This window comes from Amblyomma americanum, chromosome 2, assembly GCF_052857255.1.
Source record: "Amblyomma americanum isolate KBUSLIRL-KWMA chromosome 2, ASM5285725v1, whole genome shotgun sequence".
Taxonomy (NCBI): domain Eukaryota; kingdom Metazoa; phylum Arthropoda; class Arachnida; order Ixodida; family Ixodidae; genus Amblyomma; species Amblyomma americanum.
In genome coordinates, this window is record NC_135498.1 from 214594120 (window position 1) to 214875695 (window position 281576).

A 281576-nucleotide genomic window follows, 5' to 3' on the forward strand; every position below is an offset into this window, starting at 1 on the left:
CCTTCTTCTCTGCCCTTTCCCACTCTCCTTGCTCAAGTGAAGCTATTGCTGTAACCGGTCTATCCTCCTTTGATAAATTATGTACCACGTGCTTTGCTGAAAATTTTTCCGTCATCCTTGTTCCTATGTGTTTTATTGCTTCATCCCCTTCTAGTCGAATACCCTCATCTGTAACAATAAACCTTTGTTCTAGCCTAGTCTTATTACTCATTGCATTTAGATGTTTCCAGAATTTTTGGGCTGCTTTTCTATCCTTTTATTTACTTTTGACATCCATTGGGCGCCCTTTCTTCTAATTTTCTTATTAATCAAATATGATGCGTCCTTTCTACACTTTATAAAGGTATCCCATTTCCTGTCTACTTCGGGTTTTGGTTCCCCCCTCTTCTTGGAATATCTGTGTTCCCTGGATGCTTCCTTGCGCTTTTCTATTGCCCTCCTCATCCCACCAACTCTTGGGTTTGCATCTTTTCCCTTTTAGCTTTACTCGCACCTTAGCTAGCTCTAACTCCAGTAATCGAGTTAATTTGGTATAAGTCCATTCTGTTTCACTATCCTCAAAAATTACTTTCTCGATTTGTTTGGCTGCTGCTTCCAATTGCTTTTCTGAGTAAAAATTCCCCCCTGATTGTTCATCTCGCTTCAGTCCTACATTGCTTTTTCTTCTGAAGCTCAACTTGATACGCTTGTGGTCACTACCTAGACTTATGGAACCATCTTCATCTATGTTCATTACCCCTAATCTATTATACATCCTCTGTGACATTAGTGCATAATCTATCGTCGAGTGCAGACTCCCCGCCTCCCATGTTATGAGCCCTTCACACTTCTCGGTGCTGTTGCATACAACTAAATCATGCCTGTCACACATGTCCTGCAGCATGCTTCCTGTCGAATCCGTGTACCCATCCAGGTCTTCTATGTGTGCATTCATGTCGCCTAATATAATTATCTCACCCGGTCCTCCTAGCTCATCAATGTCGCTTGCAATACATTCTAACATTTTCCTGTTTTCCTCTTTGGCATTAGTCCCTGTCCACAGGTATACAAAGCCAAGGAGTGTTTGTTTGCCTGCCACTTTTCCTTTTAGCCATAAATGTTTCTTGCATCCCAGTTTAACCCTTTGGAAATTCTTACTTTTATGAATGAATGCCCCAATTCCGCCTCCTTTTCTGCTGCCCTCTGTTTTATTGCAATATTCCCATGCGTAGTCTGGGTTACAGGGTGGTTTCTCCATGTCTCTAAGATGCGTTTCCACTAAACCATATACCATTAATTCCTCCTGCCTTAACTGTTCTTCTATTTCCTCCCATTGCAGTCTATTCCTGCCACCTTGCATGTTAATGAAACATATATCTGAATTAACTTGGCCCTGGCATTTTTGTCTATTTCTTCTTCTATGGTTCCATCGTCCCTTTGATCTTGCTTCTTTCTTCTCTACACTGGTTCCCTCAGAGCTCTGGGTCCCCCCAAAAAAGCAGTTGCCTGGCGACCTATCCTACTACCCACCCTCTTGCCAGTGGCACCACCGTAGTGAATGCCATCCTGAGCAAAAGGGTGGGGCCTAACCCCGTACACTTCCCTGTTGACTTCCATCACCCCGTATCTTAGTCGTCGACTCAATAGCCTAATTACACGGTTAGCCTCAATAACCCTCCTTTCCGTTTCGCGAGCCTGCCTCTGGACCTCTGGGATTGCGCATATGGTCACATGCACACTCTCAGAGGCCTCTCTAAGCCTACGCATCCCCACCTCCAACTGCGTCTCAAGATTCTGGCTCCTCCCCTGCAGTACATCATTGAGACCAGCATGGATGACCACAAGGTGTTCGCCATCCATGCTGCCCACCACCACCTCCCGGGCTCTGGCCATTGCATCCACCATGCACTTTCCCGACTGAGCCTCCACCTGCACCCGCCTGTCTGCCTTCACTGCCGTCAGAACGCCTCCCTCAACCCTCGCTACATTCGAGTCCCCGACCACCAGAACTCTCCTGCGCCCCAAACGTTCGCTTCCTAATTCCATCTGTTGGCCTCCGGATCGCTCTAGCTGACTCTCCTGCCGCTGTACGCTATTGTCGCGAGTTTCCATGCCGGCTTTAACCTTTTTCATTTCGTTCTCATTTTTCTCACTCAATGCTCGCTGCACTACAGCACTGTACGATCGACGAGCCTCGTCCCCCACCTGACCCTTCTCCGAACTGGGGTGCCCAGCCGGCCGCGACCTGAGCGCTTCAACCTGTTTTTCTAGCTGGGTCCGCTTTTCCCGCTCTTCTTTAATCTCGCCCACCATTCGCTTCAACAGGGCGGCATTATTCTCCTCCTTTTTAATCAAATCGGCGACCTGAGCTTCCAGCTTAATCCGTGCCTCTCGTTCGACCTGCCGGCCCGCATTAAGTGCATTAAGCCCAGCTTCCCATTCCCCTTTTAACGCATGAACGGCGTCCCCAAACCGCTTGCACATCTTACACACGAAGCTAGCCTCATCCGCCTCGGCTAAGCTCCCGAACCCTGTCTCATCTAAGTAACACCAACGGTCGCACTCCTGGCACTGTACTAACTCCCCGTCCTTGTCCTCCTTAACTTTCCTAGCTTGCCGACCCATCGTCCGGCCGACTACGCCTTGTGAAAGCCCGCCAAAATTCCTATGCGTAAAAACCCGCCAAGAATATTACACAAAACTTCGGCACTACGCAACGTAAAAGCCCGCCAAAATTCCTAGAGAAGAAACCTTCGGCACTAGTCAACGTAAGAGCCCGCTAAAACTCCTGCACAAAAACCTTCGGCACTGCGCAACGTAAAAGCCCGCCAAAATTACGACACAAAAAACCTTCGGCACTACACAACGTAAAAGCCCACCAAAATTCCTACACAAAAACCTTCGGCACTACGCAACGTAAACGCCCGCCAAAAATCCTACACCAAAAACTTTCAGCAATACGCAAGGTAAAAGCCTTCCAAAATTTCTACGCAAAAACCTTCGGTACACACACTTCCGCTAGCCTTTCTAACCTTAACTCGGTTTAAAACTACTGCCCGAAGGCATGTACAAGCGCAAATAGCTTCAGACGTAGTCGCCGCCTAGCGGCCAGTATGCGCAATGTCGAGGCGATCTCAGGGCCCATTGAAATCGAGGAGACGCTTCAGGCATGTTCTTCAGGAGGCATTGCCTGGAGTCGTGGCACATACAACAGACACGAAGGAATGGTAATCGCTCCCTGGGGACACTTCCTTCGTCTTACATCCATGGTTTGCGGCCATTGACCCGGAGGTATTCAACACGAGGGCTTAAAAAGCCAAGCTGCGCCTCGCCCGTAGACCGTGAAGAAGGGACCGAGCCGGTCCCGAAACGTCGTGTTTTTCAAAAAATTAACCTGGTTGGCGTCAGTCATCTTTCTACTAAACTGTTCATAAGCGTTAGTTACATTATTATGCCGCGAGGCTTCCGCGAGGAAGCCGCAAGGGCTTCACCCTACAGCGGAAAGCAGCTGGGCTGATTTACCCAAGGCATTGGGGTTTAAGGATAGTGAAGGGAAAGTAGATTTTAAGTGGGTAGAAGTAACCAAGCGCAGGTTTGGTGGCTAAAAGCAAGACAGGAGTAAAATTTCACAAGACATGGCTAGGTGGCTTGAGCCACCGTCCGATATAAAGGGTTCAGCCGTATTCATCCATCCATTCAATATATGGGCATGTAGACTAGACGTCTAGAGTATTGGAACGCAGCCTATGGAGGCGGGGGAGTGTTTTGCCAACACCCTCTCAATACTTTCTTCAGGCCTCTCCAGGCCCTCCTTTCCACACGCGCTACGTCACGCCAAGTGTCCGGTCAGGCTGCTCACCAAGCGCGGCTCCGCTCCGCTCGGTTGTCTCCCTCGATGTGCTCGCGCTTGCCCGGGCAAGCACAGACAGGAACGCAGTCTTGCAGTGAGCGTCTAGCTGCTGCTTGAGTCTTTCAGCCTGGCGTTGGGTGCATTTCCGTTCGCTCCTCGCACGGCTGTGTCTGTTTCGTGTGGCCGTTTCTTGTGTGGCGTGCGTACCTGTGCTAGCGCACGAATGGGAAACTGATTGCCTGCCGTGTAGCGAGTGCAACTTCGTGAAACATGGGCCGGTGCTGTGTTCCCGGGTGCCGCGGGAACTACCAGAATGGTCCCAAAGTACGTGTTTATTGCTTCCCAAGAGACGAAGTACGAAGAAAAGCCTGGTTGCGAGCCATTCCACGGAAGGATTTCACACCTACAGAGCATTCGAGGGTAAGACTCTGAAATATTGCTTAATAGGCGCTGGTAATTATCTTAGTTGTGAGCTGTCGCTCCCGGAAAGGCATGCTGTCTTTGTAGGCAATGATATCACTTCTTACACTTATGTATGAATTGTCCAGGAAGCATTTAGTTCTGTGGATGTGCATAAGGCTTGTGTAAAAGCTGTGTAAATATGTAAAAGCTGTTCACTATTCAGACTCTTTTTACTTAGTGTTTTAGGCAATGGAGAGTCATGGCGAATGGCCTTGCTTCATTTTCTCGTGCAGGTGTGTGAACTGCACTTCCACGCAGGCGACTTCATTACGACGTTGTCACACCAAGATGAACTGACAGGGAAAATAATAGAGGTGAAGCGTGACAGGCTACAGTTGAAGATTGATGCTGCGCCTTCTGTTTTTCCAAACTGCCCAAAATACTTGTCCTCAACGCCTGGACGGAGTGAATCGCCAGAGACGAAAAAAGCAAGAAGGGAAAACGCTGCTTTGCAGGAGGCTATGAGGAAGTCACTTCAGTCTAATGAGCTTGAACAGAAAAGAAACAAAGTTTCATCTTACGAGGAGTTCAAATCTAAGTTGCCTGGAATCTGCAACACGAAATTCTGGACCGTTTCTGTCGATGAGCAGTGCGTTAGGTTCCTTCTCATCGAGAATGATCCTTCACCTAATGTGAAATGCGCCTTGGTAGTTCTCCCTGATCTGTCACTTTCTGTTTTCTTGAATGGAGTGAAGCTTCTGTCGCTTCCTTCAGGCAAGATTCTGCCAGCTCAAGTATGCGACACCTCCAGCCTGTCCTTGCTGCTAGAAGAACTCGAGATAGGCTTGCATAATATACCTGAGGTGACGAAAGAGTCGAAACATACTAAAGTATTGCAGTTTGTCGGTTCACTGCTTGCAGACCTCATTGAGGACAGTGATACGACGAAAGAACAGTCTTCTTTGCTGAAATTTCTGGTTGAGCAGATAGAGCTTCTCCTCGCGAAACAGCATGTGTATAGCGCAGAGCTGCTGGTATTCGCCAGTATTTTGAATTCAATTTCTCCTCACGCATATCACTTCACAAGAGCTGCATCAAGAATCATTCTGCCCCATCCTTCCACACTGCGCCGTGTTTGCTCAAATTACAAAGCTGACCCTCTTGTGGAGCAAAATCAACCGCACTGTCTCTCCTACATCCGAGAACGAGTCAAATCAATGAAAGACCACGAGAAGACAGTGACCCTGATGATCGATGAGATCCACATAAAACCATACTTCGACTACAAAGGGGGCACAATAGTAGGATCGTCGGTTCATTCAACGGAACCAGCAACAACAGCCCATGTGTTCATGGTACAATCACTCCTTTCTGCAAACAAGGACGTCATTCACATATTACCTGTGAGCAAACTGAGCGCAGAAATTTTGCACGAGCATGCTAAGAACATAATCATTAATGTTGAGAAAATGGGGCTCAAAATTATCGCTGTGATAACGGACAACAATGCTCTGAACCGCAAGATGATGTCGTTATTTGCTACAAGTCCTCAGGTGAGCATTGTCTATCCCCATCCAGCCGATAACGCTCGCCCTCTTTTCTACGTGGTCGATCCTGTACATCTCTTGAAGTGCATTAGGAACAATTGGATTAACCAGAAAAACCCTGGAACATGCCTCTATTTCCCTGAAATGGACTTGAGTGGAGCAATGCCCGAAGGGCCTCCTCGTATGAAAGCTGCTTCTTTCGCAGCTGTGCGGCAGCTTTATTCTTCAGAGAAGACGTCGCTTGTGAAGGCTGCTTACAGACTGAACGCAAAAGCCGTGAATCCAACCTCAATGGAGCGGCAAAATGTAAAGCTCGCTCTCGACGTCATTAATCAGTTTGTTTCAAATGCCCTCAGGACACATGGTTCCGCGTTCAAGATTCCTCAAGCTGAGTCGACTGCTCTTTTCATTGACGTTATCCTCACATGGTGGCAAATAGTCAATGTTAAGACCCCTTGCAAAGGCCAGAGGCTAAGGGACAGCATGCAAGACCCTGTAAGGTCTGTTGATGACACACAGTTAGCTTTCCTGAGCGGCGTTGTGGACTGGTTGGACGCTTGGGCAAGAATAAACATCACCAGTGGCTCGCTGACGAAAGAGACTCACAGTGCTTTGCGACTGACATGCTATTCTCTGGTAGAACTCTCGCGCTACTGCTTAGAAGAACTTCACTTCAAGTACGTACTGCTGGGCAAATTTCAGACGGATGCGCTAGAAGACCGGTTCGGCCGTTACCGCCAGCTGGCAGGATCACAGTACCACATTTCCGTGCGTCAGCTCTACGAATGTGAGAAGAAGCTTCGTCTTCAAAAACTTTTGACATTTCCACGCGAGGAAACAGAGTTTGAAGACGTAAGTGAGGATCTTGTCCCATGCAACTTTTCTGTGGCTGTCAGCGACGACGATATTACACACGCCCACTCTGACATGGATGCTATTGTCTACATTGCAGGATACGCTGCTCATGCTGCTTTAAAGAAGCTTTCATGTTCTGCTTGCTTCAGCACATTGGTGATTGAAAATCGAGAGATCGAAGCGGAAAATACTGCCATGATAGCTAACCTGTCGAGAGGAGGGCTGAAGTTTCCCCAGCCATGCACAGTTCACATGGTACTGATGACTAAACTAGTTGCAGAGAAGTTGTCTTTTGGAGCAACCGCGGAAGATTTTCTCTCCTGTAGAAATCAACGTGGTGTCGTGATTTCACAGACGATTTCCCTCGTGGACGAACACGACATTGAGACATGTGAAAATGGCCACACTGCACAAACTCTCCTGCGCTTGGTAGTACGCGTTGCAACCAACGTTGTTCTAAACAACTTTTGCAAACTAAGAAATGATGCCATACAAGACAATGCGCAGCAGAAGGCCGCAGCCCGGAAAGCAGCAACGCTTAAGAAGAAGTAAGTTTTATTCCCAAGCAATAAAAATGCTTTGCGCACACTTCATTGCTGGTGTCTCGTCGTTTTTTATTGTAAGGGTCAGATTAGCTGTACAAATACTCAACAGCGCAACATTATTGTGAGTGTCATTATTGCTGTGTGTGAAAGCTTTAAGCAAAACACAATACAGAATAAAACTAACACAATGCGCAGTAGACGGTGTTTTTTTTTTCAATGTTCACGAACTTCTACTTTAACAACTAGATATACGCATGTGCGGTCTGTGCGGATGGATTTTACCGCACGGCAGACATCATGTACGTGATAGAACCTAATAATTAGATGATTAATTGAAATTAACTAATCAATTTTTATTATAATGACCAATAATGCGAAATTGGCGGCCGTATGCTAAATTGTTTATTATAAAAAACTGTATTAGCAGCTCGAACTTTCTTGACAATAAGGTGTTCTGCAATAAAAAAAATATATAAAGCAGATAAAATGATAGCCTAAGGCGCGCACAAACTAGCGAATTTCTTTTCTGCAGCAACGACAAAAATGAAAATGAAGGAATCACTTATAAGGCAGCTACGTACGGCAGTACCCGAATAGTGCAGACGGGCGCGGCGCGCTGAAATCGCGGAGCGCGGGGCCTGCACGGTCCCTTGGCGTGACGTCACGCGGCCGGTGGAGAGGCCTTAGCATTGAGAGGGTGTTGGTTTTGCGGTAGGTTTGAAGATTTTCGTGGTACATCTTCAAACCTCCCGCAAAACACCCCTCCGCCTCCTTTTGCCGAATCTCCACGGCCGAGAAACGAGATAGCGCCAGCGGTGCAATCGCTGAGAAAGGGGCCTTTTCGTTTCGTCGTGGCCGCAGATCCGGCTTTTTCTTATTGATTCAGGCAAGTACAAGCAAACTGGGGTATAAAACTATTCTGCCAACGAAATGCCATTTCTGTGCGAAATTTGAGCTCGAACAATTCGCCGGTTTAACTGTGAGGCACATTCTTCGGCGCGCGTTTAATTCAGTTATCCCCTAGCAAAGAGAAGTCCGCAGTTTATTAAGCCATCATACAGTAAACAGGCGCCTTCGTTTCCAAACAGTTTGTTCGTGTTTATTTTTTTATAGTGACGATTCTGCCACTTCTAGGCATCGGAGGAGCGTCGATTCATCCTCTTGGCATATCTGTGTACGCTGCTAGCAGACGACACACTGCTAGGCGACGATCAAGGCGCGAAGTAGACTCCGCGGTCGAAGCGGTGACGTGGCGGCCGGAAAGGTTGCAGTATTTCTGCGGCAGCGGTTTTCGCTCGCTCTCGCCTCTGAATGTCGAAATGTAAGCGAGCCATAACGATGTTGCGTTAAAATTCTTCGCGCGGTTCAGGATGTTGGCGGTCATTGTGGTGGGCGGCACAATTGGCGGCTGTAATTAGCTAGCGACGCCAAGGCTTGCTGACGAACCAGGCCTGCACTCGAAGCACAGCCAATGCCAAGCTGCACTTGAACTGCCGGGACTAGCGCTGCACGCGCTGCACGCTCGCAGAACCTGCGGCACCGGCGCATAATTTTACACTGAACTGGTGGGGCGAGTGCGGTGTCTAGCATGGATGGATGGATGGAAGGTAGGAGCGTCCCCTTTGAAACGGGGCATAGGTAGTTGCCACCATGCTCAGTTTTTTCCCCTTTATTTTTGTTTAACTCTGCTGTAAGTTGTTAATAAAATTCGCCATTCCTGTTGCACGTCACGCCCTCTCTCGGGAGCTCGTGGCGGCCATCGCGAAAGCAGCCCGTCCTCTGCCTCCGGTCGTCACACTGAGTGTTTGAGGTGCAGCGGTGGTGGCTGAGGTTCCAAAAATTTGCAAGAAATCGCCCGATCAGCTGGCTCACAGTCGCTTCGAGGAGCATCGTATGTGAGCGTCCAGCAGCGTGGTTTCTGTGGCTGTGCGTGGCGCTCCCAGTGAGTGGTGAGTGGCCCCCCACTTCCCATGCGGCGTCGAGCACCTCGCCACAGCAGTCGACTCTCGCCGCCGATGCTGGCAGGCCTCCTCCGTGCGAGCTCCTCCGCGGCGCACCAGCAGCGGCAGCATGGCAACAGCAGGGGCCAGCGGCGGCCTGCGGCGGTCCTGCGTGCGCTCCATCGCGTACGCCAGCAAGGGCGCCACCGCCGAGCTGAACCCCAAGGATAAGTCGCGCACCGTGCAGTCCTTCTACAACCAGTCGGCCATCGACGTCGCCGCTGCAAAGGTGCGACCCCTTTGCATTGCATCGCTGCCCACATCCGCGTTTGCTTGTCTCGCCGTACGTACACGTGCTTGCTCCGAGGAGGACCTGCAACCTGTTTGCTCGCGATCTGTTGGGGCCGTTGAGGCAGACGTAGTGCGTGCTAGGTTCGCCGCAAGAGGCCGGCTGTAGTCGGTGCCTTCGGGATGAAAAAATAGCGCGCAAGGAACGCGAAGGATGGGAACAACGTCGTTCTTCCGTCCTTCGTGTTTCTTTTGCGCTATTCTTTTATGATGAACGTACTCCAACTCTCTCAACTTTCGGCACTGCGGTCGGTGCCTCGAAGGCGCGTGTCGAAGCCATGCAGTCGCTCTCACGGAAACAAGGGCGGACAAGCACGCGTTCCAGATTTGCTCTGCCAAATGTTGTGGCCAAGTTTTCTAGGTAGCAGTTAATGCTTTTTCAAAGACCTAGAAAGGCAGTACGAAAATGTCATTCGTAAAGCGCGACATGATTCAATGAGGCAGACTTGTGCCAGTTGGGCAGCTTTCCCAAATGCAGATGTCGGCGATCTGCACTGTTGTGTCAAACAGCTTGCATGGCATGGAAAAGAAAACATTCGCAGCAAATTTTCCTCCCACCTTCTCCAGGCCACGCGTGACCTTGTGCACATACCGAATAACTTCGAACTTCCGCCGCTCACTTTCCACAAGCTACCATAAGGCCTTCAACAGCGATTCCACAACAGGAGAGCAGGAGGAAACCAAGCAGAGGAAAGCCGATCTACTTGACTGGTATGGAACTGATCTGCACAAAGCTCGGACAAGACTTAACAAGGGAGGATCAGAGACAGGAAGGTGCAGTTCCCCGCTTGACGAGCTTGGAGCGACAAGAATCGCATTGTAAAGAATTCTTCTTTGATCTTGGGATGTACACCCAACACAAGTGGCCCCCTTCGTTAAAAACAATTTCAAGTCCAAAAACTGTCAAGTGTAGTTTTCAGGGAGTTCAAAGCTAAAATTCAAATTAGTGAAAGTATATTTAAAAGACGCGAACACGTACTTCATTAGCAACCACTTCTAGCCTATCATCAGGATTAATATTTAAAAGGATTAAGAAGTCGTCAACCTATTTAAACACCCGCATGATCCGGTCGTCAGTAAGCACGCGCGAGAGCAAGCCGTCATCTTCAGCTAAAAAGATCTCATTGAGAACTGGAGCCACACTCAAGCCTATACAAATACCTCTTTGCTGAACATAGAAATTATTCTGAAAGCATACAATGGTAGAAGAAAGGTAGAATTTCAGCAGTTCTAGAGAACCCCCTACTGAGATGCCGCACGCATTCTGGAAGGCCACCCCCCCCCACACGTTCAATGCAGTTGTGGACTGCTAAGAACAGCTCCTCAACGTCTATTGAGAAGCTGGAGTTCACCCCTACAGGCTCTTTCTGAAAAGTTCCTCCAAGCTGCCCAAGCTGCTGATCTTGTAAGTATCCTCACGTGCCAGGCTTTTGGGACCGAGTTCTTTTGGAAGAAAAGTCGACTGGTCCTGCCTATAGCATTTAAAAAGCAGGTTGGTGTGGTTCCTATTGTTTTCCTTAGAGCAGCGGTGGTCCCTCCTGACATCAAAAAGGTTCTCAACAAGGGTCCCAAGTTCAACCTTGAAGTACCACTTCGGAAACTTGACCATCTGGCTTCGGTACACAGGATCGCTGACAAGGTGCAGGGAGAAGAGAGAGAGAGAGCGCTGTCTGTTGGAAGGCATTGGTCGTGTGCGGAACGGCTGCAAAGAAAAGGACGGCACTTCCCTGTTGAAAACAGTCGCAGGCTGCCTTTATGATTCTGGGCTCGCCCTAATGTTGGCCGATAAGGTTTATGGTCTTATCTCAGAAGCTATTTGGTGAGAAGGCCTTATTAGCTATAAACAAGAACTTTCGGCCTATGGATTTAAAAGCTAAGGCGAAGGCGATAGCGCCTGGCACGTGAGGATCCTTACAAGATCAGCAGCTTGGGCAGCTTGGAGGAAATTTTCAGAAAAAACCTCTTCAATAGACATTGAGGAGCTGTTTTACTTTGTTCACCATAAGTTGTTCTTGGCAGTCCACAACTGCATCGAACGTTTGGGGGTGGTGGCCTTCCAGAATGCTTGCGGCATCTCAGTAGAGGGTTCTCTGGAACTTCTGAAACTGTACCTTTCTTCTACGATTGTATGCTTTCAGAATAACGACTTCTATGTTCAGCAAAGAGGTATTTGTGTAGGCTTGAATGTGGCTCCAGTTCTCACTGAGATCTTTTTAGCTGAAGATGAAACGATCGGGCACCTACTGTGTGACTGCCCTAGTTTTGAGTGAGCGTGCTTTCCTGGCTGCTACACTGCGCCGCTTGGACTCTTGTCCTTTTACAGATACCAAGATTCTGGGGCCTTGGACAAAATCTTCATCACAAAGGAATGCGGTGAAGGTGCTCCTGAACTTCTTAAGGGATTCGGGGTTGAGTTCCCGACTATAAACTTTAAGCCTTAAGTGTGCGCCCTCGGTCCCCTTGTCATAGTGGTCGATAGAGACATGAAAAACTCGCTTCGTTGTTGCTCTTTCTTTCCTTTTTTTCTCTTTGTTCCCCTCCCCTCATGTAGAGTAGCCTACAGGGCATCGCCTAGTTAACCTTCCTGCCTTTCCGTCCTGTTTCTCTCTCTCTCTTTAGCTGAAGTTGACGGCTTGCTCTCTCGCGTGCTTACTTATGATCGGATCACACGAGTGTTTAGATATGTTGATGACTTCTTAATTTTCTTAATATTACTCCTGATGATATTTTAGAAGTGGTTGCTAATGAACTCTTAGCGTCTTTTAAATCTACTGCCATTAATTTGAATTTTACCATTGAACTTCCTAAAAACTGCACTTTACAGTTTTTAGACTTCAAATTGTTTTTTAACAAAGGGGGCCACATACGTGTTGGGCGTACATCCCAACATCAAAGAAGGCTCTTTTACTGTACGATTCTTGACACTCCAAGCTCATCAAGCAGGGAACTGCATCTTACAGTCTCAGATGCTCCCTTGTTAGGTCTTGTCCGCGCTTGGTATGGATCAGTTTTACCGGTCAAGCAGATCGGCTTCGCTCTGCTTGGTTTCTTCCCGCTCTTGCGGAATCATTGTTCAATACCTTATGGCCCAATCCAAAGAAACAAGAGTTGATGGAATGCGAGCGGTGAAAGTTTGAAGTTATTTTGTATGTGCACAAGATCTTGCATGGCCTGAAGAAGGTAGGGGAAAAATTTGATGTGAATGTTATGTTTTCCACGCCATGCAAGCTGTCTCATCTCTACCTACTAACGAACAAAAACGAAAGTAGCCGGAAGAAAGCAGGCTGTGGAATCAACTACAGAACGAAGTACATGCCCTGCAGAACAGAAGTTGTGCACGAGATACCACTCAACTGCGGTTCCATATATACAGGGCAGATGGGACGTTGCATTAATAAGTGTCTTCAAGAGCATAGCAACTCTTTTAGTTTGCATTGTGGGCAGCACTTGCCTAGACACTGCCAGTCTTGTGAAAAGAAGAAAAGGGAAAAATTTATGCCACTTTTCAAGCAAATATTATAGGCCGTGCAAGGGATGAAAAGGCATGCGAAATCATTGAAGCCTTTCACATCGTGAGCTATGGGCCTGAAAATTGCGTTAGTGAGGCATTGATATGCCTGTACAAGAAAGAGCTCACTTTCTTGGCTTTATAAGATGACTTCGTTGGGTGTAGTGCTTGAGTTTTTGTTGTATGTATGCATATTTTGCTGTTGAAGGAAAGGGGCATTGCTCCAATAAATGTGTTGCTAGCTATGTGTTCGTCTTGTCCACTTCTCTTCTGTGTCCTGTCCCCTGCATAGGTGTACGTTTTTATAATCATGTCTTACCAACTAGCCCCTCATCGCTGACTCCTGGAATTGATGGTCACAAAGAGGTGGGTGCGTACACATGTTTATTTGTGCGCTGCTGTTCTTTAGAACCACCTCGTGTCTAGGAGATAGGGTGGATTTCGGGTGCAAGGATGGATGATGGGGGGGGCAGGATATGCAGGTTTATTATTTATTTATTACAGATGCCTGCAGCGCCCGGAAGCATTATTGCAGGGGGGGAAACACAATGACTTCTGCTCGTTTGTCCGAAAGTACAGAGGATAACAAAAATACAATACAAATACAACTACAAAAATACCAATATAAAAAAATACAAAATACAAGTAATAATAGATGAGGAAAAGCATGCACTGAAGGAGACCAACCGTGCAAAAAAAAAAAAAAACGCTAATGAAATGAAAAGACATGCGCAAAAGAACTGCGCGCCACGTCACACATCAGATAAGAATGCACCTTCCGTGCTGCACTCAGTGACGCCAGCCGGCAGCCTGTTCCACTCATTGATCATCCGTGGAAAGTGCGAGGCTTTGTAAATCTCTGTCTTACATTTAATCTCTCGGATCTTCCACTGATGATCAAGTCGTCTAGAAAAAATGTGAGGTTGAAGCAGGTACCAGTCTCTGTCAATGCTCAACCTTCCAAAATAGATGCGATGCATGATTTGCAACCTCAGATGTTTCCTACGGTTAGCTAAAGATCCCCAACCAAGGTGGTTTTTAAGAGACGTGACACTAGTTGCAAAGCTGTAATTATTGGACACAAATCGCGCAGCATTATTCTGGATGTGCTCGAGCATGTCACATAAGTAAGCAAACTGGGGGTCCCATACAGGGCAGGCATATTCAAGAATTGGTCGTGTGTACATGAAATACAGGAGTTGTTTCACATTAGACGGCGTTTTATTGAAATTTCGTTTTAAGAAATTAGGCATTCTGCAGGCCTTTGATGTGATATACTCAACTTGCTTCGTCCACGTTACAAACAATCTGAGTGCGAACCATTAATCAAAACACGCTGCATGTGGCCCTGAAGATCGAATGAAGGCAATCGATGACAGTGGTGTGGAGACGAAGACAACTTAACTAATGCAATAATACTAAATGAGGTACAGAGTCAAAGGCTTTCTTAAAATCTGGAAATACGCAATCTATTTGATAGCCACGGTCATAGGAAGAAAACAGATCATTACTAAACTCAAGCAACTGAGTAGTACAGGAAAAACATGACCTAAAGCCATGCTGAACTTCTGTAAAATACTCATGAGAGTCGAGGTGTTTTATGACTTCACTATATATTATGTGCTTCAACGTTTTACAGCACACACTGGTTAAAGAAATCGGTCAATAATTAACAACAGAGCTTTTTGATCCACTTTTATGCACTGGTACCACATTAGCATTTTTTCAGTCATTTGGCAGAGACGCCGAATAAAGAGATGCTCAGAACAAGATCACTAAGTAATGAGAGATTTCATTCGCGCATGACATTAAACAAAGTTAGGAACACCATCAGGACCACCGGCAGAAGATGAATTGATATCACTAGGCAATTTTAACACGCCTTGGTGAGTAGAAACCAATTCAGACATGGTTTCAATGACAGATTAATGAATTAACGGAAGTTCTCCAATGTACTTTGGCGCAAAAGCAGATTGAAAAAAGCATTAAAGCAACATGCCTTGTCACCATCATTAGTAATAACTTCATCATCGAGGTCTAAATTCAGGATTCCAACTGGTTCACGTCCGTTGTGCTTCAAAAACGTCCACATTCCTTGGGATTATTATGCAGTTTTGATCCCAAGTCATTTAAAAAGCTATCCTTAAGAGCTTTAATTTCAGATTTTAGTGTACTGCCAAGAGCACGAATCGACCGCAATACTGCAGGGCACCGATTTTTTTTGTGATTCTAGAAGGCGATGTTTCTTCTTGATAAGCCGTCTGGTCTGCCGCGTGATCCACGGTTTGTCACGGTGGCGCTTTCCAGAAAGACTTTTGGATGGGATATACTGATCAATTAGGCATTCCAGCTTATTCTTGAAAACTTCCCAAAGGGAACTACAATCTAAATTCTGACTAAGATTAATAAATTCAGGAAGGAAAGAGGCAAGTTCGTTCACCATTGATGTATAGTCACCCTTGTTAAAAAAGAAAACCTTTCGAGGTTGACCTCTTGGAATTAAATATAGAAAATGTCAAACATTAGCGACACCACAACTGTGGACGCTTATTACTGGTATGATCACAGTGTCATGCACTACGGAAGGGCGGTTGCAGAACAGTAAATCTAATACTGAAGACGAGCGCTCAGTTTCCCATGTAGGCTCAGTGACATACTCATATAGGTCATTAGTAGTAATTAATTCATAAAAGGATGAAGACAATGAAGAATGGTTGTACGAAGAGGTTTGTAGTCTACCCATTTGAAATCAGGCATGTTGAAGTCCCCACCAAAATGAGTAATTTTTTAAGCTGAGTAGAAATTCTGACAGCGATCTGAGAGCGTCAGGATTGCTAGCGGAAGGAGGACAGTAGACCGAGCCAATAGCCAAATTTTTTTCATTGTTTAGGCGAAGGTTGCACCATACTGACTCACAACCAATGATCTCATCCGCCCACCTAACCTTCTGCCGCCCCCTGCTACGCTTGCCTTCTCTTGGAATCCACTGTTACCCTTAAGGACCAGCGGTTATCTTGCCTTCGCAATACATGCCCTGCCCAAGCCCATATCTTATTCTTGATTTTGACTAGGATGTCATTAACACGCGTTTGTTCCCTCACCCACTCTGCTTGCTTCCGGTCTGTTAACGTTACACCTATTCTTTTTTCTTTCCATAGCTCGCTGTGTTGTCCTTAACTTAAGCTGAACCCTTTTCGTTAGCTTCTACCTATCTGCCCCGTAGGTGAGTACCGGTAAGGTACAGCTGTTGTACACTTTTCTCTTGAGGGATATTGGTAACGTGCTATTCATGATCTGAGAGAACCTGCCATATGTGCTCCACCTCATTCTTGTGCTTCTAGGTATTTCTCTCTCATGATCCGGATCAGCTGTCACTACCTGCTCTAAGTAGACATATTCCTTTACCACTTCCAGCACCTCGCTGCCAATTGTGAACTGCTCTTCCCTTGCTAGACTGTTAAACATTACTTTGGCTTTCTGCATTTTAATTTTTAGACCTACCGTTTTGCTCTGCCTGTCTAAATCATTGATCATGCTGAGTGACTCAGCAAGGCAATGTCATCAGCAAATCGCAGATTATTTAGGTCTTCTCCGTTAACTGTTATCCCCAACTGTTCCCAATTCAGGCCTCAGAATACCGCCTGTAAACAGGCGGTGAATAGCATTGGCGAGATCGTGTTTCCTTGCCTGACGCCCTTCCTTGTTGGGCACCTAATAGTTAAACGAAAATAGTCACCGCGGTGGCTCAGCGGTTATGGTGCTCTGCTGCTGACTGAAAGACGAGGGTTCGATTCCGGCCGCAATGGTTGAATTTCGATGGAGTCGAAATTCTAGAGGCCTGTGTATTGTGCGTTGTCAGTGCATGTTAAAGAACCCCAGGTTGTTGAAATTTCCGGAGCCCTTCACTACGGGGTCCCTCATAGTGTGAGTCGCTTTGGGACATTAAAGGGGCTGTGAAAGGGGGTCTCAACAAAGATACAATGTGTGTAGGATGCTAAAGAACGCTGCTTCACAAATATCCTTCAGCATGAATTTTTTAGATGCATTTTGCGGAAGCTGAGTTATGTGTAGCCAAGATGTGAATTTCTGCGTGGTCACGCCTTTCCGTCTCCTCTCGTCGCTTTTTGCATGCTGAAATGTTGCTCCTCCGCCGGCCCCTCGCACTCGCCCCCTCCGCCGGCTGCCAATGCGTGCAGACCAATGCCAGCAGTCCACTGCTGACGTAATGAGCGCTACATGACGTAATGCGCACAAATGCTGACATGACGAGCGCGGATTCGGGCGAAAGCCCAGAACCACAGGTCGCCGCTAGGCGTGCAAGCGCGAGTTTTAAAAATTGTATTGTAAATTATCGGCTTAATTTTGAGGTCTTGTATGGGGCATGATTGCTCGTTGGCCTGTACTCTACATAATGCGAGCATTTTATAGCCAACCTCAGGCACCCTTTTCAGGGACCTTCTAAACCTCTATGAACCATTAAACAAATAAGCAAGAAAAATTTGCAGTGGCTTAGCTCAGCTAGGCCAGGATTTAAATTTCGATATATTTTGTAATAACACTGACAGTGTTCACAAACTTTGGGAAAGGTTTAAAGGTATGGTACATGAATGTATTGAATGCCAAGTGCGGGTTATTGTTAAAAAGATGAAAAACCCATGGATTTCTAGGGTGACACTGCAGTTAAAAAGAAAACTGAAACGGATGAAAAAGAAAAAGCAAATAGTCATTCTCCAGATCTAGAACAAAAATCATTTTGCTTAGTTCTCAACTAAAACAGAACACTGTCACTGACAAACAGCGTTACTTTGATGAATCTTTGCCCAACTTTATATCAGAGTATCCCGAGAAATTTAGCGATTGGTCTCCCCAACCTCAAAAACCAATAATGAGTTTGAAATCAAAGGTGTTCTGGTCAGTGATGCACAAACAGTATCTAATGTATTCAATGAACATTTGAAGTCCATGTTTACTGATGACAGTAATATCTTTCCAAAATTTGAAGCTTCACTGCTGACTCTGGATGACCTTGTAATTAGTGAGCATGGCATTTTAAACATGTTGCTTAACATTGATATAAAGAAATCACCTGGACCAGACAACATACCTAATGCCTTTTTGAAAAGATATGCATAATGGACATCTAAATATTTGTTTGCTTTATTTACAAGGTCCTTAAATGAAGGTCGTATTCCGAGAGACTGGGGGACTGCTAGAGTGAAACCGCTTCATAAAAGTGGAGGCAAGTGATTGATCAAGAACTACCACCCTATTTCACTCACATCGACTGCTTGTAAACTACTTGAACACATAATTCCAATCACATATCAAACTTTCTCGAAGCTAATAATTTTTTTACTAAGTATCAGCATGGATTCAGGAGGGGTTACTCAACTTGTACACATCTAGTTGAAACTATACATGATTTTGCCTCGTCAATTAACAATAGAACGCAGATTGATATCGTATTAATGGACTTCTAGAAAGCCTTTGATAAGGTTACTCACGAAAAGGTAATTTTTAAATTGGACACAGCACTTCATAACGAACAATTGGTAAAATGGATTTCAGCCTATCTTTCAAACAGAGAGCAATTCGTTGTTTTTAATGATCATTGTTCTGCCAGGCTTACAGTTCACTCTGGCGTCCTGGCGTCCCTCAGGGCTCTGTTCTTGGGCCTCTGTTTTTTTTAATATATATTAATTTATTGTCGCTAACATTCCTGTGAAAAATAGACTTTATGCTGATGATTGTGTTATTTATACAGAAGTAAGAAATGTCTCCGATCAACTATTACTTAACAGTGCGTTGCGAACGGTTTTTGCATGCTGTGAAGCATTGCAAATGTCCATTAACTTTGAAAAAACTGTACTAATGAGAATCGCTCACAAAAAGAAATTCTTACCTTTCGATTATTGTTAACGGCATGACACTGAAAGAAGTAACAGAATATAAATATCTAGGGCTCTGGGTCACTGACACTCTTAGTTGGAATAAACATATTGACTTCATAACGTGTAACGCTTTTCGTAAACTGTTTTTCTTGAGACGGGCATTGCGGTTGTCTACCCCATCTGTACGCCTACTTGCTTACAAATGTATTGTTCTGCCTACCTTAGATTCTGCTGCTATCATTTGGGACCCATTCACGCAAACAAACAAATAAATTAGAGAAGGTTCAAAAGAGGGCGGCACGATACATATGTAACAATTACCGACGTACATCAGTAACACATCTTTTAAACCAAGCTGGCCTTCCGACAATAACTGAGCGAAATCGTTGCGCACGTCTTAAACTTAGGTATCAATTGATCAAAAGACACTACAGAACGGAGCTTACCGATTTGCTTGTTTTTTCGTCCGGATATGCAACGCGACGACACCAGCTCACTTTAACTCCTTTTCGCGTTCGAAATAACTGCTTTAAATGCTCATTCCTTCCATGAACTATTTCCGACTGGAATAACCTCACTAACAATGAAGTGCTGCAGCCGTCGCGGATGTTGTTCTCGCAACATATCACCTAGTTTTTATTTGCATTTGCTATTTCACTGTTCTGTTGTATATGTTTAATTGGTGTATTCCCAGTGGTGCAGAGCTTCGACTTGCACTGTTATTTTTGTTTACTTTTGCCTGTTTTGTTAAACTGCTTAGTTTGTATCCCCACCCTGCTAAAATTCCCACTCCGTGATTGCAGTATCAATAAATAAATAAATAATACAACCTTTGTCCGTAAAGTTTCGAGACTGAGTCCATTAAAAAAAATTCGTTTAACATTGAAGTTATTTGTGCAGCACTTCTTCAAAATAGTCTCCCTTGCAGTCTATACACAGCTTCCAACGCTTCTTGAGGTTTTGGAAACAGTTGGAAAACGCTTCTTTTGGCAGGGCTGTCAGCTCCTTTGTCGTGGCGTCTTGAATGGCCTCCACACTCCCCATCCAGCAACCTTTTAGGAAGGCTCTCTTCACACGAGGAAACGAAAAAATTGCATGGGGAGAGGTCAGGCAAGTATGGTGGATGGGGAAGTACAGTAATTCTGTGCTTGGCGAGAAATTTTGTTGCACTGAGAGCAGTGTGCATCCTTGCGTTATTGTGGAGAAGGCTCCATTGTCAAAATGCCCATAAGTCAGGATGACGGCATCGCAGTGCATCATGCATGTGTTGGAGCACACGGATATAAAACTCCTGATTCACCATCTGCCCTTGTGGGACGAACTCGTGGTGTATGACACCTCTGGCATCGAAAAAAGTATCAGCAGCATAGTCTTTGTTTTGGTCTTCTGTCACCGCACCGCTCTCGACGCCGGAGAGCTTGTGGACTGCCATACGGCGCTCTGCCTCTTTGTTTGAGGATCGTATTGAAAACACTATGTTTCGTCTTCAGCAATGACGCTGTTGATGAATGCCGCATCCTTCTCTGCCTCGGAGAGCAAATCAGCGCTCACTGATGCCCGAGTGTCGTTCGGTCCTGTGCGGCACAAGTCTGGCATTCAGCTTCCGTTTCCCCAAGTTCTCATGCAAAATTTGGTGCCATGTTGTCTACTAATGTCCAGAGCATCTGGTAGCATGCGGACTGTAATGGTGTGGTCGTGCTGTACGATTTCGCTGATCCGAGCCACGTTGTTTTCATTCCGTGAGGTTGAAGGGCGCCCCTGCCTTGTGTCGCTTGCCACCGACATTCTCCCCGGAATGAACCTCTTGTGCCTCTCAAAAGCTCGCACCCGCAATAATGTCTCATTGCCGTAAGCGTCACGAAGGAGCTCATACACCTGTATGGCTGTCTTGCCAAGCTTCACACAGAATTTTATTTTTATACGCTGTTCGAGGTGCGTCCATCTCTCCACATTCACTCACAGCAGAATGCACAGACGACTAGTGACAATGTATTTTTTTACATGTATCCAGCAGCTGCCACAGCAATTAACATAAATAGCTCAGGTCAGCCCGTAAAGATGGCGCTACACATACGCACCAACATTTGACATAACTTCACCAGCGAAAGAACGGGACACCAGGAGAAGAAGCACACAGGACAACGCTGGACTGACAACTGAAGTTTAATCGAGAAACGGCCTGGGTCACCAAACGACGCATGCGTATCAGGCTCACAAAAACCCCTGAAAGACAAAAAACCTAAGTGGCGAATCACCTAGGAGAGGATGCACGCACCATAATTGGCAAACAAAAAACAAACAAAAAGCACAAAAGCACAAAAAACACATAATTTGCCTGTCAACCTTGCACTCGTACACTTTTGCTCAGGAATCTAAATTCCTTGTCAGTGAGAAATAAAGACGGTGCACTGACGCATGTGTCACTGCCTTGCAACCTAATATGGTAGGCCTCCAGGATTTCCCTCTCCTCCCTGTTTTTTCCTTTTCCGATGACTGACATGTTGTTAAAAGCTGGAACGCAGTCTTTGCAACTCCTGCAGTGACGTGGGAGATTATTCTGATCAGATAAATTTCTCAGGGAATTGTTATGTTCTCGTGCCCGGTCATTAACGCATCTGCCAGTTTGGCCCGTGTACACTCTACCACATGATAGGGGTAACTTGTAAACGACACGAGTCGAACAGGCAACGAACTTGTTGGCATGCTTCACAGTGCAGCTCTTGGGCTTCCTCCCCTCACTGGCCATCGCGATACGTGCACATAAACCAGACAGATTACAGGGTGCAGAGAAAACTGCCGTCACGCCGTGCCGTTGTGCCACTTTCTTCAGGTTATGCGAAACACCATGAAGATAGGGCACCACTTCAACTTTCTTCCCCTCCATTCTTTCATTTCCGGAATCACGTTTGTTCTGGTTTTTTATCTTCTGCAGCATCGACTCACCAACTGCAGTCAGCACGTCAGCAGGATAACCCGCGTCACCAAGGTGGCGGATTTGCTGGTAGCAGCTGTCAGTCACAGCATGTGTGCAGCTCTTCTGCAAGGCATGCCTTAGGCAAAGGCTAGCTATGGCTCTTTTAATCAGTTTAGAGTGCATGAACCATATGGCAATAGCGCTTTCTTAGTTCTAGGTGAGTAGCTCCAGCAGATATGGCCTTCGTTATTTGTTTTGGGGAATCATTTCTAGAGAAGAAACTAAGTCGGTCTCGAAACTTTACAGACAAAGGTTGTACATAGCGAAAGTTAGAGTTTGGCTTGGTTGAGCTTGGTTATATGCTGCACCAGTTAAGCAATTGAGACAGTGCCGCGGCTTTCGATTTGTGTAGAGTACATGTTTATTCAGTATTAGGCTTTACAGACACGAAGACCGATCGGTGGTCTGTAAAGAAGTTGGCCACTGTATCCAAACCGATTGTTTACAAAGTCAGCCTCGAAGGTCCTACTTGCTATAACACTGGCTGTGAGCCGAATGGAATAGTCAGTCGTCCGAAGCGACTTTGTCACTTCGACTTCTTCTTGCTGTACCATTGGATGCTCTTCTTCTTGTAGTTCGGCACCGACTCTGTGCCTTTGCCGATCCGAGACATCGCGCCACCGCTTAGCAAGACGTTCTTCCCGCTCTTCAGGCGTTTCTATGCTCGCCTAGCCTTCCTTGCTTCATTCACACGTGAGGTATGAATATGGGCTAGTTGGTTCCTTCAATCAGTCATATTAAAACTGCGCAAAGAAGACAGGACAAGAAGAGGCACGAACAGGAACACACGAAGCTTTGTGTGTTCCTGTTCGTGCCTCTTCTTGTTGTCCTGTCTTCTTTGCGCAGTTTTAATAGAACTTCATTCGCACGTTGTCGGGCAGCCTCGCGCCATGCGATGACTTCTGGGTTCGTCGATGCTTCTTCGCATAGCCTCCGCTGATGGCATTCACAGTACGTGCGCTCACATCTGCCTCTTCATCCCTTATGCATCGATCTCGTGAGCGCACGCGCCACGGCTTATATTCTAATTTGCGCGGTAGGCAGATGATCATGCAGAGCGGCGGCGGAACGGAGAGAGCGCAGCGCATGTCCAGTGAGGCTGCATAACAGAGCATGACGTCACGCATGGGCGCCGCGAGGTGACCGGCGCGGCGGCGGCGGCAGCGGAACACCTGCGGCTCGGCGCAACCGGTTGTCATGGTAATGGCGCATGCGCAGTTGTGGCTCTGGCTGGGCACCGTGAAATGCGCTTCTGCTAGCCTAGTGTAGCTTTCGCTACGAAAAGGGGTGGGCTACAGGCTAGTTCTTTTTGCAAAAACTTGACTGAAAGCAACAATGTGGACACGGGACGATGAAGGCACCACATGACATCCTCTCATGACACACAACCGAGTACATGTGTAAAACTCATTGGGAGAGTGCAGATTCACATTCGATGCCTTGTAAGGGTAGCTCCTGCACAACAAAGCCATTCTCCTTGTTAGCAACACCAGATGCGGTCTCCATCACTGTTAAATTTGATTGACTTAAGTAGATGACACAGGCTTTCCTGCAAGGACTGTCCTCCAGCCTGTCCCGTCAGAAATGTGCTGCTGTGCCTTTCCTCGGATATCATGCACAAAAAACAAATGGTCAATCGGAAGGCAGCATGTCATTGCATCGTGTGGTTTTTTGGTAGACAAATTTGGCCCTTAGAGCACTCTCCCTTGCCGTATAGTTTCATGATTATGTTCACTGCGGTCATGCTTCAGTAGAAACAATGAAATCATTTAAGAAAGCAAACTGAAGCTCTCTGACACTTGAGATATGGCTACCACTGTTGCCAAGCGTAAACTGATGGTAAAGCTCAAATCAAACAAGCTGTGTTGTGGGCTGTGAAGGAAATATCCACTTCGCTGATTATCACTCAGATGTGCATGGCTGAGTGTGGCAGAACCGATCGTCAAGATAAGGTGGAATTCCTTGGCCAACGCTGTTCTCTTTCAGCAAGGCGGGAATTTGGGCGAGTTGGTAAGTGTTCATTTTTGCTCTCAGCGCAACACGAACGGGACACAAGACGAAGGACTAGCACAAACAAGCGCTTGTTTGTGCTAGTCCTTCGTCTTGTGTCCCGTTCGTGTTGCGCTGAGAGCAAAATTGAGCTGTTCTCTTTCATTTCTTGAGCTGTGCTTGCACCAGCAGCAATGCACCACTTCGTGCTCTTCGGCCGTGCTTTTTGGAATAAGGCTTGTGTCAATTTTTTTTCATGTCATTACTTCGAATAAAAATTACTCTTTTATGCCTCCTCATTTCAGGGCTTTGTGTAACAAAAGATAAAAAACAGTGCTAATTTTGACACAAACCACACAGAAAGACCGGACAGGATGGGCACTGACTCCAACTATGTTTATTGAAAGCCACATGTTGCATATATATACCCCGAAGAAGGTGAACGCATGTGCATTTCTTACATGGTAATAATAATAAAAAAAGGAGAAAAAACAACACCAAAAACACACTCTAACCAATCCTACTGATTATCACGTATTCTTTAGCAATTTATACTTGCTTTCTCGTAGGGAGATAGAAGTGGTGCTGACGAACATGCCACCTCTCTCTTTGATAAAAAAGGCTTCTACCAGTTCCCGAGCTAATCTATCCCTGCTTCTGCTAGAATTTTAATCTCCCCAAGTCGTGGTTTACAGTTTTTTTCGTTTTTATCAATGCAGGAGCCGCAATGGGCGGGTAGGTTTTCGGACGTATTTGATGCGCTCCCTAACGAACTTTTATGTTCCCATGCGCGCTCGTTTACGCAGCGTCCAGTCTGCCCGACGTACACCTTGCCACATGCAAGGGGGATCTCGTAGACCACTCCCGTGGCACACCTTATGTAGGGCTTCGAGTGCTTTTTTCCACACCCAGGTTTAGCCTTGGCACTGCTGCTAACCTTGGTGCACATCTTGGCCAATTTGCAGGGGGCGGAGAAGACCATGGGGACTCCGTACTTGTTGCCAACTCGTTTTAAATTGTGGGACACCTTGTGTATGTACGGTATCACCACTGGTTTGGCTTCGCCGAAGTCTTTCCGGCGTTGCCCTTTTCGCTTACCCTTAAGTTTTTGCAGCAGTGCCTCGGTCACGGCAGTCAAGACGCGGTTCGGGAACCCTGCTTTACGCAGTCTATTCACCTCACCCTGGAAACTCGCCTGCATCATGTGAGGGCACGACTTGAGGAGTGCAGATTCCATTGAAAGGGTGGCAATAGCCCTTTTAACAGTTTTTGATTGAGCCCAATTGAACGGTAATAAATCTTTCTTGGCCCTAGGAAGGTAGTGCCAGCAAACACTTTTGTCCCCCAGCTTAATGTTAAGGTCCAAAGACTGGAGGCAGTCCTGTTCAGGAAGCTCAAATGTGAAAGAGAGCCCCTTCCCTTGTTGGTTGAACATTTCTAAAATATTCATGGCAGTCTCCTCATAGCGGCCTGTGTCATGTCTCTTTAAAATCACTAAAAAATCGTCAACATATCTAAAAATCTTTAGGACTGTTCCATCATCAGTTAGTGATGCCAAAATGTTGTTAATGGATGCAAGAAAAGTGTTACATAACACTGGTGCGACACATGAACCGATGCAAATGCCCTGGCGTTGTAGGAACCGCCGGTTGTCAAACTGGATGAAGGTGGACCTAATATAAAACTCTAAAAGAGACATAAAATTGTCGACGCTTACGCCTGCCTTGTTTTGAAACGCAATAGTGCCGCTTGCTTCGATACACTGTCAAGCAGCAATGTACAGGTCGCTATGAGGCACAGAGTAAAACAGATCTACAACATCTATAGAGAAAGCGTAACCAATCTCTTCTTCCCTCTCCAATGCGCCGGCTACACCGAAGTAATTTTTCGCGTGAAAAGGGTCCGTAACATGCAAATCCTTTAGGTGCTCAAGCAAAAAGCGGCTGATGTGCTGCTGCCATGTACCTTTCTCACTAACTATGGCCCTAAACAGTGCCTCTGGTTTATGGGTCTTAACCGCAAAGAAGATTGACAGGTTACACTCGGAAGAGTTCATAACAGCTCTTGCCAGGCTCTGTAGCTCCAGGAATTTGCACAGGGCAACAGCCTTGCCTTTTATCCTGGTGGCGGATGGTTTGATTTGCACAATGTTCTTCAAAATTGCTTGCAAAGCTTTCTCGTGGTAAAGGCCTGAAGGCATGAGAACAATGTTCCCTTCTTTGTCCATTTGCAGCAGGGATAGGCTGTTATCCTTGCTGTCGGTCAAGGCTTTCCCTCTCAGAGCGGGTTTCTTCTGGAGTGTGGTCCTCGTCAAACTGTCTATGCCGTCTAGAACGCACCTTTCTTGATTTTCTTTTTCTGCTTTTCTTGCTATGCGCCGACTAAAAGCCAGCAGCTCGTGTGCCGGTACAGAAGGCTCAAAGCTGTATTTTTGTCCTTTTGCCAGGATGTCCGTGATGTCTTTTGGCACATTTACGTCGCCTAGAACCACAGGTCCGCTCTTGTTTTCTTCCTTCCTAGGAAGCTTTGCACCGGTGTGTAGGGTCTTATTCAGTACGCACCTCCATAATGCCTCCGTAGTCTGGGCTGCTTGGTTTCTTAGGGATTGCAGCTTCTTCTTGACTATCCATTCCACATCTTCACTTGAGCACACCAAGTTTAACCAATCATGCAACAATCGCACTTGCCTCCAGATTTCCGCCCTTAAAACTTTGCTAACTCGCCTTGCATGTCCTAAAGAAGGTTAAACACATCCAAAAAGAGCAATCACTTCCGCTGGTACAAGTCCTTTCTCGAGACTAAACGTAATAAATCTTGCTCTGCAGGTGCAAAAGGCGATGGCGCTCATGATCTTCAAAGGGTCGGGCTTAACCTGTGGTACACAAAAGAAAGGGTCCACTGTAGAGGAAAGTTCGTTTGACAGTACCTCTTGCTGGGCTAGTTGGTGTAACATTGTGTAACAAAAGATAAAAAACAGCGCTAATTTTGACAGAAACCACACAGAAAGACCAGACAGGACGGGCGCTGACTTCAACTATGTTTATTGAAAGCCACATGTTGCATATATATACCCTGAAGAAGGTGGACGCATGTGCATTTCTTACATGGAAATAATAATAAAAAAACAAAAAAGGTGAAAAAAACACACCAAAAATGCACTCATACCAAACCTACTGATTATCGCGTATTCTTTAGCAATTTATACTCGCTTTCTCGTAGGGAGATGGAAGTGGTGCTGACGCACATACCACCTCTCTCTGATAAAAAAGGCTTCTACCAGTTCCCGAGCTAATCTATCCCTGCTTCTAGCTAGAATTTTAATCTCCCCAAGTCGTGGTTCACAGTTTTTTTTGTTTTTATCAATGCAGGAGCGGCAATGGGCGGGTAGGTTTTTGGACGTATTTGGTGCGTTCCCTGACGAACTTTTATGTTCCCCTGCGCGCTCGTTTACGTAGCGTCCAGTCTGCCCGACGTACACCTTGCCACATGCAAGGGGGATCTCGTAGACTACTCCCGTGGCACACCTTACGTAGGGCTTCGAGTGCTTTTTTCCACACCCAGGTTTAGCCTTGGCACTGCCGTTAACCTTGGGGCACATCTTGGCCAATTTGCAGGGGGCGGAGAAGACCATGGGGACTCCGCACTTGTTGCCAACTCGTTTTAAATTGTGGGACACCTTGTGAATGTACGGTATCACCACTGGCTTGGCTTCGCCGAAGTCTTGTTTTCGGCGTTGCCCCTTTCGCTTACCCTTAAGTTTTTGCAGCAGTGCCTCGGTCACGGCAGTCAAGACGTGGTTAGGGAACCCTGCTGTATGCAGTCTATTCACCTCACCCTGGAAGCTCGCCTGCATCATGTGAGGGCACGACTTGAGGAGTGCAGATTCCATAGAATCTGCATTATGGAGGTGCGTACTGAATAAGACCCTACACACCGGTGCAAAGCTTCCTAGGAAGGAACAAAACGAGCGGACCTGTGGTTCTAGGCGACGTGAATGTGCCAAAAGACATCTCGGACATCACCAAAATACAGCTTTGAGCCTTCCGTACCGGCACACGAGTTACTGGCTTTTAATCGGCGCATAGCAAGGAAAGCAGAAAAAGAAAATCAAGAAAGGTGCATTCTAGACGGCATAGGCAGTTTGACGAGGACCACACTCCAGAAGAAACCCGCTCTGAGAGGGAAAGCCTTGACCGACAAGGTGATCGCATATTGCAAGGATAACAGCCTGTCCCTGCTGCAGTCGGACAAAGAAGGGAACTTTGTTCTCATGCCTTCAGGCCTTTACCACGAGAAAGCTTTGCAAGCAATTTCGAAGAACATTGTGCAAGTCAAACCATCCACCACCAGGATAAAAGGCAAGGCTGTTGCCCTGTGCAAATTCCTGGAGCTGCAGAGCTTGGCAAGAGCTGTTATGAACTCTTCAGAGTGTAACCTGTCAATCTTCTTTGCGGTTAAGACACATAAACCAGAGGCACCGTTTAGGGCCATAGTTAGTGAGAAAGGTACATGGCAGCAATACAAGTGAGCAGGACTGACACAAGAATACTACAGCACAACTTACAATTTTAAGCTTTAATGCCAGAAGCATTGTCAATAAAACTGACAAATTAGAAGAACTTTTGCTGTTGTATTCCCCCGATGTGGTCATAATCACAGAAACATGGTTGCATTCCAGTATAGACGATCATGAAATAATCCCTCCCTCCTACTCGCTACTTCGTTCAGATCGTGATGGCCGGGGAGGCGGGGTGGCGATTGCCATTAAACAAAGTCTGACATTCCACCAAGACCCCGGAATAGCTAATCATGAAAGTACTTGGTGCAATTTAAGATTTAACGAATCTTCGATATTAATAGGTGCCATATACAGACGTCCTGGGGAGACTGAAGATTATCTTACGAAAATGCATGACTTCTTACATAGCAAAGTCAACGACCGGACTAAACTGTTGATAAGCGGGGATTTCAACCTCTCGGGAATTGAAGTGCATAGCTGTGAGCGGCTCCTAGATATAATGTTCAGTCTCTCATTGACACAAATTGTTAAAGAACCTACTCGAGTGCAAGGAAACTCCCACGCAATTCTTGATCTTGCCTTCCTGTCAGAATCATTAAATCCAGTAATAACAATAGAAGAAGGTATCTCTGATCACAAGATGCTTGTATTAACATGCTGTAACTTCAGCACGGATAATAAACGCCGTAAATGTTCTTCGATGAAAGCAGTGAAAGACTACAGCATTGCTGAAGATGAGAGTGTAATAGACTTCCTTGACAGAGCACTAGATGATTTTTCAACCGGAGAATCCCGAGGACCAGTGTCGGTAAACAGCCTGTGGGTAAAACTAAAGAATGCGATTGCGCACTGCGAATCCAACTTCATTCTGACAAGACATAAAAGAATTAAACGCAAAGCTCCGTGGTTAACACGTTCAATAATTCACCTGAAAAGAAAATTGCGTAGAAAGAGAAAGAGAAAAGGCAATAGATTACAGGTGGTTGCGCTGTCAAGTCAACTGAGGTTGGAGATCAGGGCAGCAAGGAGGTTATTTTTTACCGATACATTAGCAAATTTCTTGAAAACACAACCGCAGAAATTCTGGCGATATTTGGCGGAACCAAGAGACCACACCAGAAAATTAGAAATTGCTGGCATAGTCGTCGAGGACAAACACGAAATAGCCAATTCCTTCAACACGTACTTCCAATCAGTTTTCACGCGAACAAATGCGGTAAGCAGACAACTTTTGATTCTTTGATGCCCGAGATAATAATAACTGAGGAAGGCGTGCTAAACCTACTTCTGCAGGTTGACACGAAAAAATCATCCGGCCCAGATAGTATCCCAAATCTGTTTTTGAACCGATATGCGCAGCAGATATCCCCTTTCCTGCATACTATATTCATCGAGTCACTGAAAACTGCCACGCTCCCTGCTGACTGGCTTCGCGCGAAAGTAATACCCATTCATAAACACGGAAACAAATTAGTAGTTGACAACTACAGACCAATATCGCTTACAAGCGGTTGTTGCAAGCTTATGGAGCACATTATTAACAAAGCAATTATGAGTTACTTGGAAGAAAACAACTTATTGAATCCGACCCAACACGGTTTCCGAAAAGGGCTGTCCACAGTCACGCAATTATTAGAAATAACGCATGACTTCATGAGAGCAATCAATTCCCGAGAACAAGTTGACAGAATTTTTATTGATTTTTCTAAGGCTTATGACCGTGTTGTGCACTGTAAATTAATTCACAAACTAAAGCTCATTGGCATTAATTCGGAAGTAATAGCATGGATAGAAGCTTATCTGTCAAATCGCACCCAATATGTAGTTATAAATAATAATGAATCGGAGAACCTCGAAGTAATTTCAGGTGTACCGCAGGGATCCGTCCTGGGACCTTTATTATTCCTTATATATATTAATGATGTTAGCTCTTGTATTGTCAATGGAGTGAAAATCAGACTTTTTGCTGACGACTGTGTGATTTACACAGTCGTGCGGGGAGTCGAGGATCAATGGAAACTCTATCTGTCATTAAATAACATTGCTCTCTGGTGCGAAACGTGGGGCATGAAAATAAACGCAGAAAAAACTAAGTATTTAAGTGTAAGTCATAAAAAATCGTTAAGGTTTAGCTACACATTAGGGGGGTCCGTTCTCAGCCAAACAGACACTGTTAAGTATTTAGGGGTAACACTTACACGCACAATGAAATGGGATGTACACATTAACAACACCTGTGCAAAAGCGTTTAAAACACTAGGATTTTTATGAAGAAAATTAGGCAAGGCTCCTCCTCAAGTAAAACTTAAAGCCAACAAAACTCTAGTCCGACCAATTCTGGAGTATGGTAGCATAGTCTGGAACCTGCATCAACAGTACCTGATAGATTGCTTGGAAAGGGTGCAAAATAAAGCACTACGATTTATCTACACGAAATACTCCCGGTTTGAAAGTGTCAGTGCTCTTAGAACACAAGCAGGCATTCCCACACTTGCGAGCAGGCGTCGCGTTGCCGCCATGAAGTTTCTTTTCATGCTTTACCATGGGTCGCTCCGTATCAATAAAGATCAGTATCTGCAGCCACCACACCGTCACACTAAACAAAAAGATCATGATAAGCACATCCGGCCATACGTCACACGGTGCAATACATTAAAGTTTTCTTTTTTTCCGTCGTCCGTAGAGATTTGGAATTCTTTGCCGGGGGATGTTGTTGACGACGATTCTGTGTCTAGCTTTGTCAATAAGGTAGAATCTTTGTTTCACTCAGTGCCATAACGCGGAAGCTTTTTTTTTTTTGCTCTTTTCTACCGTTTGATTTTGGTTGGAATGATGTTCTGTTTCAGATAACAAGTTCTAGTGTTAATATATTTTACAAAGTGTTGTACATTGTGAATACCTTTGTAACCCACTGCCTGTATAGGCCTGTCAAAGGCTTACAGTATTGCTAAATAAATAAATAAATAATAAATAAATAAATAAATAAACATCAGCCGCTTTTTGCTTAAGCACCTAAAGGATTTGCACGTTACGGACCCTTTTCACGCGAAAAATTCCTTCGGTGTAGCCGGCGCGTTGGAGAGGGAAGAAGAGATTGGTTACGCGTTCTCTATAGATGTTGTAGATCTCTTTTACTCTGTGCCTCATAGCGACCTGTTTATTTATTTATTTATTTATTTCAGTACCCTCAGGGCCCGAGGGCATTACAGAGGGGAGTGGGGTACAATAGACAAAATAACAAAGGAACAGCAGCAACAAGTAACACAAAAATGTGAACAAGAATATGGCTCGCGCAAATCAGTAGGTTACAGCAAATACAATCAAACAAATTAACAGTCATTTAACACGAAATTATGAGCAAAGAATAAAAGTAAGCATAAAAGTAAGCATACCACGCAAACAAGCATACCACGCAGACCAGGTCTGTTTTAACTACCACATAAGCTGAAAAGAATAAACGGAAGGGCGCAAGAATTACATGTACTTTGTTACCATCAAGTTAGTTAAAGCCAATTTAAACACAGAATGGTCACTTATTTCGACGACCGATCGGGGAAGGTGATTCCATTGTGCCGATGTGCTGGGAATGAATGAGTTGTAAAAGTGGTTTGTTTGGCATGAAAGAATACCAACTTTATGACGATGATCGATCCGAGCTGAAACGTAGCAAGGTGGCGTTATAAATTTTCTCTTAAGGATGGGGTTATCGTAGTAAATTTTATGGAATAGACAAAGGCGGGATATATTTCTACGTTGCGACAGTAGTGGGAGTGATAAGCTTGATTTCATGGCACTGACACTAGAGTTACGGTGATAATTCGAGAGAATGAAACGGGCCGCACGGTTCTGTATAGATTCGAGTTGGTATATTAGTGTCTCTTGATAGGGGTCCCAGATAGATGCAGCATATTCTAGTTTACTACGAACCAACGACTTGTAGAGAAGCAGTTTTACGGAGCTTGAAGAAAGATTAAAGTTACGGCGTATGTAGCCCAGCATGCGGTTAGCGTTATTGCTTACATAGTCTATGTGTACTTTCCAAGAAAGATTATGGGAAATGAAGACACCTAAATATTTGTAAAAAGGCACAGACTCAAGGCTGCAATTATTAAGACGATATGAAGGCAATGTGGTGTTACGACGAGAAACCCGCATGTACTTGCACTTTTTTATGTTTAGTTCCATGTTCCATTTGTTAGTCCATTCAAGAGCATGATCAATATCCGATTGAAGAAGAGCTATATCAGAGTCACTGTTAATTTCGCGGTATATGACGCAGTCATCAGCAAAAAGATTTATTGTTGAACATAGATTGTCAGGTAAGTCATTGATATATATAAGAAAAAGCAGAGGCCCTAGAACAGAGCCTTGTGGTACTCCAGATCCAACTGGAGAAGTGAAGGAAGAAACATTATTACCGGTGACAAATTGTGAACGATTAGTGAGAAACGAATGCAGCCACCTAAGAACGTTAGGGGCGAGGTTAAGTTTACTAAGTTTAAAAAAAAGCAGTTGATGAGAGACCTTGTCAAACGCCTTTGAGAAATCGAGGAAAATGCAGTCGACAACGGAACTCCTGTCGAGGAATGAGTTTAGATCATGTGTGAAGGTTAAAAGGCTGATGATAATTTTATTTATTTATTTATTTATTTATTTATTTATCGAAGCAAGCGGCACTATTGCGTTTCAAAACAAGGCAGGCGTAAGCGTCGACAATTTTTTGTCTCTTTTAGAGTTTTATATTAAGTCCACCTTCATCCAGTTTGACAACCAGCGGTTCCTACAATGCCAGGGCATTTGCATCGGTTCATGTGTCGCGCCAGTGTTATGTAACATTTTTCTTGCATCCATTGACAACATTTTGGCATCACTAACTGACGATGGAACTGTCCTAAAGATTTTTAGATATGTTGACGATTTTTTAGTGATTTTAAAGAGACATGACACAGGCCGCTATGAGGAGACTGCCATGAAGATTTTAGAAATGTTCGACCAACAAGGGAAGGGGCTCTCTGTCACATTTGAGCTTCCTGAACAGGACTGCCTCCAGTCTTTGGACCTTAACATTAAGCTGGGGGACGGAAGTGTTTGCTGGCGCTACCTTCCTACGGCCAAGAAAGATTTTTTACCGTTCGATTCGGCTCAATCAGAAACTGTTAAAAAGGCTATTGCCACCCTTTCAATGGAATCTGCACACCTCAAGTCGTGCCCTCACATGATGCAGGCGAGTTTCCAGGGTGAGGTGAATAGACTGCGTAAAGCAGGGTTCCCGAACCACGTCTTGACTGCCGTGACCGAGGCACTGCTGCAAAAACTTAAGAGTAAGCGAAAGGGGCAACACCGGAAAGAAGACTTCGGCGAAGCCAAACCAGTGGTGATACCGTACATTCACAAGGTGTCCCACAATTTAAAACGAGTTGGCAACAAGTACGGAGTCCCCATGGTCTTCTCCGCCCCCTGCAAATCGGCCAAGATGTGCCCCAAGGTTAGCAGCAGTGCCAAGGCTAAACCTGGGTGTGGAAAAAAGCACTCGGAGCCCTACGTAAGGTGTGCCACGGGAGTGGTCTACGAGATCCCCCTTGCATGTGGCAAGGTGTACGTTGGGCAGACTGGACGCTGCGTAAACGAGCGCGCAGGGGAACATAAAAGTTCGTTAGGAAACGCATCAAATATGTCCGATTATCTACCAGCTCATTGCCGCTCCTGCATTGATAAAAACGAAAAAAACTGTGAACCACGATTTGGGGAGATTAAAATTCTAGCTAGAAGCAGGGATAGATTAGCTCGGGAACTGGTAGAAGCCTTTTTTATCAAAGAGAGAGGTGGTATGTGCGTCAGCACCACTTCTATCTCCCTACGAGAAAGTGAGTATAAATTGCTAAAGAATACGTGATAATCAGTAGGTTTGGTTCGAGTGTGTTTTTGGTGTTGTTTTTTTCTCCTTTTTTTATTATTATTACCATGTAAGAAATGCACATGCGTTCACCTTCTTCGGGGTATATATATGCAACATGTGGCTTTCAATAAACATAGTTGGAGTTAGCGCCCATCCTGTCTGGTCTTTCTGTGTGGTTTGTGTCAAAATTAGCGCTGTTTTTTATCTTTTGTTACACAATGTTACACCAACTAGCCCAGCAAGAGATACTGTTAAACGTCATTTCAGGGCGTTTTCTGTCTTTCAAATAGCGCTCTAAGGACGGGGTTTCTATGTTGCTCTGCTGTGGTTCCTGTGAACTAAAGCCGCAGTTCTTTCTGCGAAGTGAAATTCTGCTGCCACCAGTGCGGCCTTTCACTCGTGCAGGAGGAGAGTCCCAACGGAAGGGCATCTCTCCTTGGAGCACAGTAATTAACATTAGTTCATAAGGGCAGGACTTTTAGCCGATATAGAAAATGAAATGTTTCAGCAGTAATATAACATGTTTAAAATGTTTATGTGCATTTTTTGAAAGTGCAATGCAGACAATAAAACATATCAAGAATTTTATAAATTGTCATTCATAGTTATTATTTGTTTTATTTGTTGTGCAGCATTATTTCTTCATGCGTAAAAAATGCCTGTGGATGTTATATTGATAATACATAAGTTTGCCTATAATATAGAGTAAAATATTTGCACTATAGCTAATTTTCTTAGGTAAACACCTCCAATATTAAAAATGCTTGATGTGTGAAGTTTGATAAATTTTAGAAATCAATAAAAACTGGGCACACTGTGTGGCATCCATAAACTTGGTCTCAGTATGTTTAGGTACCTGTTCATAATATATTTCACAAAATTTGCAGAAAGAGCGTGGTTAAGTGTGAAATATCATCTCTTCGTGATAAAAAAGTTTTTGTACTATAGGAGACTTTTTTTTTTCCTGGGCAAAGCTAGTTGGAAATCCACTACTCCAAATCATCAAGCAACGATGATGTGAACATTTTTGGTAGATTGAAGGTATCGACTAGCCACTTTTAGCTCGATCTGCCTGAAATCACCCATTTGCAATACCGTATAATTATCTAATATAAGGCCCGCACTCGTGCATGGGCCACACCCCCCGGTTTGGACTGGGTAGTTTAGAAAAAGATGCGGTTATACATTTTTTTTTAGTTCTTGCATGGGCCGTACCTTCAAAATCACACCCAAATTAAAAAAAAAAAAGCGCAGCCCTTACATATGTTTATATGGTGCTGTTAAGGTCATTCATTAATTTTGCAAATGAGTAGGCGAGTGCTCTTAAGGCCTCGAGATGTAGCCAACCCAAAATGCAGAAGAAATCAAGTAACTCTCAGATTCCAGAAATAGGAGGGTTACTAAAAAAGCCGTAGCCCTTTAATGAGCGTGGTCTTAGAAATTTGAAGTTTACAGTATTTGCTTTTGTCAAAACCTTGGTACGTGATCACGAGCCAGTATCATAGATAGGGTGTTAAAATCATTTGGCTCATTCTTTTGAGAAAGACGAGCTGGAATAAAATTGCAGAACAGAAGACAGAGGAGCTTTTTTTTTGCAAAATTCCATGTCGAGCCACAGTTTGGGAGCTCATTAATTTTACTGGAATGTATCCCACCTTCAAGAAGGGCTTTTCTTTCTCTTCCATCAATTTGTGATAGTGCACAGCTTCAGTGAACAGTTTGTGAAGAGCAAAGTTAACTGCTACTGCGTGCAACACTGCTACACTAACCAGATTCAGATAACTCACCAGTCATGCAGGTATCATGGAATAAGGGTGCAGAAGAGCCTTGTATAAAAATACTGGAGCCACCGTAGTCCTCCATAAAGGCAGCAATAAAATTCCAGTAAGAAAGGGCAGGGAGACATGATCTCGCCAGTGCTGTTCACCACCTGTTTACAGGAGGCATTCCGATGGCTGGATTAGGAACAGTTATGGATTAGAGTTAATGGAGAATACCTTATTAATCTCTGGTTTGCTGATGACATTGCCTTGCTGCTGAGTCACTCAGGAGATAAAGTGCAAAGCATGACCAATGAGTTAGACACACAGAGGAGCACGGTGGGTCTAAAAATGAATATGCAGAAACCTTAACGTTGAATACTCTTGGAAGGGAGCAACAATTTATGATTGGTGGCAGGGCGTTTAAAGTGGTAATGGGGACCGCAGATCCAGATCACGAAAGTGAATAAGAATGGGGTGGAGCGCATTTGGCAGGATCTCTGAGATTGTGACTGGTAGTTTACCAATATCTCTCTAGAGAAAAGTATATAACAGCTGCATATTACTGATACCTATCGGGCAGAAACGCGGAGGCTAACAAAAAGGGTTCAGCTTAAGTTAAGGACTATGCAGTGAGCTATGGAAAGAAGTATGATAGGCTTAACGTTAAGAGGCAGGAAGAGGGCAGAGTGGGTTGGATTCCAAGAGAAGGCAAGCGTAGCAGGGGCCGGCAAAAGGTTAGGTGGGCGGATGAGATTAGGAAGTTTGCAGGCATAGGGTGGGCGCAGCTGGCAAAGGACAGGGTTAATTGGAGATGCATGGGAGAGGCCTTTGCCCTGCAGTGGGCGCAGTCAGGCTGATGATGATCATGAATTCCGAAACAGTGCACGAACCTCTTAACCAATGTAATGCTGCTTTAACTTTTACTGATCATGAAGGACAAGCTCATCAAGTGACATGAAACTATGATAAAAAACGGCCGTGGCTTAGCTTGGTTAAGCCTGGTGATTGCGAAGCAATAGTGTGTGTAGGCACCATCGTAACATCTGTATGACTGCCTTGGCGAGAGGAGCGGAGCTGTTTTATACAGCTGGTGTGATGTCACTCTGACCGTAGCGCCCCTGGTGAGAGGAGCGGGAGTTAGGCCGCCATTGGTGGCTACCGCCTCGCCTCGCGACGGCGTGAGATGGGGCCCCGTTTTTACACAGCTGGTGTGACGTCACACCGACTGTAGCGCCCCTGGTGAGAGGAGCGGGAGTTAGGCCGCCGTTGGTGGCTACCGCCTCGCCTCGCGACGGCGTGAGATGGGGTCCCGTTTTTACACAGCTGGTGTGACGTCACTCTAGGTCACGTGGTGTGACGTCACGCAGCGAGGTCACGCTAAAGGTCAATGGTGCCTACCATCGCCTTGCCACGGAACGGGCTGAAGTGCGACCTAAAGTAGTATTGCTTCGCAATAAAAGCCCTCTGCTACAATTTGCGGCAAGACTGACTTAGCTTTGCATAGGTCCACTGCACCCCTAGTTGTGTCTGTGCATACACACCACTGTATTCGCCACTTTGTGCTTTTGGCCAAGGGCAATAGCTGCTGTGTAGGCAGAACTGACTAAGATTGGCCGAGTCCCAACTTTGCACGGCTCTCTCCAGAAACAGATGTCGTGAGAATGCTCCTTGTTCTTTGATTTCCCCGTTGGTTTTTCGTTGCACTGCTGTGTGGGATTCTGATGGCTTCTAGGTGGGAGAGGAAGCATCTGTATTTTGTCACACACATGCGGCAGATGCACGCTAAATGAGTGCACCTCTCTGTTTGCAGCCCTCGGTGCGGCTGACGCCAACAACCATCCTGTACTCGGGCAAGTCCCCCGACGGCAGCCACCTGCTGGTGAGTTTGGCTGCTGATGGAGCGTGGCATAGTGTGATGAGGGCGTGATGCACTAGAAAAAATAACTTCTCGGGTCAGTGGTCACTCCGTAATGTGAATTGCAGGGCAAATTCAGGGCTGGAAGGCAACCAGACCATGTGGTGTATCCAGGAACTGCCTTTGACAGTGCGGGATATGTAGTTAGGGTCACAAGCGTGCGCCATTCACTGCGACCACGTCATCCAGTTGGCTTCCGATATTGAGCTGTCGTATAGAGTCATATATTAGAGTCATATTAGTGTCATATTAGAGCTATCATATCAGGAGATGAAAGATCTGATTAAGAAACGTCAAAGCATGAGGGTCTCTAACCCTACAGACAGAATAGAACTAGCAGAGCTATCGAAGTTAATAAATAAGCGCAAGGTAGGCGACATAAGGAAGTTTAATATGGAGAGAATCGAGCATGCTCTAAAGAACGGAGGTAGCCTAAACGCGGTGAACAGGAAACTAGGCATAGGTAAAAACCAGGTGTGTGTGTTAAGAGACAAGGAGGGCAATGTCATTAGCAATATGGATAAGATAGTTAAAGTAGCCGAAGGGTTCTCCATAAATATGTACAGTAGCAAATGCAATCAGAACGTTGATAAAGACAGCAGCGCACAGCAATGCATCATCCCACCAGTAACGAAAGAGGAAATAAAGAAAGTCTTAGGGGCAATGCAAAGGGGAAAAGCAGCTGGCGAGGATCAGGTAACAGCAGATCGGTTGAAAGACGGAGTGGAGATTCTGCTAGAAAAACTAGCCACTCTCTATATGCAATGCCTTATGACCTCCACCGTACCAGAAGCTTGGAAGAACGCAAACATTATCTCAATTCATAAGAAAGGAGATGCCAAGGACTTGAAAAATTATAGACCGATGAGCTTGCTGTCCGTTGCCTACAAGTTATTTACTAAGGTAATCGCTAATAGAGTCAGGGCAACCTTAGACTTTAATCATCTGAATGATCCGGTGGGCTTTTGGAAAGGATGTTGTACAATAGATCATATTCACACTATCAATCAGATGACAGAGAAATGCGCAGAATATAACCAACCCCTATATATAGCCTTATGAGAAAGCATTCGACTCATTGGAAACCTCAGCAGTCATACAGGCATTGCGGAATCAGGGTGTAGATGAGCCTTATGTCAAAATACTGGAAGATATATATAGGAACTGTACAGCTATCATAGTCATCCATAAAGTCAGCAATAAAATTCCAATAGGGAAGGGTGTCAGGCAAGGAGACACAATCTCGCCAATACTGTTCACCGCATGTCTACAGGAGGTATTCCGAGGCCTGAATTGGGAACAGTTGGGGATAAGAGTTAACGGAGAATACCTAAATAATCTGCGATTCGCTGATGACATTGCCTTGCTGAGTCACTCAGGAGATGAACTGCTAATCATGATCATTGAGTTAGACAGACAGAGCAGTACGGTGGGTCTAAAAATTAACATGCAGAAAACCAAAGTAATGTCCAACAGTCTAGCAAGGGAACAGCAGTTCACAGTTGGCAACGATGTGCTAGAAGTGGAATACGTCTACTTAGGGCAGGTAGTGACAGCTGATCCGGATCATGAGAGGGAAATAACTAGAAGGATAAGGATCAGGTGGAGTGTATATGGCAGGTTCTCTCAGATCATGAATAGCAGGTTACCAATATCCCTCTAGAGAACAGTGTACAACAGCTGTATCTTACCGGTACTCACCTACGGGGCAGAAACATGGAGGCTAACGAAAAGGGTTGAGCTTAAGTTAAGGATAGCACAGCGAGCCATGGAAAGGAAGATGATAGGTGTAACATTAAGAGACCGGAAACAGGCAGAGTGGGTGAGGGAACAAATGCGTTTTAATGACATCCTAGTCGAAATCAAGAGGAAGAAATGGGCTTGGGCAGGGCATGTACTGCGAAGGCAAGATAACCGCTGGTCCTTAAGGGTAACGGAGTGGATTCCAAGAGAAGGCAAGCATAGCAGGGGGTGGCAGAAGGTTAGGTGGGCGGATGAGATTAGGAAGTTTGCAGGCATAGGGTGGGCGCAGCTGGCAAAGATCAGGGTTAATTGGAGAGACATGGGAGAGGCCTTTGCCCTGGAGTGGGTGTAGTCAGGCTGATGATGACGATGAGTGGTAATTAGCTGTCCTGTGAAGATTTTCAGATAACATTTTCAGTATTGCACTGCGCCATGTACCATGTGCCATGGTTGGCCACATTCTCAAAGTAGGCATTTGTGGCAAGTTCGAATACCTGCCCAGGGAAGGTCGAATCTTTCTACGTGGGGGGCAGGCAGCCCCCACGCCTGTGCGTCTCATGCACCGCGACACTGCAGCGCAGCGCCCAGTACCTGCACAAAGAGCTGCCAGTGCGGATTGCGCACCGCATTGCTGGCTTCCGGAACCTGCCTTTCATCGTCGGCTGCAACCCCACCATCCTGGCAGTGGTCAGTATGCGCACTGTTCCTCCCGTTTGCCCTGCACTGCACTTGGCTTTTCTCTTTCCAGCACGAGCTCTACACCCAGACATTCTACCTGCTCACTGAGATCCCGCCGGTAAGCACCACATGCCGTGTTTGCCCCCGAGGCATATTTTATAGGGTGGCGTGCAGGTGACTGACTTCGAGTCCGAGAGCCGCTACTCGGAGACGGTGCAGCAGGTGCTGGATGACCACAAGGACGTGGTGACGCAGCTGGCCGCCGGCTTCAAGGAGTGTCGCAAGCACATCAAGGTCTGTGTTGGGTTTGCTGCTGGCTGGCATGTGGGCTCATTTATTTGTTAATCTCTTATGTGGAGGAGACAGTATTGCAAAGTGTTGCATACGCTTTTCACTGCAGTCATGGAAAAACACTTTGAGAATGCATGTTCGATCAGAACGACAAATATGGCAATGTTTCAAGGGCATCAACAAAAGGACGACCTCTCTGCTTTTCCAGTCTGAAAGGAGGGCTTGAAAGGGTGATGCAAACATGATCCAAATATGATGACACTTTCTAGCTGAAGTCGAGGAGGACAGCTGTGCCATGCAATGCAAAGGGGAGACTCCTTTTAGGGCAGAGAGTCAGGTAGACGTGTGAGGAAGTTTGTAGGCCTTTGACCTGGAGTTGACCTAGTGTTGATGATGAGTGCAGTTTTACCAGCCTGCATCTTTTCATGGTCTAACTATAACTGTGCAGTCCTCTGCCAGCACCTTCAAAGCAGCGGGAATGCATGGTTGGCAGAACAAAGTGAAATATGTAAACTGCGCAGCACTCCTTTGCTGCTGGGGCCACTGTATTGGTCCCTGTGCTACTCGTAACAGGTGGAAACCACTTTGTTTATATGCTTGTTTATATCGCGGTGTGTTTGCAGTGGCAGTGGTACAAAATACTTTCTTCCTGGCAAGCTGTGTTGGTGTTGTGGTCATGCTGTCAGCTGCTTTATCAAATAATTAGTAGCGCTTTGTTGACCAGGGATGTCATCAGGACATGCGTGATGGGGTGGCACGTAAAGGCAGGAAAGGAATGATGTCTCTGTGGCATTGGTTTTTGATTAGGGGTATGCAAGTGTTCGAAATTTCAAATACGAATGGAATATGTTTGATATTCGGTTTCTATTCGTTTTCAAGAAATAAATATTAGAGAATTCCCTAATACTCACCAGCAATCGTATACCGCGCCGATTTTCATAAGTTCGATCGTGGTAAAACCACAGTATCCGGGCAAATTGCCTGATGATAGAGTTCAAAGTTCCAGGAAAACAGTACAAATGTCCTGTTCACTTTCTTCTCCGTTCATTGCGTGGGCTGACCGCATTCCGCCGCCACTAGGCTTGACCTCGTGTGAAATTCCGCAAGTGGGTTTGCCCACACGCCACACATGCTCCGAACAAGATGGCCGACTGCCCACTTTATCCTTCCATAGTATGTTATACACTTAATGCTCACACCCATAGCTTTCATCCTGTTGCGTTCATAACTCTCCTAGCGTAAGGCCCGCCATCTCATTTTGGTCAACTATGATCATACCTCGACAAAATCACGAGTGCTCACTCAGGCTCATTCACAATAGTTTGGCCATCCTGTGGGCTCACACAAACTCACAGTCACAGAGGCCCCAACTCACCCAAACTCACGAATTCAAACTCATTTAGGCTCACAACTCACTTGGGCTCACCAAGACTTACCAGTCATCCGGGGTCAGCCACTTATAGTAACTCATGACTCGCTCTTATTTATGACTCATCTGGATGCACTCACTCATTTCGACTCAAGGCTCATCTGGCCTGAATAATTTCGACTCCGGCAGGCAGGCTTTCATAAAGGATACTCGACAATAGACCATATTCACAGTATCTATAGTGTAATGCGCAGAATATAACCAACCCCTATATATAGCCTTAATTGATTACGAGAAAGCATTTGACTCAGTGGAAACCTCAGCAGTCATGCAGGCACTGTGGGATCAGTGTGTAGAAGATTTACGTGAAAATACTGGCGGATATCTATAACGACTTCACAGCTACCATAGTCCTCCATAACGTCAGCAATAAAATTCCAATAGGGAAGGGTGTCAGGCAGGGCGACACAATCTCGCCAATGCTATTCACCGCCTGTTGACAGGACGTATTCCGAGGCTTGAATTGGGAATGGCTGGGGATAAGAGTTAATGGATAACACCTGAATAATCTGCGATTCGCTGATGACATTGCCTTGCGAAGTCACTCAGGAGGTGAACTGCAACGCATGATCAATGAGTTAGACAGGCAGAGCAGAACGGTTGGTCTTAAAATTAACATGCAGGAAACCAGAGTAATATTCAACAGTCTCGCAAGGGAGCAGCAGTTCACAATTGGTAGCGAGGTGCTGGAAGTGGTAAGGGAATACGTCTACTTAGGGCAGGTAGGAACCGCTGATCCAGATCATGAGAGGGAAATAACTAGAAGGATAAGAATGGGGTGGAGTGCATATGGCAGGTTCTCAGATCATGAATGGCAGTTTACCATTGTCCCTCAAGAGAAAAGTGTACAACAGCTGTATCTTACCGGTACTCACCTACGGGGCAGAAACGTGGAGACTAACGAAGAGAGTTCAGCTTAAGTTAAGGACAATGCAGCGAGCCATGGAAAGAAAAATGATAGATGTAACGTTAAGAGACCGGAAGCGGGCAGAGTAGGCGAGGGAACAAACTTGTGTTAATGACATCCTAGCTGAAATCAAGAGGAAGTAATGGGCTTGGGCAGGGCATGTACTGCGAAGGCAAGGTAATCATTGGTCCTTAAGGGTAGCAGACTGGATTCCAAGGGAAGGCAAGCGTAGCAGGGGGCGGCAAAGAGTTAGGTGGGCGGACGAGATTAAGTTTGCCGGGATACGGTTTCCGCAGATGGTAAAGGACGGGGTTAATTATAGAGAGGTGGGAGAGGCTTTTGCCCTGTAGTGGACGTAGTCAGGCTGATGATGATGATTTTGACTCTGTACTCACCCGGAACTCTGTACTCACCCGGACTCAGTTATTTTGACTTACGACTCATGTGGACTCATTCATTTCAACTCATCTGGACTGATTCATTTTGACGCACATGCGCTCTCTCATTCGGGCTCACTCGCACATTTCAGTTTGTGACTCACCGAGGCTCACCTTGACTCAAGGCTCCTATAAGCTCGCACATCAGTCAGCTGAATTGCTTTTATGCCCGATGGCCGAAGTGACGTGCCTAAAATGCCAAGAAAAAGTTAAAAACACGGTGATGTGATGAGCTCTTCACTGCAGCTGGCCTTTAGGTAGGCCTGGCAGAGAGGCCTAGCTACATGGCTTCTGCTCACAGGACGTAAAGATCTGAGGCCGTGCATGTGTTCTGCAAGCAATTAAAAAATTGCAAAGGAGGAAGTAGACCATCAGGGAGCAAGCCACAGGTACTGTCCAATGAAAGCAATCGTGGCAACTGTACAACTTTTCAGACGTTTTAGTAATCTTGTAGATTGCAACAGAAACAAAAATAACATGTACCGTGCAACAATGAAATTGCTCTACATCGTCTTGTAGACCAAAAGCGGTATTACGAGCGTACAAGAGACTCGCGTTCGTGAGCGTCATAGACTCGTGCCCAATCGGCATTACGGACGCACTTGGGGTCATGGGATAGTACAACCTCATATCATGGACTTACTTGATATGATGGGCACACACTCTATCGGACTGACCATTACTCGGATTATGATCTGAATGTGATATTCGCGCATCCCTAGTTTTGATAAATACCAGATAAATGCAGTGGAGAGCTTCACATATACGAGCTAAGGGGCCCAGTGCGGGCTGCACTACAATAAAACATCGCTAATTCAGAAATAAGGGTAATCCCGCCTCACTGCTCCCTCACGTCAATAGTGCACATAAGTCGGTGGAACCACACACTTGTTAATTTGGAGTGAAATTGTGTGCATGCCGGTTAATTCAGACTGAAGACGTGCAAGGAACAGAGCCGAAATCAGCTTTCGAGACACACATCACTAATGTCATCATCCGGAAACCAGTGCCGGGTCAGAAACCACGAAACCACCCTCCATTTCGAAACCGAATACGTACGAGGGTCAAAGCTGCTGCAATCAAACCTTGTTTATTCGGTCCCCGTTAATTCAGAAATTAGGACTGCCGCCAGAAACTCGCCAAACGTTCATACTCACGGGACCTAAAGATCGGAAGCTATGGCGTCGGAAGCTCGTTTATTGGGACATCGTGAGGCTCACATGGTCAATTCGGATGGGCTGCCGAAGGGGTGCCGTGTTGAGATATGTTGTGCTCGACAGGTGATTCTCCATATATTTGTCCACAGGGCTGAATTGCATATTACATTTTTTCCCTCGCCCCTCTGATCTGCACGCAAAGGCAGGCGTGTTGACAGTCGGCAAGTTCTTGCCGAGAGAGAGTCCGGCCGCATAGCTTTGCTTTCAGAGCCTCGTCGCCAGTTGTTACAAGCCTGCGGCGACGGCGGCTGTTGGTTGCACATACATATCACCAAGCCAGCCAAGCCGTACACCGTTTGGTATGACGATTGCCTTGTAGCCGATCTTTTTCAGTTTGTTTTCGAAGGCCTCTTGCCGCTCCGGCGCCAGTGCACGCTTCCCTCGCTTCCATTCGCGTGGTATTTCCGTTCTTCGAGCGTGCCGAAACTGCACGTGTCACGTGCTGTTTGCCGTTTGTGTTGTGCGGTGAAGCCTCCTCACATGCAACACCGCATGCGAAGAAGCTCCGGCGCCACCATTAAGGACACTGAAAGAAGCCGCGGAGAACCTCACCATTGTGGAGCAGTTCTGCTTTCACCACTCCCGATAGCATGCACGAATTAAAACATTTGATGAAACTGCAAGAAATCGCTCTTGTTGCGCAGTTTTCATCTTAAAAGGAGGCAGCAATTGCCCAGGTTCCCACAAAATAAATTTCGGTTTCATGGGGACAGTGTTTGGCAGCTTTGGGGTCGATAATTCGACATTCGGATAATTCGGACTTGTTTTTTCCACTCCCTTGGAGACCGAATTAACGAGATTTTACTGCATTGTGAAACGTCCTCCTCAGTGTTTCAATGAAGCACTTGGCAGAGTTTTCTGCGGCCCGGCAGATTTTTGGGCTGGCAACCACCTCCCCTTGTTATTTACTCCTTGTACCATGTGGTCCCTTTGCAGTCTTAAAGTATTTTCATCACATGTGGTAACCATTGTATTGAGGCAGGTCATGGCTTCTGTGCAGCAAGACGAAATGGTGAAGACCTTTCTAGATCGTACGCTGACCTCGCGGCTGGGAATGCGGATGCTGGCTGAGCACCACATAGCGCTACGCAAGGACAGGGTGAGTTATGTCACACTGTGCTGCAACCAGCACATTTAGTTCTGTGTCCAGATTAGGGTCCAATTAAGCGAGAAATTTCATACAGGGAAAGAGTGCTTCAAATGGGACTGCCTCCTCCAAGAAAGATTCATAAATCCGCCCTTGGTCCAGATGCTCATATTTTATATTTGCCTGTTCACAAGCTACATGTCATAGTTTATAAATACATACTAGACATTAAAAGCATCAAGTAACCATAGGTTTTTGGATTCATTTTTTTACCAACACAAAAAAAATGCCTAGCAACCCTTTTAAGGATAGGTAAGGCTGGACATTGCAGAACAACAACAGTTCACTCTTCTAGGTGCACAGTTCATTCAACTCACTTTCAATTCTGGACGAGATTCAGAGGTATTACATGCTTTCTTGAGGTTTTGGGGGAATTCACAGTCTGTATAACAGACACCATTTTTTCTCTTTGTTTATGCTCGGCGTAAGTGGATTGTGTGATGGTGTGTTTCTCTTACATGTGTGCGCGAGTTGCCGCAGGTGTATTTTTGCACTGCTACGGCCACTCGCACTTGCAACCACTCACTTCACACTCATGTCCACTTGCACTCACAACCACTCACAGTTGCACCCACTTGCATTCAGGACCATTCACACTGATGTCCACTTGCACTCACAACCCCTTACTCACAATCACTCATGTCCACTAGCACTTTCAACCGCTCACTTACACATGTCCACTCACAATCACAGCCTGTTACTCACAGTCATGCTCATGCTTAGTCGCACTTACATCCACTCACTCGCAATCATAATTCCTTACTCACAGTCACACTCATGTCCACTTGCACTCACAACCACTCACTCACTCACTCTCACATCCACTTATCAGTCAGCTTATCAACTACCCAAAATCGCCGACATGTTTCGTCACCATTGGCACGAAATTTGCATTGCTGAAGCATACTAAATGTTACCGTTTTTGTCTAACAACTTGGGCATCAAGTCCCATGCTATGTATATAAAAATAAAAACCACATGCCTGATTTTGCATTGCACGGCTCCTTCGAATACAAATACATCATAGAAACAAGAATCTCTAGCATTACGAAAAAGTGCATGAGTCGAGCCTGTGTAGTTTCCTTGGGCACGCAATGGAAGGTCCAGTGAAATAATTACGGCCACTGAGAAGTTTTACTATGCACACACCCAGTTAGTGAAAAACCTTGTGCGGATAAACGGACAGTGGTTGTTTCAGCAGCAATCTTGCAGCTCTGCGTATATCAGCTCGAGCTGTGTAGGAGGCATGGCAGGATACATTTGTCCTCCTAGCTGTAGTGGCTTGTTGCACCCGTTAAGGGCCTGCGCCCATGCTAACTCTGAGGCAAACACACCCAAAGGCTGCGCCAGCAGAATCTGCTTCCAAAGACTGCCTTGCCATGAATATTTGCTTCTCAGCTGTCAAAAACCTAAGCAGATACCCACCATTCACAACTACTCACCACTCATTGCTGCTCACACTCACTCTGAGAGAGGCGATATGAGTGCACTCATGCGTGCACCTAGAGACCGGTTGGCTGATGGGCATCTGCAAGTATCCACCATTAGGAAGCACATTTTTGCCAAAGCGTTTGTGTGCCAGGTGGTGAGAGAATGGAATAGAATAGGGTAATTTTTTTTTGAAGGAGTTTGGAGTCTTAAATGTGTAGAGGAGTTCATTTGAGTGAGGTTTTAAACGAGTATAGACGCCTAATTTTGGTGGCATGTTTTCTTCTCTACAATGATGCGGAGGACACTGCAGTGTAATCCACTTATAATGACATAACGATATATCGCTTGTAACGATCAAATTCTTTAGTTTTAGCAATTGTCCCATTGCCCATATGTAAAAATAAACTGTATATAACGATAAAATTATCGACAAATTAACGGATACAACTGTAGTGGTCGCCGCCTTGTGCTTGTTTGAGTTGTCACACGATGGCGCTACGAGCAAGGGGGCGGTGCCCCTCACTATGTATATATTCTGCCTGCAGGCATGAATAAAGGCTTCTTGTTTGGGCTTCTCATGTTGGGGGCACGGTAATCACTCGTCTCTTCACTCAGTAGAGCAGAACATGGTGTCAGAAGTGGGATCTGGCTAACGTGGCGGTTTTGGACGTGGCAGTCGGTACGGACGCCGAGCACTCCAAGGTCAACGTCGTGCATGTCGGTTTGCCCGGACTTCAACCCCCTCCACCGTTCACCTTCACAAGCCCAGGAGAGTGGCCAACATGGGTAGCGACGTACGAAGAGTATGCCTTCGCCGCCGGCCTGAATACAGCCACCGACGAGGTGCAGGTGCGCACGCTTATGTACAGTATGGGGCCTCAAGCACGCAGCGTCTTGTCGCCTTTGGGAGCTTCAACTCCGGAAACCCTCTCGTTTTCAGTTGTCAAGGGTAAGCTGTTAAGCTGTAGTATCAGCTGATGCAGGCTCTCACGGTCTGGGGGCCGTCTTGTTCCAAGATCAGCCTTCGGGACTTCGACGTGCTGTGGCCTACGCTTCTAGATCCCTCACTCCTATAGAGGGACGCTACAGTCAGATGGAAAAGGAGTCTCTGGCAGTCACGTGGGCCGTGGCTAGGTTTGACCAGTATCTTCGCGGTCTAAGCTTTGATGTCGAGACGGATCATCTTTCTCGTATCCCTCCTTACGAGCAAGGATCTTGAAATCTTGCCACCTCGAGTACAGCGAATGCGGATCAAGCTTATGCGCTATCAGTACACTGTCAAATATGTACCGGGGAAACTCATAGCTACGGCCGACACTCTATCACGAGCACCTTGTGACTCGCCAGCCTCGAAAGCTGTTAACAGCCTGGAAATCTTCATCGGTGACGTCCTGAAGGATCTACCTCCTCGGGTGGCATATCGGCTAGATGATGTTCGCCGACAGCAAGCTCAAGATGGGGAGTGTTCCTCAGTCATGACTTACTGCGAGAGAGGCTGGCCTTCCAAGAACAGAGTAGCAACCCACATAGCATCGTACTCGAAGGAGAGAGACAGACTGAGTGTGTACGAGGGTCTGCTTCTGTTGGATCGCCGTATCGTCATTCCGTCTGCTCAACGCCAGGACAACCTCGCACTGCTTCACGAAAGGCATCAAGGGGTACGCCGCTGTCAAGAAAGCTCCCGAGAGTGCGTTTGGTGGCCAAATTGCAACCTGCATATTGAACATCTTGTGGCCCAGTGTCCCAAGTGTGCCGAGACTAGAGTCATACGTTCAGAGCCACTGATGCCAACTCGTACACCGGAGAGGCGATGGCAACACCTCGGTATTGACCTGCTCCAGTTTAAAGGACGTGACTATGTTCTGATTGTCGATTACTACTCTAGATTCCCTGCAGTGGTCACACTGGGGATTGCAACTGCTACGGCAGTTATTGCTGCTGTGAAGAGTTGCTTTGCTCGCTTCAGGATTCCCGACGTCGTGCGGACAGACAACGGACCTCAGTTCGTATACAATGATTTCGCCGAGTTCGCCCGGTCTTGCGGATTCCGTCATAAGACAAGCAGCCCTCGATCTCTCCAGAGTAACGGAGAGGCTGAGCGTGTGGTGCGGACAGTGAAAGACCTGCTTGAGAAAAGCTCTGATTCGTACCTGGCCCTTCTCACTTACCGAGACACACCTGGTGTTTCGGGCGTATCTCCAGCACAATTACTGATGGGACGAAAACTGCAAACACGCCTTCCGGGACTGCCAGAATGACTTCTGCCAGCATTGTCAAGTCACTAGACGTTCAGGGAGCAGGATTCTGCAACCAAGGTGCAACAGGGAAAGAACTACAATCGCAGGCGCTGCGCAAGCCCTCTGAGTCCTCTGAAACTAGGGGACGACGTATGGGTCAAGGACATTGGTTGCAGCGGTTGGGTCCTCAGCCCTGCTCAGTGACCTCGGTCGTACATGGTTGAGACTCCTGGCAGCATTCTGCAGAGAAATCGTCGCCATCTGGTGCGTTTGTCAACTGGCCAAAACATCCCAGAACAGGCAGCAGCCTCACCATCAAAACCTGAAAGGCCGCAAAAAAGTTCTTGCTGCTCATTGCCGGTGGGACTTTTGCGTGTACCTTCTTCGCCTGAGAATCCAGGGGTCGCCTGGTAGAAGAGAATTCGCCTCAACCTCAAGAACAAGTTCGAACGCTATACGGTCATGCAGTGATGCAGTGAGACCACAGTGCAGGTTGAACTTGGTAACAATCTCAGGAGGGAAGATGTAGTGGTCGGCGCCTTGTGCTTGTTTGAGTTGTCACGCGATGGCGCTAGGAGCGAGGGGGGCAGTGCCCATCAGTGTGTATATATTCTGCCTGTGGGCATGAATAAAGGCTTCTTGTTTGGGCTTCCCATGTTGGGGGCATGGTAATCACTCGTCTCTTCACTCGGTAGAGCAGAACAACGATAAGATTCTGGCCGCCCCGATGGTGTTTACCACCAAAATTTGTCTGAAAGTTTGATAGAAAATAAAATACTTTTAAGTGGATGGCATAAAAACTCTATGAACAAACCGCAATGGTGAAATCCATCAGAGAATGTTCCCTATAGCCTTGGGAACCAAGCGTTATTGTCGTCACAATTGCTGGAGGGGGAGCTCTCACACAAATGCAGTTACCACCTTACATGGTTGAGAATTTACTTTTTTTAAGCGTTCGCTTTTCCTGTGCAGCGCAGTTCTTGGCAACATGCCAAGATGCTGTGTGGTGTTTATCTTTTGACCAGAGCTCCAGAGGGGGTGGCTCTCTGGGTGAACTTGGCAGAGTGCCAAGACACTGTGCACCCTTGACAGGAGCACTGGTGGCGGTGGCTACATGCATGGGGGAATACGCGGGTGTGTTCTTTTTGCTTTTTTTTGCCGGTTCAGATATGATAATCAGCTATAGCGATCGGATTTTCCAGTTTTCTCAGTATCCTTATAAGTGGATTGCACTGTATTGTATGTGAATCACCATTTGGTATTCACCTGTGATCACTAAATAATTTATAATCAAATATTTCTGCCATGCTGTTTCTGTTTCAGTTTCAACAGCCGAACGATGACTGGGACATCAAAGTTTGAAGTTTGAAGTTTATTCATTCATTGGTAACAGATTACAAACGCGCAATAGAGCAGGAGCTAAATGCGTAGCCTGACAGGGGCTCCTGCCCTATCGATCAGTAACGGCTGACAAGGTGCAATTTAAAACAGAACTTGAAAGCATATACCATCCATCTTGTACAGACAGCAAACGTGAACAGAAAATAATACTAAAAAACACTAGCAAGCATATAAAATACATCAAATATACGTAGCACACATTTAAACAGAAAGTTCAATTATTGTATTTTAACAAAACAGCATAAGGAGAAATATAAAGCTAATCATGTATTATTTCACTCTCCAGCAGGAATCTTCTGAGTAACTTCTTTGAAATACGTGCCCTGAAATCAATCCTGTTTTCTAGGTTATTTAAAAATAGGGGGACTTGGTGGTTTAAGTGTTGTGTGTCATAGTTTGTATGTGTGCGTGGTGTTCTAAGTGTTTCTTTTCGTAAGCAATATCGACTTGGTGTCTTAGGCCCAGCGTTATCATATAGCTTATTTTTTTTTATGTATTGTGCAAGCTTGTAATAGTATATCTGTCTAGGTTTAAGGATTTCATGTTTTAAGAAGAGGGGTTTAGTTGGTAAATCCTGATGTCTACCCCTGTAGCTTTCAAACATTCTTAAATTCTTGTTCTGTAATATGGTTAACGGAGTATAATTTTTTTACTCGTAGTACCCCATACTAGGCTGCAATATGATAGTCAGGAATAAAATAAAGTGTAGTACAATGTTTTCTTCAACCAGAGAGGTATCAAGTTAGTTAACCTACAAATGCATCCAACAACCTTACTTAATTCTGCACTTAGCTTGTCTGTATGTGTGTTTCAATATAGATCGGTATCAAACCACACGCCCAAAAATTTCTGCGTTGCTATTTCTTCTATTTTAATATTATTAAATAATATAGTAGTGGTTGTTTCAACAGGTTTATTAACTGGAGCAAAAATTATATATTTTGTTTTATTTATATTTAGTTGTAGCCTATTTGCATGCAACCATGCTAAAAGTTTCCTCAAATATTCATTAACTGTACATTCTAGATTTGTAAGTGAAGTAGACAAAAAAACGCATTAGCGTCATCTGCATACATAATCAGACGAGGGGAATCAGGTATATCAGACAAGTCATTTATATAAAGATTAAATAAAATTGGGCCTTGTGTAGACCCTTGCGGGACACCACTGATTACTTTTAGTTTGCGCAATACATCATTGTTGAATTTTACATACTGGTACCTATCAGTGCGATAATTCCGCATCAAATCTAATGCACCACCACGTATTCCGTAGTTAATAAGTTTGGTTAATAATATTTCATGGTTAACGGAATCAAAAGCTTTACGTAGGTCAAATAGTTCAGGTGTGAACAACTTATTTTCAATATTGTGGAGTATTTCATGTTTGGTATTTAGTAAAGCTTCCTCGGTACATTTGTTTTTGCGGAAACCATATTGATTAGCAGATATATACTTCTCAATGAAACTTGTTAGACACTTGCTTATAACAATCTCAAACACTTTGGACAAAACTGGAAGAACAGACATTGGCCTGTAGTTATTTATAGCAGCCTCACCGCATCCTTTGCTAACAGGGCACACACGGCCAATCTTAAGCTCATCTGGGAATATACTAGTTTCCAATATGCGGTTAATAATGTAGGTTAAAGGTCGGCTCAAAATGTCAGCTACATGCTTCAAGGGATGTACCTTAATATCATCAAAGCCAGCCACAGTTTCGTTCTTCAGATTTTTAATTATGGTCTCTATTTCTGTTTCTGTCATTAGAGCCATGACTATAGATAATAAAACTTAAAAGGAGGACGCCGACCAAAAGTAAAAAACAAAAACAACAACAAAATGACGTTTCGGCTCCCGTACGGGAGCCTTGTTCACAATGAGAAGGATTAGAAAGTGCATCAGGATTAAATACGTTTGAAAAGAGGGCGCAGGGAGCGTGCGTATACAGGAGTTAGATTTCCAGTGTTGCGATTGAGGGTGCGATTAGTCGTTTGAATGAATAATGATTCGAGGTGAAGGCGACGGTACAGATTCTTTTCAGTTGCCAGCACGTGTGCCCTACCCCAGTCAATATCGTGGCCAGTTGATACGGAGTGTTCGGCGATAGCATTAGAGTTCACTTTTTTGTTTTTAACGTCATTGCAATGTTCTTTTAGGCGTCTATTAAAATCACCAGTCTCGCCGATGTAGACGCTGTCCTCCTTTTAAGTTTTATTATGATCGTCCCCGACCAGACGAGTTTTCGTCCAACTCTCGACTTCACCATGACTATAGAGTTTGAAATGCTAGGTTTTTCCAGTCGCAGCGCACTGTCTGGCACATGATATTGTGATGGGGTATATGTTCCGGAACTTTTGAAATTCATATTTAGTTCAGCTGCTGTAAGACTGTGGCATACTTGTATTAGCTGTGGGAATAGTGGCATTAGTATTGCGAGTAGGTTTATGTATAAGAATGTTAACTTCTTGCCAAATTTTTCTAGGGTCATTGCGTATACGGGCAAACAATGTTTTATAGTATTCTGCCTTTGCTTTCTTCAGTTCACCATTAAGTTGATTTCAAAATTTCTTGAATTCAAGAAGCTTTTCATGGTCACGGCCGCACAGAAATGTGTGAAACATTTTGTTCTTCTTCTCGATTTTTTTGTATAGGGCTTTCGTAACCCAAGGTTTCCTTATCTTGCTGTGTTTCTTCCGAACTCTGAGCTTAAAGGATCTATCATAGCAGTTTTTTAATTTGTTTGCAAATAAGGTATAAGCGCTGTTGGCGTCTGCTTCATTAATAACAAATTCCCAATTTATTCCCAAAGTGTGTTTATAGGTCACGTGAGGCATGAGAAAAGGCCAATATAGTTGTTGCTTCCACGTTTGTTGTCATTTCTACTCTTGAGGAAGGTCAGCTTTAGCATTGTAGTGGATTAAAACAATGAAGCAGTGATTATATTGCAGTTTTTTCATGCCTCACGTGACCTGTAACCACACTTTGGAGTCACAGTCATCGTTCGGCTGTTGAAACCGAAACAGCGCAATAAAAAATTTCATTATAGATCATTTAGCGGTCGCAGGAGAATATTACATGGCAGTTTGTGTGCCTTATGCGCCATTACAAAAAAGAAAACGTGCGTCCAGTGTCTACACTCCTTCAAGATCTCTGCGTACCCATACGTGGCTGACATCACCTGGATGTCATCAGGCTTTGTGGTGACATGATGCCACTGGCTACCATGTTGGCAGAGCACATTGCGAACGAAGTCCACAAGCCGGTATTCTTGCACATATTTCCAAGTTGTAAATGCAAAATTCTGATCCCATGTATCTTTGTAATAAGCTTGGAACTTGCGGACGTTTTCATTGTACTTGCTAGTTTATTTGAAAGGGCTGTTTCCAAAATTAAGTAGTTTTAGCATGGTCGAGGTCAGTTCAGACCAGTGTGAGGCTGTTCTTGTGAGGTATGAAATTTTAGGAGTGGGAACTTGGCTGTTTTGCGCCGCAGCTCCTTGTGGACATTGCTTCTCTCACACAGCCACATCACGTGGGCATCATCAACACAGCCATGAGGCCCAAGGACGTCATTGAGAAGTGGGCCGACTTTGTCCGGTATGCCACCTCTCTATCTCTCTCCTCCCATCTCTGCGCACTCTGAGGACTGCAGCTTACACGTAAATAGATGTATCTCAGTAATCAGTGCTGCGTCTTTTCGCTGCCAAACAAATGTCCTGCAGAGAGTCTCGCAAGCTATTTTCACTAGGGACAAAAATTGGATGCTGCTGTGCTCGGCTTTCCTTTGCGTGTTGTCTCTCAAAAAGAGAGCATACTGCGGCCAGGATTTCTGAGTACTTTGCAAGCACTTGAGGTATTTTTCAGTTGTAGCTTTCGTGCCTTCATTTCACCACTCTTTGTAGAAATATGGTTTCATCTGTTGCGATCACTTGTTTAAAGAAGTATAGACACCTAATTTTGGTGGCATGTTTTCTTATTTGCAATGACGGTGATGGATCACCGCTTAGTGTTTGCTTAAGAGTGCTAAATAATTTAGAATTGAATTTTTTTCTTGTGCTGTTTCGGTTTCAACAGCTCTTTGACGTCAAAGTTCTGTATATGTCACGTCAGGCATAGAAAAACTGCAATATAATCGCTGTTTCTCCCTCCATTGTCTCTTGAGGCAGGCTAGCTTTACCGTTCCAGTGAGCTGAAATGGCATACCAGTGTTTTTTTATGCCTCACGTGATCTATGGGCAACTTTGATATCACAGCCATTCTTCGGCTGTTGAAATCAAAACCGAAACAGCATGAGAGAGAAATACTTACTTAAAATTGATACTCCTATAACCACTTGACAAATATGTACAAGTTTTCTCAATACAATCTGTAACCATCAAGCCTATTCTTGATCGCAGTTTGTCAAATGTTTGGTCCAACTCTTATTGAATGCAAGCCACCGCAGAGTGCATATTACTGGTTACGTTGCCTATTTTGGCTCTATGCTTGGGCACAATGCAGCAAAGGCCTTTGTCCCCTTCTCTCTAACTTCCCCCTTTTCACCCCCTGCTCGTACAAGGAAAAACCCCAGGGCACGACCAAGGCCTGTCCCTCTCCCTTTTCTGCCTAGACTCTGGTGCATTGGAAAAAAAAGTTGCCCCCGATGATTGTTGCTAGGCCTAATGATGAAGGCCAGTGCCATTTGTCGGTTCTTGTCATTTTGCCATCTTTGCCATCTCATCCAGGGCTCTTCGCACTGTGGGCGCAGCACAGTCCCCCTTCGCTTTCGCATCTTGACCTTATCCCAACTATCGGCGACATGCGCAGGCATCATAGGTCGAGCTCGTGAAAGCAATCACCGCTGGCCATCTGTGTACACATCGTGTGGCGAGATTTAGCCATGAGGTGCTTCGGAATGTGCACAAAACTATTGACCTCTTCCTGCGGCATATTGGAGATAAGTTAATGTGATTTTATCAGTGAAATTTGATTTTTCGGACTACCTGATTTTTCAGACGCTTTCGTGGTCTCTAGAGAGTCCAAAAAATTGGTTGGCAGCTTTAGTTGCTACAGCTGCACACAGAGGATGCCATAAATTCCTGGTGCATGTTGCACAGAGAGGTTGTCACAAGTTCTTGCACCTACGAAATGGGAGCAGACTTGTTGGTGCATTATCCTCTGCATTAGTTGCGTTGGTGGCCCGTGAATTGCCTCTATGTCCCAAGGGTGAGGGAAAGGGAGAGAAAGTCGCCAGTTGTGCTGACTTCATGAACCACAACAGAAGATAAGGCGTATTCGCCACTGACGTAAAAAGCCCTGGAGTTTTGAATGAAATGAGGTGCGTACATGCGCTAGGTAATTTTTACAGCCCGCGTTGTCAAAGAAGCTATAGCGATGGCATTTTGATGCCAAAGCGTTGCTAGTTCCATTTCGAGAAAAGCCGGTGGCATGTGTTAGTGTGTGTACTTGTAGGTGGTGCTGAAAATCCCAGTAATGGCAAGAAAAACAGGGTGACATCATAAAGTGGCCGTAGGATGCACACAGCAAGCCGTGCACCGCCACTTCAGACAATCATATTCATGTCGTTCGTCTATATATGTGCCCCACGGCCAACCTCCATGTGAGGCCAGTTTTCCCGACAACATTCGTACCAAACTTGTGAGCAACCGTTTGTAATACAGCATTCCGGGTGGTGTCATACAATTTCTTGTTAGCGTACATGTGCTAGTCGAGTTGGAGGCTAGCTTGTGACAGGGATTCGAACCAAAACGATATATGCACCTTCAGTTGTATGCCTTCCCAGACTCTTTACCTCATCCCTTACAGTGCCGTTGAGTTGTGCACCAAGATGTGAGAGAGTTACTGTGCCAGTACATTTCCTCAAAAACCAGTTTTCATATTTTCTTGTGCAGCCATTTGTTTCGGGTGTCATACACACGTGGATGTGTGTGCAGGTGTCAGTGCACCCAGAGACAGTTATGCTTTCGCATTCCCACATGTCATCATCATCATCATCAGCCTGACTACACCCACTGCAAGGCAAAGGCCTCTCCCATGTCTCTCTAATTAACCTGGTCATTTGCCATCTGCCTTTTGCCACCTTATTCCACCCTTTGCCTGCAAACTTATTAATCTCATCCGCCCACTTAACCTTCTGCCGCCCCCTGCTACGCTTACTTTCTCTTGGAATCCACTCTGTTACCCTTAGGGACTAGCGGTTGTCTTGCCTTCGTATCACATGCCCTGCCCAAGCCCATTTCCTCCTCTTGATTTTGACTAGGATGTCATTAACCCACATTTGTTCCCTCACCCACTCTGCCTGCTTCCGGTCTCTTAACGTTACACCTATCATTTTTATTTCCATGGCTCGCTGCGTTGCCCTTAACTTAAGCTGAACCCTTTTCGTTAGCCTCCACGTTTCTGCCCCGTAGGTGAGTACCGGCAAGATACAGGTGTTGTACACTTTTCTCTTGAGGGATGCGGGTAAACTGCTATTCATGATCTGAGAGAACCTGCCATATGTGCGCCACCCCATTCTTATCCTTCTAGTTATTTCCCTCTCATGATCCGGATCAGCGGCAACTACCTGTCCTAAGTAGACGTTTTCCTTTACCACTTCCAGCACCTCGCCTCCAATTGTGAACTGCTATTCTCTTGCTAGGCTGTTGAACATTACTTTGGCTTTCTGCATTTTAATTTTTAGACCTACCGTTTTGCTCTGCCTGTCTAAATCATTGATCATGCTGAGTGACTCAGCAAGGCAATGTCATCAGCGAATCGCAGATTATTTAGGTATTCTCCGTTAACTCTTATAAGACCCAACTGTTCCCAATTCAGGCCTCGGAATACCTCCTGTAGACATGCGGTGAACAGTATTGGCGAGAATGTGTCTCCTTGCCTGACACCCTTCCCTATTGGAATTTTATTGCTGACTTTATGGAGGGCTATGGTAGCTGTGCAGTTGCTATAGATATCTTCCTGTATTTTCACATAAAGTTCTTCTACACCCTGACTCCGCAATGCCTGTATGACAGCTGAGGTTTCTACTGAGTCGAATGCTTTCTCGTAATCAATGAAGGCTATATATAGCGGTTAGTTATATTTTGCGCATTTCTCTATCATCTGCTTGATAGTGTGAATATGATCTATTGTTGAATATCCTTTGCGAAAGCCTGCCTGATCATTTGGTTGATTAAAGTCTAAGGTTGCCCTGACTCTATTATCGATTACCTTAGTAAATACCTTGTAGGCAACGGACAGCAAGCTCATCGGTCTATAATTTTTCAAGTCCTTGGCGTCTCCTTTCTTATGAATTGAGATAATGTTTGCGTTCTTCAAAGCTTCTGGTACGGTGGAGGTCATAAGGCATTGCGTATAGAGGGTGGCTAGTTTTTCTAGCAGAATCTCTACTCCGTCTTTCAACAGATCTGCTGTTACCAGATCTTCACACGTAAGCAGTCTTAATTGTCTCTACTGAATTTTTTGTTTTGTTTTTGTTTAGCATGATTTCGTGGATCGAATCCACGGCTGCTTTGGCCACGCTTCTATGGATATGAAAGGCCAAAGTGTTTGAAGGCCCGAAGTGTCCTAAACCAGTGCGCTCTCCTCCAGTGATGCTTCTCGCAACTTAGAGATGTGTCCTGGGAGGTGAAGGCAAACAGTGCAAGCAATGAGATCAAGGTCCTTCTCCAGCAGTTCTTATGAGACTTGTGGTCTCAGTGCCAGGCTGAAACTGAGCAGATGTGGAGTGCCTTCCTTCTAATAGAGCTGACAGCGTGTGCTCGCTGGAACAGCCCAATCCTTGCCCGTGCCACCCTGGCTCTCTTCTTTCTTCCTGGGCAGGCAGGTGTCTGTGCACAAGTATGGCAAGGCGCCTCCATTCAAGTACAACGGACACCTCAACTGCACCTTCCCGTACATCCAGATGCCCCTGGACTACATCATCCCTGAGCTGCTCAAGAACGCTGTGCGGTGAGTTGCTTTGTCTGGTGTATCCTGTTAGGTAGAACACATCCTGAAAGACGAAATGGTGCCGCATGAGTGAAGGCTTAACATATCCTTCTGTTAGGCTCATCACTTTACATATTTTGCCGCACACGTTGCAAAATTGCAGTGTGCAGGTATTTCTCATTCAAAGGTCTGGTAAAGTGTCAATCAGTTCAGCCGCTTATCTTTTTTTCATGCGCTCTACCACAGCAGTACACATACTCTCCTGTCACTACAGACATCGGCTTGTGCAAATAATATTAAGAAGATTAAGCCCATTTTTGCTCGAACAGAACTCACCTTTGGTCCCGGCTATTGAACAGTGGAATTCACTTCCTTCTAGTATTACAGTTTTTGCTGAAACATCATCATTTCAAACATCTCTTTTGTTATAGTATGTAGAATCGTTCAACCTAGAGTGATGTGCATTTTTATCTCTTCTTGGTTCACATTTTTTTTTTTTGCTTGGGTTTGTGTGCTGGTGTTTATGTTCTGAGAAGTGTTAGATGCCATGTTTCGTAATTTCCAAAGGTGGAATTTTTGTAATCTTTTCTTGAACTACCGAAAAACCCGCGTATAATACAAGGTTTTTTCCCATAATTAGCGTCCTAAATTTCCGCCTCGTACTATTTGCGGATTCCAACAAAACTTTCATGATTAATGCGGCAAGTTGGGCGTGTTGGTACATATTGTTATGTGGTGGCAAGCCGAGGAAAGCACGACATGATGACAGAATGAAGATATGATTTTAATGGCTCCGTCTCGCACCACTGCACACTTCTTCGTCTTCATAACATGACCCCGGTCCTCAGAGCGATCATCCCGATCGATTGCTTGAATTACGAATGGTGAGGTGACGATGAGGATGATCAGGAAGGATAGAAGAAGATGAAAGGCTTGCCACAAATATGAAGGAGATGATCTGGTGGACGGTTGCCCCCGGAGCTTCAGGTCCAGCGGTCGGTCACCCACTGCCGAAGGTCAAGGGTTGAGGGATCGCCGCACGGCCTGGGCGGGGGTGCCGTCTTGGTTCGGGTCGTAGTCGGGTCATCGTACGTCAGGTCCTGGTCGTCGTGTCTTGTGTTCGGGGCTGGGGACGGGGCGGGGGAAAGCGGCTGGTCGGTTCTGGTCAGTTCGAGCTGGGGTTGAGCCGGGCGGCAGAGCCCAGGTCCCCTCGGCCGACGACGAAGGCGAGCAGAAGGCGGCGATGCTCCGGGGACTAGGATGACGATGAGAACCCAGCACCTCACACCAAATGTTACGTGGCGGCAAGCCGAGGAAAGCACGACATGATGACAGAATGAAGATATGATTTTAATGGCTCTAGGGCCTAGCGCGAGCACTCCGTCCCGCGCCACTGCACTCTTCTTCGTCTTCATAACAATATTTTTCAGAAAAAGCAGCGCAAAAAAGACATGGACAAAAATTAGACGACAAAGACGTCTCGTCTTTGCCCACGTCTTTTTGAACTGCTTTTTCTGAAAAATTTTCGAAGTTCCTCGAAGTTTTGGTTTCGTTATTGCGGCATGGCTACGGCTTGGCTTTGCTACTCTCAACAGACAACGCTACGATGTCGTTTTCTTTGTTGTTGATCTGTTGGGTGTGCCGTGTGCCTGTTGACAATGCACGTGCTCGTATGTAAGCCACCCTTCTTGAAGTGAATGTTTTTTTAGGAGCAAGATGTCAGGGTTTCGAATCTAGTCTTGGACTGGGTAAAGTCCGTGTTGTGTAGGTGACATGGTGCACTGTTGTCTTTGCCGTCCATCGTTGTGCTGGATGCGTTTCGTTGCCATTTGGCCGACTCGGTGAAGAGGATGCTACACGACTGCGGCACTGAACTTGTTGTGATTCCGAGTGGGATGACGTCACAACTACAGCCCCTTGATGTTTGTGTAAACAAACCCTTCAAGGACGCAGTCAAGCAGTGCTACACAGAGTGGATGCGCTCAGGTGAGCCTGCAGTGACGCCAACCGGGCGGCTGAAGCGGGCTTCGCCAGCCACGCTGTGCAAATCGATCATGGACGCGTGGGCGGCCATCCCAGAATATCTTGTGCGTTGTTCTTTTAAGAAGTGCGGCATCTCGAACGCTCTCGATGGCACGAAAGATAAGTACATTTGGGATGATTTGTGGGACAAAGAAATGTCCGAAGAAAGCGCTGCTGAAGATGAAAGTAATTGAATTGAAGTGCGGGATGCGATTTGAGTAACTGTCTTCTCTGAGCTTTCGTCACTCATATTATATGCGGGTAATACTTTTTTTTTCCATTTCGCGTCTAAAACTTCACCTCGTATTTTATTCGGGTTCGTGTTATATGTGGGTTTTTATGGTACTTCATTTGACTATCTTGCTAATGTGTAATTTTTGGCATTCTTCAAGTACCCGTTCCTAGCTATTCCTTTTCTATTTTTCTTGTTGATCTGTACCAGGCTTCTTAGCTTGCTTATTCCTGTTTTCAGCCCTTTGCATTTCGTGTTATATACTTAAGTTTTCTTTGATGAATCCCCCCCCTATGTAATGCCTGCAAGGACCCTTTGGGTATTGAAATAAATAAATAAATAAAATAATTTGGTTGTTTTTGATATCTAGTATTTTCTGGAATATGTAGAATTTTGAGTACCTAGTAGTATTGTCAAGCGTGGGCTGATTTGGCGCTGTCATCCTTGTTTACTTATGTCTTGCACATCATTCCATATGAAGAACACTCAACAAAGAAATTGGTGGCTTCACCATGGGATCACATTGGGCTGAAATTTTGAAGAAAAGTTTTTTTTTTGTTGTTCATTATTTGAAATTTCCACGTTGTTTTTTGCCCAGTAATTCATAAACACAGAGTGGAGTCTACTGTACCTAAATTTACTGAGAAAGGTTTGTTCGACAGGATGCTTATTGCCCATCTGAGCCTAAACGTTTGGTAGTTGCAGTAACTTGAAAGAAAGTAAAAAGGGCTGGTTATGGTGATAACCATTCTAATGCCAGTAAATCTTGAGAAAAAAGGTTGCAGACATGGGAGCCTGCCCTGTCCCCCTTTTTTTCTCCAGACTCATTCAGTTTTCATTGACTACAAATTGTGTCTCTTTCCACGCTTTCCACGAATTTGTTTTTGCGAGCTAATTAAAATATTAAAAACTGCAGTATACGCGGAACGATTGATGCTAACAGCATTACTATAACTCATTCTATGCAACCAAGAGGCAAAACAATGCACTGAAAATGTGTTTCGGGGCCCCTTTACCCGTTCACTGCATCGTGGATCACCGGCACATCACGTCATTTATTCCTGCTGTGTGGCCTGGTTCAGATAATGAAGCCATCGGTCAGATTTTATTGTGAGCTCTGATGAGGACCTCACTATAAAATCTGTTCCACGGCTTCATCGTGGGATCCAGTGTTTGTGACCGCACAGTATAAAAAATTGAAGTGACCCACTGGTGATTCACGATGCAGCGGATGTGTTGAATGAGGCTATTTAAGCAGTAAAGTCAGTGGGCAGAATAAACACTTGGAACAACTTTACCAGTGAGATGAAAACTGCAGCTTTACTAATCTCGAGTGCACTCCTGTGTATATTGCAGGCTACTTGTATGGGGCACAGCAACACTTACTAATATCGCAAAATTATTTTTGCAACAAAAACAGCTAACCGTGCGCTATTCAACCTTTCACTCAGCCAAGACACAGGAGAAGCTCTTCTAATCCACAAATTACTTAATAGGTGGTATGCACTGGCGCACAGCCGCGGCGCTGCGGTACGCCGCCGCCGGCCGCCTTGATTGAGGTGCTCATTGTCGTGTACTACGGGCCCTGTGCATGACCCGCAGCAGTGTTGATGCAGCCGAGCACACACAGAGCGTACGAAATCAAACTGTGTGATTTATTGCCGCACTTTCAGCCATATATATATAAAGCAGCTCCCAGCACAGGGTTGCTAGATGCCTTTTCTAGTTGAGGTGCAGCACCCTCTACATCTCCCCTTTTAAGAACCAATTCCACCCCAACGCAACGTTTTTAAAGTCCAGCCTAACTGGTGGCATGACTTGCCTGCCGTACCTATTCGCTTGCACTGGGCCTGTGTGGTGGTTGGACGGTCCAAGTGGAGGTGACCTTGTTTTCGTGGGCATAGTCACTTTTTGGGGTGTAGTCACACTCTTTTGCTGCGGACTTGCCAGTGGTTGCTATCCATGATGTGGCGCCTCAGTGTCATCCCCACGAACTGCATCTTGGAGGCATTGTGGTTCTGATTGGAACAGGACCAAGTTGCGCCGGTTGCACTATAGGATTGCTCCCTCCCCTGCCTCAACTGTGAAACATCTTGGACGCTGTGAAGGGCTGAGAACGGTTGCCTTGGCCCTTTCTGGTTTTATCCACACCCGTGCACCATCTTGAAGTGTTGGGAGGTCTCTGGTGCGATGTCGCAGATTGAAATTGGCTGCCTCTTTTTTTCTTGTAGCGTATGTCTTTGTCACTTACATCTTGTTGCGCTTCTTTTGCTGGCAGTATTTGTTCTTCCTCCTTGGGCGGCCTTGTTCGGAGTCTTCTGCCCATCAGAAGCTGTGCAGGGCTAAACCCTGCGACGCCCACTGTATCTCTGTAGTTCCAAAGAGCCAGGTAAGGGTCTGCTGCCTTTCGGAACAAGCTCTTCACAGGGCGCACCATGCGCTCAGCCTCGCTGTTAGACTGAGGATACTTTGGGCTGCTTGTTACATGTTCAATGCCGTATGAAGCCATGAAGTGCATGAATTTCTTGGACTGGAATGGAGGCCCATTGCTGGATCGCAGCACTTTCGGGATGCCATGCCGTGAGAAAATGCTTTTTGTGATTTCGATGACTCGGCAGGCTGTTGTTGTGTTCAGGCTGGCCACCATGGTGTAGCGGGAGTAGTAGTCAGCTACAAGAAGGGAAGTCTGTCCACTTGGATGAAACAAGACTGTGCCAGGCACTTCCCACAGATGATGTGGAAGCACAGCGCTGCAGATTGGCGCTGCTGGAATCACTCGATATGAAGCACACTGCTCGCACTTAGGGACGAGTACCTTGATGTCTGAACGAATGCCAGGCCACCACACTGACTCACGGAGCTCGAGACCTGCATTTGTTGATGCCTTGATGACCTTCATGAATCAGCGCCAACACACTTGACCGTAAGGCAGCTGGCACAGCCATGCACACACCTTTCAGATGAAGGCTATTGCAAACCGAGAGCTCGTCAATGATAGCTGCATACTTTACAAGATGCAACGGAAGCTTGTCTTTCTTTGGGAAGCCACTCTGGCAGAGAGAAATCAATGTGCTGCTCTCACCATCCTGTGCTTGCACCCTCTTAGCATCTTCTGTCTGTAGTGCTGCTACTGCTGCGCCTCCTGCGATGCCTCCATGGCAAACACTTCGATTGTTTCCACAGGATGAGGAGTATCGGCTAGCTCTGTAGAGACATGTTACAATGTGTCGGCTGTGGCAAGCAGCTTTCCCAGGACGTAGTGCATGTTAAACTGGTATGCCATCACTTCATATGCGCCATCACTTCGCATCAGTCGCATACGCTGGATGCGAGGTGGCAAGGTGTCCAGGTCTAGTTTTCCAAATAGTAAGACTAGTTTCAACTGTTTCAACTTCAAAAAACAGGCCTCGTACAAACTCGTGAAACCTCTGAATGGTCCACACAACAGCTAAGGCCTCCATTTTGGTTTGGCTGTACGTTTGCTCTTTTGTTGTCAAGGGCTGTGAGGCGGATAAAATAGAACGCCTGTCTCCTGAAGGTTGCATTTGTAGAAGGACAGCACCAAAGCTGAAGGAGCTTGCATTGGCAGAGATGATTGTTGGGTAAGCAGCATGGTACTTTGCCATGCTACGGTCAAAGGTCAGCATGTCTTTCACTGGAGCAAATGCAGACTCTTGTTCGTGAGACCATGTCCATGCCGCGTTCTTCCCCAGAAAAGCCCTGATAGGGGCTTCTGAGGCATGTGGGAGAAAACGGCCCAGGTGATTGAGCATGCCGAAGAGTCGCCGCACACCAGCTACGTCTGTGGGCGGACTCATGTCCTTCACTGCCTTTAACTTGTTGAGGTCTGTGTGGGTGCCTCGTGCCGACACATTAACCCCAACGAAGGGAACTCCTGTCTGGCAAAAGCAGCATTTATCCTCATTCAAGGTGATTACAGCTTGAGAAATGAAGTTCGACAAGGTAAGTTGTTGGGCGAGTTGGTTTCTATATTCCATAACTACAGCGCAACGAACGGGACGTAGAAGGACACACGCAGGGACACAACACAGCGCTGACTCACAACTGAAATCTTTATTAGCTGCCAGCTGGAATAAGTACCCGACTGGCGGCCAGAAATGGAAGGCAATGCACACAAGTCACAAATATATATAAAAAAAACTGGAACTAAAGCATATGACGAAGTAATACCGTTCAGATGAAGTAATAGCATTTCTAAAATGCAATTACAATAGGAAACTTTGGGGATTTCCTATTGATCTGAAAGACCTTTACTACACTATTCCTCAGGCTGAAATTGTCTTCTGTTATTCACTTCATTGACCAGTATGGCGCCATTGCATTCCAGAATGAGTGCGGGATTTGCACAGGCAGCTTTCTCGAACTGCTATCTTGTCATCGAGAGTCCACTTTTGCCCAGTGGAATGGTGATGTTTACATTCAAAAAGATGGTATCTGTATTGGTTCATGCCTTGCACCCATCCTTAGTGACATGTTCCTGGCTTTGCGCGACCAAATATTAAATGAGCGGTTCGAAGGGTCCCATGTTTGTGGCATTTTTAGGTTTGTAGACGACTTCTTCGTGTTTTTAAAATGTTACAAGCTCGAATTCGAGCAGCAGTTCCTTCATGTTTTTTCAGTGTTCTCTGAGTGCCTGAAGCCGATGATTTTTAACACACGAAGTACCACTTAATGATTTTATCAGGCTTTTAGATGTCTCACTTCAATTCACTTCATCCCATGTATGTTGGGCTTTTGAGCCCCGTGGTCAAAAACCCATCCTGCCATATTCATCAGCCCATTCGAAGCTCGTGAAAAGAGCAATCGTGCATTCAGTTTTTGACAATGTTTTAAAGAAATCATGTGAGCACAGGTTGGAGCAAAGTTTCCACAACCAAGTAGACCGTTTGACGCAGGCTGGTTACCCTTCAGAAGTTCTGGTTTCAGTCGCAGAAAAATTGCAGAAAAAGTTGAGGCCTGATGGCAATAGCAAAATTAACAAGGAGAAAAAGAGGAAAGTTGCCGTTGTGCCATATCTGCATCAGGTCTCACACAACCTGAAGAGAATTGGAAAGCATGTGGAGGTTGATGTTGTGTTTTCGGCACCTATTTGATTGTCCAGCCTGGTGAAGAAAGTTAATTCGGCCAACAGTGAACCACGCGGCTGCTTGAAAAGGCATGCAAAACAATTTCTCCCCTGCCGGGAGGGAGTCATCTACTCTTTGCCGCTATCATGTGGGAAGCAATACATCGGCCAAACCGGCCGATGTATCAACGAAAGATTAGAGCATGACTATAAAGTCACATGTTGCCTCATAGTAGGGCACGTAGCCAAACACTGCAGAAGCTGCAAAAGTGATGATGATGATGATGACGAAGATGACATCGATGCCTGCAAGCCACTGTACAACGAGTGCGTTGTGATAGGTAGGAACCGCGACTCGCTGACAAGAGAAATTTTAGAAGCACACATGATAGCAAGGCTCCCAAAAGATTGTATAAGCGCACCCTCCGAATCGCTATCAGAAAAAGAAAAACGATGCCTCGACTGCGAATGCTGACACGCATGTGCTTTTACTTCGAGTTTTTTTTTATATATTTGTGACTTGTGTGCATTGCCTTCCATTTCTGGCCGCCAGTCGGGTACTTATTCCGGCTGGCAGCTAATAAATATTTCAGTCGTGAGTCAGCGCTGTGTTGTGTCCCTGCCTGTGTCCTTCTTCAACGCCCCGTTCGTTGCACTGTAGTTAAGAATACAGCATGAGAAAGCCTTGCGAGGACTTCTTGGTGGCGAGCGTCTTGTTCCTCAAAAGAACGGCCGAAAATTATGACATTGTCAGTCATGCAGATCGTGCCTTCAAGACCTTCCAGAATTGTAGACATTTGCTTTGGAAAAATTCTGGTGCTGATGTGATGCCAAAGGGCATCTGACAAAAGCAGTTACGCACGAAAGGCTTGACGAAGGTTGTAAGCGCCTGCAATTCTTCCGCAAGCTTGACATGATAAAAACCAGATGTCGCATCCAGTTTTGTGAATATCTTCACATCTCCCAGAAGGCCAAGGACTTGGTGTACAGTTGGCAGATCGTAGCATTCCCGCAAGATGACTTTGTTCAATTTTGTGAGGTCGACACACAGCCTGTGGCCCCCAAAAGATTTAGGGACGACCACAAGATCTGCTCACCATTGTGTTGGCCTATCTACCTTACGTATCATTCCCTTTTGTTCCAACTTCTGAAGCTCTGCCTTAACAACTTATCGAAGTGGGATAGGAATGCGTCCTGGCACACTGAGGGAATAGGGCACCGCATCCGGCTGGAGACTTACCAAGCTGGTACTCTTGGGAAAGAGTGCTGAGTCCTTTGAACAGATTATCAGATGGCTTGACAGAGACCGTGTTGACAAACTTGTTGACAAGCCCAATAGCGGTACTGATAGGGCCTTGACAGCATACAAGCGTTCAACGATGGACTTACCTTTCCATAGCAAAGACTCTGTGAAAGATCCCAGGACATTGAGAGGCTGCTCTCCCGGACACGAGGGGATGCTGTCGACTCTGTCTACGGCTTGTGGAAGGTTCAGGAACGTATCTGAAACGGCAGAAACTTCTGCACCCGAGTCGACTTTGAAGACTTCAGTGTAGTCGTCAACTGTGATTTCGACGTACTTGGCTTTGCCCGAGCGGTGAACTGTATCCAGCTGGATTGCTTACATCCTGGCCTGTCTTGTCGTCCGAACGCAACAAATGTCCACAAAATGGCCTTTTTTTTTTTTGCAGTAGTTGCACTGCAAGTTGTGCGCTTGGCACTCAGAGTGGGTATGTGGAACGCGACCACAGAAATCATACGAATTATGGCTGGCGGCTTTCTGCCTTTCTGCTATCGCCTCGGTACATTTGTCCCATCTCTGCTGGAACTGACAGTACTTGGCTGCGGCCGCAGCTGCCGTGGTGGCTCAGTGCCTATGGTGCTTGGCTACTGACCCAAAAGACGTGGGTTCTATCTTGGCCGCGGCGGTAAAATTTCGATGGAGGCGAAATTCTAGAGGCCCGTGTACTGTGTGATTTCAGTGCATGTTAAAGAACCACAGGTGGTTGAAATTTCCGGAGCCCTTCACTACGGAGTCCCTCATAGCCTGAGCCGCTTTGGGACGTTGAACCCCCATAAACCAGTGCTTGGCCGCGTAGATGTTTAGTGCCCCTGGCGCTGTAGCCTGTGCCCCTCGCTTACTGTTCTGTTTTTAGGCGTCTTCCGCTTGCCTTGCTTGAATCCACGCCTTCTTGAGGCTCAGCTGAGGGTTCCTGCAAACCTTGTTGGCGAGCAAGGAATCCCGCAGTCCCTCTATGAAATGGTCACAGACAAGGCGTTCTTCGACTTCAGCAGTAGGGTATTTGCACCTTTTATGCAGTTTGCAGAGTTCCACATAGTAGCTGTCCACAGTTTTACCCGGTCGCTATACTTGATAATGAAACTGCGCTGACTTGTAAACTTCATTTACAGGGCGAACGAAATGCGCCTTGAACTTATTGACTGTACTAAGGGAGTAATTACTCATTGGCATCCACCCAAGGATGCCAAGGAGTAATTACTCATTAGCATCCACCCAACGATGTAGCCTTACAAAGAAAAGCCATACAACTTTCTCAGAAACCTCGTAGTTAAAGAAAAATGATTGAATATTTATTGACTATGGCCGTGTAGTCGCAAAAAGTGGACGAGCGTCCGGGCCCATACAATACAGCAGAGTCCGAAATTGAACATCTCTCGGCGCTTAAAGCATCTCCCTTGAAGCACATGTGGCGATGCTACATTGAGAATTAAGTTCATCACTGTCACTTTTATAACAAACAGCTGGACATTTGTAGCGAGCAGTTCAAATGACATTAATGCACACTCAGCACTCTAAAAGCTATAGCAAGTTCGCGACAAAAGATGCCTTGAAAAGAAAGTGAACTGTGAATACGTTTCCTCGTTCAGGGGGCCAACAGACCAGAATTTTTCACGAAACCTTTCCTCATTCATTCGTAAGCGAATCATGAGTGCCTGTTGCAGCTATCGTAGTGCAAGCCATCAGACGCATACATGCGACTAAATACACTGAACGCCTCACCGCTTAAACAAAGACTATGGGTAAGCTTCAAGGTTGTCCCTGCCACTATAATGAAGTTGCGCAGACACACTGCAGGAAGAAAAACTTGTTTCAAAAAGAAACAAGAAACCTGCTTTTGCAAGCACCTAAGGTTATTGGCAGTAACCATGTTATGATTGTGCACGTGTTCCTTTCACATCAGAACACCTTAGCCTTCTCGTGGTGCTTGGTGGCATCAAACCTGGGCCTGGTCCAGCATTTAGGGGAATCCCCCAAGGGGGAGTAGGTTTGTAATTACTCAGTAGCTTCCACCCAAGGAAGTTTTTCAATAATATCCGGGGAGTGCCGGCTGCTTGGTGATCGTGAAGGCAATCCTGCTGTGGAAGGCAGCGGCGTCTGTTCTTCTTGTGCACACCAACTGACGGCAGTGTCCTTACGAGTAGCCTGTTTGAATGTTTCCATCACATATTTCTGGCTGTGGGTGCGCATATGTTCCAGATCTGGAGCTCCATCCACCTCGGGTGCATTTGCAGCCACTGTCCTGAGAGCATTTGTCTTTACGCTGTTGAAGGAATGCATTCTAAAGTAAGGACGCTCATGAGACATAGCCACCAATTACTTTCCGCAACCACAGGGAGCTCTGTACCACGACCACCCCATGCGCACAACTTGATTGCCATCAAGTGGGATGGTGCTAAATGAAACGCCATGCAGGCACTCTGTGAGCTTCTGTATAAGGGCTGTAGGAAAGGCACAGAAACAGTCCTACAGTTTTTCATTTTAAGCCAGCCAGAAGACGCGACACAAAGGAAGAAGCAAACAAGACGAGGCTGGACTAACAACTGAAGTTTTATTGAAAGGAAGAAAACAACGAAGACTCGCACTGAGATGCGCGCGCACATAAGCCGTATCAGTGAAAGGGCACACAAAAAATTTTTTCAATGTCAGGGTCTTACTAACAAGTTATCTAAAAAGGCAAATTCCTTAGCGTGAAGGTTTACCGACGGCTTAGCCACACACGTGTCCTTAGCCTTAGCAATGTAGAAGGCTTCAACTATCTCGCGACAGATTTGTTTTTCATTTCTATAAACTACAGTAGTGTCGCTGAAGTCAGGCGTGCAAAGAGACAGATCATCGTCCGATTTGCATTCTCGAGATTGCACGTGCAACGCCAGATTAGAGTTCACCTTCCCACCCAGAGAGTTAGAATGCTCCGTCAGGCGCACATTTAGACATCTGCCCGTCTGCCCGTAGTAGCATCGACCACAAGGCAGCGGAACGCGATACACCACATTCTTTCTGCAAGGGGTGAGCCGTGTCTTATGTGACACTGTGCATCGGGAACGATCACTTGATGTTTTATCAAGCCTCCTTTTTACGCTGGCGCACAAGCCTCCTATCTTGTTTTTAGCTGTGAAGACAACGCCAACGTCATACTTCGCCGCAAGTTTCTTGAGTCGGTGTGAAACACCATGAAGGTAGGGAATGGCGGCCACCTTTTTTCGCCGCACCTCCACGTCAGCATCTTCCGGCCCCGTGTTGCTCTTTCTCAAGCGAGTCAAAACACGTTCAGACAAGCGGGCAAGGTGGGCAGTTGGAAACCCAGCTGCCATTAACTTTGAAACCTGCTGCGAGAATGAGTCCTCAACGCGGTGATGGCAAGACTTACGTAAAGCGGACTTGATGCATGCGACTGCCAGGCCATCCTTTACCAACCTCGAGTGGTCAGACTGATAGCTAAGCAGAGGCTTCCCTGACCTGGGGCTGTAGCCCCAACATACGTGATCGTCCCCAAAGCACAGGTCTAAATCAAGAAACTGCAAATGGTTATCTTTAGGAAATTCAGACGTAAAAGACAGGCCCTGACCGCCCTCCTTGAACAATCCTAGAACATCTTGTGCCAACCTATCAGAGTCATCCTTGCCTAAGAAAATCAAGTAGTCATCAACGTAGCGAAACGCTACTACGCCGATGGCTTCCAAACCAGGTTGTAAAGCAGTGTCAACTTTGGAAAGAAAAATGTCGCTGAGCAAAGGTGCGACCTGTGACCCTATGCAAACGCCTGACCTCTGGACGTACATGCTGTCTTGCCAACAGACAAACGTGGAGTTGAGGTAAAAAGACAACAGCTCCATGAAGCTAGCCACCGATACACCGCACGCATCAATGAAATCCTGTTCATCATTATCCACCGTGATGCAATCTTGCACACACCTTAGAAGTCTGTCCTGTGGCAATGAATAGTAAAGGTCCTCCACATCGATGCTCATTGCTGAGCACGTGCCCGGGTTCTTGTCCATAAGAAACTGGATCACAGTAGAAGAACTTTTGATTCCAAGTTCTTCTACTGTGATCCAGTTTCTTATGGACAAGAACCCGGGCACGTGCTCAGCAATGAGCATCGATGTGGAGGACCTTTACTATTCATTGCCACAGGACAGACTTCTAAGGTGTGTGCAAGATTGCATCACGGTGGATAATGATGAACAGGATTTCATTGATGCGTGCGGTGTATCGGTGGCTAGCTTCATGGAGCTGTTGTCTTTTTACCTCAACTCCACGTTTGTCTGTTGGCAAGACAGCATGTACGTCCAGAGGTCAGGCGTTTGCATAGGGTCACAGGTCGCACCTTTGCTCAGCGACATTTTTCTTTCCAAAGTTGACACTGCTTTACAACCTGGTTTGGAAGCCATCGGCGTAGTAGCGTTTCGCTACGTTGATGACTACTTGATTTTCTTAGGCAAGGATGACTCTGATAGGTTGGCACAAGATGTTCTAGGATTGTTCAAGGAGGGCGGTCAGGGCCTGTCTTTTACGTCTGAATTTCCTAAAGATAACCATTTGCAGTTTCTTGATTTAGACCTGTGCTTTGGGGACGATCACGTATGTTGGGGCTACAGCCCCAGGTCAGGGAAGCCTCTGCTTAGCTATCAGTCTGACCACTCGAGGTTGGTAAAGGATGGCCTGGCAGTCGCATGCATCAAGTCCGCTTTACGTAAGTCTTGCCATCACCGCGTTGAGGACTCATTCTCGCAGCAGGTTTCAAAGTTAATGGCAGCTGGGTTTCCAACTGCCCACCTTGCCCGCTTGTCTGAACGTGTTTTGACTCGCTTGAGAAAGAGCAACACGGGGCCGGAAGATGCTGACGTGGAGGTGCGGCGAAAAAAGGTGGCCGCCATTCCCTACCTTCATGGTGTTTCACACCGACTCAAGAAACTTGCGGCGAAGTATGACGTTGGCGTTGTCTTCACAGCTAAAAACAAGATAGGAGGCTTGTGCGCCAGCGTAAAAAGGAGGCTTGATAAAACATCAAGTGATCGTTCCCGATGCACAGTGTCACATAAGACACGGCTCACCCCTTGCAGAAAGAATGTGGTGTATCGCGTTCCGCTGCCTTGTGGTCGATGCTACTACGGGCAGACGGGCAGATGTCTAAATGTGCGCCTGACGGAGCATTCTAACTCTCTGGGTGGGAAGGCGAACTCTAATCTGGCGTTGCACGTGCAATCTCGAGAATGCAAATCGGACGATGATCTGTCTCTTTGCACGCCTGACTTCAGCGACACTACTGTAGTTTATAGAAATGAAAAACAAATCTGTCGCGAGATAGTTGAAGCCTTCTACATTGCTAAGGCTAAGGACACGTGTGTGGCTAAGCCGTCGGTAAACCTTCACGCTAAGGAATTTGCCTTTTTAGATAACTTGTTAGTAAGACCCTGACATTGAAAAAATTTTTTGTGTGCCCTTTCACTGATACGGCTTATGTGCGCGCGCATCTCAGTGCGAGTCTTCGTTGTTTTCTTCCTTTCAATAAAACTTCAGTTGTTAGTCCAGCCTCGTCTTGTTTGCTTCTTCCTTTGTGTCGCGTCTTCTGGCTGGTTTAAAATGTATATTTACCAACTCGCCCAGTCCTCAACCTTGTTGAGTCCTACAGTGAGTGATTACCTGGATGGTATATAGTAAATGAAGGCTCAAAGAATGGGCAAAAACAGGCAGTTTTAGAAATAAAGAGTGCGCTCGCTGGTTTTTGTGAGTTATGCATAGTAAACTGTAAGTAAACTGTAAATGTGTAGTAAACTGTAAATTGTACCAGCCCATAGCAACTAATGGCCAAAAGGCATCCATAGTGCAGGATTACGGATGAATTTAGACCACCTGGGGGTCTTAGCACGGAGTGACATCGCACAGAACACGAGCGCTTATTCATAACAACTGCACCTGGGATTTTATCACAGCTGCGCGCTTGTTTCAAGGTATGGGGTGGGCAGAGCAGCTTGTTCTGTAATGTGGGTGGTGGGGGTTGCTCACACCAAGCTTAGGACTATGCAATAAATTAATTGAGATTACGTAAAGGAGACGAGAGATAGGCATTTCATCACTCGTCACCCCAATGCAAGAATTTTTAAGCTAGCATCAATAACAACGTAGATATAGACAATTAAAAATTACGCTCCTCCTCTCCCCTCTCAACTCGTACACGCGGGGCACCAGGCAAAAATAAAGAAAACAGGTCTGGGACTGGGCCCTGCCTTTGAGTACGTCATCAGATGACGTTCGCTTTGCAACTTCCGGTTGTCGCTCCTAGCCCCCCAGCAGCAGCGTCGGCAGCGTGGCGGCATATCTCCGGTCTCTCTTCGCCTTCCTGGATTGCGGCGCGCATCGGGTTTATTGCTTGTCGTCTGTTGTAGTTAGCAGTAATAAACCCGGACCTCGAGGCGCGACTGCTCGCTTTTACAGCCGCGATGGGCATCGAGCCCTATGCGTGCCCATGAAGAGCCGTGCGAGTGGCTCTGGAACTCCCGACAGAAGGAGGCGGCAGAGGAAAATTGAAACCATATGCGCGAAGGCAATGCCCTGGCCCGCGCTTGCCTGAGAGGGTCGTGCGGCGGCACGAGCAGACGATTTTCACGGCTACCGGAAGTGTGCCCGTGACGTCGTGGCTGCCGCGGCTCCAACGAATGACAGCGTGTGGTGACCTGGCGACGTCTTTGGTATTGTAACGTCTTTCTTCCACGATTTTAGTTCCAAAATCGGTCACTACGAGCACACCAATCGGCTCGCGAATTTTAAAAAACACGTTTTTTTAATTTATAATAAATTGCCGGCTCCGTTCTGAAGACTTATACTCAGTGTGAATGCTCATTAGCATCATTTCTAAACATAGAAAACATTTACAAGCGACTTTGAATTCTTTGCATAGTCCCTTTAAAGGCCTAGCAGATAACACCCCTGCAGCAGGCACCACTGCTCTGAGCAGTCTGTTATTAAAAAATTGGAGGGCTGTAGAGCTTTGGCAGTAGCTTGTAACCAGGACGCATGCTTTTCTTTGTGGATGCGTATCCTTAGGCACATTGTGTGGAAGCATCACTGTGATGTCATCTTCTCCTCTGGCAGGGCGACAGTTGAAAACCACATGGACAGCCCGGAGTCCAGTCTTCCCCCAGTAACTGTCACCATTGCAAACAACGATATTGACTTCATCATCAGGTATGTCCTGGCCCCTGGCATGAAGTGGGCCCTCCAAGCATGATTTACGGTAGCCCTCAGGCGGGACACGAAGCTCTTGCAGTGCAAGTGTAGCCTGACCTTCAGTGTAGCGGACCAATCGAGCACCATTTTCGATGTGTGGGGGATTTGGTTATTTGATTCCTCTGTTGCGGCATTACAGGGCAAACAAATATAATAAAAATCACGCTGAAGTATTTTCGATGAGCCACTGGAATGCTAGTGGGCTGATGGTGGTAACAACCTCGGTGGGCAGTCCATTACAGACCTCTGCTATGTGCAGGAAAAATGACTGCTGGCTCATATCAGTTATCAGGTATTTTCCAGTATCGGCTCATTTTTAATTGACCTCGCATTATCCTACAGATACCTTGCTTGAAACCAGTTGCTGGGCAAGTTGGTGTTTCATGCCTTCATCCACACTGCATGAAGACGAACACGGACAAGAGGGGAGACACCACAGATACCTTGGCCTCCATCCCACGTTCAAAACTTCTGCACTAAAGCCTCGTGCCCACCCGGATACCTGTGCCACAACTTGAAAGCCGCATCCCCTGACGTGAAAAAACTAGCATATTGTTACGCTGCATAGCGGCTTACTGAGGACTTCGAGGAAAAGAGGACATAGGCGCGTGCAGACTGATATATGCTCTGAGCCGTTTGCGACCAGCTTTTATTCGTCGAGCTCTCACTTGTATTAAAACCATTTGATGCGCTACAATATATATCGCTGATTTGCCTAAAACTAGAACATGTGTCATCCATTTGGCACCCATCACAAGCGTATCTCATTGCTGACCTTGAAGCTGTGCAGAATTGCAGCACCATCGGATATATAGAATCTCAAATTTCAAGGTAAACGAGCATCACCACACTGAAACAGTCCCTTGCCTTTTCGTCACTCATGTCACACCACATCATATCTCTCCTCTGTCTTCATCATTTCTGTTATCACCCATGCATGAGGCACACAAAGCTACAGCTCCTGCACTGGACGTCTGGCCACCTAAGCCATAACCATAGCATTGAACGCATCAACCGTCACACCTTAGCACTGAAGTCTTCATTTTTCCCGGACACAGTTGCACTATCGAATGGCCTGCCAAATACAGTCGCATTATGCACTGACTGCAGATAATTCCGTAAAAAAAATAAACAACCATTTTTTGTGGGAAATCATTTCTTCCATATTCACCTCGGCACTTCAAACAGCTGTTTGTTTAGGACAAGCTGTCGGGCTAGTTGGTGCTGATCCATTGTTGTTGACAGCGCTTAAACACACGCACGAAAGACGGAAAAAAGAAAGACTATGTCACAGGTGCCGACTTTGTTGTTACTCTTCTTTTTAACCTTTGCACTGCTCTCGTATTGCTCAAGTGTTCCATATATAAATTTTGTTCATTTAACAAGATCATTTACCTGCTGCATATTGTTATTTTGTCTTGTACCCTTCTGACATGATGGGATTCCATCAGACACTTGACTTCAAGCATATTCCTTCGCCTGCGGCGAACCCATAATCACTGAATCATTGGAAACAAGGCTCCCTGGAGGAAGCCGAAACACATTTCCATCTCCTTTCGTTTGGCTGACGCGATGTGCTTTTTTCGTGATGGGATTCCATCAGACGCTTGACTTCAAGCATATTCGTCCGCCTGCGGCAAGTACATAATCACTGAGTCATTGGAAACAAGGCTTCCTGGAGGAAGCCGAAACACATTTCCATCTCCTTTCGTTTGGCTGACGCGATCTGCTTTTTTCATGATGGGATTCCATCAGACGCTTGACTTCAAGCATATTCGTCCGCCTGCGGCAAGTACATAATCACTGGGTCATTGGAAACAAGGCTTCTTGGAGGAAGCCGAAAAACATTTCCATCTCCTTTCGTTTCGTTGGCGCCATCTCCATTTTTTCATGATGGGATTCCATCAGATGCTTGACTTCAAGCATATTCATCTGCCTGCGGCAAGCCCTTAATCATTGATTCATTGGAAACAAGGCTCGCTGGAGGAAGCCGAAACATATTTTCATCTCCTTTCATTTGGTTGATGCCACCTGCTTTTTTCATGATGAGATTCCATCAGACGCTTGACTTCAAGCATATTCGACCGTCTGCGGCAAGCCCATAACCACTGAGTCATTGGAAACAAAGGTCCCTGGAGAAAGCCGAAACATATCTCCATCTCCTTCCGTTTGGTTGACGCCACCTGCTTTTTTCATGATGGGATTCGATCAGACGCTTGACTTCAAGCATATTCGCCCGCCTGCGGCAAGCCCATAACCACTGAGTCATTGGCAACAAGGCTCCCTGGAGAAAGACGAAACATATTTCCATCTCCTTCCGTTTGGTTGACGCCACCTGCTTTTTTCATGATGGGATTCGATCAGACGCTTGACTTCAAGCATATTCGCCCGCCTGCGGTAAACCCATAACCACTGAGTCATTGGAAACAAGGCTCACTGGAGGAAGCCGAAACATATTTCCATTTCCTTTTGTTTGGTTGACGCCACCTGCTTTTTTCAAGATGGGATTCCATCAGACGCTTGACTTCAAGTATATTCGTCTGCGTGCGGAAAAACCCATAATCACTGAGTCATTGGAAACAAGGCTCCCTGGAGGAAGCCGAAACATATTTCCATCTCCTTTCGTTTGATTGACGCCACCTGCTCTTTTCATGATGGGATTCCATCAGACGCTTGACTTCAAGTATATTCGTCTGCCTGCGGCAATCCCATAATCACTGAGTCATTCGAAACAAGGCTCCCCAAAGGAAGCCGAAACATATTTCCATCTCCTTTCGTTTGGTTGACGCCACCTCCTTTTTTCATGATGGGATTCCATCAGACGCTTGGCTTCAAGCATATTCGTCTGCCTGCGGAAAACCCATAACCACTGAGTCATTGGAAACAAGGCCCCCTGGAGAAAGCCGAAACATATTTCCATCTCTTTTCGTTTGGTTGACGCCACCTGCTTTTTTCATGATGGGATTCCATCAGACGCTTGACTTCAAGCATATTCGTTTGCCTAAGGCAAGCCCATAATCACTGAGTCATTGGAAACAAGGCTCACTGGAGGAAGCCGAAACATATTTTCATCTCCTTTCGTTTGGTTGACACCACCTGCTTTTTTCATGATGGGATTCCATCAGACGCTTGACTTCAAGCATATTCGCCAGCCTGCGGCAAACCCATAACCACTGAGTCATTGGAAACGAGGCTCCCTGGAGGAAGCCGCAACATATTTCCATCTCCTTTCGTTTGGTTGACGTAACCTGCTTTTTTCATTATGGGATTCCATCAGACGCTTGACTTCAAGCATATTCGCCCGCCTGCGGCAAACCCATAACCACTGAGTCATTGGAAACAAGGCTCACTGGAGGAAGCCGAAACACATTTCCATCTTCTTTCGTTTGGTTGACGTAACCTGCTTTTTTCATTATGGGATTCCATCAGACGCTTCACTTCAAGCATATTTGCCCGCCTGCTGAAAACCCATAACCACTGAGTCATTGGAAACAAGGCTCCCTGGAGGAAGCCGCAACATATTTCCATCTCCTTTCGTTTGGTTGACGTAACCTGCTTTTTTCATTATGGGATTCCATCAGACGCTTGACTTCAAGCATATTCGTCTGCCTGTGGCAAGCCCGCAACCACTGAGCCATTGGAAACAAGGCTCCCTGGAGGAAGCCGAAACATATTTCCATCTCCTTTCGTTTGGTTGACGCCACCTGCTTTTTTCATGATGGGATTCCATCAGACGCTTGACTTCAAGCATATTCATCTGCCTGCGGCAAGCCCATAACCACTGAGTCATTGGAAACAAGGCTCACTGAAGGAAGCCGAAACATATTTCCATCTCCTTTCGTTTGGTTGACGCCACTTGCTTTTTTCATGATGGGATTCCATCAGACGCTTGACTTCAAGCATATTCATCTGCCTGCGGCAAGCCCATAACCACTGAGTCATTGGAAACAAGGCTCACTGAAGGAAGCCGAAACATATTTCCATCTCCTTTTGTTTGGTTGACGCCACTTGCTTTTTTCATGATGGGATTCCATCAGACGCTTGACTTCAAGCATATTCGTCTGCCTAAGGCAAGCCCATAATCACTGAGTCATTGGAAACAAGGCTCACTGGAGGAAGCCGAAACACATTTCCATCTCCTTCCGTTTGGCTGACGCCACCTGCTTTTTTCATGATGGGATTCCATCAGACGCTTGACTTCAAGCATATTCGTCTGCCTGCGGCAAGCTTGTAACCACTGAGCCATTGGAAACAAGGCTCCCTGGAGGAAGCCGAAACATATTTCCATCTCCTTTCATTTGGTTGACGCCACCTGCTTTTTTCATGATGGGATTCCATCAGACGCTTGACTTCAAGCATATTCATCTGCCTGCGGCAAGCCCATAACCACTGAGTCATTGGAAACAAGGCTCACTCAAGGAAGCCGGAACATATTTCCATCTCCTTTCGTTTGGTTGACACCACCTGCTTTTTTCTGATGGGATTCCATCAGACGCTTGACTTCAAGCATATTCGTCTGCCTAAGGCAAGCCCATAATCACTGAGTCATTGGAAACAAGGCTCACTGGAGGAAGCCGAAACATATTTCCATCTCCTTTTGTTTGGTTGACGCCATCTGCTTTTTTCATGATGGGATTCCGTCACACGTTTGACTTCAAGCATATTCGTCTGCCTGTGGCAAACCCATAACCACTGAGTCATTGGAAACAAGGCTCCCTGGAGGAAGCCGAAACATATTTCCATCTCCTTTCGTTTGGTTGACGCCACCTGCTTTTTTATGATGGGATTCCATCAGACTCTTGACTTCAAGCATATTCGTCTGCCTGCGGCAAACCCATAACCACTGAGTCATTGGAAACAAGGCTCCCTGGAGGAAGCCGAAACATATTTCCATCTCCTTTCGTTTGGTTGACGCCACCTGCTTTTTTATGATGGGATTCCATCAGACTCTTGACTTCAAGCATATTCGTCTGCCTGCGGAAAACGCATAACCACTGAGTCATTGGAAACAGGGCTCCCTGGAGGAAGCCGAAACATATTTCCATCTCCTTTTGTTTGGTTGACGCCATCTGCTTTTTTCATGATGGGATTCCGTCACACGTTTGACTTCAAGCATATTCGTCTGCCTGTGGCAAACCCATAATCACTGAGTCATTGGAAAGAAGGCTCACTGGAGGAAGCCGAAACACATTTCCACCTCCTTTCGTTTGGCTGACGCCATCTGCTTTTTTCATGAAGGGATTACGTCAGACGCTTGACTTCAAGCATATTCGTCTGCCTGCGGCAAACCCATAACCACTGAGTCATTGGAAACAAGGCTCCCTGGAGGAAGCCGAAACATATTTCCTTCTCCTTTCGTTTGGTTGACGCCACCTGCTCTTTTCATGATGGGATTCCATCAGACGCTTGACTTCACGTATATTCGTCTACATGCGGAAAAACCCATAACCACTGAGTCATTGGAAACAAGGCTCCCTGGAGGAAGCCGAAACATATTTCTATCTCTTTTCGTTTGGCTGACGCCATCTGCTTCTTTCATGATGGGATTCCATCAGACGGTTGACTTCAAGCATATTCGTCTGCCTGCGGCAAGCCCATAATCACTGAGTCATTGGAAAGAAGGCTCACTGGAGGAAGCCGAAACACATTTCCACCTCGTTTCGTTTGGCTGATGCCATCTGCTTTTTTCATGAAGGGATTACGTCAGACGCTTGACTTCAAGCATATTCGTCTGCCTGCGGCAAACCCATAACCACTGACTCATTGGAAACAAGGCTCCCTGGAGGAAGCCGAAACATATTTCCATCTCCTTTCGTTTGGTTGACGCCACCTGCTCTTTTCATGATGGGATTCCATCAGACGCTTGACTTCACGTATATTCGTCTACATGCGGAAAAACCCATAACCATTGAGTCATTGGAAACAAGGCTCCCTGGAGGAAGCCGAAACATATTTCTATCTCCTTTCGTTTGGCTGACGCCATCTCCTTCTTTCATGATGGGATTCCATCAAACGCTTGACTTCAAGTATATTCGTCTGCGTGCGGAAAAACCCATAATCACTGAGTCATTGGAAACAAGGCTCCCTGGAGGAAGCCGAAACATATTTCCATCTCCTTTCGTTTGGTTGACGCCACCTGCTTTTTTCATGATGGGATTCCATCAGACGCTTGACTTCAAGCATATTCGTCTGCCTGCGGGAAACCCATGCCCACTGAGTCATTGGAAACAAGGCTCCCTGGAGGTAGCCGAAACATATTTCCATCTCCTTTTGTTTGGTTGACGCCACCTGCTTTTTTCATGATGGGATTCGATCAGACGCTTGACTTCAAGCATATTCGCCCGCCTGCGGTAAACCCATAACCACTGAGTCATTGGAAACTGTGGGGACCTGCCCTGCAGCCCCTGAGTTTGCTTTCCCGCGAGGCACCGTGCAGCGGCGGTCTCACCTCGAGGCTGAGCGGATTCCCTTGTCAGTTACATTAACTGGCAAGAGAGGGCGCCAGCGTCGCTGCGCGGGAGACTGCTGAAGCCTGCCCGCGGGAGATGGGCTCTCTTCGGCCGGGATAATGAGCCTGAGCGGACGCGTCGCTCGGGGCTCCTTTCTTCGCCGACGGGGCGAAGAAGCGACGGGGAGACAGGCTCCCGTACTCGTCCCGTCCGGCCCGCGGAGTTTATATCCCTTGCCCTAGCACGGGCGAACATTCGCTCGGAACCTTGCTGGTGAGTCGGACGCCCTCGATTCATTAGCATACCTTGTTGCTAGCTGGCGTTATTGTTTCTGTAGCAATAAATGCCTGTTTGTGTCAGCCAATGTGTCGTTCCTTTGTTCCCCCAGAGCAAGGCCCGCCGTGGTCGGCGAGCGCTCGGTAGCGTACGCGATCACGGGGGGGGGGTCCGGGCGGCTTTGAACCGTGTCAGCCGCGATTGAGTGGGGAGAAAGTACTTATCTCCCCATGTCAACCCCACATCTGGCAGCCCAACGTGGGGCCTGCTCTTGGAACATTGGACGACTGTCGGTTCGGTTCGAGGAACGCTCTTTGTCCGGACTTGACAAGTGCTAGGCCTAGAGTGAATTTTGATCGCTAGGACCTGTGGCATGCTTTCTTGAGTGCGAGGTGTATTGCGCTGCAGCATGTTTGAACTTCTCGACATGCTCAGCACATTTTTTTTTTCCTGGAGTTTCTTCGTGAGAATGACTTGGTCCGCATCGAGGGAGTTCGAGGCCTAGCGCCCGCAGAGTCGCCGAGCCCGAAGCGAGTGAGTACGGAAGCCGCGTGGGTGGTCCGAGTTTCTGTATATATTTTCTCTACTATCTCTTTTTCGACTCTGGGAGTCGCGGCTCCGGGAGCTGGGTGGCCTGGGGCCACGGGTGCCGCTACGAGCTCGCTGGTATTGCAGCTCGGCACTTGGCGCTCCGACGCCGTCCGATACGGTGGGCGCCGACCGCTCAGAAGCTGCTTTGTGCAGTGAGCGGGGTAGGACCACCCCACAAAGCCGATGTCTCCTCGCGGCTGCGCGCACAGAACCCGTTTCGGGTCTTTGTTGTGGTCACGGTCGTTGTCGGAGTGGTCGTTAGGCCTGAGGCTTTTCGGAGCTGCCTGCACCACATTAAAAGAGACATGACCACCGGACCGTGACGTTGAGAGGGGGCGCACTTTGCTGCCCGTCCGTTTTTTTTGTAACCTCGCACGAACTGAGCAGTCTCGTTCAACTCAAGAAAGGGCTTTGTTCACTCGAACTTTGCGTTTGCACAGCCGCCGACACGTTTTGCTAGCGAGTTAGGCATTGTGCCACGAGGCCCTTGCGGATGCCGTTTCCCCTCCCGTGACCTACGTTAAAGGCACGCCGAGAGCGTTTCGACAAATTTGCAGATCCGGTGGAGCCACCCAGGCTTGCTGACCGGTGCACATCGTCTCGCTGCCACCTGCTGCGACGGAGCGGCCTGTATCCTGTTCGCCGCATCCATCCGGGGCAGCTGTGGCGAGACCAGTCAGCAGTCACCTCCGGCTGCTGCTGCCCTGGCGACTACTGCAGGATCCTGGCCTGCAGTTTTCCCACCGGCCTTCGATTCGCGGGCCTGCGGACACGGTAGTCCGCGGGCCATACGAGTCGTCCCAGCGGAGACCTTCACGCCGCCTTCGGAATACCGCGGAAGTCTGCGTGGACGCTGTCGGCGTGACCTCCGCTGCAAGACGTGCCTCAAAGACATGAAGACCAGGAGACTCCTCCATAGCATGTACTTTCAGGCGCGTGGGTCTATTAAAGGTTGAGGGGATGTGGGGACCTGCCCTGCAGCCCCTGAGTTTGCTTTCCCGCGAGGCACCGTGCAGCGGCGGTCTCACCTCGAGGCTGAGCGGATTCCCTTGTCAGTTACATTAACTGGCAAGAGAGGGCGCCAGCGTCGCTGCGCGGGAGACTGCTGAAGCCTGCCCGCGGGAGATGGGCTCTCTTCGGCCGGGATAATGAGCCTGAGCGGACGCGTCGCTCGGGGCTCCGCTCTTCGCCGACGGGGCGAAGAAGCGACGGGGAGACAGGCTCCCGTACTCGTCCCGTCCGGCCTGCGGAGTTTATATCCCTTGCCCTAGCGCGGGCGAACATTCGCTCGGAACCTTGCTGGTGAGTCGGACGCCCTCGATTCATTAGCGTACCTTGTTGCTAGCTGGCGTTATTGTTTCTGTAGCAATAAATGCCTGTTTGTGTCAGCCAATGTGTCGTTCCTTTGTTCCCCCAGAGCAAGGCCCGCCGTGGTCGGCGAGCGCTCGGTAGCGTACGCGATCACGGGGTGGGGTCCGGGCGGCTTTGAACCGTGTCAGCCGCGATTGAGTGGGGAGAAAGTACTTATCTCCCCATGTCAACCCCACAAAACAAGGCTCACTGGAAGAAGCCGAAACATATTTCCATTTCCTTTTGTATGGTTGACGCCACCTGCTTTTTTCAAGATGGGATTCCATCAGACGCTTGACTTCAAGTATATTCGTCTGCGTGCGGAAAAACCCATAATCACTGAGTCATTGGAAACAAGGCTCCCTGGAGGAAGCCGAAACATATTTCCATCTCCTTTCGTTTGATTGACGCCACCTGCTCTTTTCATGATGGGATTCCATCAGACGCTTGACTTCAAGCATATTCGTCTGCCTAAGGCAAGCCCATAATCACTGAGTCATTGGAAACAAGGCTCACTGAAGGAAGCCGAAACATATTTCCATCTCCTTTCGTTTGGTTGACGCCACCTGCTTTTTTCATGATGGGATTCCATCAGACGCTTGACTTCAAGCATATTTGTCTGCCTAAGGCAAGCCCATAATCACTGAGTCATTGGAAACAAGGCTCACTGGAGGAAGCCGAAACACATTTCCATCTCCTTCCGTTTGGCTGACGCCACCTGCTTTTTTCATGATGGGATTCCATCAGACGCTTGACTTCAAGCATATTCGTCTGCCTGCGGCAAGCCCGTAACCACTGAGCCATTGGAAACAAGGCTCCCTGGAGGAAGCCGAAATATATTTACATCTCCTTTCGTTTGGTTGACGCCACCTGCTTTTTTCATGATGGGATTCCATCAGACGCTTGACTTCAAGCATATTCGTTTGCCTAAGGCAAGCCCATAATCAATGAGTCATTGGAAACAAGTCTCACTGGAGGAAGGCGAAACATATGTTCATCTCCTTTCGTTTGGTTGACACCACTTGCTTTTTTCATGATGGGATTCCGTCAGACGCTTGACTTCAAGCATATTCGTTTGCCTAAGGCAAACCCATAACCACTGAGTCATTGGAAACGAGGCTCCCTGGAGGAAGCCGCAACATATTTCCATCTCCTTTCGTTTGGTTGACATAACCTGCTTTTTTCATTATGGGATTCCATCAGACGCTTGACTTCAAGCATATTCGACCGCCTGCGGCAAACCCATAACCACTGAGTCATTGGAAACAAGGCTCCCTGGAGGAAGCCGCAACATATTGCCATCTCCTTTCGTTTGGTTGACGTAACCTGCTTTTTTCATTTTGGGATTCCATCAGACGCTTGACTTCAAGCATATTCGTCTGGCTGCGGCAAGCCCATAATCACTGAGTCATTGGAAACAAGGCTCACTGGAGGAAGCCGAAACACATTTCCATCTTCTTTCGTTTGGCTGACGCCATCTGCTTTTTTCGTGATGGGATTCCATCAGACGCTTGACTTCAAGCATATTCGTCTGCCTACGGCAAGCCCATAACCACTGAGTCATTGGAAACAAGGCTCACTGAAGGAAGCCGAAACATATTTCCATCTCCTTTCGTTTGGTTGACGCCACCTGCTTTTTTCATGATGGGATTCCATCAGACGCTTGACTTCAAGCATATTTGTCTGCATAAGGCAAGCCCATAATCACTGAGTCATTGGAAACAAGGCTCACTGGAGGAAGCCGAAACACATTTCCATCTCCTTCCGTTTGGCTGACGCCACCTGCTTTTTTCATGATGGGATTCCATCAGACGCTTGACTTCAAGCATATTCGTCTGCCTGCGGCAAGCCCGTAACCACTGAGCCATTGGAAACAAGGCTCCCTGGAGGAAGCCGAAATATATTTCCATCTCCTTTCGTTTGGTTGACGCCACCTGCTTTTTTCATGATGGGATTCCATCAGACGCTTGACTTCAAGCATATTCATCTGCCTGCGGCAAGCCCATAACCACTGAGTCATTGGAAACAAGGCTCACTGAAGGAAGCCGAAACATATTTCCATCTCCTTTCGTTTGGTTGACACCACCTGCTTTTTTCTGATGGGATTCCATCAGACGCTTGACTTCAAGCATATTCGTCTGCCTAAGGCAAGCCCATAATCACTGAGTCATTGGAAACAAGGCTCACTGAAGGAAGCCGAAACATATTTCCATCTCCTTTCGTTTGGTTGACGCCACCTGCTTTTTTCATGATGGGATTCCATCAGACGCTTGACTTCAAGCATATTTGTCTGCCTAAGGCAAGCCCATAATCACTGAGTCATTGGAAACAAGGCTCACTGGAGGAAGCCGAAACACATTTCCATCTCCTTCCGTTTGGCTGACGCCACCTGCTTTTTTCATGATGGGATTCCATCAGACGCTTGACTTCAAGCATATTCGTCTGCCTGCGGCAAGCCCGTAACCACTGAGCCATTGGAAACAAGGCTCCCTGGAGGAAGCCGGAATATATTTACATCTCCTTTCGTTTGGTTGACGCCACCTGCTTTTTTCATGATGGGATTCCATCAGACGCTTGACTTCAAGCATATTCGTTTGCCTAAGGCAAGCCCATAATCAATGAGTCATTGGAAACAAGGCTCACTGGAGGAAGGCGAAACATATGTTCATCTCCTTTCGTTTGGTTGACACCACTTGCTTTTTTCATGATGGGATTCCGTCAGACGCTTGACTTCAAGCATATTCGTTTGCCTAAGGCAAACCCATAACCACTGAGTCATTGGAAACGAGGCTCCCTGGAGGAAGCCGCAACATATTTCCATCTCCTTTCGTTTGGTTGACATAACCTGCTTTTTTCATTATGGGATTCCATCAGACGCTTGACTTCAAGCATATTCGACCGCCTGCGGCAAACCCATAACCACTGAGTCATTGGAAACAAGGCTCCCTGGAGGAAGCCGCAACATATTGCCATCTCCTTTCGTTTGGTTGACGTAACCTGCTTTTTTCATTTTGGGATTCCATCAGACGCTTGACTTCAAGCATATTCGTCTGGCTGCGGCAAGCCCATAATCACTGAGTCATTGGAAACAAGGCTCACTGGAGGAAGCCGAAACACATTTCCATCTTCTTTCGTTTGGCTGACGCCATCTGCTTTTTTCGTGATGGGATTCCATCAGACGCTTAACTTCAAGCATATTCGTCTGCCTACGGCAAGCCCATAACCACTGAGTCATTGGAAACAAGGCTCACTGAAGGAAGCCGAAACATATTTCCATCTCCTTTCGTTTGGTTGACGCCACCTGCTTTTTTCATGATGGGATTCCATCAGACGCTTGACTTCAAGCATATTTGTCTGCATAAGGCAAGCCCATAATCACTGAGTCATTGGAAACAAGGCTCACTGGAGGAAGCCGAAACACATTTCCATCTCCTTCCGTTTGGCTGACGCCACCTGCTTTTTTCATGATGGGATTCCATCAGACGCTTGACTTCAAGCATATTCGTCTGCCTGCGGCAAGCCCGTAACCACTGAGCCATTGGAAACAAGGCTCCCTGGAGGAAGCCGAAATATATTTCCATCTCCTTTCGTTTGGTTGACGCCACCTGCTTTTTTCATGATGGGATTCCATCAGACGCTTGACTTCAAGCATATTCATCTGCCTGCGGCAAGCCCATAACCACTGAGTCATTGGAAACAAGGCTCACTGAAGGAAGCCGAAACATATTTCCATCTCCTTTCGTTTGGTTGACACCACCTGCTTTTTTCTGATGGGATTCCATCAGACGCTTGACTTCAAGCATATTCGTCTGCCTAAGGCAAGCCCATAATCACTGAGTCATTGGAAACAAGGCTCACTGGAGGAAGCCGAAACACATTTCCATCTCCTTTCGTTTGGCTGACGCCATCTGCTTTTTTCATGATGGCATTCCATCAGACGCTTGACTTCAAGCATATTCGTCTGCCTGCGGAAAACCCATAACCACTGAGTCATTGGAAACAAGGCTCCCTGGAGGAAGCCGAAACATATTTCCATCTCCTTTCGTTTGGTTGACGCCACCTGCTTTTTTATGATGGGATTCCATCAGACTCTTGACTTCAAGCATATTCGTCTGCCTGCGGCAAGCCCATAATCACTGAGTCATTGGAAAGAAGGCTCACTGGAGGAAGCCGAAACCCATTTCCACCTCCTTTCGTTTGGCTGACGCCATCTGCTTTTTTCATGAAGGGATTACGTCAGACGCTTGACTTCAAGCATATTCGTCAGCCTGCGGCAAACCCATAACCACTGAGCCATTGGAAACAAGGTTCCCTGGAGGAAGCCGAAACATATTTCCATCTCCATTCGTTTGGTTGGCGCCACCTGCTTTTTTCATGATGGGATTCCATCAGACGCTTGACTTCAAGCATATTCATCTGCCTGCGGCAAGCCCATAACCACTGAGTCATTGGAAACAAGGCTCACTGAAGGAAGCCGAAACATATTTCCATCTCTTTTTGTTTGGTTGACGCCACCTCCTTTTTTCATGATGGGATTCCATCAGACGCTTGGCTTCAAGCATATTCGTCTGCCTGCGGAAAACCCATAACCACTGAGTCATTGGAAACAAGGCTCCCTGGAGAAAGCTGAAACATATTTCCATCTGCTTTCGTTGGTTGACGCCATTTGCTTTTGTCTTGCACCCTTCTGACTTGATGGGATTCCATCAGACGCTTGACTTCAAGCTTGACTTCAAGCATTATTTGCCAGGCCTGCAGCAAACCCATAATCACAGAGTCATTCTGAACAAGGCTCCCTTGGAAGGAACCCCAAACGTGTTTCCATCTCGTTTCTTTTCATTGTCGTCATCTGCCTTTGTCGTGTACCATCGCAACCATACAGGATTTCGCCATCAGACCGTTGACTTGAAGTCTTTTTTTTGTGCTGTTAAGTCATCGTCAGCCCAACTACAACCGCTGCAGGATGCGTGCCTTTCCTATATCCTGTCCCATGTGCTCTGTCCAGTTGTGGCCACCCTATCCTTGACTCCCTGTGACGCTGTCTGCGTGGTGCCAGGACTCACGAGTGTACTTCGTTGCTTTGAGAGGCGATTGGCTGTGTTTAAGTGGCTTAAGGAAAATTGGCGATGGTTTAGCTCTGGTTAAACCTAGAGTGGCGCGATAGCCGCAGCTTGCTGAGTTGAACTCGCTCAGATGAATTGCAAAGTCAGCCTTTCGCTGCTCCGTTTTGCTGGGCATTGCTTCTTCATCTTCGTCCCACTTGACACGGCGCATGCGCAGAGCTGTTGCAGCTCGGTTTCGCCTGCATGCCGCGCTGCCGGCAGCAGCAGCTGCTCCGCACCACGTGACCGACCGCATGGCTGGTCACGTAACCAACCGCGTGACGAACCACGTGACCAGCCATCAGCACTGTGCCGCCGGCAGCTGCTCCGTACCATGTGACCAACCACGTGACCGTAGCGGCGACGCCATGCTGAAAGCTCGAAATGCTAGCGTAATGTAGCTATCACTACAAAGCTAAGGACTTCATTTAACTGTTGTTTGTTGGCTGCTTGTTTGCAGTCACTTGGGAGTACTCAGAAGGGTGTGCTAGCTAGCAGCTTGACAGACTAAGGGTGAGAGGGAAGATCATGCTGGCTGTGCAGTTGCTTTGCATGGTTGCTGCTGTAGGTGGTGCCACCTGCAGATGTACCAGAAACCAGTGCAGGGTCCTATGTGTGGTGGATCTAGGTGTGCACTAACTTTGTTGCTTGTGATTCAGAGTCCTATTGAAGCAGGTGTGGAGTAGCCTTGGCCTCTTTTTTTTTTCACGGGGAGCCACAGTCTACGAGCAATCACCAGCCTCAGAATGTGAGGGTAGTCTTGCCAGTTAGTAACTCTCTTGCAACATCAACTGCCGGAAGATGTGTGGGCAGGCTTGCTTCCCTTGTGTTCAGGTGATCAAGGTTGGTCTGGTTCACACACAGACATTACTTAGGGATGCGATCAAATGCAAACTAGGGCCTGTCTGACTTTTTTGTAGGTGTTGCTTGTGTCTTGTTGATCAGGCAGCAAGTCAATTCAAATGCAAACTAGCACCTGTCCGACTTTTCTTGTTGCCATTGCTTTTGTTTGCATCTTGTTTACCAACCAACCAAGGAGGAAATCAACTGAAATGTAGACTAGCACCTGTCTGACTTCTTGTAGGCATCGTTTGTGTGTGCATCTTGACCAGACAGCAAATCAACTCATATGCAAACTAGCACCTGTATGACCTTTCTTGTTTTGGTGTTTCATGTGTGTGCATCTTGTTGACCATGCAGCCAATCAATTGAATTGCAAACTAGCAGCTGCCTGACTTTTCTTGTAGACATTGCTTGTGTGTGTATCTTGTTGACCAGGTAGGAAATCTACTCAAATGAAAAGTAGGACATCTTACTTTTCTTGTTGGCATTGGTTGTGTGTGCATCTTGTTGACCAGGCAGCAAATGAACTCAAATGCAAACTGGCGTCTGTCTGACTTTTCTTGTAGGTGTTGCTTGTGTGTGGATCTTGTTGACCAGGCAGCAAATCAACTTTGGGGGGTGAAAGAAAAGGGAACAGTGCTTTGTGCATTGGCGCATGCACAGGGCTACGCATCAGAGATAAGCGAAGCAGCACGAAAGAAGGATAACGAAGAAGGGGCAGGAAACAGCGCTCTGTCCTGTCCCTTTTCCGTTTCGCCTTAGGGCTTCTTCTTTTGCACTGCTTCATTTATGTCTGTATGGACCAACTAGCCAACGCATCTAGTATTTGTGACATGACAGCTGCCTAAATTTTTTTTTCTGATGTCTTTTATATCAGCAATAGCCATTGGTTTGTACTTCAGCACATGTGCATGGCTGGTTCTGTGTGTCCCGTCTGTGTTTTCGTGTCAGCACAACCTGCTGCCCAAAATACAAACAGCTCGTTGTGCTCGTGTATGTATATGATGACACTTCGTCATTGATGCCTATGAGTGAAACACTGATTATGTGGACATATTGTCACCGAGAAACGGTGGACGTAAGCAGGGCTGGTTTACTTGGTTTACTTATACGCGCGAGACGTTGGGACGTACAAGGCAGCAGGCAGCACGAGAGATGAAGAAGACAAAGCATATAGCCCCGAGATGGCTCAAGGCTTGCCAACTGCCAGGAAATGCAGTTTAGCCACGGTATGGTGCCACTAGAGGAGTCAGTAGTGTGGCATTGCTCCCCCTCTCTTAACGACACCGACTCGGTGTGGTAGCAATTGGAGGCAGGACCACAAGGGTAGTCATGCGTGTCTGGCGTGTGGTGTAGACACGGGCGAGGGGCTAGCAGGCGTGGTACAGCTTCATCCGAGCGACTTGGACAACTTCAGAGGTCGGCCGTCTAGAAGATTGAACTGTTCCTTGGGGGAGAACTTCGTAGGTAACTTGACTGAGCTGGCGGAGCACCTCGTAGGGGCCAAAGTATCTGCGTAGAAGCTTCTCAGAGCGTCCCCGCATGTGGATTGGGCTCCACACCGAGACTTGTTCGCCGGGCAGGTAACGCACATTTCGGTGGCGGAGGTTGTAACGCCGAGCGTCATGAACTTGCTGGTGCCGGATGCACTGTCGAGCGAGTTGGCGGGTGGCCTCAGCTTAAGGAACAAATTGGGCAGCACCCATAACAGAGGAGGCAGCGCTGGCTGGAAGCAGCACTGCATCCAGCATGGTTGTGGCTTGGCGACCATGTACTAAACGAAATGGAGTGAAGCGTGTCGTTTCCTGGACCGCAGTACTATAGGCAAAGGTGACGTAAGGGAGTATGGCGTCCCAGTTCCGGTGGTCTGCGTCGACATACATAGAAATCATGTCGGCGATCGTCTTGTTGAGCCGTTCGGTGAGGCCGTTCGTTTGAGGGTGGTAAGCGGTTGTTTTGCGGTGACTGGTGCCGCTCAGGCGCATAACCTCCTGTGCAAGTGCCGAGGTGAACGCTGTTCCCTTGTCAGTTAAAATGATGGTGGGTGCACCGTGACGAAGCACAATGTTTTGAATGAAAAAGTTCGCAATTTCGTCAGCAGTACCACGGGGAATAGCTTTAGTCTCACAGTATCGGCTGAGGTAGTCGGTGGCGACCACAATGTAGCGGTTACCCAGTGAGGACTCCGGAAATGGGCCGAGTATGTCTATGCCGACTTGGTGGAAGGGGACCTGAGGCGGATAAATAGGCTGGAGTAGGCTGGCTGGCTTAGTCGACGGTGTCTTGCGACGCTGGCACTCGCGGCAAGTTCTTACGTAACGCTTCATAACTGCAGCAACCCTGGGCCAGTAGTATTTTTGCCGTATTCGTGCCAAAGTTCGACAAAAACCCAGGTGACCAGAAGAAGGGTCATCATGGCTCGCCTGCAGGACTTTGTCGCGAAGGGCCGTAGGCACGACGAGTAGATAGACAGTTTCTGTTGGACTGTAGTTTTTCTTGTACAGGACGCCGTCACGTAAACAGAACAACGACAGCCCGCACGAAATGATTCGCGGGGGAGACTGAGTGCTTCCTTCTAGATACTCAATGAGGGGCCGTAGTTCGCTGTCGTCTCTTTGGTGTTGTATGAGAATGGACGTGGAGATGGCACCAAGAAAAACAGAATCGTTGTCGGGGTCAGCTCGGTTGTCCTCGATAGGAGCATGAGACAAACAGTTAGCATCACTGTGCTTCCTACCAGACTTATAGATGATGGTGACATCGAATTCCTGAAGTCGAAGGCTCCAGCATGCAAGCCGTCCCGAGGGATCTTTGAGGTTCGCCAGCCAACACAGCGAGTGGTGGTGACTGACGACCCTGAAAGGGCGGCCATATAGGTACGGGCAAAATTTGGTTACTGCCCACACAATGGCCAGGCATTCTTTTTCGGTGGTGGAATAGTTCGCCTCAGATCGTGACTAGGTGCGGCTCGCGTATGCGATTGCGCGTTCGAAACAATCCTTCTTCTGCACAAGGACCGCACCGAGGCAGATGTTGCTGGCGTCTGTGTGTAGTTCAGTGTCGGCTGACTCGTCGAAGTGTCCAAGGATGGGCATACTTTGGAGACAAGTGTGGAGGTCTTCAAAGGCCTGCTGTTGCTCCAGGCCCCAGAAGAATGGTTTGGAACCTTTCGTGAGTCGGGTGAGGGGCTCAGCGATCTGGGAGAAGTTCTGCACAAAACGCCGATAATAGGCGCAGAGACCCAGAAAGTGGCGCACACTGCGCTTATCGGTGGGCACAGGAAAAGCAGCCACAGCAGCAGTCTTATCGGGGTCTGGGCTAACCCCTTTAGTGCTCACGATGTGGCCCAGAAACTTCAACTCTTCGAAAGCGAAGTGACACTTTTCGGGCTTCAGGGAAAGACCGGCCGACCGAATTGCTTCGAACACAGCGCGCAGGCGTCTCAGGAGCTCTTCGAACATGTCAGAGAAGATGACAACGTCATCCAAGTACACGAGACAGAACTGCCATTTGAGATCGGCAAGAACGGTGTCCATCATCCTCTGGAAGGTTGCAGGAGCCGAGCACAGGCCGAAAGGGAGCACTTGGAATTTGTACAGACCGTCCGGTGTAATAAAGACGGTCTTTTCCCAGTCGCATTTGTCCACCTCGATTTGCCAATAGCCGCTTAGTAAATCTAGCGATGAGAAGTACTTGGCGTGGCGCAGGCGGTCCAGGGAGTCATCAATACACGGGAGAGGATAAAAATATTTTTTTGCGACTTTGTTTAAACGTTTGTAATCAACGCAGAACCGTAGCGTTTCATCTTTCTTTGCCACTAGAACAACAAGCGACGCCCACAGGCTCGTCGACGGCTGTATCACGTCGTCCTGGAGCATTTCTTGAAATTGGTGGCGAATGGCATCGCGCCCCTTCGGAGAGATCCGGTAAGGCAGCTGACATAACGGCAGTTGGTTGGCGTCAACTATAATTCGGTGCTTTGTGAGCGGTGTCTACCTAACCTTGGAGGTCGAGGCAAAGCAGTCGCAGAAAGACTGGATAACGTTTTCCAAGCAGCGTTTCTGATTGGATGGGAGGTTTGGGCTCACGTCAGTTTTTATGGGAGTGGTCGGTTCCTCCACTGATGCCGGGGCTCCGGACAAAGCGTGCTGTCCCGCGAATTCGCTGAGTTCCTCAAAATACGCAATAGCTGTTCTGCCAGGCAAACACTGAGGTTCAAAGCCAAATTGGTCACCAAGTGTTCGGTTCGGCCATTGTTCAGTTCAACAATTCCTCGAGCAGCACAGACTTCCCCGACCAAGGAGTAGCGACATGTTGGTTTCAGCGATGCCACGAATTTTGGTGCTGTTATCGCAATCTACAGTAACAAACATGCTGGATCTTGATGGGATCAAAACTTGGTCGTCACAGATGCATAACTTAGCCCTGCGTGGCTCGGTATCGTCGTCGACAGGGCCTTGGGTGGAAAACGACACGATTAGCTCCTGGAGGTTGATAACGGCACCGTACTCCTGAAGGAAATCCAAACCGAGTATGAGGTCTTTGGAGCACTCGGGTAACACAGAAAGCAACCAGGGAAAGTAACACCGCGGATCTGGATTCGCGAAGTGCAGACACCGATCGGAGTGGTAACAGAGCGGCCGATTGCTCACGGGGGGCCTGAACTCCTGCGGCACGGAAGGTACTGTTGCGATTGGCTCCTGCAGGTATGGCACAGGAGCGACGGGGGAAAAGGCTCGCATCGCTGGCCCGGGACTTCGTAGCGCCTCGCTGTACGTCATAACGGAGGGCACCGGGTGTGGAGCTGGGGGTGGCTGCACAACTCGTCGGATTTCTTCACGGACCACGTCCAATACGGCAGCGACGCTGACCTGTGGAGCTTCAAAGCAAAGTTTCGCCAGTTCCTCGCGCACAAAGCTTCTTACAAGCTCCCGAATCTCCTCGGCGGGCAGCGACGTAGGCGTGTACTGGGAAGCGGCTGCTACAGTAGCCTGACGTCTGTAGTGGGCGCTCCGTTCCTGCAGAGAGCGCTCGATACCCGTTGCCTCCTTGGTGAAGTCAGACACTGTTCGTGGCGGGTCACAGACCAGTCCGGCAAACAACTGCTCTTTTACACCACGCATTAGGTGGCGTACCTTCTGGGCTTCGGGCGTAGCAGGGTCGGTCCGATTGAACAGTTGCGTCATGCCCTCTATGAACATCGCGACACCCTCGTTCGGCTGCTGTGATCTCGAGCGCAGGGTGATTTCGGCTTTCTTTTTTCTTTCACTGCTGGTAAATGTCGCTAGCAGCTCTCGACGAAAAGCCTCCCAGGTGGTAAGGAAAGCTTCGTGCTTTTCATACCACGTCTTGGCCGAGTCCTGCAACGCAAAGTAGACGTTGTGCAGCTTGCGCTCGCCGTCCCACTCATTGAAACCCTCCACTCGGTCAAAGCTGGCCAACCAGTCTTCAACGTCCTCGAACCTGTCCCCATGGAATGGTGGGGGCGACCGAGGTGTGTGGAGGACGAACGCCGGGGCATTCCCGGAATGCTGACTTGTCTGGCGAGCCGTAGTGGACGTCATGGCCCTTGCCAATGTTGTGAGCTGGCCGAACTCGGGTTGTATGCCTCGCAGGCGGCTCGCCTTGTGGACTGGTGTTGTAGCCACGCGTTGAGAGCTGACGTCAAAGGTGTCCTCGAGGTCAGCGTACATGGGCCGTTACCCAGCTGCTCCACCAAATATGTCGCCGAGAAACAGTTGACGTAAGCAGGGCTGGTTTACTTGCTTTACTTATACGCGCAAGACGTTGGGACGCGCAAGGCAGCAGGCAGCACGAGAGATGAAGAAGACAAAGCAGCTAGCCCCGAGATGGCTCAAGGCTTGCCAACTGCCAGGAAATGCAGTTTAGCCGCGGTATGGCGCTACTAGAGGAGTTAGTAGTGTGGCAATATGATCAAATGTTATACACCATAATGAAGTGCCTATCGTTTGGGAAACACAAAAGGTGTTACTAATGGCTGCACTTTCACACGTTTAATTTGACATCACTAAGTGAAAATTTTTGCTGAACATGCATGGCTCATCATGCAGCACTTTGATGTGCTTAATTAATGCTCGTGTTATTGTCTGTTGGTCATTTACTAGTTAACTTGGTGAAGTCTGTTGTGTTCAAGTTCAAGTTCGTCTTTATTTACATCAGGAAGATGTAGGTAGATGTTCATCTTTGTAGACTCAGTGTTCACAAATGTGACTTGATTACAGTGGGAGGAGTGACTGCTCATTTTTGTTTGTTGTGGAAAAAAAGTCACGTTACATTTGAGTGAATACGGTATTTTTGGGTGGCGCTCCCCTTCTGCAAATGGCAGAGTTGAGAAGGGTTGAATGGCTGCTGTGCAGGATCTCTGACCGTGGCGGTGGCATTGCGCATGAGCACCTAGGCCAGATTATGCAGTACCACTTCTCAACGGCTGGTGCCCGCGAGGGCCAGTATGATGGGGGCCTCCTGGGCACCATGATGAACAGCCCCACCGACGGACCTGCAGGGGGACCCATGCACGGGTATGTGCGCATTCTCTCTGTCCGTCTCCTCCTTCAGATAAACTTTATCCACCATGGAGGGGTGCAGGGATGCTGGGAAGGCTCGTATTTGGCTTGACGGTTCTTGAGTGGCAGAAAACATGGATTCAGTCATAACAGTACGACTCTTCTGGATGTAAACCTCTAAGAAATGCAGTAGTTTTCATACCAAGTTAACGAGGAACATTCACTCGCTTTACATTTATTGAAGTAGTAGTAAAATAATTTACAGTGGAGAGTACCACAGTGTCGCTACCAGTTCCGAGGCAGAATCCAGAGCATTGGCCCAACAATATCCAAACCAAAAATGAAATCTCACCTTCTTCCCAACATTCCCTCAGGGGAGAAAGTGCTCTTTAAGGAGCTTGCACAGACTCTGCCGCCTTCTTTTTCCTGTGAGTAAATTTTAGAAGCTATATGGACTCAGGGACAGTGTTGTGACAGCGGTTGTCATAGTAGTAGCATAGAGGTCAGGGAAAAATGCCCTCCGGTTTATTCCATTGGCATCCTAGGCATCAGCGGTTAACTGCTCCGGATGAACTCCACCACAGGCACACCTTCCTCCCCTCACACTGCCCTATGCAACTCCACGTGGGACTGTCCAAACTACCTGTCCCCACTAACTCCTCATGGGAAGCTGCTCTAGCCTGAGCAGTGACAAATCCCACAATCACCCTTCCTAAAAATAGTTTTCCACCACCACCAGCCTGTTGCTGAAACAGCTCTCCATCACAGTGGCACCTTGTCACTCGGAGGAACACAACTCATACCCATGGAGTGTTGTCACACAAGGTCAGCAACCTCATTCCAACTGAGGGGAGAGTTCTTTTTCCCACCTTGTAAAACTGACCACTGTTGCGTTGCAGTTGGCCTTGGCTGGTTGATCATTTGTTGGCGACAGCTGTGCAACAAAGCATGTGGATGTGGAAGAGCTGTGCAGTGATGTGCAACTATTATCCAAGTTGTGTGTTTGCTTCTTTTGTAAACTGCACAGAGTTAAACCTCGTTAATTCGAGTCACTGGGACCGTGAAAAATATCTGAACTAACTGGTTTTTAAGGCATTAGTCTTTCTTGGCTCATGAGTGGCGTGGACTGAAGTTGTCTGCAAAAGTGTCCGCACGAACTGTCAATCATAAGTTGTATGGTAATTAAAATAAAATTTAAAAGTTGATTAAGCAACTGTTGATGAGCAACATGTATGTAATGATATGTTATAAAAACCGGATTCTTCATAATGACTATTCAGTTGGTTTTCCAAATCACACAGCCATTAATTCAACTGCACAGGAGTGAATAGCATATTTGTGAACTGTGCATTACATCTTCCAAGCGCAACTTTACCTATTACTTTTTGCAGTCCTGTTGTTTCTTGTCTTGTACAGTATATAACTTCTTCAGCCATGTACTACTTGTATAAGCCTATGTGTATTTGTGCACACCTTTTCTCTATTAACTGTACCGCGGCCAATAGCAAGAGCTGCACAAGTGTTCATTGAGCTTTTATTGCAGTTTCTGTTTTTTTATTGCTTACTACCGTTGTACTTAATGATATAGGAGCTCCCAGTACAGTCACTACGAGACCTCCTCCTGTGTAAATTTGCCGATCTATTTTCTTTTATTATTCCTATGAACTGATTCTGATAGTAGTGTAGTTAGTAAATTGTAAAAAATAGCGATAGATAGTGATAATGATCCTTATGTGACAGTTAGTTCTAGAGATAGAGAGTGGTGTGATGGCAGTGATAGTGATAATGATAGCTAGTGATAGTGCTAGAGATAGTGATGATGGTAGTGATAATGATGCAGATAGCAATGATGATAGGGGTGATGTTAGTGGTGGCCACAGTAATGATGATGATAGCGATGGCAAAAAAAGGTCATGGGTTTGAGTCCCACAAAGGTTGTGGGCTCAAGTCCCGCAGAGGTCGTGGGCTCGAGTCCCGCAAAGGTAGTGGGCTCAAGTCGCGCAAAGGTCCTGGGTTTGAGTCACACAAAGGTCCCAGGTTCGAGTCCTGTGAAAGTCGTGGGTTCGAATCCCGCAAAGGTTGTAGGTTCGAGTCCCGCGAAGGTTGTTCGGACGTCACGATAGCCATGAACGTCCACATAGTTTGCCAGTCTCAGAAACGGACGTCATAATAGCCATGGACGTCGACATAGTTAAGCCTACTCCCCACAACATAAAAACGGAGGGAGAAAGACAGGAAAGAGAAAGGCTTTCGCATTTCCACTCTAAAGCAGACTTAAGTGCTGTCCTGTAATTTTGCAAAGCTCCGAACACAGCAAAAGATTTCTTTGGGGGATTACACAGTGACAGCGGAATTCATCTTTTTACACAATTTTGATAGCTTCTCAGGTACTCAGCTTCTCAGGTAAAACTGCCTTGAGTACTCCGGTGAACATTTGGAAGAAAAGTAACTCGAAAACAACAAAGGGCGCCTTCCGCTGTTGCTGAGTGCACAAGCCAAAGAGCATAATCTGCCAGCCATTGGCAGCCATTGGAAAAGCTCTCTTGTAAGGTGTTACATCTTTCTTAAAGTCGTATGTAACATTTGGCGACCATAGGTTAGTGAGAAGGCGTAACTTCAAACATTTGGGGATGCCTGTGAGTTCCCTAAAAACTCTCCCTAGTCGCATTCTTCAGACAGGTTAGTTGCTTTCTCGCTGTTGTCACCACAATTTAGTCCCAAGCAAGGAGAAAGGGAATCATCATGGCTTACTACGTCACGGGAGCTCACTGTTGCTGGAGTCCCTTCCATGGAGTCGACGAGCTCAGCTGCTGTCCGTTGATGAAAGCTTGTATCATTCTGGTCAAATGCTGCAGCATTGTCATGTGACACACTAGAATCTTCGGCTGGGCAGCTGGATAAAACTCCATCAGACACTCGCTGACGCTCGAAGCGTCGGACGTTTGCACCTGGGGCCGCTCGAGGCAAAGCTGGCTGGGGAGTTCCTCGGGGTTGACTGCACAGTCGAGCAACCGCACACACTCAGCTTGTCGCACTGGGGTGATAGGGTATAGGAAGTCTCGGTGTAGCATGCACCGTCGGCGGTGCTAGCATCGGGGAACCGGGAAAGGAGGATGGGACAACGTTTGAGTTCTTGCGGCCAGTCCCCGTACACAACGCAAAAAAAAATTGCACCGGTGTGTTTTCTATGAGCGGCGCACCCCGAAGTAATGGACCGCTCCACTGAAAGAGACCCCCAACCTTCTCCTCTGCCTTGGCGCTTGGAGAAAATCTTTTCTTTCCCGTTGGGTCGCTGTGGCATGCAAGCTTCCCCGGAGTGCCCACTGTCACCATGTGTGTGGTCATGTGCTTGTTGCATTTACATTATTGTGTGGCACAGTCTGCAGTAATGCCCCGAAAGAGAAATGAGGAGGAGGCTGGGAGGGAGATTCACAGAAAACAAGACTTTTTTATTTTAGACTTATTTACATCTTGGAGCAAACGAAAGACTGTGCAAGGTAAGAAATGATGAGGAAAGTCCTCCCGATGAGGTAGATGGGCGCTCTTTTATAGCGTTTTCGCCTCCGGTTCCCGCCCTTTCCTGCCAAGCAGCAGCTTTCATGGGCGCGGCCCTTAGGCAGCGTCGTGAACACATATCCCAATGTTAAAGTTGGGAAACTTCCTTTTTCTAGGAACTTTTCCTAGTCAGTCCTTGGAACCATCTCGAGTTCCACGAGTGGCAGTAGCACAGTGGACAATGAAGCAAGAAAGGGGAGCAGGTGACGTGTTGTACCCGGACCGGACAGATTTTGTTCATCACGGCGTGCGCTGCTCTTTGAATGGGGTGGTCTGGAATGGGCTCTCCTGGCTGTTTTGGTGGAATTCCGCAGAAGTAGGAATCCTGAATGTTGGTGAAAGCAAGCAAGCTTTTTCTCATAGAAGTGACCCCCCGTGACTCACCAGTTGACGGTGAAGTGGCTAATTAGTCTTTGTGGGCACCAATGCAACCCGGATGAAAGCAGGAAGAGTCCGCTGGTTAATTCCTGAAACCGGACGTCTACGCTCTTTCACAACAACGTGCACTTTTGCGTTGAGCGTGGTTTGGCCGGTGCCATTCTAGCATTTCCATGGTTTTGTATCTTTTAAGGTTTGCTCTCGGTGACCAGATTCAATTGTTATAACCATTAATGTGGCATGACAGCATTATAATAAGCGGTTTATTTTAGAATAGAACACATGGGGAAGCTTACGGTGCTGCGGTTGTTCATTGTATCCGATATACTGTTCTAACCGGTATTGCTATAAGCGGGTTTGACTGTATATGTGACACCAATAGAATTTTGTTAACATACAATTGCATAATTGGTTCCCACTATATTATGACTCTTCTGTGGACCAAACATGATGATGGCTTCGTCAGCAGCTGTGTCTAAATCATAGTGTGTGACGTGCAAAGTTGGCTTGCAGTCCTGAAGGGTGTTTCATACGGATATGCAAGACCTAAGTGTGCTAATCAAGCTGTGTAGTTGTTTTCTGCTAGTGCATGAAAAACATCCGAAATTCCAGGGGGGCAGCCACTCCCCTTTGCCGCCCCCTTCTGGACACCCATGGTGACAACTATCATTGATTGTAACACTCACGGTTACAACTATTGTGGGCCCTAACTTAAGCTGAACCCTTTCCTTATTTTGGGCATATTTGGACACATTGATATTATAACTGTTGAGTAACAGTTGATACAAAAATTTTAACTTAGCTCAGAAGAGCTGTAGTGAAGAGGATCTGAGATAACTGCAAGGTTATTTGTTATGAATGAATTGCAGATGTTAGTCACTGTTTGAGGAAACTAGCGTATTGTAGGATGGGTCTTTTGAATGGCGGTGCCAGCTGTATTCATCAGGGAAAATAATTTTAATAATGTTAAGAGGATCTGCCTTACATTCGGGAGGTGCTGGGTTCGATCTCCAGTGCTGCTAGGTACCCACCGGTTTTCTAATGGCTACAAGATTTCTCCCCCAGCCTGGTGCTCGGCTTTTCTGATGTGAACTGCATGGGAAAAGGGCCACAAGTGGGCTTTTACTGCATGAGGTGGATTTAGGGTTGCTTGACAGTGTAATGAACCACTGGCCCATCTACGCAACGGTTTGGTCCAAGACCCTTTTGACTTGACTTCATGGACCAACTAGCCCTCCATAAATCCCTATTGCATTAATAATGTTAGCAATGTGTAGAAGGATAGAAATGTGGGTAAGTTGGTATAGAGCCAAGGGGAATGTACCAGCGCGAAAGACGGGGACGTGAAAGGGGACAAGACAAGTGCTGAATTGCAACTCAGGTTTATTGAAGCGAACAGGGATTATACAAGCAAGCCAAGCAACACCATGAGCCACACAATCATCGAAAAGCGTACAGCATAACATGAGTCATAAACTGCCCCAAACACTTCTGTGCCCAACTCGCTGCCTTTCCGGCCGAAATTAAAACTGTTCAATAGAAAAAAAATTTGTCCAGAAACTAGCATGTTTAGGAGGAGGACAATTCTAAAACATCAGGAAATCAAAGTTTCGTTGGTTCTTTTATAAGTTTTTTTGCATCTTTGCATGATTCCAAATGGAATCATTGGGGTTTATGATGTTGAAATACTTAGTTTTTGTGATTTCTTTGAAAATTTCAATAAATACCAACTGCTCTGAAACTATGCTAGTCTCTGCTGGAGTAGAGGATGCTCAATTCTTACCAAGAATACAGGAGAATGACATGACCGACAGCTTCAATCTCTGTTGTTACCTTCTCATTGTATGTAAGCGGAATTCTTGAGTTGGTTGAAGACTACCGCTGATTCTTTTGAGACTTGCCATGTGACAGGCTGGGCAACCATGCTGCCGGTATCCAGATTTCCAGCCTAGAGGTTACAGCACCTGCTTACTGCACAAACTAAAAATTTTTAATGCGGCTATCTCAAAGATTGAGTCAGAAGCATTTGAAGTATTTGTACAATGAAGGTGCTCCTTTCAGTGGGGGTGCCTATTTCTGCCTTGTTCAGCAGTATCGTGCTGCATCCACCATAAGCATTTTTACGCGATGACTTTTTTTGGTTGTGCAACACGAACTGTTGGGTGAATTGGTCGACTTTTCGGAGGTATGGCTTTCAATCTTCGGCGTAGTTGCGCTACCACTTGGTTCTGCATAGTAGTAGTAGTAGTAGTAGTAGTAGTAGTAGTAGTAGTAGTAGTAGTGGTTTATTAAAATAATAATAAAAAGGAAGGATATGATTCTTGCTAGCCCTGGCATCTGCCATCGATACTGAAGCTCCTGAGCTGGGGCAGCGGAAATAAAGGATAGCAGGCAGAATGAAGAAATGAAATGAAAGAGGTAAGGGGACAGCAAGAGAGGATAGGGGGAGAGGTAATATGCACAAACTATTTACACAATATGAAATGTGTACAGGTTGCGTGCTTGATTAGTTCATGATGAAGCAATGAAAACACACGCGCACAGCACTATGTTGACTACAACTGGACTGGCGCGTCCAGTTGTTAATCGACCAAGGTATCACTCGCAAAGCGCTCGGTCACTGCGCGTAACTACCTGGCAGAGAACAGACGGGATGTCAAGCTCACCAAGGTTCGCTCACGGGTGCGCGCACTGCCCTGCGGCTACAATAGTGTCTTGAGGGAGTCTGGTAGTATGCCCAGTGCCCTTTAAGCCGCAAGTATATCGCAACGAGCATCAGCGAAGGCGGCAGAGCAAAGGAGCAGGTGCTCCAGTGTTTCCACTGCACCGCATCCGTCACACACATCACTCGTCATGATTCCGTGACGCTCCCGTCGTTCCCCGGGCCACACGCAGCCAATGCGCACGTGGAGGATCATTACACGTTGTGACCATGTAAGTGCACGACAGCCGGTGATACTGTCGATGAGCTCACCTCCTGCGATGCGTGGGTCGGGATGCTGCTTTCGGAGGTGGTCGTGGATGGCCGCACGCCCGTCCTCTAGCGCAAGGGGCAGATCGCTGGCAGGTAGTTGGTGTGAAGCGGTCACGGGGTCGTCAGCTTCTTCGTTGCCGGTGATGCCGCAGTGACTGGGCGCCCACTGTGCACGCACGGCACATCCTCTCTGCGCGAGGCGCTCGATACGCGAGCGAATTTCCCGCACTAGTGGGGTACTGCTGCCGTTGGATTGCAGGCGGCTGAGGGCGGCACAGGAGACGCACAGCAGAGCACTCCTGGGCGGCGGAGGGACGAGGGTGAGCAGCAGGTCCAGCCCGAGCCGGATCCCCATCAACTCCGCCGTGGTGGAGGAGCCCAGGATGGTTACGTGTTGCTGGCTGTGCAGTCGCATGGCGGGGATGGTAGCCGCCGCTGCAAGGGAGCAGCTGTCGCGGGCCACTGAGCCACTGGCCACGGGCTACTGAGCACACCCCTCTGTGCTGCTGCACAGCACAGAGGGGTGTGCTCCACTTTCCCACGATGCTGATGATCTATCGCTGTACCTCCGAGGCAGCAGGCCAGGGTGCGCAGGGGACGTAGGGGGGCGGGCCTTGAGTTACTCGAGCAGTGCCGCGCCCATTAGGGAGCGCGGCTGCGAGCGTATAAGCTGCAGCAGTAAGCCGCCGTCCGGTGTGCGATGAAGCCGGTCGATGTGATTCAGTGCCCTGCGCGCTGCTTGGAGCTCAAGTGGCCATGCTCCTGCCTCGGCCAACGTTGCGGCGCACTGCGAGGTTTTGGGCAGGCCGAGGCACACGCGTAGGGACGTGCGGTGCTGGAGCTCGAGCTTCTTGCACACCGTGACGAGTGGTAGCGCATAAAGCACTGCCCCCAAAGCTGCGGCGTTTTGTAGCCGCAGTGCGGCTTGCTGGGGGACGCCCTGGCCTCTAGCGGCGAGCTTGTGCACAACGGTGGTGATCCTCTTCATATGCAAACAGGCCTTGGTCGCCGCAGGGCAGAAGGAAAAGGCGCCAGTCGATGTCCAGGCCAAGGTACTTCACCAATTTACGCCAAAGAATCGGAGTCCCGTCCAGTGACAGTGGCGCAAGGTGCGAGCGCGAAACGCAGGCCATGGCCACCAATTGATTTGTCTGCGTTCAGCGACAGACCAAGGCCGCGCAAGCTGGCATCGATTGTGGGCAGAGCTCCCTGAAGGCATCGCCGCTGCACGCGGAGCACCTCACCCGGTGGTCCCCGGCACCACAGTGCTATGTGATCTGCATATTTGGGCATGTACACATGGTGTCGGCTGCTTGTGGAGAGGGAGGCCGGCAATACTGACATGGCCACATTGAACAGAAGTTGTGATAAGACAGAGCCCTGCGGCATGCCCAACCAAATCCACCGGACAAGGCTCGGAGACTTACCCCCGACTCGTACGCGCATCGTACGCCCTCTCAGGAAGCCACGAACGTATTGCAAAAGGCGCCTGCTCAAACCGGCCCCCTCAAGCACCGTGAGAATTCGTGCACAGTGAATGTTGACAAAAGTGCCTGCGACGTCCAGTAGCAGCAGCAGCGCAGCCTGGCCTGCCGCCCTGACGTGCTCCAGCGCTTTAACAACATCCGATATAGAATCAGCCGTGCACTGCATCCCACGGAAACCCATCTGCCAAAACAAATCAGCCTCCGCAGCCCGCTTGTTCAGACGATGCAACGGCATATGCTCCATGAGCTTACCTGCTGCCGATGTTAATGCCACTGGCCGGTATCCGCTCAGCTCCATAGGTGAGCGCCCTGGCTTTCGGATGGGATAAACTACCGCAGTGCACCAATCCTCTGCTAGCTCCCCGCGTTTCCACACCAGGTTGATCTGTTGCAGGAACATCTGTCGTTGCTCCGCATCGAGGTTTCGCAGCATCTGGTAGGTCACCCCGTCCGGACCGGGCGCTGAGCGGTGGCGGCAGCGCTGCAGCGCATTGTTCAGTTCCGCTGCGGTGAACACCGCATCACATGGACCTTCCGAGTTCACGGGCGAGGGACTGGGGCTCTCAGGAGCAACTATGTTAGCTGCGTTTGCGGGACTGGGCGGCGCGAACCGGTCGGCAAACCGCTCTGGCAGCTCTTCAAAGCTAAGCCCACTGGAGATAGCGAGGGCGACCTGCGGTTGAGGGTTTGCCTGTGGTTCGGTGATGTTCAGCAGAGTGTCAAACAGCCTCCGCATGCTGACATCTTCCTCCATCCTTTGGCATAGTGAAGCTCACTGCCGGCGGCATAGCTTGTTGGTGTGGCGGCGCGCTGCCACGTCCAGGCAGTTGTAGACAGTCCAGTTGGTGGCTCTGTCAGTCCGTCGCGCCTGTCGCTCTGCGTGATCTCTCTTCTCATGCAGTTTGAGCTGCTTCTTGTCAGGTGTGGGCTGCTCCGCCCTTACCTCTGCTCGTTGGGTGGCTGCAAGGGCGCTCCAGACTATACTTGAAAAGAAATCGGTGCCAGTTGCCATTGCCTCGTCGACTGCCCACCTGAACGCGCTCCAGTTGGTGATGGAGTAGGTACGTCCTAAATTGGTTTTTGAGGAATGGTGCAGTATCTGTCTCACTTGAATTAGAGAATAACTAGCGCCAAACCATGCAAACCACCAGACAAGAATGAAGACGACACACAAGTGCTTCGTCTTTGTTCTTGTCTTGTGGTTTGCATGGTTTGGCGCTAGTTATTCTCTAATTCAAGTATGCACCAACTAGCCCAAAAAGAGTTGTTAATCTGTCTCACATCTTGGCAGACCGCACTGTAAGGAAGGGATAAAGGAGGGACTGAAAGAAGAAAGGAAGAAAGAGGTGCCAATAATTTTTACCACCTGGGGATCTTTAATGTGCACTGACATTGCACGGCACACGGGCTCGTTTCGCCTCCATCGAAACGTGGCTGCCACGGTCAGATTCGAACCCGGGTACTGCTGCTCAGTGCTGCAGTTTTCAATTTGCAGGCGTGGACGATATTCCATAGAGGTTAAATTCTTTTGCCTTATGCTTTGTCTTTGGGTTGTCTTTGTGGCTGATCTACGTGCAAGGAATGCTGTTTCTTCATCATCGGATGAATTGACACCTCAACAATTCTGATGGGCCGTTCTTGAAACTTCTTCGTTTTCGTATGAAAAGTTCTAGCGCTGAATGTATGCGTCTTCGGAAAAAAACATTTATTTTTACATATAGACTGCGAAAGAGGCAACATTTACATGACACAAGCAGTCACAGGCATCTCAAATATGACTGCACTGCTTATTCTACAACGTGGATTTCAAGTCCTAGTGATTCCATTATGGATCATTATTGTTTCTGAAATGTTCTATTGCTTGTAAATGTGTTTAGCCGAAAGCATCTATTTTGGATGAGTAACGTGAAAATTTGCTGTGTCCTTGCACGTGATTAGAGAAAAACAGAAATGGTTTTCTTTCTCATACATGATGCAAGAGAGGAAGTGGTGCCAGCAGATTGCAACATCAACGCCTACGCAGTTTCTATATCCCTTTCCTACCTACTTGCGTATGTCGGCTAGGTGAAAGGCCTCTAGAGTAAGTTGACAAAGTGCTAAATGTAGGAACTACTACAAGAACAGCAGCACTTTCTCTCTCTTTTCAAGACTGGTGGCCTCTAAATTTAATGATTTTATTTAAATTACCTCAATTTAATTAAATCACCTTAAAAACCCCTTGTGAGTCTTTAAAGGGACACTGAGGAGAAATTGAAGTTGGCTTGTATCGATAGAATACCAGCTCCTGATCACAAAAATGCTGCTCTTACTGAAAACAGAGCTCTTGTAAGGTAGAAAATAGCAAGAACCAAAATACAGGTATCACCGCCACAGGCCAATCTCGCAAGTACAAGCGTGGTGACGCCATAGGACAAGAGACGCCACCTTGGAGGAATTTTCCTTCCTACATGGTTCGCGAATCTCTGAGGCTGACAAAGGTAGGTTGAGCAGTTCAGTATTGAACTAAGTTTTGTTTTAAAACCAAAAGTGCACTTTTATCACACAAGGAAGGTAGGCAAAAGACAACCTGAATGTTAGAAGCAAAGAAAAACGATGCTTGGCGGCGCCACAGGCGGCCAGAAGAGTTTCGATTTTTTCTGGCGCTTCGCGTCTATGAGCTTTATGTTTTTGTGGTTTATGTTTTTGACGCGCCTCTATTTACAAGCGCCGAACAGCAGAGGAACTCCATGTGCCGCTTAAGTGCTAGTTAACCTTTGACGGAGCCTGTTAAGGCTCGATGAAAAGCTATGATGGCACGATGGTTGGTGATCGTACAAGGCAGCACTTGTGTATTCGCACCCTCGCCCGGCGAAACATTCCCGGCTGTGCCAGTCAACTTCAAACTACTTAACGGAAATCGTTTATCAGGGACGGGAGACAAGGTACAAGGCAGTTCAGAAAAATTGCTGATGGCCTAGCTCTGTTAGGCCAGAATATACCTAGCGAAAGCGCGGAGATTTCTGCATCAGAAGAGTGCATTCACTAGATGCGCCTTTATTGATGGCTGCAACCTGAGCCGTCGTGACGGAGTGGTAGCGTCTGCGCCTCGAACGCCGAAGGCCCTGCTTCGATTCCGAACCTCGGTACAGGAGTTCTTTTTTTTTTATTCAGTGAGTGGGCGGGGGGTTTCAGTGGCTCCCATAGATGCCGCCGCCGAATACGTTGGTTAGTGTTTAAGCGCAGGCTCTGTTAAGGCGCGTTGATGCTGCGGCGAGGAGCGCGCGCGCGCGCGCTGCACGGCGAAGTCACATCGGTTAAAGCGAGACCCTCTATGCTCCAACTGCGCTTGACCGCCGACGCGTTCGGCGGCTTCAGCGCACTCTGACCGCACTGGCGGGGAGACTTGGAGCATGTCTCTATTTCGCGCCGAGTGCGCCAGCCGCCGGCGGCCCGGCCAGACTGATTCGGCTCCGCGGCGAGGTGCACGTTTTGACGTAATTCAACAGCTTCGGCAGTTGGGCAGAGCTGTTCTGTTCGAGCTCGTCTAATTTAATCCATGCACAGTACATATCTGAAGGTACATGCAAGTGGTCGAGAGAGCCCGATCCAGTGGACCCGTTGGATCTAGCGGAAGCCGTTGAAGCGTCATGCGCCGGCTTTAGTTTCAAGCCGCCAACTTTAAACCCGACCGCCCTTGAGCACCCATCTGTTTTTTTTTTTTTTGTGGCAAAAAAAATAAATAACGTGGCCCTTGCAACCGTGGGAGACCTCGACGCTGCCTGCTGTGCCGTGCAACCGCACCGTTCAAGGAATCACAATCCGATGGTTCCAAAGCCCCGGCCAGCCTCCGATGGGCGCAAGGCGCCAACCTTGTCCTGGCCCCTCGCGACTCCCCGCACTAGGGTTATGATATTTAGTTTGCAACGGCTGCTCACTGAGGAAGGGGGAAACGACCTGCCGGCGCCTAACCTAACCGTGCTCCCTCAAAAGCATTGGACGCTCTGTGGGGCGGAGGTCGCTGAAATGCAGGCAGTAGTCTTTGCGAAACTACGTCATCAGGTTCGGGAACGGGATCCATCGTAACGCTGGCAAGACGCTGGTGCAAACGTAAACGAAGCGACGGTAGCGACCCCCGATAGATGCATTCAATGTGCGGCGGCGGTAGCTTTCATTTCGGCAGCTGCTAGACCGCACCACTAGCCGCCAGAAATCACAGAGTCTCTGTTTATGTCACGTTTCACGTCACTCCGTCCTGTGGCGTCATAAAAGTTCGTGTCGTCATAAGAGTTCTCGAGTTTGAATCGGAGCGGCGGGAAAAACTTTTTCAACTTCGAATCCAAATTTCTTTGAAATAAATGCATCTTTCGCTCCCGGACAAGCGGCAACAAAGCCATGAAATGCCGAACTATCAGATTTTGCTAACAAAAAAAATTTGATAGGGTTCTCCTCAGTGTCCCTTTAAGGTAATAAAATGAAATGAATGAAATAAAATCACTGTGCCTGAAAGGGTTGACGCAATGGACAGCAAGCACACTCACATGTTCATCACTTAGTCATAAGATATGTCTAGCCTCAATAATTTCCCATTTAATCTGCAGTGAATGAACCGCCAAAATGAGCATTGCCAAAAGGAATGGGTAGCAACCTTCACGTCCCTTACAGTGCACAGCCAAGTTAGAACCCTTATTAATTTCTGATGACCTCTTATGCTCCCGTAATCTTGCATTAAAGGGGTAAAAACATCAAATTTTTGGGTTGTCCTTCTTCGCCCTGATAGTCGCGCAGTGATACTGTAAGCATGCTCGCTGTTTTGTGTCGCCCGTCGTGAACTCTTTCTCCTGACCTATTTTTGCACAAACCCCCTTTCACTTGGTGGAGGTGCGGATTTGCTGACGCCCTGCAGCTTCAAAGTCGTACGCTTCCGGTCATCACCATGCCCAAAGATTCCAGCCCCAGTCCTGCCACACTGCCGCCGACCGTCGTCTGCGCTGGAGCTTTGCGCCAGCGCGATCCTGCTGTCTTCTGTGGTACCGGGGGCCATGGCGTCGAGGATTGGATAGCCTCGTACGAGCGGGTCAGCACCCATAACAAATGGGACGATGCCCTCAAATTGAACAACGTCATCTTCTATCTCATGGACGTTGCGAATCTGTGGTACCGCAACCACGAGGCTGACATCACATCGTGGTCCGTCTTCAAGCAGAATTTCGCCGACGCCTTCGGCCGGCCTGCTCGCCGAGCAACACCTATGTGCTCGGGCTCAGCTGCCTGGTGAAGATTTCACCAGCTGCATTGAGGATGTGGTGGACCTGTGAAGGAGTGGGGATTCTTTGATGCCGGAGCGTACCAAGATCGATCACATCCTGAAGGGCATCGGCGACGACGCGTTTCAGATGCTTCTGGCCAAAAATCCAGCAACCGCCGTCGACGTTCTTCCCCAATGCCAGAGCTGCGACGAACTACGCAAGCACCGTCTTCTCACTCGCTCTCCACTCTCGCACCCGGAGCCTCTGGCGGCTTTGACGTCTGACTCCGACCAGTTGCCACTGTTACCCCAGATAAAGCAGTTTGTTCGCGAAGAAGTTGCTCGTCAGCTCTCTCTCGTCCACCCGAGTCCTGACGCTGCCTCTCCTCTTGTGCCTTCGCTTCAGTGCGTCACCCGAGAACAAGAACTGAGGATTGGGTGAGGTGGTGGTGATCCATTGCATTAAAAACCAGTGCTAAAAAACACTCACAGAGGACGAGACGAGACACATGGAAGGCACTGATTCCGTGTGTCTCGTCTCGTCATCTGTGTGTGTTTTTTAGCGCTGCTTTTTAATGCGATGGATACGAGAAGAAGTCACCGAGGCTCTTCTAACCCTGCCTGAACTGCCTTCCGTCCCTCCTTTGTCGTATGCCGAAGCCGCAGCACGTTACAGCCCCTCCACTCCTGTGGCGGCGCCCTTGACGTATGCCACCGTGGCTGCGCGGCCTCGGCCTGTGGCGTTTCCACCCAGTCAGCCTGTCCTGCATCCGGCACTGGTCCCACCAGCGGCCCCGCGTCATCCTCCCTCTTCGCCACATTACAACCCTTTCGCAACATTACAACACATTTCCATCTCCTTTCGTTTGGCTGACGCCATCTGCTTTTTTCATGATGGCATTCCATCAGACGCTTGACTTCAAGCATATTCGTCTGCCTGCGGAAAACCCATAACCACTGAGTCATTGGAAACAAGGCTCCCTGGAGGAAGCCGAAACATATTTCCATCTCCTTTTGTTTGGTTGACGCCATCTGCTTTTTTCATGATGGAGTTCCGTCACACGTTTGGCTTCAAGCATATTCGTCTGCCTGTGGCAAACCCATAACCACTGAGTCATTGGAAACAAGGCTCCCTGGAGGAAGCCGAAACATATTTCCATCTCCTTTCGTTTGGTTGACGCCACCTGCTTTTTTATGATGGGATTCCATCAGACTCTTGACCTCAAGCATATTCGTCTGCCTGCGGCAAGCCCATATTCACTGAGTCATTGGAAAGAAGGCTCACTGGAGGAAGCCGAAACACATTTCCATCTCCTTTCGTTTTGTAGACGCCATCTGCTTTTTTCATGATGGGATTCGCCAGACGCTTGACTTCAAGCATATTCTTCTGCCTGCAGCAATCCCATAATCACTGAGTCATTCGAAACAAGGCTGCCCGGAGGAAGCCGAAACATATTTCCTTCTCCTTTCGTTTGGTTGATGCCATCTGCTTTTTTCATGATGGGATTCCATCAGATGCTTGACTTCAAGCATATTCGTCTGCCTGCGGCAAGCCCATAATCACTGAGTCATTGGAAAGAAGGCTCACTGGAGGAAGCCATAACACATTTCCATCTCCTTTCGTTTGGCTGACGCCATGTGCTTTTTTGACGATGGGATTACATCAGACGCTTGACTTCAAGCATATTCTTCTGCCTGCAGCAATCCCATAATCACTGAGTCATTCGAAACAAGGCTGCCCGGAGGAAGCCGAAACATATTTCCTTCTCCTTTCGTTTGGTTGATGCCATCTGCTTTTTTCATGATGGGATTCCATCAGATGCTTGACTTCAAGCATATTCGTCTGCCTGCGGCAAGCCCATAATCACTGAGTCATTGGAAAGAAGGCTCACTGGAGGAAGCCATAACACATTTCCATCTCCTTTCGTTTGGCTGACGCCATGTGCTTTTTTGACGATGGGATTACATCAGACGCTTGACTTCAAGCATATTCGTCTGCCTGCGGTAAACCCATAACCACTGAGTCATTGGAAACAAGGCTCCCTGGAGGAAGCCGAAACATATTTCCATCTCCTTTCGTTTGGTTGACGCCACCTGCTTTTTTATGATGGGATTCCATCAGACTCTTGACCTCAAGCATATTCGTCTGCCTGCGGCAAGCCCATATTCACTGAGTCATTGGAAAGAAGGCTCACTGGAGGAAGCCGAAACACATTTCCACCTCCTTTCGTTTGGCTGACACCATCTGCTTTTTTCATGAAGGGATTACGTCAGACGCTTGACTTCAAGCATATTCGTCTGCCTGCGGCAAACCCATAACCACTGAGTCATTGGAAACAAAGCTCCCTGGAGGAAGCCTAAACATACTTCAATCTCCTTCCGTTTGGTTGACGCCACCTGCTTTTTTCATGATGGGATTCCATCAGACGCTTGACTGCAAGTATATTCGTCTGCCTGCAGAAAACCCATAACCACTGAGTCATTGGAAACAAGGCTGCCTGGAAGAAGCCGAAACATATTTCCATCTCCTTTCGTTTGGTTGACGCCACCTGCTTTTTTCATGATGGGATTCCATCAGACGCTTGACTTCAAGTATATTCGTCTACATGCGGTAAACTCATAATCACTGAGTCATTGCAAACAAGGCTGGCTGGAGGAAGCCGAAACATATTTCCATCTCCTTTCGTTTTGTTGACGCCATCTGCTTTTTTCATGCTGGGATTCCATCAGACGCTTGACTTCAAGCATATTCGTCTGCGTGCGGAAAACCCATAATCACTGAGCCATTGGAAACAAGGCTCCTTGGAGGAAGCCGAAACATATTTCCATCTGCTTTCATTTGGTTGACGCCACCTGCTTTTTTCATGATGGTATTCCATCAGACACTTGACTTCAAGTATATTCGTCTGCGTGCGGAAAACCCATAATCACTGAGTCATTGGAAACAAGGCTCCCTGGAGGAAGCCGAAACATATTTCCATCTCATTTCGTTTGGTTGACGCCACCTACTTTTTTCATGATGGGATTCCATCAGACGCTTGACTTCAAGCATATTCTTCTGCCTGCGGCAATCCCATAGTCACTGAGTCATTCGAAACAAGGCTCCCCGAAGGAAGCCGAAACATATTTCCATCTCCTTTCGTTTGGTTGACGCCACCTCCTTTTTTCATGATGGGATTCCATCAGACGCTTGACTTCAAGCATATTCGTCTGCCTGCGGAAAACCCATAACCACTGAGTCATTGGAAACAAGGCTGACTGGAGGAAGCCGAAAGATATTTCCATTTCCTCTTGTTTGGTTGACGCCACCTGCTTTTTTCATGATGAGATTCCATCAGACGCTTGACTTCAAGTATATTCGTCTGCGTGCGGAAAAACCATAATCACTGAGTCATTGGAAACAAGGCTCCCTGGAGGAAGCCGAAACATATTTCCATCTCCTTTCGTTTGGTTGACGCCACCTGCTTTTTTCATGATGTTATTCCATCAGACACTTGACTTCAAGCATATTCGTCTGCCTGTGGAAAACCCATAATCAGTGAGTTATTGGAAACAAGGCTGACTGGAGGAAGCCGAAACATATTTCCATTTCCTTTTGTTTGGTTGACGCCACCTGCTTTTTTCAAGATGGGATTCCATCAGACGCTTGACTTCAAGTATATTCGTCTGCGTGCGGAAAAACCCATAATCACTGAGTCATTGGAAACAAGGCTCCCTGGAGGAAGCCGAAAGATATATCCATCTCCTTTTGTTTGGTTGGTGCCACCTGCTTTTTTCATGATGGGATTCCATGAGACGCTTGGCTTCAAGCATATTTGTCTGCCTGCGGAAAACCCATAACCACTGAGCCATTGGAAACAAGGCTCCCCGGAAGAAGCCGAAACATATTTCCATCTCCTTTCGTTCGGTTGACGCCACCTGCTTTTTTCATGATGGGATTCCATCAGACGCTTGACTTCAAGCATATTCGCCCGCCTGTGGCAAACCCATAATCACTGAGTCGTTGGAAACAAGGCTCCCTGGAGGAAGCCGCAACATATTTCCATCTCCTTTCGTTTGGCTGACGCCATGTGCTTTTTTCGCGACGGGATTACATCAGACGCTTGACTTCAAGCATATTCGTCTGCGTGCGGAAAAACCCATAATCACTGAGTCATTGGAAACAAGGCTCCCTGGAGGAAGCCGAAACATATTTCCATCTCCTTTTGTTTGGTTGGTGCCACCTGCTTTTTTCACGATGGGATTCCATCAGGCGCTTGACTTCAAGTATATTCGTCTGCGTGCGGAAAAACCCATAATCACTGAGTCATTGGAAACAAGGCTCCCTGGAAGAAGCCGAAACATATTTCCATCTCCTTTTGTTTGGGTGGTGCCACCTGCTTTTTTCATGATGGGATTCCATCAGACGCTTGACTTCAAGTATATTCGTCTGCCTGCGGAAAACCCATAGCCACTGAGTCATTGGAAACAAGGCTCCCTGGAAGAAGCCGAAACATATTTCCATCTCCTTTCGTTTGGTTGACGCCACCTGCTTTTTTCATGATGGGATCCATCAGACGCTTGACTTCAAGTATATTCGTCTACATGCGAAAAACCCATAACCACTGAGTCATTGGAAACAAGGCTCCCTGGAGGAAGCCGAAACATATTTCCATCTCCTTTGGTTTGGCTGACGCCATCTGCTTTTTTCATGATGGGATTCCATCAGACGCTTGACTTCAAGTATATTCGTCTGCGTGCGGAAAACCCATAATCACTGAGTCATTGGAAACAAGGCTCCCTGGAAGAAGCCGAAACATATTTCCATCTCCTTTCATTTGGTTGACGCCACCTGCTTTTTTCATGATGGGATTCCATCAGACGCTTGACTTCAGGCACATTCGTCTGCCTGCGGCAAACCCATAATCACTGAGTCAATGGAAACAAGGCTGACTGGAGGAAGCCGAAACATATTTCCATCTCCTTTCGTTTTGTTGACGCCATCTGCTTTTTTCATGATGGGATTCCATCAGACGCTTGACTTCAAGCATATTCGTCTGCGTGCGGAAAAACCATAATCATTGAGTCATTGGAAACAAGGCTCCCTGGAGGAAGCCGAAACATATTTCCATCTCCTTTCGTTTGGCTGACACCATCTGCTTTTTTCATGAAGGGATTACGTCAGACGCTTGAGTTCAAGCATATTCGTCTCCCTGCGGAAAACCCATAACCACTGAGTCATTGGAAACAAAGCTCCCTGGAGGAAGCCTAAACATACTTCAATCTCCTTCCGTTTGGTTGACGCCACCTGCTTTTTTCATGATGGGATTCCATCAGACACTTGACTGCAGGTATATTCGTCTGCCTGCGGAAAACCCATAACCACTGAGTCATTGGAAACAAGGCTCCCTGGAAGAAGCCGAAACATATTTCCATCTCCTTTCGTTTGGTTGACGCCACCTGCTTTTTTCATGATGGGATTCCATCAGACGCTTGACTTCAAGTATATTCGTCTACATGCGGAAAACCCATAACCACTGAGTCATTGGAAACAAGGCTCCCTGGAGGATGCCGAAACATATTTCCATCTCCTTTCGTTTGGTTGACGTCAGCTGCTTTTTTCATGATGGGATTCCATCAGACGCTTGACTTCAAGCATATGTGTCTGCCTGCGGTAAACCCATAATCACTGAGTCATTGCAAACAAGGCTGGCTGGAGGAAGCCGAAACATATTTCCATCTCCTTTCATTTTGTTGACGCCATCTGCTTTTTTCATGCTGGGATTCCATCAGACGCTTGACTTCAAGCATATTCGTCTTCCTAAGGCAAACCCATACTCACTGAGTCATTGGAAACAAGGCTGACTGGAGGAAGCCGAAACATATTTCAATCTCTTTCCGTTTGGTTGACGCCACCTGCTTTTTTCATGATGGGATTCCATCCGACGCTTGACTGCAAGTATATTCGTCTGCCTGCGGAAAACCCATAACCACTGAGTCATTGGAAACAAGGCTCCCTGGAAGAAGCCGAAACATATTTCCATCTCCTTTCATTTGGTTGACGCCACCTGCTTTTTTCATGATGGGATTCCATCAGACGCTTGACTTCAAGCATATTCGTCTGCCTGCGGCCAACCCATAATCACTGAGTCAATGGAAACAAGGCTGACTGGAGGAAGCCGAAACATATTTCCATCTCCTTTCGTTTTGTTGACGCCATCTGCTTTTTTCATGATGGGATTCCATCAGACGCTTGACTTCAAGCATATTCGTCTGCGTGCGGAAAAACCATAATCACTGAGTCATTGGAAACAAGGCTCCCTGGAGGAAGCCGAAACATATTTCCATCTCCTTTCGTTTGGCTGACACCATCTGCTTTTTTCATGAAGGGATTACGTCAGGCGCTTGAGTTCAAGCATATTCGTCTCCCTGCGGAAAACCCATAACCACTGAGTCATTGGAAACAAAGCTCCCTGGAGGAAGCCTAAACATACTTCAATCTCCTTCCGTTTGGTTGACGCCACCTACTTTTTTCATGATGGGATTCCATCAGACACTTGACTGCAGGTATATTCGTCTGCCTGCGGAAAACCCATAACCACTGAGTCATTGGAAACAAGGCTCCCTGGAAGAAGCCGAAACATATTTCCATCTCCTTTCGTTTGGTTGACGCCACCTGCTTTTTTCATGATGGGATTCCATCAGACGCTTGACTTCAAGTATATTCGTCTACATGCGGAAAACCCATAACCACTGAGTCATTGGAAACAAGGCTCCCTGGAGGATGCCGAAACATATTTCCATCTCCTTTCGTTTGGTTGACGTCAGCTGCTTTTTTCATGATGGGATTCCATCAGACGCTTGACTTCAAGCATATTTGTCTGCCTGCGGTAAACCCATAATCACTGAGTCATTGCAAACAAGGCTGGCTGGAGGAAGCCGAAACATATTTCCATCTCCTTTCATTTTGTTGACGCCATCTGCTTTTTTCATGCTGGGATTCCATCAGACGCTTGACTTCAAGCATATTCGTCTTCCTAAGGCAAACCCATACTCATTGAGTCATTGGAAACAAGGCTGACTGGAGGAAGCCGAAACATATTTCCATCTCCTTTCGTTCGGTTGACGTCACCTGCTTTTTTCATGATGGGATTCCATCAGACGCTTGACTTCAAGCATATTTGTCTGCCTGCGGTAAACCCATAATCACTGAGTCATTGCAAACAAGGCTGGCTGGAGGAAGCCGAAACATATTTCCATTTCCTTTCGTTTTGTTGACGCCATCTGCTTTTTTCATGCTGGGATTCCATCAGACGCTTGACTTCAAGCATATTCGTCTGCGTGCGGAAAACCCATAATCACTGAGTCATTGGAAACAAGGCTCTTTGGAGGAAGCCGGAACATATTTCCATCTGCTTTCGTTTGGTTGACGCCACCTGCTTTTTTCATGATGGTATTCCATCAGACGCTTGACTTCAAGCATATTCGTCTGCCTGTGGAAAACCCATAATCAGTGAGTCATTGGAAACAAGGCTGACTGGAGGAAGGCGAAACATATTTCCATTTCCTTTTGTTTGGTTGACGCCACCTGCTTTTTTCTGATGGGATTCCATCAGACGCTTGACTTCAAGCATATTCTTCTGCCAGCGGCAAGCCCATAGTCACTGAATCATTGGAAACAAGGCTCACTGGAGGAAGCCGAAACACATTTCCGTCTCCTTTCCTTTGGCTGATGCCATCTGCTTTTTTCGTGATGGGATTCCATCAGACGCTTGACTTCAAGCATATTCGTCTGCCTGTGGCAAACCCATAACCACTGAGCCATTGGAAACAAGGCTCCCTGCAAGAAGCTGAAACATATTTCCATCTCCTTTCGTTTGGTTGACGCCACCTGCTTTTTTCATGATGGGATTCCATCAGACGCTTGACTTCAAGCATATTCGTCTGCCTGCGGCCAACCCATAATCACTGAGTCAATGGAAACAAGGCTGACTGGAGGAAGCCGAAACATATTTCCATCTCCTTTCGTTTTGTTGACGCCATCTGCTTTTTTCATGATGGGATTCCATCAGACGCTTGACTTCAAGCATATTCGTCTGCGTGCGGAAAAACCATAATCACTGAGTCATTGGAAACAAGGCTCCCTGGAGGAAGCCGAAACATATTTCCATCTCCTTTCGTTTGGCTGACACCATCTGCTTTTTTCATGAAGGGATTACGTCAGGCGCTTGAGTTCAAGCATATTCGTCTCCCTGCGGAAAACCCATAACCACTGAGTCATTGGAAACAAAGCTCCCTGGAGGAAGCCTAAACATACTTCAATCTCCTTCCGTTTGGTTGACGCCACCTACTTTTTTCATGATGGGATTCCATCAGACACTTGACTGCAGGTATATTCGTCTGCCTGCGGAAAACCCATAACCACTGAGTCATTGGAAACAAGGCTCCCTGGAAGAAGCCGAAACATATTTCCATCTCCTTTCGTTTGGTTGACGCCACCTGCTTTTTTCATGATGGGATTCCATCAGACGCTTGACTTCAAGTATATTCGTCTACATGCGGAAAACCCATAACCACTGAGTCATTGGAAACAAGGCTCCCTGGAGGATGCCGAAACATATTTCCATCTCCTTTCGTTTGGTTGACGTCAGCTGCTTTTTTCATGATGGGATTCCATCAGACGCTTGACTTCAAGCATATTTGTCTGCCTGCGGTAAACCCATAATCACTGAGTCATTGCAAACAAGGCTGGCTGGAGGAAGCCGAAACATATTTCCATCTCCTTTCATTTTGTTGACGCCATCTGCTTTTTTCATGCTGGGATTCCATCAGACGCTTGACTTCAAGCATATTCGTCTTCCTAAGGCAAACCCATACTCATTGAGTCATTGGAAACAAGGCTGACTGGAGGAAGCCGAAACATATTTCCATCTCCTTTCGTTCGGTTGACGTCACCTGCTTTTTTCATGATGGGATTCCATCAGACGCTTGACTTCAAGCATATTTGTCTGCCTGCGGTAAACCCATAATCACTGAGTCATTGCAAACAAGGCTGGCTGGAGGAAGCCGAAACATATTTCCATTTCCTTTCGTTTTGTTGACGCCATCTGCTTTTTTCATGCTGGGATTCCATCAGACGCTTGACTTCAAGCATATTCGTCTGCGTGCGGAAAACCCATAATCACTGAGTCATTGGAAACAAGGCTCTTTGGAGGAAGCCGGAACATATTTCCATCTGCTTTCGTTTGGTTGACGCCACCTGCTTTTTTCATGATGGTATTCCATCAGACGCTTGACTTCAAGCATATTCGTCTGCCTGTGGAAAACCCATAATCAGTGAGTCATTGGAAACAAGGCTGACTGGAGGAAGGCGAAACATATTTCCATTTCCTTTTGTTTGGTTGACGCCACCTGCTTTTTTCTGATGGGATTCCATCAGACGCTTGACTTCAAGCATATTCTTCTGCCAGCGGCAAGCCCATAGTCACTGAATCATTGGAAACAAGGCTCACTGGAGGAAGCCGAAACACATTTCCGTCTCCTTTCCTTTGGCTGATGCCATCTGCTTTTTTCGTGATGGGATTCCATCAGACGCTTGACTTCAAGCATATTCGTCTGCCTGTGGCAAACCCATAACCACTGAGCCATTGGAAACAAGGCTCCCTGCAAGAAGCTGAAACATATTTCCATCTCCTTTCGTTTGGTTGACGCCACCTGCTTTTTTCATGATGGGATTCCATCAGACGCTTCACTTCAGGCATATTCGTCTGCCTGTGGAAAACCCATAATCAGTGAGTCATTGGAAACAAGGCTGACTGGAGGAAGGCGAAACATATTTCCATTTCCTTTTGTTTGGTTGACGCCACCTGCTTTTTTCTGATGGGATTCCATCAGACGCTTGACTTCAAGCATATTCTTCTGCCAGCGGCAAGCCCATAGTCACTGAATCATTGGAAACAAGGCTCACTGGAGGAAGCCGAAACACATTTCCGTCTCCTTTCCTTTGGCTGATGCCATCTGCTTTTTTCGTGATGGGATTCCATCAGACGCTTGACTTCAAACATATTCGTCTGCCTGTGGCAAACCCATAACCACTGAGCCATTGGAAACAAGGCTCCCTGCAAGAAGCTGAAACATATTTCCATCTCCTTTCGTTTGGTTGACGCCACCTGCTTTTTTCATGATGGGATTCCATCAGACGCTTCACTTCAGGCATATTCGTCTGCCTGCGGCAAGCCCATAATCACTGAGTCATTGGAAACAAGGCTCACTGGAGGAAGCTGAAACACATTTCCATCTCCTTTCGTTTGGCTGACGCCATCTGTATTTTTCATGATGGGATTCCATCAGACGCTTGACTTCAAGCATATTCGTCTGCCTGCGGTAAACCCATAACCACTGAGTCATTGGAAACAAGGCTCCCTGGAGGATGCCGAAATATATTTCCATCTCCTTTCGTTTGGTTGATACCACCTGCTTTTTTCATGATGGGATTCCATGAGACGCTTGACTTCAAGCATATTCGCCCGCCTGCGGGAAACCCATAACCACTGAGTCATTGGAAACAAGGCTCCCTGGAGGATGCCGAAACATATTTCCATCTCCTTTCGTTTTGTAGACGCCATCTGCTTTTTTCATGATTGGATTCGTCAGACGCTTGACTTCAAGCATATTCTTCTGCCTGCGGCAATCCCATAATCACTGAGTCATTCGAAACAAGGCTGCCCGGAGGAAGCCGAAACATATTTCCTTCTCCTTTCGTTTGGTTGATGCCATCTGTTTTTTTCATGATGGGATTCCATCAGATGCTTGACTTCAAGCATATTCGTCTGCCTGCGGCAAGCCCATAATCACTGAGTCATTGGAAAGAAGGCTCACTGGAGGAAGCCATAACACATTTCCATCTCCTTTCGTTTGGCTGACGCCATGTGCTGTTTTGACGATGGGATTACATCAGACGCTTGACTTCAAACATATTCGTCTGCCTGCGGTAAACCCATAACCACTGAGTCATTGGAAACAAGGCTCACTGGAGGAAGCTGAAACACATTTCCATCTCCTTTCGTTTGGCTGACGCCATCTGTTTTTTTCATGATGGGATTCCATCAGATGCTTGACTTCAAGCATATTCGTCTGCCTGCGGTAAACCCATAACCACTGAGTCATTGGAAACAAGGCTCCCTGGAGGATGCCGAAACATATTTCCATCTCCTTTCGTTTGGTTGACAACAGCTGCTTTTTTCATGATGGGATTCTATCAGACGCTTGACTTCAAGCATATTCGCCCGCCTGCGGGAAACCCATAACCACTGAGTCATTGGAAACAAGGCTGACTGGAGGAAGCCGAAACATATTTCAATCTCTTTCCGTTTGGTTGACGCCACCTGCTTTTTTCATGATGGGATTCCATCCGACGCTTGACTGCAAGTATATTCGTCTGCCTGCGGAAAACCCATAGCCACTGAGTCATTGGAAACAAGGCTCCCTGGAAGAAGCCGAAACATATTTCCATCTCCTTTCATTTGGTTGACGCCACCTGCTTTTTTCATGATGGGATTCCATCAGACGCTTGACTTCAAGTATATTCGTCTACATGTGGCAAACCCATAACCACTGAGTCATTGGAAACAAGGCTCCCTGGAGGATGCCGAAACATATTTCCATCTCCTTTCGTTTGGCTGATGCCATCTGCTTTTTTCATGATGGGATTCCATCAGACGCTTGACTTCAAGTATATTCGTCTGCGTGCGGAAAAACGCATAATCACTGAGTCATTGGAAACAAGGCTCCCTGGAAGAAGCCGAAACATATTTCCATCTCCTTTCGTTCGGTTGACGTCACCTGCTTTTTTCATGATGGGATTCCATCAGACGCTTGACTTCAAGCATATTTGTCTGCCTGCGGTAAACCCATAATCACTGAGTCATTGCAAACAAGGCTGGCTGGAGGAAGCCGAAACATATTTCCATTTCCTTTCGTTTTGTTGACGCCATCTGCTTTTTTCATGCTGGGATTCCATCAGACGCTTGACTTCAAGCATATTCGTCTGCGTGCGGAAAACCCATAATCACTGAGTCATTGGAAACAAGGCTCTTTGGAGGAAGCCGGAACATATTTCCATCTGCTTTCGTTTGGTTGACGCCACCTGCTTTTTTCATGATGGTATTCCATCAGACGCTTGACTTCAAGTATATTCGTCTGCGTGCGGAAAACCCATAATCACTGAGTCATTGGAAACAAGGCTCCCTGGAGGAAGCCGAAACATATTTCCATCTCATTTCGTTTGGTTGACGCCACCTACTTTTTTCATGATGGGATTCCATCAGACGCTTGACTTCAAGCATATTCGTCTGCCTGTGGAAAACCCATAATCAGTGAGTCATTGGAAACAAGGCTGACTGGAGGAAGGCGAAACATATTTCCATTTCCTTTTGTTTGGTTGACGCCACCTGCTTTTTTCAAGATGGGATTCCATCAGACGCTCGACTTCAAGTATATTCGTCTGTGTGCGGAAAAACCCATAATCACTGAGTCATTGGAAACAAGGCTCCCTGGAGGAAGCCGAAACATATTTCCATCTCCTTTTGTTTGGTTGGTGCCTACTGCTTTTTTCATGATGGGATTCCATCAGACGTTTGACTTCAAGTATATTCGTCTGCGTGCGAAAAAACCCATAATCACTGAGTCATTGGAAACAAGGCTCCCTGGAAGAAGCCGGAACATATTTCCATCTGCTTTCGTTTGGTTGATACCACCTGCTTTTTTCATGATGGGATTCCATCAGACGCTTGACTTCAAGCATATTCGTCTGCCTGCGGAAAACCCATAATCACTGAGTCATTGGAAACAAGGCTGACTGGAGGAAGCCGAAACATATTTCCATCTCCTTTCATTTTGTTGACGCCATCTGCTTTTTTCATGATGGGATTCCATCAGACGCTTGACTTCAAGCATATTCGTCTGCGTGCGGAAAACCCATAATCACTGAGTCATTGGAAACAAGGCTCCCTGGAGGAAGCCGAAACATATTTCCATCTCCTTTCGTTTGGTTGACGCCACCTGCTTTTTTCATGATGGGATTCCATCAGACGCTTGACTTCAAGCATATTCTTCTGCCTGCGGAAAACCCATAACCACTGAGTCATTGGAAACAAGGCTCCCTGGAGGAAGCCGAAACATATTTCCATCTCCTTTCGTTTGGCTGACGCCATCTGCTTTTTTCATGATGGGATTCCATCAGACGCTTGACTTCAAGTATATTCGTGTGCGTACGGAAAACCCATAATCACTGAGTCATTGGAAACAAGGCTCCCTGGAAGAAGCCGAAACATATTTCCATCTCCTTTCGTTTGGTTGACGCCACCTGCTTTTTTCATGATTGGATTCCATCAGACGCTTGACTTCAAGCATATTCGTCTGCCTGCGGCAAACCCATAATCACTGAGTCAATGGAAACAAGGCTGACTTGAGGAAGCCGAAACATATTTCCATCTCCTTTCGTTTTGTTGACGCCATCTGCTTTTTTCATGATGGGATTCCATCAGAAGCTTGACTTCAAGCATATTCGTCTGCGTGCGGAAAACCTATAATCACTGAGTCATTGGAAACAAGGCTCCCTGGAGGAAGCCGAAACATATTTCCATCTCCTTTCGTTTGGCTGACGCCATCTGCTTTTTTCATGATGGGATTCCATCAGACGCTTGACTTCAAGTATGTTCGTCTGCGTGCGGAAAAACCATAATCACTGAGTCATTGGAAACAAGGCTCCCTGGAGGAAGCCGAAACATATTTCCATCTCCTTTCATTTGGTTGACGCCACCTGCTTTTTTCATGATATTATTCCATCAGACACTTGACTTCAAGCATATTCGTCTGCCTGTGGAAAACCCATAATCAGTGAGTCATTGGAAACAAGGCTGACTGGAGGAAGCCGAAACATATTTCCATTTACTTTTGTTTGGTTGACGCCACCTGCTTTTTTCAAGATGGGATTCCATCAGACGCTTGACTTCAAGTATATTCGTCTGCGTGCGGAAAAACCCATAATCGCTGAGTCATTGGAAACAAGGCTCCCTGGAGGAAGCCGAAACATATTTCCATCTCCTGTTGTTTGGTTGGTGCCACCTGCTTTTTTCATGATGGGATTCCATCAGACGCTTGACTTCAAGTATATTCGTCTGCCTGCGGAAAACCCATAACCACTGAGTCATTGGAAACAAGGCTCCCCGGAAGAAGCCGAAACATATTTCCCTCTCCTTTCGTTCGGTTGACGCCACCTGCTTTTTTCATGATGGGATTCCATCAGACGCTTGACTTCAAGCATATTCGCCCGCCTGTGGCAAACCCATAATCACTGAGTCATTGGAAACAAGGCCCCCTGGAGGAAGCCGCAACATATTTCCATCTCCTTTTGTTTGGCTGACGCCACCTGCTTTTTTCTGATGGGATTCCATCAGACGCTTGACTTCAAGCATATTCTTCTGCCAGCGGCAAGCCCATAGTCACTGAATCATTGGAAACAAGGCTCACTGGAGGAAGCCGAAACACATTTCCGTCTCCTTTCCTTTGGCTGATGCCATCTGCTTTTTTCGTGATGGGATTCCATCAGACGCTTGACTTCAAGCATATTCGTCTGCCTGTGGCAAACCCATAACCACTGAGCCATTGGAAACAAGGCTCCCTGCAAGAAGCTGAAACATATTTCCATCTCCTTTCGTTTGGTTGACGCCACCTGCTTTTTTCATGATGGGATTCCATCAGACGCTTCACTTCAGGCATATTCGTCTGCCTGCGGCAAGCCCATAATCACTGAGTCATTGGAAACAAGGCTCACTGGAGGAAGCTGAAACACATTTCCATCTCCTTTCGTTTGGCTGACGCCATCTGTATTTTTCATGATGGGATTCCATCAGACGCTTGACTTCAAGCATATTCGTCTGCCTGCGGTAAACCCATAACCACTGAGTCATTGGAAACAAGGCTCCCTGGAGGATGCCGAAACATATTTCCATCTCCTTTCGTTTGGTTGATACCACCTGCTTTTTTCATGATGGGATTCCATGAGACGCTTGACTTCAAGCATATTCGCCCGCCTGCGGGAAACCCATAACCACTGAGTCATTGGAAACAAGGCTCCCTGGAGGATGCCGAAACATATTTCCATCTCCTTTCGTTTTGTAGACGCCATCTGCTTTTTTCATGATTGGATTCGTCAGACGCTTGACTTCAAGCATATTCTTCTGCCTGCGGCAATCCCATAATCACTGAGTCATTCGAAACAAGGCTGCCCGGAGGAAGCCGAAACATATTTCCTTCTCCTTTCGTTTGGTTGATGCCATCTGTTTTTTTCATGATGGGATTCCATCAGATGCTTGACTTCAAGCATATTCGTCTGCCTGCGGCAAGCCCATAATCACTGAGTCATTGGAAAGAAGGCTCACTGGAGGAAGCCATAACACATTTCCATCTCCTTTCGTTTGGCTGACGCCATGTGCTGTTTTGACGATGGGATTACATCAGACGCTTGACTTCAAGCATATTCGTCTGCCTGCGGTAAACCCATAACCACTGAGTCATTGGAAACAAGGCTCACTGGAGGAAGCTGAAACACATTTCCATCTCCTTTCGTTTGGCTGACGCCATCTGTTTTTTTCATGATGGGATTCCATCAGACGCTTGACTTCAAGCATATTCGTCTGCCTGCGGTAAACCCATAACCACTGAGTCATTGGAAACAAGGCTCCCTGGAGGATGCCGAAACATATTTCCATCTCCTTTCGTTTGGTTGACAACAGCTGCTTTTTTCATGATGGGATTCTATCAGACGCTTGACTTCAAGCATATTCGCCCGCCTGCGGGAAACCCATAACCACTGAGTCATTGGAAACAAGGCTCCCTGGAGGATGCCGAAACATATTTCCATCTCCTTTCGTTTGGTTGACACCACCTGCTTTTTTCATGATGGGATTCCATCAGACGCTTGACTTCAAGCATATTCGTCTGCCTGCGGCAAACCCATAATCACTGAGTCATTGGAAACAAGGCTGACTGGAGGAAGCCGGAACAGATTTCCATCTCCTTTCGTTTTGTTGACGCCATCTGCTTTTTTCATGATGGGATTCCATCAGACGCTTGACTTCAAGCATATTCGTCTGCGTGCGGAAAACCCATAATCACTGAGTCATTGGAAACAAGGCTCCCTGGAGGAGGCCGAAACATATTTCCATCTCCTTTCGTTTAATTGACGCCACCTGCTTTTATCATGATGGGATTCCATCAGACGCTTGACTTCAAGCATATTCGTCTGCGTGCGCAAAAACCCATAATCACTGAGTCATTGGAAACAAGGCTCCCTGGAGAAAGCCGAAACATATTTCCATCTCCTTTCGTTTGGTTGACGCCACCTGCTTTTTTATTGATTGGATTCCATCAGACGCTTGACTTCAAGCATATTCGTCTGCCTGCGGCAAACCCATAATCACTGAGTCAATGGAAACAAGGCTGACTTGAGGAAGCCGAAACATATTTCCATCTCCTTTCGTTTTGTTGACGCCATCTGCTTTTTTCATGATGGGATTCCATCAGACGCTTGACTTCAAGCATATTCGTCTGCGTGCAGAAAACCTATAATCACTGAGTCATTGGAAACAGGGCTCCCTGGAGGAAGCCGAAACATATTTCCATCTCCTTTCGTTTGGTTGACGCCACCTGCTTTTTTCATGATGGGATTCCATCAGACGCTTGACTTCAAGCATATTCGTCTGCCTGCGGCAATCCCATAATCACTGAGTCATTCGATTCAAGGCTCCCCGGAGGAAGCCGAAACATATTTTCATCTCCTTTCGTTTGGTTGACGCCACCTGCTTTTTTCATGATGGGATTCCATCACACGCTTGACTTCAAGTATATTCGTCTACATGCGGAAAAACCCATAACCACTGAGTCATTGGAAACAAGGCTCCCTGGAGGAAGCCGAAACATATTTCCATCTCCTTTCGTTTGGCTGACGCCATCTGCTTTTTTCATGATGGGATTCCATCAGACGCTTGACTTCAAGTATGTTCGTCTGCGTGCGGAAAAACCATAATCTCTGAGTCATTGGAAACAAGGCTCCCTGGAGGAAGCCGAAACATATTTCCATCTCCTTTCGTTTGGCTGACGCCACCTGCTTTTTTCATGATATTATTGCATCAGACACTTGACTTCAAGCATATTCGTCTGCCTGCGGAAAACCCATAACCACTGAGTCATTGGAAACAAGGCTCCCCGGAAGAAGCCGAAACATATTTCCCTCTCCTTTCGTTCGGTTGACGCCACCTGCTTTTTTCATGATGGGATTCCATCAGACGCTTGACTTCAAGCATATTCGCCCGCCTGTGGCAAACCCATAATCACTGAGTCATTGGAAACAAGGCTCCCTGGAGGAAGCCGCAACATATTTCCATCTCCTTTTTTGGCTGACGCCACCTGCTTTTTCTGATTGGATTCCATCAGACGCTTGACTTCAAGCATATTCGTCTGCCAGCGGCAAGCCCATAGTCACTGAATCATTGGAAACAAGGCTCACTGGAGGAAGCCGAAACACATTTCCGTCTCCTTTCCTTTGGCTGATGCCATCTGCTTTTTTCGTGATGGGATTCCATCAGACGCTTGACTTCAAACATATTCGTCTGCCTGTGGCAAACCCATAACCACTGAGCCATTGGAAACAAGGCTCCCTGCAAGAAGCTGAAACATATTTCCATCTCCTTTCGTTTGGTTGACGCCACCTGCTTTTTTCATGATGGGATTCCATCAGACGCTTGACTTCAGGCATATTCGTCTGCCTGCGTCAAGCCCATAATCACTGAGTCATTGGAAACAAGGCTCACTGGAGGAAGCCATAACACATTTCCATCTCCTTTCGTTTGGCTGACGCCATGTGCTGTTTTGACGATGGGATTCCATCAGACGCTTGACTTCAAGCATATTCGCCCGCCTGCGGGAAACCCATAACCACTGAGTCATTGGAAACAAGGCTCCCTGGAGGATGCCGAAACATATTTCCATCTCCTTTCGTTTGGTTGACACCACCTGCTTTTTTCATGATGGGATTCCATCAGACGCTTGACTTCAAGCATATTCGTCTGCCTGCGGCAAACCCATAATCACTGAGTCATTGGAAACAAGGCTGACTGGAGGAAGCCGGAACAGATTTCCATCTCCTTTCGTTTTGTTGACGCCATCTGCTTTTTTCATGATGGGATTCCATCAGACGCTTGACTTCAAGCATATTCGTCTGCGTGCGGAAAACCCATAATCACTGAGTCATTGGAAACAAGGCTCCCTGGAGGAGGCCGAAACATATTTCCATCTCCTTTCGTTTAATTGACGCCACCTGCTTTTTTCATGATGGGATTCCATCAGACGCTTGACTTCAAGCATATTCGTCTGCCTAAGGCAAGCCCATAATCACTGAGTCATTGGAAACAAGGCTCACTGGAGGAAGCTGAAACACATTTCCATCTCCTTTCGTTTGGCTGACGCCATCTGTTTTTTTCATGATGGGATTCCATCAGACGCTTGACTTCAAGCATATTCGTCTGCCTGCGGTAAACCCATAACCACTGAGTCATTGGAAACAAGGCTCCCTGGAGGAAGCCGCAACATATTTCCATCTCCTTTCGTTTGGTTGACGCCACCTGCTTTTTTCTGATGGGATTCCATCAGACGCTTGACTTCAAGCATATTCGTCTCCCTGTGGCAAGCCCATAATCACGGTGTCATTGGAAACAAGGCTCACTGGAGGAAGCCAAAACACATTTCCGTCTCCTTTCGTTTGGCTGATGCCATCTGCTTTTTTCGTGATGGGATTCCATCAGACGCTTCACTTCAAGCATATTCGTCTGCCTGTGGCAAACCCATAACCACTGAGCCATTGGAAACAAGGCTCCCTGCAGGAAGCTGAAACATATTTCCATCTCCTTTCGTTTGGTTGACCCCACCTGCTTTTTTCATGATGGGATTCCATCAAACGCTTGACTTCAGGCATATTCGTCTGCCTGCGGCAAGCCCATAATCACTGAGTCATTCGAAACAAGGCTCCCTGGAGGAAGCTGAAACATATTTCCATCTCCTTTCAATTGGTTGACGCCATCTGCTTTTTTCATGATGGGATTCCACCAGACGCTTCACTTCAAGCATATTTGTCTGCCTGCGGGAAGCCCATAATCACTGAGTCATTTGAAACAAGGCTGCCTGGAGGAAGCTGAAACATATTTCCATCTCCTTTCGTTTGGTTGACGCCACCTGCTTTTTTCATGATGGGATTCCATCAGACGCTTGACTTCTGGCTTTTTCGTCTGCCTGCGGCAAGCCCATAATCACTGAGTCATTGGAAACAAGGCTCACTGGAGGAAGCCGAAACATATTTCCATCTCCTTTCGTTTGGTTGACGCCACCTGCTTTTTTCATGATGGGATTTCATCAGACGCTTGACTTCAAGCATATTCGTCTGCCTGCGGGAAACCCATACTCAGTGAGTCATTGGAAACAAGGTTGACTGGAGGAAGCCGAAACATATTTCAATCTCCTTCCATTTGGTTGACGCCACCTGCTTTTTTCATGATGGGATTCCATCAGACGCTTGACTGCAAGTATATTCGTCTGCCTGCGGAAAACCCATAACCACTGAGTCATTGGAAACAAGGCTCCCTGGAAGAAGGCGAAACATATTTCCATCTCCTTTCGTTTGGTTGACGCCACCTGCTTTTTTCATGATGGGATTCCATCAGACGCTTGACTTCAAGTATATTCGTCGGCGACTTTTAAATATTGACCACAACAATAACCTGACACAGGTGGCGATGGAGGTTCTAGCATCTTTTAAGTCCGCTTTTGCCAGTTTTCATTTTGCCATTTAATTTCCTCATAACTGTTGTTCGCACTCTTAGATTAAAAATTATTTTTTAATGATCCTGACCACCTCTGCTGGGCATACATGCCTAGGTCGAAAAAGGCACTCCTGCCCTTTGACTCGTGCCATTCGAAGGTGATCAAAAGTGGTATTGCGTCATCTTGAATAACAGCCTGAGGGGCGAGTTGGTGCATGATGAAATGAATGTCTGCGCAAATCAGGACACAGACAAGAAAGAGACACCACATGCGCAAGTGGGGTCTCTTTCTTGTCTATGTCCGGATTTGCGCAGCCGCTCATTTCATCATTGCATCATCTTGCCTCAGGGCTTCGTTAGCCAAGTCCTGTCCACAGAACGTTCAGTTTAGCTTTGATGCTCAGGTTGATCGCCTTCGCTCTGCTGGTTTTCCGCGGGCTCTTCTTCAGGCAGTTGCTGAGTCCCTGTTGAAGTCCTTCCGCCCAAACTCAAAGCCTCGGGGGATGATGCTCTGGAGAGGCGGAAGTGTGAAGTTATGGCCTATGTTGACAGGGTTTCGCACAGCCTGAAGAGGGTCGCCGGTAAATTCAGCATAGAGGTCCTTTTTTCTGCACCTTGCTAGCTGTCACATTTGTGCGATTTAGTTATACCAGATAGGCAAAAGAAGATTGAGTGTAGCACCAACCACAGGAACAAGTTTGTGCCCTGCAGATCGAATGTAATCTATCAGATTCCACTGAGTTGTGGTAACGTGTACGTTGGGCAAACTGGCCGCTGCATCAACATTAGATTATTAGAGCATGCCAATTCCTTAGCTGATTCTAGAGGGCAGCATCTGCCCAAGCATTGTAAGACCTGCAAGCATGACGACAAAGATTTCACTCCACTTTTCGGCAGGACAAAGATTATCGGATGCGCGAGGGATAAGAAAGTATATGAAATTATCAAAGCCTTGGAAATTGCGAGGTTAGGGCCTGACGAACGTGTTAGCGAGGCTTCCATACACCTTTACCGAAAGGAGTTCCATACACCTTTACCGAAAGGAGTTGGAGTTTCTTGGTTTGACGAGATGATTATGGTTTTTGTCTTTGTGGTTGGTGTGCATGCGCTTTGTTGTTGAAGAAAGGAGGCGTTGGTGCTATAAATCAGTCATTAGTCTGCACTTGTCCCGTGTGGTTCTTCTCTCTTGTCTTGTCCTTTTTCATAATGTCCTTTTTCATAATTGTTTTCATAGTGTCGTACCAACTAGCCCCTCACTGCACTTTTCTAGTTATCTTTTGTCTTTCTTGTGTCCCGTCCTTTTCACTGTTTCTCAAGATAAACTCGAACCAACTAGCCTGACTGTCTACTCTTGTGCAAGCTGAATGGTTTGTTTAACAATTCTGTAGTATTCAGCATGAGAAAAAAAAATGGTATGTCGGTGCAATGCTGGCCGTTTGTTGACAGTTGAAGCAAGTGGGGCCACAGGTGCCCCGCTGTCCTAAAAAGTGTTGCTAACAGTAAAATGGCTTTGGTTTAGCTCTGGTTAAACCTGGAGTGACGCGATAGCTACAGCTGGCCGAGTGGAACTCGCTAAGTTGAATTGCAAAGTCAGTCTTTCGCCGCTGTGTTTTGCTGGACTTCCTTCTTTATCCTTGTCCCTGGACGTGGATTCACTCTCTCTCTCTCTCTCTCTCTCTCTCTCTCTCTCTCTCTCTCTCTCTCTCTCTCTCTCTCTCTCCCCCTCTCCACTCCTCCCCCACTTGGTTTCGCCTTGCGCGCCGCGCCGCCAGCAGCTGCTTCGCATCACGTGACCAACCACACACTACGTGATCGTGGTGACGCCGTAGCCAGCGTGGCGGCGCCGCCACGCTGAAGGCTTGAATGCTAGCGTAATGTAGCTATCGCTACTAAAAAAAATTTAAAAGTTGCACGTCCTGTGTGCATCCAGTTTTCCCGGATTCTCGGAACTCGTAGAACGGAGGAAAGAGTTCAGATAGTGTGTCTTCTGAAGTTAAAATACCAAAATATTGGCTTGTCATTTTTTTATCGCCGAAAAATCCACTGTACTTTGTGCAGTACCCTGGGTACTAATGGGCTGACCGGGCTAGAACAGCCAATTGTCCGGTTTGAATTATCCAGTAAAATTCACATGCTTTCAGTTCCTTAGAGGTGGTATCTGTATTTTTGTTGCTTTGCAAAGTGGATGCATTCAGGCTGCAGCTTTTTGCTCTGGTGCTTCTCTTTTTCCAGGTTTGGCTTTGGGCTGCCCACGTCTCGTGCATATGCGGAGTACCTGGGCGGCACGCTGACGCTGGAGACCCTGCAGGGCATTGGCACAGATGTGTACCTCCGCCTGCGCCACATTGACGGCAAATGCGAGAGTTTCCGCATCTGATGGCCTTTGTTGCTGCAGTCGCTTCTGTCTTTGGGCTGACTATGCAGACTACTGTTGAGTCTGGACAAGTGCTACTGACTTCTAGTCGAGGAATGCGCTTGCACAGTCTTCCTTTGAGATACTCCTTAGATTGTTTTAATCTACTCTGATGTGAAGTTTCTAATGGGCAGGTGCACACAAATGGCTTTGTTTGCTTTCTTTTGGCTAAAGATATTGCGCCTGTCAGTGGTGGTGACTCGATAGGTGGCAATTTTGGCATTGCAAATTAAATTTCATAACGAAAGCCAGTGTAGTTGTGACGAATGTGATATGCAGGTAGTTTCATTCAAGTTCATAATGTGCGCTCAGCACTGGTGGAAGTATGTTTGGCGCAAAGGCACAGGTGTAGCACCACTTGTAAATAAATTCTCTTTTGTGTTGCCAGGTTTTTTCTGTTCTTTGCTTGTCCACCATGAACCTGCAAGTGTATTTATGGGCCAGTGTACAAGGCTTTCCACCTGGAGGGTGGAAAGGCTCTGCACATTCTGCAACCCACTTGGCCTGGCGACTCGTGTGTTGCTTCGTTTATAGACCTCCTTCACCCCGCGACGTCTCGAAGATGCGGTGGCGCTGATGTCAGCACCGACTTTCGCATGGTACGCAAAACAGCTACGGCCAGCCGGTGCCTACCGCAGCTGCTGCAGCTACCGGCGGCTGCATATCATGCCTGCGCACTGCAGAAGCAGCATGTATTGATCAGCTGCGTCACTGTTCGATCCACGTAGTAGCATAAAAGGAAATTTAAATTAGCCCTGATAGGCTTCTCGCGATAAATACCGCATTAATAAACTGGCTAACGGGGAATGGGCCGCGGTACTAAAGCGCGAAGTCTGGGAGTCGATCGGCACTGCCACTCAATGTACTTAATAGCATGTAAGTTACTGCGTTCATTCACCTGAACATCAGCATAGTACGCTTATAACTGCGCAAGGAAAAAAAGCACGTATGTAGCTGCGCAAGCATTTATCACCTTGAGCCGGTGTGCACGGGGCCCCCGCCGGCAGGTTCACTCGCCCCCAAGGAATGCGTTCTTTTGTTAATAGCACACCATGTTTTAATGGCACGTTTTATGGGATTTGATATTTACTATAAAGTGTTTCTTAATATGACAGACGTAATTATTTGATTAGAGTAGAAAGAAGTCTGGTAAGTTCATGCGCATTCACGTTGTTGTGCTTAGAATAGCGTAACTTAAGTGTGCTAAAAGCCACATGCTTTTTCATTGCATCATGCATGTGTCATGTTTCATGATGCAGTCCATGACTGCGAAGCTTGTTTGGAAAGAAGCAGCTGCAGGCGTGCTACTAACAGACGTGTCGAGATTGAGGGGGGCGTGGAAATGAAAAGTATTTTCGTTATTTATACATGTGATATGAAACTAAATTTGGTGCAAATATGAAATTGCTACGCTAGTTTCGGTAATGCCTTTTATTTTTAGCTATACCTGGTGCAGTTCTTGGGTAATTATAATTAACACCCTCGTCAAGTCACCTCAAGGTCTTAACTAATTGAGTAGAAAGTGCGCAAATTTTTTTATGCCAGCATGCTTACAACGCCTTGTTCTGTATATGACGCTATTACTTCTTTTTTTAGATGATCATGTACTTATGCATGCATAGTTATGTGAAAACGTTTCTTACAAAAATAACGAACATAATACTGCACGTGTAGGAAAAAAAAATCGAGAGATAAATTACACTCCTCAACGTCTCAGGAATCGTTTGCGACAAATAGAATCATTCTATTTTCATGCGTTACGAAATTACGAAGGTGTGAGTGATGCCAATCGCAGAAAATGTGAAAGGTCAGAAAACGAACCTTATAATTAACATTTATTTCCTCGTTTTTGGCCTCTTCGCTTGCGCTTTGGTCAAAGAAATGCGGCCCTGAACTCAAAGAAAGCCTCAAAGGAATTACCTCACAATTTTCGACGACACCGCATCTCGAAAGCGTACTTTATAAATTTCTACTGAATTTTTTGCTATAATTTTTCGTCATGAAACAGAACCTTAGGGCTAAGAAAGAAAATAATTCCAGAAATCAAAAATTTTCACCAAATCGACCAGTTTAACAAGGGGACAAGTCGGCCTGGCTGGTGCGTGATCCTGCGGATAAAAACAGCGCTTAAGCGGGACAGCTAGAGGAGAATAAGGACACGACGCTGTCCCCACTTTTCGCACAGCACGACATCTACGTATGTCAGCAGAAGGTGAGCGCACGTCTGCTCCGCCGAAAGATCGCCAGCACATCCTCTCACTACTGTCCCGAAGCAAAATCATTCTGGCTAGAGCAGAGTACCAAAAACTTCCTATTTTTTTCAATGCCTAACGTAGAAATCAATGGCAGAAACGCTTTCTGTTTACTACTAACCATATATACAATACACAGTGGCGAACTATTTCTCTGAATACGCCGCACGTGACCAACGCGAGCTCGTGTACTTCAAGAAATTACTAAGCTGTAAACATCAACCATTGCTGTGATTCGCAGAAACTGAAAACGCGCGTACAAGCCTTGAAAACCCGCGCTCAACACCTCTCCGCGACGACACTCCCTGGCCTTTTGCCTACCACGAGCCCGCTAGCGACTGCAGCGCCACCTCGTTTGTTTACAAACATGCAGGAAATCTATACCCCCCCCCCCCCCCCGTCTTCCTTGTGCAAGTACGCACCTTTGAAGGTACACCCCCGTTCCTGCCGTCATTTGGACGTGGCCTCACTTTTGGCCCCTATATCCCAGCCCAGGGTGTCTTGTCCGCAACTCATAAATTACTGAGGCCGATAGTCACCACTTGTGGGCTTGCCTGTCGCTGAAGCCAACAAGAATTCGGCACCTGGCAGCAGCGGACCTCCCGCTTAACAACCCAGTGCTTTGACGCGGGTGCCATATCACCACCCCCTTCTCACCTTCACTAGATTGGCCAGTTTTGCTCATTCATTTACCTCCCCCCCCCCCCCCCCCCTTTTCTTTTTACCTTCACAACTTGTTTTATGCCCTCAGGCAGTAACATCATAAAAAAAAAAGCTAACCAACTGGCCCAGACAACCCCATTCTTTGTTAATTTAAAACATCTCATTGAGTTGGGACAGCCATGTGTAAGTGCCTTTGCTGGTTTTATTGCACAAAAGGACTGCACGTCTTATCAAAGGGGTCCTTACACTGCTGCTGCACCTCCTTTGTAATTTCCACATGGCTAGAAAAGAATCTGCATTGTTTGTGTAGGGGTACGTTTATTATGTGTCCTCGGAGAAGCCGAGCCACTGTGACGGATCTTACAGCATATTCAGGCATAGCCAGCACCAAGAGCGGGCAGCTTCTTCGTCTTCAGGCGCAACGTAGTGTTGGTGCATGCCGGTAGCGGAACCCGTAACAGTTCGTACACTGCAATTCCAGTGGCCATTTGCTCTGCAGTGTTATACGTGTAGGTGACGAAGGGAGGAACCTGGTCCCAGTTGGAGCGGTCGGCGTTGACATACATGGTCAGCATGTCGCTGAGGATTCTGTCAAGATGCTCTGTCAGGCCATTCGTCTAAGGGTGGTAAGATGAAGCGGTTCGGTGAATAATGCGGCATTCCCTAAGGAGGGCCTCAAGAGCGTCGGACAAGAATACGCGTCCACGGTCGCTGAGCAGTTCTTGACGAGCACCATGACAAAGAATCAGGTTCTTTAGAAAGAAGTGACATCACGGGCGGACGCAGGCGGCAATGGTGGTGTTTCAATATAACGGCTGAGATGATTGGCGGCCATGAAAATCCAATGGTGACCAGCGGTGTGGGAGATAGGGGTGTTGCTTGTTGGGCGAGTTGGCCATCCATAATAATAGAGCAGCGCTTAGGGCCGTCGTAGGATCGCTTCGGAGCGGCTTCCGCCTGGCCCGCTTCGCGAGCGGGCCGCCCATTTTCGGTCGCCAGGTGGACGTGGGGCGGAATGTGTTGTACGACCACTTTGCCGCTTGCGAGCGAGGCGGATGGTCCCAGCATTCCGAATGGCGCGCCGGCCAGTGCCTGCCGTCTAAATCGCGTGCGGCGGAACAGGCATGCATGCTTGTCGCAAAACACGCAGATATCTTGCAGTAGGAATAGCCCGTATTAATTGCAGCATACTCGAGACATCCATTTTGTCAACGCTTTTTTTTTTTTTTTTGCCGCAGGATTTTCGTCGAAGGTACAATCGTGGTCGGCTGTGATATGTGTGGGAAACGACATGTGGACCATTTATATCCAAGAGACCGGAAAACGCGTCACATCGCGATCGCGAACTCCTCCTCATTTGATCGCGATGTTTTCACAACGGTCGACCATTTGCCAAAATAACAGAAGGCTGCCCCCTCTGAAAGTTAGGCTACCCTCAGGATTTCAGAACGACGCGATTCTTATTGCGAATTCTCGATAGGGTCAGGCCACAGTACAGGCTGCTATCAACCGACCGTAATTATAATTGTGATAATCACATTTTTCAAATAGTTAAGATTACATACTTATAATTTTTAGTCAGTTATTCAAAATGGCACACTGCAGTGTTTTTGCACTGCTGACAGAGAAAAAAAATAATTGCACTTGCAGCCTTTCCTAAGCATTTGCACAGTTGTTATCATTTTAATATGTAAACAACCTTCCCCCCAACTACCTATAGTCAGCTGACTGTTAATGCAAAAGACATGCTTATCTATTCAATATATAAGTTGTGTGTGTGTGTCTGAATTGTGTATGCATTAAAAATTCACATTTTAGCACACTGCTGTCAAACACAAATGCAAATGAGAAATTGACTTTTCCAGCTGTTTGGAACAGGTAAAATCAGTTCTAATTAAAGCAGTTCTACATTTTACAGAACAGTGACAATGTAACAATAGTGACTTATTTTTGCTGTTTTTCAGTCCATTATTAAAGCCAAAATAGAAGTAGCACTGTGTGGCTGCAAAGGGGCTTAGACATGCATCATTTGGCTGTAGTGCAAGGCTTTGTTCTCCACAGTGACAGCGGGCCATCAGGTAGTCCTTTAGCATTCCTTCATGAGCTGATATTGCCGTTGCACAAGTCGGACTACAACATTGAAAACAAGTGTGGGAAGTTCTGCTGAAGGCCATGTCATTGTTGCCATGTGCAAAATAAGCTGGCATATACTCTGTGCAACTCCAAAGCATTCTCAAATGTCGCTGTGAGTGGAAAACAAAGTGGGTGCCTTTGTATTGCATATAAGTCTACACATGTCTTTCTATTACTATAAGCAATGAGATGTGGGATCGAGTAAAGTGGATTACAGGTAGAGGAAATGGAAGAACCAATTTGGAGGGTTTACATTGCGATGGCTCCTGGCTTAGGCTGGGAAAGAATACTTTGCACTGTCAGGGAAACAGGATACAATGACCCTATAATCTGGTTATCTCAAGCAGAATTTGTAAACTTGGATTTCCAGTATGAGATCTATGATGTTGCACAATAAAATGAAATAAAAATTGAGCCATTTCAGTATGTGACAGGCATATATGCATATGTTCTCTGATACAACTTTAAAGCAATGTTTAAGAATTATTTTCACTCATTAGTAAAATGTAGACTGATTGAATGTAAAGGTGACCAGTTCACAATCTAGCTAGCAAAAGTGAGCATTGCTTACTGTTAACTGATGTTTATACCACTCAACATGTGTTGAATTTTAGAGTGTGCTATTAGTTGCCGACTATCATCATTTTCAGCAAAATATACCTATTTCACTGCAAATCTGGTTTTCAAAGAAAGAAATTAATTGAGGCATCGATAGGCATCAGAAACTTGGAAAAGAACAATTTGAAGTTAGGCAGAAGAAAGCCGAAAAAAAAAACAAAGGCAGTGATGACTTTTGTCTTTACTGGTGCCTATTTGCTGCGAATTGAAGTTGATGGCTTTTGTGTTCAAGGTGAACCAACAGCCCTGTTAACACTATCCTGAATATATAAAAGTCACATGCATAAACATGCATTCGTAGCATTCTCACTGAGCCATTTTATGAAGGCGGTGTGTTGCTTAGCTGAAGCGGCGATAAGAGAGAGAAACCAAGAAAAATCTGATACAGATAAGCACAATAATGCATGCTTAGCTTTTCAAAAAGTACACAGGTCCAGTTGGCTAGACCTAGCTTGTGCACAGTGTGCAAGTTAGCGTAAATGCAACTGTATGCCATCCGACAAAACTATTGTGTAAATCTGCCCCAATATTACTTGAAATAGATTGTGAGGAAAGTTCTTACGCATAAGAGAGCATTGTATTGGCTTGCCGAGCTGAGCAAGCGACTAAGCACTTCATTAGAACAATTTATTTCAACATTTATTATATCTAAACAGTACTAAATGACAATACTTGAGTGGTCAGCTTTGTGTAGAAGTAATCAATTATTAGCATCCAAGCACAGCCATACGGCTACAAAGGAAAGCTTTGTAGCCCTTCTTTGCGGCCTTATGGCTACACTTGGGTGGACGTTAATGAGTATTTACTCCCTTATTACAAATATTCTCTGCCTTGGGGAATCACTTTAATCAGTGGATGAACATCATCATTTACTGGGTGGATTTCTGCACTGACCAGCTCAAAGGACAAGAGCCTTGTAAGCCTTGTGAGGTGGAAGGCCATTCCAGCCTTTAGTGGCAAAAACAAAAATCAGTCTTGAAATGCAGTGGCATGAGCTAAATGAGGCACAACAGTACTTGTGCGGCTATCGCAGAAGGAAAGATGAGTCAGAACAGATTAGTTGGTTATGTGACAGTAAAGAGTTAAAAAAAACCCTGCAGAAATTTGAAGATTCACCTTTGGTGCTGTGAAACTGGAGCTTCAACAATAGTCTGAGCAAGTAAAACAAGGACTCGGGTCTGAACTCATTCTAGGATTTTAGTTAAGTTCGGTTTGTGCCATGTGCCATTAGAACGCCCAAGGTGATGCCACACAGGGGATCTGAGCGCAAGTAACTTGGAAGACGGCGATGCTAAGTACATGTTATGGTGTAAATATCCTAGGCTGTGGGAGGGCGTACAAGCATTATGAGGTGAGACCATGCTACATTGCGAGCCATGTGAATGGCCGAGTGTTTCAACCAGTATCCAGCGAATATGCCTTTCTCGGTAAGGCCTTATATGTAGGCAAAATGTAGTTTTGCTGACAATAAAAAAAAATGAGTGCATTCTTAGTAACATGAGCAAACAGGCCAATCTAGAGCATGCAAAATTCTGTTCTGGAGAACTAAAACATGGGTATTTATTGCACAATGGCAGACCCCTTCATATAGCCATCAGTGAAGGCATGTAACAAAACACTGAAGGGAAAGCCATAATGTAGGTAGTAAAAAGCTGAGGCTCAAGGGCAATGCCTTGGGGGACATCCAAAACTGCAGGAGAAGGCAGGATGCTTAAGAATTGGCAAGGGAAATCTGCCAACGGCTGGCTTGGATCCAGTTTAGAGCTATTGGATACAATTTAAAGCACGACAAAAAAAAGCCGTACATTAATAAGCGAATCACATGCTTTTTCAAAGCCTAGAAAAAAAGCATCGAGGGGAATATTGCAGTCAAAGTGTATGTCGCGAAGAACAAGAGCAAGTTGGCTATTGCAGGAATGTTTTCTAAAAGCTTGCCAATTTGGATGAAACAACTTAATGGGCCAAAACAATCTAGCAGGGCAAGAGTACAAAATGTGTTTGGTGATTTGCAGCACATGGCATATGGTGCTGGGTAAAGAACATAGAGGGGCCAAGCTATGATGAGGCAGGAAGATATCTGCACAGTATGCACTAGTTATTCGTACACCATGCTTCCTGTCCTGTTGATGTTTTCTGAAAATTTCACAAAACTTGGTACGAGTGTACTGTCGGGTGAACCGGCGGTAAGTTTGCATGTTGAAACTGCGCTAAGGGACGAGGACAACAGAGCAAGAATTGCTACTATGTGCAGTGGTGCTGTTTTCCTTCGACTTTATTCCTAAAATACCTTTACCGGCTCTACAGGGCTCATTTTGCAGTCTGTTGTTTTAAGTGGTGTCAGGTAAAGCCAATCGCTATTCTTCAACCGACAAACTGCTGTGCCATACAACACATCCTTCTAATCATCTTCATAATTTGCAAGATAAATGTACTTTAGTCTCGTATTCAAAATAACACAGATTGATTGCTTGTGTCATCATCAGAACTAAAAAAATTAACCATACTTTCACATATACAGCCATTCCGAATTAGTGCAGTCCTCGTTAATATGGACTCAAACTATTAACAGTGTCGATCATGCATACTACGTTACTACTGTCACAGTTCAAGTTTTCACGGATGGAGTGTTTGAAGTTAGAGTGTGTGCTTTGAGCTAGTGTTGTTGTCCGCATGTGCTGGCAAACTTGACAGCGATTCTTCCTGCAAGGTAGGCAAACCACAGGGTTTGACTTATTGACAGTAGAGTGAACTACATAATTCTGCATGTTTTTTGGTAGTCTGTAGGTAACCTGTAGAACTGTTGGAAAAATTTTTGACAGTCGATCGTTTTGTTCGATTATGTTGAAATGTTTTTTTTAGAGTTTTGTTGACATTAGGAAGGTTGTTTGCGAAGGTTAAGACGAGATTAGAGCGGTGTTCATTTGCGGTTGCTGATGGGGGATCCCCAAACATTTCATTACGATCTGTTGCTTCCGCTTTCGTAACGGCATCATCAATAATAGAGGCCGGATAGCATTGGTCCCTCAGAACCTCTCGCATACGGCTAGAATTTTCTTCGAAGTCTTCTGGTCGTGAGCAGATCCATTTGAATGATGGCTTGGGAATATGGAATTGAAGTTTTGCAGTGGCGTTTGTGGCAGCTCTTGTAATGAAGGTACTGTTGCCTATCCGTGGGCTTTCTATAGACACTGGTGATTAAGGTACCCTTCTCCATTCGAATTGAGACGTCCAAGAAATTAATTTGACAGGTGGAGTAAGGGTGTGTGAAACAGATGTTTGGATGTACGTTGTTAAATAATAAAGTGCATGAATTGGTCCTCTGTTTTCGTGCATACCATGAATATGTTGTCTAGGAAGTGTTTGTAAAAAGCCGTTTTTGTTGGGTATCAGCGGATAAACTCCGATTCAATGCTATGCATATATATGTTGGCATAGTTTGGTGCCATTTTCGTTCCCATAGCGGTACCACTCGTTTGTAGGTAAAAGGAGTTGTTGAATTCAAAAAAGTGGAGCTTGAGGACAAGATCAATAAGTGCAGCGATGGTACTTTGGCTAGGAGCATCAGCGTTTTTGTGTTTTCCATAGGATGCGACCAGAGCTCGGATGCCATCATCATGCGGTAGGTTGGTGTACAGAGACACTACATCAAGGGTAACTAAATATATATATGCAAAGTTGAGAGACGCTTCATTTAAACAGATTTATTTTGAGTCGACGTTTTGGATAGAGCCTGTCCTTTCTCAAGACTGAAGTTACAGCGATCTTCCTCCCATTCTTGAGGAGTTGTAATTGGCACACATGTCCGCCACATGAAAAGAGCAACGAGCAATCGGGTGCTGGAAAGAAGATGGACACAAAAGAAAAGTACTAGAAAAGAGAGAAAGAGTAATAAATAGAAAAAGAAACGCGCTGTCGCGCCCTGTCCACCGAGAAGGGGCTGGGAGCATGCAGAAAACAAAAACAAAAGGTAAACGAGGAGCGGGAGGGGAGAATGGTCGCCCCTCAAGGCAGAGCGGCGGCGAGTACAGAAACGGACGGTGGCGGATTCGCGGAGATGCGTGTACTCGCGTGCCGCTGGCCAAATTAATAATAATTGGTTTTTGGGGAAAGGAAATGGCGCAGTATCTGTCTCATATATCGTAGGACACCTGAACCGCGCCGTATGGGAAGGGATAAGGGAGGGAGTGAAAGAAGAAAGGAAGAAAAAGTTGCCGTAGTGCAGGGCTCCGGAATAATTTCGACCACCTGGGGATCTTTAACGCGCACTGGTATCGCACAGCACACGGGCGCCTTAGCGTTTTTCCTCCATAAAAACGCAGCCGCCGCGGTCGGGTTCGAACCCGGGAACTCCGGATCAGTAGTCGAGCGCCCTAACCACTGGCCAAAACGACACTTCCCTGGAGCCTCTTCGGCAGGAATAGTCAATGCGGAATCAGCGGCGCAGTTAGCTTAAGTAGAGACACGTGCACTGTGCATGCAAACACAAACACACAAAATAAAAATAAAAAAGGCGACAAAACATCCGAGTTCGGGAAAGTGTCGTGAGGGGGGGGGGGCGGAAAACGTGAATGGCGGGAGCATTTAGGCAAGGGTTTTTCAACTGCACCAAAGTGCTCGAACTGGGTGCGGTGGAGGTAAAGATGCGCTTTTTTATCCCGCGCACGCTCTCACAAATGTGGGGAATTCCGAGAAAACTCTAGAGAAAATGTGTCTGTCCCCAACCAGACATGACGTCATTAAAAATCACGTGACCATGATGTTACAGGCGTGACGTCATTTTTTTTTTCACCAATCAGCGTTTCCAGCCTACCGATCCGCAAACGCTTGTGCGTGTTACGGCGTGGGAGTGCCGTGCTATACTTGAAATAAACTCGATATGCGCGCATTCACGCAACTCAATTGGCGTGTGCTGTCTCGCGCGGACGGCACCCCTGGCGCAATCTGCCGATGCACGGCCCTAGCGAGCGTGTTACTGCGTGACAGTGCCGTGGTATACTTAAAAGAAACTTGATATGAGCGCATTCACGCCACCAAGTGGCGCGTGTGATACATCGCGCGGAAGGTACCCCTGGCGCAATCTGCCGATTTACGGCCCTAGCGAGCGTGTTACGGCGTGGAAGTGCCGTGCTATACTTGAAATAAACTCGATATGCGCGCATTCACGCAACTCAGTTGGCGTGTGATGTCTCGCGCGGACGGTACCTCTGGCGCAATTTGCCGATGCACGGCCCTAGCGAGCGTGTTACGGCGTGACAGTGCCGTGCTATACTTGAAATAAACTCGATATGGGCGCATTCACGCAACTCAGTTGGCGTGTGATGTCTCGCGCGGACGCTACACCTGGCGCAATTTGCCGATGCACGGCCCTAGAGAGCGTGTTACGGCGTGGAAGTGCCGTGCTACACTTGAAATAAACGCGATATGCGCGCATTCACGCAACTCAGCTGGCGTGTGATGTCTCGCGCGGACGGTAGCCCTGGCGCAATCTGCCGATGCACGGCCCTAGCGAGCGTGTTACGGCGTGACAGTGCCGTGGTATACTTAAAAGAAACTTGATATGAGCGCATTCACGCCACCAAGTGGGCGTGTGATACCTCGTGCGGACGGTACCCATGGCGCAATCTGCCGATGCACGGCCCTAGCGAGCGTGTTACGGCGTGGAAGTGCCGTGCTATACTTGAAATAAACTGGGTATGAGCGCATTCACGCAACTAAGTGGGCGTGTGATACCTCGCGCGGACGCTACACCTGGCGCAATATGCCGATGCACGGCCCAAGCGAGCGTGTTACGGCGTGGCAGTGCCATGGTATACTTAAACTCGATATGAGCGCATTCACGCAACTAAGTGGGTGTGTAATACCTCGCGCGGACGGTACCCCTGGTGCAATGAGCTGATGCACGGCCCAAGCGAGCGTGTTACAGCGTGGAAGTGCCGTGCTATACTTGAAATAAACTCGATATGCGCCCATTCACGCAACTCAGTTGGCGTGTGATACATCGCGCGGACGGTACCCCTGGCGCAATCTGCTGATGCATGGCACTAGCGAGCGTGTTATGGCGTGGCAGTGCCATGGTATACTTAAAATAAACTCGATATGAGCGCATTCACGCAACTAAGCGGGCGTTTGATACCTCGCGCGGACGCTACACCTGGCGCAATATGCCGATGCACGGCCCAAGCGAGCGTGTTAGGGTGTGACAGTGCCGTGGTATACTTGAAATAAACTCGATATGCGCGCATTCACGCAACTAAGTGGGCGTGTGATACATCGCGCGGACGGTACCCATGGCGCAATCTGCCGATGCACGGCCCTAGCGAGCGTGTTACGACGTGACAGTGCCGTGGTATACTTGAAATAAACTCGATATGCGCGCATTCACGCAACTAAGTGGGCGTGTGATAACTCGCGCGGACGGTACCCCTGGCGCAATCTGCCGATGCACGGCCCAAACGAGCGTTTTACGGCGTGACAGTGCCGTGGTATACTTGAAATAAACGATATGCGCGCATTCACGCAACTGAGTGGGCGTGTGATACATCGCGCGGACGGTACCCCTGGCGCAATCTGCTGATGCATGGCACTAGCGAGCGTGTTATGGCGTGGCAGTGCCATGGTATACTTAAACTCGATATGAGCGCATTCACGCAACTAAGTGGGCGTGTGATACCTCGCGCGGACGGTACCCCTGGTGCAGTCTGCTGATGCATGGCCCAAGCGAGCGTGTTACAGCGTGGAAGTGCCGTGCTATACTTAAAATAAACTCGATATGCGTCCATTCACGCAACTCAGTTGGCGTGTGATGTCTCGCGCGGACTGTACCCCTGGCGCAATCTGCCGATGCACGGCCCTAGCGAGCGTGTTACGGCGTGACAGTGCCGTGGTATACTTAAAAGAAACTTGATATGAGCGCATTCACGCCACCAAGTGGGCGTGTGGTACATCGCGCGGACGGTACCCCTGGCGCAATCTGCCGATGCACGGCCCAAGCGAGCGTGTTACGGCGTGGAAGTGCCGTGCTATACTTAAAATAAACTCGATATGCGCCCATTCACGCAACTCAGTTGGCGTGTGATGTCTCGCGCGGACGGTACCACTGGCGCAATCTGCCGATGCACGGCCCTAGCGAGCGTGTTACGGCGTGACAGTGCCGTGGTATACTTAAAAGAAACTTGATATGAGCGCATTCACGCCACCAAGTGGGCGTGTGATACATCGCGCGGACGGTACCCCTGGCGCAATCTGCCGATGCATGGCCCTAGCGAGCGTGTTACAGCGTGGAAGTGCCGTGCTATACTTGAAATAAACTCGATATGCGCGCATTCACGCAACTCAGTTGGCGTGTGATGTCTCGCGCGGACGGTACCCCTGGCGCAGTCTGCCGATGCACGGCCCTAGCGAGCGTGTTACGGCGTGACAGTGCCGTGCTATACTTGAAATAAACTCGATATGCGCGCATTCACGCAACTCAGTTGGAGTGTGATGTCTCGTGCGGACGCTACACCTGGCGCAATCTGCCGATGCACGGCCCTAGCGAGCGTGTTACGGCGTGGAAGTGCCGTGCTACACTTGAAATAAACTCGATATGCGGGCATTCACGCAACTAAGTGGGCGTGTGATAACTCGCGCGGACGGTACCCCTGGCGCAATCTGCCGATGCACGGCCCAAACGAACGTGTTACGGCGTGACAGTGCCGTGGTATACTTAAAATAAACTCGATATGCGCGCATTCACGCAACTAAGTGGGCGTGTGATACCTCGCGCGGACGCTACACCTGGCGCAATATGCCGATGCACAGCCCAAGCGAGCGTGTTAGGGCGTGACAGTGCCGTGTTATACTTAAACTCGATATGAGCGCATTCACGCAACTAAGTGGGCGTGTGATACCTCGCGCGGATGGTACCCCTGGCGCAATCTGCTGATACACGGCCGTAGCGACCGTGTTATGGCGTGACAGTGCCGTGGTATATTTAAACTCGGTATGAGCGCATTCACGCAACTAAGTGGGCGTGCGATACCTCGCGCGGACGGTACCCCTGGCGCAATCTGCTGATGCATGGCCCTAGCGAGCGTGTTACGGCGTGGCAGTGCCGTGGTATACTTAAAATAAACTGGATATGAGCGCATTCACGCAACTATGTGGGTGTGTGATATATCGCGCGGACGGTACCCCTGGCGCAATCTGCTGATGCATGGCACTAGCGAGCGTGTTACGGCGTGGCAGTGCCGTTGTATACTTAAAATAAACTTGATATGAGCGCATTCACGCAACTAAGTGGGTTTGTGATACCTCGCGCGGACGCTACCCCTGGCGCAATCTGCCGATGCACGGCCCAAACGAGCGTGTTACGGCGTGACAGTGCCGTGGTATACTTAAAATAAACTCGATATGCGCGCATTCACGCAACTAAGTGGGCGTTTGATACCTCGCGCTGACGCTACACCTGGCGCAATATGCCGATGCACGGCCCAAGCGAGCGTGTTAGGGCATGACAGTGCCGTGGTATACTTGAAATAAACTCGATATGCGCGCATTCACGCAAGTAAGTGGGCGTGTGATACATCGCGCAGACAGTACCCCTTGCGCAATCTGCTGATGCATGGCACTAGCGAGCGTGTAACGGCTTGGCAGTGCCGTGGTAACCTTAAAATAAACTTGATATGAGCGCATTCAAGCAACTAATTGGGTGTGTGATACATCGCGCGGACGGTACCCCTGGCGCAATCTGCTGATGCATGGCACTAGCGAGCGTGTTATGGCGTGGCAGTGCCATGGTATACTTGAAATAAACTCGATATGCGCGCATTCACGTAACTAAGTAAGTGTGTGATACATCGCGCGGACGGTACACCTGGCGCAATCTGCTGATGCATGGCACTAGCGAGCGTGTTATGGCGTGGCAGTGCCATGGTATACTTAAAATAAACTCGATATGAGCGCATTCACGCAACTAAGTGGACGTGTGATACCTCGCGCGGACGGTACCCCTGGTGCAATCACCTGATGCACGGCCCAAGCGAGCGTGTTGCGTCGTGGAAGTGCCGTGCTATACTTGAAATAAACTCGATATGCGCCCATTCACGCAAATCAGTTGGCGTGTGATGTCTCGCGCGGACGGTACTCCTGGCGCAATCTGCCGATGCACGGCCCTAGCGAGCGTGTTACGGCGTGACAGTGCCGTGGTATACTTAAAAGAAACTTGATATGAGCGCATTCACGCCACCAAGTGGGCGTGTGATACATCGCGCGGACGGTACCCCTGGCGCAATCTGCCGATGCACGGCCCAAGCTGGCGTGTTACAGCGTGGAAGTGCCGTGCTATACTTGAAATAAACTCGATATGCGGGCATTCACGCAACTAAGTGGGCGTGTGATAACTCGCGCGGACGGTACCCCTGGCGCAATCTGCCGATGCACGGCCCAAACGAGCGTGTTACGGCGTGACAGTGCCGTGGTATACTTAAAATAAACTCGATATGCGCGCATTCACGCAACTAAGTGGGCGTGTGATACCTCGCGCGGACGCTACACATGGCGCAATATGCCGATGCACGGCCCAAGCGAGCGTGTTAGGGCGTGACAGTGCCGTGTTATACTTAAAATAAACTCGATATGAGCGCATTCACGCAACTAAGTGGGCGTGTGATACCTCGCGCGGATGGTACCCCCTGGCGCAATCTGCTGATACACGGCCCTAGCGACCGTGTTATGGCGTGACAGTGCCTTGGTATATTTAAACTCGGTATGAGCGCATTCAAGCAACTAAGTGGGCGTGTGATACCTCGCGCGGACGGTACCCCTGGCGCAATCTGCTGATGCATGGCCCTAGCGAGCGTGTTACGGCGTGGCAGTGCCGTGGTATACTTAAAATAAACTGGATATGAGCGCATTCACGCAAATAAGTGGGCGTGTGATAACTCGCACGGACGGTACCCCTGGCGCAATCTGCCGATGCACGGCCCAAACGAGCGTTTTACGGCGTGACAGTGCCGTGGTATATTTATAATAAACTCGACATGCGCGCATTCACGCAACTAAGTGGGCGTGTGATATATCGCGCAGACGGTACCCCTTGCGCAATCTGCTGATGCATAGCACTAGCGAGCGTGTAACGGCTTGGCAGTGCCGTGGTAACCTTAAAATAAACTTGATATGAGCGCATTCAAGCAACTAAGTGGGTGTGTGATACATCGCGCGGACGGTACCCCTGGCGCAATCTGCTGATGCATGGCACTAGCGAGCGTGTTATGGCGTGGCAGTGCCATGGTATACTTAAAATAAACTCGATATGAGCGCATTCACGCAACTAAGTGGACGTGTGATAACTCGCGCCGACGGTACCCCTGGCGCAATCTGCCGATGCACGGCCCAAACGAGCGTGTTACGGCGTTACAGTGCCGTGGTATACTTAAAATAAACTCTATATAAGCGCATTCACGCAACTAAGTGGGCGTGTGATACCTCGCGCGGACGGTACCCCTGGCGCAATCTGCTGACACACGGCCCTAGCGAGCGTGTTACGACGGGACAGTGCCATGGTATACTTAAAATAAACTCGATATGAGCGCATTCACGCAACTAAGTGGGCGTGTGATACCTCGCGCGGACGGTACCCCTGTCGCAATCTGCTGATACACGGCCCTAGCGAGCGTGTTACGGCGTGACAGTGCCGTGGTATACTTAAAATAAACTCGATATGCGCGCATTCACGCAAATAAGTGGGCGTGTGATAACTCGCACGGACGGTACCCCTGGCGCAATCTGCCGATGCACGGCCCAAACGAGCGTTTTACGGCGTGACAGTGCCGTGGTATATTTATAATAAACTCGACATGCGCGCATTCACGCAACTAAGTGGGCGTTTGATACCTCGCGCGGACGCTACACCTGGCGCAATATGCCGATGCACGGCCCAAGCGAGCGTGTTAGGGCGTGACCGTGCCGTGGTATACTTGAAATAAGCTCGATATACGCGCATTCACGCAACTAAGTGGGCGTGTGATACATCGCGCGGACGGTACCCCTGGCGCAATCTGCTGATGCATGGCACTAGCGAGCGTGTTACGGCGTGGAAGTGCCGTGCTATACTTGAAATAAATTCGATATGCGCCCATTCACGCAACTCAGATGGCGTGTGATGTCTCGCTCGGACGGTACCCCTGGCGCAATCTGCCGATGCACGGCCCAAACGAGCGTTTTACGGCGTGACAGTGCCGTGGTATACTTGAAATAAACTCGATATGCGCGCATTCACGCAACTCAGTTGGCGTGTGATGTCTCGCGCGGACGGTACCCCTGGCGCAGTCTGCCGATGCACGGCCCTAGCGAGCGTGTTACGGCGTGACAGTGCCGTGCTATACTTGAAATAAACTCGATATGCGCGCATTCACGCAACTCAGTTGGAGTGTGATGTCTCGTGCGGACGCTACACCTGGCGCAATCTGCCGATGCACGGCCCTAGCGAGCGTGTTACGGCGTGGAAGTGCCGTGCTACACTTGAAATAAACTCGATATGCGGGCATTCACGCAACTAAGTGGGCGTGTGATAACTCGCGCGGACGGTACCCCTGGCGCAATCTGCCGATGCACGGCCCAAACGAGCGTGTTACGGCGTGACAGTGCCGTGGTATACTTAAAATAAACTCGATATGCGCGCATTCACGCAACTAAGTGGGCGTGTGATACCTCGCGCGGACGCTACACCTGGCGCAATATGCCGATGCACGGCCCAAGCGAGCGTGTTAGGGCGTGACAGTGCCGTGTTATACTTAAAAGAAACTCGATATGAGCGCATTCACTCTACTAAGTGGGCGTGTGATACCTCGCGCGGATGGTACCCCTGGCGCAATCTGCTGATACAAGGCCCTAGCGACCGTGTTATGGCGTGACAGTGCCGTGGTATATTTAAACTCGGTATGAGCGCATTCACGCAACTAAGTGGGTGTGTGATACCTCGCGCGGACGGTACCCCTGGCGCAATCTGCTGATGCATGGCCCTAGCGAGCGTGTTACGGCGTGGCAGTGCCGTGGTATACTTAAAATAAACTTGATATGAGCGCATTCACGCAACTATGTGGGCGTGTGATACATCGCGCGGACGGTACCCCTGGCGCAATCTGCTGATGCATGGCACTAGCGAGCGTGTTACGGCGTGGCAGTGCCGTTGTATACTTAAAATAAACTTGATATGATCGTATTCACGCAAATAAGTGGGTTTGTGATACCTCGCGCGGACGCTACCCCTGGCGCAATCTGCTGATACACGGCCCTAGCGACCGTGTTATGGCGTGACAGTGCCGTGGTATATTTAAACTCGGTATGAGCGCATTCACGCAACTTAGTGGGCGTGTGATACCTCGCGCGGACGGTACCCCTGGCGCAATCTGCTGATGCATGGCCCTAGCGAGCGTGTTACGGCGTGGCAGTGCCGTGGTATACTTAAAATAAACTTGATATGAGCGCATTCACGCAACCATGTGGGCGTGTGATACCTCGCGCGGACGGTACCCCTGGCGCAATCTGCCGACGCACGGCCCAAACGAGCGTGTTACGGCGTGACAGTGCCGTGGTATACTTAAAATAAACTCGATATGCCCGCATTCACGCAACTAAGTGGGCGTTTGATACCTCGCGCGGACGCTACACCTGGCGCAATATGCCGATGCACGGCCCAAGCGAGCGTGTTAGGGCGTGACAGTGCCGTGGTATACTTGAAATAAACTCGATATGCGCGCATTCACGCAACTAAGTGGGCGTGTGATACATCGCGCATACGGTACCCCTTGCGCAATCTGCTGATGCATGGCACTAGCGAGCGTGTAACGGCGTGGCACTGCCGTGGTAACCTTAAAATAAACTTAATATGAGCGCATTCAAGCAACTAAGTGGGTGTGTGATACATCGCGCGGACGGTACCCCTGGCGCAAGTGCTGATGCATGGCACTAGCGAGCGTGTTATGGCGTGGCAGTGCCATGGTATACTTAAAATAAACTCGATATGAGCGCATTCACGCAACTAAGTGGGCGTGTGATACCTCGCGCGGACGGTACCCCTGGTGCAATCACCTGATGCACGGCACAAGCGAGCGTGTTACGGCGTGGATGTGCCGTGCTATACTTGAAATAAACTCGATATGCGCCCATTCACGCAACTCAGTTGGCGTGTGATGTCTCCCGCGGACGGCACCCCTGGCGCAATCTTCCGATGCACGGCCCTAGCGAGCGTGTTACGGCGTGACAGTGCCCTGGTATACTTAAAAGAAACTTGATATGAGCGCATTCACGCCACCAAGTGGGCGTGTGATACATCGCGCGGACGGTACCCCTGGCGCAATCTGCCGATGCACGGCCCTAGCGAGCGTGTTACGGCGTGGAAGTGCCGTGCTATACTTGAAATAAACTCGATATGCGCGCATTCACGCAACTGATTTGGCGTGTGATGTCTCGCGCGGACGGTACCCCTGGCGCAATCTGCCGATGCACGGCCCTAGGGACCGTGTTACGGCGTGACAGTGCCGTGCTATACTTGAAATAAACTCGATATGCGCGCATTCACGCAACTCAGTTGGTGTGTGATGTCTCGTGCGGACGCTACACCTGGCGCAATCTGCCGATGCACGGCCCTAGCGAGCGTGTTACGGCGTGGAAGTGCCGTGCGACACTTGAAATAAACTCGATATGCGCGCATTCACGCAACTAAGTGGGCGTGTGATAACTCGCGCGGACGGTACCCCTGGCGCAATCTGCCGATGCACGGCCCAAACGAGCGTGTTACGGCGTGACAGTGCCGTGGTATACTTAAAATAAACTCGATATGCGCGCATTCACGCAACTAAGTGGGCGTGTGATACCTCGCGCGGACGCTACACCTGGCGCAATATGCCGATGCACGGCCCAAGCGAGCGTGTTAGGGCGTGACAGTGCCGTGTTATACTTAAAATAAACTCGATATGAGCGCATTCATGCAAATAAGTGGGCGTGTAATACCTCGCGCGGACGGTACCCCTGGCGCAATCTGCTGATGCATGGCCCTAGCGAGCGTGTTACGGCGTGGCAGTGCCGTGGTATACTTAATATAAACTTGATATGAGCGCATTCACGCAACTATGTGGGCGTGTGATACATCGCGCGGACGGTACCCCTGGCGCAATCTGCTGATGCATGGCACTAGCGAGCGTGTTACGGCGTGGCAGTGCCGTTGTATACTTAAAATAAACTTGATATGAGCGCATTCACGCAACTATGTGGGCGTGTGATACCTCGCGCGGTCGGTACCCCTGGCGCAATATGCCGATGCACGGCCCTTACGAGCGCGTTACGGCGTGATAGTGCCATGGTATACTTAAAATAAACTCGATATGAGCGCATTCACGCAACTAAGGGGGCATGTGATACCTCGCGCGGACGGTACCCCTGGCGCAATCTGCTGATACACGGCCCTAGCGAGCGTGTTATGGCGTGACAGTGCCGTGGTATACTTAAAATAAATTCACTGACGCATTCACGAAACTAAGTGGGCGTTTGATACCTCACGCGGACGGTACCCCTGGCGCAATCTGCCGATGCACGGCCCAAACGAGCGTGTTACGGCGTGACAGTGCCGTGGTATACTTAAAATAAACTCGATATGCGCGCATTCACGCAACTAAGTGGGCGTTTGATACCTCGCGCTGACGCTACACCTGGCGCAATATGCCGATGCACGGCCCAAGCGAGCGTGTTAGGGCATGACAGTGCCGTGGTATACTTGAAATAAACTCGATATGCGCGCATTCACGCAACTAAGTGGGCGTGTGATACATCGCGCAGACGGTACCCCTTGCGCAATCTGCTGATGCATGGCACTAGCGAGCGTGTAACGGCTTGGCAGTGCCGTGGTAACCTTAAAATAAACTTGATATGAGCGCATTCAAGCAACTAAGTGGGTGTGTGATACATCGCGCGGATGGTACCCCTGGCGCAATCTGCTGATGCATGGCACTAGCGAGCGTGTTATGGCGTGGCAGTGCCATGGTATACTTAAAATAAACTCGATATGAGCGCATTCACGCAACCAAGTGGGCGTGTGATACCTCGCGCGGACGGTACCCCTGGTGCAATCACCTGATGCACGGCCCAAGCGAGCGTGTTACGGCGTGGAAGTGCCGTGCTATACTTGAAATAAACTCGATATGCGCGCATTCACGCTACTCATTTGGCGTGTGATGTCTCGCGCGACGGTACCCCTGGCGCAATCTGCCGATGCACGGCCCTAGGGACCGTGTTACGGCGTGACAGTGCCGTGCTATACTTGGAATAAACTCGATATGCGCGCATTCACGCAACTCAGTTGGAGTGTGATGTCTCGTGCGGACGCTACACCTGGCGCATTCTGCCGATGCACGGCCCTAGCGAGCGTGTTACGGCGTGGAAGTGCCGTGCTACACTTGAAATAAACTCGATATGCGCGCATTCACGCAACTAAGTGGGCGTGTGATAACTCGCGCGGACGGTACCCCTGGCGCAATCTGCCGATGCACGGCCAAAACGAGCGTGTTACGGCGTGACAGTGCCGTGGTATACTTAAAATAAACTTGATATGCGCGCATTCACGCAACCAAGTGGGCGTGTGATACCTCGCGCGGACGCTACACCTGGCGCAATATGCCGATGCACGGCCCAAGCGAGCGTGTTACGGCGTGGAAGTTCCGTGCTATACTTGAAATAAACTCGATATGCGCCCATTCACGCAACTCAGTTGGCGTGTGATGTCTCGCGCGGACGGAACCCCTGGCGCAGTCTGCCGATTCACGGCCCTAGCGAGCGTGTTACGGCGTGACAGTGCCGTGCTATACTTGAAATAAACTCGATATGCGCGCATTCACGCAACTCAGTTGGAGTGTGATGTCTCGTGCGGACGCTACACCTGGCGCAATCTGCCGATGCACGGCCCTAGCGAGCGTGTTACGGCGTGAAAGTGCCGTGCTACACTTCAAATAAACTCGATATGCGGGCATTCACGCAACGAAGTGGGCGTGTGATAACTCGAGCGGACGGTACCCCTGGCGCAATCTGCCGATGCATGGCCCAAACGAGCGTGTTACGGCGTGACAGTGCCGTGGTATACTTAAAATAAACTCGATATGCGCGCATTCACGCAACTAAGTGGGCGTGTGATACCTCGCGCGGACGCTACACCTGGCGCAATATGCCGATGCACGGCCCAAGCGAGCGTGTTAGGGCGTGACAGTGCCGTGTTATACTTAAAATAAACTCGATATGAGCGCATTCACGCTACTAAGTGGGCGTGTGATACCTCGCGCGGATGGTACCCCTGGCGCAATCTGCTGATACACGGCCCTAGCGACCGTGTTATGGCGTGACAGTGCCGTGGTATATTTAAACTCGGTATGAGCGCATTCACGCAACTAAGTGGGCGTGTGATACCTCGCGCGGACGGTACCCCTGGCGCAATCTGCTGATGCATGGCCCTAGCGAGCGTGTTACGGCGTGGCAGTGCCGTGGTATACTTAAAATAAACTTGATATGAGCGCATTCACGCAACTATGTGGGCGTGTGATACATCGCGCGGACGGTACCCCTGGCGCAATCTGCTGATGCATGGCACTAGCGAGCGTGTTACGGCGTGGCAGTGCCGTTGTATACTTAAAATAAACTTGATATGAGCGCATTCACGCAACTAAGTGGGTTTGTGATACCTCGCGCGGACGCTACCCCTGGCGCAATCTGCTGATACACGGCCCTAGCGAGCGTGTTACGGCGTGGCAGTGCCGTGGTATACTTAAAATAAACTCGATATGAGCGCATTCACGCAACTAAGGGGGCATGTGATACCTCGCGCGGACGGTACCCCTGGCGCAATCTGCCGATGCACGGCCCAAACGAGCGTATTACGGCGTGACAGTGCCGTGGTATACTTAAAATGAACTCGATATGCGCGCATTCACGCAACTAAGTGGGCGTGTGATACCTCGCGCGGACGCTACACCTGGCGCAATATGCCGATGCACGGCCCAAGCGAGCGTGTTAGGGCGTGACAGTGCCGTGTTATACTTAAAATAAACTCGATATGAGCGCATTCACGCAACTAAGTGGGCGTGTGATACCTCGCGCGAATGGTACCCCTGGCGCAATCTGCTGATACACGGCCCTAGCGACCGTGTTATGGCGTGACAGTGCCGTGGTATATTTAAACTCGGTATGAGCGCATTCACGCAACTTAGTGGGCGTGTGATACATCGCGCGGACGGTACCCCTGGCGCAATCTGCTGATGCATGGCCCTAGCGAGCGTGTTACGGCGTGGCAGTGCCGTGGTATACTTAAAATAAACTTGATATGAGCGCATTCACGCAACTATGTGGGCGTGTGATACCTCGCGCGGACGGTACCCCTGGCGCAATCTGCCGATGCACGGCCCAAACGAGCGTGTTACGGCGTGACAGTGCCGTGGTATACTTAAAATAAACTCGATATGCCCGCATTCACGCAACTAAGTGGGCGTTTGTTACCTCGCGCGGACGCTACGCCTGGCGCAATATGCCGATGCACGGCCCAAGCGAGCGTGTTAAGGCGTGACAGTGCCGTGGTATACTTGAAATAAACTCGATATGCGCGCATTCACGCAACTAAGTGGGCGTGTGATACATCGCGCATACGGTACCCCTTGCGCAATCTGCTGATGCATGTCACTAGCGAGCGTGTAACGGCGTGGCAGTGCCGTGGTAACCTTAAAATAAACTTGATATGAGCGCATTCAAGCAACTAAGTGGGTGTGTGATACATCGCGCGGACGGTACCCCTGGCGCAAGTGCTGATGCACGGCCCAAGCGAGCGTGTTACGGCGTGGATGTGCCGTGCTATACTTGAAATAAACTCGATATGCGCCCATTCACGCAACTCAGTTGACGTGTGATGTCTCGCACGGACGGCACCCCTGGCGCAATCTTCCGATGCACGGCCCTAGCGAGCGTGTTACGGCGTGACAGTGCCCTGGTATACTTAAAAGAAACTTGATATGAGCGCATTCACGCCACCAAGTGGGCCTGTGATACACCGCGCGGACGGTACCCCTGGCGCAATCTGCCGATGCACGGCCCTAGCGAGCGTGTTACGGCGTGGAAGTGCCGTGCAATACTTGAAATAAACTCGATATGCGCGCATTCACGCAACTCATTTGGCGTGTGATGTCTCGCGCGGACGGTACCCCTGGCGCAATCTGCCGATGCACGGCCCTAGGGACCGTGTTACGGCGTGGAAGTGCCGTGCTATACTTGAAATAAACTCGATATGCGCGCATTCACGCAACTCAGTTGGAGTGTGATGTCTCGTGCGGACGCTACACCTGGCGCAATCTGCCGATGCACGGCCCTAGCGAGCGTGTTACGGCGTGGAAGTGCCGTGCTACACTTGAAATAAACTCGATATGCGCGCATTCACGCAACTAAGTGGGCGTGTGATAATTCGCGCGGACGGTACCCCTGGCGCAATCTGCCGATGCACGGCCCAAACGAGCGTGTTACGGCGTGACAGTGCCGTGGTATACTTAAAATAAACTCGATATGCGCGCATTCACGCAACTAAGTGGGCGTGTGACACCTCGCGCGGACGCTACACCTGGCGCAATATGCCGATGCACGGCCCAAGCGAGCGTGTTAGGGCGTGACAGTGCCGTGTTATACTTAAAATAAACTCGATATGAGCGCATTCACGCAAATAAGTGGGCGTGTGATACCTCGCGCGGATGGTACCCCTGGCGCAATCTGCTGATACACGGCCCTAGCGACCGTGTTATGGCGTGACAGTGCCTTGGTATATTTAAACTCGGTATGAGCGCATTCAAGCAACTAAGTGGGCGTGTGATACCTCGCGCGGACGGTACCCCTGGCGCAATCTGCTGATGCATGGCCCTAGCGAGCGTGTTACGGCGTGGCAGTGCCGTGGTATACTTAAAATAAACTGGATATGAGCGCATTCACGCAAATAAGTGGGCGTGTGATAACTCGCACGGACGGTACCCCTGGCGCAATCTGCCGATGCACGGCCCAAACGAGCGTTTTACGGCGTGACAGTGCCGTGGTATATTTATAATAAACTCGACATGCGCGCATTCACGCAACTAAGTGGGCGTGTGATATATCGCGCATACGGTACCCCTTGCGCAATCTGCTGATGCATAGCACTAGCGAGCGTGTAACGGCTTGGCAGTGCCGTGGTAACCTTAAAATAAACTTGATATGAGCGCATTCAAGCAACTAAGTGGGTGTGTGATACATCGCGCGGACGGTACCCCTGGCGCAATCTGCTGATGCATGGCACTAGCGAGCGTGTTATGGCGTGGCAGTGCCATGGTATACTTAAAATAAACTCGATATGAGCGCATTCACGCAACTAAGTGGACGTGTGATAACTCGCGCCGACGGTACCCCTGGCGCAATCTGCCGATGCACGGCCCAAACGAGCGTGTTACGGCGTTACAGTGCCGTGGTATACTTAAAATAAACTCTATATAAGCGCATTCACGCAACTAAGTGGGCGTGTGATACCTCGCGCGGACGGTACCCCTGGCGCAATCTGCTGACACACGGCCCTAGCGAGCGTGTTACGACGGGACAGTGCCATGGTATACTTAAAATAAACTCGATATGAGCGCATTCACGCAACTAAGTGGGCGTGTGATACCTCGCGCGGACGGTACCCCTGTCGCAATCTGCTGATACACGGCCCTAGCGAGCGTGTTACGGCGTGACAGTGCCGTGGTATACTTAAAATAAACTCGATATGCGCGCATTCACGCAAATAAGTGGGCGTGTGATAACTCGCACGGACGGTACCCCTGGCGCAATCTGCCGATGCACGGCCCAAACGAGCGTTTTACGGCGTGACAGTGCCGTGGTATATTTATAATAAACTCGACATGCGCGCATTCACGCAACTAAGTGGGCGTTTGATACCTCGCGCGGACGCTACACCTGGCGCAATATGCCGATGCACGGCCCAAGCGAGCGTGTTAGGGCGTGACCGTGCCGTGATATACTTGAAATAAGCTCGATATACGCGCATTCACGCAACTAAGTGGGCGTGTGATACATCGCGCGGACGGTACCCCTGGCGCAATCTGCTGATGCATGGCACTAGCGAGCGTGTTACGGCGTGGAAGTGCCGTGCTATACTTGAAATAAATTCGATATGCGCCCATTCACGCAACTCAGATGGCGTGTGATGTCTCGCTCGGACGGTACCCCTGGCGCAATCTGCCGATGCACGGCCCAAACGAGCGTTTTACGGCGTGACAGTGCCGTGGTATACTTGAAATAAACTCGATATGCGCGCATTCACGCAACTCAGTTGGCGTGTGATGTCTCGCGCGGACGGTACCCCTGGCGCAGTCTGCCGATGCACGGCCCTAGCGAGCGTGTTACGGCGTGACAGTGCCGTGCTATACTTGAAATAAACTCGATATGCGCGCATTCACGCAACTCAGTTGGAGTGTGATGTCTCGTGCGGACGCTACACCTGGCGCAATCTGCCGATGCACGGCCCTAGCGAGCGTGTTACGGCGTGGAAGTGCCGTGCTACACTTGAAATAAACTCGATATGCGGGCATTCACGCAACTAAGTGGGCGTGTGATAACTCGCGCGGACGGTACCCCTGGCGCAATCTGCCGATGCACGGCCCAAACGAGCGTGTTACGGCGTGACAGTGCCGTGGTATACTTAAAATAAACTCGATATGCGCGCATTCACGCAACTAAGTGGGCGTGTGATACCTCGCGCGGACGCTACACCTGGCGCAATATGCCGATGCACGGCCCAAGCGAGCGTGTTAGGGCGTGACAGTGCCGTGTTATACTTAAAAGAAACTCGATATGAGCGCATTCACTCTACTAAGTGGGCGTGTGATACCTCGCGCGGATGGTACCCCTGGCGCAATCTGCTGATACAAGGCCCTAGCGACCGTGTTATGGCGTGACAGTGCCGTGGTATATTTAAACTCGGTATGAGCGCATTCACGCAACTTAGTGGGCGTGTGATACCTCGCGCGGACGGTACCCCTGGCGCAATCTGCTGATGCATGGCCCTAGCGAGCGTGTTACGGCGTGGCAGTGCCGTGGTATACTTAAAATAAACTTGATATGAGCGCATTCACGCAACCATGTGGGCGTGTGATACCTCGCGCGGACGGTACCCCTGGCGCAATCTGCCGACGCACGGCCCAAACGAGCGTCTTACGGCGTGACAGTGCCGTGGTATACTTAAAATAAACTCGATATGCCCGCATTCACGCAACTAAGTGGGCGTTTGATACCTCGCGCGGACGCTACACCTGGCGCAATATGCCGATGCACGGCCCAAGCGAGCGTGTTAGGGCGTGACAGTGCCGTGGTATACTTGAAATAAACTCGATATGCGCGCATTCACGCAACTAAGTGGGCGTGTGATACATCGCGCATACGGTACCCCTTGCGCAATCTGCTGATGCATGGCACTAGCGAGCGTGTAACGGCGTGGCACTGCCGTGGTAACCTTAAAATAAACTTAATATGAGCGCATTCAAGCAACTAAGTGGGTGTGTGATACATCGCGCGGACGGTACCCCTGGCGCAAGTGCTGATGCATGGCACTAGCGAGCGTGTTATGGCGTGGCAGTGCCATGGTATACTTAAAATAAACTCGATATGAGCGCATTCACGCAACTAAGTGGGCGTGTGATACCTCGCGCGGACGGTACCCCTGGTGCAATCACCTGATGCACGGCACAAGCGAGCGTGTTACGGCGTGGATGTGCCGTGCTATACTTGAAATAAACTCGATATGCGCCCATTCACGCAACTCAGTTGGCGTGTGATGTCTCCCACGGACGGCACCCCTGGCGCAATCTTCCGATGCACGGCCCTAGCGAGCGTGTTACGGCGTGACAGTGCCCTGGTATACTTAAAAGAAACTTGATATGAGCGCATTCACGCCACCAAGTGGGCGTGTGATACATCGCGCGGACGGTACCCCTGGCGCAATCTGCCGATGCACGGCCCTAGCGAGCGTGTTACGGCGTGGAAGTGCCGTGCTATACTTGAAATAAACTCGATATGCGCGCATTCACGCAACTGATTTGGCGTGTGATGTCTCGCGCGGACGGTACCCCTGGCGCAATCTGCCGATGCACGGCCCTAGGGACCGTTTTACGGCGTGACAGTGCCGTGCTATACTTGAAATAAACTCGATATGCGCGCATTCACGCAACTCAGTTGGTGTGTGATGTCTCGTGCGGACGCTACACCTGGCGCAATCTGCCGATGCACGGCCCTAGCGAGCGTGTTACGGCGTGGAAGTGCCGTGCGACACTTGAAATAAACTCGATATGCGCGCATTCACGCAACTAAGTGGGCGTGTGATAACTCGCGCGGACGGTACCCCTGGCGCAATCTGCCGATGCACGGCCCAAACGAGCGTGTTACGGCGTGACAGTGCCGTGGTATACTTAAAATAAACTCGATATGCGCGCATTCACGCAACTAAGTGGGCGTGTGATACCTCGCGCGGACGCTACACCTGGCGCAATATGCCGATGCACGGCCCAAGCGAGCGTGTTAGGGCGTGACAGTGCCGTGTTATACTTAAAATAAACTCGATATGAGCGCATTCACGCAAATAAGTGGGCGTGTAATACCTCGCGCGGACGGTACCCCTGGCGCAATCTGCTGATGCATGGCCCTAGCGAGCGTGTTACGGCGTGGCAGTGCCGTGGTATACTTAATATAAACTTGATATGAGCGCATTCACGCAACTATGTGGGCGTGTGATACATCGCGCGGACGGTACCCCTGGCGCAATCTGCTGATGCATGGCACTAGCGAGCGTGTTACGGCGTGGCAGTGCCGTTGTATACTTAAAATAAACTTGATATGAGCGCATTCACGCAACTATGTGGGCGTGTGATACCTCGCGCGGTCGGTACCCCTGGCGCAATATGCCGATGCACGGCCCTTACGAGCGCGTTACGGCGTGATAGTGCCATGGTATACTTAAAATAAACTCGATATGAGCGCATTCACGCAACTAAGGGGGCATGTGATACCTCGCGCGGACGGTACCCCTGGCGCAATCTGCTGATACACGGCCCTAGCGAGCGTGTTATGGCGTGACAGTGCCGTGGTATACTTAAAATAAATTCACTGACGCATTCACGAAACTAAGTGGGCGTTTGATACCTCACGCGGACGGTACCCCTGGCGCAATCTGCCGATGCACGGCCCAAACGAGCGTGTTACGGCGTGACAGTGCCGTGGTATACTTAAAATAAACTCGATATGCGCGCATTCACGCAACTAAGTGGGCGTTTGATACCTCGCGCTGACGCTACACCTGGCGCAATATGCCGATGCACGGCCCAAGCGAGCGTGTTAGGGCATGACAGTGCCGTGGTATACTTGAAATAAACTCGATATGCGCGCATTCACGCAACTAAGTGGGCGTGTGATACATCGCGCAGACGGTACCCCTTGCGCAATCTGCTGATGCATGGCACTAGCGAGCGTGTAACGGCTTGGCAGTGCCGTGGTAACCTTAAAATAAACTTGATATGAGCGCATTCAAGCAACTAAGTGGGTGTGTGATACATCGCGCGGATGGTACCCCTGGCGCAATCTGCTGATGCATGGCACTAGCGAGCGTGTTATGGCGTGGCAGTGCCATGGTATACTTAAAATAAACTCGATATGAGCGCATTCACGCAACCAAGTGGGCGTGTGATACCTCGCGCGGACGGTACCCCTGGTGCAATCACCTGATGCACGGCCCAAGCGAGCGTGTTACGGCGTGGAAGTGCCGTGCTATACTTGAAATAAACTCGATATGCGCGCATTCACGCTACTCATTTGGCGTGTGATGTCTCGCGCGACGGTACCCCTGGCGCAATCTGCCGATGCACGGCCCTAGGGACCGTGTTACGGCGTGACAGTGCCGTGCTATACTTGGAATAAACTCGATATGCGCGCATTCACGCAACTCAGTTGGAGTGTGATGTCTCGTGCGGACGCTACACCTGGCGCATTCTGCCGATGCACGGCCCTAGCGAGCGTGTTACGGCGTGGAAGTGCCGTGCTACACTTGAAATAAACTCGATATGCGCGCATTCACGCAACTAAGTGGGCGTGTGATAACTCGCGCGGACGGTACCCCTGGCGCAATCTGCCGATGCACGGCCAAAACGAGCGTGTTACGGCGTGACAGTGCCGTGGTATACTTAAAATAAACTTGATATGCGCGCATTCACGCAACCAAGTGGGCGTGTGATACCTCGCGCGGACGCTACACCTGGCGCAATATGCCGATGCACGGCCCAAGCGAGGGTGTTACGGCGTGGAAGTTCCGTGCTATACTTGAAATAAACTCGATATGCGCCCATTCACGCAACTCAGTTGGCGTGTGATGTCTCGCGCGGACGGAACCCCTGGCGCAGTCTGCCGATTCACGGCCCTAGCGAGCGTGTTACGGCGTGACAGTGCCGTGCTATACTTGAAATAAACTCGATATGCGCGCATTCACGCAACTCAGTTGGAGTGTGATGTCTCGTGCGGACGCTACACCTGGCGCAATCTGCCGATGCACGGCCCTAGCGAGCGTGTTACGGCGTGAAAGTGCCGTGCTACACTTCAAATAAACTCGATATGCGGGCATTCACGCAACGAAGTGGGCGTGTGATAACTCTAGCGGACGGTACCCCTGGCGCAATCTGCCGATGCATGGCCCAAACGAGCGTGTTACGGCGTGACAGTGCCGTGGTATACTTAAAATAAACTCGATATGCGCGCATTCACGCAACTAAGTGGGCGTGTGATACCTCGCGCGGACGCTACACCTGGCGCAATATGCCGATGCACGGCCCAAGCGAGCGTGTTAGGGCGTGACAGTGCCGTGTTATACTTAAAATAAACTCGATATGAGCGCATTCACGCTACTAAGTGGGCGTGTGATACCTCGCGCGGATGGTACCCCTGGCGCAATCTGCTGATACACGGCCCTAGCGACCGTGTTATGGCGTGACAGTGCCGTGGTATATTTAAACTCGGTATGAGCGCATTCACGCAACTAAGTGGGCGTGTGATACCTCGCGCGGACGGTACCCCTGGCGCAATCTGCTGATGCATGGCCCTAGCGAGCGTGTTACGGCGTGGCAGTGCCGTGGTATACTTAAAATAAACTTGATATGAGCGCATTCACGCAACTATGTGGGCGTGTGATACATCGCGCGGACGGTACCCCTGGCGCAATCTGCTGATGCATGGCACTAGCGAGCGTGTTACGGCGTGGCAGTGCCGTTGTATACTTAAAATAAACTTGATATGAGCGCATTCACGCAACTAAGTGGGTTTGTGATACCTCGCGCGGACGCTACCCCTGGCGCAATCTGCTGATACACGGCCCTAGCGAGCGTGTTACGGCGTGGCAGTGCCGTGGTATACTTAAAATAAACTCGATATGAGCGCATTCACGCAACTAAGGGGGCATGTGATACCTCGCGCGGACGGTACCCCTGGCGCAATCTGCCGATGCACGGCCCAAACGAGCGTATTACGGCGTGACAGTGCCGTGGTATACTTAAAATGAACTCGATATGCGCGCATTCACGCAACTAAGTGGGCGTGTGATACCTCGCGCGGACGCTACACCTGGCGCAATATGCCGATGCACGGCCCAAGCGAGCGTGTTAGGGCGTGACAGTGCCGTGTTATACTTAAAATAAACTCGATATGAGCGCATTCACGCAACTAAGTGGGCGTGTGATACCTCGCGCGAATGGTACCCCTGGCGCAATCTGCTGATACACGGCCCTAGCGACCGTGTTATGGCGTGACAGTGCCGTGGTATATTTAAACTCGGTATGAGCGCATTCACGCAACTTAGTGGGCGTGTGATACATCGCGCGGACGGTACCCCTGGCGCAATCTGCTGATGCATGGCCCTAGCGAGCGTGTTACGGCGTGGCAGTGCCGTGGTATACTTAAAATAAACTTGATATGAGCGCATTCACGCAACTATGTGGGCGTGTGATACCTCGCGCGGACGGTACCCCTGGCGCAATCTGCCGATGCACGGCCCAAACGAGCGTGTTACGGCGTGACAGTGCCGTGGTATACTTAAAATAAACTCGATATGCCCGCATTCACGCAACTAAGTGGGCGTTTGATACCTCGCGCGGACGCTACGCCTGGCGCAATATGCCGATGCACGGCCCAAGCGAGCGTGTTAAGGCGTGACAGTGCCGTGGTATACTTGAAATAAACTCGATATGCGCGCATTCACGCAACTAAGTGGGCGTGTGATACATCGCGCATACGGTACCCCTTGCGCAATCTGCTGATGCATGTCACTAGCGAGCGTGTAACGGCGTGGCAGTGCCGTGGTAACCTTAAAATAAACTTGATATGAGCGCATTCAAGCAACTAAGTGGGTGTGTGATACATCGCGCGGACGGTACCCCTGGCGCAAGTGCTGATGCACGGCCCAAGCGAGCGTGTTACGGCGTGGATGTGCCGTGCTATACTTGAAATAAACTCGATATGCGCCCATTCACGCAACTCAGTTGACGTGTGATGTCTCGCACGGACGGCACCCCTGGCGCAATCTTCCGATGCACGGCCCTAGCGAGCGTGTTACGGCGTGACAGTGCCCTGGTATACTTAAAAGAAACTTGATATGAGCGCATTCACGCCACCAAGTGGGCCTGTGATACACCGCGCGGACGGTACCCCTGGCGCAATCTGCCGATGCACGGCCCTAGCGAGCGTGTTACGGCGTGGAAGTGCCGTGCAATACTTGAAATAAACTCGATATGCGCGCATTCACGCAACTCATTTGGCGTGTGATGTCTCGCGCGGACGGTACCCCTGGCGCAATCTGCCGATGCACGGCCCTAGGGACCGTGTTACGGCGTGGAAGTGCCGTGCTATACTTGAAATAAACTCGATATGCGCGCATTCACGCAACTCAGTTGGAGTGTGATGTCTCGTGCGGACGCTACACCTGGCGCAATCTGCCGATGCACGGCCCTAGCGAGCGTGTTACGGCGTGGAAGTGCCGTGCTACACTTGAAATAAACTCGATATGCGCGCATTCACGCAACTAAGTGGGCGTGTGATAATTCGCGCGGACGGTACCCCTGGCGCAATCTGCCGATGCACGGCCCAAACGAGCGTGTTACGGCGTGACAGTGCCGTGGTATACTTAAAATAAACTCGATATGCGCGCATTCACGCAACTAAGTGGGCGTGTGACACCTCGCGCGGACGCTACACCTGGCGCAATATGCCGATGCACGGCCCAAGCGAGCGTGTTAGGGCGTGACAGTGCCGTGTTATACTTAAAATAAACTCGATATGAGCGCATTCACGCAAATAAGTGGGCGTGTGATACCTCGCGCGGATGGTACCCCTGACGCAATCTGCTGATACACGGCCCTAGCGACCGTGTTATGGCGTGACAGTGCCGTGGTATATTTAAACTCGGTATGAGCGCATTCACGCAACTAAGTGGGCGTGTGATACCTCGCGCGGACGGTACCCCTGGCGCAATCTGCTGATGCATGGCCCTAGCGAGCGTGTTACGGCGTGGCAGTGCCGTGGTATACTTAAAATAAACTTGATATGAGCGCATTCACGCATCTATGTGGGCGTGTGATACCTCGCGCGGTCGGTACCCCTGGCGCAATATGCCGATGCACGGCCCTTACGAGCGCGTTACGGCGTGATAGTGCCATGGTATACTTAAAATAAACTCGATATGAGCGCATTCACGCAACTAAGGGGGCATGTGATACCTCGTGCGGACGGTACCCCTGGCGCAATCTGCTGATACACGGCCCTAGCGAGCGTGTTATGGCGTGACAGTGCCGTGGTATACTTAAAATAAATTCACTATGACGCATTCACGCAACTATGTGGGCGTGTGATACCTCGCGCGGTCGGTACCCCTGGCGCAATATGCCGATGCACGGCCCTTACGAGCGCGTTACGGCGTGATAGTGCCATGGTATACTTAAAATAAACTCGATATGAGCGCATTCACGCAACTAAGGGGGCATGTGATACCTCGCGCGGACGGTACCCCTGGCGCAATCTGCTGATACACGGCCCTAGCGAGCGTGTTATGGCGTGACAGTGCCGTGGTATACTTAAAATAAATTCACTGACGCATTCACGAAACTAAGTGGGCGTTTGATACCTCACGCGGACGGTACCCCTGGCGCAATCTGCCGATGCACGGCCCAAACGAGCGTGTTACGGCGTGACAGTGCCGTGGTATACTTAAAATAAACTCGATATGCGCGCATTCACGCAACTAAGTGGGCGTTTGATACCTCGCGCTGACGCTACACCTGGCGCAATATGCCGATGCACGGCCCAAGCGAGCGTGTTAGGGCATGACAGTGCCGTGGTATACTTGAAATAAACTCGATATGCGCGCATTCACGCAACTAAGTGGGCGTGTGATACAACGCGCAGACGGTACCCCTTGCGCAATCTGCTGATGCATGGCACTAGCGAGCGTGTAACGGCTTGGCAGTGCCGTGGTAACCTTAAAATATACTTGATATGAGCGCATTCAAGCAACTAAGTGGGTGTGTGATACATCGCGCGGACGGTACCCCTGGCGCAATCTGCTGATGCATGGCACTAGCGAGCGTGTTATGGCGTGGCAGTGCCATGGTATACTTAAAATAAACTCGATATGAGCGCATTCACGCAACCAAGTGGGCGTGTGATACCTCGCGCGGACGGTACCCCTGGTGCAATCACCTGATGCACGGCCCAAGCGAGCGTGTTACGGCGTGGAAGTGCCGTGCTATACTTGAAATAAACTCGATATGCGCGCATTCACGCTACTCATTTGGCGTGTGATGTCTCGCGCGACGGTACCCCTGGCGCAATCTGCCGATGCACGGCCCTAGGGACCGTGTTACGGCGTGACAGTGCCGTGCTACACTTGGAATAAACTCGATATGCGCGCATTCACGCAACTCAGTTGGAGTGTGATGTCTCGTGCGGACGCTACACCTGGCGCATTCTGCCGATGCACGGCCCTAGCGAGCGTGTTACGGCGTGAAAGTGCCGTGCTACACTTGAAATAAACTCGATATGCGCGCATTCACGCAACTAAGTGGGCGTGTGATAACTCGCGCGGACGGTACCCCTGGCGCAATCTGCCGATGCACGGCCCAAACGAGCGTGTTACGGCGTGACAGTGCCGTGGTATACTTAAAATAAACTTGATATGCGCGCATTCACGCAACCAAGTGGGCGTGTGATACCTCGCGCGGACGCTACACCTGGCGCAATATGCCGATGCACGGCCCAAGCGAGCGTGTTACGGCGTGGAAGTTCCGTGCTATACTTGAAATAAACTCGATATGCGCCCATTCACGCAACTCAGTTGGCGTGTGATGTCTCGCGCGGACGGAACCCCTGGCGCAGTCTGCCGATTCACGGCCCTAGCGAGCGTGTTACGGCGTGACAGTGCCGTGCTATACTTGAAATAAACTCGATATGCGCGCATTCACGCAACTCAGTTGGAGTGTGATGTCTCGTGCGGACGCTACACCTGGCGCAATCTGCCGATGCACGGCCCTAGCGAGCGTGTTACGGCGTGAAAGTGCCGTGCTACACTTCAAATAAACTCGATATGCGGGCATTCACGCAACTAAGTGGGCGTGTGATAACTCGAGCGGACGGTACCCCTGGCGCAATCTGCCGATGCATGGCCCAAACGAGCGTGTTACGGCGTGACAGTGCCGTGGTATACTTAAAATGAACTCGATATGCGCGCATTCACGCAACTAAGTGGGCGTGTGATACCTCGCGCGGACGCTACACCTGGCGCAATATGCCGATGCACGGCCCAAGCGAGCGTGTTAGGGCGTGACAGTGCCGTGTTATACTTAAAATAAACTCGATATGAGCGCATTCACGCAACTAAGTGGGCGTGTGATACCTCGCGCGAATGGTACCCCTGGCGCAATCTGCTGATACACGGCCCTAGCGACCGTGTTATGGCGTGACAGTGCCGTGGTATATTTAAACTCGGTATGAGCGCATTCACGCAACTTAGTGGGCGTGTGATACATCGCGCGGACGGTACCCCTGGCGCAATCTGCTGATGCATGGCCCTAGCGAGCGTGTTACGGCGTGGCAGTGCCGTGGTATACTTAAAATAAACTTGATATGAGCGCATTCACGCAACTATGTGGGCGTGTGATACCTCGCGCGGACGGTACCCCTGGCGCAATCTGCCGATGCACGGCCCAAACGAGCGTGTTACGGCGTGACAGTGCCGTGGTATACTTAAAATAAACTCGATATGCCCGCATTCACGCAACTAAGTGGGCGTTTGATACCTCGCGCGGACGCTACGCCTGGCGCAATATGCCGATGCACGGCCCAAGCGAGCGTGTTAAGGCGTGACAGTGCCGTGGTATACTTGAAATAAACTCGATATGCGCGCATTCACGCAACTAAGTGGGCGTGTGATACATCGCGCATACGGTACCCCTTGCGCAATCTGCTGATGCATGTCACTAGCGAGCGTGTAACGGCGTGGCAGTGCCGTGGTAACCTTAAAATAAACTTGATATGAGCGCATTCAAGCAACTAAGTGGGTGTGTGATACATCGCGCGGACGGTACCCCTGGCGCAAGTGCTGATGCACGGCCCAAGCGAGCGTGTTACGGCGTGGATGTGCCGTGCTATACTTGAAATAAACTCGATATGCGCCCATTCACGCAACTCAGTTGACGTGTGATGTCTCCCACGGACGGCACCCCTGGCGCAATCTTCCGATGCACGGCCCTAGCGAGCGTGTTACGGCGTGACAGTGCCCTGGTATACTTAAAAGAAACTTGATATGAGCGCATTCACGCCACCAAGTGGGCGTGTGATACATCGCGCGGACGGTACCCCTGGCGCAATCTGCCGATGCACGGCCCTAGCGAGCGTGTTACGGCGTGGAAGTGCCGTGCTATACTTGAAATAAACTCGATATGCGCGCATTCACGCAACTGATTTGGCGTGTGATGTCTCGCGCGGACGGTACCCCTGGCGCAATCTGCCGATGCACGGCCCTAGGGACCGTGTTACGGCGTGACAGTGCCGTGCTATACTTGAAATAAACTCGATATGCGCGCATTCACGCAACTCAGTTGGTGTGTGATGTCTCGTGCGGACGCTACACCTGGCGCAATCTGCCGATGCACGGCCCTAGCGAGCGTGTTACGGCGTGGAAGTGCCGTGCGACACTTGAAATAAACTCGATATGCGCGCATTCACGCAACTAAGTGGACGTGTGATAACTCGCGCGGACGGTACCCCTGGCGCAATCTGCCGATGCACGGCCCAAACGAGCGTGTTACGGCGTGACAGTGCCGTGGTATACTTAAAATAAACTCGATATGCGCGCATTCACGCAACTAAGTGGGCGTGTGATACCTCGCGCGGACGCTACACCTGGCGCAATATGCCGATGCACGGCCCAAGCGAGCGTGTTAGGGCGTGACAGTGCCGTGTTATACTTAAAATAAACTCGATATGAGCGCATTCACGCAAATAAGTGGGCGTGTAATACCTCGCGCGGACGGTACCCCTGGCGCAATCTGCTGATGCATGGCCCTAGCGAGCGTGTTACGGCGTGGCAGTGCCGTGGTATACTTAATATAAACTTGATATGAGCGCATTCACGCAACTATGTGGGCGTGTGATACATCGCGCGGACGGTACCCCTGGCGCAATCTGCTGATGCATGGCACTAGCGAGCGTGTTACGGCGTGGCAGTGCCGTTGTATACTTAAAATAAACTTGATATGAGCGCATTCACGCAACTATGTGGGCGTGTGATACCTCGCGCGGTCGGTACCCCTGGCGCAATATGCCGATGCACGGCCCTTACGAGCGCGTTACGGCGTGATAGTGCCATGGTATACTTAAAATAAACTCGATATGAGCGCATTCACGCAACTAAGGGGGCATGTGATACCTCGCGCGGACGGTACCCCTGGCGCAATCTGCTGATACACGGCCCTAGCGAGCGTGTTATGGCGTGACAGTGCCGTGGTATACTTAAAATAAATTCACTGACGCATTCACGAAACTAAGTGGGCGTTTGATACCTCACGCGGACGGTATCCCTGGCGCAATCTGCCGATGCACGGCCCAAACGAGCGTGTTACGGCGTGACAGTGCCGTGGTATACTTAAAATAAACTCGATATGCGCGCATTCACGCAACTAAGTGGGCGTTTGATACCTCGCGCTGACGCTACACCTGGCGCAATATGCCGATGCACGGCCCAAGCGAGCGTGTTAGGGCATGACAGTGCCGTGGTATACTTGAAATAAACTCGATATGCGCGCATTCACGCAACTAAGTGGGCGTGTGATACATCGCGCAGACGGTACCCCTTGCGCAATCTGCTGATGCATGGCACTAGCGAGCGTGTAACGGCTTGGCAGTGCCGTGGTAACCTTAAAATAAACTTGATATGAGCGCATTCAAGCAACTAAGTGGGTGTGTGATACATCGCGCGGATGGTACCCCTGGCGCAATCTGCTGATGCATGGCACTAGCGAGCGTGTTATGGCGTGGCAGTGCCATGGTATACTTAAAATAAACTCGATATGAGCGCATTCACGCAACCAAGTGGGCGTGTGATACCTCGCGCGGACGGTACCCCTGGTGCAATCACCTGATGCACGGCCCAAGCGAGCGTGTTACGGCGTGGAAGTGCCGTGCTATACTTGAAATAAACTCGATATGCGCGCATTCACGCTACTCATTTGGCGTGTGATGTCTCGCGCGACGGTACCCCTGGCGCAATCTGCCGATGCACGGCCCTAGGGACCGTGTTACGGCGTGACAGTGCCGTGCTATACTTGGAATAAACTCGATATGCGCGCATTCACGCAACTCAGTTGGAGTGTGATGTCTCGTGCGGACGCTACACCTGGCGCATTCTGCCGATGCACGGCCCTAGCGAGCGTGTTACGGCGTGGAAGTGCCGTGCTACACTTGAAATAAACTCGATATGCGCGCATTCACGCAACTAAGTGGGCGTGTGATAACTCGCGCGGACGGCACCCCTGGCGCAATCTGCCGATGCACGGCCAAAACGAGCGTGTTACGGCGTGACAGTGCCGTGGTATACTTAAAATAAACTTGATATGCGCGCATTCACGCAACCAAGTGGGCGTGTGATACCTCGCGCGGACGCTACACCTGGCGCAATATGCCGATGCACGGCCCAAGCGAGCGTGTTACGGCGTGGAAGTTCCGTGCTATACTTGAAATAAACTCGATATGCGCCCATTCACGCAACTCAGTTGGCGTGTGATGTCTCGCGCGGACGGAACCCCTGGCGCAGTCTGCCGATTCACGGCCCTAGCGAGCGTGTTACGGCGTGACAGTGCCGTGCTATACTTGAAATAAACTCGATATGCGCGCATTCACGCAACTCAGTTGGAGTGTGATGTCTCGTGCGGACGCTACACCTGGCGCAATCTGCCGATGCACGGCCCTAGCGAGCGTGTTACGGCGTGAAAGTGCCGTGCTACACTTCAAATAAACTCGATATGCGGGCATTCACGCAACGAAGTGGGCGTGTGATAACTCGAGCGGACGGTACCCCTGGCGCAATCTGCCGATGCATGGCCCAAACGAGCGTGTTACGGCGTGACAGTGCCGTGGTATACTTAAAATAAACTCGATATGCGCGCATTCACGCAACTAAGTGGGCGTGTGATACCTCGCGCGGACGCTACACCTGGCGCAATATGCCGATGCACGGCCCAAGCGAGCGTGTTAGGGCGTGACAGTGCCGTGTTATACTTAAAATAAACTCGATATGAGCGCATTCACGCTACTAAGTGGGCGTGTGATACCTCGCGCGGATGGTACCCCTGGCGCAATCTGCTGATACACGGCCCTAGCGACCGTGTTATGGCGTGACAGTGCCGTGGTATATTTAAACTCGGTATGAGCGCATTCACGCAACTAAGTGGGCGTGTGATACCTCGCGCGGACGGTACCCCTGGCGCAATCTGCTGATGCATGGCCCTAGCGAGCGTGTTACGGCGTGGCAGTGCCGTGGTATACTTAAAATAAACTTGATATGAGCGCATTCACGCAACTATGTGGGCGTGTGATACATCGCGCGGACGGTACCCCTGGCGCAATCTGCTGATGCATGGCACTAGCGAGCGTGTTACGGCGTGGCAGTGCCGTTGTATACTTAAAATAAACTTGATATGAGCGCATTCACGCAACTAAGTGGGTTTGTGATACCTCGCGCGGACGCTACCCCTGGCGCAATCTGCTGATACACGGCCCTAGCGAGCGTGTTACGGCGTGGCAGTGCCGTGGTATACTTAAAATAAACTCGATATGAGCGCATTCACGCAACTAAGGGGGCATGTGATACCTCGCGCGGACGGTACCCCTGGCGCAATCTGCCGATGCACGGCCCAAACGAGCGTATTACGGCGTGACAGTGCCGTGGTATACTTAAAATGAACTCGATATGCGCGCATTCACGCAACTAAGTGGGCGTGTGATACCTCGCGCGGACGCTACACCTGGCGCAATATGCCGATGCACGGCCCAAGCGAGCGTGTTAGGGCGTGACAGTGCCGTGTTATACTTAAAATAAACTCGATATGAGCGCATTCACGCAACTAAGTGGGCGTGTGATACCTCGCGCGAATGGTACCCCTGGCGCAATCTGCTGATACACGGCCCTAGCGACCGTGTTATGGCGTGACAGTGCCGTGGTATATTTAAACTCGGTATGAGCGCATTCACGCAACTTAGTGGGCGTGTGATACATCGCGCGGACGGTACCCCTGGCGCAATCTGCTGATGCATGGCCCTAGCGAGCGTGTTACGGCGTGGCAGTGCCGTGGTATACTTAAAATAAACTTGATATGAGCGCATTCACGCAACTATGTGGGCGTGTGATACCTCGCGCGGACGGTACCCCTGGCGCAATCTGCCGATGCACGGCCCAAACGAGCGTGTTACGGCGTGACAGTGCCGTGGTATACTTAAAATAAACTCGATATGCCCGCATTCACGCAACTAAGTGGGCGTTTGATACCTCGCGCGGACGCTACGCCTGGCGCAATATGCCGATGCACGGCCCAAGCGAGCGTGTTAAGGCGTGACAGTGCCGTGGTATACTTGAAATAAACTCGATATGCGCGCATTCACGCAACTAAGTGGGCGTGTGATACATCGCGCATACGGTACCCCTTGCGCAATCTGCTGATGCATGTCACTAGCGAGCGTGTAACGGCGTGGCAGTGCCGTGGTAACCTTAAAATAAACTTGATATGAGCGCATTCAAGCAACTAAGTGGGTGTGTGATACATCGCGCGGACGGTACCCCTGGCGCAAGTGCTGATGCACGGCCCAAGCGAGCGTGTTACGGCGTGGATGTGCCGTGCTATACTTGAAATAAACTCGATATGCGCCCATTCACGCAACTCAGTTGACGTGTGATGTCTCGCACGGACGGCACCCCTGGCGCAATCTTCCGATGCACGGCCCTAGCGAGCGTGTTACGGCGTGACAGTGCCCTGGTATACTTAAAAGAAACTTGATATGAGCGCATTCACGCCACCAAGTGGGCCTGTGATACACCGCGCGGACGGTACCCCTGGCGCAATCTGCCGATGCACGGCCCTAGCGAGCGTGTTACGGCGTGGAAGTGCCGTGCAATACTTGAAATAAACTCGATATGCGCGCATTCACGCAACTCATTTGGCGTGTGATGTCTCGCGCGGACGGTACCCCTGGCGCAATCTGCCGATGCACGGCCCTAGGGACCGTGTTACGGCGTGGAAGTGCCGTGCTATACTTGAAATAAACTCGATATGCGCGCATTCACGCAACTCAGTTGGAGTGTGATGTCTCGTGCGGACGCTACACCTGGCGCAATCTGCCGATGCACGGCCCTAGCGAGCGTGTTACGGCGTGGAAGTGCCGTGCTACACTTGAAATAAACTCGATATGCGCGCATTCACGCAACTAAGTGGGCGTGTGATAATTCGCGCGGACGGTACCCCTGGCGCAATCTGCCGATGCACGGCCCAAACGAGCGTGTTACGGCGTGACAGTGCCGTGGTATACTTAAAATAAACTCGATATGCGCGCATTCACGCAACTAAGTGGGCGTGTGACACCTCGCGCGGACGCTACACCTGGCGCAATATGCCGATGCACGGCCCAAGCGAGCGTGTTAGGGCGTGACAGTGCCGTGTTATACTTAAAATAAACTCGATATGAGCGCATTCACGCAAATAAGTGGGCGTGTGATACCTCGCGCGGATGGTACCCCTGACGCAATCTGCTGATACACGGCCCTAGCGACCGTGTTATGGCGTGACAGTGCCGTGGTATATTTAAACTCGGTATGAGCGCATTCACGCAACTAAGTGGGCGTGTGATACCTCGCGCGGACGGTACCCCTGGCGCAATCTGCTGATGCATGGCCCTAGCGAGCGTGTTACGGCGTGGCAGTGCCGTGGTATACTTAAAATAAACTTGATATGAGCGCATTCACGCATCTATGTGGGCGTGTGATACCTCGCGCGGTCGGTACCCCTGGCGCAATATGCCGATGCACGGCCCTTACGAGCGCGTTACGGCGTGATAGTGCCATGGTATACTTAAAATAAACTCGATATGAGCGCATTCACGCAACTAAGGGGGCATGTGATACCTCGTGCGGACGGTACCCCTGGCGCAATCTGCTGATACACGGCCCTAGCGAGCGTGTTATGGCGTGACAGTGCCGTGGTATACTTAAAATAAATTCACTATGACGCATTCACGCAACTATGTGGGCGTGTGATACCTCGCGCGGTCGGTACCCCTGGCGCAATATGCCGATGCACGGCCCTTACGAGCGCGTTACGGCGTGATAGTGCCATGGTATACTTAAAATAAACTCGATATGAGCGCATTCACGCAACTAAGGGGGCATGTGATACCTCGCGCGGACGGTACCCCTGGCGCAATCTGCTGATACACGGCCCTAGCGAGCGTGTTATGGCGTGACAGTGCCGTGGTATACTTAAAATAAATTCACTGACGCATTCACGAAACTAAGTGGGCGTTTGATACCTCACGCGGACGGTACCCCTGGCGCAATCTGCCGATGCACGGCCCAAACGAGCGTGTTACGGCGTGACAGTGCCGTGGTATACTTAAAATAAACTCGATATGCGCGCATTCACGCAACTAAGTGGGCGTTTGATACCTCGCGCTGACGCTACACCTGGCGCAATATGCCGATGCACGGCCCAAGCGAGCGTGTTAGGGCATGACAGTGCCGTGGTATACTTGAAATAAACTCGATATGCGCGCATTCACGCAACTAAGTGGGCGTGTGATACAACGCGCAGACGGTACCCCTTGCGCAATCTGCTGATGCATGGCACTAGCGAGCGTGTAACGGCTTGGCAGTGCCGTGGTAACCTTAAAATATACTTGATATGAGCGCATTCAAGCAACTAAGTGGGTGTGTGATACATCGCGCGGACGGTACCCCTGGCGCAATCTGCTGATGCATGGCACTAGCGAGCGTGTTATGGCGTGGCAGTGCCATGGTATACTTAAAATAAACTCGATATGAGCGCATTCACGCAACCAAGTGGGCGTGTGATACCTCGCGCGGACGGTACCCCTGGTGCAATCACCTGATGCACGGCCCAAGCGAGCGTGTTACGGCGTGGAAGTGCCGTGCTATACTTGAAATAAACTCGATATGCGCGCATTCACGCTACTCATTTGGCGTGTGATGTCTCGCGCGACGGTACCCCTGGCGCAATCTGCCGATGCACGGCCCTAGGGACCGTGTTACGGCGTGACAGTGCCGTGCTATACTTGGAATAAACTCGATATGCGCGCATTCACGCAACTCAGTTGGAGTGTGATGTCTCGTGCGGACGCTACACCTGGCGCATTCTGCCGATGCACGGCCCTAGCGAGCGTGTTACGGCGTGAAAGTGCCGTGCTACACTTGAAATAAACTCGATATGCGCGCATTCACGCAACTAAGTGGGCGTGTGATAACTCGCGCGGACGGTACCCCTGGCGCAATCTGCCGATGCACGGCCCAAACGAGCGTGTTACGGCGTGACAGTGCCGTGGTATACTTAAAATAAACTTGATATGCGCGCATTCACGCAACCAAGTGGGCGTGTGATACCTCGCGCGGACGCTACACCTGGCGCAATATGCCGATGCACGGCCCAAGCGAGCGTGTTACGGCGTGGAAGTTCCGTGCTATACTTGAAATAAACTCGATATGCGCCCATTCACGCAACTCAGTTGGCGTGTGATGTCTCGCGCGGACGGAACCCCTGGCGCAGTCTGCCGATTCACGGCCCTAGCGAGCGTGTTACGGCGTGACAGTGCCGTGCTATACTTGAAATAAACTCGATATGCGCGCATTCACGCAACTCAGTTGGAGTGTGATGTCTCGTGCGGACGCTACACCTGGCGCAATCTGCCGATGCACGGCCCTAGCGAGCGTGTTACGGCGTGAAAGTGCCGTGCTACACTTCAAATAAACTCGATATGCGGGCATTCACGCAACTAAGTGGGCGTGTGATAACTCGAGCGGACGGTACCCCTGGCGCAATCTGCCGATGCATGGCCCAAACGAGCGTGTTACGGCGTGACAGTGCCGTGGTATACTTAAAATGAACTCGATATGCGCGCATTCACGCAACTAAGTGGGCGTGTGATACCTCGCGCGGACGCTACACCTGGCGCAATATGCCGATGCACGGCCCAAGCGAGCGTGTTAGGGCGTGACAGTGCCGTGTTATACTTAAAATAAACTCGATATGAGCGCATTCACGCAACTAAGTGGGCGTGTGATACCTCGCGCGAATGGTACCCCTGGCGCAATCTGCTGATACACGGCCCTAGCGACCGTGTTATGGCGTGACAGTGCCGTGGTATATTTAAACTCGGTATGAGCGCATTCACGCAACTTAGTGGGCGTGTGATACATCGCGCGGACGGTACCCCTGGCGCAATCTGCTGATGCATGGCCCTAGCGAGCGTGTTACGGCGTGGCAGTGCCGTGGTATACTTAAAATAAACTTGATATGAGCGCATTCACGCAACTATGTGGGCGTGTGATACCTCGCGCGGACGGTACCCCTGGCGCAATCTGCCGATGCACGGCCCAAACGAGCGTGTTACGGCGTGACAGTGCCGTGGTATACTTAAAATAAACTCGATATGCCCGCATTCACGCAACTAAGTGGGCGTTTGATACCTCGCGCGGACGCTACGCCTGGCGCAATATGCCGATGCACGGCCCAAGCGAGCGTGTTAAGGCGTGACAGTGCCGTGGTATACTTGAAATAAACTCGATATGCGCGCATTCACGCAACTAAGTGGGCGTGTGATACATCGCGCATACGGTACCCCTTGCGCAATCTGCTGATGCATGTCACTAGCGAGCGTGTAACGGCGTGGCAGTGCCGTGGTAACCTTAAAATAAACTTGATATGAGCGCATTCAAGCAACTAAGTGGGTGTGTGATACATCGCGCGGACTTTACCCCTGGCGCAAGTGCTGATGCACGGCCCAAGCGAGCGTGTTACGGCGTGGATGTGCCGTGCTATACTTGAAATAAACTCGATATGCGCCCATTCACGCAACTCAGTTGACGTGTGATGTCTCGCACGGACGGCACCCCTGGCGCAATCTTCCGATGCACGGCCCTAGCGAGCGTGTTACGGCGTGACAGTGCCCTGGTATACTTAAAAGAAACTTGATATGAGCGCATTCACGCCACCAAGTGGGCCTGTGATACACCGCGCGGACGGTACCCCTGGCGCAATCTGCCGATGCACGGCCCTAGCGAGCGTGTTACGGCGTGGAAGTGCCGTGCAATACTTGAAATAAACTCGATATGCGCGCATTCACGCAACTCATTTGGCGTGTGATGTCTCGCGCGGACGGTACACCTGGCGCAATCTGCCGATGCACGGCCCTAGCGAGCGTGTTACGGCGTGGAAGTGCCGTGCTACACTTGAAATAAACTCGATATGAGCGCATTCACGCAACTAAGGGGGCATGTGATACCTCGTGCGGACGGTACCCCTGGCGCAATCTGCTGATACACGGCCCTAGCGAGCGTGTTATGGCGTGACAGTGCCGTGGTATACTTAAAATAAATTCACTATGACGCATTCACGAAACTAAGTGGGCGTTTGATACCTCGCGCGGACGGTACCCCTGGCGCAATCTGCCGATGCACGGCCCTTACGAGCGCGTTACGGCGTGATAGTGCCATGGTATACTTAAAATAAACTCGATATGAGCGCATTCACGCAACTAAGGGGGCATGTGATACCTCGTGCGGACGGTACCCCTGGCGCAATCTGCTGATACACGGCCCTAGCGAGCGTGTTATGGCGTGACAGTGCCGTGGTATACTTAAAATAAATTCACTATGACGCATTCACGCAACTATGTGGGCGTGTGATACCTCGCGCGGTCGGTACCCCTGGCGCAATATGCCGATGCACGGCCCTTACGAGCGCGTTACGGCGTGATAGTGCCATGGTATACTTAAAATAAACTCGATATGAGCGCATTCACGCAACTAAGGGGGCATGTGATACCTCGCGCGGACGGTACCCCTGGCGCAATCTGCTGATACACGGCCCTAGCGAGCGTGTTGTGGCGTGACAGTGCCGTGGTATACTTAAAATAAATTCACTGACGCATTCACGAAACTAAGTGGGCGTTTGATACCTCACGCGGACGGTACCCCTGGCGCAATCTGCCGATGCACGGCCCAAACGAGCGTGTTACGGCGTGACAGTGCCGTGGTATACTTAAAATAAACTCGATATGCGCGCATTCACGCAACTAAGTGGGCGTTTGATACCTCGCGCTGACGCTACACCTGGCGCAATATGCCGATGCACGGCCCAAGCGAGCGTGTTAGGGCATGACAGTGCCGTGGTATACTTGAAATAAACTCGATATGCGCGCATTCACGCAACTAAGTGGGCGTGTGATACAACGCGCAGACGGTACCCCTTGCGCAATCTGCTGATGCATGGCACTAGCGAGCGTGTAACGGCTTGGCAGTGCCGTGGTAACCTTAAAATAAACTTGATATGAGCGCATTCAAGCAACTAAGTGGGTGTGTGATACATCGCGTGGACGGTACCCCTGGCGCAATCTGCTGATGCATGGCACTAGCGAGCGTGTTATGGCGTGGCAGTGCCATGGTATACTTAAAATAAACTCGATATGAGCGCATTCACGCAACCAAGTGGGCGTGTGATACCTCGCGCGGACGTATACCCCTGGTGCAATCACCTGATGCACGGCCCAAGCGAGCGTGTTACGGCGTGGAAGTGCCGTGCTATACTTGAAATAAACTCGATATGCGCCCATTCACGCAACTCAGTTGACGTGTGATGTCTCGCACGGACGGCACCCCTGGCGCAATCTTCCGATGCACGGCCCTAGCGAGCGTGTTACGGCGTGACAGTGCCCTGGTATACTTAAAAGAAACTTGATATGAGCGCATTCACGCCACCAAGTGGGCCTGTGATACACCGCGCGGACGGTACCCCTGGCGCAATCTGCCGATGCACGGCCCTAGCGAGCGTGTTACGGCGTGGAAGTGCCGTGCAATACTTGAAATAAACTCGATATGCGCGCATTCACGCAACTCATTTGGCGTGTGATGTCTCGCGCGGACGGTACCCCTGGCGCAATCTGCCGATGCACGGCCCTAGGGACCGTGTTACGGTGTGGAAGTGCCGTGCTATACTTGAAATAAACTCGATATGCGTGCATTCACGCAACTCAGTTGGAGTGTGATGTCTCGTGCGGACGCTACACCTGGCGCAATCTGCCGATGCACGGCCCTAGCGAGCGTGTTACGGCGTGGAAGTGCCGTGCTACACTTGAAATAAACTCGATATGAGCGCATTCACGCAACTAAGGGGGCATGTGATACCTCGTGCGGACGGTACCCCTGGCGCAATCTGCTGATACACGGCCCTAGCGAGCGTGTTATGGCGTGACAGTGCCGTGGTATACTTAAAATAAATTCACTATGACGCATTCACGCAACTATGTGGGCGTGTGATACCTCGCGCGGTCGGTACCCCTGGCGCAATATGCCGATGCACGGCCCTTACGAGCGCGTTACGGCGTGATAGTGCCATGGTATACTTAAAATAAACTCGATATGAGCGCATTCACGCAACTAAGGGGGCATGTGATACCTCGCGCGGACGGTACCCCTGGCGCAATCTGCTGATACACGGCCCTAGCGAGCGTGTTATGGCGTGACAGTGCCGTGGTATACTTAAAATAAATTCACTGACGCATTCACGAAACTAAGTGGGCGTTTGATACCTCACGCGGACGGTACCCCTGGCGCAATCTGCCGATGCACGGCCCAAACGAGCGTGTTACGGCGTGACAGTGCCGTGGTATACTTAAAATAAACTAGATATGCGCGCATTCACGCAACTAAGTGGGCGTTTGATACCTCGCGCTGACGCTACACCTGGCGCAATATGCCGATGCACGGCCCAAGCGAGCGTGTTAGGGCATGACAGTGCCGTGGTATACTTGAAATAAACTCGATATGCGCGCATTCACGCAACTAAGTGGGCGTGTGATACAACGCGCAGACGGTACCCCTTGCGCAATCTGCTGATGCATGGCACTAGCGAGCGTGTAACGGCTTGGCAGTGCCGTGGTAACCTTAAAATAAACTTGATATGAGCGCATTCAAGCAACTAAGTGGGTGTGTGATACATCGCGCGGACGGTACCCCTGGCGCAATCTGCTGATGCATGGCACTAGCGAGCGTGTTATGGCGTGGCAGTGCCATGGTATACTTAAAATAAACTCGATATGAGCGCATTCACGCAACCAAGTGGGCGTGTGATACCTCGCGCGGACGGTACCCCTGGTGCAATCACCTGATGCACGGCCCAAGCGAGCGTGTTACGGCGTGGAAGTGCCGTGCTATACTTGAAATAAACTCGATATGCGCGCATTCACGCTACTCATTTGGCGTGTGATGTCTCGCGCGACGGTACCCCTGGCGCAATCTGCCGATGCACGGCCCTAGGGACCGTGTTACGGCGTGACAGTGCCGTGCTATACTTGGAATAAACTCGATATGCGCGCATTCACGCAACTCAGTTGGAGTGTGATGTCTCGTGCGGACGCTACACCTGGCGCATTCTGCCGATGCACGGCCCTAGCGAGCGTGTTACGGCGTGGAAGTGCCGTGCTACACTTGAAATAAACTCGATATGCGCGCATTCACGCAACTAAGTGGGCGTGTGATAACTCGCGCGGACGGTACCCCTGGCGCAATCTGCCGATGCACGGCCCAAACGAGCGTGTTACGGCGTGACAGTGCCGTGGTATACTTAAAATAAACTTGATATGCGCGCATTCACGCAACCAAGTGGGCGTGTGATACCTCGCGCGGACGCTACACCTGGCGCAATATGCCGATGCACGGCCCAAGCGAGCGTGTTACGGCGTGGAAGTTCCGTGCTATACTTGAAATAAACTCGATATGCGCCCATTCACGCAACTCAGTTGGCGTGTGATGTCTCGCGCGGACGGAACCCCTGGCGCAGTCTGCCGATTCACGGCCCTAGCGAGCGTGTTACGGCGTGACAGTGCCGTGCTATACTTGAAATAAACTCGATATGCGCGCATTCACGCAACTCAGTTGGAGTGTGATGTCTCGTGCGGACGCTACACCTGGCGCAATCTGCCGATGCACGGCCCTAGCGAGCGTGTTACGGCGTGAAAGTGCCGTGCTACACTTCAAATAAACTCGATATGCGGGCATTCACGCAACTAAGTGGGCGTGTGATAACTCGAGCGGACGGTACCCCTGGCGCAATCTGCCGATGCATGGCCCAAACGAGCGTGTTAAGGCGTGACAGTGCCGTGGTATACTTAAAATAAACTCGATATGTGCGCATTCACGCAACTAAGTGGGCGTGTGATACCTCGCGCGGACGCTACACCTGGCGCAATATGCCGATGCACGGCCCAAGCGAGCGTGTTAGGGCGTGACAGTGCCGTGTTATACTTAAAATAAACTCGATATGAGCGCATTCACGCTACTAAGTGGGCGTGTGATACCTCGCGCGGATGGTACCCCTGGCGCAATCTGCTGATACACGGCCCTAGCGACCGTGTTATGGCGTGACAGTGCCGTGGTATATTTAAACTCGGTATGAGCGCATTCACGCAACTAAGTGGGCGTGTGATACCTCGCGCGGACGGTACCCCTGGCGCAATCTGCTGATGCATGGCCCTAGCGAGCGTGTTACGGCGTGGCAGTGCCGTGGTATACTTAAAATAAACTTGATATGAGCGCATTCACGCAACTATGTGGGCGTGTGATACATCGCGCGGACGGTACCCCTGGCGCAATCTGCTGATGCATGGCACTAGCGAGCGTGTTACGGCGTGGCAGTGCCGTTGTATACTTAAAATAAACTTGATATGAGCGCATTCACGCAACTAAGTGGGTTTGTGATACCTCGCGCGGACGCTACCCCTGGCGCAATCTGCTGATACACGGCCCTAGCGAGCGTGTTACGGCGTGGCAGTGCCGTGGTATACTTAAAATAAACTCGATATGAGCGCATTCACGCAACTAAGGGGGCATGTGATACCTCGCGCGGACGGTACCCCTGGCGCAATCTGCCGATGCACGGCCCAAACGAGCGTATTACGGCGTGACAGTGCCGTGGTATACTTAAAATGAACTCGATATGCGCGCATTCACGCAACTAAGTGGGCGTGTGATACCTCGCGCGGACGCTACACCTGGCGCAATATGCCGATGCACGGCCCAAGCGAGCGTGTTAGGGCGTGACAGTGCCGTGTTATACTTAAAATAAACTCGATATGAGCGCATTCACGCAACTAAGTGGGCGTGTGATACCTCGCGCGAATGGTACCCCTGGCGCAATCTGCTGATACACGGCCCTAGCGACCGTGTTATGGCGTGACAGTGCCGTGGTATATTTAAACTCGGTATGAGCGCATTCACGCAACTTAGTGGGCGTGTGATACATCGCGCGGACGGTACCCCTGGCGCAATCTGCTGATGCATGGCCCTAGCGAGCGTGTTACGGCGTGGCAGTGCCGTGGTATACTTAAAATAAACTTGATATGAGCGCATTCACGCAACTATGTGGGCGTGTGATACCTCGCGCGGACGGTACCCCTGGCGCAATCTGCCGATGCACGGCCCAAACGAGCGTGTTACGGCGTGACAGTGCCGTGGTATACTTAAAATAAACTCGATATGCCCGCATTCACGCAACTAAGTGGGCGTTTGATACCTCGCGCGGACGCTACGCCTGGCGCAATATGCCGATGCACGGCTCAAGCGAGCGTGTTAAGGCGTGACAGTGCCGTGGTATACTTGAAATAAACTCGATATGCGCGCATTCACGCAACTAAGTGGGCGTGTGATACATCGCGCATACGGTACCCCTTGCGCAATCTGCTGATGCATGTCACTAGCGAGCGTGTAACGGCGTGGCAGTGCCGTGGTAACCTTAAAATAAACTTGATATGAGCGCATTCAAGCAACTAAGTGGGTGTGTGATACATCGCGCGGACGGTACCCCTGGCGCAAGTGCTGATGCACGGCCCAAGCGAGCGTGTTACGGCGTGGATGTGCCGTGCTATACTTGAAATAAACTCGATATGCGCCCATTCACGCAACTCAGTTGACGTGTGATGTCTCGCACGGACGGCACCCCTGGCGCAATCTTCCGATGCACGGCCCTAGCGAGCGTGTTACGGCGTGACAGTGCCCTGGTATACTTAAAAGAAACTTGATATGAGCGCATTCACGCCACCAAGTGGGCCTGTGATACACCGCGCGGACGGTACCCCTGGCGCAATCTGCCGATGCACGGCCCTAGCGAGCGTGTTACGGCGTGGAAGTGCCGTGCAATACTTGAAATAAACTCGATATGCGCGCATTCACGCAACTCATTTGGCGTGTGATGTCTCGCGCGGACGGTACCCCTGGCGCAATCTGCCGATGCACGGCCCTAGGGACCGTGTTACGGCGTGGAAGTGCCGTGCTATACTTGAAATAAACTCGATATGCGCGCATTCACGCAACTCAGTTGGAGTGTGATGTCTCGTGCGGACGCTACACCTGGCGCAATCTGCCGATGCACGGCCCTAGCGAGCGTGTTACGGCGTGGAAGTGCCGTGCTACACTTGAAATAAACTCGATATGCGCGCATTCACGCAACTAAGTGGGCGTGTGATAATTCGCGCGGACGGTACCCCTGGCGCAATCTGCCGATGCACGGCCCAAACGAGCGTGTTACGGCGTGACAGTGCCGTGGTATACTTAAAATAAACTCGATATGCGCGCATTCACGCAACTAAGTGGGCGTGTGACACCTCGCGCGGACGCTACACCTGGCGCAATATGCCGATGCACGGCCCAAGCGAGCGTGTTAGGGCGTGACAGTGCCGTGTTATACTTAAAATAAACTCGATATGAGCGCATTCACGCAAATAAGTGGGCGTGTGATACCTCGCGCGGATGGTACCCCTGACGCAATCTGCTGATACACGGCCCTAGCGACCGTGTTATGGCGTGACAGTGCCGTGGTATATTTAAACTCGGTATGAGCGCATTCACGCAACTAAGTGGGCGTGTGATACCTCGCGCGGACGGTACCCCTGGCGCAATCTGCTGATGCATGGCCCTAGCGAGCGTGTTACGGCGTGGCAGTGCCGTGGTATACTTAATATAAACTTGATATGAGCGCATTCACGCAACTATGTGGGCGTGTGATACATCGCGCGGACGGTACCCCTGGCGCAATCTGCTGATGCATGGCACTAGCGAGCGTGTTACGGCGTGGCAGTGCCGTTGTATACTTAAAATAAATTTGATATGAGCGCATTCACGCAACTATGTGGGCGTGTGATACCTCGCGCGGTCGGTACCCCTGGCGCAATATGCCGATGCACGGCCCTTACGAGCGCGTTACGGCGTGATAGTGCCATGGTATACTTAAAATAAACTCGATATGAGCGCATTCACGCAACTAAGGGGGCATGTGATACCTCGTGCGGACGGTACCCCTGGCGCAATCTGCTGATACACGGCCCTAGCGAGCGTGTTATGGCGTGACAGTGCCGTGGTATACTTAAAATAAATTCACTATGACGCATTCACGAAACTAAGTGGGCGTTTGATACCTCGCGCGGACGGTACCCCTGGCGCAATCTGCCGATGCACGGCCCAAACGAGCGTGTTACGGCGTGACAGTGCCGTGGTATACTTAAAATAAACTCGATATGCGCGCATTCACGCAACTAAGTGGGCGTTTGATACCTCGCGCTGACGCTACACCTGGCGCAATATGCCGATGCACGGCCCAAGCGAGCGTGTTAGGGCATGACAGTGCCGTGGTATACTTAAAATGAACTCGATATGCGCGCATTCACGCAACTAAGTGGGCGTGTGATACCTCGCGCGGACGCTACACCTGGCGCAATATGCCGATGCACGGCCCAAGCGAGCGTGTTAGGGCGTGACAGTGCCGTGTTATACTTAAAATAAACTCGATATGAGCGCATTCACGCAACTAAGTGGGCGTGTGATACCTCGCGCGAATGGTACCCCTGGCGCAATCTGCTGATACACGGCCCTAGCGACCGTGTTATGGCGTGACAGTGCCGTGGTATATTTAAACTCGGTATGAGCGCATTCACGCAACTTAGTGGGCGTGTGATACATCGCGCGGACGGTACCCCTGGCGCAATCTGCTGATGCATGGCCCTAGCGAGCGTGTTACGGCGTGGCAGTGCCGTGGTATACTTAAAATAAACTTGATATGAGCGCATTCACGCAACTATGTGGGCGTGTGATACCTCGCGCGGACGGTACCCCTGGCGCAATCTGCCGATGCACGGCCCAAACGAGCGTGTTACGGCGTGACAGTGCCGTGGTATACTTAAAATAAACTCGATATGCCCGCATTCACGCAACTAAGTGGGCGTTTGATACCTCGCGCGGACGCTACGCCTGGCGCAATATGCCGATGCACGGCCCAAGCGAGCGTGTTAAGGCGTGACAGTGCCGTGGTATACTTGAAATAAACTCGATATGCGCGCATTCACGCAACTAAGTGGACGTGTGATACATCGCGCATACGGTACCCCTTGCGCAATCTGCTGATGCATGTCACTAGCGAGCGTGTAACGGCGTGGCAGTGCCGTGGTAACCTTAAAATAAACTTGATATGAGCGCATTCAAGCAACTAAGTGGGTGTGTGATACATCGCGCGGACGGTACCCCTGGCGCAAGTGCTGATGCACGGCCCAAGCGAGCGTGTTACGGCGTGGATGTGCCGTGCTATACTTGAAATAAACTCGATATGCGCCCATTCACGCAACTCAGTTGACGTGTGATGTCTCGCACGGACGGCACCCCTGGCGCAATCTTCCGATGCACGGCCCTAGCGAGCGTGTTACGGCGTGACAGTGCCCTGGTATACTTAAAAGAAACTTGATATGAGCGCATTCACGCCACCAAGTGGGCCTGTGATACACCGCGCGGACGGTACCCCTGGCGCAATCTGCCGATGCACGGCCCTAGCGAGCGTGTTACGGCGTGGAAGTGCCGTGCAATACTTGAAATAAACTCGATATGCGCGCATTCACGCAACTCATTTGGCGTGTGATGTCTCGCGCGGACGGTACCCCTGGCGCAATCTGCCGATGCACGGCCCTAGGGACCGTGTTACGGCGTGGAAGTGCCGTGCTATACTTGAAATAAACTCGATATGCGCGCATTCACGCAACTCAGTTGGAGTGTGATGTCTCGTGCGGACGCTACACCTGGCGCAATCTGCCGATGCACGGCCCTAGCGAGCGTGTTACGGCGTGGAAGTGCCGTGCTACACTTGAAATAAACTCGATATGCGCGCATTCACGCAACTAAGTGGGCGTGTGATAATTCGCGCGGACGGTACCCCTGGCGCAATCTGCCGATGCACGGCCCAAACGAGCGTGTTACGGCGTGACAGTGCCGTGGTATACTTAAAATAAACTCGATATGCGCGCATTCACGCAACTAAGTGGGCGTGTGACACCTCGCGCGGACGCTACACCTGGCGCAATATGCCGATGCACGGCCCAAGCGAGCGTGTTAGGGCGTGACAGTGCCGTGTTATACTTAAAATAAACTCGATATGAGCGCATTCACGCAAATAAGTGGGCGTGTGATACCTCGCGCGGATGGTACCCCTGACGCAATCTGCTGATACACGGCCCTAGCGACCGTGTTATGGCGTGACAGTGCCGTGGTATATTTAAACTCGGTGTGAGCGCATTCACGCAACTAAGTGGGCGTGTGATACCTCGCGCGGACGGTACCCCTGGCGCAATCTGCTGATGCATGGCCCTAGCGAGCGTGTTACGGCGTGGCAGTGCCGTGGTATACTTAATATAAACTTGATATGAGCGCATTCACGCAACTATGTGGGCGTGTGATACATCGCGCGGACGGTACCCCTGGCGCAATCTGCTGATGCATGGCACTAGCGAGCGTGTTACGGCGTGGCAGTGCCGTTGTATACTTAAAATAAACTTAATATGAGCGCATTCACGCAACTATGTGGGCGTGTGATACCTCGCGCGGTCGGTACCCCTGGCGCAATATGCCGATGCACGGCCCTTACGAGCGCGTTACGGCGTGATAGTGCCATGGTATACTTAAAATAAACTCGATATGAGCGCATTCACGCAACTAAGGGGGCATGTGATACCTCGTGCGGACGGTACCCCTGGCGCAATCTGCTGATACACGGCCCTAGCGAGCGTGTTATGGCGTGACAGTGCCGTGGTATACTTAAAATAAATTCACTATGACGCATTCACGAAACTAAGTGGGCGTTTGATACCTCGCGCGGACGGTACCCCTGGCGCAATCTGCCGATGCACGGCCCAAACGAGCGTGTTACGGCGTGACAGTGCCGTGGTATACTTAAAATAAACTCGATATGCGCGCATTCACGCAACTAAGTGGGCGTTTGATACCTCGCGCTGACGCTACACCTGGCGCAATATGCCGATGCACGGCCCAAGCGAGCGTGTTAGGGCATGACAGTGCCGTGGTATACTTGAAATAAACTCGATATGCGCGCATTCACGCAACTAAGTGGCGTGTGATACATCGCGCAGACGGTACCCCTTGCGCAATCTGCTGATGCATGGCACTAGCGAGCGTGTAACGGCTTGGCAGTGCCGTGGTAACCTTAAAATAAACTTGATATGAGCGCATTCAAGCAACTAAGTGGGTGTGTGATACATCGCGCGGACGGTACCCCTGGCGCAATCTGCTGATGCATGGCACTAGCGAGCGTGTTATGGCGTGGCAGTGCCATGGTATACTTAAAATAAACTCGATATGAGCGCATTCACGCAACCAAGTAGGCGTGTGATACCTCGCGCGGACGGTACCCCTGGTGCAATCACCTGATGCACGGCCCAAGCGAGCGTGTTACGGCGTGGAAGTGCCGTGCTATACTTGAAATAAACTCGATATGCGCGCATTCACGCAACTCATTTGGCGTGTGATGTCTCGCGCGACGGTACCCCTGGCGCAATCTGCCGAGGCACGGCCCTAGGGACCGTGTTACGGCGTGACAGTGCCGTGCTATACTTGGAATAAACTCGATATGCGCGCATTCACGCAACTCAGTTGGAGTGTGATGTCTGGTGCGGACGCTACACCTGGCGCAATCTGCCGATGCACGGCCCTAGCGAGCGTGTTACGGCGTGGAAGTGCCGTGCTACACTTGAAATAAACTCGATATGCGCGCATTCACGCAACTAAGTGGGCGTGTGATAACTCGCGCGGACGGTACCCCTGGCGCAATCTGCCGATGCACGGCCCAAACGAGCGTGTTACGGCTTCACAGTGCCGTGGTATACTTAAAATAAACTCGATATGCGCGCATTCACGCAACTAAGTGGGCGTGTGATACCTCGCGCGGACGCTACACGTGACGCAATATGCCAATGCACGGCCCAAGCGAGCGTGTTACGGCGTGGAAGTTCCGTGCTATACTTGAAATAAACTCGATATGCGCCCATTCACGCAACTCAGTTGGCGTGTGATGTCTCGCGCGAACGGTACCCCTGGCGCAATCTGCCGATGCACGGCCCAAACGAGCGTGTTTCGGCGTGACAGTGCCGTGGTATACTTAAAATAAACTCTATATAAGCGCATTCACGCAACTAAGTGGGCGTGTGATACCTCGCGCGGACGGTACCCCTGGCGCAATCTGCTGATACACGGCCCTAGCGAGCGTGTTACGGCGTGGAAGTGCCGTGTTATACTTGAAATAAACTCGATATGCGCGCATTCACGCAACTCATTTGGCGTGTGATGTCTCGCGCGGACGGTACCCCTGGCGCAATCTGCCGATGCACGGCCCTAGGGACCGTGTTACGGCGTGACAGTGCCGTGCTATACTTGAAATAAACTCGATATGCGCGCATTCACGCAACTCATTTGGCGTGTGATGTCTCGCGCGACGGTACCCCTGGCGCAATCTGCCGATGCACGGCCCTAGGGACCGTGTTACGGCGTGATAGTGCCGTGCTATACTTGGAATAAACTCGATATGCGCGCATTCACGCAACTCATTTGGAGTGTGATGTCTCGTGCGGACGCTACACCTGGCGCAATATGCCGATGCACGGCCCAAGCGAGCGTGTTAGGGCATGACAGTGCCGTGGTATACTTGAAATAAACTCGATATGCGCGCATTCACGCAACTAAGTGGGCGTGTGATACATCGCGCATACGGTACCCCTTGCGGAATCTGCTGATGCATGGCACTAGCGAGCGTGTAACGGCGTGGCAGTGCCGTGGTAACCTTAAAATAAACTTGATATGAGCGCATTCAAGCAACTAAGTGGGTGTGTGATACATCGCGCGGACGGTACCCCTGTGTGATACATCGCGCGGACGGTACCCCTGGCGCAATCTGCTGATGCATGGCACTAGCGAGCGTGTTATGGCGTGGCAGTGCCATGGTATACTTAAAATAAACTCGATATGAGCGCATTCACGCAACTATGTGGGCGTGTGATACCTCGCGCGGACGGTACCCCTGGTGCAATCACCTGATGCACGGCCCAAGCGAGCGTGTTACGGCGTGGAAGTGCCGTGTTATACTTGAAATAAACTCGATATGCGCGCATTCACGCAACTCATTTGGCGTGTGATGTCTCGCGCGACGGTACCCCTGGCGCAATCTGCCGATGCACGGCCCTAGGGACCGTGTTACGGCGTGACAGTGCCGTGCTATACTTGGAATAAACTCGATATGCGCGCATTCACGCAACTCATTTGGAGTGTGATGTCTCGTGCGGACGCTACACCTGGCGCAATCTGCCGATGCACGGCCCAAGCGAGCGTGTTACGGCGTGGAAGTGCCGTGTTATACTTGAAATAAACTCGATATGCGCGCATTCACGCAACTCATTTGGCGTGTGATGTCTCGCGCGACGGTACCCCTGGCGCAATCTGCCGATGCACGGCCCTATGGACCGTGTTACGGCGTGGAAGTGCCGTGTTATACTTGAAATAAACTCGATATGCGCGCATTCACGCAACTCATTTGGCGTGTGATGTCTCGCGCGACGGTACCCCTGGCGCAATCTGCCGATGCACGGCCCTAGGGACCGTGTTACGGCGTGATAGTGCCGTGCTATACTTGGAATAAACTCGATATGCGCGCATTCACGCAACTCATTTGGAGTGTGATGTCTCGTGCGGACGCTACACCTGGCGCAATATGCCGATGCACGGCCCAAGCGAGCGTGTTAGGGCATGACAGTGCCGTGGTATACTTGAAATAAACTCGATATGCGCGCATTCACGCAACTAAGTGGGCGTGTGATATATCGCGCAGACGGTACCCCTTGCGCAATCTGATGATGCATAGCACTAGCGAGCGTGTAACGGCTTGGCAGTGCCGTGGTAACCTTAAAATAAACTTGATATGAGCGCATTCAAGCAACTAAGTGGGTGTGTGATACATCGCGCGGACGGTACCCCTGGCGCAATCTGCTGATGCATGGCACTAGCGAGCGTGTTACGGCGTTACAGTGCCGTGGTATACTTAAAATAAACTCTATATAAGCGCATTCACGCAACTAAGTGGGCGTGTGATACCTCGCGCGGACGGTACCCCTGGCGCAATCTGCTGATACACGGCCCTAGCGAGCGTGTTACGACGGGACAGTGCCATGGTATACTTAAAATAAACTCGATATGAGCGCATTCACGCAACTAAGTGGGCGTGTGATACCTCGCGCGGACGGTACCCCTGTCGCAATCTGCTGATACACGGCCCTAGCGAGCGTGTTACGGCGTGACAGTGCCGTGGTATACTTAAAATAAACTCGATATGCGCGCATTCACGCAAATAAGTGGGCGTGTGATAACTCGCACGGACGGTACCCCTGGCGCAATCTGCCGATGCACGGCCCAAACGAGCGTTTTACGGCGTGACAGTGCCGTGGTATATTTATAATAAACTCGACATGCGCGCATTCACGCAACTAAGTGGGCGTTTGATACCTCGCGCGGACGCTACACCTGGCGCAATATGCCGATGCACGGCCCAAGCGAGCGTGTTAGGGCGTGACCGTGCCGTGGTATACTTGAAATAAGCTCGATATACGCGCATTCACGCAACTAAGTGGGCGTGTGATACATCGCGCGGACGGTACCCCTGGCGCAATCTGCTGATGCATGGCACTAGCGAGCGTGTTACGGCGTGGAAGTGCCGTGCTATACTTGAAATAAATTCGATATGCGCCCATTCACGCAACTCAGATGGCGTGTGATGTCTCGCTCGGACGGTACCCCTGGCGCAATCTGCCGATGCACGGCCCAAACGAGCGTTTTACGGCGTGACAGTGCCGTGGTATACTTGAAATAAACTCGATATGCGCGCATTCACGCAACTCAGTTGGCGTGTGATGTCTCGCGCGGACGGTACCCCTGGCGCAGTCTGCCGATGCACGGCCCTAGCGAGCGTGTTACGGCGTGACAGTGCCGTGCTATACTTGAAATAAACTCGATATGCGCGCATTCACGCAACTCAGTTGGAGTGTGATGTCTCGTGCGGACGCTACACCTGGCGCAATCTGCCGATGCACGGCCCTAGCGAGCGTGTTACGGCGTGGAAGTGCCGTGCTACACTTGAAGTAAACTCGATATGCGGGCATTCACGCAACTAAGTGGGCGTGTGATAACTCGCGCGGACGGTACCCCTGGCGCAATCTGCCGATGCACGGCCCAAACGAGCGTGTTACGGCGTGACAGTGCCGTGGTATACTTAAAATAAACTCGATATGCGCGCATTCACGCAACTAAGTGGGCGTGTGATACCTCGCGCGGACGCTACACCTGGCGCAATATGCCGATGCACGGCCCAAGCGAGCGTGTTAGGGCGTGACAGTGCCGTGTTATACTTAAAAGAAACTCGATATGAGCGCATTCACTCTACTAAGTGGGCGTGTGATACCTCGCGCGGATGGTACCCCTGGCGCAATCTGCTGATACAAGGCCCTAGCGACCGTGTTATGGCGTGACAGTGCCGTGGTATATTTAAACTCGGTATGAGCGCATTCACGCAACTAAGTGGGTGTGTGATACCTCGCGCGGACGGTACCCCTGGCGCAATCTGCTGATGCATGGCCCTAGCGAGCGTGTTACGGCGTGGCAGTGCCGTGGTATACTTAAAATAAACTTGATATGAGCGCATTCACGCAACTATGTGGGCGTGTGATACATCGCGCGGACGGTACCCCTGGCGCAATCTGCTGATGCATGGCACTAGCGAGCGTGTTACGGCGTGGCAGTGCCGTTGTATACTTAAAATAAACTTGATATGATCGCATTCACGCAAATAAGTGGGTTTGTGATACCTCGCGCGGACGCTACCCCTGGCGCAATCTGCTGATACACGGCCCTAGCGAGCGTGTTACGGCGTGGCAGTGCCGTGGTATACTTAAAATAAACTTGATATGAGCGCATTCACGCAACTATGTGGGCGTGTGATACCTCGCGCGGACGGTACCCCTGGCGCAATATGCCGATGCACGGCCGAAACGAGCGTGTTAAGGCGTGATAGTGCCATGGTATACTTAAAATAAACTCGATATGAGCGCATTCACGCAACTAAGGGGGCATGTGATACCTCGCGCGGACGGTACCCCTGGCGCAATCTGCCGATGCACGGCCCAAACGAGCGTATTACGGCGTGACAGTGCCGTGTTATACTTAAAATAAACTCGATATGAGCGCATTCACGCAACTAAGTGGGCGTGTGATACCTCGCGCGAATAGTACCCCTGGCGCAATCTGCTGATACACGGCCCTAGCGACCGTGTTATGGCGTGACAGTGCCGTGGTATATTTAAACTCGGTATGAGCGCATTCACGCAACTTAGTGGGCGTGTGATACCCCGCGCGGACGGTACCCCTGGCGCAATCTGCTGATGCATGGCCCTAGCGAGCGTGTTACGGCGTGGCAGTGCCGTGGTATACTTAAAATAAACTTGATATGAGCGCATTCACGCAACCATGTGGGCGTGTGATACCTCGCGCGGACGGTACCCCTGGCGCAATCTGCCGACGCACGGCCCAAACGAGCGTGTTACGGCGTGACAGTGCCGTGGTATACTTGAAATAAACTCGATATGCGCGCATTCACGCAACTAAGTGGGCGTGTGATACATCGCGCATACGGTACCCCTTGCGCAATCTGCTGATGCATAGCACTAGCGAGCGTGTAACGGCGTGGCAGTGCCGTGGTAACCTTAAAATAAACTTGATATGAGCGCATTCAAGCAACTAAGTGGGTGTGTGATACATCGCGCGGACGGTACCCCTGGCGCAAGTGCTGATGCATGGCAATAGCGAGCGTGTTATGGCGTGGCAGTGCCATGGTATACTTAAAATAAACTCGATATGAGCGCATTCACGCAACTAAGTGGGCGTGTGATACCTCGCGCGGACGGTACCCCTGGTGCAATCACCTGATGCACGGCCCAAGCGAGCGTGTTACGGCGTGGATGTGCCGCGCTATACTTGAAATAAACTCGATATGGGCCCATTCACGCAACTCAGTTGGCGTGTGATGTCTCCCACGGACGGCACCCCTGGCGGAATCTTCCGATGCACGGCCCTAGCGAGCGTGTTACGGCGTGACAGTGCCCTGGTATACTTAAAAGAAACTTGATAGGAGCGCATTCACGCCACCAAGTGGGCGTGTGATACATCGCGCGGACGGTACCCCTGGCGCAATCTGCCGATGCACGGCCCTAGCGAGCGTGTTACGGCGTGGAAGTGCCGTGCTATACTTGAAATAAACTCGATATGCGCTCATTCACGCAACTGATTTGGCGTGTGATGTCTCGCGCGGACGGTACCCCTGGCGCAATCTGCCGATGCACGGCCCTAGGGACCGTGTTACGGCGTGACAGTGCCGTGCTATACTTGAAATAAACTCGATATGCGCGCATTCACGCAACTCAGTTGGAGTGTGATGTCTCGTGCGGACGCTACACCTGGCGCAATCTGCCGATGCACGGCCCTAGCGAGCGTGTTACGGCGTGGAAGTGCCGTGCGACACTTGAAATAAACTCGATATGCGCGCATTCACGCAACTAAGTGGGCGTGTGATAACTCGTGCGGACGGTACCCCTGGCGCAATCTGCCGATGCACGGCCCAAACGAGCGTGTTACGGCGTGACAGTGCCGTGGTATACTTAAAATAAACTCGATATGCGCGCATTCACGCAACTAAGTGGGCGTGTGATACCTCGCGCGGACGCTACACCTGGCGCAATATGCCGATGCACGGCCCAAGCGAGCGTGTTAGGGCGTGAGAGTGCCGTGTTATACTTAAAATAAACTCGATATGAGCGCATTCACGCAAATAAGTGGGCGTGTGATACCTCGCGCGGATGGTACCCCTGGCGCAATCTGCTGATACACGGCCCTAGCGACCGTGTTATGGCGTGACAGTGCCGTGGTATATTTAAACTCGGTATGAGCGCATTCACGCAACTAAGTGGGCGTGTAATACCTCGCGCGGACGGTACCCCTGGCGCAATCTGCTGATGCATGGCCCTAGCGAGCGTGTTACGGCGTGGCAGTGCCGTGGTATACCTAATATAAACTTGATATGAGCGCATTCACGCAACTATGTGGGCGTGTGATACATTGCGCGGACGGTACCCCTGGCGCAATCTGCTGATGCATGGCACTAGCGAGCGTGTTACGGCGTGGCAGTGCCGTTGTATACTTAAAATAAACTTGATATGAGCGCATTCACGCAACTATGTGGGCGTGTGATACCTCGCGCGGTCGGTACCCCTGGCGCAATATGCCGATGCACGGCCCTTACGAGCGCGTTACGGCGTGATAGTGCCATGGTATACTTAAAATAAACTCGATATGAGCGCATTCACGCAACTAAGGGGGCATGTGATACCTCGCGCGGACGGTACCCCTGGCGCAATCTGCTGATACACGGCCCTAGCGAGCGTGTTATGGCGTGACAGTGCCGTGGTATACTTAAAATAAATTCACTGACGCATTCACGAAACTAAGTGGGCGTTTGATACCTCACGCGGACGGTACCCCTGGCGCAATCTGCCGATGCACGGCCCAAACGAGCGTGTTACGGCGTGACAGTGCCGTGGTATACTTAAAATAAACTCGATATGCGCGCATTCACGCAACTAAGTGGGCGTTTGATACCTCGCGCTGACGCTACACCTGGCGCAATATGGCGATGCACGGCCCAAGCGAGCGTGTTAGGGCATGACAGTGCCGTGGTATACTTGAAATAAACTTGATATGAGCGCATTCAAGCAACTAAGTGGGTGTGTGATACATCGCGCGGACGGTACCCCTGGCGCAATCTGCTGATGCATGGCACCAGCGAGCGTGTTATGGCGTGGCAGTGCCATGGTATACTTAAAATAAACTCGATATGAGCGCATTCACGCAACCAAGTGGGCGTGTGATACCTCGCGCGGACGGTACCCCTGGTGCAATCACCTGATGCACGGCCCAAGCGAGCGTGTTACGGCGTGGAAGTGCCGTGCTATACTTGAAATAAACTCGATATGCGCGCATTCACGCTACTCATTTGGCGTGTGATGTCTCGCGCGACGGTACCCCTGGCGCAATCTGCCGATGCACGGCCCTAGGGACCGTGTTACGGCGTGACAGTGCCGTGCTATACTTGGAATAAACTCGATATGCGCGCATTCACGCAACTCAGTTGGAGTGTGATGTCTCGTGCGGACGCTACACCTGGCGCATTCTGCCGATGCACGGCCCTAGCGAGCGTGTTACGGCGTGGAAGTGCCGTGCTACACTTGAAATAAACTCGATATGCGCGCATTCACGCAACTAAGTGGGCGTGTGATAACTCGCGCGGACGGTACCCCTGGCGCAATCTGCCGATGCACGGCCCAAACGAGCGTGTTACGGCGTGACAGTGCCGTGGTATACTTAAAATAAACTTGATATGCGCGCATTCACGCAACCAAGTGGGCGTGTGATACCTCGCGCGGACGCTACACCTGGCGCAATATGCCGATGCACGGCCCAAGCGAGCGTGTTACGGCGTGGAAGTTCCGTGCTATACTTGAAATAAACTCGATATGCGCCCATTCACGCAACTCAGTTGGCGTGTGATGTCTCGCGCGGACGGAACCCCTGGCGCAGTCTGCCGATTCACGGCCCTAGCGAGCGTGTTACGGCGTGACAGTGCCGTGCTATACTTGAAATAAACTCGATATGCGCGCATTCACGCAACTCAGTTGGAGTGTGATGTCTCGTGCGGACGCTACACGTGACGCAATATGCCAATGCACGGCCCAAGCGAGCGTGTTACGGCGTGGAAGTTCCGTGCTATACTTGAAATAAACTCGATATGCGCCCATTCACGCAACTCAGTTGGCGTGTGATGTCTCGCGCGAACGGTACCCCTGGCGCAATCTGCCGATGCACGGCCCAAACGAGCGTGTTTCGGCGTGACAGTGCCGTGGTATACTTAAAATAAACTCTATATAAGCGCATTCACGCAACTAAGTGGGCGTGTGATACCTCGCGCGGACGGTACCCCTGGCGCAATCTGCTGATACACGGCCCTAGCGAGCGTGTTACGACGGGACAGTGCCATGGTATACTTAAAATAAACTCGATATACGCGCATTCACGCAACTAAGTGGGCGTGTGATACATCGCGCGGACGGTACCCCTGGCGCAATCTGCTGATGCATGGCACTAGCGAGCGTGTTACGGCGTGGCAGTGCCGTGGTATCCTTAAAATAAACTTGATATGAGCGCATTCACGGAACTAAGTGGGTGTGTAATACCTCGCGCGGACGGTACCCCTGGCGCAATCAGCTGATGCACGGCCCAAGCGAGCGTGTTACGGCGTGGAAGTGCCGTGCTATACTTGAAATAAATTCGATATGCGCCCATTCACGCAACTCAGTTGACGTGTGATGTCTCGCGCGGACGCTACACCTGGCGCAATATGCCGATGCACGGCCCAAGCGAGCGTGTTAGGGCGTGACAGTGCCGTGGTATACTTGAAATAAACTCGATATGCGCGCATTCACGCAACTAAGTGGGCGTGTGATACATCGCGCATACGGTACCCCTTGCGGAATCTGCTGATGCATGGCACTAGCGAGCGTGTAACGGCGTGGCAGTGCCGTGGTAACCTTAAAATAAACTTGATATGAGCGCATTCAAGCAACTAAGTGGGTGTGTGATACATCGCGCGGACGGTACCCCTGTGTGATACATCGCGCGGACGGTACCCCTGGCGCAATCTGCTGATGCATGGCACTAGCGAGCGTGTTATGGCGTGGCAGTGCCATGGTATACTTAAAATAAACTCGATATGAGCGCATTCACGCAACTATGTGGGCGTGTGATACCTCGCGCGGACGGTACCCCTGGTGCAATCACCTGATGCACGGCCCAAGCGAGCGTGTTACGGCGTGGAAGTGCCGTGTTATACTTGAAATAAACTCGATATGCGCGCATTCACGCAACTCATTTGGCGTGTGATGTCTCGCGCGACGGTACCCCTGGCGCAATCTGCCGATGCACGGCCCTAGGGACCGTGTTACGGCGTGACAGTGCCGTGCTATACTTGGAATAAACTCGATATGCGCGCATTCACGCAACTCATTTGGAGTGTGATGTCTCGTGCGGACGCTACACCTGGCGCAATCTGCCGATGCACGGCCCAAGCGAGCGTGTTACGGCGTGGAAGTGACGTGTTATACTTGAAATAAACTCGATATGCGCGCATTCACGCAACTCATTTGGCGTGTGATGTCTCGCGCGACGGTACCCCTGGCGCAATCTGCCGATGCACGGCCCTAGGGACCGTGTTACGGCGTGGAAGTGCCGTGTTATACTTGAAATAAACTCGATATGCGCGCATTCACGCAACTCATTTGGCGTGTGATGTCTCGCGCGACGGTACCCCTGGCGCAATCTGCCGATGCACGGCCCTAGGGACCGTGTTACGGCGTGACAGTGCCGTGCTATACTTGGAATAAACTCGATATGCGCGCATTCACGCAACTCATTTGGAGTGTGATGTCTCGTGCGGACGCTACACCTGGCGCAATATGCCGATGCACGGCCCAAGCGAGCGTGTTAGGGCATGACAGTGCCGTGGTATACTTGAAATAAACTCGATATGCGCGCATTCACGCAACTAAGTGGGCGTGTGATATATCGCGCAGACGGTACCCCTTGCGCAATCTGCTGATGCATAGCACTAGCGAGCGTGCAACGGCTTGGCAGTGCCGTGGTAACCTTAAAATAAACTTGATATGAGCGCATTCAAGCAACTAAGTGGGTGTGTGATACATCGCGCGGACGGTACCCCTGGCGCAATCTGCTGATGCATGGCACTAGCGAGCGTGTTACGGCGTTACAGTGCCGTGGTATACTTAAAATAAACTCTATATAAGCGCATTCACGCAACTAAGTGGGCGTGTGATACCTCGCGCGGACGGTACCCCTGGCGCAATCTGCTGATACACGGTCCTAGCGAGCGTGTTACGACGGGACAGTGCCATGGTATACTTAAAATAAACTCGATATGAGCGCATTCACGCAACTAAGTGGGCGTGTGATACCTCGCGCGGACGGTACCCCTGTCGCAATCTGCTGATACACGGCCCTAGCGAGCGTGTTACGGCGTTACAGTGCCGTGGTATACTTAAAATAAACTCGATATGCGCGCATTCACGCAAATAAGTGGGCGTGTGATAACTCGCACGGACGGTACCCCTGGCGCAATCTGCCGATGCACGGCACAAACGAGCGTTTTACGGCGTGACAGTGCCGTGGTATATTTATAATAAACTCGACATGCGCGCATTCACGCAACTAAGTGGGCGTTTGATACCTCGCGCGGACGCTACACCTGGCGCAATATGCCGATGCACGGCCCAAGCGAGCGTGTTAGGGCGTGACCGTGCCGTGGTATACTTGAAATAAGCTCGATATACGCGCATTCACGCAACTAAGTGGGCGTGTGATACATCGCGCGGACGGTACCCCTGGCGCAATCTGCTGATGCATGGCACTAGCGAGCGTGTTACGGCGTGGAAGTACCGTGCTATACTTGAAATAAATTCGATATGCGCCCATTCACGCAACTCAGATGGCGTGTGATGTCTCGCTCGGACGGTACCCCTGGCGCAATCTGCCGATGCACGGCCCAAACGAGCGTTTTACGGCGTGACAGTGCCGTGGTATACTTGAAATAAACTCGATATGCGCGCATTCACGCAACTCAGTTGGCGTGTGATGTCTCGCGCGGACGGTACCCCTGGCGCAGTCTGCCGATGCACGGCCCTAGCGAGCGTGTTACGGCGTGACAGTGCCGTGCTATACTTGAAATAAACTCGATATGCGCGCATTCACGCAACTCAGTTGGAGTGTGATGTCTCGTGCGGACGCTACACCTGGCGCAATCTGCCGATGCACGGCCCTAGCGAGCGTGTTACGGCGTGGAAGTGCCGTGGTACACTTGAAGTAAACTCGATATGCGGGCATTCACGCAACTAAGTGGGCGTGTGATAACTCGCGCGGACGGTACCCCTGGCGCAATCTGCCGATGCACGGCCCAAACGAGCGTGTTACGGCGTGACAGTGCCGTGGTATACTTAAAATAAACTCGATATGCGCGCATTCACGCAACTAAGTGGGCGTGTGATACCTCGCGCGGACGCTACACCTGGCGCAATATGCCGATGCACGGCCCAAGCGAGCGTGTTAGGGCGTGACAGTGCCGTGTTATACTTAAAAGAAACTCGATATGAGCGCATTCACTCTACTAAGTGGGCGTGTGATACCTCGCGCGGATGGTACCCCTGGCGCAATCTGCTGATACAAGGCCCTAGCGACCGTGTTATGGCGTGACAGTGCCGTGGTATATTTAAACTCGGTATGAGCGCATTCACGCAACTAAGTGGGTGTGTGATACCTCGCGCGGACGGTACCCCTGGCGCAATCTGCTGATGCATGGCCCTAGCGAGCGTGTTACGGCGTGGCAGTGCCGTGGTTTACTTAAAATAAACTTGATATGAGCGCATTCACGCAACTATGTGGGCGTGTGATACATCGCGCGGACGGTACCCCTGGCGCAATCTGCTGATGCATGGCACTAGCGAGCGTGTTACGGCGTGGCAGTGCCGTTGTATACTTAAAATAAACTTGATATGATCGCATTCACGCAAATAAGTGGGTTTGTGATACCTCGCGCGGACGCTACCCCTGGCGCAATCTGCTGATACACGGCCCTAGCGAGCGTGTTACGGCGTGGCAGTGCCGTGGTATACTTAAAATAAACTTGATATGAGCGCATTCACGCAACTATGTGGGCGTGTGATACCTCGCGCGGACGGTACCCCTGGCGCAATATGCCGATGCACGGCCGAAACGAGCGTGTTACGGCGTGATAGTGCCATGGTATACTTAAAATAAACTCGATATGAGCGCATTCACGCAACTAAGGGGGCATGTGATACCTCGCGCGGACGGTACCCCTGGCGCAATCTGCCGATGCACGGCCCAAACGAGCGTATTACGGCGTGACAGTGCTGTGGTATACTTAAAATAAACTCGATATGCGCGCATTCACGCAAATAAGTGGGCGTGTGATACCTCGCGCGGACGCTACACCTGGCGCAATATGCCGATGCACGGCCCAAGCGAGCGTGTTAGGGCGTGACAGTGCCGTGTTATACTTAAAATAAACTCGATATGAGCGCATTCACGCAACTAAGTGGGCGTGTGATACCTCGCGCGAATAGTACCCCTGGCGCAATCTGCTGATACACGGCCCTAGCGACCGTGTTATGGCGTGACAGTGCCGTGGTATATTTAAACTCGGTATGAGCGCATTCACGCAACTTAGTGGGCGTGTGATACCCCGCGCGGACGGTACCCCTGGCGCAATCTGCTGATGCATGGCCCTAGCGAGCGTGTTACGGCGTGGCAGTGGCGTGGTATACTTAAAATAAACTTGATATGAGCGCATTCACGCAACCATGTGGGCGTGTGATACCTCGCGCGGACGGTACCCCTGGCGCAATCTGCCGACGCACGGCCCAAACGAGCGTGTTACGGCGTGACAGTGCCGTGGTATACTTGAAATAAACTCGATATGCGCGCATTCACGCAACTAAGTGGGCGTGTGATACATCGCGCATACGGTACCCCTTGCGCAATCTGCTGATGCATGACACTAGCGAGCGTGTAACGGCGTGGCAGTGCCGTGGTAACCTTAAAATAAACTTGATATGAGCGCATTCAAGCAACTAAGTGGGTGTGTGATACATCGCGCGGACGGTACCCCTGGCGCAAGTGCTGATGCATGGCACTAGCGAGCGTGTTATGGCGTGGCAGTGCCATGGTATACTTAAAATAAACTCGATATGAGCGCATTCACGCAACTAAGTGGGCGTGTGATACCTCGCGCGGACGGTACCCCTGGTGCAATCACCTGATGCACGGCCCAAGCGAGCGTGTTACGGCGTGGATGTGCCGCGCTATACTTGAAATAAACTCGATATGCGCCCATTCACGCAACTCAGTTGGCGTGTGATGTCTCCCACGGACGGCACCCCTGGCGGAATCTTCCGATGCACGGCCCTAGCGAGCGTGTTACGGCGTGACAGTGCCCTGGTATACTTAAAAGAAACTTGATAGGAGCGCATTCACGCCACCAAGTGGGCGTGTGATACATCGCGCGGACGGTACCCCTGGCGCAATCTGCCGATGCACGGCCCTAGCGAGCGTGTTACGGCGTGGAAGTGCCGTGCTATACTTGAAATAAACTCGATATGCGCGCATTCACGCAACTGATTTGGCGTGTGATGTCTCGCGCGGACGGTACCCCTGGCGCAATCTGCCGATGCACGGCCCTAGGGACCGTGTTACGGCGTGACAGTGCCGTGCTATACTTGAAATAAACTCGATATGCGCGCATTCACGCAACTCAGTTGGAGTGTGATGTCTCGTGCGGACGCTACACCTGGCGCAATCTGCCGATGCACGGCCCTAGCGAGCGTGTTACGGCGTGGAAGTGCCTTGCGACACTTGAAATAAACTCGATATGCGCGCATTCACGCAACTAAGTGGGCGTGTGATAACTCGCGCGGACGGTACCCCTGGCGCAATCTGCCGATGCACGGCCCAAACGAGCGTGTTACGGCGTGACAGTGCCGTGGTATACTTAAAATAAACTCGATATGCGCGCATTCACGCAACTAAGTGGGCGTGTGATACCTCGCGCGGACGCTACACCTGGCGCAATATGCCGATGCACGGCCCAAGCGAGCGTGTTAGGGCGTGAGAGTGCCGTGTTATACTTAAAATAAACTCGATATGAGCGCATTCACGCAAATAAGTGGGCGTGTGATACCTCGCGCGGATGGTACCCCTGGCGCAATCTGCTGATACACGGCCCTAGCGACCGTGTTATGGCGTGACAGTGCCGTGGTATATTTAAACTCGGTATGAGCGCATTCACGCAACTAAGTGGGCGTGTAATACCTCGCGCGGACGGTACCCCTGGCGCAATCTGCTGATGCATGGCCCTAGCGAGCGTGTTACGGCGTGGCAGTGCCGTGGTATACCTAATATAAACTTGATATGAGCGCATTCACGCAACTATGTGGGCGTGTGATACATTGCGCGGACGGTACCCCTGGCGCAATCTGCTGATGCATGGCACTAGCGAGCGTGTTACGGCGTGGCAGTGCCGTTGTATACTTAAAATAAACTTGATATGAGCGCATTCACGCAACTATGTGGGCGTGTGATACCTCGCGCGGTCGGTACCCCTGGCGCAATATGCCGATGCACGGCCCTTACGAGCGCGTTACGGCGTGATAGTGCCATGGTATACTTAAAATAAACTCGATATGAGCGCATTCATGCAACTAAGGGGGCATGTGATACCTCGCGCGGACGGTACCCCTGGCGCAATCTGCTGATACACGGCCCTAGCGAGCGTGTTATGGCGTGACAGTGCCGTGGTATACTTAAAATAAATTCACTGACGCATTCACGAAACTAAGTGGGCGTTTGATACCTCACGCGGACGGTACCCCTGGCGCAATCTGCCGATGCACGGCCCAAACGAGCGTGTTACGGCGTGACAGTGCCGTGGTATACTTAAAATAAACTCGATATGCGCGCATTCACGCAACTAAGTGGGCGTTTGATACCTCGCGCTGACGCTACACCTGGCGCAATATGCCGATGCACGGCCCAAGCGAGCGTGTTAGGGCATGACAGTGCCGTGGTATACTTGAAATAAACTCGATATGCGCGCATTCACGCAACTAAGTGGGCGTGTGATACATCGCGCAGACGGTACCCCTTGCGCAATCTGCTGATGCATGGCACTAGCGAGCGTGTAACGGCTTGGCAGTGCCGTGGTAACCTTAAAATAAACTTGATATGAGCGCATTCAAGCAACTAAGTGGGTGTGTGATACATCGCGCGGACGGTACCCCTGGCGCAATCTGCTGATGCATGGCACCAGCGAGCGTGTTATGGCGTGGCAGTGCCATGGTATACTTAAAATAAACTCGATATGAGCGCATTCACGCAACCAAGTGGGAGTGTGATACCTCGCGCCGACGGTACTCCTGGTGCAATCACCTGATGCACGGCCCAAGCGAGCGTGTTACGGCGTGGAAGTGCCGTGCTATACTTGAAATAAACTCGATATGCGCGCATTCACGCTACTCATTTGGCGTGTGATGTCTCGCGCGACGGTACCCCTGGCGCAATCTGCCGATGCACGGCCCTAGGGACCGTGTTACGGCGTGACAGTGCCGTGCTATACTTGGAATAAACTCGATATGCGCGCATTCACGCAACTCAGTTGGAGTGTGATGTCTCGTGCGGACGCTACACCTGGCGCAATCTGCCGATGCACGGCCCTAGCGAGCGTGTTACGGCGTGGAAGTGCCGTGCTACACTTGAAATAAACTCGATATGCGCGCATTCACGCAACTAAGTGGGCGTGTGATGTCTCGCGCGAACGGTACCCCTGGCGCAATCTGCCGATGCACGGCCCAAACGAGCGTGTTTCGGCGTGACAGTGCCGTGGTATACTTAAAATAAACTCTATATAAGCGCATTCACGCAACTAAGTGGGCGTGTGATACCTCGCGCGGACGGTACCCCTGGCGCAATCTGCTGATACACGGCCCTAGCGAGCGTGTTACGACGGGACAGTGCCATGGTATACTTAAAATAAACTCGATATACGCGCATTCACGCAACTAAGTGGGCGTGTGATACATCGCGCGGACGGTACCCCTGGCGCAATCTGCTGATGCATGGCACTAGCGAGCGTGTTACGGCGTGGCAGTGCCGTGGTATCCTTAAAATAAACTTGATATGAGCGCATTCACGGAACTAAGTGGGTGTGTAATACCTCGCGCGGACGGTACCCCTGGCGCAATCAGCTGATGCACGGCCCAAGCGAGCGTGTTACGGCGTGGAAGTGCCGTGCTATACTTGAAATAAATTCGATATGCGCCCATTCACGCAACTCAGTTGGCGTGTGATGTCTCGCGCGGACGCTACACCTGGCGCAATATGCCGATGCACGGCCCAAGCGAGCGTGTTAGGGCGTGACAGTGCCGTGGTATACTTGAAATAAACTCGATATGCGCGCATTCACGCAACTAAGTGGGCGTGTGATACATCGCGCATACGGTACCCCTTGCGGAATCTGCTGATGCATGGCACTAGCGAGCGTGTAACGGCGTGGCAGTGCCGTGGTAACCTTAAAATAAACTTGATATGAGCGCATTCAAGCAACTAAGTGGGTGTGTGATACATCGCGCGGACGGTACCCCTGTGTGATACATCGCGCGGACGGTACCCCTGGCGCAATCTGCTGATGCATGGCACTAGCGAGCGTGTTATGGCGTGGCAGTGCCATGGTATACTTAAAATAAACTCGATATGAGCGCATTCACGCAACTATGTGGGCGTGTGATACCTCGCGCGGACGGTACCCCTGGTGCAATCACCTGATGCACGGCCCAAGCGAGCGTGTTACGGCGTGGAAGTGCCGTGTTATACTTGAAATAAACTCGGTATGCGCGCATTCACGCAACTCATTTGGCGTGTGATGTCTCGCGCGACGGTACCCCTGGCGCAATCTGCCGATGCACGGCCCTAGGGACCGTGTTACGGCGTGACAGTGCCGTGCTATACTTGGAATAAACTCGATATGCGCGCATTCACGCAACTCATTTGGAGTGTGATATCTCGTGCGGACGCTACACCTGGCGCAATCTGCCGATGCACGGCCCAAGCGAGCGTGTTACGGCGTGGAAGTGCCGTGTTATACTTGAAAAAAACTCGATATGCGCGCATTCACGCAACTCATTTGGCGTGTGATGTCTCGCGCGACGGTACCCCTGGCGCAATCTGCCGATGCACGGCCCTAGGGACCGTGTTACGGCGTGGAAGTGCCGTGTTATACTTGAAATAAACTCGATATGCGCGCATTCACGCAACTCATTTGGCGTGTGATGTCTCGCGCGACGGTACCCCTGGCGCAATCTGCCGATGCACGGCCCTAGGGACCGTGTTACGGCGTGATAGTGCCGTGCTATACTTGGAATAAACTCGATATGCGCGCATTCACGCAACTCATTTGGAGTGTGATGTCTCGTGCGGACGCTACACCTGGCGCAATATGCCGATGCACGGCCCAAGCGAGCGTGTTAGGGCATGACAGTGCCGTGGTATACTTGAAATAAACTCGATATGCGCGCATTCACGCAACTAAGTGGGCGTGTGATATATCGCGCAGACGGTACCCCTTGCGCAATCTGATGATGCATAGCACTAGCGAGCGTGTAACGGCTTGGCAGTGCCGTGGTAACCTTAAAATAAACTTGATATGAGCGCATTCAAGCAACTAAGTGGGTGTGTGATACATCGCGCGGACGGTACCCCTGGCGCAATCTGCTGATGCATGGCACTAGCGAGCGTGTTACGGCGTTACAGTGCCGTGGTATACTTAAATTAAACTCTATATAAGCGCATTCACGCAACTAAGTGGGCGTGTGATACCTCGCGCGGACGGTACCCCTGGCGCAATCTGCTGATACACGGCCCTAGCGAGCGTGTTACGACGGGACAGTGCCATGGTATACTTAAAATAAACTCGATATGAGCGCATTCACGCAACTAAGTGGGCGTGTGATACCTCGCGCGGACGGTACCCCTGTCGCAATCTGCTGATACACGGCCCTAGCGAGCGTGTTACGGCGTGACAGTGCCGTGGTATACTTAAAATAAACTCGATATGCGCGCATTCACGCAAATAAGTGGGCGTGTGATAACTCGCACGGACGGTACCCCTGGCGCAATCTGCCGATGCACGGCCCAAACGAGCGTTTTACGGCGTGACAGTGCCGTGGTATATTTATAATAAACTCGACATGCGCGCATTCACGCAACTAAGTGGGCGTTTGATACCTCGCGCGGACGCTACACCTGACGCAATATGCCGATGCACGGCCCAAGCGAGCGTGTTAGGGCGTGACCGTGCCGTGGTATACTTGAAATAAGCTCGATATACGCGCATTCACGCAACTAAGTGGGCGTGTGATACATCGCGCGGACGGTACCCCTGGCGCAATCTGCTGATGCATGGCACTAGCGAGCGTGTTACGGCGTGGAAGTGCCGTGCTATACTTGAAATAAATTCGATATGCGCCCATTCACGCAACTCAGATGGCGTGTGATGTCTCGCTCGGACGGTACCCCTGGCGCAATCTGCCGATGCACGGCCCAAACGAGCGTTTTACGGCGTGACAGTGCCGTGGTATACTTGAAATAAACTCGATATGCGCGCATTCACGCAACTCAGTTGGCGTGTGATGTCTCGCGCGGACGGTACCCCTGGCGCAGTCTGCCGATGCACGGCCCTAGCGAGCGTGTTACGGCGTGACAGTGCCGTGCTATACTTGAAATAAACTCGATATGCGCGCATTCACGCAACTCAGTTGGAGTGTGATGTCTCGTGCGGACGCTACACCTGGCGCAATCTGCCGATGCACGGCCCTAGCGAGCGTGTTACGGCGTGGAAGTGCCGTGCTACACTTGAAGTAAACTCGATATGCGGGCATTCACGCAACTAAGTGGGCGTGTGATAACTCGCGCGGACGGTACCCCTGGCGCAATCTGCCGATGCACGGCCCAAACGAGCGTGTTACGGCGTGACAGTGCCGTGGTATACTTAAAATAAACTCGATATGCGCGCATTCACGCAACTAAGTGGGCGTGTGATACCTCGCGCGGACGCTACACCTGGCGCAATATGCCGATGCACGGCCCAAGCGAGCGTGTTAGGGCGTGACAGTGCCGTGTTATACTTAAAAGAAACTCGATATGAGCGCATTCACTCTACTAAGTGGGCGTGTGATACCTCGCGCGGATGGTACCCCTGGCGCAATCTGCTGATACAAGGCCCTAGCGACCGTGTTATGGCGTGACAGTGCCGTGGTATATTTAAACTCGGTATGAGCGCATTCACGCAACTAAGTGGGTGTGTGATACCTCGCGCGGACGGTACCCCTGGCGCAATCTGCTGATGCATGGCCCTAGCGAGCGTGTTACGGCGTGGCAGTGCCGTGGTATACTTAAAATAAACTTGATATGAGCGCATTCACGCAACTATGTGGGCGTGTGATACATCGCGCGGACGGTACCCCTGGCGCAATCTGCTGATGCATGGCACTAGCGAGCGTGTTACGGCGTGGCAGTGCCGTTGTATACTTAAAATAAACTTGATATGATCGCATTCACGCAAATAAGTGGGTTTGTGATACCTCGCGCGGACGCTACCCCTGGCGCAATCTGCTGATACACGGCCCTAGCGAGCGTGTTACGGCGTGGCAGTGGCGTGGTATACTTAAAATAAACTTGATATGAGCGCATTCACGCAACTATGTGGGCGTGTGATACCTCGCGCGGACGGTACCCCTGGCGCAATATGCCGATGCACGGCCGAAACGAGCGTGTTACGGCGTGATAGTGCCATGGTATACTTAAAATAAACTCGATATGAGCGCATTCACGCAACTAAGGGGGCATGTGATACCTCGCGCGGACGGTACCCCTGGCGCAATCTGCCGATGCACGGCCCAAGCGAGCGTATTACGGCGTGACAGTGCTGTGGTATACTTAAAATAAACTCGATATGCGCGCATTCACGCAAATAAGTGGGCGTGTGATACCTCGCGCGGACGCTACACCTGGCGCAATATGCCGATGCACGGCCCAAGCGAGCGTGTTAGGGCGTGACAGTGCCGTGTTATACTTAAAATAAACTCGATATGAGCGCATTCACGCAACTAAGTGGGCGTGTGATACCTCGCGCGAATAGTACCCCTGGCGCAATCTGCTGATACACGGCCCTAGCGACCGTGTTATGGCGTGACAGTGCCGTGGTATATTTAAACTCGGTATGAGCGCATTCACGCAACTTAGTGGGCGTGTGATACCCCGCGCGGACGGTACCCCTGGCGCAATCTGCTGATGCATGGCCCTAGCGAGCGTGTTACGGCGTGGCAGTGCCGTGGTATACTTAAAATAAACTTGATATGAGCGCATTCACGCAACCATGTGGGCGTGTGATACCTCGCGCGGACGGTACCCCTGGCGCAATCTGCCGACGCACGGCCCAAACGAGCGTGTTACGGCGTGACAGTGCCGTGGTATACTTGAAATAAACTCGATATGCGCGCATTCACGCAACTAAGTGGGCGTGTGATACATCGCGCATACGGTACCCCTTGCGCAATCTGCTGATGCATAGCACTAGCGAGCGTGTAACGGCGTGGCAGTGCCGTGGTAACCTTAAAATAAACTTGATATGAGCGCATTCAAGCAACTAAGTGGGTGTGTGATACATCGCGCGGACGGTACCCCTGGCGCAAGTGCTGATGCATGGCACTAGCGAGCGTGTTATGGCGTGGCAGTGCCATGGTATACTTAAAATAAACTCGATATGAGCGCATTCACGCAACTAAGTGGGCGTGTGATACCTCGCGCGGACGGCACCCCTGGTGCAATCACCTGATGCACGGCCCAAGCGAGCGTGTTACGGCGTGGATGTGCAGCGCTATACTTGAAATAAACTCGATATGCGCCCATTCACGCAACTCAGTTGGCGTGTGATGTCTCCCACGGACGGCACCCCTGGCGGAATCTTCCGATGCACGGCCCTAGCGAGCGTGTTACGGCGTGACAGTGCCCTGGTATACTTAAAAGAAACTTGATAGGAGCGCATTCACGCCACCAAGTGGGCGTGTGATACATCGCGCGGACGGTACCCCTGGCGCAATCTGCCGATGCACGGCCCTAGCGAGCGTGTTACGGCGTGGAAGTGCCGTGCTATACTTGAAATAAACTCGATATGCGCTCATTCACGCAACTGATTTTGCGTGTGATGTCTCGCGCGGACGGTACCCCTGGCGCAATCTGCCGATGCACGGCCCTAGGGACCGTGTTACGGCGTGACAGTGCCGTGCTATACTTGAAATAAACTCGATATGCGCGCATTCACGCAACTCAGTTGGAGTGTGATGTCTCGTGCGGACGCTACACCTGGCGCAATCTGCCGATGCACGGCCCTAGCGAGCGTGTTACGGCGTGGAAGTGCCGTGCGACACTTGAAATAAACTCGATATGCGCGCATTCACGCAACTAAGTGGGCGTGTGATAACTCGTGCGGACGGTACCCCTGGCGCAATCTGCCGATGCACGGCCCAAACGAGCGTGTTACGGCGTGACAGTGCCGTGGTATACTTAAAATAAACTCGATATGCGCGCATTCACGCAACTAAGTGGGCGTGTGATACCTCGCGCGGACGCTACACCTGGCGCAATATGCCGATGCACGGCCCAAGCGAGCGTGTTAGGGCGTGAGAGTGCCGTGTTATACTTAAAATAAACTCGATATGAGCGCATTCACGCAAATAAGTGGGCGTGTGATACCTCGCGCGGATGGTACCCCTGGCGCAATCTGCTGATACACGGCCCTAGCGACCGTGTTATGGCGTGACAGTGCCGTGGTATATTTAAACTCGGTATGAGCGCATTCACGCAACTAAGTGGGCGTGTAATACCTCGCGCGGACGGTACCCCTGGCGCAATCTGCTGATGCATGGCCCTAGCGAGCGTGTTACGGCGTGGCAGTGCCGTGGTATACCTAATATAAACTTGATATGAGCGCATTCACGCAACTATGTGGGCGTGTAATACATTGCGCGGACGGTACCCCTGGCGCAATCTGCTGATGCATGGCACTAGCGAGCGTGTTACGGCGTGGCAGTGCCGTTGTATACTTAAAATAAACTTGATATGAGCGCATTCACGCAACTATGTGGGCGTGTGATACCTCGCGCGGTCGGTACCCCTGGCGCAATATGCCGATGCACGGCCCTTACGAGCGCGTTACGGCGTGATAGTGCCATGGTATACTTAAAATAAACTCGATATGAGCGCATTCACGCAACTAAGGGGGCATGTGATACCTCGCGCGGACGGTACCCCTGGCGCAATCTGCTGATACACGGCCCTAGCGAGCGTGTTATGGCGTGACAGTGCCGTGGTATACTTAAAATAAATTCACTGACGCATTCACGAAACTAAGTGGGCGTTTGATACCTCACGCGGACGGTACCCCTGGCGCAATCTGCCGATGCACGGCCCAAACGAGCGTGTTACGGCGTGACAGTGCCGTGGTATACTTAAAATAAACTCGATATGCGCGCATTCACGCAACTAAGTGGGCGTTTGATACCTCGCGCTGACGCTACACCTGGCGCAATATGCCGATGCACGGCCCAAGCGAGCGTGTTAGGGCATGACAGTGCCGTGGTATACTTGAAATAAACTTGATATGAGCGCATTCAAGCAACTAAGTGGGTGTGTGATACATCGCGCGGACGGTACCCCTGGCGCAATCTGCTGATGCATGGCACCAGCGAGCGTGTTATGGCGTGGCAGTGCCATGGTACACTTAAAATAAACTCGATATGAGCGCATTCACGCAACCAAGTGGGCGTGTGATACCTCGCGCGGACGGTACCCCTGGTGCAATCACCTGATGCACGGCCCAAGCGAGCGTGTTACGGCGCGGAAGTGCCGTGCTATACTTGAAATAAACTCGATATGCGCGCATTCACGCTACTCATTTGGCGTGTGATGTCTCGCGCGACGGTACCCCTGGCGCAATCTGCCGATGCACGGCCCTAGGGACCGTGTTACGGCGTGACAGTGCCGTGCTATACTTGGAATAAACTCGATATGCGCGCATTCACGCAACTCAGTTGGAGTGTGATGTCTCGTGCGGACGCTACACCTGGCGCATTCTGCCGATGCACGGCCCTAGCGAGCGTGTTACGGCGTGGAAGTGCCGTGCTACACTTGAAATAAACTCGATATGCGCGCATTCACGCAACTAAGTGGGCGTGTGATAACTCGCGCGGACGGTACCCCTGGCGCAATCTGCCGATGCACGGCCCAAACGAGCGTGTTACGGCGTGACAGTGCCGTGGTATACTTAAAATAAACTTGATATGCGCGCATTCACGCAACCAAGTGGGCGTGTGATACCTCGCGCGGACGCTACACCTGGCGCAATATGCCGATGCACGGCCCAAGCGAGCGTGTTACGGCGTGGAAGTTCCGTGCTATACTTGAAATAAACTCGATATGCGCCCATTCACGCAACTCAGTTGGCGTGTGATGTCTCGCGCGGACGGAACCCCTGGCGCAGTCTGCCGATTCACGGCCCTAGCGAGCGTGTTACGGCGTGACAGTGCCGTGCTATACTTGAAATAAACTCGATATGCGCGCATTCACGCAACTCAGTTGGAGTGTGATGTCTCGTGCGGACGCTACACCTGGCGCAATCTGCCGATGCACGGCCCAAGCGAGCGTGTTACGGCGTGGAAGTGCCGTGCTACACTTCAAATAAACTCGATATGCGGGCATTCACGCAACTAAGTGGGCGTGTGATAACTCGAGCGGACGGTACCCCTGGCGCAATCTGCCGATGCATGGCCCAAACGAGCGTGTTACGGCGTGACAGTGCCGTGGTATACTTAAAATAAACTCGATATGCGCGCATTCACGCAACTAAGTGGGCGTGTGATACCTCGCGCGGACGCTACACCTGGCGCAATATGCCGATGCACGGCCCAAGCGAGCGTGTTAGGGCGTGACAGTGCCGTGTTATACTTAAAATAAACTCGATATGAGCGCATTCACGCTACTAAGTGGGCGTGTGATACCTCGCGCGGATGGTACCCCTGGCGCAATCTGCTGATACACGGCCCTAGCGACCGTGTTATGGCGTGACAGTGCCGTGGTATATTTAAACTCGGTATGAGCGCATTCACGCCACCAAGTGGGCCTGTGATACACCGCGCGGACGGTACCCCTGGCGCAATCTGCCGATGCACGGCCCTAGCGAGCGTGTTACGGCGTGGAAGTGCCGTGCAATACTTGAAATAAACTCGATATGCGCGCATTCACGCAACTCATTTGGCGTGTGATGTCTCGCGCGGACGGTACCCCTGGCGCAATCTGCCGATGCACGGCCCTAGGGACCGTGTTACGGCGTGGAAGTGCCGTGCTATACTTGAAATAAACTCGATATGCGCGCATTCACGCAACTCAGTTGGAGTGTGATGTCTCGTGCGGACGCTACACCTGGCGCAATCTGCCGATGCACGGCCCTAGCGAGCGTGTTACGGCGTGGAAGTGCCGTGCTACACTTGAAATAAACTCGATATGCGCGCATTCACGCAACTAAGTGGGCGTGTGATAATTCGCGCGGACGGTACCCCTGGCGCAATCTGCCGATGCACGGCCCAAACGAGCGTGTTACGGCGTGACAGTGCCGTGGTATACTTAAAATAAACTCGATATGCGCGCATTCACGCAACTAAGTGGGCGTGTGACACCTCGCGCGGACGCTACACCTGGCGCAATATGCCGATGCACGGCCCAAGCGAGCGTGTTAGGGCGTGACAGTGCCGTGTTATACTTAAAATAAACTCGATATGAGCGCATTCACGCAAATAAGTGGGCGTGTGATACCTCGTGCGGATGGTACCCCTGAGGCAATCTGCTGATACACGGCCCTAGCGACCGTGTTATGGCCTGACAGTGCCGTGGTATATTTAAACTCGGTATGAGCGCATTCACGCAACTAAGTGGGCGTGTGATACCTCGCGCGGACGGTACCCCTGGCGCAATCTGCTGATGCACGGCCCAAGCGAGCGTGTTACGGCGTGGAAGTGCCGTGCTATACTTGAAATAAATTCGATATGCGCCCATTCACGCAACTCAGTTGGCGTGTGATGTCTCGCGCGGACGCTACACCTGGCGCAATATGCCGATGCACGGCCCAAGCGAGCGTGTTAGGGCGTGACAGTGCCGTGGTATACTTGAAATAAACTCGATATGCGCGCATTCACGCAACTAAGTGGGCGTGTGATACATCGCGCATACGGTACCCCTGGCGCAATCTGCTGATGCATGGCACTAGCGAGCGTGTTATGGCGTGGCAGTGCCATGGTATACTTAAAATAAACTCGATATGAGCGCATTCACGCAACTAAGTGGGCGTGTGATACCTCGCGCGGACGGTACCCCTGGTGCAATCACCTGATGCACGGCCCAAGCGAGCGTGTTACGGCGTGGATGTGCCGTGCTATACTTGAAATAAACTCGATATGCGCCCATTCACGCAACTCAGTTGGCGTGTGATGTCTCGCGCGGACGGCACCCCTGGCGCAATCTGCCGATGCACGGCCCTAGCGAGCGTGTTACGGCGTGACAGTGCCCTGGTATACTTAAAAGAAACTTGATATGAGCGCATTCACGCCACCAAGTGGGCGTGTGATACATCGCGCGGACGGTACCCCTGGCGCAATCTGCCGATGCACGGCCCTAGCGAGCGTGTTACGGCGTGAAAGTGCCGTGCTATACTTGAAATAAACTCGATATGCGCGAATTCACGCAACTCATTTGGCGTGTGATGTCTCGCGCGGACGGCACCCCTGGCGCAATCTTCCGATGCACGGCCCTAGCGAGCGTGTTACGGCGTGACAGTGCCCTGTTATACTTAAAAGAAACTTGATATGAGCGCATTCACGCCACCAAGTGGGCCTGTGATACACCGCGCGGACGGTACCCCTGGCGCAATCTGCCGATGCACGGCCCTAGCGAGCGTGTTACGGCGTGGAAGTGCCGTGCAATACTTGAAATAAACTCGATATGCGCGCATTCACGCAACTCATTTGGCGTGTGATGTCTCGCGCGGACGGTACCCCTGGCGCAATCTGCCGATGCACGGCCCTAGGGACCGTGTTACGGCGTGGAAGTGCCGTGCTATACTTGAAATAAACTCGATATGCGCGCATTCACGCAACTCAGTTGGAGTGTGATGTCTCGTGCGGACGCTACACCTGGCGCAATCTGCCGATGCACGGCCCTAGCGAGCGTGTTACGGCGTGGAAGTGCCGTGCTACACTTGAAATAAACTCGATATGCGCGCATTCACGCAAATAAGTGGGCGTGTGACACCTCGCGCGGACGCTACACCTGGCGCAATATGCCGATGCACGGCCCAAGCGAGCGTGTTAGGGCGTGACAGTGCCGTGTTATACTTAAAATAAACTCGATATGAGCGCATTCACGCAAATAAGTGGGCGTGTGATACCTCGCGCGGATGGTACCCCTGACGCAATCTGCTGATACACGGCCCTAGCGACCGTGTTATGGCGTGACAGTGCCGTGGTATATTTAAACTCGGTATGAGCGCATTCACGCAACTAAGTGGGCGTGTGATACCTCGCGCGGACGGTACCCCTGGCGCAATCTGCTGATGCATGGCCCTAGCGAGCGTGTTACGGCGTGGCAGTGCCGTGGTATACTTAATATAAACTTGATATGAGCGCATTCACGCAACTATGTGGGCGTGTGATACATCGCGCGGACGGTACCCCTGGCGCAATCTGCTGATGCATGGCACTAGCGAGCGTGTTACGGCGTGGCAGTGCCGTTGTATACTTAAAATAAACTTGATATGAGCGCATTCACGCAACTATGTGGGCGTGTGATACGTCGCGCGGTCGGTACCCCTGGCGCAATATGCCGATGCACGGCCCTTACGAGCGCGTTACGGCGTGATAGTGCCATGGTATACTTAAAATAAACTCGATATGAGCGCATTCACGCAACTAAGGGGGCATGTGATACCTCGTGCGGACGGTACCCCTGGCGCAATCTGCTGATACACGGCCCTAGCGAGCGTGTTATGGCGTGACAGTGCCGTGGTATACTTAAAATAAATTCACTATGACGCATTCACGAAACTAAGTGGGCGTTTGATACCTCGCGCGGACGGTACCCCTGGCGCAATCTGCCGATGCACGGCCCAAACGAGCGTGTTACGGCGTGACAGTGCCGTGGTATACTTAAAATAAACTCGATATGCGCGCATTCACGCAACTAAGTGGGCGTTTGATACCTCGCGCTGACGCTACACCTGGCGCAATATGCCGATGCACGGCCCAAGCGAGCGTGTTAGGGCATGACAGTGCCGTGGTATACTTGAAATAAACTCGATATGCGCGCATTCACGCAACTAAGTGGCGTGTGATACATCGCGCAGACGGTACCCCTTGCGCAATCTGCTGATGCATGGCACTAGCGAGCGTGTAACGGCTTGGCAGTGCCGTGGTAACCTTAAAATAAACTTGATTTGAGCGCATTCAAGCAACTAAGTGGGTGTGTGATACATCACGCGGACGGTACCCCTGGCGCAATCTGCTGATGCATGGCACTAGCGAGCGTGTTATGGCGTGGCAGTGCCATGGTATACTTAAAATAAACTCGATATGAGCGCATTCACGCAACCAAGTGGGCGTGTGATACCTCGCGCGGACGGTACCCCTGGTGCAATCACCTGATGCACGGCCCAAGCGAGCGTGTTACGTCGTGGAAGTGCCGTGCTATACTTGAAATAAACTCGATATGCGCGCATTCACGCAACTCATTTGGCGTGTGATGTCTCGCGCGACGGTACCCCTGGCGCAATCTGCCGATGCACGGCCCTAGGGACCGTGTTACGGCGTGACAGTGCCGTGCTATACTTGGAATAAACTCGATATGCGCGCATTCACGCAACTCAGTTGGAGTGTGATGTCTCGTGCGGACGCTACACCTGGCGCAATCTGCCGATGCACGGCCCTAGCGAGCGTGTTACGGCGTGGAAGTGCCGTGCTACACTTGAAATAAACTCGATATGCGCGCATTCACGCAACTAAGTGGGCGTGTGATAACTCGCGCGGACGGTACCCCTGGCGCAATCTGCCGATGCACGGCCCAAACGAGCGTGTTACGGCGTGACAGTGCCGTGGTATACTTAAAATAAACTCGATATGCGCGCATTCACGCAACTAAGTGGGCGTGTGATACCTCGCGCGGACGCTACACGTGGCGCAATATGCCGATGCACGGCCCAAGCGAGCGTGTTACGGCGTGGAAGTTCCGTGCTATACTTGAAATAAACTCGATATGCGCCCATTCACGCAACTCAGTTGGCGTGTGATGTCTCGCGCGAACGGTACCCCTGGCGCAATCTGCCGATGCACGGCCCAAACGAGCGTGTTTCGGCGTGACAGTGCCGTGGTATACTTAAAATAAACTCTATATAAGCGCATTCACGCAACTAAGTGGGCGTGTGATACCTCGCGCGGACGGTACCCCTGGCGCAATCTGCTGATACACGGCCCTAGCGAGCGTGTTACGACGGGACAGTGCCATGGTATACTTAAAATAAACTCGATATACGCGCATTCACGCAACTAAGTGGGCGTGTGATACATCGCGCGGACGGTACCCCTGGCGCAATCTGCTGATGCATGGCACTAGCGAGCGTGTTACGGCGTGGCAGTGCCGTGGTATCCTTAAAATAAACTTGATATGAGCGCATTCACGGAACTAAGTGGGTGTGTAATACCTCGCGCGGACGGTACCCCTGGCGCAATCAGCTGATTCACGGCCCAAGCGAGCGTGTTACGGCGTGGAAGTGCCGTGCTATACTTGAAATAAATTCGATATGCGCCCATTCACGCAACTCAGTTGGCGTGTGATGTCTCGCGCGGACGCTACACCTGGCGCAATATGCCGATGCACGGCCCAAGCGAGCGTGTTAGGGCGTGACAGTGCCGTGGTATACTTGAAATAAACTCGATATGCGCGCATTCACGCAACTAAGTGGGCGTGTGATACATCGCGCATACGGTACCCCTTGCGGAATCTGCTGATGCATGGCACTAGCGAGCGTGTAACGGCGTGGCAGTGCCGTGGTAACCTTAAAATAAACTTGATATGAGCGCATTCAAGCAACTAAGTGGGTGTGTGATACATCGCGCGGACGGTACCCCTGGCGCAATCTGCTGATGCATGGCACTAGCGAGCGTGTTATGCCGTGGCAGTGCCATGGTATACTTAAAATAAACTCGATATGAGCGCATTCACGCAACTAAGTGGGCGTGTGATACCTCGCGCGGACGGTACCCCTGGTGCAATCACCTGATGCACGGCCCAAGCGAGCGTGTTACGGCGTGGATGTGCCGTGCTATACTTGAAATAAACTCGATATGCGCCCATTCACGCAACTCAGTTGGCGTGTGATGTCTCGCGCGGACGGCACCCCTGGCGCAATCTGCCGATGCACGGCCCTAGCGAGCGTGTTACGGCGTGACAGTGCCCTGGTATACTTAAAAGAAACTTGATATGAGCGCATTCACGCCACCAAGTGGGCGTGTGATACATCGCGCGGACGGTACCCCTGGCGCAATCTGCCGATGCACGGCCCTAGCGAGCGTGTTACGGCGTGGAAGTGCCGTGCTATACTTGAAATAAACTCGATATGCGCGCATTCACGCAACTCATTTGGCGTGTGATGTCTCGCGCGGACGGCACCCCTGGCGCAATCTTCCGATGCACGGCCCTAGCGAGCGTGTTACGGCGTGACAGTGCCCTGGTATACTTAGAAGAAACTTGATATGAGCGCATTCACGCCACCAAGTGGGCCTGTGATACACCGCGCGGACGGTACCCCTGGCGCAATCTGCCGATGCACGGCCCTAGCGAGCGTGTTACGGCGTGGAAGTGCCGTGCAATACTTGAAATAAACTCGATATGCGCGCATTCACGCAACTCATTTGGCGTGTGATGTCTCGCGCGGACGGTACCCCTGGCGCAATCTGCCGATGCACGGCCCTAGGGACCGTGTTACGGCGTGGAAGTGCCGTGCTATACTTGAAATAAACTCGATATGCGCGCATTCACGCAACTCAGTTGGAGTGTGATGTCTCGTGCGGACGCTACACCTGGCGCAATCTGCCGATGCACGGCCCTAGCGAGCGTGTTACGGCGTGGAAGTGCCGTGCTACACTTGAAATAAACTCGATATGCGCGCATTCACGCAACTAAGTGGGCGTGTGATAATTCGCGCGGACGGTACCCCTGGCGCAATCTGCCGATGCACGGCCCAAACGAGCGTGTTACGGCGTGGCAGTGCCGTGGTATACTTAAAATAAACTCGATATGCGCGCATTCACGCAACTAAGTGGGCGTGTGACACCTCGCGCGGACGCTACACCTGGCGCAATATGCCGATGCACAGCCCAAGCGAGCGTGTTAGGGCGTGACAGTGCCGTGTTATACTTAAAATAAACTCGATATGAGCGCATTCACGCAAATAAGTGGGCGTGTGATACCTCGCGCGGATGGTACCCCTGACGCAATCTGCTGATACACGGCCCTAGCGACCGTGTTATGGCGTGACAGTGCCGTGGTATATTTAAACTCGGTATGAGCGCATTCACGCAACTAAGTGGGCGTGTGATACCTCGCGCGGACGGTACCCCTGGCGCAATCTGCTGATGCATGGCCCTAGCGAGCGTGTTACGGCGTGGCAGTGCCGTGGTATACTTAATATAAACTTGATATGAGCGCATTCACGCATCTATGTGGGCGTGTGATACATCGCGCGGACGGTACCCCTGGCGCAATCTGCTGATGCATGGCACTAGCGAGCGTGTTACGGCGTGGCAGTGCCGTTGTATACTTAAAATAAACTTGATATGAGCGCATTCACGCAACTATGTGGGCGTGTGATACCTCGCGCGGTCGGTACCCCTGGCGCAATATGGCGATGCACGGCCCTTACGAGCGCTTTACGGCGTGATAGTGCCATGGTATACTTAAAATAAACTCGATATGAGCGCATTCACGCAACTAAGGGGGCATGTGATACCTCGTGCGGACGGTACCCCTGGCGCAATCTGCTGATACACGGCCCTAGCGAGCGTGTTATGGCGTGACAGTGCCGTGGTATACTTAAAATAAATTCACTATGACGCATTCACGAAACTAAGTGGGCGTTTGATACCTCGCGCGGACGGTACCCCTGGCGCAATCTGCCGATGCACGGCCCAAACGAGCGTGTTACGGCGTGACAGTGCCGTGGTATACTTAAAATAAACTCGATATGCGCGCATTCACGCAACTAAGTGGGCGTTTGATACCTCGCGCTGACGCTACACCTGGCGCAATATGCCGATGCACGGCCCAAGCGAGCGTGTTAGGGCATGACAGTGCCGTGGTATACTTGAAATAAACTCGATAAGCGCGCATTCACGCAACTAAGTGGCGTGTGATACATCGCGCAGACGGTACCCCTTGCGCAATCTGCTGATGCATGGCACTAGCGAGCGTGTAACGGCTTGGCAGTGCCGTGGTAACCTTAAAATAAACTTGATATGAGCGCATTCAAGCAACTAAGTGGGTGTGTGATACATCGCGCGGACGGTACCCCTGGCGCAATCTGCTGATGCATGGCACTAGCGAGCGTGTTATGGCGTGGCAGTGCCATGGTATACTTAAAATAAACTCGATATGAGCGCATTCACGCAACCAAGTGGGCGTGTGATACCTCGCGCGGACGGTACCCCTGGTGCAATCACCTGATGCACGGCCCAAGCGAGCGTGTTACGGCGTGGAAGTGCCGTGCTATACTTGAAATAAACTCGATATGCGCGCATTCACGCAACTCATTTGGCGTGTGATGTCTCGCGCGACGGTACCCCTGGCGCAATCTGCCGATGCACGGCCCTAGGGACCGTGTTACGGCGTGACAGTGCCGTGCTATACTTGGAATAAACTCGATATGCGCGCATTCACGCAACTCAGTTGGAGTGTGATGTCTCGTGCGGACGCTACACCTGGCGCAATCTGCTGATACACGGCCCTAGCGAGCGTGTTATGGCGTGACAGTGCCGTGGTATACTTAAAATAAATTCACTATGACGCATTCACGAAACTAAGTGGGCGTTTGATACCTCGCGCGGACGGTACCCCTGGCGCAATCTGCCGATGCACGGCCCAAACGAGCGTATTACGGCGTGACAGTGCTGTGGTATACTTAAAATAAACTCGATATGCGCGCATTCACGCAAATAAGTGGGCGTGTGATACCTCGCGCGGACGCTACACCTGGCGCAATATGCCGATGCACGGCCCAAGCGAGCGTGTTAGGGCGTGACAGTGCCGTGTTATACTTAAAATAAACTCGATATGAGAGCATTCACGCAACTAAGTGGGCGTGTGATACCTCGCGCGAATAGTACCCCTGGCGCAATCTGCTGATACACGGCCCTAGCGACCGTGTTATGGCGTGACAGTGCCGTGGTATATTTAAACTCGGTATGAGCGCATTCACGCAACTTAGTGGGCGTGTGATACCCCGCGCGGACGGTATCCCTGGCGCAATCTGCTGATGCATGGCCCTAGCGAGCGTGTTACGGCGTGGCAGTGCCGTGGTATACTTAAAATAAACTTGATATGAGCGCATTCAGGCAACCATGTGGGCGTGTGATACCTCGCGCGGACGGTACCCCTGGCGCAATCTGCCGACGCACGGCCCAAACGAGCGTGTTACGGCGTGACAGTGCCGTGGTATACTTGAAATAAACTCGATATGCGCGCATTCACGCAACTAAGTGGGCGTGTGATACATCGCGCATACGGTACCCCTTGCGCAATCTGCTGATGCATGGCACTAGCGAGCGTGTAACGGCGTGGCAGTGCCGTGGTAACCTTAAAATAAACTTGATATGAGCGCATTCAAGCAACTAAGTGGGTGTGTGATACATCGCGCGGACGGTACCCCTGGCGCAAGTGCTGATGCATGGCACTAGCGAGCGTGTTATGGCGTGGCAGTGCCATGGTATACTTAAAATAAACTCGATATGAGCGCATTCACGCAACTAAGTGGGCGTGTGATACCTCGCGCGGACGGTACCCCTGGTGCAATCACCTGATGCACGGCCCAAGCGAGCGTGTTACGGCGTGGATGTGCCGTGCTATACTTGAAATAAACTCGATATGCGCCCATTCACGCAACTCAGTTGGCGTGTGATGTCTCCCACGGACGGCACCCCTGGCGGAATCTTCCGATGCACGGCCCTAGCGAGCGTGTTACGGCGTGACAGTGCCCTGGTATACTTAAAAGAAACTTGATAGGAGCGCATTCACGCCACCAAGTGGGCGTGTGATACATCGCGCGGACGGTACCCCTGGCGCAATCTGCCGATGCACGGCCCTAGCGAGCGTGTTACGGCGTGGAAGTGCCGTGCTATACTTGAAATAAACTCGATATGCGCGCATTCACGCAACTGATTTGGCGTGTGATGTCTCGCGCGGACGGTACCCCTGGCGCAATCTGCCGATGCACGGCCCTAGGGACCGTGTTACGGCGTGACAGTGCCGTGCTATACTTGAAATAAACTCGATATGCGCGCATTCACGCAACTCAGTTGGAGTGTGATGTCTCGTGCGGACGCTACACCTGGCGCAATCTGCCGATGCACGGCCCTAGCGAGCGTGTTACGGCGTGGAAGTGCCGTGCGACACTTGAAATAAACTCGATATGCGCGCATTCACGCAACTAAGTGGGCGTGTGATAACTCGCGCGGACGGTACCCCTGGCGCAATCTGCCGATGCACGGCCCAAACGAGCGTGTTACGGCGTGACAGTGCCGTGGTATACTTAAAATAAACTCGATATGCGCGCATTCACGCAACTAAGTGGGCGTGTGATACCTCGCGCGGACGCTACACCTGGCGCAATATGCCGATGCACGGCCCAAGCGAGCGTGTTAGGGCGTGAGAGTGCCGTGTTATACTTAAAATAAACTCGATATGAGCGCATTCACGCAAATAAGTGGGCGTGTGATACCTCGCGCGGATGGTACCCCTGGCGCAATCTGCTGATACACGGCCCTAGCGACCGTGTTATGGCGTGACAGTGCCGTGGTATATTTAAACTCGGTATGAGCGCATTCACGCAACTAAGTGGGCGTGTAATACCTCGCGCGGACGGTACCCCTGGCGCAATCTGCTGATGCATGGCCCTAGCGAGCGTGTTACGGCGTGGCAGTGCCGTTGTATACCTAATATAAACTTGATATGAGCGCATTCACGCAACTATGTGGGCGTGTGATACATCGCGCGGACGGTACCCCTGGCGCAATCTGCTGATGCATGGCACTAGCGAGCGTGTTACGGCGTGGCAGTGCCGTTGTATACTTAAAATAAACTTGATATGAGCGCATTCACGCAACTATGTGGGCGTGTGATACCTCGCGCGGTCGGTACCCCTGGCGCAATATGCCGATGCACGGCCCTTACGAGCGCGTTACGGCGTGATAGTGCCATGGTATACTTAAAATAAACTCGATATGAGCGCATTCACGCAACTAAGGGGGCATGTGATACCTCGCGCGGACGGTACCCCTGGCGCAATCTGCTGATACACGGCCCTAGCGAGCGTGTTATGGCGTGACAGTGCCGTGGTATACTTAAAATAAATTCACTGACGCATTCACGAAACTAAGTGGGCGTTTGATACCTCACGCGGACGGTACCCCTGGCGCAATCTGCCGATGCACGGCCCAAACGAGCGTGTTACGGCGTGACAGTGCCGTGGTATACTTAAAATAAACTCGATATGCGCGCATTCACGCAACTAAGTGGGCGTTTGATACCTCGCGCTGACGCTACACCTGGCGCAATATGCCGATGCACGGCCCAAGCGAGCGTGTTAGGGCATGACAGTGCCGTGGTATACTTGAAATAAACTCGATATGCGCGCATTCACGCTACTCATTTGGCGTGTGATGTCTCGCGCGACGGTACCCCTGGCGCAATCTGCCGATGCACGGCCCTAGGGACCGTGTTACGGCGTGACAGTGCCGTGCTATACTTGGAATAAACTCGATATGCGCGCATTCACGCAACTCAGTTGGAGTGTGATGTCTCGTGCGGACGCTACACCTGGCGCATTCTGCCGATGCACGGCCCTAGCGAGCGTGTTACGGCGTGGAAGTGCCGTGCTACACTTGAAATAAACTCGATATGCGCGCATTCACGCAACTAAGTGGGCGTGTGATAACTCGCGCGGACGGTACCCCTGGCGCAATCTGCCGATGCACGGCCCAAACGAGCGTGTTACGGCGTGGCAGTGCCGTGGTATACTTAAAATAAACTTGATATGCGCACATTCACGCAACCAAGTGGGCGTGTGATACCTCGCGCGGACGCTACACCTGGCGCAATATGCCGATGCACGGCCCAAGCGAGCGTGTTACGGCGTGGAAGTTCCGTGCTATACTTGAAATAAACTCGATATGCGCCCATTCACGCAACTCAGTTGGCGTGTGATGTCTCGAGCGGACGGATCCCCTGGCGCAGTCTGCCGATTCACGGCCCTAGCGAGCGTGTTACGGCGTGACAGTGCCGTGCTATACTTGAAATAAACTCGATATGCGCGCATTCACGCAACTCAGTTGGAGTGTGATGTCTCGTGCGGACGCTACACCTGGCGCAATCTGCCGATGCACGGCCCAAGCGAGCGTGTTACGGCGTGGAAGTGCCGTGCTACACTTCAAATAAACTCGATATGCGGGCATTCACGCAACTAAGTGGGCGTGTGATAACTCGAGCGGACGGTACCCCTGGCGCAATCTGCCGATGCATGGCCCAAACGAGCGTGTTACGGCGTGACAGTGCCGTGGTATACTTAAAATAAACTCGATATGCGCGCATTCACGCAACTAAGTGGGCGTGTGATACCTCGCGCGGACGCTACACCTGGCGCAATATGCCGATGCACGGCCCAAGCGAGTGTGTTAGGGCGTGACAGTGCCGTGTTATACTTAAAATAAACTCGATATGAGCGCATTCACGCTACTAAGTGGGCGTGTGATACCTCGCGCGGATGGTACCCCTGGCGCAATCTGCTGATACACGGCCCTAGCGAACGTGTTATGGCGTGACAGTGCCGTGGTATATTTAAACTCGGTATGAGCGCATTCATGCAACTAAGTGGGCGTGTGATACCTCGCGCGGACGGTACCCCTGGCGCAATCTGCTGATGCATGGCCCTAGCGAGCGTGTTACGGCGTGGCAGTGCCGTGGTATACTTAAAATAAACTTGATATGAGCGCATTCACGCAACTATGTGGGCGTGTGATACATCGCGCGGACGGTACCCCTGGCGCAATCTGCTGATGCATGGCACTAGCGAGCGTGTTACGGCGTGGCAGTGCCGTTGTATACTTAAAATAAACTTGATATGAGCGCATTCACGCAACTAAGTGGGTTTGTGATACCTCGCGCGGACGCTACCCCTGGCGCAATCTGCTGATACACGGCCCTAGCGAGCGTGTTACGGCGTGGCAGTGCCGTGGTATACTTAAAATAAACTCGATATGAGCGCATTCACGCAACTAAGGGGGCATGTGATACCTCGCGCGGACGGTACCCCTGGCGCAATCTGCCGATACACGGCCCAAACGAGCGTATTACGGCGTGACAGTGCCGTGGTATACTTAAAATGAACTCGATATGCGCGCATTCACGCAACTAAGTGGGCGTGTGATACCTCGCGCGGACGCTACACCTGGCGCAATATGCCGATGCACGGCCCAAGCGAGCGTGTTAGGGCGTGACAGTGCCGTGTTATACTTAAAATAAACTCGATATGAGCGCATTCACGCAACTAAGTGGGCGTGTGATACCTCGCGCGAATGGTACCCCTGGCGCAATCTGCTGATACACGGCCCTAGCGACCGTGTTATGGCGTGACAGTGCCGTGGTATATTTAAACTCGGTATGAGCGCATTCACGCAACTTAGTGGGCGTGTGATACATCGCGCGGACGGTACCCCTGGCGCAATCTGCTGATGCATGGCCCTAGCGAGCGTGTTACGGCGTGGCAGTGCCGTGGTATACTTAAAATAAACTTGATATGAGCGCATTCACGCAACTATGTGGGCGTGTGATACCTCGCGCGGACGGTACCCCTGGCGCAATCTGCCGATGCACGGCCCAAACGAGCGTGTTACGGCGTGACAGTGCCGTGGTATACTTAAAATAAACTCGATATGCCCGCATTCACGCAACTAAGTGGGCGTTTGATACCTCGCGCGGACGCTACGCCTGGCGCAATATGCCGATGCACGGCCCAAGCGAGCGTGTTAAGGCGTGACAGTGCCGTGGTATACTTGAAATAAACTCGATATGCGCGCATTCACGCAACTAAGTGGGCGTGTGATACATCGCGCATACGGTACCCCTTGCGCAATCTGCTGATGCATGTCACTAGCGAGCGTGTAACGGCGTGGCAGTGCCGTGGTAACCTTAAAATAAACTTGATATGAGCGCATTCAAGCAACTAAGTGGGTGTGTGATACATCGCGCGGACGGTACCCCTGGCGCAAGTGCTGATGCACGGCCCAAGCGAGCGTGTTACGGCGTGGATGTGCCGTGCTATACTTGAAATAAACTCGATATGCGCCCATTCACGCAACTCAGTTGACGTGTGATGTCTCGCACGGACGGCACCCCTGGCGCAATCTTCCGATGCACGGCCCTAGCGAGCGTGTTACGGCGTGACAGTGCCCTGGTATACTTAAAAGAAACTTGATATGAGCGCATTCACGCCACCAAGTGGGCCTGTGATACACCGCGCGGACGGTACCCCTGGCGCAATCTGCCGATGCACGGCCCTAGCGAGCGTGTTACGGCGTGGAAGTGCCGTGCAATACTTGAAATAAACTCGATATGCGCGCATTCACGCAACTCATTTGGCGTGTGATGTCTCGCGCGGACGGTACCCCTGGCGCAATCTGCCGATGCACGGCCCTAGGGACCGTGTTACGGCGTGGAAGTGCCGTGCTATACTTGAAATAAACTCGATATGCGCGCATTCACGCAACTCAGTTGGAGTGTGATGTCTCGTGCGGACGCTACACCTGGCGCAATCTGCCGATGCACGGCCCTAGCGAGCGTGTTACGGCGTGGAAGTGCCGTGCTACACTTGAAATAAACTCGATATGCGCGCATTCACGCAACTAAGTGGGCGTGTGATAATTCGCGCGGACGGTACCCCTGGCGCAATCTGCCGATGCACGGCCCAAACGAGCGTGTTACGGCGTGACAGTGCCGTGGTATACTTAAAATAAACTCGATATGCGCGCATTCACGCAACTAAGTGGGCGTGTGACACCTCGCGCGGACGCTACACCTGGCGCAATATGCCGATGCACGGCCCAAGCGAGCGTGTTAGGGCGTGACAGTGCCGTGTTATACTTAAAATAAACTCGATATGGGCGCATTCACGCAAATAAGTGGGCGTGTGATACCTCGCGCGGACGCTACACCTGGCGCAATATGCCGATGCACGGCCCAAGCGAGCGTGTTAGGGCGTGACAGTGCCGTGGTATACTTGAAATAAACTCGATATGCGCGCATTCACGCAACTAAGTGGGCGTGTGATACATCGCGCATACGGTACCCCTTGCGGAATCTGCTGATGCATGGCACTAGCGAGCGTGTAACGGCGTGGCAGTGCCGTGGTAACCTTAAAATAAACTTGATATGAGCGCATTCAAGCAACTAAGTGGGTGTGTGATACATCGCGCGGACGGTACCCCTGGCGCAATCTGCTGATGCATGGCACTAGCGAGCGTGTTATGGCGTGGCAGTGCCATGGTATACTTAAAATAAACTCGATATGAGCGCATTCACGCAACTAAGTGGGCGTGTGATACCTCGCGCGGACGGTACCCCTGGTGCAATCACCTGATGCACGGCCCAAGCGAGCGTGTTACGGCGTGGATGTGCCGTGCTATACTTGAAATAAACTCGATATGCGCCCATTCACGCAACTCAGTTGGCGTGTGATGTCTCGCGCGGACGGCACCCCTGGCGCAATCTGCCGATGCACGGCCCTAGCGAGCGTGTTACGGCGTGACAGTGCCCTGGTATACTTAAAAGAAACTTGATATGAGCGCATTCACGCCACCAAGTGGGCGTGTGATACATCGCGCGGACGGTACCCCTGGCGCAATCTGCCGATGCACGGCCCTAGCGAGCGTGTTACGGCGTGAAAGTGCCGTGCTATACTTGAAATAAACTCGATATGCGCGCATTCACGCAACTCATTTGGCGTGTGATGTCTCGCGCGGACGGCACCCCTGGCGCAATCTTCCGATGCACGGCCCTAGCGAGCGTGTTACGGCGTGACAGTGCCCTGTTATACTTAAAAGAAACTTGATATGAGCGCATTCACGCCACCAAGTGGGCCTGTGATACACCGCGCGGACGGTACCCCTGGCGCAATCTGCCGATGCACGGCCCTAGCGAGCGTGTTACGGCGTGGAAGTGCCGTGCAATACTTGAAATAAACTCGATATGCGCGCATTCACGCAACTCATTTGGCGTGTGATGTCTCGCGCGGACGGTACCCCTGGCGCAATCTGCCGATGCACGGCCCTAGGGACCGTGTTACGGCGTGGAAGTGCCGTGCTATACTTGAAATAAACTCGATATGCGCGCATTCACGCAACTCAGTTGGAGTGTGATGTCTCGTGCGGACGCTACACCTGGCGCAATGTGCCGATGCACGGACCTAGCGAGCGTGTTACGGCGTGGAAGTGCCGTGCTACACTTGAAATAAACTCGATATGCGCGCATTCACGCAAATAAGTGGGCGTGTGACACCTCGCGCGGACGCTACACCTGGCGCAATATGCCGATGCACGGCCCAAGCGAGCGTGTTAGGGCGTGACAGTGCCGTGTTATACTTAAAATAAACTCGATATGAGCGCATTCACGCAAATAAGTGGGCGTGTGATACCTCGCGCGGATGGTACCCCTGACGCAATCTGCTGATACACGGCCCTAGCGACCGTGTTATGGCGTGACAGTGCCGTGGTATATTTAAACTCGGTATGAGCGCATTCACGCAACTAAGTGGGCGTGTGATACCTCGCGCGGACGGTACCCCTGGCGCAATCTGCTGATGCATGGCCCTAGCGAGCGTGTTACGGCGTGGCAGTGCCGTGGTATACTTAATATAAACTTGATATGAGCGCATTCACGCAACTATGTGGGCGTGTGATACATCGCGCGGACGGTACCCCTGGCGCAATCTGCTGATGCATGGCACTAGCGAGCGTGTTACGGCGTGGCAGTGCCGTTGTATACTTAAAATAAACTTGATATGAGCGCATTCACGCAACTATGTGGGCGTGTGATACGTCGCGCGGTCGGTACCCCTGGCGCAATATGCCGATGCACGGCCCTTACGAGCGCGTTACGGCGTGATAGTGCCATGGTATACTTAAAATAAACTCGATATGAGCGCATTCACGCAACTAAGGGGCATGTGATACCTCGTGCGGACGGTACCCCTGGCGCAATCTGCTGATACACGGCCCTAGCGAGCGTGTTATGGCGTGACAGTGCCGTGGTATACTTAAAATAAATTCACTATGACGCATTCACGAAACTAAGTGGGCGTTTGATACCTCGCGCGGACGGTACCCCTGGCGCAATCTGCCGATGCACGGCCCAAACGAGCGTGTTACGGCGTGACAGTGCCGTGGTATACTTAAAATAAACTCGATATGCGCGCATTCACGCAACTAAGTGGGCGTTTGATACCTCGCGCTGACGCTACACCTGGCGCAATCTGCTGATGCATGGCACTAGCGAGCGTGTTATGGCGTGGCAGTGCCATGGTATACTTAAAATAAACTCGATATGAGCGCATTCACGCAACCAAGTGGGCGTGTGATACCTCGCGCGGACGGTACCCCTGGTGCAATCACCTGATGCACGGCCCAAGCGAGCGTGTTACGGCGTGGAAGTGCCGTGCTATACTTGAAATAAACTCGATATGCGCGCATTCACGCAACTCATTTGGCGTGTGATGTCTCGCGCGACGGTACCCCTGGCGCAATCTGCCGATGCACGGCCCTAGGGACCGTGTTACGGCGTGACAGTGCCGTGCTATACTTGGAATAAACTCGATATGCGCGCATTCACGCAACTCAGTTGGAGTGTGATGTCTCGTGCGGACGCTACACCTGGCGCAATCTGCCGATGCACGGCCCTAGCGAGCGTGTTACGGCGTGGAAGTGCCGTGCTACACTTGAAATAAACTCGATATGCGCGCAGTCACGCAACTAAGTGGGCGTGTGATAACTCGCGCGGACGGTACCCCTGGCGCAATCTGCCGATGCACGGCCCAAACGAGCGTGTTACGGCGTGACAGTGCCGTGGTATACTTAAAATAAACTCGATATGCGCGCATTCACGCAACTAAGTGGGCGTGTGATACCTCGCGCGGACGCTACACGTGGCGCAATATGCCGATGCACGGCCCAAGCGAGCGTGTTACGGCGTGGAAGTTCCGTGCTATACTTGAAATAAACTCGATATGCGCCCATTCACGCAACTCAGTTGGCGTGTGATGTCTCGCGCGAACGGTACCCCTGGCGCAATCTGCCGATGCACGGCCCAAACGAGCGTGTTTCGGCGTGACAGTGCCGTGGTATACTTAAAATAAACTCTATATAAGCGCATTCACGCAACTAAGTGGGCGTGTGATACCTCGCGCGGACGGTACCCCTGGCGCAATCTGCTGATACACGGCCCTAGCGAGCGTGTTACGACGGGACAGTGCCATGGTATACTTAAAATAAACTCGATATACGCGCATTCACGCAACTAAGTGGGCGTGTGATACATCGCGCGGACGGTACCCCTGGCGCAATCTGCTGATGCATGGCACTAGCGAGCGTGTTACGGCGCGGCAGTGCCGTGGTATCCTTAAAATAAACTTGATATGAGCGCATTCACGGAACTAAGTGGGTGTGTAATACCTCGCGCGGACGGTACCCCTGGCGCAATCAGCTGATGCACGGCCCAAGCGAGCGTGTTACGGCGTGGAAGTGCCGTGCTATACTTGAAATAAATTCGATATGCGCCCATTCACGCAACTCAGTTGGCGTGTGATGTCTCGCGCGGACGCTACACCTGGCGCAATATGCCGATGCACGGCCCAAGCGAGCGTGTTAGGGCGTGACAGTGCCGTGGTATACTTGAAATAAACTCGATATGCGCGCATTCACGCAACTAAGTGGGCGTGTGATACATCGCGCATACGGTACCCCTTGCGGAATCTGCTGATGCATGGCACTAGCGAGCGTGTAACGGCGTGGCAGTGCCGTGGTAACCTTAAAATAAACTTGATATGAGCGCATTCAAGCAACTAAGTGGGTGTGTGATACATCGCGCGGACGGTACCCCTGGCGCAATCTGCTGATGCATGGCACTAGCGAGCGTGTTATGGCGTGGCAGTGCCATGGTATACTTAAAATAAACTCGATATGAGCGCATTCACGCAACTAAGTGGGCGTGTGATACCTCGCGCGGACGGTACCCCTGGTGCAATCACCTGATGCACGGCCCAAGCGAGCGTGTTACGGCGTGGATGTGCCGTGCTATACTTGAAATAAACTCGATATGCGCCCATTCACGCAACTCAGTTGGCGTGTGATGTCTCGCGCGGACGGCACCCCTGGCGCAATCTGCCGATGCACGGCCCTAGCGAGCGTGTTACGGCGTGACAGTGCCCTGGTATACTTAAAAGAAACTTGATATGAGCGCATTCACGCCACCAAGTGGGCGTGTGATACATCGCGCGGACGGTACCCCTGGCGCAATCTGCCGATGCACGGCCCTAGCGAGCGTGTTACGGCGTGGAAGTGCCGTGCTATACTTGAAATAAACTCGATATGCGCGCATTCACGCAACACATTTGGCGTGTGATGTCTCGCGCGGACGGCACCCCTGGCGCAATCTTCCGATGCACGGCCCTAGCGAGCGTGTTACGGCGTGACAGTGCCCTGGTATACTTAAAAGAAACTTGATATGAGCGCATTCACGCCACCAAGTGGGCCTGTGATACACCGCGCGGACGGTACCCCTGGCGCAATCTGCCGATGCACGGCCCTAGCGAGCGTGTTACGGCGTGGAAGTGCCGTGCAATACTTGAAATAAACTCGATATGCGCGCATTCACGCAACTCATTTGGCGTGTGATGTCTCGCGCGGACGGTACCCCTGGCGCAATCTGCCGATGCACGGCCCTAGGGACCGTGTTACGGCGTGGAAGTGCCGTGCTATACTTGAAATAAACTCGATATGCGCGCATTCACGCAACTCAGTTGGAGTGTGATGTCTCGTGCGGACGCTACACCTGGCGCAATCTGCCGATGCACGGCCCTAGCGAGCGTGTTACGGCGTGGAAGTGCCGTTCTACACTTGAAATAAACTCGATATGCGCGCATTCACGCAACTAAGTGGGCGTGTGATAATTCGCGCGGACGGTACCCCTGGCGCAATCTGCCGATGCACGGCCCAAACGAGCGTGTTACGGCGTGGCAGTGCCGTGGTATACTTAAAATAAACTTGATATGAGCGCATTCACGCCACCAAGTGGGCCTGTGATACACCGCGCGGACGGTACCCCTGGCGCAATCTGCCGATGCACGGCCCTAGCGAGCGTGTTACGGCGTGACAGTGCCGTGCTATACTTGAAATAAACTCGATATGCGCGCATTCACGCAACTCAGTTGGAGTGTGATGTCTCGTGCGGACGCTACACCTGGCGCAATCTGCCGATGCACGGCCCTAGCGAGCGTGTTACGGCGTGGAAGTGCCGTGCTACACTTCAAATAAACTCGATATGCGGGCATTCACGCAACTAAGTGGGCGTGTGATAACTCGAGCGGACGGTACCCCTGGCGCAATCTGCCGATGCATGGCCCAAACGAGCGTGTTACGGCGTGACAGTGCCGTGGTATACTTAAAATAAACTCGATATGCGCGCATTCACGCAACTAAGTGGGCGTGTGATACCTCGCGCGGACGCTACACCTGGCGCAATATGCCGATGCACGGCCCAAGCGAGCGTGTTAGGGCGTGACAGTGCCGTGGTATATTTAAACTCGGTATGAGCGCATTCACGCAACTAAGTGGGCGTGTGATACCTCGCGCGGACGGTACCCCTGGCGCAATCTGCTGATGCATGGCCCTAGCGAGCGTGTTACGGCGTGGCAGTGCCGTGGTATACTTAAAATAAACTTGATATGAGCGCATTCACGCAACTATGTGGGCGTGTGATACATCGCGCGGACGGTACCCCTGGCGCAATCTGCTGATGCATGGCACTAGCGAGCGTGTTACGGCGTGGCAGTGCCGTTGTATACTTAAAATAAACTTGATTTGAGCGCATTCACGCAACTAAGTGGGTTTGTGATACCTCGCGCGGACGCTACCCCTGGCGCAATCTGCTGATACACGGCCCTAGCGAGCGTGTTACGGCGTGGCAGTGCCGTGGTATACTTAAAATAAACTCGATATGAGCGCATTCACGCAACTAAGGGGGCATGTGATACCTCGCGCGGACGGTACCCCTGGCGCAATCTGCCGATGCACGGCCCAAACGAGCGTATTACGGCGTGACAGTGCCGTGGTATACTTAAATGAACTCGATATGCGCGCATTCACGCAACTAAGTGGGCGTGTGATACCTCGCGCGGACGCTACACCTGGCGCAATATGCCGATGCACGGCCCAAGCGAGCGTGTTAGGGCGTGACAGTGCCGTGTTATACTTAAAATAAACTCGATATGAGCGCATTCACGCAACTAAGTGGGCGTGTGATACCTCGCGCGAATGGTACCCCTGGCGCAATCTGCTGATACACGGCCCTAGCGACCGTGTTATGGCGTGACAGTGCCGTGGTATATTTAAACTCGGTATGAGCGCATTCACGCAACTTAGTGGGCGTGTGATACATCGCGCGGACGGTACCCCTGGCGCAATCTGCTGATGCATGGCCCTAGCGAGCGTGTTACGGCGTGGCAGTGCCGTGGTATACTTAAAATAAACTTGATATGAGCGCATTCACGCAACTATGTGGGCGTGTGATACCTCGCGCGGACAGTACCCCTGGCGCAATCTGCCGATGCACGGCCCAAACGAGCGTGTTACGGCGTGACAGTGCCGTGGTATACTTAAAATAAACTCGATATGCCCGCATTCACGCAACTAAGTGGGCGTTTGATACCTCGCGCGGACGCTACGCCTGGCGCAATATGCCGATGCACGCCCCAAGCGAGCGTGTTAAGGCGTGACAGTGCCGTGGTATACTTGAAATAAACTCGATATGCGCGCATTCACGCAACTAAGTGGGCTTGTGATACATCGCGCATACGGTACCCCTTGCGCAATCTGCTGATGCATGTCACTAGCGAGCGTGTAACGGCGTGGCAGTGCCGTGGTAACCTTAAAATAAACTTGATATGAGCGCATTCAAGCAACTAAGTGGGTGTGTGATACATCGCGCGGACGGTACCCCTGGCGCAAGTGCTGATGCACGGCCCAAGCGAGCGTGTTACGGCGTGGATGTGCCGTGCTATACTTGAAATAAACTCGATATGCGCCCATTCACGCAACTCAGTTGACGTGTGATGTCTCGCACGGACGGCACCCCTGGCGCAATCTTCCGATGCACGGCCCTAGCGAGCGTGTTACGGCGTGACAGTGCCCTGGTATACTTAAAAGAAACTTGATATGAGCGCATTCACGCCACCAAGTGGGCCTGTGATACACCGCGCGGACGGTACCCCTGGCGCAATCTGCCGATGCACGGCCCTAGCGAGCGTGTTACGGCGTGGAAGTGCCGTGCAATACTTGAAATAAACTCGATATGCGCGCATTCACGCAACTCATTTGGCGTGTGATGTCTCGCGCGGACGGTACCCCTGGCGCAATCTGCCGATGCACGGCCCTAGGGACCGTGTTACGGCGTGGAAGTGCCGTGCTATACTTGAAATAAACTCGATATGCGCGCATTCACGCAACTCAGTTGGAGTGTGATGTCTCGTGCGGACGCTACACCTGGCGCAATCTGCCGATGCACGGCCCTAGCGAGCGTGTTACGGCGTGGAAGTGCCGTGCTACACTTGAAATAAACTCGATATGCGCGCATTCACGCAACTAAGTGGGCGTGTGATAATTCGCGCGGACGGTACCCCTGGCGCAATCTGCCGATGCACGGCCCAAACGAGCGTGTTACGGCGTGACAGTGCCGTGGTATACTTAAAATAAACTCGATATGCGCGCATTCACGCAACTAAGTGGGCGTGTGACACCTCGCGCGGACGCTACACCTGGCGCAATATGCCGATGCACGGCCCAAGCGAGCGTGTTAGGGCGTGACAGTGCCGTGTTATATTTAAAATAAACTCGATATGAGCGCATTCACGCAAATAAGTGGGCGTGTGATACCTCGCGCGGATGGTACCCCTGACGCATTCTGCTGATACACGGCCCTAGCGACCGTGTTATGGCCTGACAGTGCCGTGGTATATTTAAACTCGGTATGAGCGCATTCACGCAACTAAGTGGGCGTGTGATACCTCGCGCGGACGGTACCCCTGGCGCAATCTGCTGATGCATGGCCCTAGCGAGCGTGTTACGGCGTGGCAGTGCCGTGGTATACTTAATATAAACTTGATATGAGCGCATTCACGCAACTATGTGGGCGTGTGATACATCGCGCGGACGGTACCCCTGGCGCAATCTGCTGATGCATGGCACTAGCGAGCGTGTTACGGCGTGGCAGTGCCGTTGTACACTTAAAATAAACTTGATATGAGCGCATTCACGCAACTATGTGGGCGTGTGATACCTCGCGCGGTCGGTACCCCTGGCGCAATATGCCGATGCACGGCCCTTACGAGCGCGTTACGGCGTGATAGTGCCATGGTATACTTAAAATAAACTCGATATGAGCGCATTCACGCAACTAAGGGGTCATGTGATACCTCGTGCGGACGGTACCCCTGGCGCAATCTGCTGATACACGGCCCTAGCGAGCGTGTTATGGCGTGACAGTGCCGTGGTATACTTAAAATAAATTCACTATGACGCATTCACGAAACTAAGTGGGCGTTTGATACCTCGCGCGGACGGTACCCCTGGCGCAATCTGCCGATGCACGGCCCAAACGAGCGTGTTACGGCGTGACAGTGCCGTGGTATACTTAAAATAAACTCGATATGCGCGCATTCACGCAACTAAGTGGGCGTTTGATACCTCGCGCTGACGCTACACCTGGCGCAATATGCCGATGCACGGCCCAAGCGAGCGTGTTAGGGCATGACAGTGCCGTGGTATACTTGAAATAAACTCGATATGCGCGCATTCACGCAACTAAGTGGCGTGTGATACATCGCGCAGACGGTACCCCTTGCGCAATCTGCTGATGCATGGCACTAGCGAGCGTGTAACGGCTTGGCAGTGCCGTGGTAACCTTAAAATAAACTTGATATGAGCGCATTCAAGCAACTAAGTGGGTGTGTGATACATCGCGCGGACGGTACCCCTGGCGCAATCTGCTGATGCATGGCACTAGCGAGCGTGTTATGGCGTGGCAGTGCCATGGTATACTTAAAATAAACTCGATATGAGCGCATTCACGCAACCAAGTGGGCGTGTGATACCTCGCGCGGACGGTACCCCTGGTGCAATCACCTGATGCACGGCCCAAGCGAGCGTGTTACGGCGTGGAAGTGCCGTGCTATACTTGAAATAAACTCGATATGCGCGCATTCACGCAACTCATTTGGCGTGTGATGTCTCGCGCGACGGTACCCCTGGCGGAATCTGCCGATGCACGGCCCTAGGGACCGTGTTACGGCGTGACAGTGCCGTGCTATACTTGGAATAAACTCGATATGCGCGCATTCACGCAACTCAGTTGGAGTGTGATGTCTCGTGCGGACGCTACACCTGGCGCAATCTGCCGATGCACGGCCCAAACGAGCGTGTTACGGCGTGACAGTGCCGTGGTATACTTAAAATAAACTCGATATGCGCGCATTCACGCAACTAAGTGGGCGTGTGATACCTCGCGCGGACGCTACACCTGGCGCAATATGCCGATGCACGGCCCAAGCGAGCGTGTTACGGCGTGGAAGTTCCGTGCTATACTTGAAATAAACTCGATATGCGCCCATTCACGCAACTCAGTTGGCGTGTGATGTCTCGCGCGAACGGTACCCCTGGCGCAATCTGCCGATGCACGGCCCAAACGAGCGTGTTTCGGCGTGACAGTGCCGTGGTATACTTAAAATAAACTCTATATAAGCGCATTCACGCAACTAAGTGGGCGTGTGATACCTCGCGCGGACGGTAGCCCTGGCGCAATCTGCTGATACACGGCCCTAGCGAGCGTGTTACGACGGGACAGTGCCATGGTATACTTAAAATAAACTCGATATACGCGCATTCACGCAACTAAGTGGGCGTGTGATACATCGCGCGGACGGTACCCCTGGCGCAATCTGCTGATGCATGGCACTAGCGAGCGTGTTACGGCGTGGCAGTGCCGTGGTATCCTTAAAATAAACTTGATATGAGTGCATTCACGGAACTAAGTGGGTGTGTAATACCTCGCGCGGACGGTACCCCTGGCGCAATCAGCTGATGCACGGCCCAAGCGAGCGTGTTACGGCGTGGAAGTGCCGTGCTATACTTGAAATAAATTCGATATGCGCCCATTCACGCAACTCAGTTGGCGTGTGATGTCTCGCGCGGACGCTACACCTGGCGCAATATGCCGATGCACGGCCCAAGCGAGCGTGTTAGGGCGTGACAGTGCCGTGGTATACTTGAAATAAACTCGATATGCGCGCATTCACGCAACTAAGTGGGCGTGTGATACATCGCGCATACGGTACCCCTTGCGGAATCTGCTGATGCATGGCACTAGCGAGCGTGTAACGGCGTGGCAGTGCCGTGGTAACCTTAAAATAAACTTGATATGAGCGCATTCAAGCAACTAAGTGGGTGTGTGATACATCGCGCGGACGGTACCCCTGGCGCAATCTGCTGATGCATGGCACTAGCGAGCGTGTTATGGCGTGGCAGTGCCATGGTATACTTAAAATAAACTCGATATGAGCGCATTCACGCAACTAAGTGGGCGTGTGATACCTCGCGCGGACGGTACCCCTGGTGCAATCACCTGATGCACGGCCCAAGCGAGCGTGTTACGGCGTGGATGTGCCGTGCTATACTTGAAATAAACTCGATATGCGCGCATTCACGCAACTCATTTGGCGTGTGATGTCTCGCGCGGACGGCACCCCTGGCGCAATCTTCCGATGCACGGCCCTAGCGAGCGTGTTACGGCGTGACAGTGCCCTGTTATACTTAAAAGAAACTTGATATGAGCGCATTCACGCCACCAAGTGGGCCTGTGATACACCGCGCGGACGGTACCCCTGGCGCAATCTGCCGATGCACGGCCCTAGCGAGCGTGTTACGGCGTGGAAGTGCCGTGCAATACTTGAAATAAACTCGATATGCGCGCATTCACGCAACTCATTTGGCGTGTGATGTCTCGCGCGGACGGTACCCCTGGCGCAATCTGCCGATGCACGGCCCTAGGGACCGTGTTACGGCGTGGAAGTGCCGTGCTATACTTGAAATAAACTAGATATGCGCGCATTCACGCAACTCAGTTGGAGTGTGATGTCTCGTGCGGACGCTACACCTGGCGCAATCTGCCGATGCACGGCCCTAGCGAGCGTGTTACGGCGTGGAAGTGCCGTGCTACACTTGAAATAAACTCGATATGCGCGCATTCACGCAACTAAGTGGGCGTGTGACACCTCGCGCGGACGCTACACCTGGCGCAATATGCCGATGCACGGCCCAAGCGAGCGTGTTAGGGCGTGACAGTGCCGTGTTATACATAAAATAAACTCGATATGAGCGCATTCACGCAAATAAGTGGGCGTGTGATACCTCGCGCGGATGGTACCCCTGACGCAATCTGCTGATACACGGCCCTAGCGACCGTGTTATGGCGTGACAGCGCCGTGGTATATTTAAACTCGGTATGAGCGCATTCACGCAACTAAGTGGGCGTGTGATACCTCGCGCGGACGGTACCCCTGGCGCAATCTGCTGATGCATGGCCCTAGCGAGCGTGTTACGGCGTGGCAGTGCCGTGGTATACTTAATATAAACTTGATATGAGCGCATTCACGCAACTATGTGGGCGTGTGATACATCGCGCGGACGGTACCCCTGGCGCAATCTGCTGATGCATGGCACTAGCGAGCGTGTTACGGCGTGGCAGTGCCGTTGTATACTTAAAATAAACTTGATATGAGCGCATTCACGCAACTATGTGGGCGTGTGATACGTCGCGCGGTCGGTACCCCTGGCGCAATATGCCGATGCACGGCCCTTACGAGCGCGTTACGGCGTGATAGTGCCATGGTATACTTAAAATAAACTCGATATGAGCGCATTCACGCAACTAAGGGGGCATGTGATACCTCGTGCGGACGGTACCCCTGGCGCAATCTGCTGATACACGGCCCTAGCGAGCGTGTTATGGCGTGACAGTGCCGTGGTATACTTAAAATAAATTCACTATGACGCATTCACGAAACTAAGTGGGCGTTTGATACCTCGCGCGGACGGTACCCCTGGCGCAATCTGCCGATGCACGGCCCAAACGAGCGTGTTACGGCGTGACAGTGCCGTGGTATACTTAAAATAAACTCGATATGCGCGCATTCACGCAACTAAGTGGGCGTTTGATACCTCGCGCTGACGCTACACCTGGCGCAATATGCCGATGCACGGCCCAAGCGAGCGTGTTAGGGCATGACAGTGCCGTGGTATACTTGAAATAAACTCGATATGCGCGCATTCACGCAACTAAGTGGCGTGTGATATATCGCGCAGACGGTACCCCTTGCGCAATCTGCTGATGCATGGCACTAGCGAGCGTGTAACGGCTTGGCAGTGCCGTGGTAACCTTAAAATAAACTTGATTTGAGCGCATTCAAGCAACTAAGTGGGTGTGTGATACATCGCGCGGACGGTACCCCTGGCGCAATCTGCTGATGCATGGCACTAGCGAGCGTGTTATGGCGTGGCAGTGCCATGGTATACTTAAAATAAACTCGATATGAGCGCATTCACGCAACCAAGTGGGCGTGTGATACCTCGCGCGGACGGTACCCCTGGTGCAATCACCTGATGCACGGCCCAAGCGAGCGTGTTACGGCGTGGAAGTGCCGTGCTATACTTGAAATAAACTCGATATGCGCGCATTCACGCAACTCATTTGGCGTGTGATGTCTCGCGCGACGGTACCCCTGGCGCAATCTGCCGATGCACGGCCCTAGGGACCGTGTTACGGCGTGACAGTGCCGTGCTATACTTGGAATAAACTCGATATGCGCGCATTCACGCAACTCAGTTGGAGTGTGATGTCTCGTGCGGACGCTACACCTGGCGCAATCTGCCGATGCACGGCCCTAGCGAGCGTGTTACGGCGTGGAAGTGCCGTGCTACACTTGAAATAAACTCGATATGCGCGCATTCACGCAACTAAGTGGGCGTGTGATAACTCGCGCGGACGGTACCCCTGGCGCAATCTGCCGATGCACGGCCCAAACGAGCGTGTTACGGCGTGACAGTGCCGTGGTATACTTAAAATAAACTCGATATGCGCGCATTCACGCAACTAAGTGGGCGTGTGATACCTCGCGCGCACGCTACACGTGGCGCAATATGCCGATGCACGGCCCAAGCGAGCGTGTTACGGCGTGGAAGTTCCGTGCTATACTTGAAATAAACTCGATATGCGCCCATTCACGCAACTCAGTTGGCGTGTGATGTCTGGCGCGAACGGTACCCCTGGCGCAATCTGCCGATGCACGGCCCAAACGAGCGTGTTTCGGCGTGACAGTGCCGTGGTATACTTAAAATAAACTCTATATAAGCGCATTCACGCAACTAAGTGGGCGTGTGATATCTCGCGCGGACGGTACCCCTGGCGCAATCTGCTGATACACGGCCCTAGCGAGCGTGTTACGACGGGACAGTGCCATGGTATACTTAAAATAAACTCGATATACGCGCATTCACGCAACTAAGTGGGCGTGTGATACATCGCGCGGACGGTACTCCTGGCGCAATCTGCTGATGCATGGCACTAGCGAGCGTGTTACGGCGTGGCAGTGCCGTGGTATCCTTAAAATAAACTTGATATGAGCGCATTCACGGAACTAAGTGGGTGTGTAATACCTCGCGCGGACGGTACCCCTGGCGCAATCAGCTGATGCACGGCCCAAGCGAGCGTGTTACGGCGTGGAAGTGCCGTGCTATACTTGAAATAAATTCGATATGCGCCCATTCACGCAACTCAGTTGGCGTGTGATGTCTCGCGCGGACGCTACACCTGGCGCAATATGCCGATGCACGGCCCAAGCGAGCGTGTTAGGGCGTGACAGTGCCGTGGTATACTTGAAATAAACTCGATATGCGCGCATTCACGCAACTAAGTGGGCGTGTGATACATCGCGCATACGGTACCCCTTGCGGAATCTGCTGATGCATGGCACTAGCGAGCGTGTAACGGCGTGGCAGTGCCGTGGTAACCTTAAAATAAACTTGATATGAGCGCATTCAAGCAACTAAGTGGGTGTGTGATACATCGCGCGGACGGTACCCCTGGCGCAATCTGCTGATGCATGGCACTAGCGAGCGTGTTATGGCGTGGCAGTGCCATGGTATACTTAAAATAAACTCGATATGAGCGCATTCACGCAACTAAGTGGGCGTGTGATACCTCGCGCGGACGGTACCCCTGGTGCAATCACCTGATGCACGGCCCAAGCGAGCGTGTTACGGCGTGGATGTGCCGTGCTATACTTGAAATAAACTCGATATGCGCCCATTCACGCAACTTAGTTGGCGTGTGATGTCTCGCGCGGACGGCACCCCTGGCGCAATCTGCCGATGCACGGCCCTAGCGAGCGTGTTACGGCGTGACAGTGCCCTGGTATACTTAAAAGAAACTTGATATGAGCGCATTCACGCCACCAAGTGGGCGTGTGATACATCGCGCGGACGGTACCCCTGGCGCAATCTGCCGATGCACGGCCCTAGCGAGCGTGTTACGGCGTGGAAGTGCCGTGCTATACTTGAAATAAACTCGATATGCGCGCATTCACGCAACTCATTTGGCGTGTGATGTCTCGCGCGGACGGCACCCCTGGCGCAATCTTCCGATGCACGGCCCTAGCGAGCGTGTTACGGCGTGACAGTGCCCTGTTATACTTAAAAGAAACTTGATATGAGCGCATTCACGCCACCAAGTGGGCCTGTGATACACCGCGCGGACGGTACCCCTGGCGCAATCTGCCGATGCACGGCCCTAGCGAGCGTGTTACGGCGTGGAAGTGCCGTGCAATACTTGAAATAAACTCGATATGCGCGCATTCACGCAACTCATTTGGCGTGTGATGTCTCGCGCGGACGGTACCCCTGGCGCAATCTGCCGATGCACGGCCCTAGGGACCGTGTTACGGCGTGGAAGTGCCGTGCTATACTTGAAATAAACTCGATATGCGCGCATTCACGCAACTCAGTTGGAGTGTGATGTCTCGTGCGGACGCTACACCTGGCGCAATCTGCCGATGCACGGCCCTAGCGAGCGTGTTACGGCGTGGAAGTGCCGTGCTACACTTGAAATAAACTCGATATGCGCGCATTCACGCAACTAAGTGGGCGTGTGATACCTCGCGCGGACGCTACACGTGGCGCAATATGCCGATGCACGGCCCAAGCGAGCGTGTTACGGCGTGGAAGTTCCGTGCTATACTTGAAATAAACTCGATATGCGCCCATTCACGCAACTCAGTTGGCGTGTGATGTCTCGCGCGAACGGTACCCCTGGCGCAATCTGCCGATGCACGGCCCAAACGAGCGTGTTTCGGCGTGACAGTGCCGTGGTATACTTAAAATAAACTCTATATAAGCGCATTCACGCAACTAAGTGGGCGTGTGATATCTCGCGCGGACGGTACCCCTGGCGCAATCTGCTGATACACGGCCCTAGCGAGCGTGTTACGACGGGACAGTGCCATGGTATACTTAAAATAAACTCGATATACGCGCATTCACGCAACTAAGTGGGCGTGTGATACATCGCGCGGACGGTACCCCTGGCGCAATCTGCTGATGCATGGCACTAGCGATCGTGTTACGGCGTGGCAGTGCCGTGGTATCCTTAAAATAAACTTGATATGAGCGCATTCACGGAACTAAGTGGGTGTGTAATACCTCGCGCGGACGGTACCCCTGGCGCAATCTGCTGATGCATGGCACTAGCGAGCGTGTAACGGCTTGGCAGTGCCATGGTATACTTAAAATAAACTCGATATACGCGCATTCACGCAACTAAGTGGGCGTGTGATATCTTGCGCGGACGGTACCCCTGGCGCAATCTGCTGATGCATGGCCCTAGCGAGCGTGTTACGGCGTGGCAGTGCCGTGGTATACTTAATATAAACTTGATATGAGCGCATTCACGCAACTCAGTTGGCGTGTGATGTCTCGCGCGAACGGTACCCCTGGCGCAATCTGCCGATGCACGGCCCAAACGAGCGTGTTTCGGCGTGACAGTGCCGTGGTATACTTAAAATAAACTCTATATAAGCGCATTCACGCAACTAAGTGGGCGTGTGATATCTCGCGCGGACGGTACCCCTGGCGCAATCTGCCGATGCACGGCCCAAGCGAGCGTGTTAGGGCGTGGCAGTGCCGTGGTATACTTAATATAAACTTGATATGAGCGCATTCACGCATCTATGTGGGCGTGTGATACATCGCGTGGACGGTACCCCTGGCGCAATCTGCTGATGCATGGCACTAGCGAGCGTGTTACGGCGTGGCAGTGCCGTTGTATACTTAAAATAAACTTGATATGAGCGCATTCACGCAACTATGTGGGCGTGTGATACCTCGCGCGGTCGGTACCCCTGGCGCAATATGCCGATGCACGGCCCTTACGAGCGCGTGACGGCGTGATAGTGCCGTGGTATACTTAAAATAAACTCGATATGCGCGCATTCACGCAACTCATTTGGCGTGTGATGTCTCGCGCGGACGGTACCCCTGGCGCAATCTGCCGATGCACGGCCCTAGGGACCGTGTTACGGCGTGGAAGTGCCGTGCTATACTTGAAATAAACTAGATATGCGCGCATTCACGCAACTCAGTTGGAGTGTGATGTCTCGTGCGGACGCTACACCTGGCGCAATCTGCCAATGCACGGCCCTAGCGAGCGTGTTACGGCGTGGAAGTGCCGTGCTACACTTGAAATAAACTCGATATGCGCGCATTCACGCAACTAAGTGGGCGTGTGACACCTCGCGCGGACGCTACACCTGGCGCAATATGCCGATGCACGGCCCAAGCGAGCGTGTTAGGGCGTGACAGTGCCGTGTTATACTTAAAATAAACTCGATATGAGCGCATTCACGCAAATAAGTGGGCGTGTGATACCTCGCGCGGATGGTACCCCTGACGCAATCTGCTGATACACGGCCCTAGCGACCGTGTTATGGCGTGACAGTGCCGTGGTATATTTAAACTCGGTATGAGCGCATTCACGCAACTAAGTGGCGTGTGATACCTCGCGCGGACGGTACCCCTGGCGCAATCTGCTGATGCATGGCCCTAGCGAGCGTGTTACGGCGTGGCAGTGCCGTGGTATACTTAATATAAACTTGATATGAGCGCATTCACGCAACTCAGTTGGCGTGTGATGTCTCGCGCGAACGGTACCCCTGGCGCAATCTGCCGATGCACGGCCGAAACGAGCGTGTTTCGGCGTGACAGTGCCGTGGTATACTTAAAATAAACTCTATATAAGCGCATTCACGCAACTAAGTGGGCGTGTGATATCTCGCGCGGACGGTACCCCTGGCGCAATCTGCCGATGCACGGCCCAAGCGAGCGTGTTAGGGCGTGGCAGTGCCGTGGTATACTTAATATAAACTTGATATGAGCGCATTCACGCATCTATGTGGGCGTGTGATACATCGCGTGGACGGTACCCCTGGCGCAATCTGCTGATGCATGGCACTAGCGAGCGTGTTACGGCGTGGCAGTGCCGTTGTATACTTAAAATAAACTTGATATGAGCGCATTCACGCAACTATGTGGGCGTGTGATACCTCGCGCGGTCGGTACCCCTGGCGCAATATGCCGATGCACGGCCCTTACGAGCGCGTGACGGCGTGATAGTGCCATGGTATACTTAAAATAAACTCGATATGAGCGCATTCACGCAACTAAGGGGGCATGTGATACCTCGTGCGGACGGTACCCCTGGCGCAATCTGCTGATGCATGGCCCTAGCGAGCGTGTTACGGCGTGGCAGTGCCGTGGTATACTTAATATAAACTTGATATGAGCGCATTCACGCAACTCAGTTGGCGTGTGATGTCTCGCGCGAACGGTACCCCTGGCGCAATCTGCCGATGCACGGCCCAAACGAGCGTGTTTCGGCGTGACAGTGCCGTGGTATACTTAAAATAAACTCTATATAAGCGCATTCACGCAACTAAGTGGGCGTGTGATATCTCGCGCGGACGGTACCCCTGGCGCAATCTGCCGATGCACGGCCCAAGCGAGCGTGTTAGGGCGTGGCAGTGCCGTGGTATACTTAATATAAACTTGATATGAGCGCATTCACGCATCTATGTGGGCGTGTGATACATCGCGTGGACGGTACCCCTGGCGCAATCTGCTGATGCATGGCACTAGCGAGCGTGTTACGGCGTGGCAGTGCCGTTGTATACTTAAAATAAACTTGATATGAGCGCATTCACGCAACTATGTGGGCGTGTGATACCTCGCGCGGTCGGTACCCCTGGCGCAATATGCCGATGCACGGCCCTTACGAGCGCGTGACGGCGTGATAGTGCCATGGTATACTTAAAATAAACTCGATATGAGCGCATTCACGCAACTAAGGGGGCATGTGATACCTCGTGCGGACGGTACCCCTGGCGCAATCTGCTGATACACGGCCCTAGCGAGCGTGTTATGGCGTGACAGTGCCGTGGTATACTTAAAATAAATTCACTATGACGCATTCACGAAACTAAGTGGGCGTTTGATACCTCGCGCGGACGGTACCCCTGGCGCAATCTGCCGATGCACGGCCCAAACGAGCGTGTTACGGCGTGACAGTGCCGTGGTATACTTAAAATAAACTCGATATGCGCGCATTCACGCAACTAAGTGGGCGTTTGATACCTCGCGCTGACGCTACACCTGGCGCAATATGCCGATGCACGGCCCAAGCGAGCGTGTTAGGGCATGACAGTGCCGTGGTATACTTGAAATAAACTCGATATGCGCGCATTCACGCAACTAAGTGGCGTGTGATACATCGCGCAGACGGTACCCCTTGCGCAATCTGCTGATGCATGGCACTAGCGAGCGTGTAACGGCTTGGCAGTGCCGTGGTAACCTTAAAATAAACTTGATATGAGCGCATTCAAGCAACTAAGTGGGTGTGTGATACATCGCGCGGACGGTACCCCTGGCGCAGTCTGCCGATGCACGGCCCTAGCGAGCGTGTTACGGCGTGAAAGTGCCGTGCTATACTTGAAATAAACTCGATATGCGCGCATTCACGCAACTCATTTGGCGTGTGATGTCTCGCGCGGACGGCACCCCTGGCGCAATCTTCCGATGCACGGCCCTAGCGAGCGTGTTACGGCGTGACAGTGCCCTGTTATACTTAAAAGAAACTTGATATGAGCGCATTCACGCCACCAAGTGGGCCTGTGATACACCGCGCGGACGGTACCCCTGGCGCAATCTGCCGATGCACGGCCCTAGCGAGCGTGTTACGGCGTGGAAGTGCCGTGCAATACTTGAAATAAACTCGATATGCGCGCATTCACGCAACTCATTTGGCGTGTGATGTCTCGCGCGGACGGTACCCCTGGCGCAATCTGCCGATGCACGGCCCTAGGGACCGTGTTACGGCGTGGAAGTGCCGTGCTATACTTGAAATAAACTAGATATGCGCGCATTCACGCAACTCAGTTGGAGTGTGATGTCTCGTGCGGACGCTACACCTGGCGCAATCTGCCAATGCACGGCCCTAGCGAGCGTGTTACGGCGTGGAAGTGCCGTGCTACACTTGAAATAAACTCGATATGCGCGCATTCACGCAACTAAGTGGGCGTGTGACACCTCGCGCGGACGCTACACCTGGCGCAATATGCCGATGCACGGCCCAAGCGAGCGTGTTAGGGCGTGACAGTGCCGTGTTATACTTAAAATAAACTCGATATGAGCGCATTCACGCAAATAAGTGGGCGTGTGATACCTCGCGCGGATGGTACCCCTGACGCAATCTGCTGATACACGGCCCTAGCGACCGTGTTATGGCGTGACAGTGCCGTGGTATATTTAAACTCGGTATGAGCGCATTCACGCAACTAAGTGGCGTGTGATACCTCGCGCGGACGGTACCCCTGGCGCAATCTGCTGATGCATGGCCCTAGCGAGCGTGTTACGGCGTGGCAGTGCCGTGGTATACTTAATATAAACTTGATATGAGCGCATTCACGCAACTATGTGGGCGTGTGATACATCGCGCGGACGGTACCCCTGGCGCAATCTGCTGATGCATGGCACTAGCGAGCGTGTTACGGCGTGGCAGTGCCGTTGTATACTTAAAATAAACTTGATATGAGCGCATTCACGCAACTATGTGGGCGTGTGATACGTCGCGCGGTCGGTACCCCTGGCGCAATATGCCGATGCACGGCCCTTACGAGCGCGTTACGGCGTGATAGTGCCATGGTATATTTAAAATAAACTCGATATGAGCGCATTCACGCAACTAAGGGGGCATGTGATACCTCGTGCGGACGGTACCCCTGGCGCAATCTGCTGATACACGGCCCTAGCGAGCGTGTTATGGCGTGACAGTGCCGTGGTATACTTAAAATAAATTCACTATGACGCATTCACGAAACTAAGTGGGCGTTTGATACCTCGCGCGGACGGTACCCCTGGCGCAATCTGCCGATGCACGGCCCAAACGAGCGTGTTACGGCGTGACAGTGCCGTGGTATACTTAAAATAAACTCGATATGCGCGCATTCACGCAACTAAGTGGGCGTTTGATACCTCGCGCTGACGCTACACCTGGCGCAATATGCCGATGCACGGCCCAAGCGAGCGTGTTAGGGCATGACAGTGCCGTGGTATACTTGAAATAAACTCGATATGCGCGCATTCACGCAACTAAGTGGCGTGCGATACATCGCGCAGACGGTACCCCTTGCGCAATCTGCTGATGCATGGCACTAGCGAGCGTGTAACGGCTTGGCAGTGCCGTGGTAACCTTAAAATAAACTTGATTTGAGCGCATTCATGCAACTAAGTGGGTGTGTGATACATCGCGCGGACGGTACCCCTGGCGCAATCTGCTGATGCATGGCACTAGCGAGCGTGTTATGGCGTGGCAGTGCCATGGTATACTTAAAATAAACTCGATATGAGCGCATTCACGCAACCAAGTGGGCGTGTGATACCTCGCGCGGACGGTACCCCTGGTGCAATCACCTGATGCACGGCCCAAGCGAGCGTGTTACGGCGTGGAAGTGCCGTGCTATACTTGAAATAAACTCGATATGCGCGCATTCACGCAACTCATTTGGCGTGTGATGTCTCGCGCGACGGTACCCCTGGCGCAATCTGCCGATGCACGGCCCTAGGGACCGTGTTACGGCGTGACAGTGCCGTGCTATACTTGGAATAAACTCGATATGCGCGCATTCACGCAACTCAGTTGGAGTGTGATGTCTCGTGCGGACGCTACACCTGGCGCAATCTGCTGATGCACGGCCCTAGCGAGCGTGTTACGGCGTGGAAGTGCCGTGCTACACTTGAAATAAACTCGATATGCGCGCATTCACGCAACTAAGTGGGCGTGTGATAACTCGCGCGGACGGTACCCCTGGCGCAATCTGCCGATGCACGGCCCAAACGAGCGTGTTACGGCGTGACAGTGCCGTGGTATACTTAAAATAAACTCGATATGCGCGCATTCACGCAACTAAGTGGGCGTGTGATACCTCGCGCGGACGCTACACGTGGCGCAATATGCCGATGCACGGCCCAAGCGAGCGTGTTACGGCGTGGAAGTTCCGTGCTATACTTGAAATAAACTCGATATGCGCCCATTCACGCAACTAAGTGGGCGTGTGATATCTCGCGCGGACGGTACCCCTGGCGCAATCTGCTGATACACGGCCCTAGCGAGCGTGTTACGACGGGACAGTGCCATGGTATACTTAAAATAAACTCGATATACGCGCATTCACGCAACTAAGTGGGCGTGTGATACATCGCGCGGACGGTACCCCTGGCGCAATCTGCTGATGCATGGCACTAGCGAGCGTGTTACGGCGTGGCAGTGCCGTGGTATCCTTAAAATAAACTTGATATGAGCGCATTCACGGAACTAAGTGGGTGTGTAATACCTCGCGCGGACGGTACCCCTGGCGCAATCAGCTGATGCACGGCCCAAGCGAGCGTGTTACGGCGTGGAAGTGCCGTGCTATACTTGAAATAAATTCGATATGCGCCCATTCACGCAACTCAGTTGGCGTGTGATGTCTCGCGCGGACGCTACACCTGGCGCAATATGCCGATGCACGGCCCAAGCGAGCGTGTTAGGGCGTGACAGTGCCGTGGTATACTTGAAATAAACTCGATATGCGCGCATTCACGCAACTAAGTGGGCGTGTGATACATCGCGCATACGGTACCCCTTGCGGAATCTGCTGATGCATGGCACTAGCGAGCGTGTAACGGCGTGGCAGTGCCGTGGTAACCTTAAAATAAACTTGATATGAGCGCATTCAAGCAACTAAGTGGGTGTGTGATACATCGCGCGGACGGTACCCCTGGCGCAATCTGCTGATGCATGGCACTAGCGAGCGTGTTATGGCGTGGCAGTGCCATGGTATACTTAAAATAAACTCGATATGAGCGCATTCACGCAATTAAGTGGGCGTGTGATACCTCGCGCGGACGGTACCCCTGGTGCAATCACCTGATGCACGGCCCAAGCGAGCGTGTTACGGCGTGGATGTGCCGTGCTATACTTGAAATAAACTCGATATGCGCCCATTCACGCAACTCAGTTGGCGTGTGATGTCTCGCGCGGACGGCACCCCTGGCGCAATCTGCCGATGCACGGCCCTAGCGAGCGTGTTACGGCGTGACAGTGCCCTGGTATACTTAAAAGAAACTTGATATGAGCGCATTCACGCCACCAAGTGGGCGTGTGATACATCGCGCGGACGGTACCCCTGGCGCAGTCTGCCGATGCACGGCCCTAGCGAGCGTGTTACGGCGTGGAAGTGCCGTGCTATACTTGAAATAAACTCGATATGCGCGCATTCACGCAACTCATTTGGCGTGTGATGTCTCGCGCGGACGGCACCCCTGGCGCAATCTTCCGATGCACGGCCCTAGCGAGCGTGTTACGGCGTGACAGTGCCCTGGTATACTTAAAAGAAACTTGATATGAGCGCATTCACGCCACCAAGTGGGCCTGTGATACACCGCGCGGACGGTACCCCTGGCGCAATCTGCCGATGCACGGCCCTAGCGAGCGTGTTACGGCGTGGAAGTGCCGTGCAATACTTGAAATAAACTCGATATGCGCGCATTCACGCAACTCATTTGGCGTGTGATGTCTCGCGCGGACGGTACCCCTGGCGCAATCTGCCGATGCACGGCCCGAGGGACCGTGTTACGGCGTGGAAGTGCCGTGCTATACTTGAAATAAACTCGATATGCGCGCATTCACGCAACTCAGTTGGAGTGTGATGTCTCGTGCGGACGCTACACCTGGCGCAATCTGCCGATGCACGGCCCTAGCGAGCGTGTTACGGCGTGGAAGTGCCGTGCTATACTTGAAATAAACTCGATATGCGCGCATTCACGCAACTCAGTTGGAGTGTGATGTCTCGTGCGGACGCTACACCTGGCGCAATCTGCCGGTGCACGGCCCTAGCGAGCGTGTTACGGCGTGGAAGTGCCGTGCTACACTTGAAATAAACTCGATATGCGCGCATTCACGCAACTAAGTGGGCGTGTGATAATTCGCGCGGACGGTACCCCTGGCGCAATCTGCCGATGCACGGCCCAAACGAGCGTGTTACGGCGTGGCAGTGCCGTGGTATACTTAAAATAAACTCGATATGCGCGCATTCACGCAACTAAGTGGGCGTGTGACACCTCGCGCGGACGCTACACCTGGCGCAATATGCCGATGCACGGCCCAAGCGAGCGTGTTAGGGCGTGACAGTGCCGTGTTATACTTAAAATAAACTCGATATGAGCGCATTCACGCAAATAAGTGGGCGTGTGATACCTCGCGCGGATGGTACCCCTGACGCAATCTGCTGATACACGGCCCTAGCGACCGCACTGTAAAAAAAAATCCGTCAAAATGACGGGAAATACCTTGGCAGCTCTATTTCCAAGCATTTGACCGTTAAAATGATGGCACACCGTCATTTTAAAATGACGGTGCTTTTTCATCATTTTGATGTTTTTCTTGTCAATCTGAAATACAACTGAACCGTCAATTTGATTACATTTGACCATCAAAATGACGGCAGAACATCATTTCTAAATGACAATTTTTCCATCATTTTGACGTCTTTCTTGTCAATCTGAAATACAACTGAACCGTCAATTTGATGACATTTGACCATCAAAGTGACAGCAGAACATCATTTCTAAATGACAGTTTTTCCATCATTTTGATGTTTTTCTTGTCAATGTGAAATACAGTCAAACTGTCAATTTGATAGCATTTTACCGTAGCAGTTACAGCAAGATGTCATTTCTAAATGACAATGTTTTTTCCTGACTTCGATGTCATTTTTATCGATTTGAAAATATAGCCAAACTGTAATTATACCACTGATTGTCTGCGATGGCAAGCTGTCAGTACAGGATTTGGCCATCAAGGTAATAGCAGGCTGTAATTTCGAAATGACTATGCTTTTAACCATTCCAAAATTTGGCTTGTCAACATGAAATGCAACTGTGTTGTCAGTATGATGGCCCAACACGACAAGTCTCAACATAATTCTGTGTCAATATATAGTGTGGTGAACCTGACCACATGAAAGTCACTTGCAGTGGGCAGTACCTCATAAACCATGCAACAAAAACAAATTTACATTTCTACTTGCACATTTATTCATAAATTAAAGTGCATTCAGCAGGCTCAGCAACTTTGGTGCGATTCCGCAGGCCCTGCCTTTGCCGCGCCCTTTCGTTGGGTTGCTCTGCCCAAGGTACCTGGAAACAAAACGAGGATAGAATAAATCCATGCTCCATAAACTGTGCCAATCACATACTCTGCCTACACGCGTGAAATGCCATGAATGTGTGAACTGCACTACCTTCTGCAACACACAGTATTACGAAATTGAAAGACGAGATTAAAATCAGGTAGCAACAAATGTGAGCACACTAGTAGTGCGCTTAAATAGCTACATATACATGCACTAACAATAGGATGATGTACCTAAATGTAACCATTATTATAACTTGTAAAAACAGCCCACAATTGCACATACACACCGTATAGTATTTCTAGTAACAATAGGTGCTCATCATGTACAGGAACCATACACAGAGTCTAGAAACCATAACTATGCAAGAGCATTTTGCTGCATTTCAGTGTTTTCAGCTATCAGCCGCAAACATAGGTCAGTATTGATGTAACACCCTGATGTCCAGGTATAGGCTGCAATTGCACATGTGGCAACCATGCATACATTTAAAAACCTCATTATCATGCCTCATCATCTTACCATTTGCACAATGCTCATTCTAATTTCTGTGCCCTTGGCCACAAATAAGTGGAATTTCACACCTGAAATCTTCTGAGCAATCAACAAACCTGTCACGATGATGAATGTCTTAATTTTTTTTCTTTTACACTGCAACTGTTGACACAAAGGGCGGCCAACTTCTCAGGTGCCAACATAGCAGACTTCACGATGGCTCTTTCACCTGTCCATTTCAAGTACTGAGCAATTCTGGACAAATATGGGATCACAGCATAATTTTTTTTGAAAGGGGCTAATAACCCTGCCAGCCCCTAAAAGATCACCAGGTGAAAGGGGAAAGTGCCATGTAATGGTTGTGACAGTACCTGTGAAGCTGTCCTGCCTATGTGTCACGTCTCCCGTTTCAATGCAAAATGAAATCTGACATTCATCATTGCAAAAGGTTTGTTGAGTGCCCAGAAGGTGAGGTAGAGAGCTCTACTTTCTCGGGGCTGATTGTACACAGGCTAGAGCGAGCACTGCATCAATGGTAACAAGGGAACCTGAGGCCTGTAAAAGTGCAGAGAGGCATTCGGCAACTTGCCACATGTGTGGACGCAACCCATAGTCAGACACACTGTAATGTTGCACTAGGACATTAGCCAGTGGACACGATACATAGTAGAGCGACTTAAAATAACTGCATTTACACTTAATCCTCGCTCCTATTTTTCCTGACGTCGGTACTTATAAAAGTGCTGCACACATTACATTTAGCAATAATTGACAGTCGCCCGTCCTATCTGGTTCTTCGTTCTAGCCCCTTTCTTGCAGTAGCCAACCAAAAAAATAAGCAAAACACTGAAAAGTGTTATCTAGATGCACTCACAGGACACGTGACCAAGTTTAGGCAATGCAAACTGCCAGGCTTGTGCATTCATCACATGACAATGATCAAATCCGCAATTCTGCAAGTGTCAGAATACCAGAACTGGGTGCAATTTAAAATTAAAAGTCCGGCTTTCATCTCGCAATTGCCAGAACTAGCCAATGTGCAAGGCTTGTTGGCATGTACTGCTGGCAAGCAGCACTATGTCAATAATCTTACCATTCTACTTTCTAAAGACGCCTGTGACTGGCAAATCACCATACAGGTGTGCCAAAAAAGCAACACGGTGCTGTGCCAGAGAACGAAGAAATGCACGAGAGGAATGTATGTGACGACATCAGAATTTCAGGGGAACACGGCAGAACTGATCATTTGCAGGCACTGGCTAAGGAGGGCGAGTGCCTTTCCTCAGGAAAAAGAAGCCTGCTGCTCACACTATTGCCTCGGATTCCGATTGCTTATCAAACGCATCATCCACATTCACTCATTTACCTCTGCAAAAGCTCCATGGTGAGGGGGCAGTCGGGAGGGTACGCAACGTTGAACACAAAGAAGGCACCAAGGAGGAGGCCCATGGCCTTCTCAAGACTTCTTGTAGAATCCACTGCAACGATGATCTTCTTTATGTCCCCCATGCTTGATCCTGCAAGGAAAAAAAATTATTCACACGCAAACGCTACCCACTAAAGGGGTGATCTAATAATTCGAGTAACTCTATGGCCTTCGATGTGTACACTGAGAGAAGCCGAATTCAAATGTACTCGTAAAAAGCCATACTGGGTCTTGTTGCTAGGCCTTATGGTACCCTGGCAGTAGACAGACACATGCAACATGCCCTCCCTTATCAGTGCTTTACACGCCACTAATTATATCTGTTGAAGATGCTTGCTTCATGTAAACATACTACATAGAACTTGTTTATGGAAAAAGCTTTACAAATATTGCACGACAAAAAAGAATTAACTTTGTCGACAGAATACTTCGTTTTTTTTTTAAATAATGGGGAATAGTGATGAGGTAACGAAACTTGGGCAAGCACCGAGGCAACTTTTCAAAGGCCCTCCATTTTGTACCTAGCCTGCCATGACATTGATGAGAAAAGCCAAGCTCAGCTTCGTTCATGCTTTCTAGCAGAACGTCATGCTTTTGGCAAGTCAAAAGGCCGCACATTAGTCTCGATGAACTCTGGCATATCACCTTATAGTGCGGAGATTGCCCCACCCTCCCCACTTATCAACAGTACTGCTACAGAGTTCCAAATTTTTTGTACACTCTAATAAGAATGGAAAACTACTGGCCAAACTTGCACATTGTTATCATGTTTAATTATTAAACAAACTGTACATACATAAGATGAAGCAGCAATTAAGCCTTTCATCCAGGGCTAGCCTCATTCCTAAGTTTTGAATATGTCCTACTAAGTAGAGTGAAGTTACACAAAATCAGGTTACATCGTAGAATAATAAAATACACTGTACAAGCCATGTTTTGAGCCAAAGTTCTATAAATGACAAATACATACCAATCACAGCAAGGTGCGGAGTTGTTGGCAGTCCTTCCAGCCCCCCTTCAGCTGCATGCTGGGAATTCACAAGCCACATGTTATTAGACTCCAGAGAAAACATCAGTGATCAGATACATGCATCTCAATAATAAATCATAACCATACTTCCAACGATCCTGCTGTCATCAAGGCACTTTCTACACCTCGGGTACAGTATCATTTCAGCAGAAATGGATGAAAATGCGGTATAAAATTACAAGACTACAAATTTACTTGATTCAATAATTCCCAGCTAATGGATATGCCAGTCGAAAGAAATTTTTGGCCCTTGTTTGAGGCTTATAGGCAATAAGCTATAAAAATGAATAGAATTTATTTGGAAATAACTATTGCTGAAATAATTAGGCCCATATCTTAATGCTATACAAGAATGAAACTGCACACTATCAGTACACGAACTAAACACTGAGCTGCCCCATCGCCACCGGACACCGACGTATGGGGCTCGGTGTGCCAGGAAGCGAGGAACAACTAAAAAGAGAGAGCGTAAGAAATAAAACAGAAAAAAGCTGATCAGTGCACGAAAAGTAGTCTGCTTTTTATTGACGAATACTTTTACGAACCTACGACAGTAGTGCCGACACCATGAATTCAAGGGAGCTGCAGATGGCCAGCATGGTAGTCATAGCACATGTCTTGGCCTGAATTACAACTGAAAATGTAAAAAATGGTTTTTACGACAATTTTTACTGCCCATTAAGCCCATTCATAAGGTGTTCTGCATTTAAACAGAGGCGCATGGCGCGCTAGAGCTCGACCAACTCGATTTCGATCCTTGGCCCGCGTAGCAGTAATCGTAACCGAAAGTCAGGCTCGATCGCGATTGTATGTGCCCGCATGATAGAGATACTATAAACGACTTTCTTCGACTTTCTTCAATTAACGTGCGCCAATGCTCTTCGTACGCTTCAGTGTTCCTCACAGGAAGTTTTTTTTTTTACACGTGGGCGCACGCAGCCCCTGAAAATCGCTGCACGTGGCTGAACCATGAGGCCGCGATTCACGCTTTACGTAGAAGCACGTCTCTGAACGGCAATCTCGGGCCCACGGCCATCGGTGCGTGTATACATTACGCGTGAGAACTAGCGTGCTCCTCGTAGCTATGTGCCGCACAGAACGCGTACTGCACGAACGAAGCATATAAGCAGAACACTTACCTCTACCCGCTGCAGTTGATTTTCGGCTGCAGCCCATACGTTCCTTGATTGCGTCTTCGCGGCCTTCCAACGCGTCGCACACAAAAAGGCAAAATGGCGCAAAATGCAGAACGCACACCCGGGCAGAAGCAGCGCGCACAAAGAAAAGCGAGAGGGAACCACGACAACCGGACTCCTTCCTTGACAGCGGGGGCCGGAAGCGCGCGTTGAGCGACGTCTCACATGACATACCCCTACGCGCCAGCCAATAGAGTTTCTCGTTTTGTGTTGCGCTCTCCGTCTCTTTCTCCTCGCCCGCTCGTTCACGGCGAAGTCTCCGTCTTTCCCGTTTGACGCCGGCGGCTCGTCAAAATAGATAAAAAAGTGGCCGTCAAAATGACGGTTTGTTTTTACAGTGCGTGTTATGGCGTGACAGTGCCGTGGTATATTTAAACTCGGTATGAGCGCATTCACGCAACTAAGTGGGCGTGTGATACCTCGCGCGGACGGTACCCCTGGCGCAATCTGCTGATGCATGGCCCTAGCGAGCGTGTTACGGCGTGGCAGTGCCGTGGTATACTTAATATAAACTTGATATGAGCGCATTCACGCATCTATGTGGGCGTGTGATACATCGCGCGGACGGTACCCCTGGCGCAATCTGCTGATGCATGGCACTAGCGAGCGTGTTACGGCGTGGCAGTGCCGTTGTATACTTAAAATAAACTTGATATGAGCGCATTCACGCAACTATGTGGGCGTGTGATACCTCGCGCGGTCGGTACCCCTGGCGCAATATGCCGATGCACGGCCCTTACGAGCGCGTTACGGCGTGACAGTGCCATGGTATACTTAAAATAAACTCGATATGAGCGCATTCACGCAACTAAGGGGGCATGTGATACCTCGTGCGGACGGTACCCCTGGCGCAATCTGCTGATACACGGCCCTAGCGAGCGTGTTATGGCGTGACAGTGCCGTGGTATACTTAAAATAAATTCACTATGACGCATTCACGAAACTAAGTGGGCGTTTGATACCTCGCGCGGACGGTACCCCTGGCGCAATCTGCCGATGCACGGCCCAAACGAGCGTGTTACGGCGTGACAGTGCCGTGGTATACTTAAAATAAACTCGATATGCGCGCATTCACGCAACTAAGTGGGCGTTTGATACCTCGCGCTGACGCTACACCTGGCGCAATATGCCGATGCACGGCCCAAGCGAGCGTGTTAGGGCATGACAGTGCCGTGGTATACTTGAAATAAACTCGATATGCGCGCATTCACGCAACTAAGTGGCGTGTGATACATCGCGCAGACGGTACCCCTTGCGCAATCTGCTGATGCATGGCACTAGCGAGCGTGTAACGGCTTGGCAGTGCCGTGGTAACCTTAAAATAAACTTGATATGAGCGCATTCAAGCAACTAAGTGGGTGTGTGATACATCGCGCGGACGGTACCCCTGGCGCAATCTGCTGATGCATGGCACTAGCGAGCGTGTTATGGCGTGGCAGTGCCATGGTATACTTAAAATAAACTCGATATGAGCGCATTCACGCAACCAAGTGGGCGTGTGATACCTCGCGCGGACGGTACCCCTGGTGCAATCACCTGATGCACGGCCCAAGCGAGCGTGTTACGGCGTGGAAGTGCCGTGCTATACTTGAAATAAACTCGATATGCGCGCATTCACGCAACTCATTTGGCGTGTGATGTCTCGCGCGACGGTACCCCTGGCGCAATCTGCCGATGCACGGCCCTAGGGACCGTGTTACGGCGTGACAGTGCCGTGCTATACTTGGAATAAACTCGATATGCGCGCATTCACGCAACTCAGTTGGAGTGTGATGTCTCGTGCGGACGCTACACCTGGCGCAATCTGCCGATGCACGGCCCTAGCGAGCGTGTTACGGCGTGGAAGTGCCGTGCTACACTTGAAATAAACTCGATATGCGCGCATTCACGCAACTAAGGGGGCGTGTGATAACTCGCGCGGACGGTACCCCTGGCGCAATCTGCCGATGCACGGCCCAAACGAGCGTGTTACGGCGTGACAGTGCCGTGGTATACTTAAAATAAACTCGATATGCGCGCATTCACGCAACTAAGTGGGCGTGTGATACCTCGCGCGGACGCTACACGTGGCGCAATATGCCGATGCACGGCCCAAGCGAGCGTGTTACGGCGTGGAAGTTCCGTGCTATACTTGAAATAAACTCGATATGCGCCCATTCACGCAACTCAGTTGGCGTGTGATGTCTCGCGCGAACGGTACCCCTGGCGCAATCTGCCGATGCACGGCCCAAACGAGCGTGTTTCGGCGTGACAGTGCCGTGGTATACTTAAAATAAACTCTATATAAGCGCATTCACGCAACTAAGTGGGCGTGTGATACCTCGCGCGGACGGTACCCCTGGCGCAATCTGCTGATACACGGCCCTAGCGAGCGTGTTACGACGGGACAGTGCCATGGTATACTTAAAATAAACTCGATATACGCGCATTCACGCAACTAAGTGGGCGTGTGATACATCGCGCGGACGGTACCCCTGGCGCAATCTGCTGATGCATGGCACTAGCGAGCGTGTTACGGCGTGGCAGTGCCGTGGTATCCTTAAAATAAACTTGATATGAGCGCATTCACGGAACTAAGTGGGTGTGTAATACCTCGCGCGGACGGTACCCCTGGCGCAATCAGCTGATGCACGGCCCAAGCGAGCGTGTTACGGCGTGGAAGTGCCGTGCTATACTTGAAATAAATTCGATATGCGCCCATTCACGCAACTCAGTTGGCGTGTGATGTCTCGCGCGGACGCTACACATGGCGAAATATGCCGATGCACGGCCCAAGCGAGCGTGTTAGGGCGTGACAGTGCCGTGGTATACTTGAAATAAACTCGATATGCGCGCATTCACGCAACTAAGTGGGCGTGTGATACATCGCGCATACGGTACCCCTTGTGGAATCTGCTGATGCATGGCACTAGCGAGCGTGTAACGGCGTGGCAGTGCCGTGGTATCCTTAAAATAAACTTGATATGAGCGCATTCAAGCAACTAAGTGGGTGTGTGATACATCGCGCGGACGGTACCCCTGGCGCAATCTGCTGATGCATGGCACTAGCGAGCGTGTTATGGCGTGGCAGTGCCATGGTATACTTAAAATAAACTCGATATGAGCGCATTCACGCAACTAAGTGGGCGTGTGATACCTCGCGCGGACGGTACCCCTGGTGCAATCACCTGATGCACGGCCCAAGCGAGCGTGTTACGGCGTGGATGTGCCGTGCTATACTTGAAATAAACTCGATATGCGCCCATTCACGCAACTCAGTTGGCGTGTGATGTCTCGCGCGGACGGCACCCCTGGCGCAATCTGCCGATGCACGGCCCTAGCGAGCGTGTTACGGCGTGACAGTGCCCTGGTATACTTAAAAGAAACTTGATATGAGCGCATTCACGCCACCAAGTGGGCGTGTGATACATCGCGCGGACGGTACCCCTGGCGCAATCTGCCGATGCACGGCCCTAGGGACCGTGTTACGGCGTGACAGTGCCGTGCTATACTTGAAATAAACTCGATATGCGCGCATTCACGCAACTCAGTTGGAGTGTGATGTCTCGTGCGGACGCTACACCTGGCGCAATCTGCCGATGCACGGCCCTAGCGAGCGTGTTACGGCGTGGAAGTGCCGTGCTACACTTGAAATAAACTCGATATGGGCGCATTCACGCAACTAAGTGGGCGTGTGATACCTCGCGCGGACGCTACACCTGGCGCAATATGCCGATGCACGGCCCAAGCGAGCGTGTTAAGGCGTGACAGTGCCGTGTTATACTTAAAATAAACTCGATATGAGCGCATTCACGCTACTAAGTGGGCGTGTGATACCTCGCGCGGATGGTACCCCTGTCGCAATCTGCTGATACACGGCCCTAGCGACCGTGTTATGGCGTGACAGTGCCGTGGTATACTTAAACTCGGTATGAGCGCATTCACGCAACTAAGTGGGCGTGTGATACCTCGCGCGGACGGTACCCCTGGCGCATGCTGCCGATTCACGGCCCAAACGAGCGTGTTACGGCGTCACAGTGCCGTGGTATACTTAAAATAAACTCGATATGAGCGCATTCACGCAACTAAGTGGGCGTGTGATACCTCGCGCGGACGGTACCCCTGGCGCATGCTGCCGATTCACGGCCCAAACGAGCGTGTTACGGCGTCACAGTGCCGTGGTATACTTCAAATAAACTCGATATGAGCGCATTCACGCAACTGAGTGGGCGTGTGATACCTCGCGCGGACGGTACCCCTGGCGCAATCTGCCGATGCACGGCCCAAACGAGGGTGTTACGGCGTGACATGTGCCGTGGTATACATAAAATAAACTCGATATGAGCGCATTCACGCAACTAAGTGGGCGTGTGATACCTCGCGCGGACGGTACCCCTGGCGCAATCTGCTGATACACGGCCCTAGCGAGCGTGTTACGACGGGACAGTGCCATGGTATACTTAAAATAAACTCGATATACGCGCATTCACGCAACTAAGTGGGCGTGTGATACATCGCGCGGACGGTACCCCTGGCGCAATCTGCTGATGCATGGCACTAGCGAGCGTGTTACGGCGTGGTAGTGCCGTGGTATCCTTAAAATAAACTTGATATGAGCGCATTCACGGAACTAAGTGGGTGTGTAATACCTCGCGCGGACGGTACCCCTGGCGCAATCAGCTGATGCACGGCCCAAGCGAGCGTGTTACGGCGTGGAAGTGCCGTGCTATACTTGAAATAAATTCGATATGCGCCCATTCACGCAACTCAGTTGGCGTGTGATGTCTCGCGCGGACGCTACACCTGGCGCAATATGCCGATGCACGGCCCAAGCGAGCGTGTTAGGGCGTGACAGTGCCGTGGTATACTTGAAATAAACTCGATATGCGCGCATTCACGCAACTAAGTGGGCGTGTGATACATCGCGCATACGGTACCCCTTGCGCAATCTGCTGATGCATGGCACTAGCGAGCGTGTAACGGCGTGGCAGTGCCGTGGTAACATTAAAATAAACTTGATATGAGCGCATTCAAGCAACTAAGTGGGTGTGTGATACATCGCGCGGACGGTACCCCTGGCGCAATCTGCTGATGCATGGCACTAGCGAGCGTGTTATGGCGTGGCAGTGCCATGGTATACTTAAAATTAACTCGATATGAGCGCATTCACGCAACTAAGTGGGCGTGTGATACCTCGCGCGGACGGTACCCCTGGTGCAATCACCTGATGCACGGCCCAAGCGAGCGTGTTACGGCGTGGATGTGCCGTGCTATACTTGAAATAAACTCGATATGCGCCCATTCACGCAACTCAGTTGGCGTGTGATGTCTCGCGCGGACGGCACCCCTGGCGAAATCTGCCGATGCACGGCCCTAGCGAGCGTGTTACGGCGTGACAGTGCCCTGGTATACTTAAAAGAAACTTGATATGAGCGCATTCACGCCACCAAGTGGGCGTGTGATACATCGCGCGGACGGTACCCCTGGCGCAATCTGCCGATGCACGGCCCTAGCGAGCGTGTTACGGCGTGGAAGTGCCGTGCTATACTTGAAATAAACTCGATATGCGCGCATTCACGCAACTCATTTGGCGTGTGATGTCTCGCGCGGACGGTACCCCTGGCGCAATCTGCCGATGCACGGCCCTAGGGACCGTGTTACGGCGTGACAGTGCCGTGCTATACTTGAAATAAACTCGATATGCGCGCATTCACGCAACTCAGTTGGAGTGTGATGTCTCATGCGGACGCTACACCTGGCGCAATCTGCCGATGCACGGCCCTAGCGAGCGTGTTACGGCGTGGAAGTGCCGTGCTACACTTGAAATAAACTCGATATGGGCGCATTCACGCAACTAAGTGGGCGTGTGATACCTCGCGCGGACGCTACACCTGGCGCAATATGCCGATGCACGGCCCAAGCGAGCGTATTAAGGCGTGACAGTGCCGTGTTATACTTAAAATAAACTCGATATGAGCGCATTCACGCTACTAAGTGGGCGTGTGATACCTCGCGCGGATGGTACCCCTAGCGCAATCTGCAGATACACGGCCCTAGCGACCGTGTTATGGCGTGACAGTGCCGTGGTATACTTAAACTCGGTATGAGCGCATTCACGCAACTAAGTGGGCGTGTGATACCTCGCGCGGACGGTACCCCTGGCGCATGCTGCCGATTCACGGCCCAAACGAGCGTGTTACGGCGTCACAGTGCCGTGGTATACTTAAAATAAACTCGATATGAGCGCATTCACGCAACTAAGTGGGCGTGTGATACCTCGCGCGGACGGTACCCCTGGCGCAATCTGTCGATTCACGGCCCAAACGAGGGTGTTACGGCGTGACAGTGCCGTGATATACATAAAATAAACTCGATATGAGCGCATTCACGCAACTAAGTGGGCGTGTGATACCTCGCGCGGACGGTACCCCTGGCGCATGCTGCTGATACACAGCCCTAGCGAGCGTGTTACGGCGTGACAGTGCCGTGGTATACTTAAAATAAACTCGGTATGAGCGCATTCACGCAACTAAGTGGGCGTGTGATACCTCGCGCGGACGGTACCCCTGGCGTAATCTGCCGATGCACGGCCCTAGCGAGCGTGTTACGGCGTGACATTGCCGTGGTATACATGAAATAAACTAGATATGAGCGCATTCACGCAACTATGTAGGCGTGTGATACCTCGCGCGGATGATACTTCTGGCGCAATCTGCTGATACACGGCCCTAGGGAGCGTGTTACGGCGGGACAGTGCCGTGGTATACTTAAAACAAACTCGGTATGACCGCATTCACGCAAATAAGTGGGCGTGTGATACCTCGCGCGGATGGTACCTCTGGCTCAATCTGCTGATACACGGCCCTAGCGAGCGTGTTACGGCGTGACAGTGCCGTGGTATACTTAAAATAAACTCGGTATGAGCGCATTCACGCAACTAAGTGGGCGTGTGATAACTCGCGCGGACGTACCCCTGGCGCAATCTGCTGATGCATGGCACTAGCGAGCGTGTTACGGCGTGGAAGTGCCGTGCTATACTTGAAATAAACTCGATATGCGCCCATTCAAGCAACTCAGTTGGCGTGTGATGTCTCGCGCGAACGGTACCCCTGGCGCAATCTGCCGATGCACGGCCCAAACGAGCGTGTTTCGGCGTGACAGTGCCGTGGTATACTTAAAATAAACTCTATATAAGCGCATTCACGCAACTAAGTGGGCGTGTGATACCTCGCGCGGACGGTACCCCTGGCGCAATCTGCTGATACACGGCCCTAGCGAGCGTGTTACGACGGGACAGTGCCATGGTATACTTAAAATAAACTCGATATGAGCGCATTCACGCAACTAAGTGGGCGTGTGATACCTCGCGCGGACGGTACCCCTGTCGTAATCTGCTGATACACGGCCCTAGCGAGCGTGTTACGGCGTGACAGTGCCGTGGTATACTTAAAATAAACTCGATATGCGCGCATTCACGCAAATAAGTGGGCGTGTGATAACTCGCGCGGACGGTACCCCTGGCGCAATCTGCCGATGCACGGCCCAAACGAGCGTTTTACGGCGTGACGGTGCCGTGGTATACTTAAAATAAACTCGACATGCGCGCATTCACGCAACTAAGTGGGCGTTTGATACCTCGCGCGGCCGCTACACCTGGCGCAATATGCCGATTCACGGCCCAAGCGAGCGTGTTAGGGCGTGACCGTGCCGTGGTATACTTGAAATAAACTCGATATACGCGCATTCACGCAACTAAGTGGGCGTGTGATACATCGCGCGGACGGTACCCCTGGCGCAATCTGCTGATGCATGGCACTAGCAAGCGTGATACCGCGTGGCAGTGCCGTGGTATCCTTAAAATAAACTTGATATGAGCGCATTCACGGAACTAAGTGGGTGTGTAATACCTCGCGCGGACGGTACCCCTGGCGCAATCAGCTGATGCACGGCCCAAGCGAGCGTGTTACGGCGTGGAAGTGCCGTGCTATACTTGAAATAAATTCGATATGCGCCCATTCACGCAACTCAGTTGGCGTGTGATGTCTCGCGCGGACGGTACCCCTGGCGCAATCTGCCGATGCACGGCCCAAACGAGCGTTTTACGGCGTGACAGTGCCGTGGTATACTTGAAATAAACTCGATATGCGCGCATTCACGCAACTCAGTTGGCGTGTGATGTTTCGCGCGGACGGTACCCCTGGCGCAGTCTGCCGATGCACGGCCCTAGCGAGCGTGTTACGGCGTGACAGTGCCGTGCTATACTTGAAATAAACTCGATATGCGCGCATTCACGCAACTCAGTTGGAGTGTGATACCTCGCGCGGATGGTACCCCTGGCGCAATCTGCTGATACACGGCCCTAGCTTCCGTGTTATGGCGTGACAGTGCCGTGGTATATTTAAACTCGGTATGAGCGCATTCACGCAACTAAGTGGGCGTGTGATACCTCGCGCGGACGGTACCCCTGGCGCAATCTGCTGATGCATGGCCCTAGCGAGCGTGTTACGGCGTGGCAGTGCCGTGGTATACTTAAACTTGATATGAGCGCATTCACGCAACTATGTGGGCGTGTGATACATCGCGCGGACGGTACCCCTGGCGCAATCTGCTGATGCATGGCACTAGCGAGCGTGTTACGGCGTGGCAGTGCCGTTGTATACTTAAAATAAACTTGATATGAGCGCATTCACGCAACTAAGTGGGTTTGTGATACCTCGTGCGGACGCTACCCCTGGCGCAATCTGCTGATACACGGCCCTAGCGAGCGTGTTACGGCGTGGCAGTGCCGTGGTATACTTAAAATAAACTTGATATGAGCGCATTCACGCAACTATGTGGGCGTGTGATGCCTCGCGCGGACGGTACCCCTGGCGCAATATGCCGAAGCACGACCCAAACGAGCGTGTTACGGCGTGATAGTGCCATGGTATACTTAAAATAAACTCGATATGAGCGCATTCACGCAACTAAGGGGGCATGTGATACCTCGCGCGGACGGTACCCCTGGCGCAATCTGCCGATGCACGGCCCAAACGAGCGTATTACGGCGTGACAGTGCCGTGGTATACTTAAAATAAACTCGATATGCGCGCATTCACGCAACTATGTAGGCGTGCGATACCTCGCGCGGATGATACTTCTGGCGCAATCTGCTGATACACGGCCCTAGGGAGCGTGTTACGGCGGGACAGTGCCGTGGTATACTTAAAACAAACTCGGTATGACCGCATTCACGCAAATAAGTGGGCGTGTGATACCTCGCGCGGATGGTACCTCTGGCTCAATCTGCTGATACACGGCCCTAGCGAGCGTGTTACGGCGTGACAGTGCCGTGGTATACTTAAAATAAACTCGGTATGAGCGCATTCACGCAACTAAGTGGGCGTGTGATAACTCGCGCGGACGTACCCCTGGCGCAATCTGCTGATGCATGGCACTAGCGAGCGTGTTACGGCGTGGAAGTGCCGTGCTATACTTGAAATAAACTCGATATGCGCCCATTCAAGCAACTCAGTTGGCGTGTGATGTCTCGCGCGAACGGTACCCCTGGCGCAATCTGCCGATGCACGGCCCAAACGAGCGTGTTTCGGCGTGACAGTGCCGTGGTATACTTAAAATAAACTCTATATAAGCGCATTCACGCAACTAAGTGGGCGTGTGATACCTCGCGCGGACGGTACCCCTGGCGCAATCTGCTGATACACGGCCCTAGCGAGCGTGTTACGACGGGACAGTGCCATGGTATACTTAAAATAAACTCGATATGAGCGCATTCACGCAACTAAGTGGGCGTGTGATACCTCGCGCGGACGGTACCCCTGTCGTATTCTGCTGATACACGGCCCTAGCGAGCGTGTTACGGCGTGACAGTGCCGTGGTATACTTAAAATAAACTCGATATGCGCGCATTCACGCAAATAAGTGGGCGTGTGATAACTCGCGCGGACGGTACCCCTGGCGCAATCTGCCGATGCACGGCCCAAACGAGCGTTTTATGGCGTGACGGTGCCGTGGTATACTTAAAATAAACTCGACATGCGCGCATTCACGCAACTAAGTGGGCGTTTGATACCTCGCGCGGCCGCTACACCTGGCGCAATATGCCGATTCACGGCCCAAACGAGCGTGTTAGGGCGTGACCGTGCCGTGGTATACTTGAAATAAACTCGATATACGCGCATTCACGCAACTAAGTGGGCGTGTGATACATCGCGCGGACGGTACCCCTGGCGCAATCTGCTGATGCATGGCACTAGCAAGCGTGATACCGCGTGGCAGTGCCGTGGTATCCTTAAAATAAACTTGATATGAGCGCATTCACGGAACTAAGTGGGTGTGTAATACCTCGCGCGGACGGTACCCCTGGCGCAATCAGCTGATGCACGGTCCAAGCGAGCGTGTTACGGCGTGGAAGTGCCGTGCTATACTTTAAATAAATTCGATATGCGCCCATTCACGCAACTCAGTTGGCGTGTGATGTCTCGCGCGGACGGTACCCCTGGCGCAATCTGCCGATGCACGGCCCAAACGAGCGTTTTACGGCGTGACAGTGCCGTGGTATACTTGAAATAAACTCGATATGCGCGCATTCACGCAACTCAGTTGGCGTGTGATGTTTCGCGCGGACGGTACCCCTGGCGCAGTCTGCCGATGCACGGCCCTAGCGAGCGTGTTACGGCGTGACAGTGCCGTGCTATACTTGAAATAAACTCGATATGCGCGCATTCACGCAACTCAGTTGGAGTGTGATACCTCGCGCGGATGGTACCCCTGGCGCAATCTGCTGATACACGGCCCTAGCTTCCGTGTTATGGCGTGACAGTGCCGTGGTATATTTAAACTCGGTATGAGCGCATTCACGCAACTAAGTGGGCGTGTGATACCTCGCGCGGACGGTACCCCTGGCGCAATCTGCTGATGCATGGCCCTAGCGAGCGTGTTACGGCGTGGCAGTGCCGTGGTATACTTAAACTTGATATGAGCGCATTCACGCAACTATGTGGGCGTGTGATACATCGCGCGGACGGTACCCCTGGCGCAATCTGCTGATGCATGGCACTAGCGAGCGTGTTACGGCGTGGCAGTGCCGTTGTATACTTAAAATAAACTTGATATGAGCGCATTCACGCAACTAAGTGGGTTTGTGATACCTCGTGCGGACGCTACCCCTGGCGCAATCTGCTGATACACGGCCCTAGCGAGCGTGTTACGGCGTGGCAGTGCCGTGGTATACTTAAAATAAACTTGATATGAGCGCATTCACGCAACTATGTGGGCGTGTGATGCCTCGCGCGGACGGTACCCCTGGCGCAATATGCCGAAGCACGACCCAAACGAGCGTGTTACGGCGTGATAGTGCCATGGTATACTTAAAATAAACTCGATATGAGCGCATTCACGCAACTAAGGGGGCATGTGATACCTCGCGCGGACGGTACCCCTGGCGCAATCTGCCGATGCACGGCCCAAACGAGCGTATTACGGCGTGACAGTGCCGTGGTATACTTAAAATAAACTCGATATGCGCGCATTCACGCAACTAAGTGGGCGTGTGATACCTCGCGCGGACGCTACACCTGGCGCAATATGCCGATGCACGGCCCAAGCGAGCGTGTTAGGGCGTGACAGTGCCGTATTATACTTAAAAAAAACTCGATATGAGCGCATTCACGCAACTAAGTGGGCGTGTGATACCTCGCGCGGATGGTACCCCTGGCGCAATCTGCTGATACACGGCCCTAGCGACCGTGTTATGGCGTGACAGTGCCGTGGTATATTTAAACTCGGTATGAGCGCATTCACGCAACTTAGTGGGCGTGTGATACCTCGCGCGGACGGTACCCCTGGCGCAATCTGCTGATGCATGGCCCTAGCGAGCGTGTTACGGCGTGGCAGTGCCGTGGTATACTTAAAATAAACTTGATATGAGCGCATTCACGCAACTATGTGGGCGTGTGATACCTCGCGCGGACGGTACCCCTGGCGCAATCTGCCGATGCACGGCCCAAACGAGCGTGTTACGGCGTGACAGTGCCGTGGTATACTTAAAATAAACTCGATATGCCCGCATTCACGCAACTAAGTGGGCGTTTGATACCTCGCGCGGACGCTACACCTGGCGCAATATGCCGATGCACGGCCCAAGCGAGCGTGTTGGGCGTGACAGTGCCGTGGTATACTTGAAATAAACTCGATATGCGCGCATTCACGCAACTAAGTGGGCGTGTGATACATCGCGCATACGGTACCCCTTGCGCAATCTGCTGATGCATGGCACTAGCGAACGTGTAACGGCGTGGCAGTGCCGTGGTAACCTTAAAATAAACTCGATATGCGCGCATTCATGCAACTCATTTGGCGTGTGATGTCTCGCGCGGACGGTACCCCTGGCGCAATCTGCCGATGCACGGCCCTAGGGACCGTGTTACGGCGTGACAGTGCCGTGCTATACTTGAAATAAACTCGATATGCGCGCATTCACGCAACTCAGTTGGAGTGTGATGTCTCGTGCGGACGCTACACCTGGCGCAATCTGCCGATGCACGGCCCTAGCGAGCGTGTTACGGCGTGGAAGTGCCGTGCTACACTTGAAATAAACTCGATATGCACGCATTCACGCAACTAAGTGGGCGTGTGATAACTCGCGCGGACGGTACCCCTGGCGCAATCTGCCGATGCACGGCCCAAACGAGCGTGTTACGGCGTGACAGTGCCGTGGTATACTTAAAATAAACTCGATATGGGCGCATTCACGCAACTAAGTGGGCGTGTGATACCTCGCGCGGACGCTACACCTGGCGCAATATGCCGATGCACGGCCCAAGCGAGCGTGTTAAGGCGTGACAGTGCCGTGTTATACTTAAAATAAACTTGATATGAGCGCATTCACGCTACTAAGTGGGCGTGTGATACATCGCGCGGACGGTACCCCTGGCGCAATCTGCTGATGCATGGCACTAGCGAGCGTGTTACGGCGTGGTAGTGCCGTGGTATCCTTAAAATAAACTTGATATGAGCGCATTCACGGAACTAAGTGGGTGTGTAATACCTCGCGCGGACGGTACCCCTGGCGCAATCAGCTGATGCACGGCCCAAGCGAGCGTGTTACGGCGTGGAAGTGCCGTGCTATACTTGAAATAAATTCGATATGCGCCCATTCACGCAACTCAGTTGGCGTGTGATGTCTCGCGCGGACGCTACACCTGGCGCAATATGCCGATGCACGGCCCAAGCGAGCGTGTTAGGGCGTGACAGTGCCGTGGTATACTTGAAATAAACTCGATATGCGCGCATTCACGCAACTAAGTGGGCGTGTGATACATCGCGCATACGGTACCCCTTGCGCAATCTGCTGATGCATGGCACTAGCGAGCGTGTAACGGCGTGGCAGTGCCGTGGTAACCTTAAAATAAACTTGATATGAGCGCATTCAAGCAACTAAGTGGGTGTGTGATACATCGCGCGGACGGTACCCCTGGCGCAATCTGCTGATGCATGGCACTAGCGAGCGTGTTATGGCGTGGAAGTGCCATGGTATACTTAAAATAAACTCGATATGAGCGCATTCACGCAACTAAGTGGGCGTGTGATACCTCGCGCGGACGGTACCCCTGGTGCAATCACCTGATGCACGGCCCAAGCGAGCGTGTTACGGCGTGGATGTGCCGTGCTATACTTGAAATAAACTCGATATGCGCCCATTCACGCAACTCAGTTGGCGTGTGATGTCTCGCGCGGACGGCACCCCTGGCGCAATCTGCCGATGCACGGCCCTAGCGAGCGTGTTTCGGCGTGACAGTGCCGTGGTATACTTAAAATAAACTCTATATAAGCGCATTCACGCAACTAAGTGGGCGTGTGATACCTCGCGCGGACGGTACCCCTGGCGCAATCTGCTGATACACGGCCCTAGCGAGCGTGTTACGACGGGACAGTGCCCTGGTATACTTAAAAGAAACTTGATATGAGCGCATTCACGCCACCAAGTGGGCGTGTGATACATCGCGCGGACGGTACCCCTGGCGCAATCTGCCGATGCACGGCCCTAGCGAGCGTGTTACGGCGTGGAAGTGCCGTGCTATACTTGAAATAAACTCGATATGCGCGCATTCACGCAACTCATTTGGCATGTGATGTCTCGCGCGGACGGTACCCCTGGCGCAATCTGCCGATGCATGGCCCTAGGGACCGTGTTACGGCGTGACAGTGCCGTGCTATACTTGAAATAAACTCGATATGCGCGCATTCACGCAACTCAGTTGGAGTGTGATGTCTCATGCGGACGCTACACCTGGCGCAATATGCCGATGCACGGCCCAAGCGAGCGTATTAAGGCGTGACAGTGCCGTGTTATACTTAAAATAAACTCGATATGAGCGCATTCACGCTACTAAGTGGGCGTGTGATACCTCGCGCGGATGGTACCCCTAGCGCAATCTGCTGATACACGGCCCTAGCGACCGTGTTATGGCGTGACAGTGCCGTGGTATACTTAAACTCGGTATGAGCGCATTCACGCAACTAAGTGGGCGTGTGATACCTCGCGCGGACGGTACCCCTGGCGCATGCTGCCGATTCACGGCCCAAACGAGCGTGTTACGGCGTCACAGTGCCGTGGTATACAATAAACTCGATATGAGCGCATTCACGCAACTAAGTGGGCGTGTGATACCTCGCGCGGACGGTACCCCTGGCGCAATCTGCCGATGCACGGCCCAAACGAGGGTGTTACGGCGTGACAGTGCCGTGATATACATAAAATAAACTCGATATGAGCGCATTCACGCAACTAAGTGGGCGTGTGATACCTCGCGCGGACGGTACCCCTGGCGCATGCTGCTGATACACAGCCCTAGCGAGCGTGTTACGGCGTGACAGTGCCGTGGTATACTTAAAATAAACTCGGTATGAGCGCATTCACGCAACTAAGTGGGCGTGTGATACCTCGCGCGGACGGTACCCCTGGCGTAATCTGCCGATGCACGGCCCTAGCGAGCGTGTTACGGCGTGACATTGCCGTGGTATACATGAAATAAACTAGATATGAGCGCATTCACGCAACTATGTAGGCGTGTGATACCTCGCGCGGATGATACTTCTGGCGCAATCTGCTGATACACGGCCCTAGGGAGCGTGTTACGGCGGGACAGTGCCGTGGTATACTTAAAACAAACTCGGTATGACCGCATTCACGCAAATAAGTGGGCGTGTGATACCTCGCGCGGATGGTACCTCTGGCTCAATCTGCTGATACACGGCCCTAGCGAGCGTGTTACGGCGTGACAGTGCCGTGGTATACTTAAAATAAACTCGGTATGAGCGCATTCACGCAACTAAGTGGGCGTGTGATAACTCGCGCGGACGTACCCCTGGCGCAATCTGCTGATGCATGGCACTAGCGAGCGTGTTACGGCGTGGAAGTGCCGTGCTATACTTGAAATAAACTCGATATGCGCCCATTCAAGCAACTCAGTTGGCGTGTGATGTCTCGCGCGAACGGTACCCCTGGCGCAATCTGCCGATGCACGGCCCAAACGAGCGTGTTTCGGCGTGACAGTGCCGTGGTATACTTAAAATAAACTCTATATAAGCGCATTCACGCAACTAAGTGGGCGTGTGATACCTCGCGCGGACGGTACCCCTGGCGCAATCTGCTGATACACGGCCCTAGCGAGCGTGTTACGACGGGACAGTGCCATGGTATACTTAAAATAAACTCGATATGAGCGCATTCACGCAACTAAGTGGGCGTGTGATACCTCGCGCGGACGGTACCCCGATCGTAATCTGCTGATACACGGCCCTAGCGAGCGTGTTACGGCGTGACAGTGCCGTGGTATACTTAAAATAAACTCGATATGCGCGCATTCACGCAAATAAGTGGGCGTGTGATAACTCGCGCGGACGGTACCCCTGGCGCAATCTGCCGATGCACGGCCCAAACGAGCGTTTTACGGCGTGACAGTGCCGTGGTATACTTAAAATAAACTCGACATGCGCGCATTCACGCAACTAAGTGGGCGTTTGATACCTCGCGCGGCCGCTACACCTGGCGCAATATGCCGATTCACGGCCCAAGCGAGCGTGTTAGGGCGTGACCGTGCCGTGGTATACTTGAAATAAACTCGATATACGCGCATTCACGCAACTAAGTGGGCGTGTGATACATCGCGCGGACGGTACCCCTGGCGCAATCTGCTGATGCATGGCACTAGCGAGCGTGATACCGCGTGGCAGTGCCGTGGTATCCTTAAAATAAACTTGATATGAGCGCATTCACGCAACTAAGTGGGCGTGTGATAACTCGCGCGGACGTACCCCTGGCGCAATCTGCTGATGCATGGCACTAGCGAGCGTGTTACGGCGTGGAAGTGCCGTGCTATACTTGAAATAAACTCGATATGCGCCCATTCAAGCAACTCAGTTGGCGTGTGATGTCTCGCGCGAACGGTACCCCTGGCGCAATCTGCCGATGCACGGCCCAAACGAGCGTGTTTCGGCGTGACAGTGCCGTGGTATACTTAAAATAAACTCTATATAAGCGCATTCACGCAACTAAGTGGGCGTGTGATACCTCGCGCGGACGGTACCCCTGGCGCAATCTGCTGATACACGGCCCTAGCGAGCGTGTTACGACGGGACAGTGCCATGGTATACTTAAAATAAACTCGATATGAGCGCATTCACGCAACTAAGTGGGCGTGTGATACCTCGCGCGGACGGTACCCCTGTCGTAATCTGCTGATACACGGCCCTAGCGAGCGTGTTACGGCGTGACAGTGCCGTGGTATACTTAAAATAAACTCGATATGCGCGCATTCACGCAAATAAGTGGGCGTGTGATAACTCGCGCGGACGGTACCCCTGGCGCAATCTGCCGATGCACGGCCCAAACGAGCGTTTTACGGCGTGACGGTGCCGTGGTATACTTAAAATAAACTCGACATGCGCGCATTCACGCAACTAAGTGGGCGTTTGATACCTCGCGCGGCCGCTACACCTGGCGCAATATGCCGATTCACGGCCCAAGCGAGCGTGTTAGGGCGTGACCGTGCCGTGGTATACTTGAAATAAACTCGATATACGCGCATTCACGCAACTAAGTGGGCGTGTGATACATCGCGCGGACGGTACCCCTGGCGCAATCTGCTGATGCATGGCACTAGCAAGCGTGATACCGCGTGGCAGTGCCGTGGTATCCTTAAAATAAACTTGATATGAGCGCATTCACGGAACTAAGTGGGTGTGTAATACCTCGCGCGGACGGTACCCCTGGCGCAATCAGCTGATGCACGGCCCAAGCGAGCGTGTTACGGCGTGGAAGTGCCGTGCTATACTTGAAATAAATTCGATATGCGCCCATTCACGCAACTCAGTTGGCGTGTGATGTCTCGCGCGGACGGTACCCCTGGCGCAATCTGCCGATGCACGGCCCAAACGAGCGTTTTACGGCGTGACAGTGCCGTGGTATACTTGAAATAAACTCGATATGCGCGCATTCACGCAACTCAGTTGGCGTGTGATGTTTCGCGCGGACGGTACCCCTGGCGCAGTCTGCCGATGCACGGCCCTAGAGAGCGTGTTACGGCGTGACAGTGCCGTGCTATACTTGAAATAAACTCGATATGCGCGCATTCACGCAACTCAGTTGGAGTGTGATACCTCGCGCGGATGGTACCCCTGGCGCAATCTGCTGATACACGGCCCTAGCTTCCGTGTTATGGCGTGACAGTGCCGTGGTATATTTAAACTCGGTATGAGCGCATTCACGCAACTAAGTGGGCGTGTGATACCTCGCGCGGACGGTACCCCTGGCGCAATCTGCTGATGCATGGCCCTAGCGAGCGTGTTACGGCGTGGCAGTGCCGTGGTATACTTAAACTTGATATGAGCGCATTCACGCAACTATGTGGGCGTGTGATACATCGCGCGGACGGTACACCTGGCGCAATCTGCTGATGCATGGCACTAGCGAGCGTGTTACGGCGTGGCAGTGCCGTTGTATACTTAAAATAAACTTGATATGAGCGCATTCACGCAACTAAGTGGGTTTGTGATACCTCGTGCGGACGCTACCCCTGGCGCAATCTGCTGATACACGGCCCTAGCGAGCGTGTTACGGCGTGGCAGTGCCGTGGTATACTTAAAATAAACTTGATATGAGCGCATTCACGCAACTATGTGGGCGTGTGATGCCTCGCGCGGACGGTACCCCTGGCGCAATATGCCGAAGCACGACCCAAACGAGCGTGTTACGGCGTGATAGTGCCATGGTATACTTAAAATAAACTCGATATGAGCGCATTCACGCAACTAAGGGGGCATGTGATACCTCGCGCGGACGGTACCCCTGGCGCAATCTGCCGATGCACGGCCCAAACGAGCGTATTACGGCGTGACAGTGCCGTGGTATACTTAAAATAAACTCGATATGCGCGCATTCACGCAACTAAGTGGGCGTGTGATACCTCGCGCGGACGCTACACCTGGCGCAATATGCCGATGCACGGCCCAAGCGAGCGTGTTAGGGCGTGACAGTGCCGTATTATACTTAAAAAAAACTCGATATGAGCGCATTCACGCAACTAAGTGGGCGTGTGATACCTCGCGCGGATGGTACCCCTGGCGCAATCTGCTGATACACGGCCCTAGCGACCGTGTTATGGCGTGACAGTGCCGTGGTATATTTAAACTCGGTATGAGCGCATTCACGCAACTTAGTGGGCGTGTGATACCTCGCGCGGACGGTACCCCTGGCGCAATCTGCTGATGCATGGCCCTAGCGAGCGTGTTACGGCGTGGCAGTGCCGTGGTATACTTAAAATAAACTTGATATGAGCGCATTCACGCAACTATGTGGGCGTGTGATACCTCGCGCGGACGGTACCCCTGGCGCAATCTGCCGATGCACGGCCCAAACGAGCGTGTTACGGCGTGACAGTGCCGTGGTATACTTAAAATAAACTCGATATGCCCGCATTCACGCAACTAAGTGGGCGTTTGATACCTCGCGCGGACGCTACACCTGGCGCAATATGCCGATGCACGGCCCTAGCGAGCGTGTTACGGCGTGACATTGCCGTGGTATACATGAAATAAACTAGATATGAGCGCATTCACGCAACTATGTAGGCGTGTGATACCTCGCGCGGATGATACTTCTGGCGCAATCTGCTGATACACGGCCCTAGGGAGCGTGTTACGGCGGGACAGTGCCGTGGTATACTTAAAACAAACTCGGTATGACCGCATTCACGCAAATAAGTGGGCGTGTGATACCTCGCGCGGATGGTACCTCTGGCTCAATCTGCTGATACACGGCCCTAGCGAGCGTGTTACGGCGTGACAGTGCCGTGGTATACTTAAAATAAACTCGGTTATGAGCGCATTCACGCAACTAAGTGGGCGTGGTGATAACTCGCGCGGGACGTACCCCTGGCGCAATCTGCTGATGCATGGCACTAGCGAGCGTGTTACGGCGTGGAAGTGCCGTGCTATACTTGAAATAAACTCGATATGCGCCCATTCAAGCAACTCAGTTGGCGTGTGATGTCTCGCGCGAACGGTACCCCTGGCGCAATCTGCCGATGCACGGCCCAAACGAGCGTGTTTCGGCGTGACAGTGCCGTGGTATACTTAAAATAAACTCTATATAAGCGCATTCACGCAACTAAGTGGGCGTGTGATACCTCGCGCGGACGGTACCCCTGGCGCAATCTGCTGATACACGGCCCTAGCGAGCGTGTTACGACGGGACAGTGCCATGGTATACTTAAAATAAACTCGATATGAGCGCATTCACGCAACTAAGTGGGCGTGTGATACCTCGCGCGGACGGTACCCCTGTCGTAATCTGCTGATACACGGCCCTAGCGAGCGTGTTACGGCGTGACAGTGCCGTGGTATACTTAAAATAAACTCGATATGCGCGCATTCACGCAAATAAGTGGGCGTGTGATAACTCGCGCGGACGGTACCCCTGGCGCAATCTGCCGATGCACGGCCCAAACGAGCGTTTTACGGCGTGACGGTGCCGTGGTATACTTAAAATAAACTCGACATGCGCGCATTCACGCAACTAAGTGGGCGTTTGATACCTCGCGCGGCCGCTACACCTGGCGCAATATGCCGATTCACGGCCCAAGCGAGCGTGTTAGGGCGTGACCGTGCCGTGGTATACTTGAAATAAACTCGATATACGCGCATTCACGCAACTAAGTGGGCGTGTGATACATCGCGCGGACGGTACCCCTGGCGCAATCTGCTGATGCATGGCACTAGCAAGCGTGATACCGCGTGGCAGTGCCGTGGTATCCTTAAAATAAACTTGATATGAGCGCATTCACGGAACTAAGTGGGTGTGTAATACCTCGCGCGGACGGTACCCCTGGCGCAATCAGCTGATGCACGGCCCAAGCGAGCGTGTTACGGCGTGGAAGTGCCGTGCTATACTTGAAATAAATTCGATATGCGCCCATTCACGCAAATCAGTTGGCGTGTGATGTCTCGCGCGGACGGTACCCCTGGCGCAATCTGCCGATGCACGGCCCAAACGAGCGTTTTACGGCGTGACAGTGCCGTGGTATACTCTAAATAAACTCGATATGCGCGCATTCACGCAACTCAGTTGGCGTGTGATGTTTCGCGCGGACGGTACCCCTGGCGCAGTCTGCCGATGCACGGCCCTAGCGAGCGTGTTACGGCGTGACAGTGCCGTGCTATACTTGAAATAAACTCGATATGCGCGCATTCACGCAACTCAGTTGGAGTGTGATACCTCGCGCGGATGGTACCCCTGGCGCAATCTGCTGATACACGGCCCTAGCTTCCGTGTTATGGCGTGACAGTGCCGTGGTATATTTAAACTCGGTATGAGCGCATTCACGCAACTAAGTGGGCGTGTGATACCTCGCGCGGACGGTACCCCTGGCGCAATCTGCTGATGCATGGCCCTAGCGAGCGTGTTACGGCGTGGCAGTGCCGTGGTATACTTAAACTTGATATGAGCGCATTCACGCAACTATGTGGGCGTGTGATACATCGCGCGGACGGTACCCCTGGCGCAATCTGCTGATGCATGGCACTAGCGAGCGTGTTACGGCGTGGCAGTGCCGTTGTATACTTAAAATAAACTTGATATGAGCGCATTCACGCAACTAAGTGGGTTTGTGATACCTCGTGCGGACGCTACCCCTGGCGCAATCTGCTGATACACGGCCCTAGCGAGCGTGTTACGGCGTGGCAGTGCCGTGGTATACTTAAAATAAACTTGATATGAGCGCATTCACGCAACTATGTGGGCGTGTGATGCCTCGCGCGGACGGTACCCCTGGCGCAATATGCCGAAGCACGACCCAAACGAGCGTGTTACGGCGTGATAGTGCCATGGTATACTTAAAATAAACTCGATATGAGCGCATTCACGCAACTAAGGGGGCATGTGATACCTCGCGCGGACGGTACCCCTGGCGCAATCTGCCGATGCACGGCCCAAACGAGCGTATTACGGCGTGACAGTGCCGTGGTATACTTAAAATAAACTCGATATGCGCGCATTCACGCAACTAAGTGGGCGTGTGATACCTCGCGCGGACGCTACACCTGGCGCAATATGCCGATGCACGGCCCAAGCGAGCGTGTTAGGGCGTGACAGTGCCGTATTATACTTAAAAAAAACTCGATATGAGCGCATTCACGCAACTAAGTGGGCGTGTGATACCTCGCGCGGATGGTACCCCTGGCGCAATCTGCTGATACACGGCCCTAGCGACCGTGTTATGGCGTGACAGTGCCGTGGTATATTTAAACTCGGTATGAGCGCATTCACGCAACTTAGTGGGCGTGTGATACCTCGCGCGGATGGTACCCCTGGCGCAATCTGCTGATGCATGGCCCTAGCGAGCGTGTTACGGCGTGGCAGTGCCGTGGTATACTTAAAATAAACTTGATATGAGCGCATTCACGCAACTATGTGGGCGTGTGATACCTCGCGCGGACGGTACCCCTGGCGCAATCTGCCGATGCACGGCCCAAACGAGCGTGTTACGGCGTGACAGTGCCGTGGTATACTTAAAATAAACTCGATATGCCCGCATTCACGCAACTAAGTGGGCGTTTGATACCTCGTGCGGACGCTACACCTGGCGCAATATGCCGATGCACGGCCCAAGCGAGCGTGTTAGGGCGTGACAGTGCCGTGGTATACTTGAAATAAACTCGATATGCGCGCATTCACGCAACTAAGTGGGCGTGTGATACATCGCGCATACGGTACCCCTTGCGCAATCTGCTGATGCATGGCACTAGCGAACGTGTAACGGCGTGGCAGTGCCGTGGTAACCTTAAAATAAACTCGATATGCGCGCATTCATGCAACTCATTTGGGCGTGTGATGTCTCGCGCGGACGGTACCCCTGGCGCAATCTGCCGATGCACGGCCCTAGGGACCGTGTTACGGCGTGGACAGTGCCGTGCTATACTTGAAATAAACTCGATATGCGCGCATTCACGCAACTCAGTTGGAGTGTGATGTCTCGTGCGGACGCTACACCTGGCGCAATCTGCCGATGCACGGCCCTAGCGAGCGTGTTACGGCGTGGAAGTGTCGTGCTACACTTGAAATAAACTCGATATGCGCGCATTCACGCAACTAAGTGGGCGTGTGATAACTCGCGCGGACGGTACCCCTGGCGCAATCTGCCGATGCACGGCCCAAACGAGCGTGTTACGGCGTGACAGTGCCGTGGTATACTTAAAATAAACTCGATATGGGCGCATTCACGCAACTAAGTGGGCGTGTGATACCTCGCGCGGACGCTACACCTGGCGCAATATGCCGATGCACGGCCCAAGCGAGCGTGTTAAGGCGTGACAGTGCCGTGTTATACTTAAAATAAACTTGATATGAGCGCATTCACGCTACTAAGTGGGCGTGTGATACATCGCGCGGACGGTACCCCTGGCGCAATCTGCTGATGCATGGCACTAGCGAGCGTGTTACGGCGTGGTAGTGCCGTGGTATCCTTAAAATAAACTTGATATGAGCGCATTCACGGAACTAAGTGGGTGTGTAATACCTCGCGCGGACGGTACCCCTGGCGCAATCAGCTGATGCACGGCCCAAGCGAGCGTGTTACGGCGTGGAAGTGCCGTGCTATACTTGAAATAAATTCGATATGCGCCCATTCACGCAACTCAGTTGGCGTGTGATGTCTCGCGCGGACGCTACACCTGGCGCAATATGCCGATGCACGGCCCAAGCGAGCGTGTTAGGGCGTGACAGTGCCGTGGTATACTTGAAATAAACTCGATATGCGCGCATTCACGCAACTAAGTGGGCGTGTGATACATCGCGCATACGGTACCCCTTGCGCAATCTGCTGATGCATGGCACTAGCGAGCGTGTAACGGCGTGGCAGTGCCGTGGTAACCTTAAAATAAACTTGATATGAGCGCATTCAAGCAACTAAGTGGGTGTGTGATACATCGCGCGGACGGTACCCCTGGCGCAATCTGCTGATGCATGGCACTAGCGAGCGTGTTATGGCGTGGAAGTGCCATGGTATACTTAAAATAAACTCGATATGAGCGCATTCACGCAACTAAGTGGGCGTGTGATACCTCGCGCGGACGGTACCCCTGGTGCAATCACCTGATGCACGGCCCAAGCGAGCGTGTTACGGCGTGGATGTGCCGTGCTATACTTGAAATAAACTCGATATGCGCCCATTCACGCAACTCAGTTGGCGTGTGATGTCTCGCGCGGACGGCACCCCTGGCGCAATCTGCCGATGCACGGCCCTAGCGAGCGTGTTTCGGCGTGACAGTGCCGTGGTATACTTAAAATAAACTCTATATAAGCGCATTCACGCAACTAAGTGGGCGTGTGATACCTCGCGCGGACGGTACCCCTGGCGCAATCTGCTGATACCGGCCCTAGCGAGCGTGTTACGACGGGACAGTGCCCTGGTATACTTAAAAGAAACTTGATATGAGCGCATTCACGCCACCAAGTGGGCGTGTGATACATCGCGCGGACGGTACCCCTGGCGCAATCTGCCGATGCACGGCCCTAGCGAGCGTGTTACGGCGTGGAAGTGCCGTGCTTATACTTGAAATAAACTCGATATGCGCGCATTCACGCAACTCATTTGGCATGTGATGTCTCGCGCGGACGGTACCCCCTGGCGCAATCTGCCGATGCATGGCCCTAGGGGACCGTGTTACGGCGTGACAGTGCCGTGCTATACTTGAAATAAACTCGATATGCGCGCATTCACGCAACTCAGTTGGAGTGTGATGTCTCATGCGGACGCTACACCTGGCGCAATATGCCGATGCACGGCCCAAGCGAGCGTATTAAGGCGTGACAGTGCCGTGTTATACTTAAAATAAACTCGATATGAGCGCATTCACGCTACTAAGTGGGCGTGTGATACCTCGCGCGGATGGTACCCCTAGCGCAATCTGCTGATACACGGCCCTAGCGACCGTGTTATGGCGTGACAGTGCCGTGGTATACTTAAACTCGGTATGAGCGCATTCACGCAACTAAGTGGGCGTGTGATACCTCGCGCGGACGGTACCCCTGGCGCATGCTGCCGATTCACGGCCCAAACGAGCGTGTTACGGCGTCACAGTGCCGTGGTATACAATAAACTCGATATGAGCGCATTCACGCAACTAAGTGGGCGTGTGATACCTCGCGCGGACGGTACCCCTGGCGCAATCTGCCGATGCACGGCCCAAACGAGGGTGTTACGGCGTGACAGTGCCGTGATATACATAAAATAAACTCGATATGAGCGCATTCACGCAACTAGTGGGCGTGTGATACCTCGCGCGGACGGTACCCCTGGCGCATGCTGCTGATACACAGCCCTAGCGAGCGTGTTACGGCGTGACAGTGCCGTGGTATACTTAAAATAAACTCGGTATGAGCGCATTCACGCAACTAAGTGGGTGTGTGATACCTCGCGCGGACGGTACCCCTGGCGTAATCTGCCGATGCACGGCCCTAGCGAGCGTGTTACGGCGTGACATTGCCGTGGTATACATGAAATAAACTAGATATGAGCGCATTCACGCAACTATGTAGGCGTGTGATACCTCGCGCGGATGATACTTCTGGCGCAATCTGCTGATACACGGCCCTAGGGAGCGTGTTACGGCGGGACAGTGCCGTGGTATACTTAAAACAAACTCGGTATGACCGCATTCACGCAAATAAGTGGGCGTGTGATACCTCGCGCGGATGGTACCTCTGGCTCAATCTGCTGATACACGGCCCTAGCGAGCGTGTTACGGCGTGACAGTGCCGTGGTATACTTAAAATAAACTCGGTATGAGCGCATTCACGCAACTAAGTGGGCGTGTGATAACTCGCGCGGACGTACCCCTGGCGCAATCTGCTGATGCATGGCACTAGCGAGCGTGTTACGGCGTGGAAGTGCCGTGCTATACTTGAAATAAACTCGATATGCGCCCATTCAAGCAACTCAGTTGGCGTGTGATGTCTCGCGCGAACGGTACCCCTGGCGCAATCTGCCGATGCACGGCCCAAACGAGCGTGTTTCGGCGTGACAGTGCCGTGGTATA

At 50.7% G+C, this 281576-nt stretch overlaps 2 protein-coding genes across 8 annotated transcripts; one reads left to right on the forward strand and one right to left on the reverse strand.

The window, feature by feature from the left end:
* Positions 1-7929: 7929 nt before the first annotated feature.
* On the forward strand, positions 7930-132046 carry LOC144122130 (branched-chain alpha-ketoacid dehydrogenase kinase-like). Of its 7 annotated transcripts, none has more exons than XR_013312813.1 (12): positions 8081-9407; positions 37817-37885; positions 40241-40351; positions 40413-40460; positions 40517-40636; positions 45624-45722; positions 54334-54437; positions 58662-58790; positions 74505-74597; positions 95628-95789; positions 106542-106645; positions 131475-131665. XR_013312813.1 is itself a non-coding variant. In XM_077655673.1 (12 exons), exons 2-12 carry the CDS (start codon positions 9249-9251, stop codon positions 131617-131619), a joined length of 1239 nt encoding a protein of 412 aa, XP_077511799.1. In that variant the 5' UTR covers positions 8084-9127; positions 9204-9248; the 3' UTR covers positions 131620-132046. The 7 variants fall into 7 exon arrangements, 6 of the variants coding, with proteins under 6 accessions (XP_077511801.1, XP_077511802.1, XP_077511805.1 ...); XM_077655673.1 differs by lacking the exon at positions 106542-106645 and having other exon boundaries at positions 8084-9127; positions 9204-9407; positions 131475-132046; XM_077655675.1 differs by lacking the exon at positions 106542-106645 and having other exon boundaries at positions 7930-9407; positions 54364-54437; positions 131475-132046.
* Positions 132047-251732: 119686 nt separating this feature from the next.
* Positions 251733-255321, reverse strand: LOC144122131 (uncharacterized). The gene is made up of 3 exons (XM_077655680.1): positions 254746-255321; positions 253716-253866; positions 251733-251858 (listed from the first exon to the last, which is right to left on the reverse strand). The coding sequence occupies exons 1-3, from the start codon at positions 254846-254848 to the stop codon at positions 251765-251767; spliced, it is 348 nt and encodes a 115-aa protein (XP_077511806.1). The 5' UTR covers positions 254849-255321; the 3' UTR covers positions 251733-251764.
* Positions 255322-281576: the final 26255 nt, after the last annotated feature.

Excerpts from the sequence above, each read along its gene's own strand:
- LOC144122130 (XM_077655673.1), top strand. The coding sequence starts at position 9,249 with ATGGCAACAGCAGGGGCCAGCGGCGGCCTGCGGCGGTCCTGCGTGCGC. Across the intron at positions 9,408-37,816 it reads TCGACGTCGCCGCTGCAAAG|CCCTCGGTGCGGCTGACGCC; the intron begins GTGCGACCCCTT and ends CTCTGTTTGCAG. Across the intron at positions 40,461-40,516 it reads TGCTCACTGAGATCCCGCCG|GTGACTGACTTCGAGTCCGA; the intron begins GTAAGCACCACA and ends GGTGGCGTGCAG.
- LOC144122131 (XM_077655680.1), bottom strand. The coding sequence starts at position 254,848 with ATGTTTTCTCTGGAGTCTAATAACATGTGGCTTGTGAATTCCCAGCAT. Across the intron at positions 253,867-254,745 it reads TCCGCACCTTGCTGTGATTG|GATCAAGCATGGGGGACATA; the intron begins GTATGTATTTGT and ends TTTTCCTTGCAG. Across the intron at positions 251,859-253,715 it reads ACCATGGAGCTTTTGCAGAG|GTACCTTGGGCAGAGCAACC; the intron begins GTAAATGAGTGA and ends TTTTGTTTCCAG.